The 227,055-nt window shown below is 42.4% G+C and overlaps 4 protein-coding genes across 10 annotated transcripts; 2 read left to right on the top strand and 2 right to left on the bottom strand.

Moving 5' to 3' along the window:
* Positions 1-20,154: 20,154 nt before the first annotated feature.
* CAPZA2 (capping actin protein of muscle Z-line subunit alpha 2) lies at positions 20,155-45,116 on the top strand. The gene is made up of 10 exons (XM_015853643.3): positions 20,155-20,219; positions 32,219-32,282; positions 33,834-33,885; positions 34,545-34,608; positions 35,166-35,372; positions 35,861-35,940; positions 36,881-36,959; positions 40,643-40,714; positions 43,088-43,150; positions 44,123-45,116. The coding sequence occupies exons 1-10, from the start codon at positions 20,181-20,183 to the stop codon at positions 44,261-44,263; spliced, it is 861 nt and encodes a 286-aa protein (XP_015709129.2). The 5' UTR covers positions 20,155-20,180; the 3' UTR covers positions 44,264-45,116.
* An 8,853-nt stretch (positions 45,117-53,969) lies between these two features.
* ST7 (suppression of tumorigenicity 7) lies at positions 53,970-163,686 on the top strand. Of its 5 annotated transcripts, XR_014939270.1 has the most exons (16): positions 86,777-87,144; positions 113,229-113,311; positions 118,026-118,185; positions 119,894-119,948; positions 120,245-120,360; positions 121,513-121,588; positions 123,546-123,700; positions 126,938-127,035; positions 137,254-137,368; positions 144,539-144,611; positions 145,506-145,642; positions 146,203-146,305; positions 154,503-154,653; positions 158,872-158,964; positions 160,584-160,723; positions 163,367-163,686. XR_014939270.1 is itself a non-coding variant. In XM_015853627.3 (15 exons), the coding sequence occupies exons 2-15, from the start codon at positions 113,234-113,236 to the stop codon at positions 163,460-163,462; spliced, it is 1,509 nt and encodes a 502-aa protein (XP_015709113.1). In that variant the 5' UTR covers positions 53,970-54,183; positions 113,229-113,233; the 3' UTR covers positions 163,463-163,686. The 5 variants fall into 5 exon arrangements, 3 of the variants coding, with proteins under 3 accessions (XP_015709113.1, XP_015709083.1, XP_015709094.1); XM_015853627.3 differs by lacking the exons at positions 86,777-87,144; positions 145,506-145,642 and adding an exon at positions 53,970-54,183; XM_015853597.3 differs by lacking the exon at positions 145,506-145,642.
* Positions 163,687-164,309: 623 nt separating this feature from the next.
* Positions 164,310-177,829, bottom strand: WNT2 (Wnt family member 2). Of its 2 annotated transcripts, XM_015853576.3 has the most exons (5): positions 177,294-177,829; positions 176,333-176,556; positions 175,429-175,706; positions 172,485-172,749; positions 164,310-166,123 (listed from the first exon to the last, which is right to left on the bottom strand). In XM_015853576.3, exons 1-5 carry the CDS (start codon positions 177,746-177,748, stop codon positions 165,894-165,896), a joined length of 1,452 nt encoding a protein of 483 aa, XP_015709062.2. In that variant the 5' UTR covers positions 177,749-177,829; the 3' UTR covers positions 164,310-165,893. The 2 variants fall into 2 exon arrangements, with proteins under 2 accessions (XP_015709062.2, XP_085384794.1); XM_085528668.1 differs by lacking the exon at positions 172,485-172,749.
* Positions 177,830-180,407: 2,578 nt separating this feature from the next.
* On the bottom strand, positions 180,408-213,303 carry ASZ1 (ankyrin repeat, SAM and basic leucine zipper domain containing 1). 2 transcript variants are annotated; one of them, XM_015853560.3, is made up of 13 exons: positions 213,070-213,303; positions 211,285-211,378; positions 206,999-207,121; positions 203,972-204,083; positions 198,409-198,520; positions 198,030-198,164; positions 195,937-196,049; positions 193,319-193,394; positions 192,953-193,009; positions 188,386-188,498; positions 184,564-184,669; positions 184,021-184,134; positions 180,408-181,970 (listed from the first exon to the last, which is right to left on the bottom strand). In XM_015853560.3, the coding sequence occupies exons 1-13, from the start codon at positions 213,181-213,183 to the stop codon at positions 181,821-181,823; spliced, it is 1,419 nt and encodes a 472-aa protein (XP_015709046.2). In that variant the 5' UTR covers positions 213,184-213,303; the 3' UTR covers positions 180,408-181,820. The 2 variants fall into 2 exon arrangements, with proteins under 2 accessions (XP_015709046.2, XP_015709035.2); XM_015853549.3 differs by having other exon boundaries at positions 211,285-211,381; positions 213,070-213,279.
* Between the last annotated feature and the right edge of the window lie 13,752 nt (positions 213,304-227,055).

Below are 227,055 nucleotides of genomic sequence, written 5' to 3'. Positions count from 1 at the left end.
ACAGAAAGTACGCTGTTGATTTCACACAACATGCATTTCTAAGTCAACAGTTTTAAACAATTCCCTATATTAAAGGGGGCTTTTAATTCATCTGACTGTATTAAAAGTTTCTTAAAAAAATAGTACACTGTATAACTGGGTTGTTAAGGTTTTGCGTATTACTCACTCTTTATATCTAGTGTTAAATTCAGTCATGAAGAGCAGACTTCAATGCTTTTTGTAAATAGATGAAAAGAAAAGGTACATTACAATCTTTGTTACGGAAGCAGGATGGGCGAGCAATGGTAGAGTGGCATGCAAATAGTCATAAGCCTTGAAATTAACCTCTCCCTTCAAAAATGCCATCTCTGGCATTAAGCTATAACATTATATCTCAGGAAGAGATAGAAGCTGATAAATGAAATACAAATCCTAATGAGTTTTTTACTCATTAAACTGAACATCTCTTCCTAAGACATTCCAATTTCCATTACTTTAACAAATAGGTCATGAACTAAGTATTCCGAGCATTGAAGAAAGACACAGGAAATTTTCAGGTTTTGCCAGATCTGCTAATAAAAACATTTACAAGAAATCCTGATCTCATAAGCTGCAGGGAGAGCTCAGAGCAACTTGATGGATGCAGCTGACACCAGCAGGGATGTGAGCAGCATCTGGCCCAGGAGCTGTGCTGTGGGATGCTGACAGGGTGTTTGCCTTGTGAAATCCCCCTTTACCTTCTAACACTGACAGTGCAGCCACCCCTAACGAGCACACCAAAAGGCAGTTCTTCCCACTGAGGTCAAACACTGTTGCCATTCCATGACCTCCTGAGGGACAAGGTGGCACAGAGACTCTCCCAGCCCAGAGGCCATCGGGGGCAGGGCAGCAGTGAGGCTCCGACACGCAGACAAGGCCAGGCTTTTAGTTTTTCAGTTGTTAGTTTATTTGGGAGTAAGTGGAGGGTAAGAGGCACATTCTGATTTTTTTTGCCTCCTTCTGTCACTTCATCTCATCCTTCTCAGCTCTGAAGTTAACACAGGGAAGCAGGCTGGCCTCCTGTCTCAGCAGCCTCACAGGATCCAGCAAAGGAGTAGGGACATATGTAGGATTTCAAGCAAACATAGCCAGAAACTGTATGTTGGACTTGATATGATTTTGGTTATATAATCCAAGCTAGAATACCAAAGAAGGGTGATTTGCTTAATCTGGTTTTGATGTGCTTTTTCCTCTTGGTGGTAAGTGCTGTGCTACAGCCTGGTGACACCTCACAGTCATTTTGACAATATAACAGAAAAGTTTTCCTTGCTTAGGCCTCCAAGGCCCTGTGGGTCTACAAATACTATATATTAATATCTGCCAGACTTCCAATTACCAAGCACACACTGAGCTCCTCTCCAATCTAAATGACAGCTGAATATCCTCTTTTTGAATGCAAAAATTGTGGTTGCCAAAAACTTTAGGGCGCATGACCAAACATGGACACCTCAGCTGCCACAAGTCTGCGGCTCTCTGTGGCTGCTGGCGGACTTTGTGAGTTTGACAAAACTGAAAATAAACACTAAAAATACGGCTTGAAATTCAGTTAGCAGTGAGGAAAGGACTTCAGACATGGGTGCTACACTCTATCATTTGTAAGGCTCAGGAAAAAGGTAAAGGCAATTTCAGAGATGAGCTGCAGCCCGGTGAAACTCATGAGTATGCTGTGAAACTGGAGGCAAACACACATAGTGATGTGAAAACATGTACACCTGAGTCAGCAAAGGGGACACAGCAAGGAACGAGTCACAGCCAGCTCCAGTCACATGCTGGTGGGTTTCTCAAATGCACAAGCCAGCTTCAGAAGTTACAAACACTCCGTAACTTCTGCATTTTATAGAGCAATGTAATGAACCAAATAGCTCCTGTTCTGGAAACCTATCCACTGAACTCGGCCTTTTTATCAAATTGCTGGCCGTGCAGTGCACCACAGCTGCCACCTGGCCACAACAGCCTCAACAGGACCAGGAGCACTTCCCTCTAAGGTCAGCAGATCAGTAACTGTAAGAATGCTCCAGCTCTGCCTGTGTCCTCCACACACCTCTGAGGCACTGACCTGTTGTAGCTGTTGCCAGAACCTTTGAACATCAGCTCTGAGTCAGACAGGAAGAAGGTGAGGGTTTGTCAGGCCCACACAGACCCCAGTAGTTCTTAATCATGACTGTTAAACAAAAATAAACTCACCTCACTGCAAGTGTAAGCCTCAGCTGCTGAATGGAATCCAGGCAAATAAAGGGCATCTATGCCAGCGCTACTCCTGCTTCTTTCTGTGAAGATTAAGTTTACCCAAAAAATATCCTGGAAAATGAACAACGTGTCTGCAAAATACAAAATTCTAAACTGCATTTGCAAGGTATCCTGATATTAATATATAGCAGCAGGATTTTTCTAAGATCATAACAAAATTACTGAGTGAATTATTTTAAAGTATGTTTAAGTCTATGTCATAAATCTAAGAGAATTAATATCTTCAAAATAATTCTGTCAGCTTACTTGGATAAACAAAGGGAAATCCCTTCTGTTAGCTGTTCCACATGCCTTGAAATAGGTTTTGTTTCTTCTTAAAACTGAAGTGGTTTGGAAAGAGTCCAGGCAAACTCATTTGGGGTTATCTGACAGAAGCTACAGAGCTCTCTGCGGTACATGAGGAACTTCCATTCACCAGTACTGATCTACCAAGTACTTCATCTTTTTTCTTGTCTTCCGTTCTTCATAATCATAGAAACATAGAATGGCCTGGGTTAAAAAGAACCTCGATGATCACTGAGATTCAACCCCCCTGCTATGTGCAGGGTCACCAACCACCAGACCAGAGCCACATCCAGCCTGGCATTGAATGCCTGCAGGGATGGGGCATCCACAACCTCTTTGGGCAACCTGTTCAGTGCGTCACCACCCTCTGTGTGAGAAACCTCCTCCTAATATCTAACCTAAACCTCCCCTATTACAGTTTTAAACCATTCCACCTTGTCCTATGACTATCCACCCTTGTAAACAGCCATTCCCCCTCCTTCTAATATCAGAAGGCATCATGATCTAAAGGTTCTATGCACAAATATCCATCCAATATTATGGTCTGTAGACAGTCCTGAATAGCAAGACAACATCTGAATTGTGCTGATCAATACAAACAAATCCCCATGCACTCCCTTCTGAAGTTTCTGTAGTGGTTACCATCATTGCCTTAAAATTTATGTAGTCTTACATTTTAGTGCGTAAAATGTGGAATGGCGTTAGAATAGTAACTTCATTGCAGGGAAATTGGTGGGCATGGAGGTTAACAGCCCATGCTGAAAGCCACTAACAAATGTCCTTCCTTAATGTAATGCTTGTTTTACACCATATTTTTCATACCATGCTTACGCACCACTCTGCTGAGCAGATATTATAAAAGAGACTTATTCATAAAGTGCAACGTACATGAACTGTACACTAGTATCTTTCAGACAGGATTCAGACTATCATGTCCTCATTTTAAGAAAAACTAAAGTCTCTACCACCTGAATGAGAACACGGGGACTCTGTTCAACATCCATATATTCAGTTACAAACAGTAAATCAGAGACCACAGTGAGATCAGACAATTTTACTCATCTAATCAATATTCTCAATGATATTTTCTACAGAAGTTTAAGATCTCTCCTCCCCACCCCCTTGCTTAGTTTTACACTACCCCCAATAGCTGGGTCAGATTTTATGAGCGGCCTTTCTGAAAGCTGGAAGAGCCTTCTCTGGACAGAAGCCACCTGCTTGGAGCGCTCAGCTCCCTCACGATCTGAAATGCTTCCCAGTGTTTTTTACTTCCCAGATGTTTTACAAATCCCAACCATTTAAGCATTAAATGATAGACTGGTAGAGTCTCCAGGGAATTTCTATTTAGCGGCAAAGCACGGCTGAGATGTAGGCCGTGTCAGTCAGATACAGACAACACTGATGCTTTGCTTTATCTGCAGTTTGCAATGCCACTGTTATATTTTTTGTGTACATGAAAGGTATCCCAAACTTTTGATGCTTATGTTGTCGAGTGAGTTTTCTTTAAATACAAATGGAATACATAATGCATCCTCTCACAGATCAAAGCTATGCTAGAGAATATGAGCGATGTCCCTCATTCTACAGTGATTTATATTTCCAGACAAGGGGAAACTGATAAAAGGCAGCTTAAAGAGGCAAATCCATCCTACTGCTGCGATCAGCTGAGATAATGTCAGTACATTGTTCAGCGTGGAGCTATTATCCAATAACAGGCACAAAGGCAAACAACTCAAAAATCAGCCACTCTGAGAAGAACCGGTTGAGGAAATTAACACCAAAATCACCCGTGATTAAGAAACGCTGTAATACTGAGAGAATTCCCTGATAGAAACCTCATCACAAAAGCCTCCTTCTTCCCTCCCTTTTTTGATGCTCTTAGTTAAGCACTCCTTTGTTTAAACAGCTAGTGGTAATTTTCTCCTGCTCTGATAAGGCCTAATGCCAAGAAAGTTGACCAGAGAATGAGCAGAAAGGACTGATGTAGGAGATAAGAGGTTTCCTTTGTAACCATACTAGTAAGTATAACAAATAAATACTACTACCAAGTTTGGAAATGGGATTTTCCTCATCAATACATTTCAGAGCACTCCAACAGAGATGTAAAGCTGGAGGAAATGTCAGGAAGTCACTCAGCTTACCCTCCGTCATTCAGAGCAGATGGATGCACCTGAGCTGCTTTGGCAAATGTTGGTCTAGCATGTTTTCTTAAAAAATAACTGCTCAAGCTACAAGGATTTCAAGACCTCATTGTTTGTGTAGCGCTAATGTTCTCCTGGACAGCTTTTCCAGATCTCCCCCGCTGCAGCATAAGGGTTAGGGTCAGGGTGCCAGCTTCTGCTTTGCCCAAATTCTGTCTACACAGCAAACAAATAACTGTCACATCATTTGCAGAGAACTTTTAACAGAATAGATCCTGTTGTAGTCTTTTCTAAGGTAAAAGGTTTTCTCCAACTCTTACTTATATGCCGTCTTTTCTGAACAAGTTAGTTTTCTTCTCGCTGGGTCCTCCCACTTTATCCACATTTCTTAAGTGTGGTGCCAAGGATGAACTTGGTACTCCCCAAACTTCTCAGTGCCTCATAGAGCAATTAGGTCAGTAGCTCTGGTGCTCGTGGCTTAAGGAAACCACCAGTGATACAGCCCAAGTTGTCTGGAAAATCAAAGTACTACAGACCATGACTTGTTTAGAAGTTTTGTCCACACATACACGCAGATCAGAAACTATTGCAGTAGGTGTTAGCAGGGCAAATTAATCACTTCTTTGAGGATCTTTCAGGTTATACAAGTTAGGTGGGTCTGCAAGTCTCTGAGTCATCTATTTTCTCTTATTAAGCGTACATCCTACACTTATCTTGGGACAACATGCCTTCACCAACTCATCCTTTTGTGCTCACCTCAGTTGAACCATAGCAGGCAGGAAAACTGCCTCACTGTGAGGACAGCTTTCACCAAGGAGAGTGATGGCAAAGCCGAGAGCTGGGACTCAGTTGCATCCCCAGTCCATATGTGCATATGTATTCTGTTATTTCGCACTTGTTTTGTCTCCCTTTTAATTAACTTTGAATAGCTTGCATAACTCAACCAGCCAGCTGCAGAGAACCAGAGATCTCTGCTTTTTAAACAGTGCTGCAAATCGCAGAATTTCTTCAGCACTCTCTTGTGAGATGGGTCAGATGGAGCCCAGGACAAGGGTAAGGAGCACCGGAGAACCAGGAACACAAAAGAGACGCTGACTGTGCTGCGGTAGGAAGTTAGAATACTTTGAAAGATGGAATCATCAGCCTTTGGCAGGAGGTGTGCTGACATTCACTGTTTGCAAGGTTACATGGACACCATTGCCAGTCTCTTCCACAAATCAAACCTCACACAGGGGAAAACATCCAGGGGCCCCAGCGGGTGACTCTCAGACATGTGCCACTCACACTGCCAGAGACAGCACTCAGCAGGTGAGGGATGCAGAAGCAGCCCTCTCAAAATCACAGAAGTGGTTCTTTCCTCTCTAGTGCCTGCACAGTGATAAACTCATACAGCAATAAAAACTCATGCATGTGCTCACTGAACTTCAGCTCCCTCTACTGTAAGTATATCGTTCCATGCTACTGTCCCATCCCACCTCCCAAAACAGCCAGTGTTCCCAAATGCTCATTAGAAACACTGCTCTGAAGCAGCAGGGAAAAGAAATGCATCCTGCAGAACAGACAGGCAGAAAGACAGCGTGGATTTTTCTTTTCAGATCTTGCGGTTGCAGTAATTGGGTTTTCAATCTTTCTGTAAGTTGCAAATATCTGTCTCTAGTTTGTCTCAAAACGAGAATAAATTTCATGATCTTAATCTAATATTTTGCAAACTACTGTAGACTGCAGTCTATGGATGGCTCTGCTGCAGGAACTGCAGCCTCGCCTTTATTAGTCACAAGATTTATTTGTGACAGGAAATGTAATGGTGTGGACCCTAAACCCTGCTGATCGTTATCCTACTTAGAATGTTTTGTCTTCCTGAAAAGGTTAAAAATCCAACAGGGCTCAGTAGCTGATGGCCGTGCCTATCTGTACTGAGGGCTATTCTTGGTTCCAGCAGAAATTAGAGATGTTTGCAGCAGAGCTCAGTAACGCAGCGCCATTAACTGATAAGACTTGCTCAAAAGCAGGACTCAAAAGGACAGAAATTGCTGTTCGGCCCAGTCTGAATTTAATTAACAGTTTCAACCCAAAACTATGAAATGGTGAATTTTTTTTCAGAGACTGTTAAATGGTGTGGGCTTTTTGTATTAATTTGGCTTTATTTTTTTTTAATGTTAGACCAAACAAAAGTTTAATTTCAAATTAAATCATTGCTCATGGTTTTGCTTGGCATGAGATCCAATTAAATGATCAAAGTATCGCAAGTCAGCCAAGAGATGAAGGAAGATGAGGAGAGCAGAGAGGCCCTGCGACTTGCACAAGAACGGAACAGACAACCGGAGCCTCTGGTGAAATCGTAATGTAGTGGAGAGCACAGACACCAGATCAGAAAGAATCCCAGCAACTGAGGAAGTGATCAATAGCCTATCCATGAAAATGGCCCATTTATTGATTGTAAAATAAAATAAAATAAAAGGAGCAGGAAGAAGATATTAAAGTAATAGCACGGGGATTAAGATCTGAGTGCTGGGACTCTAATTTGTTTGAATGCTGAAGAACAAGTAGAAGGAAAAAGATAAAAGAGAGAACGGATGAAACTATGATCAAGACGGGTCAGCTCAGAGACAAGGAAGCATGAAGGGATGGGCTGAAAGCACTGGGAGTGGAGGCAGCACACATCTTGAAGTAAGGAATGAGAGGTGGTCAGAGCTGGCCTATACAAGGGAAAGGGACAGCACCCAGGAGCCCAACCTGGTGACCCTCACATGTGGGGCAGAAGGATTGCAGAATCCCCGGCTTCTGGCAGCATCCTGTATCCCATTGTACATAGAACCACAGAATGGCCTAGGTTGGAAAGCACCACAATGATCATCCAGTTTCAACCCCCTGCTATGTGCAGGGCTGCCAACCACCAGACCAGGCTGCCCAGAGCCACATCCAGCCTGGCCTTGAATGCCTCCAGGGATGGGGCATCCACAACCTCCTTTGGGCAACCTGTTCCAGTGCATCACCACCCTCTGTGTGAGAAACTTCCTCCTAATATCTAACCTAAACCTCCCCTGTCTCAGCCCTGGGCCCTCTACAGTTCCCAAAGGCAGACAATGTCTGAAAAGGGATAAAAAGCAGAAAGTGAGTTTGATCAATTTAATGTCAACTTTGTACCATGCCTTTGATAAGAACAGAATAGTCAAAGCAAATAATGCTGCTTTGAAATAGGAATTGACAGGCCAAAATATAGCAAGTACACAGGAAGAACTTTACCAGAATTATGCCACAACTCATTAATCTGAATCACAGTAATGATGTTGTTTTAAAGTCAGCATCACCATTTCAAAGCAGAAGGTCTTCTGGATATCCAGCAGCTCATTGTAAACCCCTTACAGCTCATCAGGATCGTCGCTTCAAAAGAAATTAAACTGTCTCCACCCAGTAACTCTGCTGGCATTTGATCTACAATTGGCTCGAAGTTAAAAATTAATTACCCTTCCAACATATTGATTACACGACTATAAACATAAAAGCAGCAGCCCAGAACAATGTACGCTGACCCTCTGTTGGAACAGCATGTTTGTTTTCAAAGGGAAGCTAATTAAGTTCCCCAGAAGAGGGAGACAGCGGTAAAACCAAAACCAACAGTGCCATCTAGTGCACAGCTGTGCTCATACACAGTACATTCATTGCAGCAATTTTGGGAGGTTCGATCAATTTTAACACGCAGCGTTCCGCTGTGTGAAGGCAGCTGGTCTGGGACTATAAGAGCTTTTTAATAGTTTTTAACACCATCCCATGTAAAATCTCGATATTTGGCTGTTTGATCTATTTGTTTTTAGTTCTCCTTGAAACTGTGGTTGAACCACTGCACTCTCCCCTGCATCTCAGGTTTTTGCAGCTGCTGAAATTCTTTCTGTCTTAGTTTGTCATATTTTGGCTCTTCAGAGAACGTTTCTCTTTTCCTGATCTGCCGATATTTATCTTCACACTGGGAGACTCGCACATTCAGGAGGACCTGTATGACTTGAATGGCAAATAACTACCAAAGAAGAGCAAATCAGGGAAATGGTTTCAAACTAAAAGAGAGGGGAGCTTGGACTGGATACAAAAAAAAGAGTTGTTTGTTTGTTTTTATTAGAAGGGTAGTGAAGCATTGGAACAGGTTGCCCAGAGACATGAGGGATGCCCCATGTTTGGAGACACTTGAGGCCAGGCTGGATGGGGCTCTGAGCACCCTGCTGGAGCTGTAGGTGTCCCTGTTCACTGCAGGGCAGTTAGAATACATGGCCTTTATGGTTCTTTCCAACTCAAGTGATTCTATGATTCTATAAATGCATTTGATCAGTGCTGTTGCTGTGAATTGACTGAAATGAAGTCCTACGTCAACAATAGCTCTCAGATTTCCAGACTGCTGGTGCTTCAAGGCAATTACACTGGAACATTTATTGTTGTCTTTAGATGGTATCTTTATAATATGATCTCAAATAGTTTGGATAAGAATCTCTGGATATCCTTCATGGCTTTTTATTACATGCATATATATGGATACCAGCAAGCAAAAATAGAAAGAAATAAGAAATGGGAGGAAGGGACGGAGGAAAGGAAGGAAAGGAAGGAAAGGAAGGAAAGGAGGGAGGGAGAGAGGGAGAGAGGGAGAGAGGGAGAGAGGGAGAGAGGGAGAGAGGGAGAGAGGGAGAGAGGGAGAGAGGGAGAGAGGGAGAGAGGGAGAGAGGGAGAGAGGGAGAGAGGGAGAGAGGGAAGGAAGGAAGGAAGGAAGGAAGGAAGGAAGGAAGGAGGGAAGGAAGGAGGGAAGGAAGGAGGGAAGGAAGGAGGGAAGGAAGGAGGGAAGGAAGGAGGGAGGGAAGGAGGGAGGGAAGGAAGGAGGGAAGGAAGGAAGGAAGGAAGGAGGGAAGGAAGGAGGGAAGGAAGGAGGGAAGGAAGGAGGGAAGGAAGGAGGGAAGGAAGGAGGGAAGGAAGGAGGGAAGGAGGGAAGGAGGGAAGGAAGGAAGGAAGGAAGGAAGGAAGGAAGGAAGGAAGGAAGGAAGGAAGGAAGGAAGGAAGGAAGGAAGGAAGGAAGGAAGGAAGGAAGGAAGGAAGGAAGGAAGGAAGGAAGGAAGGAAGGAAGGAAGGAAGGAAGGAAGGAAGGAAGGAAGGAAGGAAGGAGGGAAGGAGGGAAGGAGGGAAGGAGGGAAGGAGGGAAGGAGGGAAGGAGGGAAGGAGGGAAGGAGGGAAGGAGGGAAGGAGGGAAGGAGGGAAGGAGGGAAGGAGGGAAGGAGGGAAGGAGGGAAGGAGGGAAGGAGGGAAGGAGGGAAGGAGGGAAGGAGGGAAGGAGGGAAGGAGGGAAGGAAGGAAGGAAGGAAGGAAGGAAGGAAGGAAGGAAGGAAGGAAGGAAGGAAGGAAGGAAGGAAGGAAGGAAGGAAGGAAGGAAGGAAGGAAGGAAGGAAGGAAGGAAGGAAGGAAGGAAGGAAGGAAGGAAGGAAGGAAGGAAGGAAGGAAGGAAGGAAGGAAGGAAGGAAGGAAGGACTTTATTTTCTGTAGAGTAGCATCTGTTTAGGATCTGCTAAATACAGCCCTTGCTGGTGGATATGAATCACCTTTTATCAGATAAATTTAAGCCATTAACTCTTTTCTAACAGTGTGCCATGGGCAAAGCATGAAGGGCTCACTTGTAACTGTTCACCTCAAGCAGCTGGTTGGTGTCCAGCCCCGTGAGGAGTCCTTGCAGCAGTAGCAATTTCACAGAGCTGCTCAGATTTTGCTGTCACCCAATTTTATGCTTCATGCTTCATTTAAGACGCGCCGTCTCATTGACTGATTCAACATTTCCTATTATTAGAAACTATTCCCTTTCAGGAACAGGGAACCCTGGCTTGGCTTCCTTTACCCAAAATTCTTTAGTCTTCACAGCACACCTGGCATTGTTCTTGGCACTCAGTGCTCACTCACTGTATGTTCATTGTCAGCTCTCAGCATAGATTGTCTGATACTACAAAAGAGAGCCCCAAATAAAGGCTGTATGTCCTGCAGCAGGAAGAGACTGAGATCTCCACGCCAATTGCCTCAGTCTCCTTTCTGCCCCAAGGACTCATGTTTCACTGTGGGTTTCTGCAGCCACAGCCTGCTGTCTCTAATCTTTAATCCACATGAAACAGAGCAAGTCACGTCCCGGGTGGTGCTGTGCAAACAGATAGCTACAGCACCAAAAACAGGAGCGCATCTCTGGGATTTTGCAGTTTAGTCACGACTGAAATTCCTCTCTGTCTCCATCAGTTCCTCTCCTGACATTAGGGCAATTACTCTACCCCCACCCATTGCAATAACTTCACGATTTGTTTTGGTTTTCCTTTTGTTTTGCTTTGCTTGGCTCCCAGAACTCCCCAAACATGTTCATACATAACACAGAACCCTCTGGGGCAGCCTGAGACTTGGCTCATTTCACCCCTTCCCTTCCACCTGACACCCAGGGCAGCAGCAGCCCCATGGCAGCGACTTGCAGGGCTGGCCACAAACTGGCACTCCTCTAGCTCCTGCATTGCACGTTATAAAATCCCATCTTTGTCAAACTAAGAGGGCTGGAATAGTTTTTTGTTTGCTAATAGCCCATTTGAAAAATCCTTCTCTGGAATACAGCCCATAATCAGAGGTAAGCCGTACTGCCCAGAAATTCTAAGGGTCAATAGATCTATTATGTAAGGGCATGAGATCTATTGCCCCCCCCTCCCCCCTCATTTTCCCATTCCTTTCCTATTTCTTTTCTTCCTTTCTGGGCTGGCAAGAGCATCCCCACACACAAGGCAGGGAAGAATGGTGGCAGCAGCAAACAGGTGTGACTAGAAAAGGTTGTAACTATAACTTAAGGCCAAACTCAGAAACAAATAAGCAGTGATGAAGACTTACAAAGTGCCAGAAAGGAACAAACATAGGTTCAACCACCAAGAGCTACATGAGGTAACAGCCAAAATACAACATCCAGGACAGTGCTAGGATGCAAGAGGAAGCTGGACTCAGCTACATCAGGTCTGCAAATACACCCAACGAGGCTGAGAAACAGCTTTCCATGTCATCATGTCAGCAAGCAGTACACAATACAACTCTCCATCTGCGTCTCACCACCCCCTGCCTGTTTCCATTCCGTGCTTTTCATACGTTACCAAAGTCTCACATCCTGCCACCAACCCGTCAATGTCAAATCCTCATGAAAGCGTTTTGTCTTCTCCCATGTCACCCTTTAAATACCTACAAAGGTTCCTTTCTTCCTAAAAATTATTTTTTTATAAGAGGGCCACAAACATTTGAAGAAGAGCAGTCAGAATGGAGATCCCTTTCCCTCACGCTGGATAATGTTACCTTACAGCTCTGGATATCCCGCTTCTCTTGGTATCTCTTTGTTATCTCATCCTAGTGATCACAACAGGAATAAGAATCTTTTTTTGCCATATACTTTGATCCGATATGAGAGACTGAAAACAGTAGTTCAAAATCTTCTGCTGAGGCAGGAAGTAGCGCACTGTGTTTGCATTAACTTTCCGCAGATTGAAAAAAGCCTGGGCTTACCATCCGGAGGGAAAGTGCATGAGGCCTTCCTTCAGCCTAATGAGCTGTACCGCTCAGGGGTATCATTAGAACAGCAGCAATAGGTGTTGAAGTAGGTATAGAAATAGCAAGTATCACTCTAAAAATTGCAAACACTTCAGAAAAGACGTGTGGACTACAGGTATGTACCATTTCCAGGGTAAAAATCCATTTATTTATTTTAGTTCAGAATAGTTCATCTACATACTTCAATATTTAGTGAGATATTAGATACTACCAATGGTTCTAATATTTCCTATTGCTGTAAGGGAACCGTTATGTCAGTGCCTGAACTAGTGATTGAGCACCTGGTGAAGAAGGTGCCTGGCCCAAGGAGGACAGGTGCAAGCAATTCATCTGTGCTTCACACCTGAATTGGAGGGTCCACTCCACTCCTCCCTGGGCCTATTTAAGGGCCAGCCTCCAAAAAGAAGGTTGTTATCTGGATGAAGGCCATGCTGTGATGAGTGGTCTGTAGCCAGAGGTCCCTCTCACTGGTTGGGTGAGTTAACATTTCTTCTGTGTGATTATTGATATTCCTAATGATGCTTTACCTGGTATCACAAAGACTTTATCAGAAACTACTTTACTGCTTCCAAGAACCACCAATTGCTATTAAGTTCACGTAAAATGTGTGTTAAGGAGCCAGAAAGAGGTGATGTTTTTTTCAGAGTTAACATGTTTTACTCCTGTATGTATATCTTGAGCAGGAAGAAATGAAAACAGCATCATCCGACCTTTAATCTTTTTTTGTGTTACTTTTGTTCTGAGTTACCGTTCTTGACCAAAAGATTATTTCCTGGGGTCACTACAATGAGATGTGTTTTCTTTCATGTTGTATTAAGCTCCCACCAGTTGGCTTTCTTACATGTTAAGATACAGGAAGAATGTGGCTTACATTTCCCATATCCCAACTTACTGCAACTAAAAAGCCATCATTTTTCTGTTTCTTTATGCACGCACAATTGTAGCCTCCTTCCTTGATTTCTGATGATCCAGTCTTAGACAAGCTGGCCTATGGCTATCATCAGTTTCAGAATTCAAGTGGGTGAAATTCCTCCTCTCTTACAGTCATGTAGAGACCTCACAGTTTCTATAAAACTGAGAACAATGTAATCACAGAATGACCTGGGTTGGAAGGGACCTCAAGGATCATGAAGCTCCAACCCCCCTGCCTGGCAGGGCCACCAAACCTCCGTGTTTACTAAATCAGGTTGCCCAAGGCCCCATCCAACCTGGCCTTGAACACCTCCAAGGATGGGGCATCCACAACATCCCTGGGCAGCCTGTTCCAGGACCTCACCACTCTCCTAGTAAAGAACTTCCCCCTAGTTATAGTCATACCTTGGAGCACTCTGAGTAAAGGACAGTGGAAAAATGACATCCTCAGCATTGCTTTTACATATGAGGCATCACTGTATCATCTACTAAGAGCTGACATGTCCCAAGAAAACAGCTCTTGTGCTATAAGGACAAAAGTAAGTTCTGCTGTATGGAGTTTACATGCCTGTCACAGGTAACTTATATCACTCAGTCTTCTATGAAACAGTGCAGAGAAAAAAATATTTTAATAGGTGTGTGAGACTTTATCAATACACAACATGGTTAATGCTTTTAAGGAATCTTTCTTTTTTAATTGACTGGGGCATCCTGTGAAGAGTTGCTTATGTTCAAAGAGTGGTTTTTACTGTAATGGTATCAGAGAGCAAACCGTTTTAGTGCTAGCACGTCTCATTTTTTAACACTTATTTTGGTATCAAGCTCTTCCAATAATGTATTTTTCACTAGATGACACAAGATGAAATATTAAGGCCCCATACTGTTAAGAAGCTAGAAATAGCATTGTGTTTGAGCTACACAGGCACAGAAAATCTCAACCATCATATCTGCTTGTATGGTTTATCTTAACTGATTTTTATCATCAGAAATTCATTTCTATAGAGAGGAAAATAAAAGGAATTTGGGCTCCTCCAGTGAATCTCAACCTCATTATACAAACCAGCACACTTACCATTTCCTGTTGAGAAAAGAATTGCTAAACAATGTCCCATAATAAACAGATCCATTCAGAATACTACACTTTCTTTTTTCAGAAGTGAATAACTAAACTATAAACAGGAACCAGCCTCAGTGAGAGGGAAGGAAAGGAATTTGTGTTGTTTCTCATGGAGCCCTTCAAATCCTGTTGGCTGCTCTACTCCTGGTGCTCAGCAGTGCTCCAGCTCCTTTGTTTTCCTCAGTTTTATTTGCTTTCTCTTAGCACCACTGCTGCTTTCTCCTGGACCTTCCCTTTCTTCCCAACCTATGTGGGCATAAAGACAAACAAATGCTGTACACCAAAGAGAAGTTAGACTGATTAATGTTTGAGAACTCTCAGAGATGTTTTCATGCATGCAGTTAAAGGCCCTGTTCAACTATTATCAAATGTAGAAACCTCATGCTTTGATTCTCTCACCTCACGTTCCCAACCTCTTCTTGCTTTGCCAATCCTAACCCTGCTCTACCTTTGTAGGCTTCCAATAAAACATTCCTGATGCTCAAGCAAGAGTTATTCTACAGAGAGAACAAAAACTGTTACAAAATCCTTCATTGATAAACATAGGATTTACCTCCTTGAGCATGAGTTCCCCAAGGAGCATAGAATAATGGTGAATTAACTGCCATCTTTTCTCCTTTTAATTAGCCCTGTAACTTCAGCCCTCTATTTTGCTTTTCCCTCAGTCCATGCCCCTGTTCCTCAGTCCATCACCCTCTTGCCCCCCTGATCTTTTAACGCTGAAAGGGGATTCATCTCTCATAACATAGCCCCCCTATTTAGACATCTGGATCTGAACTCTGCACCTTGTTAGAACCAACAATCTTATCCCAAAGCAGGCATCTTAACTGGGTCAAAAGTATCTCACCCCTGGCAATGCTTATATCTCCCTGTTGATGTAATGGGAGCTCAGGGTCAACAGCTCAAGACTCAGATGTTTACAACTGAAGCACTGAAAAAACTCCCCAAAATAATCTCATTTTAACTGTTCTGATATTCATGGGCCTTCTATTTGACCCTGATCTCTAATCTGTTAATGCCCATTTCAACTTCAGTAACTGCCCTGGTGTTGTTAACAGCCAGATCCCCTCCCACTCAAGTTTGCTGTGCTTTCAGCTCTCTTTTCTTTGGCTCTCTCGTGGAGCTACTTGAGTTTCCTTCCATCAGTTGCCAAGCAGGAGAATGAATAAAATGGTTAATGGAATCATGCATTGCAACATCGTGGGGGGTTGCTGCAGGATCTTCCTTCCTACCTTCTTCTGCAGCACAGGCCATAGACTTAATTCCTTGCTGAACTGTAGAATTTTTCTTCTAGAAAAGCATCAAATACTTGCTCTACGTTTGCAAGCCCCAGTGCTGCTTTGGCTAAATTGCCCCAATAGTCAGCTACTCTGGCAAGTAAAATCTATGTTTCTTTGTAGTTGAAAGCATCCTGTTTCAACATCTGGTCATGTCACACTCTACTGTATTAAAACACCCTATTAGCAACTTTCCAATCACATAAAATTTATAAACATTTTAGCTTTCTGTTGATAAACTAACCAGATTTAATTGCTCTCATTTTCCAGTCCCTGATTATTCTTTTTATTACCCTTTTCCAGTTTATCAATGTTCTTGACACCCTTCAGCTGTATGTGTAACTGTATGTAGCTAATTATGTCTCTTTGAACAACAGCATGCTAACGTACATACATGTTAATATCGTTCTTTCCAAAGTTCTGTCAAAGCACAAGGCTATAATGTAATTTACTGGACAATCAGTAGCACAGACTAATGTTTAAATTAGAAACTTTTCTACACACACTGAAAAATAAATGCTAGAAAAAAGAGATTCCCAATAGTCTGGCAATTTTTCCTGCAAACTTTGATGCTGTAATTTTAACCCTTAGCATTGACCGACAATCTGTCAATACTGACAATTCATCTAACACCACTAACAGTAAGAATATTTTTAGAACACCATTTTACTTCACCATAGTGAAACAAGCCATAATCAAATTATTAAAGAATTCTGTAATAAAAGATGTTCATAAGCAGCCAATCACCTTCCTTACTCACCAGTGCTCCGTTTCAGAAGGAAATCATGATTTTGTCATCAGAGAATTCTGGGTGAGGTGCTTTTGCAAATCTGACAACTTTATCAAACAACACGTTCAAGAAGTCAAAGGGTGGGTGAAGAAAAAGGTGGGCAAGTAGACAAGATTATAAAAGCTAATACTGTGGCCTTTAAGTGGTTCACATACTAAAATAGCAAAGATAACAAACGTGTTGGGAGAAGCGTACTGACACCTACACGGTGAGTGAAGATTACATGCTTCAGATTCAACAAAACATCCAATTTTTAGCACCTCTGAAAATCAACACAGTCTGGATTATGTAAGCATTACTTCTTCTAAATTGTAGCTCAGAGCTGCTTAGGTATTTTATTGAGCAGCTTTTCATCCTTATCATCTTGTTGCCTCCACCTCTTCGCAGTTGCTGCTGCCATTACAGCCCACTGAACCTCCCTTCAAAGACCTGCAATTTCCTATCTCTGCTGAAGCAGGAGTAGCAGTCAAGACAAAGCTGTATTACCTTCCTTTGGTAAGCTGCTTCTTGGATGCTCAACGCTTGCTCTTTTTCACCCTGCATTTGTGCATTCCTATCTCTGAATATAAACTCTGTGTCACAAATAATTCCACTCTGAATGAGTATACCCCCTTCAGGCTGCCCCTCCGCTGCCATCTTGTTGCAGGGCATCAAAATTTAACAGAATATTGGTGGGAAGTTTCAACCTCTAATGCCACATCTCCACCTCTGGTTGTGGGCCAGACTCATGAAAATAGGATACATTACTTTCAGAGAAGCCTTCATAATTCCTAAAACATAGATACTTGTCTATGAAATAAGAAAGGCAAACCTAGGACTGTGAATTTGAATTACATAAGGCAAGATATATAGCTGACTATTCCTGGAGGGGGTGGGATGGAAAAAGAAGCTGAGAAAGCTCCCAAGAATAGAAGCAGAGTAGGAAGCCACAGAGCAAGCCTGGATCGGATCTGAATGCAACGGTAAAATCAGCCCCCAAAACAGCAAAAAAATGTCTACTCTAAATATCAAGCCTGTCATCCAGACAATTGTGACATGCACAGTCATAAACATAAAATACAATGCAAAATTTCAATAAATATTATAGTTGTGAAAAGTAATGCTGCAACAATCTTATAAACGTCACTGAAAAAGCCTCAATATCCTCAGACTTCCACAGATGGTGAAGGGCTACTGAGCCATTCTCTTGAATACCTATTGCAACCTAAAAGATTGTGTTAGCCAAGGAAGGAGCTCAGTCTAAAGTTTGCACTAGAGCTAGACTGCATTATAGCTTTCTTCCCTACATGGCTTTAAGCATTTAATGTAAGGATTTAGCATTCAACTCTTCTCAAATAAACCTATTTGCTTTAACTGTTAAGATTCTGTAAGGTAAAAAGAGAGAAATGGGAGGTTTGCAAAGACCAAATACTGCTCAGAGTCAATACCGAAATAAATGACAAAAGCAGAACAGCAATGTACTTGATTAGTAGCTCTACGGTGTCTGATAAAATTAAATAGACTCAATGGCTGCTTTTCTATTTTATTTTAAATTGCCCTTCTCTCCTTGCATCAGTAAACCACACACTGCTCATCAGACAGACCAGGCGGCCCGGAGTGAGCTGCAATGTGGGATTAGAAATTCACTTAAACTTGGGTTGGCTTGTTAGCAATTGGATGTTTCACTTTACTGCATGTAACTGCAGTGCAAATTAACCTTTGATCGATGTGTAGAGACAGTGGCACATAAAAAAGCTATGTAGATGAACTTCATGGCATAATAAGAGCTACCGGTTGGAAACTGAATTTGTTCAAATTAAAACAGCAAGTGAGGAAATATAACTTCAGATAAGATGCAGATAAATTCCAAACTAACTCAGGCATCACTGCTTTATACTGCAGTCACCCCCCGAGGAGATATTTTCTAAGTCACTTCTTAATCTTGGCATCCTTAAGCTTCCCATCCTGCAGTTCGCTCTGCATCTTCAGGAATATTTTTAGTTCTCCTTCCTTTAAACTCCCCATGAAGTATCCATATTCTTCCTGAAAAGACACAAAACCACTTCAAAACATTGAGTCATAAGGCAAGAGCAGCACTTATTTCCACATTATCCTGATTATTCACTTCCCATTAAGTCCTAAGGTCACAGTAAAGCACCTGCCAGTGTAATGCACAGAAGGTTCCCACTAATATCTGTGATGACTCAACAGTCCTCCCCTGAATCATTCCCCTCACCATGGTAAAATTCTGCAAATGTTAAGAAAAAAAAAAACCTTGCTTAAACACAGTAAAACCAGCAGCTAGATATCACATCTTAGGAGAAAATCAGCCATGTTTATATGCCCAGACCTACCTCCTTGAGTGATCCTCTTTTTACATTTAAGTAAAGCCATTTGCTTGGCAATACCCCAGTAGGTGGCAAATCCTAAGGCTTGTTGGAAATCAACACAAACTTCCCCAGCTGGTTTATTTTAAGACTCTTGGATAGAAATTATCAATTCCTGTTGCATGAAACTGAATGCTACGCAATGCATTCCATGCTACAGACCATTAACTGCAGTTGTTGACTCCAAATAACAAGTATGAGATGCTCCCAAACCAAACTATGTCAGGACATACCTTTCTCGTTCTACGCTTCACTGCTTTGCCTCTAGCAAGGACCTCATCACATTCAAGGTTTGTTTGTTGTTTATTTTGTTCCCAACAGGAACAAAACTACCTTTGTCCAGCATGGCTACAGATATTTAAAACGTCTCTTCAGCTTTTCTGAATCAGACAAGTTGCCCAAATTGTACATTCATTGACTTTTTAATTTTCATCCTTTGTTTCTGTATCGATTTTCAGGGCATTGTAATTTTCCAGTGCTCGCTTGACCTGCAAAAACTACTTGTACAATATTGCTTTCTTTTATTTAAATACAACAGTCCCTCTAGGGCATCTAGAATGCTACAGGTACTGGGAATATTTTGTTGTGCTGCATGTGACAGTATTAAGCAATTTTATATGGCTGCTGTTGCGACAGAGACGGATGAGCCTCAAAGCGTACCAAGATCTTTTGCTAGAAGGTGACTATATCATACCACTAATTATGATCTACTAAGATCTATCTTGATGCGTGTGAAGCTCCAAATTGTCATTTTGTTTCCTAGTGTTAATCCAACTGAAAGATGTACCCAATAAAATAACGTGATGTGTGGATTCACTTAAGGATTGTCATGTTTTATTATGCAGAATGAGGATTTCCGTGTTATTTCAGCTGCACGTGCTATTGTACCACCGAGGAAATTGGCACCCCTAATAATGAGATGGTGCTTAGTCGTTTTATTCAGCCTTTACCACAGCATTTCACACAACCCAAGCAGCAGAACTTGGTTTCCCTAATGCATCATTTCCCATTTTTCCTCTGGTTTTCACCAAGTTAGAGGAAGGATATCTCACAAACATCATCTGACTCCTCTCAGCCTTCGGTTTCGTTTTTCACCACAGCATTTCAGCTCCCACCTCTGAGCTCGGAGCTCAGCCAGCCCCGCCATGAGGGGACCTGAACAGCGTCCCACAGGAGGTGAGGAGCACTCCCAGCCAGCTCCAGTTCTCCCACCACCCCCTGGTCTCCCGGTCTTTGCCATAAGCAGGCACTGAACTCCACATCCTCACAACCCACACCAGCTCCCCCACCTCCGCCCTATCCCCGCCCGCTCCGTGTGGTACACGCACACACCGCCCACCCGTCCCTCAGCCGGTGCCCGCCCCCGCATGGCGCATGCGCAGACGCGGCTCAGCCTTGGGGCGGGGGTGCCCTTCCTGCACGCGAGGGCGGAGCTGCGGGGCGCCGGACGGCAAGATGGCGGACCTGGAGGAGCAGCTCTCGGATGAGGAGAAGGTAGGGGCGGGCGGGGTGGGGATGCTGCTCCCGGCCGCCGAACCCCCCCCTTCCCCGGTTCTCTGAGTCGGCGGGTCGCGGCACCGTCGCCGTTTGGGGCCGCCCCTGCGGCTCGGCCTGTCAGTCGGGGGCCGGAGGAGGGTCCGCGGGCGGGCAGGGGGCAGGGCCGGCCCGGGGCAGCTCCCGCCGCTCCTTGTAGGGCCGGGATCCTGTGTCCGCTGGAGGCGGCGGCGGCCGGGGAGAGAAAAGGCTCCTCCGGCTCTTCCTCCATCTCCGCTTCCCCTTTCACGGGCCTCCTGCTCTCCCCAGGGATGGGGCCGTGCCTCGGCCTGGCCCCCGAGCCGGCGTGCCCTAGAGGAGGAAGGGTGTGGGGTGAGGAAGGCTTTTTCGTTTCCTGTTAGCAGCAGCGGGGGAAGGCTGAGCTCAGGGATCAGACCCCAGGGTCTGTGTGCGTGATCGCTGCTTGTGGCCCTGGGAACTCATCCGGCTTCAAGCAGGTTTTCACAAGGCATCTCTCAAGAAGCAGCGTGTGTTACAGTGCCTCCGTTAGCAGCACTCCCTGCCTTCTCCTCGGACCCAGCTCCATGGTAGCTGCCTGCCCAGAGCTGGGGTGTGGTTTTCCGTGTGCTCGGCTCATGTCTTCACATAGAGCAGTTTCATGCATTTCTGTACTAAAAAACAAAGCAGGTTGTTGTGGCAGCGGAAGCTTTGGGATGGTTTAAATGTTGGTGACATCTGAAAAATAAATGCTCCAAACTTCTCTGAAGTTAGAAGAAGGATGTCCAGAGTGTCTTAGGTGGTGGTTACAATGAGGTCGATTCTCTGTACCTTTCAAGATTGACATGGCTGTGTTTCAGAGCTGGAGAGGCGCTGGTGGGCTAAGATGTGGATCTCTAATTTCTGTTCCTAGCCACAGGTTTTGAGACTGGTCCTCTATCTGGTTCACATTCACGTGTGTTAGATGTGGCAGTCTGTGATTGTATTCATTCTAGAACATACAAGTAGCTTTAATCCACTGTGCCCTTGACAGAGTATATGCCTGGACATGCTGAGTCTGCAAGTGAAGATCCCAGGGCTGGAGGATGGCTCAGGTTCACAGGCCCAAGCAGGGAACCCACATCCAGGCTGATTCTGAATATCCCAAAGGAGGAGCAGCCTGTGCCAGCGCTCAGCCACCCACAGAGCTCAGAAATGCTTCATTCCTCGTGCCAGACAGAACTTCCTGTTTCAGTTTGTTCTTATTGCCTCTTGTCCTGTCAAATAACGTAAGATACAGTGACACTTTCTTCTTAGCTCTCTATGGGCTGAGAAGCACTGTCTGTACTCAAGTGACTGATGAAGTTAAGTTCTGAACTTCCTTTTGTCCATTAATTACAGTATTTCTTTTTGTCTCCAAATGGGTGCAGACTTTCTGGAGGCTTCTTCTGCCTTCGTATAATTGAATAAAGTCAGCATTTTTCCATTGCAGATTAAATTGATTCCTCTGCCCATGTCTGTCCTCTATAACGTTGATCATTCTACACGATTGAAGTTTTCCAAGCCTGGCTGTGTGTTTATTGGCAATAAAACAGAGATGAATAATGCTGCAGGCTCACGGATAGGCAAATAAGTGACCGTGCTGATCCTGTGATACCTCCAGGTTTTTATTTGTCACAGAAGAGGCATGTAGGTTAGTTTTCATGATTCTGAACCGCTTTGAAGGTTTGTCAGTGTTAGTATATGTATATATATATACATATATATATATATATATAATGCTTCTCTGTGTAACTTTCTCCTGTTATACGAAACAAATGGCATCAAAGACTGACATAAACAATGTTAATACTATAGTAGATTTGGATGGAGATGTAGCTATAGTGAGGGATTAAGTGATAACACAGGTTATGAATTGCACTTGGTTTGTGGCTACCTCTGTGTGTGGGCAGGAACTGTAAGTGCAGCAAGGGCAGTAAAAAGTGCTTAGTTCAGGTAAGGGAGCTCTAAAACCAAGGAAGGAGAAGAGCAACTGCAAGGAAACATCCTTTTAATGTGCAGGATGGTGTATCATAGGATTGTTTGAGTTGGAAAGGACCTTTAAAGGCCATCTAGTCCAACTCTCCTGCAGTGAACAGGGACATACAGCTGGATCAGGTTGCTCAGAGCCCCGTCCAGCCTGGCCTTGAGTGTCTCCAGAGACAGCACCTACCTCCTCTCTGGGCAGCCTGTTGCGGTCCCTCACCACTCTCATTATAAAAAAACTGTTCTTATATCTAGTCCAAATCTCATATTTTTTAAGCTTGAAACCACTTCCTGTTGTTTTGTCACAGCAGACCCTGCTAAAGAGTCTGTCCCTTTCTTTCTTATAGTCCCTTTTCAGACACTGACAGGCCATTCTCAGGTCTCCCCAGAGCCTTCTCTTCTCCAGGCTGAACTGCCCCAGCTCTCTCAGCCTGTTGTCAAAGGGGAGCTGCTCCATCCCATGGGTCACCAGGGACTGCCCGGTACTACAGACAGCTTCTTTGAGATACAGTGGGTTTGTGGTGTTCTGTAGGTCACTGAAAATGAGGAACATCTCAGTTAGGTGGAAAAAAGAAAATATTATGCTTATGTTTCAGTCTGTAAATCAAAATGAGATGTGAGAGGTAGAAATATTGGAATACAGAACTTTTAAGGGAGGAAGTAATGGAAAAACATCACTTTCCTTCACTTCGGAGGTAATTTATCCTCTGAATAAGTCTTGAATACAAAAGCTATTTCTTTATCCAAGATATTTGTAGTAGATTTTATGCTTAATAACCACTTTTTAGCAGTGTAGTTGTGTTTCAGTTCCTGTACGAATCGTTCTACCTGTGGCCATGAAAAACTGATAAGCAAATATAAAAATGTTTTGGTTTTTTCTATGAGCTTATTAGCGTGCATATAAGAATTGCACTTTATTTACATGAATATAAGCAGTGATCAACGGAAGGTATTGTCTTCATTGCAGATGTATTTGTTAATGTAAATACTTGTTAATAAAAAGCAGCACACACAAAGTAGGGCTGCAACTGTTTGAATCCTAGGGATGTTTATAAATACCTGAGGTGTGGGAGCCATAGTGGTGAGTCTGGCCTCTTTTCAGTAGTGCATGGGGACAGGACTAGGGGTAATGGGATGAAAGTACAGCACAGGAAGTTCTGCACGAATGTGCGCAAGAACTTCTTTACGGTGAGGGTGACGGAGCACTGGAACAGGCTGCCCAGGGAGGTGGTGGAGTCTCCTTCTCTGGAGATATTCAAGACCCGCCTGGACACCTACCTGTGTGACGTGGTGTAGGGAGCCTGCTTTGGCAGGGGGGTTGGACTCGATGATCTCTAGAGGTCCCTTCCAACCCCTACAATTCTGTGATTCTGTGATGTTCTGTAGTCGGTGCCTTTTGCTGACTCACCATGATGTGTTTGCTGTAGGTTTTTTTTTGTCCTTTTTCCTTTTGCAATGTAAACCCTTCTCACTACAAAGCACAGGAGTTAAATAGCCGTGGAGGCAGGCTGAGGAAACAGAGATGTCTTTAGTGAAGAAAGAGGAGAGTATTGATAGGAAGTTAAAGAATGTCAACGTGGTTTTTTTAGTGCAAAAGCAGCTCACTTTCCTTACAGTGCTGAGCATAAAAGTCCATGTATTGTCAAAGGTATCAGAAAGGAACCCCGCCTCTTTCAGTAAGGTTATGCCTCAGTGCACTCCTACTTGTTCAGGGAGGCGTATTGAGTAAGGTGGAGTTGAGCAGTTGGCCAACTGGCTGGAGGGATAACAAGACTTCTGATGAGGAAATAGTCCCATCTGTGAAAGTGAACTTGCTTTGCTACCACATAGTCCCTGGTGCATTAGGTAACTTGACAGCTTATTGAACTAGGTGTGAACAGCTAGAAAGCTACTGAATATGGCAGCAAAACTCCGCAGTGGAATTTAGAGTGGTTAAGGAAAACTCTTTTCTTTAATAAATGCTTAGAAATGAAAAGTTTAAGCCAGTAAAATGCATTGTCTCGTGTCAAGGCTTTGTATCACAGTATCACACACAGTATCACAGTCTCGTGCGGCTTGGAAGGGACCTTAGAGATCATCGAGTCCAACCTCCGGGATTCATGCCTCCTGTGTAGCAGAGCAGCATGTATGTTGGCAGCAGAGCTCCCTGTGCAGGAGGAAACCCACCCACGAGCTTAGAAGCATCAGTAGGGCTTTTTGTACTGATAGTTATTCTTTTAAAAGTAATTAAATGTCGATGTTTAGTAAGTCAGTTTGTGCTCTTAATCATTTGTTTTGGAAGGGTCTGAAACCTTAACTTCTGGAATTGCCCCAAATGAGACTTGGAGACTATAGGAAATGAGGGTCAGAACATTTTGGAGTAGAAGTAAGATTTTAATAGTCAGTTGTGAATATAATTGCGCAATAATCCATAACTGAAGGTGATGCTGATGAAGGTATTCTAACTTTTTTCCTTTCTGGTTCATGCAATATATGCTTTGTAGTATGTTTAAAGATGTAGCCTTGCTAACCTTGTTTTGCAGGGGAACCTTGTGAGCCTTCCCTCCCATTCTTGAAGTTCTGAATGGAGCTGGGAATGCTGTAGCATGTTCCTGTGGCTGATTGAAAATCCTTTAATAATTAAATGTGAAAAACACTCAAACAGTGAGTGAATTAGTCTGCGTGTTTAAGTTATCACATTATGGAAACAGTCCCAGTGTCAAAGTTGATATTTTTCCATGAGTGAAACGGAACAGACGTTTTGCAGAGGGAGCTGCAGTCAAAGCTGTAATCATTTTATCTTAGGAAAATGTTGAAAAAATGATCATATACTATATATATAACTGCAAATAATCACAGAATTGTAGGGGTTGGAAGGGACCTCTAGAGATCATCGAGCCCAACCCCCCTGCCAAAGCAGGCTCCCTACACCATGTCACACAGGTAGGCGTCCAGGCGGGTCTTGAATATCTCCAGAGAAGGAGACTCCACCACCTCACTGGGCAGCCTGTTCCAGTGCTCCGTCACCCTCACTGTAAAGAAGTTCTTGTGCACATTCATGCGGAACTTCCTATGCTGAAAGCATAACTTGATTTATTTGTGGAGTGGTTCAAGCTGGAAGAAGCTTCTGGAGGTATCCCAAATGCTGCATCGGCCAAGCAGGCCAGCTCAGATCAGGTTGCTCAGGAACTTGCCCTTTGAGTTTTGGGTATCCCCGAGGATGGAGGCTGCACGGGTAACCTATTGCAGTGTCTGACAGCATTCACACTCATAATCTGTTCACTGACAGTTTCTCATGTGGCACCTTGTCTGATCCTTCTTGTTTAATTTCACTGTGTGTCTCCATAAAGAGATACAATGCAAAGCAAGTTAAAAAATATCATTTGAGACTTGAAGATGCATACGAATTAAATCTGTTATTCTAAATCTGAGTGGTTTCTAAAACTGCAGTTCATATTTCCCTTTGTTATGAACAGATGAGGAGACTGGATGCTTACCGTGCGTTCTGGCCGTACCATGCAGTGTGTACGTATAAGCAGGGCCACCTCCGCACCATCAGAAGCCTGGCTCCTTCTGCCTTTGTACTCGCACAGCTCTTGTGGAAGCCTGCTGCCCAGGGAACCTCACCAGTTACATTTATAAGGTTAAAATAACCCAAAAATAGAGAGAAGTAGTAGAACAGATTACTGGCTAACCTAGCAGTACATGAAATGGGAGAGAACAAGCTATGATATGGCAGATAAAGCTTTCTGTTACTTAGCAGCGGTCATCAGCCTACAGTTTTGCTGTGAAATACCATCTATGTTTGATTTCATTTCGGCAAATCAAAGAGGAATAGGATAAAAATTCTAACCACAGTATATGGCAAATCATTGTATTTTTCTCAGATAGAACTGTATAAAACTGAGTTTTATTTTCTGAAAATGAGGTTTTAAAAAGTTGGAAAAGTTTAAGCAGAAATGAAAGCAGATTTTTCAGTGCATAGAATTGCAGTTTCTATTTCTGAGTAACCAGCTTCCAAAATGCGAGGCCCTTCAGGTACTTCCTTCTTAATTTGACCACGTGTTAAAACTTCATAACTGTAAGGTAAATTTGAGAGACAATTTAAAGGCACTGGAGTGGCAGGGGTGGGTTTGGGTATGGGTGAGGTGGTAGCTCAGTCTGGGAGAAGGTGTTTCTCACAGAGCAAGCTCTGATCTTGCTTCTTTTTATGCTCCCCCCACCGTTGGCCTGGCAGAACGGTGTGGTTCTGCTTTGGGAAAGTGGCACTACCAAGTCTTGTGTGTGTGTTTGGTTAGTCATGCTGTGTGCTTTTAACTTCTCAAACTAAAGTTAAGAACGTTGCTTTACAATAAGTATAAGATTTCACAGCCTTGTCAGTTCTCCAGGAATGACTCTTGCAAGGAAATGGTGAGATTTGTATGGATCCGTGCCTTGGCCTGGCCCCCAATGTCTGCATGAATGTGCGCAAGAACTTCTTTATGGTGAGGGTGACAGAGCACTGGAACAGGCTGCCCAGGGAGGTGGTGGAGTCTCCTTCTCTGCAGATATTGAAGACCCAACTGGACGCCTACCTGTGTGACGTGGAGTAGGGAACCTGCTTTGGCAGGGGGGTTGGACTCGATGATCTCTAGAGGTCCCTTCCAGCCCCTACAATTCTGTGATTCTGTGATCAAATAGATATCAAAAAAGCATCAGACAAATACCTTGCTGCTTGCCTTCTAGTGCTTGTTGTATGAGAGGCAGCTATAAATCTACATCAGACCCCTTATCAAATCACAGGGGGGTTATACTAGCTCCTAGCTGGCTGCCCAACGTGCTATTTTATTTGCTGGATTGGTTAAACATATTCAGGTTTAACCCTATATTGTAGTATTCAGTACCAAAGAATAAGTTTTCATGATGTTCTGAAGCTTGCTGGGTGCTTTAGAATACCAGTACAGTTTCCTGAGAGCAGGACTAGATGCATCTTCATTGGACACACCTCTGTTTTTCTTTGCTTTTGTGCTCAGAAGTTATTTAAGAAGCTGTTGGAAGCCCCATATGTGAATAAAAAGCTGAATTTTGTGTAAATCCTGAACTTGGAATGTTCTTAATTTTTTCAGCTGTTTTGATACTTTTCCAGTTGCTCATATGGATGAGCTTCCATGCACATACCTGGAAAAGGGACTGCAATAAAGATAAATCAGAGTAAAAACACCATAGGAATAATCTGTACTACAAATGTGGGACATGTGGTGCCATCAGTAGTTCTGGAATCCCCTTTGTATGTGTGTGGTTTTCCTAGCCCATTTCATAGAGTCATAGAATCACCAAGGTTGGAAAAGACCTAAAAGATCATCCAGTCCAACCGTTCACCTATTACCAATAGCTCCCACTAAACCACGTCCCTCAACACAACATCCAGTTCCTTGAACACCCCCATGGTCGGTGACTCCACCACGTCCCTGGGCAGTGCATTCCAGTGCCTGACCACCCTTTCTGAGAAGTAATACTTCCTAATATCCAGCCTGAATCTCCCATTTGTTTTCTAGCTCACTACTGACAAGACACTGGCTGTCAGAGAAATACAGATGTGGGCAAAAACTGATCTATTCAACTCACTGTAGTTTAATTAGCAGTACTTTCTCCTGTTGCATCAACTGATGGCAATAGCTGAAGTTTCAGACTGACGTTGGTGGTTTAAGGTTTGCAAACAAAACATGTTTTGCTAAGTTCAGTACTGTTCTAATGTTTCTGAATTAGAATATGGAAAGTACATGACAGTACAGGGTGAAAACAATCAACACATTTCAAGGTGGTTGTTTTTTGTGAAAATAAATGTCATCATCTGAGTCAGTACTTCAGATAGAAAGAATATAGGTAGAAAACATCATATTATCTCATTTTGACCAAGATTCACTTTTTTTTGCTGCTGTTAAGAGCTGGTAGTGTTACATGCTATGAAATACTTGTGTATTTGTTGTTAAAAATTCCTTTTTTAGGTGAAGACGTTTATTCCGATCCAATACGATATGGTGTTATCATCCTCAGGGGCTGACTGAGGTTGTCACAAGCATCTGTTCCCTACTCTTCATAGTTCCAGTGTACAGAATTTCTAACTTGCTAAATGGATTGAAGAAAATATTTGTTCTACAGATTTAATGCAGCTTCAGGCATCAATATGAAGGAAACGTCTGTTCATTTAAAGCCGTGGACATGGAATGTGCCCCTCCTTTCCTGTGCCACAGAACCACATTTTTGCAGTGTTCTTCCTCAGCTCTCCCAGAAGCAGAAATGAACTGAATGCCATAGTGCAGTTTTTCAGTTGAGGCTGGTAGCAAAGTGATTGCAGACTTCATTTTCATACTCATCCCCTCCTTGCAAAGGCTGCCGTTGCTCCATGTTGGCATGAGATGCTGCATGTGTCAGAACGCATCTTTGCTATTTGGAATCCTACCCATGGGCGTGAATGTGTTTTCTTGAGATGCTGAGGAGGTGCTTTGCTGCTACTTGGGGTAATCCCTTTCTCACCCGTGTTTTCAGAGCTTGTCTGGCCCTTTGAAGGCTTATTCACCTCACCAAGCTGCTGGCAGCAAGAAGCAACAATTCTCTGACATTCTTACAGTGAAGGAATTGATTGCTCTGTTCTTGTCACCTCCTACAGCCATGTTTTGCCGCATCAGTTTGCTTCTCTAAACGCATACATAAGTAGACAAGCCCTGCTGATACAAAGAATTTGTAGATGGGGTTTGTGGGGCACTTAGGTGAGAGGAGATGGAGGTTATTTCTTTTGGTGGCAGCAGCACAGCTGATCAGTTTATGCCATTTGCAAAACACCCCCAGGACATTTTTATTTTAATAGATGGATCCTAATAGCTATTGGAACATTCTGAGGAGCATCCAACCCAGCCATTAAATTAACTGAAGCTTGTGAGCACCAAGTATGTACCTGTCTAAAGGAAGCCAGTTGCTTTCTGTTGTTGTTTTAAGCATTGAATGATTCACAAGCTCAGGACTCTTTCGATGTTTGCAATAGTGACAGCTCATCAGCCATTGTATCTTGTAAGTGATTTCTCTGGTAGCTGATGGACCTTTGGGCTGTGTTTCATGGCATGCTACACGAGTCAGTGCAAAGTTGTCATGGCTCTGTAGGGTGGAATTTGGATGATGGTGGTTTTCTCCTCCCACCCTCTGCTATTTTTTTAATTTAAGATTTTAGTTTAAATGGGTTTTTAATATGTACCTCACTGTGTCGTTTTTATTGCTCTAGAGTAGTAAACTTTAACCTGTCATGAATGCAGAGGAAGGGCGGGTCTCCCTGCTGCAATGAATCTGCAGCTGACTTGCAATAGGTGATGCACAGGAAAGAGTAATGGCACAGCATGTGGTTTCACAGCATATTGCTCTTCTTCCTTTGTGTTGTGGCTGTTCATTGAAGGAGCTGTGGGGCTGCCTGACAAGTACAGCTGTAGTTCAGATAAGTTAAAGGGGAAAAGATAAAGGAGGGGGGAAGCTAACTAAAGTTGTAATGCCTTTCTGCTTGTCAGGTGTACCCTGGCTGATGACTGGCAATGAGCATATGACACTATAGGGCTGCATGGTGAGAGCCCTGCATGTCTGAGTGTGTTCATGGCCATATATAGGCACATGCAGCACGGAAGGTTGGGCTTTTTCAACCAATGTCAGCTTCCGATTTGCCAGAAACAGGAAGGGTGCTCTGGGGGCATTTCAAGTCACTGTGTGTGACTTTAAAATAAACCCAACTTCATAGTGGCTCTGTGTGGAAAAGGTGGACAAGAGGGATTTGTTTGTGTACCTGAGTCATGGTGTGCCCTGGGAGACATTGCACTGGAAACTAAGGCAAAAGGATGAAAGCAAAACACTGTTCAGTAAATGGCTGCTTTGTCCTTGTGTAATCTGAACAAACTGCAGATACTGACAGACCTGAATCTAGGTGCTTGTTTATGTAACAATTGCTTTAATCCCTAACAGGACAAAGTGTGGCCCGATAGCCGTGCTTGTTGCATACAACAAAGCTATCTTTCCTCCTTCATTTGTCTCCTCAATCCGAATTTTTACATTAGCTGCAATCATTTTCTATGTACAAATCAACCAGCTGGGCAGTGTTAGGTTTCACTTACACCAAGAGATATTCAGTCTTGCTGACTCTTACCTACTGATCACAGACTGCATTTCAGTCTGCACCACTAACTCTGATCTATATGTGGAAATCAGCATCTGCAGCGTTATAACTCCTAGGGTGGTACCTGAGCCAGTGGCTTCTTGTTGCCAAAAGGGGGAGATGTTCAGTTCGGCGAGGCACATGGGAGCACTTTCACTTCTCCTTTAATGTTCAGTCAGGCTTCAGAGCGCTGAGTGTGCCTTGAGAGCGTGTCTTTTGGGAAGAACTCTCTGACAATAAAGAATCCCTAAGAGATCTTCAGCTCTTGTGTGTTAGATAAGAATACTGGATAAGTATTGGTAATAAGTTAATTTGGTTTGACTACTAAGAGGAGGGGTGGATTGGCTGTCAGTAGGGCTCCATCCATGTAGGTATGTTGACAAAATACAGAGAGCTGACTGACAGACAGCAGGTTTCTGGCTTCTGCAACCATGAGCGTACCTTACACTTTTTGATCTGCGCGTTTGTGATTATTTGTGCTTTAGAAAGTGGTATCTGTGATGAATTGCTGCACTGAAGAGAGTCATACCGTGTAATTTCATTGGGTAGTAACTCAATGTTCATTGAAAGCAATATCTTGCTTAGTCTGGCCTGAGGAAATGTGTTACTATTGATTTCTTCTGGATGGATATTATTCATACTACAGCAGATCTGACATGAAGAAGAAAAAGTTTGTGCTAGTAGAAGGGGGAAAAAAAGGCAAATCAATGTAAAATTACCAGAACAGCTGAAAACAAGGTATTACCCCCTGCTCCTGCAGAGGGGTGGAGCGTGCCTTCACCTGGGAGAAGTACCCAGTCCACTAACTGGGGTAAATGAGATTAAATTCCTTTGTGTCAGAAAAGGTAGTTGAGTTTATCTGCGCAAGTGCTTTATTAAGCTGCCTTTAAAGAAGGCATTCCCACCTACATGCTATGTCTCTTTCGATGAGAGAGTAAGCCCTATGGCATTTATCTCAGTATAATGCAAAATGTGTGTTTACTTGCAAAGAGGGGTTCTGATGTCTGCATTTCAAGCAGCAGATAAAGGCTGTCAGCAATCCAAAACACAGCATTCAGTTCAGAAAGCTGAGACCTGGCAGCCTTTTCATTTCCCCGAGCAGCTCTGACTTGCAGTGGGCAGGAGCCGCTTGGGCAAGTCATTTGGGGTCTGCTTGAGATTGAACTCCACTGATGAGGCAGCAGCCAAGTGCTTTCTCAGGGCACTGAGAGCTTGAACTGCCTCTCCTGGAGGTGACTGGAACCTGGCTGAGCACTGGCTTTATTATCAACCTGGGCAATAGTAGATACTTACAGGTTGATTCCGGAACTCATGCAGGCTCAGTTACCCCTTCAGTTTCATATACCCATAAATGTCTAAATGTGAAGTGTTTTGTGGTTGTTGAGGTCTTTGTCAGTTAAGTACATACTTCACAGAGTTCTTCATTTCAAACAGACCAAACAGTGCAGAAACTGCATCTCCTAGATCTTTAGCCCTCAGAACCATAACTGAAGGTGTTAGAAATGGGAAATATGGTCTCTACATCTCTAGATTTGAATAGCAATATCATGGCAAGGATGAAAGACAGCCTTGAATGTCTCTTCAACTTAGGGAAGTGTGTTGTTTTGTTTGTTTGTTTTTGTTTCTTACTGACTTCTCTTTCTTTCTGGTTCTAACATTTGTAACCATCTCTGTCCTGTTGAGATGGAACTTCATTTTCTGTGTTTCTGGAAAAGAGCAGTCCAGTGTGAATGAACCAGTGACACAGGAATTGTGCATTTTCATGTCTGGGCATTGAAGTTATTCAGCTTTTCATGATTGATGTGAACAGAAATAATTACAACTTTATAAAAGCATGTAATTTTTTGTCTTTTAGGTGCGTATAGCAGCAAAATTCATAATTCATGCTCCTCCTGGGGAATTCAATGAAGTTTTCAATGGTAAGTGCCTTTCTGCTTCATGTTTTCACTTAAGGCATCTGTACGCAAAAGCATATTCCTCATTACTCTGCTGAATTTCACGTAGCATAGTTGTATAAAGGAGCTCACTTGCTGTAAGAGCTTTACAATCCTGGTTTATATCATAACATATAAGCTCTGCAGTCATAAAGCAGCTTGGAGTTTAATTGCAGTAGTGAGAAAGTCCCACTTCTCTTTGTGATGTGAGAATGAACATCCTTTCTGTTTCTGTTCAGCTGTGGTTTAACAGTTGTGTTCATTTACAAGGCACACACTCCTGCTTCAGCATTTTACGATTATATTTTTCAACAGAATCAAACTAACTCAAAATGGCCCTTTGAATATCAATTGAATAGTTAACCTTGAGTATACAAAAGGATGCTGCTTAAAGTGTAGAAGGAGTATTAATACTCTGCAAACATTTTTAACCCTGAAATTATGACATCCTGCATTTTACTGGTATGTAGGTAAGCTGTAATGAAACTTGAAATTAGTTTCCCTGTGTTATTAATTCCTAAACTTTATCTAAGATGTTATTTTTCTTTAAAACTTGTTGCATTTGTTCTGTGCCAATGCGTATGGGCATATGCAAAGTGTAAGAAGGCATACATTGATAGCCTAGTATGGTACAATAGCTCAGATGCTATTTAGGTAAGGACGTAAGGTGAGTACACTGAACTTCTAACAAATGGCAGGGGCTTAGATTTGTTGAGGAATGTAATGAGAGGAGGTATTTTGTTCTTCAATTAAACTATGAGTAGGTAATTAATACCTAAACTTAGTTTATAGTGTACTTGTGAAATGAACTGCTGGTGAGCAGCTTGTCAGCCCAGATCTCTGAAAGCAAATACAATTTATGCTAAAACTGCTGTAAAGCCAGTTCATAGTTACAGCTCCCGACACAGTAATGCAGCTGCGTGTTTGATGATGACACATAATAACATCATAAATGTCCATCCAAAGACTGGAGTGTTAGACTGCTAAGTATCAAAAGCATTTACATGCAATTCAGACTTCCTCCTTGAAGAGGGGGGAGGGAGAAAAGGGAGGGAGAGATCATTAAACCTGAAATCTCCTAGTTTATTATTATTATTATTTTTAATATAGAGAAATGCTTTAGATATTATGGGATGATATATTAGTGTTGTAGAGTTAAAATAACCACTACCATCAATACTGTGCAAGAGTTTTTTGTAGTTTATCCCTTAGAAGTGAACTTATTTGGATTGTATGCTGTTTACCTCTCCAAAAACTAGTTCAAGAAATTCCTCTAGCTGTCACAAAGCCTACAGGGTATGGATTGTATCTTCTTATCAGATTGTATTGGAAGGAATCCCGTTTCTGTAGTGCTTTTCTCATTTAGTTCAGTCGAAATTAGAAAATATGAAGCAAGGGGTTTTCCTGCTTAGTTACTTATATGGTATGGGATGGTTTGGGTTTTAATTGTTTTGGGTAATTTGTTGCCATTTGTTACGTGACTGGAACAAATCTTTGAATTAAATATACTTCTGTGTTATAAACATCTTCTTTCAGATGTTCGGTTGCTGCTTAATAATGACAATCTTCTCAGGGAAGGAGCAGCCCAGTAAGTACCAGCTGCCATGTACTGAATTGCATAAGAGTCAGTTCAGTAAGGCTTCCCTTAGCAATAAGTGATTTAAAAAGATGCTTTTGCACATAAAACCCTGTTATGAGTGTTGTGCATCTTTGATTAAGATACAATATTTTGTATCCTGATGAGTTAGAGTAGCTGCTTTTGAAAGGGGTGACCTGGATTTTGGAATTTGTCTCCACTTTTCTTCATTTGTTTCTCTGTTTATTGGTCGATGTTGTAGACACTAGACCTGCAGAAGTAGGAAAGACCCTATTTTTATATGAAAACATTATGTCTAAAGTATTACATGCCAGATTTAATTTCCGCTGCCAGAATAGAGACGTTTAATTGAATAGGAAGGAACTCAGTGGAATTTACATTTTCTGTTCTTTCACTTTCTGTGGGATACTGTAAAGCTGAAGTGTCTGTCTATATGAGGTTACTTTTGAATGTGAATCATTGTGTAACGATTGGAATAGCAATATCAGTGCCAAGTGAATCAAGGTGAGCCCATATTTTAGGGCCTGCTAAATGAGGCAGTAATACAATTCTTTTATCTAGATGATTAGCTATTGTTTAAGTCTATTATATCTACTAAGGAAAAAAGCTCATGTCTGATGCAGGTTTTTGGTATTTTTTTCCTCTTGTAGTGCATTTGCACAGTACAACTTGGACCAGTTTACTCCAGTAAAAATTGACGGTTATGACGAACAGGTATGAATACAATGACATTCCTTACATTTTTAAAGATGTTCTGGTACTGGAATATACCTTGGAAAGCAAAGGAAAAGAAATGCATCTTCTCTACTAAAATATAGTATGTATATACTATATGTATATAGTATAATATATATGTGTTATGGCCCACCAATGGTACCAGTTTAGCAAGTTAGTCTTTTAGAGCATCTATAGAGCTTGCAATTTCATTCTGTGCTATTGTCCTGCATTCAGTTAGGCCTAATTTGGAGCTGTGGGAACTGTTTACCTGTAGTACTTGAAGCCATTATAGATAATAGAGAAGAACTTCTAATTGAGTTTTTTGTGTTAGTAAGAGGGTAGTAATGTGGATTTTGATTCTGTGTCAGTGCTTCCTGTTAGCCAGTAACATATATTAACTCCCTTAATATACACAAATATTTTGTTTCAAATGTGACTCTGAGGAATCTTCAGTTAAGTGTGCACTGTAATGTACAATTCTACAATTTGATGTGATATATATATTTTTTTTCTTATTTAATCCTGGTGCAATTAACTAAAATTTGCTAACACAGGTTTTGATAACAGAACATGGTGATTTGGGAAATGGGAAGTTTTTGGATCCCAAGAACAAGATTTCTTTTAAATTTGATCACTTGAGAAAGGAGGCTACTGATCCGAGGCCCCACGAAGTTGAAAATGCCATAGAATCCTGGAGACATTCAGTTGAAACAGCAATGAAGGCATATGTGAAAGAACACTACCCAAACGGTGTATGCACAGTAAGTCCTAAACTATCTGACCACTGCGTGGCATAGAATTAAATTAACAATTCAAAATACTGCTCTCATTAGTGCAGCCATCCTTTATTCTATGAAAAGTGCGAGGAGAAAGAGAAGAGCAATACCAGTGGCACTGCCAAATGTATTACAGATGGCCCTGAAGACTAGGTTTTCCACCATGACAGTATGTACCATGACATACTTCCATGACAGTATGTATGCTTGAAGTTTCTAGTTGAAAAAGCAAAAACAGCAGCAAAAGCCTTTGCAGTATATACAGCTTAAAATACTTGACGTCTAGATTTTTCTAATCTTACTTCTTTTTAATATATAATCATGTTTAATGTACTGAATGTTATATAAGAATCATACTGATTGTAAAATAGAATTTTGCAGTTAATTGGAATGTATTCTAGGACTGGATAGCGCTAGGCAGTTCGAACAGCACAGCTGAAATGTTAACTCTGCTTTTTTCATTTCTAACTAAGGTGTATGGTAAAACAATTGATGGACAGCAAACCATTATTGCATGCATAGAGAGCCATCAGTTCCAAGCAAAAAACTTTTGGTAAGTTTTTGTATGGATACAAATGCAGTGAAATACAGTGTATTGAACAACTGCGCTATTGGCATTACACTGATTATTCTAAGGTCAGAGAAGTGCGTGGATACCATTTGTGGTTCCCCACCAAGCTTTTCTATCTGTACTATAGAAATCATTGAGTGCTCTGGAATCTACACGTAGCTGTAGTAGAATTGGATCTCAGAGTATTGAAACTTTTCTTTAAGTGCAGACAAAACAGGAATCAAGATGTGGCCACAGTACCATCCTGACACAGCTCTAATGTACCAACCTTCTAACCCACTGACCTACTAGCTGAAGTGAAAATGCCTAATTTATAGGGAAGAAATCAGGTGAAACTACAGTCTCCCCATACTGCTATTCAGATGTTTGAAACTCATTTAAGCAATTAGGCGAGATTATTGAGTTGGTTTCTACTGGATGGAAACAAGATGCCCTGGAACAGAAATTGTAGAAGAGCTAAAAGATCTAGTTAAGAGTTTCAGCACTAGCAGACAGTCTTGCTACTTTAAGGTTCCTTCCCTTCAACATTTTGGTAGCCTTCTGTGAAGTGTGGATTTGGCTGAGTTAGCAAATTTTCCAAGTCCTGGAAAGGGAAAAAAAATGGTTATATATGTCTAGTAATAAAGAAGGAAAGAACACTAAAGCCTTTAGATATTTTCAGAAGCTAAGTCCTGTTGTTAAAAGCTCCTTACTAATGAATGTCCTTGGTCTTCTTCCAAATCCTGGGATAAGTATTCCAGGAAACTGTTCTCCTCATGACTGGTTATGGGCTGAATATTTATGATTTGAAAGATATTGTGCATGTGTAGTTCTACTGGGTATTTTGTTCTTTTCTTTTGACTGACAGTCATATATTTTGTTGGGCTTTTTTCCCCTTAACTAATGAGGTGAAATGTTGGTTTTCAATTTTTATTTTTGAAAGGAATGGCCGTTGGAGGTCGGAATGGAAGTTTACAATCTCCCCTTCGACCACTCAGGTGGCTGGCATCTTGAAAATTCAGGTATGCTTATCCTAACTGTGTCCTGATGAATGAAGTACCCAGTTATAAGGAGAGACTTAGGCCAATGTTTTAAATATTTTAAGAGAACTGGGGAGCCCAGGAAGCCAAAGAGAGAGAACAATTTAGTTACGTATTGGCCGCTTAACTGCATATTTGCGTGATCGTTGCAAAGTAACGTAATGATTCTGAGGGCTTCAGAAGACGTGCTTGTCTTTAATGGGTATATACCTGTTTCAGTTTTGTGGTTATTTCCTGTACAGTGAGCCAGTAGAAACTTGAATCCCACATTACACAGAGAAGCTTTGTGAAGGGCAGCCCCTTTCTGAAGGAGGGAATTTTTTCTTCAAAAGTGCTGGTAGCTTTTTTGTTTCATGTTGCCCACCTTGTTGTTTAGAAAGATAGGAGCCTTTGGTGTAAGTCATTCTATTATCTGAAATTTTTGAATTTACATCTCCCTCATTAAGAATTTTCCCTTTCTGTTGGCTGTAAGGCATTCAGAAATATGTTCTTCAAGCAGGAATGCAGAATTCCTGAAGCAAGAGCAAGTCTGACTGTCATGCGGTAGGCAGGAGAACTTGGCTTTCTGGATTGGTTCCCTGGAATGTGTACACATATTTTGCAGGAGGTTATTAAAACAGTTCTGGGATCAGGGACTAGAATCTTACTGCAGCCTGCCTTTCAGTGTAGGAGGGCTTTTTGGCTTGCTTGTGTTTTTTTGGTTTTTTTTGTGGGTTTTTTTTTTTCTGCCATATTTTTCTTCTACAAGACGTAAGCCAAGTTCTCTCTTCCTGCTCTTTATGCACCCTCAGTAAATTTTGCGCTGACCTTACTGCTCAGTGACTTGATTTCAGAAGGAAGATGGATCAAAATATTCATAGTGTGAGACTTACTGTGTGCTTCTGGATTGTGGTGGCTGTTCATATCTACCCAAGCAGGGGCCTGAATCTGATTTCCCGCTTAGGGTCAACTTCTCTAACAGCTAGAATGATATTCAAAGCGTGGACAGCTGTTACTATGTTGTTACATCAAGATGGTCATAGTAAGTGCCCTAAGTAACATAAAGACCTGTTAAGACTTTGAATCATAGAATGACCTGGGCTGATAAGGACCACAATGATCATTTAGTTTCAACCCCCCTGCTATGTGCAGGGTCATCAACCAGCAGACCAGGCTGCCCAGAGCCACATCCAGCCTGGCCTTGAATGCCTCCAGGGATGGGGCATCCACAACCTCCTTGGGCAACTTGTTCCAGTGTGTCACCACCCTCTGTATGGAACAGCTTCCTCCTAATATCTAACCTAAACCTCTCCAGTCTCAGTTGGAAGAATATAAATAAAACTTTGGAAGAATCCAAATAAACTGTCACTTAAATCCAGCTTGCAACAAAACACGCATTTTGTCCTCAGTATTTGCTTCTGGTTAAATGTCTAGGAGATTTTCCACAACTAGCAGGCGTTTACCTCATTCTGGGAAATCTGTGAGCAAACAGCTGTGTGATGCTTAGCTGCCTACTGGATTAAATGACAACAGAAAGTAGCCCGAATAGGGAATTGAGTTAAATGTGCATCTCAATCTCATTTTGTTCTCTGTGACTACCTTGCATAATTAATTGGGACGTTATTTCTGTTCATTAAGGTGTATGTTTTGGGAAACAAAAGTTTGAGCTTTTTGCTTGCTTAGGACTTTCCTTTTTCACTGGGGAATGCTGAATTCTGTTTCAAAGCTTTTGAAATTTAGTATACTTTCTGCAATGTATACCTTGTACCTTGAGTGCTTTAGTTTATTTTAAGGAGTGAAACAAACTTCTGGATTATAAACTTACTGTGACCTTGGTCAATTGGGAAACTTTTATGACAACAATACTGCCATTGCCTTGGTTCTGATAAGATCTTTTCTAAGTACCTTGGGGGAAATTCCAGTACCACCTGTGTTCTGGTGTCTTATTTACTGTTAAGGTCACATATACAATCTCTTCCTTTTTTTCCTGTTCTATTAATAAACTCTAATATAGGGGAATCTTAACTGCCTTAGCCTCTTTCAGTTTCCATTTCAATTACACAAGGTGAATGCAGTGCAACAGCAGTCTTTACTAAAACTTAAGTCCCTTTGGTGCTTGACGTACTCCAGCTGTGCATGGAATACAGTTGATAGGTGTGTTGGTTACTGATTTTATCTGTTAGACAATCTGTTATTCTCATCCCTCCTTAGTTAACCTTTCCAAGAGGTTTGTTCATAACCATCATCCTTCTTGTAGTCTTCTGAGCCCAGATGTAGCATCTAGAAGAATGTCAGCAGCGAGGTATAGTACAGAACAGTTACTTCTGATATTTCATTTGACGTAAGAAATCTCAGGATTAGATTTGATTCTTCATCCCTGTTAAATTTTTAGGCCTTTATGTTTGCTAAGAATGTAACTTGGTTAAGCAGATATTTGTGCTGATGTTGACTTTAGAGCACGGGGATGATTTGAGCCCTTTCCAATGAGTCGTGACGGAGAAGGCCAGATTATACCTCATGGGGTTCTCTTGTTTCATTGCAAGGCCTTGTAGTTTTGCACTGAGTAAGCGCTTCTCACCTCCAAGGAACTGGATTGAAAAAGGCTGATAGAAGTTTCAGCCTGTGATGTTTAATTTGAAAATAAGCTGATCTTATACTTATGATATCTTTTGTTGGAAAATAAGTATTTGCCAGTAAGCAAGTATATAGTATAGCTGTCTTGCTGTGTCATGTTCACTCTTTGCATAAATGTGAGGGCCTCTTGCATGTCATGATCATAATGTATTTGAAATCATACTATTGTGCATTAATCACCAAATACAAACGTTATCTTGCTTAGTAGGGTGAGGCATCAATGCTTGTATTTCTCATAACATCAGTTAGTTACAATGATTGTGTTGACTTGATCAAAATTATAGAAGTATCTTTAAAGATACCTGTTTAAATGTCGGAGTTACTTAACCCTTTTGTATCAGTTACTGTGAATGATTACATGTAATTTCATATATGCTTCTGATTTTTTAAGTTCTCTAATAGTTGAATTAAAACCTGAATGTTTTCAGATCTTTCTCTCCTTCTCAACTGAATTTAGAAGAAGTAAAGTTAGCTTGAGTAGAGTTTTACCACTTACCTCCCCTTGTAGGATATGCAAGGAAGCTGTTTGTAGATTTAACATTTCAAATGTAAATAGATTTCGTTCTGCCTTACTACCTGATCTTGTCAGACTTTGTACTGAAGAGCTCCTTTGTCTACATGTGTACCTGGTTTTGTTTTGAGTTGTACCTAACAGGGAAATATCAAAAACAGGCAGGTGAAGAAAGGGAAGCCTAATGTTGTGTGATTCCTTGCACATGGTTTGAGCAAAGCTGGAAAGAAAGGAACTTCACTGTATCCTGAAGCCTCACCGCAGCTGTTCTCGTGTTAAATATATCTTTACTACTTGAATAATTGTTAGTAAATTTATCACATAAGTAGCAAGTCTTCTGCTACTTGTTGTTAATCAAAACCTAAACTTCTTTGCATGAAATAGCACTTGAGGCAGATCAACACCAAAATATTTTAAGAGTAGCATAGTAGCTTCTTCGCTGTTGCCTTTCCGAAAGTATTTAATTTCTACAACAGTTTGATTTTCCTGTATGATGAAAATCGTGTAACATTTAATGAGTTTTTTGTCTAATTTTTTGTAGGTTCACTATTATGAAGATGGTAATGTTCAGCTTGTGAGCCATAAAGACATACAGGATTCTCTAACGGTGTCTGTAAGTGAACTTGAGAGACCTTTGTGTGTACGCTGACGTGACTTTGATTTAAAAAGAGAAGCTAGCTTGAAAAAGAGCTTAGAAATGTGAGGGCTAGTTTTCATTCCTGTGTGAATGAGAATGAATATTCTAATCTATGTATATTTTGTACATAATATTTTCTACTTTTACATTATAACTACATTTAATAATTTTAAATTACTACAATTACATGTAGTTAATGTTTAATCAAACCATTTTTAAATTAACTTGTGCTTTGCTTGCATGTGGCTTATATAAGCTACATTCACTTTGTAGTTTTAATCAGCTTGCTGTCTCCTCTTTCTACACCTGTGCTGTATTTAAATTTCAGTATGCAGAGTGTTTAATAGATTTAATTTTTGAGTTATAATAATCCACTTTATTAGAGCAGCTTCTAGGAGATCACCTGTAGTACTGCTTTGTTCATGGCAAGGTAAATGTATGCTAAGAACTAGGAAGGAAACACTGCCAGTTGAGAAGCAGTAGTGAGAACTTTTCCTTCATTTCCTCTCTGTAACTGGTGCTTTTAGCATCATGGGCTTCCATACAAAAAGCCTTTTCAGGGATGCTTCAGCTTGAGAAGTATTAACACTTCCAAAGTTTAGAGTTTCCTTTCCAAATGGATACTTATAACAATGAGGAGCACAGGGTTGGAATAAAAATTGTTTGGAAATAGTAATGGATTATTGCAAAATGAACTGCTCCTTTTGAAGTTATAATCTTGCTTACTGGAGGTGCTATTTTTAGGCAGTATGATTTCCTCCTGGGGTGTTCATGGAAAAGTTTAAACCAGGGAAGTTAAACAGGTAAAGGGAGTATTTAAACGTCAACATGAGAAATATTTTAAAGATAATGACTAGTAGTGACCCGGTGGGTCTAAAAGCTTAGTTCATCAGTAGAGAACATTGTTCATTAATATAAAGCAAGGCTTGTTGGCTTTTCAGATGCAATAGCAGCATAGAGAATGGCAAACTGTGGTGCCAAGAGATAACACTTCTGGATCTGCATATATAAAATTACTTTTGACCCCCTAAGCAAAGGGATCTGTTTAGTCTTCCATTCAACTAAAGGATGTTTCAGGAGGAACTGTCTGGAAAGAGGTCTCGCTTCAATAGCTTTTGCTTCTCTTTCTATTGGAAGTAACTTAATCCTGTTCGGCAATTTAGCAAAGTGGCAGAAGACCAATGAGTAGAAAAACATCTTTTACATAACCTTCCTGCCTTCTAATAGAACAAAAGCGAGTGTGCTGCTGGTTACTGATTTTTAGCCATGGCTAAAGCCTTCGTAGAGGGTAGAGGCTCTTATCTCACACAGGCAGAATGGTAGAATAAAAGGAGCCCTAATGACTTCTTTTTTTGTTGTTTGGCAAAGAAGCAATTTTGTACCAGCAAAGGGCACAAGTGAAATAAAGAACTGAAAAGTTGTCTTGTTGTTGGAACTATGAATAATTGTAGTGGGGGCTACTTTTTTCCCCTAATTTTCTTCAGGCCCTTTGAAATCATTTGTCTCAGTTCGCTGAAAAGTCAGAGCCCTTTCATTCTGTAGTCCTCTTCTGCTTGCTCTCTGATACCTTCATCTCTTTCTTCTACCTTCAGGGGCACTTTCACAGCTGTTCAATGTAGTTTCTCTGAAGCTTTGAAGCCATTGTAGTTGAGCTTGCCATAGCTTTCCTCCAGTCCTGCAGTTCAGCCTTGATCTTCCATTAGCAGTTCTGCTGCCAGTGGCAATTAAGCTCAAAAAACTAACCCTCTGTAGGCACAATGGATCACATGGGACAAAAGCATGTCTACCTTTTCAACCACTGCTGCAGACTCCCCTCAGGAATGTCTCCAGGATCCAAGTTGAGGTTTCTAAATTCGTGAGCACTGCCTTCCTTCCTGACACCTCTTTCAAGCACTTCAGCTAATTTGCCTTCAGCTTGAATGACGAGTTGTTGTTGTGTATTTTTGTTTAGCTGATGTTCTTGAAGTTGTACTGGAGGTGAAATGGGACAGTGCTAAAACAAGCAAAGTATAGTTGTAATGTTCTAATTTTTTAACATCATTTCCTACCACAATTAAATCTAGCTTGACACATGTAAATAAACCAGTACTGCTGTGGACATAGTTCATTTGTTTCCTCATAGTTTTAGTTTGTGCTCTGAACTCACACGACTAATTAAGGGGTAACAAGAAAGAATGTGGCGTATGCCTATTGGATGAGTGTTGCGTTGAGTGTTAGTCACTAAATGGTCACCTGTTCTCATGGAGTTTCCTGCACATCTCTCGTGATTAGTGGCATAAACAAAATGTAAGTATTCTTCACAGAGCCGTGCAGTACGTCCAGCCTGACTCAAACGCTCTCTTTGTCTAGAATGAAGCCCAGACGGCGAAGGAATTTATAAAAATTGTGGAGGCTGCAGAAAACGAGTATCAGGTAGGTTGGGTAAAAACACCATACCCATAATCACAGAATCCCAGAGTCATAGGGGTTGGAAGGGACCTCCAGAGACCATCAAGTCCAACTCCTCTGCCAAAGCAGCTTCCCTACACCATAAATCAAACATTATCTTATATGTAACCAGAGTTACTAGTTTGTAATTAGCAAGCTCAATACTAAGATAATGTCACTTCAAACAAATACAAACAGATTGCATGCTGCCATTAAACATACCTTCCCTTTCCAAACCTTTTGGTGATTGCACTCACCAACGTATAAGTCATTTTTTGAGAGCAGAAGATGAATCTCTGAGGTCCCCTAGTGTGTTTAAATATCAGCAGTTCTGATCCCTTTTGTCCCACGTGCATTTCTGAAGTGGAATTTTTGTACAGATTTTGTTTGGAGGCGGCTCTTTTACACAGCTCCACTAAATACAGCTGTAAGCATTATGCATTTGAGTTAGTCATTTTGAAGTTAGAAGTACAGCTGTTCTAGATGCCCTTTGTAGAATTGGTTTCACGTTCATTTATGACTTTAACATAAGGTACGTTTCAGACACCTTGTTCTGTCAGTTTGGAAAAATATACTCATTAGTCAAATTGTACTAAGTATCATTTGCATTATATTTAAATCATGCTTTGTTGTCTACTGACTCAGCCATTCCCCAGTAATAACATGGGGAAACTTTGGTGTGTGGAGTTGATGATATATGAGCTGACTCTGATCAGCATTTCATTCGTGTTCCTGAATAACTGCACTGAGGTTTGCTGAATCACCTGGCCTAGAACCAGGGTTATTGCATCTGTTGAACTATCTTCACATAGTCTCAATCTAGACCTAACATCTTCATGAAATATTTTAATTTGTTAAGTCTCTTTGTGAAGCCACAGATTATTCAGTCATTTAGCTTTTGATGTAGCATCTTTGTTCTGTTTTTCATGCATCTTTGTATGACTTTGTGTTTAACAGACTGCAATCAGTGAGAATTACCAGACTATGTCGGACACTACGTTCAAGGCCTTACGTCGACAGCTGCCAGTTACCCGCACCAAGATTGACTGGAACAAGATTCTTAGCTATAAGATTGGAAAAGAGATGCAGAATGCTTAAAATGAACGTTGCATGACTGGATCATTTTAGTGTCCTTGTATAAAAATTAAGAAAAATAATACACAAGGTATTTGGAACTGTCAAATCACCCAGTCAGCATGGGCTTTTGCCATTGAAAATCACTGTAAGTAGTTTGGTTAGAGCACAAAGCTTAGCTAATTGATCTTTTTTTTCCCCCCTTTTCTTTCTCTTCCAAGGGTTGCAACTTCAGTATAGCTGAGTATTTTCCTTTAAAGTTTCTGTTATACCTTTATTTTTTTATAATGAAGAAACCATGCCTTTCATTTCCGATTGCAAGTTAAGAACAGTTTGAACTTATTTTTGCATATGAGAACCCTTTCTCTTGCTTTCATGTGAAATGGGCAACTTCCAAAAAGTGCTGGATTCCTTGTGGAGATCGCTGGTGTGCATTTCTAGGTCAAGGTCAACGTGGAGTTAGCAATAGGTGCTGTTGTTGAAATCATCTACCCTTGCACTGTATGTCATCTTGGGGAAAGCATTTGCTATCTTGTTTAAACCTTTGAGATTACTTATTTAGCATTAACAACACTTTTTTTTTTTTTTTTTTTTAAGGAAAGGCCGAGGTCTAATGCTGTTTTAAGGTTTTGGAATTAAATAAAAGTACTTATTTCAGAAATCCACTTAATGCTTTGTTCCTGACAGTTACTTAAATGAGCTTAAATTCCACCTGCCCTCAAGTTTTTATCATAAAGCCACAAGTGTATTATAACAAGGCATATTGTAATATATATACGATCCTGTACTCATTACCATGTCTGTCTTTTTTTTTTTTTCCCTTGGGTTGAAATGTACTAAAATTCAATGTGACATTAAAATGCAAATTTTCTATTTATTTGAGTATCAAATTGCTTTCTGACGTAGCCTATTTTTGGTATTTATTTTTAGAGCGTTGCTTAAAACAGCCACAAACTTGTGGCCTGTTGGCTATTTCCAGCGTGTTTGGAGATTTATTGTAGTGTTGTCACCATACATGGTTTCCACCCACATTTACGAAGCATCTGCCTATGGGACTCTTCTTGAAATGTTTATCTTATAGCTTCATGTGGAAGAAACTGCAAGACAAAAAATAACACCAATTGTTTTTTTTTATCTGGAGAATACTTTCCCCATCTGATAGATCTGATGTTGAAAATGAATTTTAAAAGAAAAGGCAAAATTTGCTACAAATGATGTATTTCACTTCTGTGAATACATGGATATCATTATGAATTGGATGGCAGCGTGTTCCAAAAGATGCTGATTCCACATTCATGATGGAAAAACAGGCAGCTTCTTTTTTCTAGAAGTCAGTTATTTATCCAGGCTCCAGAAAGTGAAGCTTACACAAAGGTTATATTTTTGTTTACAGCTTGGTCCTGTTAATTACCTTAAACCGTTAAGTTACAGGTTTGCAAGAGAGAGGATCTAATCTTGTGCTGAGCATAAAGATGTACACAAAAGGTAGGTTACTATTTGGATTGGAATAGCAATGCCCCTGTATGCTGGTTGTCAGTGTTTGTTTTAAAAGGGTACAAAGCTGACTGAAGTTGTTGAAATTGCTGCTACTTTACAGTACTAAACTGCCTAGTAGAAGAATGAGGTTTGTTCTACAACAGCTTTCCTGAAGAATTACCCTCTTAATTGTCTTTATAGATCATCTCTTGAACCATCTTGTTCTTATTTAAAAGAAAGCTCATGAAAGCTGTACATGAGCTGATGGCACATCCAAAGTCACACTCCAGTCAGTCTGCCAATCTTCCTTAAGATCTAAATGCAAGCCTTGCTATGGCATTCTCTTCTACATACCCAAGAAGAATAAAAGGCTTAAAATACTTAAGAAGAATAAAATGGACAGTTAGGAAAACTGTTCATGGGCAGCAATGATGCAGGTAACTATTCTAGCTGTTAGAATGTTATGTGTGACCAGAATCAGTGCAGGCTGCAAGTCAGAATGCTATTTTTCTTAACTGAAATAAAAGGCTAATTTTAAATCTATTCCTAATAAAGAGGTATTTTATTGTGATGTGCTCCATGGTTTTGCTTTCCTCTCTGTTCATTCAATTCCACGATAGTCTCAGTTCCTGTCTTCAGAAAGTAGCATCCCTGTAAGATGCTCAATTCTAGCACGGATTTGGTAGAATAAATTTGTATTACTTGTACTTTGTTCCTTGATATGTTTAGTCTGAGACAGTTCTATGCCTTGGGCATCAAATCCATAAACCTACAGCGTCAGTAAAGCAATTTAGAAGTAAAACAAACACTCTGTTACTTTTTCTGGGCAGTACATTGTGTCATATATTGGAGTAATGATTCCCCAGAGGAAGCTGACAGGAGCTGATGAGTTGAGGTGGGTGGCACGTTGTGAGCTCTTTGTTTCAGTAGTTTTGGATATCAGTTGTGTTTTCATTGCTTTTCTAACTTATAGAGCTCTATGATTTAACAGAACAACTTATTGGTGGGATTTAAGATCTTTTGTGCAGGGAAAGCACCTTCTGAGAACTTATGCTGTGGCGGTTGTGACAGTGTGAACTAATACTTGTTTATATTCTATTTTTAATATAAAGACAAGCTTTGTATTGTGCAGTGTTGGTGTACAAGATATTACAACTTGTAATATGGACTTGTAGAAGGATCTGTTCTTGAAACATATTATACCTTACACATCTCAGTGCCTCCTTCCACTGAGGATTTTAACTTGTATGCAAGTAAATAATTGCTCCTGAACACATGAAACAGAAGTTGCGCTTCTGCTTTCAAATTCTCCTGAGCAACCCTTTTTTTATATGTCTGTTCTCACACTACAGGTAGTAGAAGGTGACTTTATCATTGCTGTCATTTTAGTTACATCATTTCTGTTTCTTGTGTTCTGCACACTTGAGTTCAATTCCTTTTGGAGAAATCTGCACTGGAAGTTCTGCTCTGGCTTTGCACCAAACTAATCAAAATCTGCTCTCTTTTAGTTTGAAGCCATTTCCTGTTGTGTCACAGCAGACCCTGCAAAAGAATCTGTCCCCTTCCTTCTTGCAGCGCCCCTTTAGATACAAGAAGGCACTCTCATGTCACCTTGCAGCCTTCTCTTCTCTAGGCTGAACAGCCCCACCTCTCTCAGCCCATCCTTGGAGAGCTGTTCCATCCCTTGGATTATTTTTATGGCCTTCCTCTGGATGCATTCCATCAGATCCACATCTCTCCTGTTCTGAGGACTCTGCATCTGGACACAGTACTCCAGGTGAGGCCTCACCAGTGCAGAGTAGAGGGGCAGGATCAGTCAGCAGGATCGCTGACATTCTGAGGTACCACACTGTAGGATGTCTCAGTCTAAGAACTGAGCATCTGCTGCAGAGCTTGTATCTGGACATGAGGTTTCCAGTGATGTTGATAGGAATGTTCAAAACCTTGCCGTGCTACTGAGGTACCAGCAAGGGCTCCAGCTGTGCCTGTTCCCAGGTAAGGCACTACATACAGTGATAATACAAGGTGTGTCACTGTGATCATAGGTATAAAGCTGTGATCAACTGTGGTTTTTCCAAGTTTCCCCTTCAGCATGGAGAAAAGGAGTCTGACACTGCAGCTCTGAGGAGCGTGAGCTGTTCTTCCTCTTTCAGTCTATCTTAATCCACACAAATATCTCTGTGAATCTTCTGTACCCACCATCTGAATGTTGACCCAGCACTTGTTTCTCCCATCTTTCTTACAACTTGCATTTATAACTTCCATGTCATTTGGAGAGTGAGGAAGGAGGTCAGCTAATTTCAAAATCAATCAGTATTCCAAAGACAAACAGACTTTTAAATACGCTTCCAGCTTTGCTGTGCCACTTCAAGTCCATGTCTGCACAAGCAGCTGGAGTAGAAATCTGAGCCATTCACAGTTTTAAGCGAAGTACCAGGAAGAAAAGTCAGCTTTCCTCTTTCCTTCTAAATGGCGCTGCGTTGTTAAACCAGTTTTCAGATGAGGTGAGATCAATGAAGTTGGCAGGTCTCTCATTTTGTTGTGGAAACATGAACATGAGAAAGCAGAACCGCAGTTGGCCAAAAAGCGGCTGTGGCGAAGGAGTCCAAAGGTCACAGACTTGATTGGAAGAGCTCTGAACAACAGCGTTAACAACCTTGAAATCTCTGAATGAAAAGGAGAAGTTTATCTTGGTTTTCATTCCACAGTGTGGCAGCATCAGCTGCACCTTGACTGCACTTAGTAGAGAGGTCTGTCAGCTCTGAAAGGAATAACTGATGGTAAAATCTAACGTTCCCCTCTAAGTTCCTGTAGGAACTTATTAACAATAATATTATTAGGGTAGGTGTTAGCAAAATTACATCTTCCTTGCTAATATGTACTAAAGCAGACTGTTCATCCAGCAGTACCTTGCATGTAAGCGCTGATGTCAGCTGAAGGGGTGAAATAAACCACCCTTTCTTCTGTCAGATACATATTAATGCATTTGAAGAGTGTTTCCAGACTGTGCAGCCTTTAGGCTAAGGATTAATACCAGCAATTCTAGTTGCAACGTGAAATTCAACACTCCTTGTCATTTCTCTACACCTTGCCCTTTGGTTTCTATTTGGACTGAGATGGGACATCTGATACAGACCTTCCCCTGTGTCTCCACAGCCTGCAGGGAGAGGTTCTTGTCAGCAGTGCCATAGGGGGGCTGTGAGTAAGCGATATAAGCAGGCCAAGTAGGAAGTAGGGTTCTGTCAGACAAGGGAAAAAAAGCACTTTGGTACTCACTGTTGCAAAGGCTTAGCAAGATTCAGCTCAGGAGCCAAATCTGTCTGTGACAGAGCGAAATTCAGTGTGCCATGTGAATGCAGCCTGTTCTGGTAACAGAGGATGTGCTGTTTGCTGTATCTGAACCTGCCTGCAGTCTGTTCCTGTTCCCTGTAGCAGCAGTAGTTATCTGCTCATGGCCCAGCACTGGGACTTCTCCATTTCCTTCGCCTAGATTTCTGGAAATGAGTAAAATATAAATGTCAGCGAGTTCTTGCCCCTCACTGCAAGACATTGAAGTCCTAGCGTGTGTTCAGAGAAGGGCAACGAAGCTGTGAGGGGTCTGGAGCACAGGCCTTGTGAGGAGTGTCTGAGGGAGCTGGGGTTATTTAAGTCTGGAGGAGTTTCAGGGGAGACCATATTGCTCTCTATAACTACCTGAAGGGAGGTTGTGGTAAGGTGGAAATTGATCTCTTCTGTGTAAACAGCAATAGGACTGGAAAGAATGGCCTTAAGTTGCAGATGTAAGGAAAAACTTTTAGAGAAAAAGAGTGATCAGTGATGTAATGGGCTGCCCAGGGGTGTGGTGGAGTCACTGTCCCTGGAGGTATTCAAGGAACATTTAGATGCTGTGCTGAGGAACGTGGTTTAGTGGGAAATATTGGTGATGGGTGGATGGTTGGACTGGATGACCCTGGAGGTCTTTCCAACCTTGGTGATCCTGTGATTCTTTATCCTCTTTTTACTGTGTCTTCATGCCTATGGGCAACCCATGTCCAGGATGAGGACCTATGAGATATGGTTTAGTGGCTGGTGGTAGCAATGGTAACGGGAGGATGGTTGGACCAGATGATCTTGTAGGTCCTTTCCAACCTTGTGATTCTATGATTTAAACAGATCTTTGGGAATCTGGGACCCATCTACATCTCACTCAGCTACCTCTGCTTTATGAACTGATAAAACAGGTCTAACCTTCACACTGATTGGAAAATCATAAGTATTATTTAAAATGTTTTTGGTCTGGCACACAAATGAGTACTTTTGCTTCCTAATAATGGTGGCATACTTTGAAATATGGCCATCTTCTTTTCAGCTGAAGTGTACTTTCATAGCAGCATCATATCTCACCTATAAGGTGCAGAGCAAAAGCTTCAGGCCAGGCACTCTGCACAGGAGCCTGTACTTTAGGCGTCTCTTTGTTTTAATGAAAATACATTAAGTTGTTAATTAAGCATGACTCTTCATTTTAACCTGCCTTATCATATGTTCAGGTCTGTGACAGAGAACTGTATGCTTTAAGCTGAAAACAGACTTTTCTATGTCTGGAAGCTGTTTTATTCCAAGTTCTGGATGCCTGAGAAGTGCTGGCTGTGCTGTGCCATCACTCCCTCCCATTGGCATGCCATACACAAGTATTGCAGATTTCGGTTTAGACTGCCATCTCCAGTTCATCCCGGATATTGTTTAATTAGTGTTTGGGTATGTTTGCATATCCAGTGTATGTGAGTGGATTAAATCTGCATATACACGTTTGTAGGTATGTGTAGGTATCCATGGGCATATATCTGGTTGCTTACCATGTACCAAGATGAAATGGCACCAGGCAGGGAGTTGCACGGAGGGTGCTGCTGCCGGTGGGGCTGGATGAATGTGAGTGCCTGGGCTGGGACTGGGTTGCCATCGCTTCCCAGTGCTCACAGGTGCCTGAAACCAATGCAGGGACTGCTTGTGCCCTATCTGAGCATCCTCAGAGAATGCTCCTGGACACCCCGGGCTATGAAGGCAGGGAAGGGCCTAGAGGGCAAGATAAGGGCCTAGAAGGCAAGATGTGTGATGCAGAGTGAGGCCCCTGTGTGTGCTCAGCACAGAGCAGAGGAGCTGATGGAGGCCTGATGGTGGCTGCAGCTCCTCAGAGGGAGCGTAGGGCAGCGCTGAGCTCTGCTCTGTGTAACAGCGACAGGTAGGTGGGACTTTAAAACTACCTGTTTGTTGTGTGCAGGTGGCAACTATTATTTCTTACCTGGCAGGACCTACATTCAAAAATAAACTTTATTCTTGAAAAACAACCAAAAGGAAGCATTCAGTGCCTCACAACTGGTAACTGTCAGTGCCTCCACTTCCTGATTCAGTTTAGCAAAGTCATCAGCAGCTGCCTGAGAAGCCGAGCAGGCTGACACTTAGGCAGCAATTGGAGGCAGGGGCTGGAGTGCCTGAGGAGCTGTGAGGGAGCACTGGAATGAGGAAGCTGTGTGCAGAATCACAGCAGAAAGGTAACAGATGCTTTTCTAGTGATCTGTACGCGGTGATCACTTCACTGTACGCTGTTAGGTCTTGACCTAGCAAAGGAGTGAGTGTCTGGAGCCAGATGACACAATAAAACCCTAATAAAATCTCTTTATAGTACTGAGCAGTTTGCCTTTTTGACTTGTAAAATGTGTGTTGTAAGACTTTTTATTGATACTCAGCACCCTTTGCTACCAGAATAGAAAGAGGAGAGTGAAGTGGTGTTAAAGAGAGCCTGAACTGCAAACACCTCCCGCGCGTGAGCTCCTTCAGTGGCACAACAGAAGCTCAATCCATCACACGAGAGCACACAGACGCTCACGGCTCAGGATACCCCAACCAGCAATTCCTCTTCACCACATGCAGACTTTTGTCGTTGGACACACGGATCCTCTTTCCTGATTGTTTTTAATGGGAACTGATCATAGTTCTGCACTATAGGCAATAATATTCTCAGTGCTGCAGTGTATAGACAGAAATGATACAAACGACAACTATGCTGAGTGCTTGTTGTTCTCTTTAACCTACACGTAAGAGAACATCAGGTGAATATTTTCATTTAGAAATAGCCATGCGATGGGATAATGTTGATTTTTTTTTCCAGATGTGATGCATCTAAAATATTTATATCCCTTCTAACTGGAAAAAGGAGACTGAGATGTTTCCAATGTGGTTTTCTTTGGTATATACTTTACCTAAAAAGGTCCTGTTTGTAGTTATGTTGGAAGTGCCACCTGAACATTGGAATTTACAAAGGCTTCATGATTATTAGTGGGAAAACCTGTCAGTCCCACAGCAATAGAGTCACGTAGGGACAACAGCCCCTTAATCAGAGGATCCTGAAGCTGCAAATGCTCATGGCCCAGCCACAGCCCCAACCACAGCATGGCCCATGGAGGAGCACATCTGTGTGTGGCTGCCTCCCACCAGGAGTTATATGTCTGTACAAATGCACACTGACTGTGCTGTAATGTCTTGTAGCTACTGTAAACATCCTGGAGAAGTGACCGCATTCTTTCTGTGGGGCCTTTCCAATGGCAGACTTGAAAACGTCGGGAGAGCGAGGGTATGATCTGTCTATAAACATCGATGGGGCTCCATGTCCTTTTGGTGCTGCTTACAGAAACACCGAGCTGTGCATTAAGTTGCTGGGCAGCGCTGTCCCAATGCAGGCTGCAGAAACACCAAGGGGAGAAGCTGTGACAACAAGCTGCAGTGCGGGCACTCATGTTTGTAAGTGATGTAGCATCAGAAAGTAGGTGATGGTAACCGACCTGTGCACATCTGTGCTGCCATACGTTGTTTTGTGCAGAAATGTGTCCCTGAGAGAGCCAAGGCAGAAGAAAAAGCACGTCACAAAAGAAATGTTTTACTACGTGATGCTTATGCTTCATACACGCTTTTCCTTAGTAAGACGTTAATTTCTCTCACCGTGCAGAGCCTTCCGAGTGGGGGTTTTAGGGCTCAGGACGGTGCTGAGCAATGCACGACAAACGGCCGCTGTGAGCCTGAGGGATGGGCAGAGGAACTGGGAAAAGAGCCGAACCGAACAAAGCTCCTCTGTGCTCCGGATCCCAGAAGAGCGAGCCCCGGTTCGGGCTGCGCAGTGCAAACACCGGCTAAAATCCTTGTGCAAACACACACCACCAAGAATAAAGTTGCAGCGTGCGCGGCTTTTTTCTTTTCCCCTAATCGTTCCCGCTATTAATCTTGCTCCCTCTCCCTCCCTCCCGCTCCCCCCGGAGCCTCCGGCCGTTTCGTTCCGTTTCATCATGCTGCCGGTGCCCGTTGCGGCCGCCGCGCTCCCCCCGCAGCTCAGGGGCCGGCCCGGGGCCGCCTCGCAGCACGTGGCCGAGCCGGGGCTCGCGGGGCCGCGCTCTGCCTTCCCCGCCCCCGGCCGGGACCGACCCGCGCTCCGCCGGGCGCTGCGAGCTGCTGCCGGGCTGGGGCCGCGCGGACGAGTCCATTTGAGCGGCTGGGAGCTGGGATCCGGGAGCCGGGATCCAGGGGCTGGGAGCCGAGCCCCGCGCACAGCGGCACAGGCGCGCTGCTAATCCGTGGCAGCAGCATTGAGCGCGGAGCGTGCTGTACGGTTGGGTTTTTTTTGCCTTTTTTCTTTTTTTTTTTCTTTTTTTTTTTTTTTTTTCCTTCTCCAAAACATGGCTGAAGCCGGGATGGGCTTTCTGGAGCAGCTCAAGTCGTGCATCGTCTGGTCGTGGACGTACCTGTGGACGCTGTGGTTTTTCATCATGCTCTTCCTGGTGTACATCCTGCGGGTGCCGCTGAAGATCAATGACAACCTGACCACAGGTACGGCTCCCGCCCGCCGCCAGGCGGCCCCCGCCCCGGACGCCGACCCCGCGGGGCCCCAAGCGGCCGCTCCCGACCCCGCTCCGGCGGCGACCCCCGGTACCGGCCGGGCCCGGCGGGGCCGGAGCCTCGAGGAGCCGCGGGGCTGGGCGGCGGACACGGCGCCGGCAGCCGGAGGGGAGCGGGGCTGTGCTCGGGCGGCGGGGTCCCGGCACCTCCGAAGCGGCCCGGCCGAGCTGGGCCCCGGGCGGCCGCGTCTCGCGGTAGCGGCCCTGCGGGCGGCCGCCCCTTCCCCGCCGAGTCCTGCGCCGCTGAGCCCCGGGAAAGCAGAGCGGAGCGCGGCCTCGGGGCGGGCGGGCGGCGCGGCCCTGCTTGGCCGGGGCCTGTGTGCCGCTCCGTGCCCTGCGGAATCACTGCGGGACCGGGACGTGCTGCAGCCCGAGGAGAGAGGGCGGCGAGCGCCACGAGTGCTCGGGATTCGGTTGTGGTCGTGTGCGCTCACGGGTGTGAATTAAAGCTGGGAACGGTTCGCCTCAGGCTGCGTGTGCGGGCTGCCCGCGGACAGCTGGGCATTACCGCTGGGCATCGAGACCTGCCGGACTCCCAGGCGAAGCACGCAGGTATCAGCACATTGGTGTTTTATCGCCTTGCGCTCCACAGCACGCATAGAAGTTACCTGCTGGTGCTCTACCCCGTGTCCTTAGGCAGCACGAGCTGCTCCTGCCCACGGGGAGTGCAGGTAAAGGTTAAAGATCGCCTGGTGAGCACGGGCTGCTGCCGGCTGGACTTTGCTGTTGCCTGGAGGTGGTTTCACAGCGCTCTTCCCGTGGCCCTTCTACCCCAGGAGCAGGCAGATGTTGGCCTCCAAGCACTGAGCTGTGCCTCTGCTGCTCAGCTCTCCAAGCATTGAGCTGTGCCTCTGCTGTTCAGCTGTTTGTGCCGCTCTTACTGTGGAAACGGCAAATAACAAAACTGCGGCCTTCCTCCACCATCTCATTCTTTTCCTGTACTATTGGGACTAACAGGGAATTTAAGTCTCTTGGGCAGAAATAGATGCAGCGTGTTCAGTTCAACGAGCGTAAGCCACAACAATCAGAAGCAATTTGCATGCCCTGTGTGCCTGCTCTCACCTCGTTCCAGCAGCACCTTATCTCTTATCTCTAGTGTAGTGTGAGAGCGTGTGAATAGGAGCCTGGCAGGGCAGCTCATCCCTTCTGGGAGCGTTCTTAGGAGCCGGGGGCGGGGTATGAGGGATTCGGGAGGGAAAGTGTGTGTGGAAAATTCCTGGTTTCTTTGGGGGATACAGACAGAATGGTTATTGAGGCGGGTGTGCCCGTGGGATTAGGGAATACAAAGTGGAACTGATACATTTTCCTGCTCAGTCCATGAGGTATGTAAGCATTTTTTAACAGGATCAATCCTTCCGTGTCTGACAAAAATGAGATACTGGATCGCTCTTCTGAGTTACTCAGAGCCGTAAGCGTTCAGCCCGCTGGGGAGTTATCACTGTTAGGATGGACTTTGCTCCAGCTATTATGGCTTAAGGCTGAATGCCGCTGTTGGAGTCAGCAGAAACATCATGGTGTTCACCAATCTGAGCCGGGCCCTCAGGACTTTATCTGGAAATTGTTTCTTTTTCCCAGGTTTGTTTTCATTTTCAGTTGCAAAGACTGAAGAAATTACCAGCCGGTCCCAAAGTGTGTGATGAAAGTCAGTCACGGTGGGGGAACGATAGGGCAGTATGGCCTTAATGCATTGTCTGTGCCTTAAAGCCATTTGTTTCAAGCTCAGCCCTGGCAATAAGGTGGAGTTTTTGTTGGTGGTGATGGTGTGTTTTGTTGTTGCTTGAAAGCTTTTGTGACCGAATGAAAACCCATCTGATTCATTGTGGCTTTTCTTTACCAGGGCCTGCTGGCACTGGGCTGAGGTTCCTCACAGTCTCACAGAAACTCACGCCAGCTCTGATGCCAACTGCATTTATCTCAGTAACGTGAAAATCAAAGCACTGCTAGCAAAACTTGGGGATGACGTAAAAAGCAATAAGGCAATTAACAATGGCTGGGCATTGTCCCAGGAAGATCTGAATCTGTTGGTGAATGGAGGTCAGTCAAGCAAAATGGTTTGCAGCATCACCAAGCAGCCAAGGAGAGAAACGCAGCCCTTGTTCCTTAGGTGTGGTTTGCACCTCGTAGGATCGTGCCTGCAGTTGGCTGCTGTGTTATGCAAGAGTTCCATCAAGGATAATGTTGTTTCTAAGGTTGTCTGTGTTTCATCCAGCGCTAAATTGGTCTTCAGCAAGAGCTTGTGCAATAGGCTGTGCAGCATCAGTGGTCGAAGGAAGCAGGGGAGGTTTCACCAAATAGACCCGTGGTCAATTATAGCTTTAAATTTTAATAAGATCAAGCGTGGGGCTACTTCTCTTTTGTTGCTGGGCAGATGTGCTTGCCCTGAGCACTTTGTGGCTCTGGCCAAGCTGGTAGCACAAGTTGTTATCCTCTGTGTAATTTGGCTTGCAGGCCTGGAAGTCTTTGCAGTTGTGGGCAAGTGTATTTTCAGTGCCCTCCACGGAGAGTAGATGACTGCAACGTAACCAGAGAGAAACCTCCTTGGTCATATTAAAGAAGCTTCCAATAAATCTAAATTCTTGTGTTTCAAAGGTTTTGGAATTTAATTGAAGCTCGTTGCACAAATGAAGTCATCGAGTCCTTCACAAATGGAAATGTTTGAGCTATTATAGCTGTATTATACCATATAGCAGGAAGCAATTGAGGAGACTTAACACGTGGGGTTAAAATATTAAACACAGAATAAGTAATTAAGGAAGCGGATGTTACCATCTTACTCCGAAAGAACTAAAATAAACACGATTCCTTTATATAATGAATGTGCTGTATTTTTCTTCCATGCTGGCACTCGCGCAATTTCTGAATGCCACATTAATCTGAAACAGGACACACCTCTTATAAAAATGTGCAGCCCTGCTCGTTTCTTCCTGACATAATTTGCCTTTTTGTTCATGTCCTAAGAAGGAGAGAGGCCCGAAAGCTGAAGTTTCTGACTATTACGTTTGTCCTTCTGAAGTGCAATAGGACAAATGAGCTGCACCCAGCATCTTACAGCACTCACAGGAAGGCTCCTCAGGAATTTGTAGGTTGAAGATGGAAGAGAAATTAGGAAACTGGCTTTCCTAAAAGTGTGGATAGTCTGTGGCAATGAGCCGGTGCAGCTCTGTAGATGTCTGTATGGTGATACTGAATTCGCTCAGGACATCCCGCTTAGCTGAAGCAGGGCAGCCCGGTGCTGCTGCCAGCTGAGCATCTGAAGGAGGGTCAGGAACCGGTGGTGACAGAAAGTGAAGGGTGTCATTCTGAGGTCAGAATGGACATGAGAACAGAGGAGCAGGAGCACGTCACCTCAGCTGAGAGCTGCTCCTTGTGGCAGAGTTGGCTTCTGGGGTGCACCGACGTTTTTATTTCTCCTCCTCCTCCTCCTTCTTCTTCTTCTTTTTCTTCTTAAATTCTGGTGATCCTACTGAAATAATTACGGAGGGTTTTAATTCCGTGGGTTCTGTGACCATGTGTAATAGGATTCTCTCAGAGCCCAGAGCCTGAAACGCTGTGCCCGGTGCCAGCCATCTGGAGAGGGGAAGAAAGAGGCTGGTGTGCATGGTGCTGTAACACTAGCCAGCACCAGATTACTCAGTTACAGCCAGGTTTTGTGCGTGAGTGGGCAGGAGAGCTGAGCAGACGTGTTCAAAGTGTTCCTCTGTTCTCGGTAAAATTAGGATAACACTTTCTTTTCATCCAAGAGTGTTTTCGAAGACGCAGAACTGACAGCTTTTCAGGCAGACAGGGTCTGCAGTAATTCGGTCCAGCTACAGTACATTCACTGATGTGTGCGTAACACAGGCTTAGATAAATAAAGTACTTGGACCACTGCAGTAAATCTGTCCTGCTGCACCTTCGTTTTACCCAAGCTATCCAGAATTTAACCAAGCAGGAAAGTTGTGTGTGATTCTGTACGTGGGAATATTGCAGGAGATGAATAGATGAGGTGTGAGCAGATGGAGCGCTGCTCTCGGGTTGGATGTGCTGCCTTTGGGGTGGCAGTGACTGCTGATGAAGCTCATGTAATCCTTCTGAATTCCATTCTCTAGTTGTCCTGATCTTGCAGATCTGTACTCGAGTGCTCTCCAACAAGTTATAATTGGGGTTCTGGCTGATGATGACAAGTTATATGTGTCCTGGCAGCTCAAAGGACCAGCTGCACCCTGGGGTACACCAGGCAAAGTGTGGCCACTGGGTGGTGAGGGGAGGGTTGTCCTCTCTGCTCTGTGCTGTGCGGCCTCACCTCCTGCACTGGGTGCTGTTTGGGTGCCACAATATGAGAAGGACATACAGCAAAGGCCAGGGAGTTGCAAATGGATTAAAAATGAAGGAACAACTCTCCATTTAAAAGGAGCAGGGCAGCTGAGGTTCAGGCATTGCTGCTAGTTGCTCAGCCTTTCAAAGCCAGCTCTCCTTATTAGGATGGGTTTCCTTGGGAGTGTTTACGGTGTGAGCCACAGAAAAGAATGTGGTGTTGTGACAACAGGCAACTGGGAGCTGGATTCAGATTCCACCAAAAGGAGGTGGATAAATTATTAACTCCCAGAAGGTGCAGTGCTGATTTCCTTATTTTTTAGCTATAAACTGGACTGTTGAAAGTAACATGTTAAGTCTGTGAGTGCTCCTGGCATGGCTGGCATTAATTCTATGCTTAGATTTCACAGAATAAATCATTTCAGTTACATACAGCTGCAGTTTGTTGCAGCGCTGCTCGGCCCCTTGGCCCCAAATTACTTGTATTTAATTTCGGTGTTTCTCAGAATGTAAATGAAGGCTTTTCCTAAATACTGCTCCTACTTTCCCCGCAGCCCTAATGGAATTAAAGTAAATCTTGTTTTCCTTACTGTCAGCTTCCGTCTGCAGCTGTATGGGTTGCAGCCTGATGAAGATTGGTAGCTGGTGTGTAATTGAACTCCAGAGGTTTCTTTGGTGTTACTTTTTGGTGTGTGCTTTGGGGGATGGAGAAAGAAAATGGTTGTTGGGGTATAAGCTGATATGCATATAGGCTGGTTTCCACCTATGAAAGACAAGAGGTGCTCAGTGTTGTCAGTGCCTGCTTCTGGAGCAGCAGCTGACAGGAATTAGGGGGCTGCTGTCACCTCCACACAGGCAAAATTGTGTTTGGGGGGGGGTGGTATGTCTGTGCTTTAAAATTGATTCGGAAATGTGCAGCAATCCCTGAGAAGAACTACAAAGATTCTATGAAGAACACCTCACACTGATAGAGTAAGGAAGCTCCAACAGTTCAGCTAACCACAGAGAGGCCATAAAGGCAACTTGACTGTAACTATGGAGGAGTGAGAGCCAGAGCCCAGTTAAACATCCAGCCAGCTTCCAGAGTATTCAGACGTAAAATACATATGTTATGTTTGGCCAAACTGGGGCCACAGTAATCTAAGGTCTGAAGAAGCAGCCTTGCTGTGAGACATTCTGAGTGCAGTTCAGTAACTAACAGAAATAAAGTACTGGTGTGTGGTTGATCAGAGCCTGAGCTACACTGTGGGAAGAAAATAGCAGGTACTAATATTGTCTTTAAAGCAGAAAAGGCAAAGTTACAAAACTGGGTGTCTGCAGGCTGAGTCCTGTGGTACATTGTGCTGGTGCTGCGGTGCTTCTGGGGGTGCCAGGGCTCTCGTGCCCAGCTGCTGCACCCCAGGGCCCAGTGCTGCTGGGTCAGCTGACGAGGTCGGTGTTTGAGCTGTGCCTTGTAGAACAGAAAGGGCTGTTTGTCTCGTTGGCAAGTGGTAAAGCAAATAAAGCAACTGAAGTGGCAGCGTACGTTGGGTGAACTCGCAGTTTCTTCTGGGCTCAAGTCTGCAAAAGCAAACATGGTAGTCAGGAAACGATGAAGTTGCAGTCTTTCTCAACTCGGTGCAACTGCTGTACTATTCAGCCTTTTATTACAAGGCGACTTGTTTAAGTAGGTGTTTTATATTTAACAGAGTGAGGCCCTTCTCCCAGCATCTGCGAGTATGTCAAATGCAGCTGTATTGAAGTGTACAGGAAGAACTAAGGCACGGGGAAATGAGACTTTGATCCTGCAAATCTTTAATGACATGATTTGTTCTGCGAGCACAAATCCCGAGTTGTACTGAAAAGGTCGTAATAATGTGTGTGAAGTCTTAAAGATGGGGGCTAAACAGCTTATCAGGGCACTACTAGGAGTGCTTACCAGGAGGCCTGTAGCAAAGCTGGGGGTAGAGTCCCCTTCTCCATCCAGAAACAGTCTTCCCCTTTGTTGTTTGGTGATCGCATCTAATTTAGATACTTTTACAGGAGCTACTTCCATAAGGTTTTCAGGGCATTTGTCAAAGAATTGAAGAGAAGACCCGACGTGGTCCCCTGGCAGACTGTGAGGTATTAGTGGGAGCGTTCTTCCTGTGTTAATTGTCGGGGGCCCCTTCCACCTGTTTTTAAATCAGCTCTTTGTGGCACTGGAGGCATCTATTGAAAGATTGTATTATAACCTCGAGCTTGTCCTCGTGCCTGCACAGCGTCACGTGGCCCAGTGATGCTGTGTAAATACTAATGAGTGAAAGTTGCTTTGTGAGCCGCCGGCACAGCCTAATTGGTTTTGTTATGTTCCTTAGGCCGGCACTATGGAGGGGCAGGTCAGCACCGAGAACACTGCGCTTAAGCAACATTAATACAGTTAAAGAGCAGAGTTAATGTCGTGCTTTCAGAAGGCAGGACAAACAAGTTGTTACTGTTAAGCCTGAGGAGACGATCTAAATTCAAAGTCCAAATCAAAACTCGCCAGCTGCTAAGAGAAGACAAAGATTTATTGTTGCATAGTCTAAATTGGAGATTATCACGGTGGTAAGTTCAGTGCTGAAATGATTAAGTGCACTTAAATATACCAATTAGTCGAAGGGTAAAAGCTATAGGGCAGAAATGAAATGCAGTCGTCTTAGGATTCCTCTTGAGCACAGTGTGCCAGCTGTAAGCAGGAGATTTAATTTCCAGCTCACTTTCTAGAAATAAACTTGGCTTATTAAATGTCAGGCCTGTTAGGCTGCTGTGTTAGTTCTTATGCCCAGCAGCAAGGCTCGTGGAGATCGTATTTAAAGCACAAGAAATGTTATTGTTGGTATCGGTTTATTTTGTAAGGCTGTCATTAATTTCTCAAGAAAACGTGCCTGCAACCTGAGCCTGTTGTAATTATTGGTTTTTGTGTAAATAAATGTTTTGATGGCAGCTCCTGTGTGTTTCATGCTGCAAATTGTTTACAGCATGGCTTGCTCTGGGGTGAGGTTATACGATCTATTAGCACGCTTGATCTTCCACATGAATTTTCTCCTGCTATTTTTAATTCTGAAGTACACTCGATAGCAGCACGCCTGCATGGTACATTTTGCACAAACCCCAGTGTTAGAGTTCTACACTGGTAATTTCCTCCAATTAACAAAATAAGGTTGACCCAGACCTGCTGCAGGAGCACAGCTGGTCCCAGCCCCTTGTGCAGGGGACAAGAGGACGGGGGAAGGTCCTTGAACGTGACTGTGGCAGCTCCTCAACCAGGAGCTGGTGAGCCCTGCTGGGAGACGGAACCCAACAGCAATCCCTGATGCACAGCTGCTGTTAGGAGACAGCAGGGTCTGCAGGAGAGGAGGTGGACTGGCTGTTTACACAATATGATAGTGACAGGACAAGGGGGAATGGCTGTAAATTAAGAGAGGAGAGATTTATATTAGAAAGAGATTTTTTACCCAAAGAACAGTGAGACGCTGGCACAGGCTGACCATGGGAGCTGTGGATGTCCCATCCATGAGGTTCTCAAGGCCAGGTTCTATGGGGCCCTGGGCAGCCTGAGCTGGGGGGTGGCAGCCCTGCCCATGGCAGGGAGTGGAGACTAGATGATCTTTAAAGCCTCCTCCAACCTAAACCATTCTGTGTTATGTCAGTGCTTGGCTTTATGAAGGCATCTGTGACCTGTCCAGAGTAGGCTCCTGTGTTGGGTCCCTGTGTCAGTCCATACAGCCCTTTGGGTTAGGACTGAGAAGGAGTGATACAAGTGCAGTACCTCCTTAGCAGTAGATATTGTCCTCCACATTAACTTGAATTTCCCTCTGAGAAAATTGCCAAGACTCTGCTATTTTAACCTGCTGACTTCAGCTGGTTAACAGCAGCCACTAAAGCCATTGTCACTGTGGGTCAGGGAGACCCAGCCCATGCAGAGTTACAGGACATCCCAAGGTGCCTGGATTTCAGGATTCACTTTGGGCTGGTGAGTGAGGATTTGGGCTGTGCTGCAGTGGGGGCATTCTGTCAGCCACTCCCCTGCAGCTGGGATTCTCACCTGTGGTTTCCCAGCCCAATTCCTCCACCTTCTGTGATGATGCAGGAACTGTGTTGTGTGGAAATAAAGAGCTGGAGAGGTCTCTCTGGGTCAGTGACTGCAGTCCTTAGCCACCTTTTCCCAACCTTCTCATAAACCATTGCACTGGGAGATTTTTGCACAGCTTGATTGCTCTGATGGTGGTCAGAAACCTTGTTCTAATTCCAGCCCAATATGGTCCTGACTGGTTTGCATGCAGTTGTGCTTTCTCTTTTAGCTTTAAAACCTGTGGGGCTGCTCCAAGAATTGCTCCCCAGTGTATTCACGTGGATATTTCCCTCCTACAAACTGGTCTGCTCTCGTAAAATGTCTGTATTTCCTTGTTCATGCTATTCACACCTGACCTGTTTCAGTTTTCTGTCCCTTTCATTATTGGGTAGGAAGCTTTGTACATAGTATTCCAGAGATAAGGCTCTGGTAACTGCTTTCTACATACAGCATTTCTCACCTGCCACTGGGAATACTTCGCCATGTATTAAAGTGGTTAAATTACCTTTTTGTGTCAGCATCTCCGTGGAGAGAGGTGGTAGCACTGTGGTCATGTAATTCATCTGGGTGCTCCTGTCCCTGCAGCTGGCCAGCTGCAAGCAGCAGCTCTTGTTCTGCTATTTGGACCATTGACATCGATCTGCTGTATTTCATTGCAGCTCGCGTGGCCTCTGCTTCTCCCTGTGCAGTGTTTCATTTCTCTCTGTGTTGGCATCTCATACCAGTCTTCTCCTGCACCCTTCCGGTAATGAAATTATGCCTCTGTTCCTCTTATCACAATACTTATTTTCTTGCACTTGCAGTTTACCTCCATGTAAAACAGTTTTGTTCATGTTCAAAAGTGAAGCGGGGATTCCTTTTGCAATCTGCTCACCTTACAGTCTCATTCTTGACATTGCTGGAATGATCTCGCTGGCTTGGTGGGTTTATATTGATGCATAATGCATGAGTTCAGACAGCTCTTAAGGCATAGTTCTGTCTGACTTCAGCAAATACGAATTTATTTCTGTGCTTTTTGTCCTCCCTCAAAGCAGAGGGGAAAGTTTGAGCATCCTGGGTCTGGTGGGCATTATGTACGCAGAGCTGATGTTGCTTTATTTTAAAGCATTGACTCATAGATGAGCATCTACGAGATGATAGAAATATAATGTAACTTTCCGCAGTTATTTTGAGCCAGTCCGTTGAGGTTTTGGACTCTCTGAAGCAGTCGGCAGAGCTCCTACTGCCTTGTGATGAAATGACTGTGTTGCCCCTATACAGGTTTTTGACATCACATTCTTCTAGGGGAGACTATTGAGCATGAATGACTCCCAGGCACCTCCCTGCCACATGAAATGAGCCTGTATGTATTTGCTGTTGTACTGTGGGACATCGCAGGTATCACAAAACTGAGAACTGATAGCAGCGCAGAGCAGCTGGTGTTAAATATAGATGGGTAGTGTGCACTGTGGGTTAGAAAAAGCCTGCTTGTCTAAACTCGAACCACAAAGTTTCTCTGATGCTTTTATATTTAAAGAGTTTTGATCAGTTGTCATCCCACACATCTGTCTAAACTCCGTGAGCTTTCTAACAACGTGACAAATTTATACCATATGAACCAAACCCAGTAACTGGAAAATTATTCAGCTGGAGGGTTTGGGTGACTGAAGTTCTGTTCTGCTTTCAGGCAGCTCAGGTAGACACACAGTTCCTCATTCTGCTGCAGGCAGTTATTAATTATTGAACATCTTTGTTGATTAATTACTTTTATTTAGGATTCTGATTATAGATCTGTAAATGTACATCTTTGCAAATGCTCTGTGAGTCAGGACCTGCACATGGTTGCTAAATGCATCAGCATCACTGGCTGCTTGCTGTAGCAGTAAGGGCTGAAATGCATGTTCTTCAATATCTTCATTACAAACCAGTTCTTCCCTATGTATGGTGGAGCTCCCCTTGCTGTGCCACAGAAGTGCATGAGCTGGTACACTTTTGTACTCTCACTTCATAGTGAGGCTGCTGGAAGTCAGTTTGGCAGGTTTTCCTGGTATAAATCAGATCAGCCTCCAGTCCGTTCTTGTAAATTTGCTCAGGAATCGTAGAGTATCCTGAGTTGGAAGGGACTCATAAGGATCATTGAGTCCTACTCTGAGCTCCACACAGGACCACCCAGAAATCAGACCTTATGTCTGAGCATGTTGTCCAAACACTTCTTGAACTCCATCAGCGTGGGGCTGTGACCACTGCCCTGGGCAGCCTGTTCCAGTGCCTGACCACCTGGTGCTGAAGAGCCTTTGCCTGATATTCAACCTGAAGCTTTAAATACTGACCCAGCATGGTCACTGGCAGGGCAGCTGCAACCCTCAGGGCTATTCCTGAGCTCACTCTGGAGCTATCATCTTTGCAGTTGACCTTGAGAGCTGTGGAGGAGCTTTGGTTTATCCCAAGGCGAACACTGTAAAGGACAACAAACACAGACAAAGGGAGAAACAGCCACAGAGAGAACCCACAGAGATTCCATTTAGCTCTCTTACATCCACTGTAAACTGTAGTAGTACCCTGTACCTGTTCAGCTGTACCTGAGCCCACCCCTTGGCTCATGGATAACCAAGGGCTTTGTTCTCTCCCATTCCCCCTCCCTCCTTAGATTTTAATCAGATTCTAATCATTGACTTATAAATAAGTTGGTATTAGAAGTATCTTCCCTCTTCCGTTTTATAGTGTTAGTTTATTTGGTTTGTGTATTTTAAACGAACAGTCTGGAATTACACCTCCGGGATAATGTTTTCAGAAGCACCTCTGTGGTTTCATTGCTTTAGTCAGCCACTGTTTTACTTGTGAACACTCATTGCTTTATATGTTTGGTATAATGGGCATAGCAATAAACCAGAAAGTGCTTTGGTAGCTTTAAAAAGATCATTAAGTGTCTGATATATGGTCTGATATATACACAATATTCTCCTTTATCTGTACGTTACTGTGATTTTGTCCTGTGTGTCTTACTGCTGATTTGCAGGAAGTTGTTATCAGTTTTGAGTAGAAGTTAATATTAATGAGAGACATGAAAACACCATAAAAGAATACAAAGCAGCTCAAATAAATCTGTTTTTGCTGTGTTAGGCTTCTGTGAATCCTGGTCTGTAGTTCACAGGAGGAATGTTGGCTGATTCAGTCCTTGACTTTATTCTTTATATACGTGGCCCTCTGATATGGGATTGCAACACTTCATGACAGCAGATGGAAATGATCTGAACTTTGTATTCTGCTCTTAATTCATTGTGAATGAAATAAACTGCATGTCTAATTAGAGATCATGACTGTTTGGCATGTTGTGGTTGAAGGTAAGTTTGTTTGAAAGGATTCGTTGAATTTGCTTATGAAGAGGGTAAAAATATAGTTTCAATTCAGCAGATTTTCTCATGCAGAGAACTAAGTATCTCCCACAGCACTTGTAGTTTGTCTGCTCCCATTCCCTAGTGGTTGCTGTTTAGATAGGAACAGTCAGATGAGCCTTTGTTAAAGAGAAGTGTTTGTAGGGGTTTTCTTTGTCTTTGCCACTCCCAGTCCTGTTAGCAGGGCAGCCTGCAGGGCTCAGCTGCTGTGCCAGGTGCCAGTACTGCTATAAGCAGATTTTGCATCTGATATGCAGCAGTGTGGGCAGAAGTGGAACAGTCCGTCTCCATGTTCTGCACTAGAGGGCATCCTGTTAAAGACGCAGGAGGAACCTGGTGACACGAGAGGCAGCCAGTGGCCTGTGGGAAATGTAGTCTGGAAGAGCTGAGGTCTCCTTGCATCTGACGTTTCCATCTGTTTCTATTAGCAGCCACAATACAACCTCATGCAGCAGACCTGTCAGTGGGCTGGATCCTCTCTATGCAAGCAGAGATTCTCAGAGGCCACAGTGCACCAGATTACCTGCTGAAGATGTGAAGGTAGTTGGGTGCTGACACGTGGCAGGAAGTAGGACTGTAAGGTTGTCCTACTACTGATGTAGTTGTAAGGCACATGTGATCAATCCTTGTCCTTCAGAAGCCCACCTGTGTGGTGGTCCTCTGGATTGCTTTCATAACATCAGCTGAAAGGTGAGGTTCACGAGAGCCAGGTCCTTGGCCCCTGTGGTGAACTAAGGGGACAGTGGTGGCTCACTGCTCGTCTCACTAAGATGCAGGAGAACTGTCACTGGGCAGCTCTGTAAGGACAGTTGGTAGCCGGGGATGCTCTCCCGTAGCCCACTGGAAGCACAGGCTGACTCCAGCTGACTTCTTCCAAACAACCACCCAAACTAGCTTCATTTTGTGGAGGTTCATCTTCTACCCACTTGTTATGAGGTAGATCTCATGAGTCATCTCTGAGCTATTTTTTGTTTATGTGCTTGTACAAACAGATTTAAAGGTGGTGGCTCTTATGTGTTTATTTATTCTTCCCCAAATACAGCTGACCCATTCAGGCATCTGTAAATACAGACACTGGTGCAAGACTGAAAAAATGAGCCATTTGAATCAGTATCATCTTTATACAAGAAGAATATTTAAGCTGCCAATTTTTAGCGTTTGATGTTTATGTCATGGATTTGCTAGAAAAGAATTCAGTAGCTTTCTTTTATGCTAACGTCTGCCTTACTAATAGAACGGTTTAGTACATTGCTTTGTATATACTTGCACATATATGTATTTAATGAATCAACCAAGGTCTAGCTCTGTTCATTCAGTTTTGTCTGCTTTATGTACTTGCTCTGGACTGCCTTAGATATTTTCTGTGTGCACAATAGCATCATTTGAAAATAGGAGTGTGCAGCTGTCTGCAGCTTCCCAGTTCAAGCAGATTCCTCAATATCAGGTGCCTCTGGAATACAGCACTTCTTTTTCCCTGGGGGCTGGGTGCAGGGGGTTATCTAGGGAGTTTCAACAGGGTTGAGGTTCTGATGCTGTGTGGGTTGTGTACTATGGTTGTGTACTAACCTCTGCCTGGCAACAAAGACAGCTGTGGGTGACAGAAGATGACAGATAGCATTCAAGCATGGTTTAGAATGGGTTGCAAGGTGACAGACAGATCTCTGTCTTTTAATGCTGGGTCCCACCTGCTTTGTGGCTACTGAATTGATCTGTGTGTGTGTATGGTGGTAAGTGAAGGGCTACCTCAGGTAAGGAGGCCATCAGGCATACGAGGTGGAAACAATTTCTGTGTTTTTGACTGCGAAGTGTTTCATTAGTAGTTGTTCCAGCTGTGATGTGCTTTTATTCCAGACATTCATAAATAGCACAATAGTATTTGGTCATTGTATGTCAAGGCAGCCAGCATATGTTAGATTTTAGAGACATTTCCCAAACAGAATTCATTTGAAATAAATTTGTACGGCCACCAGCAGCTCTCACTGAATGTAAAGGCTTAGGACTAAGTGCTCTGTTCTGGTGAGTTATTTCTTATAGCATCTATTTGCTTAATGTTTCAGTCTTGTCCTCTGTTGCATTTTGTAGAATCACAGAACTGCAGGGGTTGGAAGGGACTTCAAGAGGCCAAGCCTGCTGCTAAAGCAGGTATTCTATGATAGCTTGTACAGGTAGGCATCCAGACAGGAATAAAATTACATGCTAATTAGGAGGGCACTGACTGCGGAAACAGCCTTGGTGGGTGAGTCCTCAGCCCTTAACTCATCACATCTTCCCCCACTGAACAACAGCAGCAAGGCCAGAAGAATTACAGTATGTTTATAAAGTAGCCTCCTGAGGAATTACTTCTAACAGTTGAATTTGTCCAATTGAGTCTTAGCATCTGAAACTGAGACATATAAGTGAACATAAAACATTACAAAGGCTTACTGCATATTTTGCATGGACAGCTATTCTTCATATATACAGGAAAAGCCCAATAATGCTGCTGTGCCAATTCATTTCCCAAGTGTTATCCAGTATCACTTGAGTATCCAGTTCCTGTTTGCTCTCCAGCTCTTCAGTCAGCAATAACTTTCTCTCACTCTTCCTCCCCTCCGTTTGAATTGCTCCAGCTATGTCAGGGAGGCCCCTTGGAGCTGTGCAGCACATTTAAGAGCACAGGCCGTGAGCCGGCAAGGATTCAAAATCCATGTATCACTGTTTTAGAGTTTTAAAAATTATTGTAGGTTATTTTTTTTTTCAGCAGCCGGCTCAGTGGGAAGAGGCAGAACATGCAGCTTCCTTTCCATGGTGCCATGCTCTGGGAAATCCTTGAGGAGCCAGTTCAGATAATGTGAAAGGTACTGCATCTTTGCTAGCAGTTATTTTAATTTCCTCTACTCATTCTTGCAAAGGGGCTGTCTGCTCCTTTAGGAAAGGTTCTTTGATTGAAAATAGAGGCAGGAAGGATGGGGTTTAATTGTCCTGAAAATTAATTTCCCGTAATCAGATTCAGTGTGTTTGGTGTAAGGAAGGCAGAGAGATGATGCTTCAGGAGCTGGATGCAGGCACCCACTGGTTACCGAGAAGCAGTGTCTTCTCTACCACAGAATCACACAGAATCACAGAATGACCCGGGTTGGAAGGGACCTCAAGGATCATGTAGTTCCAACCCCCCTGCCTGGCAGGGCCACCAAACATACACCTTTACTAGATCAGGTTGCCCAGAGCCCCGTCCAACCTGGTCTTGAACACCTCCAAGGACGGGGCATCCACAACCTCTCTGTGCAGCCTGTTCCAGGGCCTAACCACTCTCCTAGTGAAGAACTTCCCCCTGACATCCAACCTAAATCTTCCCTCTTTCAACTTAAAACCATTTCCCCTTGTCCTGCTATTGTCAGCCCTTTAACACAGCAGAGTGCCCTTTCCCTTTGTCTTTCTCAGTGAGCTTCAGCACACCCTGCATGCTCATTTGGCTTCTAGTGCTGGTGTGTTTTTGGGGCGTGGTTTTTGTTTTTTGGAGGAGTGGTGGTGATGTGCTCTTTTTTGAGAGCAAGTCGTACCAGGCAATGTGAAATAACTCTTAATAAGCCAATCCCGTTGTTACTTTTCTGGACATTCTCACTGTGATTCCAGATGTGGCTTTTGCTTGGTTCTTGACTTCAGCATCACCTTTTAGTAGTGATTTTTGCATGTAAATTATGTACCTTGTGAAGGCCCGTTTTCTTGCACAGTTGTCAGTTTGCCCCTTATTTTGTTGAACAGCTGCTTGTTAGCCATTCCGTTCCTTTATTCTGCATACACCTGAAGCATCCCTTCTCCTTTAACCCTTACAGGATCTAAACGACACTGATACTTCAGTCTTACAGTTGTTACTGCCTCTGTAGCATCTTCAGTCACCTCTTTCAGATAGGGTGGCAGTGCTTATAAAATGCAGGCAAACTGCAGTATGTGAAAGAAATGGTATATTTCAGATTCTTGGCCATTCCTCACACTGCATTTATTTGTCTGGTTTGAGATTTCTGTTCTTTTTCCTTTGGCTCTGACTGCAGCTGGTGGCAGAGGGAGGGGTTCTGTCCATCTGGGCACAGCAGCGCTCGCATCCTTCATTCAATCAGTTGCTCTGTATGAGGAGAGGAGAAAATGTAGTCATTGTGTTTTAAATTTAGTAACTTCCATGTAATTTCGATGATTTCTAAGATCACTTTTCTGGTTATAAATAAACCATGTTATTTAAAAATATTTTTGACTAGACTGAATTATGCCCCTAAATTGGAATAGGCTGAGGCGAGCTTGGGAAAGAAATTATGGTCAAGTTTTTGCATTCTTAACCGTAAATGGAAACAGAAGGGCATTGACTGGCCAGAAGTTTTGATTTTATTGCTCTTGCAGCTAATGGAAAACATTATTTACTAAAAATGCTGTCAGATATGATTCCTTGTGCTATGGAGCTTCCTCTGAAAGTGTTGAGGTGGCAGAAGCCTAATATCTAAATGAGCTATGAGGAAGAAATTATTTCCTCAGAGGGTGGTGAGGCACAGCTGCCCAGAGAAGCTGTGGGTGCTTCATCCCTGGATGCCCTCAAGGCCAGGCTGGATGGGGCCCAGTCAGCCTGAGCTGGTGGAAAGTGTCCCTGCCTGTAGCTGGGGTGTGGAACTTGGTGATCTTTAAGGTCCACTCCATTTCATTCCATCTGGTGCTTTGTGGGCAAACCGCAAGCTGGAGAGGGCTGAAAGGTGTATGTGAATGGATGCTGCTTGTTCTCTGGTGTGAGTGAAAGGGACTCTGACTGGTGGTGGACCTGCCAGTAGCTGATGGGCATATGAGAATAACCATGTTCTGGGTTGTTTCAAGGCACTGAAAGCAAAGTTTGTGCAAAGTAATATCTTCCTGGTCTAGATTGCTATGAAAAGGCCACAGGGTTTGATGGAGTAGCATGGTGGCTAGGTGAAAAAAAAAATAAAAAGAGAAAACCAACAAACCACTGCTCCTTCAGCTGTGCTAAATCCCTTTGTGTTGTGCTTCATACTCTGGGCAGTATCTTTGCCCTTGTATAGGCTTCCTGCTTGCTCTTTGGATACATGTAGCACCCCTCTCCATGTGGTAGGTGACTCTTGTGCTTGGAAGGTGGGATTGAACCTCCTTCTGGTGTTCTGATTGTTAAACACAAGTGGCACGTTGGGCTGAAATGCTTGGAAAACTTTTCCAACAAAGCACAAAAGCTGCTGTTTTACAATGTAAGGAAACAGCAGATAATTGCAGATGTTGAAAGTTTGACACGGTGAAATCAAATATGGGAATGTTTTGCCCTTAACAAGGTCTTGACAGTGTGTTGTGGTTTCGACTGTTCAGATTGTTTGACGTAGATATGTGATTAATTTTTCCATTACTAAATTTCAAAGGCAGTATTAAAGAGCTTTTATGCAAGCCTTGCTGCTTCTTTTATGGACTTGGAAGAGTAAATGGTAAGATTTCAAATCAGTAGATGCTTTCAAAAACATCCTGCTTCTCTGCCTTACATCAGGGTGCAGGGCTCTATTTCAGGTTAACAGACTTCAGCCAGATACTTGTTTTCTGTCTGCTGTGGCTTTGTTAACAATTTTTCATCTGATCAGTGTTAACAAGAAGCAGCAACTTCAGAAATCACTGTTACTTTTTCCTCCACTTACTACCAGCAAGTGAGAAGCCCAGGAGCTCTCAGGCATGTTTGTGACCATGTGTGAAATATCCCCTTATACAGTCATTGACTCTGTTTTGGTGTATGAAGACCATTTATAGCTGTAACTTTGGCTCTGGATTGTAGCACTTATGTTCCAGCACAGATGTTATGCTTCATGGGCAGCTGGGCCAGAGGAGGCGTCCTGGTGCAGTCAGGCCAGGTCTGAACTCAAGAGCTCTTCCATACAGCCATGGCAGCTGCCTTCTGCCAGCAAGGGCCCCGGCTTTAGAAGGTTTCCTTGTGCAACTAGAATTGACCACCCCAGTGAGACAATGTGGATCTGAAATTCATGGACAGCAAGAAGAGAAAGCCTCTGGAAATGGAAATTCTGTGGGAATGGATGCTTTTTTACAGGCAAAAGTCAGAAGGGATATGGGGCTTTGGGTAAACACAGGGTGTTGAGGTGCGTTAAGGTCCATCTGGTGGAGTGTGCTGCATTCAGTTCTTTATCAGATAAGGCATTTGTGACTAGAAAGCATGTTTTGTTTCTTTAGATAGATTGTTCCTTGAAAGTATGGAAAAAGAATGTTGAATGTATTTTCTAGGAGATGTGCCTTTGGGCCTCAGTGGTCCCTGTCTGGTGCTTTGGTTTCCAGGCCACCAGACTCTGTGGAAACGTAAGGTGGGAACTTGTTCCTTACAGGGCTGTAGCACAGAACTCCCAGACCCAGGGGTATTAGAATCATGTGGGAGCAGCGTTTTGCTCTGTTGCTCACAGGCCAGCGTTCATCCCAGCTGGGCCAGGTTGCAAGGAGCATTTTCCTCTCAAAAGCCAGCACAAACAGCCTCACATTTCTGCTTAGGGAAGAACCTGCCCATTAGTGATGAAAAATAGGATTTATGAGGGAATCTAGTTGCAAAAACAACATTGCTGTTACAGTTGCTTTGCTTACTTAGCTTCCTTCAATCACTGCAGTGTAAGAGCTTTGTGAGCGAGATGGAGAGCATAGAGAGCAACATTCTGTCTTCTGAATGCAGTAGTTACTCACGCAGGGTCTGGTCTGTGGATGTATAAGACCTAAACAAGAGCATGGATGTGCATGCTTTCTGTCAGGTGCAGTATGCACACTAAGAGGAATTCTGTTCTTGCCATTCAGCAAACCACAGTGTCAGATGGGCAACAAATGCTATGGGATTAATTTTATGGCTCTCTAACATCAGATATGCTCCAATTCTGCCCACGTTGCCTTCATTAAACTGACTTTAGAAAACAGTATATTTATGACTCTCTTTAACCTTACAGCGGAGTTGAAAGAAAACACGTAAACAGGTCAGATATTTGACCACATTATGTTTTGTTTGGGTTTTTCACACTTATTTAATTCTTGTGTGATAGTTCAATTGACTGTTCTTTGTGATGTTATCCTGTAATACAGCTATTTTGTCAGTGTCCTGTGGGGCTCTCTGTGGTGTCAGTGGCTGATTTCTCTGTCTTCAACAGGTGAAAGTTCATGGCAACATGAGTGTAAGTGTGCTTTTATAGTTGGTCGTGATGGCTCAAACCTAAGATGTGTGTGATTTCTAATAAGTCCACATGGAAAGCAGAAGCGCAATTGCTATTATTTCACATACAGCCTATTTCAATTTGTTTTAGTAGAGAGAATTTAAAAGATCACGGTGGTGAACAAAGCCAAAATTATAATTCATTTGAAGGAAAGAAGATATGCAGCGATTTAATGGAAATTTATTTGCAGCAATATTTCCTACTTTTTTCTCCTGTCTGCACCCACTGAGATCCATTTAGTCAGTGCAGTATCTTATTACCTACAGGATCTCTGAGTGCATTGGAGAGATCCATCTGCTTGTACATTATGTGGCAGGAGCACTTTTGGAACAAAGTGAAGTGCAGTAAAGAGGGAAGCAAGAAATATTCTTGGCTGTGTCTGAAATTACATCCCACATTCATGGGGTAGCTACCATGGCCATGGGATTTGTAACAGTTTAATTTACAAAGCCTTAAAGTGTTGAACCTGACATTACATCTACCCTTCCTGCCACTGAAACCAGTTACCTTTATTCATCAGTGCAGTGGGGAAGAGAACAGGGAGCGAATGAGTTTGTTAGAAGTACCAGAGAGACGACATCTAACCTCACTTTCTGTGCAAGACTGAAGGGCTTTTAAGAAGTAACAGTGAGTTATGGTATAGGAGACCTGTTTTTTGTCTGAAGTGAGGAGAAAAACTTACGAGAACAGGCCAGTTGGGATCAATGAGAGTTTGTTTATGAGGAAGTCAGTCAGCCTATCTCCTGTTAAATATTAAACTTGAAGATGTAGAAAGCCAACGTGGCCAACAGAATTTCAGTGCTCAGCAGCAGACCAGCTGTGTGCCACTGAAATACGGCGTACCTTGAGACAGCTCTGCGCTTCTTTATTAGGGCTGTTGTGAAGAGTTGCTATTTACCCAAGGTTTTATTAATGTGGTTTAAATTATTGCTCAGATTTGAATCTAAGAGCTGTGGACACAAACTAATAGAACAGCTTTGGTTTCTATTCAGCTGCTGTTCTCTTCTGAATCGTGTTTCCCGTAAAGGATTTGAAATATTGTGGAAATGATAACTAAGAGCATTTGTTTTAAGATATATTATGCTGCATTCTTAGCCACTGATTTAAAAATAAATTGTCTACTGGAGAAAAAATGTTGGTCATGCTCCAGTTTCACAACGAAAGGCAGGGGTGGGGTCAGACACTGTGCTTGAGCTGAAAAGGAAAAGTGTGGAGAGATTGGCTGCAAGGCATTTCACGTAGAGCTGGGGGAGATGTCCAGCTGGCTGGGCACGGTGCGCAGAAGGGAAAGCATAAAAGTCATTCTCAGTGCTTTTGGAGGTTGGCGCAGACCAATAAATAAGCAGGGAAGGAGAGCTGATACGTGGAGGTGGTGGAACTCTGCTGTCAGATTCATTCTTTTAACTCTTTTTTTTTTTTTTTAATGTTGCTGTTTTGAGTCTAAGCTGTTTTGTGCATTGAGGCCATGGTGCAGAAAATGGAGTCAGTCTGTGGATGGAAATTTATGATTTGATATGTACCATGTCAGGTTTAACATTTCTCCATTCCTCTGTGACTGTTTTCTATACCAGTTTCCTGTGCCAGCTTTAGTATCAGGCAGTTCTAGCACTTGGACATTGTCATGGTCTCCATGGCCTCCATTGGTGATCCTCAGCCTTCATAACCTCGGTGCAGTTTGAACAAGCACAGACATACAGTCCTCTTCAGGCTCCTCAGCATTCACCTGAGTGTGAGCAGTGAAAGACTTCAGTAAGAAACAATGTAGGAATGGGTCAGTGATAATACAAGTAAGCTGCCCGGCTGCTTATCATCTCATATGAAATAGTGGTGTTTTCAGCCTCCCTGCACACCTGAACCAACAACTGAAACAGGGTAAACAAGACCCTTTCAGAGGCTGCACTGGCTGTCCTGCACGCATGCCATGATAGTGTGGTAGCCCTGGCCCTCCAGCACGGGAGACCCATCTCCAGCCCTCTGCTCGCTCTGGTCCATAGCAGATTTCAGCTGATCAGAGCAGGGGCAGAAGCTTTGATAGAAGTCTGATTGGGAGTTATCCGAGGTGAGAAAAGTGAATTGCATCCAGCTGTTCATGAGATGATCTGCCCTGCCCCAGGCCAGTGCTCAAACCAGTCAGTTCTGTTCTTCTGCCCTGCTGCCCTGTCCTGACCTACCTAGTGAAAGAGCATTGAAATCCTTGCACTCCCATTAAACATCTGCTACAACTGAAGATACTTCCAGCAGAAACATCCCCAGTAGCTGTTCTAGAGAAACACTGACTAGAAGCCTACCGAGGGATATTTATTAGAATTAGCCTTATAAAGCTGTCGTAGCGTAATTTATGTTTTCCTCTTTGTGTCGGCTACAGCTCTTCTGCTGTAATGAGAAAGCTCAGAGTGCTCCCCCACCACAAGGAAAGCAGAATGGCTGTGAAATCCTGTCCTGCTCGGGATGTGAAGAAAGATAGCCTTAAGAATGTGCAAGAAGAAAAATAAATGACCATTTAAGAATTTTTTGGCCACATGTATCCATGAGGCTCAGGCACAGGGCATGGTGCTGGTAGAAGGAAGGGCTGATGGACGCAGGAAGGCCAGACAGGCCCTGTGCTGCTGTGGTGCTGTGGCTGTACATCCCATGCCAGCAGCGTGGGCTCCTTGATGTCTCTTATGAAGCAGCAGGTGAGAGACCATTCGTGCCTGAGTGCTCAGATGAGGCTTCTCCCCCGAGCCTGATCTGCTTTCTGGCCTTGTTCAGCTTTCCTTTGAGTTTATAGGTAAGGTAAGGCTTGGTTGTTTGATCATCGGCCTTTTGAAGTTTATTAAAATCCGGGCTTTTGGGCTCCGGTTCTCACTTGAATTCACACTGCTGTGCTTGGCTATGCGGTCAATATGTACAAAGTCTCCCATGCAGGATAGCAGCCAGCAGAGCATTGTTCTTCATTGCTTTAGCTGCTTCTTGGAACTTGCTTATTGAGGTTGAATGTTTTTTCTTATGTCTGCTAGAATCCCAAGACATTACAATGCAATATTGTTGCTGGCACAGAACAATGAATGTGATCCTTACTGTGGGAAAAATCCCTCCGAAAGCCACACTGGTTTAGAGGAGGTTCATTGTTGGTGCTGCCTTTGGTGCTGCTCACATGGTGCTGCTGCACAGATGTGCCACCTCACTCCCAGTTCTGCTTTCTACCATTTTATTCTGTAAGCCTTCTCCCACTTCCTTGCATTCTTCTGTTCTCTAGAACACACTGCAGCCTGTCCTAGAACCATGACCTGCTTTGATCACAGCTCTCTGGCTTTCCAGCACAGCTTGCTCCTCACAGTGCAACTCCACATTACAGTTTCAGAAGGATTTTAGATCAAACTGCTGTACTTATCAGTGTATTCCTGTGGCAGCCAAAGCCCTGGCTTACCTCTGCGGTAACCCTGGTCTGTCGTGTCTCCATCACTGCCCCCAGCAGTCCAGTAGTATTTGTGGATGGTCCTTCACCATTTACTAGGATGGGCTCTGTGTTGTCCTGCTGCAACCACACTAGAAAGCCTCTTATGCAGTGCTTTCACAAGACTTGTCAGGCGTGTCTTTTGTTGTCCTTTGAATGATGGTAAGTGGGGTTTTGAGGGGAAAGAAGCGCACAGATGTTGTTGTTGGTGGGGGTGGTTTTGTTTGTTTGATGTTTTTAGCTCCATCCAAGCAAAGTCAGATAATTTTTAATTTTTATTCTTTAAAGGGTGAGAAGCAGCTAACGGGGTGGGTTTGGCTGGATGTGGCAACCCATAGGGGACAGCCAGTTCCCCTTGCCAGTGGAATTTGGGATGTGCTGTTGGATTCAGACAAGGACAGGGGAGCAGGATTGTGTCTGTGCTAGAAAATGAGGCTGACTGAGTGCTGGAGTGACTGCAGGCTCTGGGGCAGGTGGGCTTTGAGGGGTGCAAGGACACTCGTGGTGTGAGTGATCTTGGGGTTAGGGTGAGTGGTAGAGCTTGATCAAGGCCCTCTGGACTTTGAGTGCATGTCCTCCATTCTTTGAATTATCACTGTCTCCTTCCCTTGGTCTGAGCAAATGTGTCTGGACTAGAAATCAGGGAGGAATAAGAGCATGAGGAGGAAGACTTCTGCAAAGCACCGCTCATGCCTGTGGAAAGGATCAGTGCTCACCATATGGGAGAGCTGACGTGTATTGCTGCAGAACTGCGCTGTTTGGCATTTGACAACCCAGCTCCTTCTGGCACGGTGTGAGGCTTTTAGATAATGCTGGGGATCTGGGGAAGCCCTTACCGGGGCTGGCAGCTGTGGGTGTAGGAGTTGGTGGGAGGCTCACAGTGCTCTGCTGGCCGCCTCTTCTGATCAGTTGTGCAGGATGTAGGAAGGGTGTGAGAGGTGTGGGATGATGGAAGCAGAAAGAGAAATGGTTTCTTTGTGAGAGTAGGAGCAATTAAGTGAGAGTTGGAAAGGGTAAAAGCCACACTAACAGCTTGAAGCCAGCAAAAGCCATTCATAAATAAAAGGGCAAAAGAGTTCGAATGAGTGAAAAGTGCATTGTGTGCTCTCCTTCTGTGATGAGAATTCAAAGACTATGCTATATCACCTTTGTGGGACCTTAGTTATCAAACAGCATCTTTAAAACTAGAGAATCTTCAGTTTCTTTTCACGCTCTTCTCAGAAATTACTTCAGCCATCTCTGAACTGAAAAATGATGTGTTATATTTCATACAAAAACTGTCTTAAAGGAATATCTTACATATGTAATCTGTTGATATCCAAGGACTGAGCTCTGACTGTTTGGAGGACATTAGAGCTGTTGGTGTGGGGCTACAGAAGTGACCAAAGGCCACATGTTTAGCTACATAGATCATGATGACATCATTTGCTGCAGTACTAGTATTCTAGCAAAAGGTCAAGATACGCCTCCTATAAAGAGGTGGTTTTGCACTGGAATAAGAGGGAACTTCTAATTACCTTTCTCTATCTGCAGAAGCTTTGGAATTGTATAAAGTTGTCTGTTATACTGGGCTTGATGATGTGGAAATGTACAGTCATGTCATCACAGCATGGATTTTTCCCTTTGCCTGCAATTGTCAGTAACTTCCGTAATATTGGATCTGTGAATCATTGCTGTTAATGCTGTGATTTCCATGTATTTTTTAAAGATGCTGAAAGAAGGAAGGTATATAGGAGTTGGGGAAGGTTTTTCACTGAGGGGGTGGGGAGGTGCTGGAACAGGTTGCCCAGAGAGGTTGTGGATGCTCCGTCCTTGGAAGAGTTCAAGGCCAGGTTGGATGGGGCCCTGGGCAGCCTGCTCTAGTACCTGATCCAGCAGCTGGCAGCCCTGCCTGCTGCAGAGGGTTGGAAATTGATGGTCCTTGAGGTCCCTTCCAACCCAAGCCATCCTATGATTCTGTGATAACTGTGCTTTCTGATGCTTCTAATTTTTTATAGTACTAAAAACTATTTATTATACTCTTAAACCTCATTCAGTCTAATCACAGGCATAATTAAGGTCTTAATTTAGGTCATTAATTGTTTTTTAAAGTCTTCACTAGATGGCTGCACCCCTGCTGCAGCTGGCAAGGGGTGGACCAGGGAACCAAGCGTGGCCATGGGTAGGTGGGTGGAATAAGGACTGACTTGTGTTTTGGCTTGAATTGGCATGGCTGTTTTGCTCTTGGCTCAACCACCCCTAGAAGGTGATTTACCACTTCATGGTGCTTTTTGCAAGAGAACTGCCCGCACTATCCATCACCTGGCCCTGCAGGTTTTTGTTTGATTAGTTTTTCCTTTGTGTTTACTGCTGGCTGTATGAACTAGTGAATCACTTTGTTTGAAGTATACAATAATAAGGAAAAACAAGAATGATTAAAAAGGCACGTTTCAAAGAAAATAGATGTTTTAACTCTAGCTTGTTAACCAGGAAATTGCCCTTCAGAAAGCTCCTGCCCTGAAGACATCTCCTGGCTCTGTAACTTACATTGCATGTAAATCAACACTGCGGCTGAGCTGAGCTCTTACTGTGGCTCTTGCAAGTAAAATGTTCCAGTTCCCTTTTGGCTTCCACAGTGAGTGTGCAGCACATGTCTGTCTGGAGCAGCCTGACGTGCGTCAGCGTGGGCAGTTATCAGAGCACACAGAGGGCACATTTCAACAAGTGGTGCTATGCAGCTCTCTTATTATTTTTTTCCATCTTCTGTGTTATTTTAAAGAAAAGCAAAGTTGCCGACATTTCTTTAAGGAGCTATTATCTAATGAACTGCATTCAAATTGAAGTTAATTCAAGCTGGTAAATGACAGTGGAAGTTGGTGAAGGGTTCGTTTGCCGATGAAATACAAATTCACAGATGCATTCCTTTCATTTGCAGCGGTAATGCAGGGCAGAACTTGAACAAAGTGGACTATTTTTCATAGAAAATATTCTGCAAAAATAATTGCTCTGGCAAGAAGCACTTATTGTATACAATGAAAGCAATGTTCCAGAAGAGCCTCAACTCCCTCTGCACTGACATGCAAAAGGTATTTGGAATAAGGGGCATGTTGAGCACGTAATTAAGACATAGTTGGTCTTTCCACTGGGGTCTTTTCTCTGGGACTGGCAGCGCGTGCCAGAGGAAGCTGTATGCTCATAACTGGACATTGGATCATATATCCTTATTAAAGCACTCAGACATTCGCTTTTCCCTGCCTATAATGTGTTGAGAAAGTTAGTCTTTTGTTTCAATCAAGCAGGTAGTGAGCAACAAGAAAAGTGATAAAGCCTTTGTTCACTGGAACAGGCTGCCCAGGGAGGTGGTGGAGTCTCCTTCTCTGGAGATATTCAAGACCCGCCTGGATGCCTACCTGTGTGAAATGGTGTAGGGAGCCTGCTTTGGTAGGGGGGTTGGACTCGATGATCTCTATAGAGGTCCCTTCCAACCCCTACAATTCTGTGATTCTGTAAGTCTGTTTTTACTGGTTTATAAACAGACATGAGAGCAGGAAGGAGGCCATACTGGACCTCATTCATCCAACATGCAATATCTCCAGTGATGTTTGCTGCGAGCTGAAGTAAGGTACAGTAGTCCACGTAAATTATTTAAAAATACATTTTCTTCCAGTCCTCCTGAGGGTTTTCAGAAGTGATGTGTGCAGGATGTATTTCTCATCCTGTGTCTCTTAAATGTAAGAGCAGGGAACACGCAGGCCCTGCCCTGCAGGTGCCTTGTTGGGCCCTGTGGGGTGGCTGTGATGGCGGCAGCCAACCAACCTCATCCCTCAGTGCTGGGATGTATCCTTCCTTCTGCTTAGGGATTTGTTTTGGCCGACAACCGGAGTGTGTTCCGCTGAGGATAAGTGGTGTCAAATGCTACTTGCCTATAGTGTAAACAGGGCCAGAGGCCGAAGTGGGTAAATAATACTGACTGACAGCACACAGTGCTAAGAAGAGCCAGCAGTGATCTGAAGACTGATGTTATATGGAGAATCAAGGAGGCGATGTACTCACCCTACAGCTGGCAGAGGGGATGTGCCGTATGCGCATGCTCTGCTACTGAAGCAGTTCTGTCTGGTTTGACAACTGATTAGGTAGGCTGAGTAAATAAATCCAGTATGTGAAAAGGGCTACAAAGCCTTCAGCTTGAAAGGAATGTGTCTCTGTGCTTTAACTTGGGAGAAGGAGGAATGTCTGATTGAGAGGGAGAGTTCTCTTCAGAGAAGTGCCTGTTGCTGATTTTATCTTCACTGTGTATCTGCAAAGGCTGTGCTCAGCATGGACTTCCTGCTTCAGCTGATAAAGCTGATAAACTCTCCTTGCCACCTAGTGCTGGACACAGGCCCTTGAATCTTTCATGATGCTGAAGCCAGAGAATATACTTGGCACAGTGCTTCCAAGTATCAAGATACTGTTAAATCAATGGTGTTGTGGATATTTATGTGGCTGTACACAGCAAAAGGTGACTGTCTCAGCTAAATACCTGCTCTTTGGGTGACTTGGCCGTGAAGGCTGGGGCCTGGTTTGAGGAACCTTGCACCAACAGCAAAGGGCACACACACTGTGTCCATGTGAATCTTAATTCCTTTGGAAAGCTGTGCTCAATAGCTCAGACACTTTCTTGTACTGTCTTGTGGGTATTCCCTTGTAAACTTAGAAGTCCTTCTTAATTTCTCCTGTACGTGCAATGAAATCATTGCTATTTGTCAAGTCAAATCTAACATTCTTCCCATGTTTATTCAGACTGAGAATTAATTTAAATCTAATCTTCCTCTCTCAGCAACCAAACTTAGTCCTAGCTGTGAAGTTTTGGCATTAGATCAGTCACCATTATTAATATGGATCATAATGCTGTGTTGGCAGTGTTTACTACTGCTCTAAACCTTCTCTCTGTTTCACTATTTTTGCATACAAATTGGATATTTTTGTGTTTTCTTTTTCTGGGGCACACATGTTCTCACTGATACCAGTTTGCATGTGATTTATTATGAACAGGCCTTAATCCTAATCTCCCGTCCCTCAGAGCTGCATTAAAAATGTCAGTTTGTTTATAATCTATTTTTAATTTGTTATCCACCTCTTCTCACTCGTACATTTGAAGCTTTTGAATGTACATATGTGCAGACCTTTGGAATAGATCTGTGTAAGTGACCTTAATTTTAGGATGAAAAAACAAAAAAAACCCCACAAAATATTCCAGGCATTTCCCTCAGTGTAGAAAATACACACTCTTCATCTTCTAATACTTTACTACTTTAAAAATGCATATAAATAGCTGTTTAATGAAATGTGTTTGATTTAACCACGGCGCTCGCTGGTTTCTTCCTTTGCTTTCAAGCTCTCCTGGCTTATAACAAAAGGTGGTGTGTTCTGCTGGTACATTTTTCAGATACAGCCGTGGTCCTGTTTCACCACACAGTTGAATGTGTTTGGGACAAAACCGGCTCTCAGAATTTAATGAAGTCATGATCAGTTGAGGCCGGGGACTTGTTCTGATTGGAAAACTAATGCATTTAATTTAGATTTAAAATGTTGTTTGCACACAGTGAGCAGGTAGTCCCACTGTGTTGGTAACTGTCTACCTGTTTTTGGGTATTGTTCTGTGTTTAAAACAAAGCTGACTAAACTGCAGACAAAACCAACAGAACTGAAATAAAACAGAGGTGAGTCATCATCCTGATCTTCTGACAGTACTGTACAGAAGATGAGATGTATTCTGCCATGGCTGTAGAAAATGGCAGACTGAATCTGTATCATTTGTTGTTGGGATGGGAATACAATACCTTTCTGCACTCTTGTTCTCTGTCAGTGGACTCCAGCTATTCAAGTATAGTCCAAGGGCTATTGGAGGAAGACTAGATTTTATTGCCTAGGATCTCAAAGCTCTGTCACCTGTAGAAGACCGGGGCCGAAGATCTGAGATTTCCTTAAGATAATGATGCTAATAAGGAGCAACCACTGAGCCATGTGAGGAGAGGAAGATACCTGCCTGGCACCCACAGCTTCAGCCTTACCCTTAGCATTAAGTGCCTGCACTGGGCTAATCCTTTCTTTTTGTTCTTTGTCATACTCAGTATTCTTTACATACAGCTCTCTGCGTGCAGTACACTGCCATTTCTTACATGCCAGAGCTTTGTGTCCATTAAGAGCGTTCCAGAAGAGCATCCTGGGGGATGCAGAGCTCAGGGAGCTCTCTGCTGTTTGCTGAGCTCTTCCCATAAGAGAACAGATTGCAATAATCATGTACAGAGCAGTGCTGAAGCTATTTTATAGAATTAAAGTTGAAAGATACTGCAGTGATGTAACAGTGCTCTATTACGGCTTGTTGTATCTCTCTGTTGGACTTTCTATCTCAGATTATGGCCAACACAGACATAAAAACATTTGTGGTGGGAAGATGAAATACATATTCTTCACTTCTTCTTGTCATTGGTGTGTGTCTATGTGCATGCACCAAAAACTCAGCGATTGAGGCAACTGTTGGCTAGAATTGCTGCAGGACAAGAGTTATGTGAAACAGAGTTGCATAAACATGATATGAACTGTACAGAAATATCTGAAAAATTGATGCCAGAGCAAAAAATAAGAAGAATGTTCCCGTCGTCAGGAAGCTGTTCTGGTCTAAATTCTGCTTCGTATGTTAATCAGTTTAGAGACCTTGGCATTTCTTTCTCTGCCAGCTCACTCCTTCCTTTCTGTGCCAGTGAAATAAGGGAACTTTAAGTTGCAGAGAGGGAATGGCTCAGATATCCAGGGATATTTTCCACCGTGCTGCTGGCCCAGTTTCTGGGCGGTCTGGTTCCTGGTGTGGCCCTTCCTCTTGGGAACTGGGCACCTCCGCTGCCAGTTGCTGGCCTGGGCACTGGGCAAGTTTCTCTGTTTCCAAAAATGATGAATATCAGATGTTTCTTTGCAGTGAAATTGTACCAGTAATGAAGATCCTCCCCTGTATACTCATGAATTATTCACCAGAAATGTTTACTGAAGGTAATTATGTGCCAAAAGAGTTGAGCAAAATAAGACCATCAGCGGCGGCCCTGTGGGCACCAGGCTGAGGGCAGGAGGTGCTCCAGCAGCTCCATGCAGCCCAGGACAGGCCCATGGAGGAGCAGGCTGTCCCCTGGGTGGTGTAGCAGTGCACGTGCCCTGAAGGAGGTATGGCTGCTGCAGGTGGGGGGACCTGTGTGGAGCAGCACCTGCAGGGTGAGCTTCATGGTATGGAGCTGCATTGGAGCAGTCCTGGGGCCTGTAGGAAGGCCGTGCTGGATCAGCTGAGGAAGGACAGAAATGGGCAAAAAAGAAGTGCTGTGGACTGACTGTAGCCTGCTCCAAGGGAGGTGGCAGAAAGGATGGATGGGAGAAGGTGTTTTTAGTTTGGTGTTAGTACTGACTGCTCTGGTATGTTACCAGTGGGCAATAAATCACGTTTATCTCCGCATGCTGAGTCTGTTTTGCCTGTGATGGTTATTGGTGAGTGATTTCCCCGTCCCGATCTCAACCTACGAGGTTTTTTTTCATTGTACTTTCTCCCTCTGTCCATTTAAGAAGGCAAAGTGAGAGCAGCGTGGTAGAGCTGAGCTGCTGGTGTGAAGTCGCTACAGTTGGTGTCACACAGATCAGTAATTGCTGTCAGCTGCTGCTGGAGGCGACAAAACATGTAGAAGCTGGAGGTCTTCAGAGCAGAGCTGATGGGTAGCCTGCCTCCAATTTAGGAGAGAGATGACTTTGGTAGAGGCAATATAATTCCGGTAGTTGCTGGATGGGTACAGATTAAACATGCAGTCACTCATGGATTTCCTAAAGCACGTCAGTTGCCTTAAATTTTGTAACATCCTTAATGTTTAATTTTTCGTCTTCTTTATCTATTGGAGGTGTGCTAGTGGCTGAGGAGCACATCCCTTCCTCTGGAAAATATGAATGTACAGCAGAGAACGTTGAATACCATATATATTTGCTGCTTTAAATATAGCTGTCTTGTGGAGAAATGTATGGAAGTTATATTGTAAACGAATCTAATGCTTGAACAATGTCTTGTGCACGTTGTGAGAAGATCATAACAATGATAATTCTTGCACGTTTCCTTTGACATTCTCTGTACGCTAGTTTACATCATCTGAACAGCTGTGTAGGATAGATAGACTTTCTCATAGGAAGAGATGAAATCTGTTAACCCTTCTTTGCAGAATAAACGAAGAGCAAAACTCGGGATAGGAAACAGAAATACTAAATTCTACTAGTCAGTTTATCTAACTGTATGGCTGTGGTCATATAAAGCAGGTGGTTGTAAAATTAAACCTGTTTCTTAAGTGATTTTGGTAGAGTTGATAAAGAATTTTAGTGAAGGTCTGTCAAGCGTTGCTTCCTCCGCAGTGTAAAGCACTGACCTGGCAAAAGTAATGCTAGTGAACAGGAGTATGATGACAATCTTACCAGGGTGTAGTTGTGGTGGTTTGGGCCTTTCAGCCACGTATGCAGTGAGAACCTGGCAGTGGGCCTGGCTCCCTGACACCTGCATGGATGTCACTGGCCGGCCCTTAGGTTTTGCACCTTCTTTGGAAACAAGGCTTTGAGAAGGTCAGATTTGCTCATCAGAGCTAAAATTATCCTTAAGCTATTGCACATTAACACTAGGGGTTTTGTTCCAGGGTTTGGTGTTTAAAGACACTGGGAGCCTTAGGCATGGCACATAATAGACATGTTGGCTTTGTGAGCTTGCCTCGGTGACTTGAAAGCTGAGCCAGAAAGCTTTTGCTTCCTCCACACACCACAGCTTTTTGTGAAGCTGTTGCAGTTAAAGGAGGTGTTACTGGCCCTAAGTGGACAAAATAACTGCTTCAGTTATGGGAATAGCCAAACTGTGGTCCTGTGCCACCAATAGCTTTGCAAGCAGGAATTATTTGGACATGCCTTAATGGTGCTGAGCACCCACACCATGACTGGAAATGTTAATTGTGATTCAGCGACCAGGTCATTTCTTCAGGTGCCAGGTCATTACTTCAGGTGTTTAAGAACAGACTGAAGACATCTGGTTAGTCATTGCCTAAGGGTTGATATGAGTCACCGTGCTCAGGTGTCCATCTGTCAGTGGGGAGATGAAAGGTTGCCCATTGCACAGCATGTTGTGAGATGTCTCACCCCAGAGTATGGCCTCTCCTATCCCTCCGTTCCAGTTAAATGCTTCCAGAAGCCTGGAAGGACTGAGTGTTCTTGGGGTGTGTGCTGCACACATAGAGGCTGTTTGAGGAGCATTCTGTGCCAGCAGAGAAGACCATGAGAAGAGCTCAAAGTGCCTTGCATTTTGCCCTCAACCCTTTATACAAATACAGCAAGGAGATGGGGCTTGGCAGTTTTTTCTCCTCCTTCCTTGCTCTGCTCAGGGCCCAGGGCTGTAGGGAGGAGCACACTGCCATTGCTGGGCATGCACTGCCCTTCCCTGAGAGCAGAGATGCCAGTGGGCTCCTGTGGTTCTGACCTGTGCATTGTTTTCCAGTGGGCTCTTAGGGCAGCAGTGTCTGCCGATGGCTGGGGAGCACTGCTCCCCAGTGCTGGGTGCACTAAGATGCTCTGATGGAAGGTGCCTCCAGCGTTGGCTGTTACCCATTTTCCCTCCCTGCTTACCACAGTGACATGGTGCACTCTGCAAACAGCACAAAAGCCCCTGGCAAACAGAGCAGTGGGAGCATTTGGTAATGGGTAAACTGCAAAAGATCAGAAATAGCCTTTCTTTAAGTGCTTTGCTTAATGGACTTGCATCTATTTCCTTTCTTCTTGGCCACTGGCAGTGCTTTTCTGTCTTTGCCATGGCTGTAGTTGCATGTATTTGCTCAGTGAGACTCATTAAAAACTCCTCATTGTGCCCCCTCTGGACTGTTGTGCTGAAAGATGACCCCCGATATCTGCAAGCTTCTGCACATGGGCTCACTGCTCTGCTGTTCCTGCCAGTGCAAGGCATGGAGATGCCTTTTGTCTGCAGTGGGACTGGAAGGAGTCAGTGGAAACCTTTGTTTCTACAGTTTAACATTTTGAAATTAATGAATATCAGAAAAAATATATTCAATATGCAAAAAAATACACCAAAAAAAAAAATGCACTTGCGGAGGCTAAGAAACACCAGATCTGGAAGGATTAAAGGAATAAAGGAAAGAAGTAAAATAGTCCTTTGGTTGCTAGGATGCTTTTTATCACTGATAGCAGTGCGATTTGGGGTTTGTTCTTCTTTAAATGTGTAATTTATTCACTCTGGTTAGAGCACTGCTACACTGTGTTGTGACAATGGGTTTAAGTAAATGAGATAGTTGGTTACTGCCACGTGAAGGGGATGTCTGAAGTGCAGACTGGCTCGGGGTTTGCATTTTTCTTCGAGGGAAAGATAATGAAGAGCATTAGCAATGGAAATTTGTGATTATTGTATATTGGAAATGCCACAAATGACATTTACTTGGACATTTGTGCCTGGAATTTATTCTGCATGATGTGTTTGCAAAGAAGCACTTTGCGTCTCGTGCAGCTGAGCAGAAGAGTGTGAATTCATGGCAGATATTTCAGACAGCATTAAAGGCGCAGGTCGGGGGGTTTATCGTCGGGGAAGGAGATAGACGTCTGCTGCTTTGTCTTTTGCATTTGGTGACAAAGGAATCCCCATCTGAATTGCTGCGCTCCATCCGAGCCCCCTCCGAGCCTCTGGTTAGCAGCAGTCAGTCTTTGCAGTGTCCTGACGTCATCCAGTGTATGCATGAGCTATGCTATTGTCTTACCCAGAGCAGGGCTGGGGATTGCAGTATCTGGTGTCCGCTACCTATCTCTGCCCGCCGCTCTCGCGGGAGCGACGCCGGCCTTCCCTTATCTCTTGGATTTAACACAGAGGCTCCTGCCTTTGGCTGCCCGAAGAAGGACCTTCGCTCTGGGGGCACGTAGAGCTGTCTGCAGCGTGGAGCAGAGGAGGAGAGAGGAGAGGAGGGTCGGGCAGCTTGGATAGCTCGGACTGCATTGTCTGCCTTCATGACCCCCGCTGTGTAGCGGTCTCATCCCTGCTCTCATATACTCCCTCTTGTCTTCCATTCTTTCTTCTCTCCTTTTTAAAATAGCAGCATCTGGGGCCAGCCATGTTTGGCACCGAATCCTCATGTAAGTAAATGCATCCTGCTTGCATCCTCTTTCTGTTTGAACAGGGCCGGCGGTATTGTTTGCTGTGCACCGCGGTGCCAGCCTGCTTACAAAGGGTCGGGGGATGCAGGAGGGCGGCATCCCCTCCATGCGGCCACATCCTGGCTGCGGGCTGCCAAAGCACCGAGGGGAAAAGGCAGCATCCTTCAATGTGCTAATTGATAAGCTCGTCCTAATTGATAAGCTTGTCTAATGGTCCTTGGTTGCGAGCACTCTGGTGGATGCAGTGCACGGATGGTACATTGAGGGGCTGAGATTGCGGCAGCGTGAGATGGGCTGGAGATGGGGAGGGATGGCTTCATCTGACAGAGAAGATGGTCTCGTTGGCTTTGGTTCTGTTTCTGGGAGCAGAGAGCCTGTCTTGGGATCCTTCCTGTGTCTGAAGAATCCAGAATTTAAATCAGTTGAGTGGAATGCTAAATGCTAGAAGTGGTTCTAAATGTCGGAATGGGTGAAAGATCCAAAAGAACGGCATCGGTTATATGTTGTTGTGTTGATTTTTTCCTGATCTCTGTGCTGGAAAATCATACTTGAGCCTGCCATTAACAGCAACACAGACACATGCCTTGGAAAACAAGGAGCGCTTCTTCCATGGGAGCAGCAATCAGCTCCCTGCAGACCTGGCCATGGATGCAGCCCAGGGCTTGTGGCAGTGGTGCTGGCGCAGCAGTGGGGGGGACCTGTCTTATCTATGATTATCCGCAGACTGAAAAATGCGGCGCTGCACTTCATGCCCATATAACACCGTGCATTGCAAACCCGCCCGGGCACGAAGCAGAGCATCTCCCTGCAGGCGGTGGTGCTGCATCCCCACACTGTGGGGCTGGGGCTGCTCTGCAGCTCGGCTGCTGCCAGGCAGCGGTGAGAGCGTGGGGAGCCCTATGGACCCACTGCTGGTGTGAGGCCGGGCTGGGGCTGGGCAGCTGCTCCCTCTCCACACAGTGCCCGGCAATGGTTCTGCAGAATGGCAGCAAACCCTGTGCCTGGTCTGCTTGTGGATAGTTTTTCAGGCGTTGCAGTAAACATGCTTGAAGCTCCTGGTCGATGGAGCACGAGCAGAAATGCCCACTGCTGTGGCTGTGCCTGTTGATGTTGTGGCCGTATTGATACAATGCAGCCTGTGTGTATGGGGGGGGTGTGCCTGTGCATGCTGCGTGTGACTGTGTGGGGAGGTACAGTCAGTCCTGCACTTGCCCTCCTGCAGGCAGCGCATGCTGCAAACTTGGGAAGTCAGGAGTGCTGGGTGTTCATCTCCGTGCTGCTCTCTTGTTTTACGACGTGCACCATGAAATGGCCTGCCTGGCACATCTGGATGCAGCCACCAACGTGCTGACTGCTTGTTTCCATGGCTCCCGCGTACATACATTTAGGGGATGGGAGCTTGTAGAGCCACTGTCAGTAACATGAACACTACAAATGTCAAATACTCTTTAGTGCTGCTTTTGCTTTTTCCTTCTGACAGCACGAGAAGGGCGGTCGGAGATAACGCGAGGGCAGTGCGGAAGCACAGCGGTGCTTATCGCTGCCTGGGTGCTGGGAAAGACAAACATGGGGCACGGTGGAGTGGCGGGGAGCTGGGACGCGCTGTGTTAGCAGATGCCAGCCCTGCAGCACTGCGAGCTGGGAAAGGGCAACGCAGAGCTGTCTGCAGGGAGCTGGGCTGCAGCACAGCAGCTCCCGTGCGGCCATGCTCTGTGCTTTCCATCAGTCACGTGCCCTCTTTGTCATCCCCATGGGGAACACGTGTGCTGGAGATCGTTCATCCTTAGTGCTTTTGTCCTGACCCCTTCCACACAGCACAGTGTCGGCTGTGGGAGGCTGGGGCGATGTGGCTTAGCTGGAGTTCTTGTGTGATGTAAAGGTGTGGGGCAGGCTGTGGTTCAGAGCTCATAGGGCTTACAAAGAGGGAGGCTGGAAATGGGCGACTGAAGGCTGGAGTGGACATACTGGAAAGCAGCCTTGGAATGGCCACTGAGATGAGGAAGGGACTTGGAGCATCTCCAGTGATGAAGCAAAGTGTACGGAGTCAGACTCTTGTCAGTGATGCCCGGTGCCAGGGCAGGAGGCACAGCCTGGGCCTTCCCTCTGAACACCTGGAGGAATCACTTTGGTGCTGTGCTGCGGGTGGTGGAGCACTGGCACAGCTTGCCCAGAGGCTGCACAGCCTCCTTGGAGATGTTTAAAGCCTCCTGGTCATGGTTCTGGGCAACCTGCTCTGGGTGTCCCTGCTTGAGCGGGGGTTGGGCTGCAGGGCCCTATCAACCTCAGCCATTCTGTGTGGAAAGGGATGCCCTGCCCAATTATACTCCTGTCTGCTCTGTCCTTCAATGTTATTGTTCGTGGGCTATTTTTATTTCATTTTTTTTTCCAAACTCCCAGCCAGAATGCATTAAATGGAAAAGGTTGCACCAAGATAATTGATTTTATAGCATCGGGAGAGTCTTGTAAAACTACGTAAGAGCAGCAGTTAGCAATGAAATGAGAAACCGTAGCGCTGGATATGAAGAGCAATTTCTTCTACCTTAAAAGAGGCAATCTGTGAAGTGAATGCCCAGGTACTAGAACTGAAGTTTTCACTTCATTAGTTGAGTAGGGAGCCTGGGCCCCAGCTCCAAAGCTGTACAGTACTGGTCTCCCATCAGTCAGGGCTGTCGGGGCATTGCAGAATCAGGTCAAAGAGACTGGCTTAGCTACAGAAGCTTCAAATGCCAGAGTAAACCTGGATTATGGAGGGGATTGAGATTGTAGGAGTTGTAATAAACTTGGCAAATTCAACAGTGAGACTTCAAGATATTTGGAGGGAAAAGCAGTCTCCCCTTCTTTCTGCTTCACGAGGGATTTTAGATACTTACTGAGCTGTCACTATTTTCTTCAAAGGCTTTTTAAAAAATCATAACCTTGAGATAAGAGAAGGTCTGTAGCTTGTGTAAACTCCATTGCTGTGTTACTTCATTAGCTGCCCAAGGTGCTGTCTGCAAGCACTTGGCTGTGTGTGTGCTCAGGAGGGCTGGAAGCTCAATTCAGCTTTCTCCTCCAGCAGTGCCAGTGCCAGTGAGAATTCGCTGCTTGAGCTGTTTGCAAACATGCAGCTGTTGGAGAAGTTTAACTGTGTGTTACCCAATAAGAGTGCTGGGATGAATGGAGACAACTTGCAGGCTGGATTTGACACACTCATTTGACAGTGTGAGACCTCCTGGTTCTTGTAGCCCTCAGTCACCTTTTGTGTCTCATCAGTTTGGAGGTCGCAAATATCTGATGGAAGGTTCTGAGTGTGATTCTTATCAGTGCTGCAGCTGTGTCCATAGGTGAGTTTCTAGAACTGGGAGGAGATCTGAAAGTGCAGGCAGTGAATGGGGTACCATCTTTCTTCCTCCCATATTGTCTCGTTACATTTGATCCTTGCCATAGCTAAAATCCTAAACTGTGGTCAGCAGAGAGGCCCATGATTGGTTAAAATTGATAAGAATTATTTTAGATTAAATATGGAAATGATAGAATAATTTGTGTTGAAGGGACCAGTACCTCCTTCAGACCTGGACTGATCTCCAGGTTACATCCATCTCAATGGATGTATTATATGGATGTTATACCATCTCGGTCCATCCACATATTTGCAAAATGATGGGAGATTAAAATGAGCTTCAGCTTTGACCAGTTTGATTTACAGAACCAGAAACAAGGATCAATCTTTAAGCCCAAGGACAGCTGAAAGGCTATTAGAGTCCCGTTGGGCCACATGACCCAGATAGGAAGTTCAGTACATGCAGTGGGGACTGCAGCGAGCCAGACTAGAAGCACTGGAGTTCCGTGTGATTCTGGGGGTAACCAGCGTCAGTGCCCCACTAAAAACTTATTTGCAGAACAGTCTAAGCCTTTGGTTTCCATCTGAGCTAGAATCGCCTGCTGATCACTGAAGCACCAGGGAAGGTCTATAAAGAGCTGTGAAGAGTACTGTAAATTTGGGGTGATGGAGTATTCCAAGTTGCAGGATTGACAGATATCTTTCCTGCTTGTTAAAACACTGCTGAAACACCAATATTTAGACCCTTTCATATTAAGGTCGCTACCTATAACAAGGTCTGCAGGAGGTTTAGAAATGACTTTTTGTTCAATATCATATAGGATAGGACACTGAGCCTCTGTAATAGGGAATAAAGATGTAAAACTACAGAGAAAAACATCCAGAATCCAGTGTAGCTCAGTGGAAAATGGACTGGCTGTGTTATGTTTGGCCAATGAGAAGCCCATGCTAAGAGACCAAATTATGATGCTCAGAAACCAGGATTCTGTGTGGACCCACATTCTGCCTAGGCCAAGAAATATGCCACTGTTTGCAGCATCATATGGAAAGTGTTTTAGGAGTTCCTAAGGCTGTTTGTGGGTTTCATTTTGAATTGGGATCTTGAGGTAATTCGAGTGTTCCAAACAGCAAGTGGAAATCAGCAGGGAAATTCTTGTGAGACTCTAAGGCAGTGATGCAAAGTTAAGGTCTGTTGTGTGTGAGAAGTGTGTAGTTACAGTGGGGACTTTCCACATTTGTATAGGCCTTAAAATAGCTTTTCTAAAGGATCAACTGGGCAGGGAGGGATGAGAGAGTGATGTGAATGAGCTCTGAAAGAATGCAATCTGTACTCGGAAGGTCTGTAGCCTAAGATGCTCTGGGAGGTTTTGAAGATGTCAGCATAAAGATGGTCCATCTCCTTTTGCCTCTCATCTTTTACATGCTACTCATTAGCCCAGTGATTTTGCTTCTGCAGTGAGAATGTGATTTCATGTCTGTCATCACACCAGCAAATGCTGGTTTCCATGTTGCTGCTAGGACCAGTGTCTGTGAGTGTACCTATCCTGCAGAACTCGTCTGCCTGTGGAAGTACCCAGCTTGTGGTGCAGCAAGGAGTTTTAAGAGGTTGCATTCTTGATGTTGATGAGTTGTACTTACGAAAGTGCAGCAAAAGGAGAATGTACTCACTCGCAGCCTTTGAAGTTCCTGGATGATGGTAGTAGAAAAAGGAGATGGTGTAGTTTTTGCTGTGTTCTTCAGGGGATCGTATTGTGAGGTGGCAACTGGGGAGTGATTATGACACATACACAGCAGTTCTGTGGAGCGCAGAAAATGGCAGCTGACTCCACCTGTAAGATCACTGCTGCAGGATCAGCAGACAGCAGCATCCCAAGCAGAACCTGAAGTGCATAAATCACACTGGCTGTCCAATACTCAGTCGCTGTGATTCTGAGAAAGCTTAGCACAAGGAAAATACCGCTGGTCACAAATGAAGAAACAAGTAAGTGTGATTATGAGTAATGCTGAAACATGCTATAAAGGTGTATTTATCATTTACAGGAGCTGAATGTGGAAGCTGTTATCCTCACTAGCCATTTCTCCTGGCAGCTGCCTTCATGGCAGGCTTTAGCCAGGCATCCTGGGCTGTCTCAGTGGTAGCAAGAAATGAAACCAAACTGTTCATCTAAAATGGCCTAGAGATTTCATAGGCAGTAGGTGGAGGGGAAGGTCTGTGAGAGGGTTAACTAAGCTGGGGGAAGTGCTCCTGCAGCTCAGCAGCATGTATCAGCCTGGTTATTCTCTGCTTGCGTGGTCCACAGTGATAACTGCAGATAAGCTGTTATTATAATGTACAGAGCGTGATAATCAGTCTGCCTCTGCAGATGGATGGAAAAAAGCTCCAAGTGGTGGAAATAAGCAGCCAGATAAAAAAGCAGCAAGATCGGAGCTGCAGAGCTCTCATTCTGGAGTGGAAGTTCCCCCAGGAAACCTCCCATGCATTGAGAGGCTTCATGCATTCGGATTATATGAGGGAAATAGGGGAATATAGTGTCCTTTTTAACAGAGCAGAAATGTACTTTCTGTGACCGTAAAACTGGGAACATATTCCTGACTTAGTAGTGAGTTCATTCGGAGGCTTCAGGCCTGGGAGTGCTGGTGGACAGAAGGTAGGCCGTGAGCCAGCAGTGTGCCCTTGTACTGAGGTGCATTGAAAAAGAGCATGGCGAGCAGGTTAAGGGAGGTGATCCTTCCCATCTAATACGCTGTGTTGAGGCCACATCTGGAGTGCTCCTTCCAGTTCTGGGCTCAACTACTGGAGAGAATCCAGCAGAGGACGACAAAGATGATGAGGGGCCTGGAGAGCCTCCCTTGTGAGGAAAGACTGAGAGACCTGGCACTGTCCAGCTTAGAGAAGACTGAGGGGAACTCATACATATCTGAAGGGCAGGACTCAAGTGGATTGGGTCAGGTTCTTTTTGGTGATGCGTAGTGACAGCACAAGGGGCAACAGGTGCAAACTGGAACGCAGGAGTTCTGTCAGGGGTACAGTAGCTGCAATGATCAGGAGATTTAATTACCTGCCCAGGAGTTATCTCAGTAGCTATACATATTTATATTGTACCTAAGTATTTATGCATATTACTATGCTAGGATATACCTGCATGCCACAGAAGGTGTTCTTGCTGTGGGCATTGTGAGTCACAGCCTGCACTGACCCGTTCTGATGTGAACAGACATCAGGTTGGTTGTTCTGGAGCGTTGCATGTATGCCAATAACTTACAGTCTCTTTAGTTCCTGGCTGCATTTCAGTGATAAATGAAGCTGTAGATTCAAAATCAGTGCCCTGTGCTGCAGGAGATTTGAGCTACGTGTCTGGCGTTTCGCTGTGCTTTGTCTTGTTTGTCTGTCTCTAGCAATGTTCAGTTGATTCTTCCATAAAATAAAGTGCATATAAATAGTCACACAGAGCTATGCAAAAGGACAAGAGGAAAAGGCACATATTGGGGCTTGCCATCCTTAATAGTATTCCCTTAAACATCCACACTTCCCTGGGGGTACAGAGCGATGTGTGTCTGTAATCCAGGCTGTCAGTGCAGTCGCTGTCCCTGCACAGCGAGGTACTGCTTGTAGCAGCTCATGTTTGCAGTAAATGCACATTCTCAATTATTTCTGAAAAACATTATTTCAGAAATGTGCATTTTCAGCTATTCTCCTTCTGTTCACTGATTATACTAGAAAGAAAGATGTGGCTGTGTCATAGAATGACCTGAGTTGAAAGGGACCTTAAAGATTACCCAGCCCCAACCCAGTGCCATGGGCAGGGCTGCCGCCCCCCAGCTCAGGCTGCCCAGGGCTCCATCCAACCTGGCCTTGAGTGCCTTCGGGAATGGGGCACCCCAGCTTCCATGGGCAGCTGTGCCAGTGCCTCACCGCCCTCTGAGTAAAGATTTCCCCCCTAACATCTAATCTAAATCTCCTCTTTCTTAATTTAAAACCACTCCCTCTTGTCCCATCATTATCTGCCCATACCTCAAGGTATGGCTTTAAGCTTCCTTTTCCTTTATAAAGTTGCTTCTTCCAGGGACTCATACCTGAGCCCAAGGGAACTGAACTTATATCTGATTGCTCCTCTTTAATTGATTTCACGTCAATGATTTCAGGAGTCTTTCATCCAAAACAATGCCAACAACAGCAGTTGGCATATCGTAGGAGTCACTGCAGCCAAGTCTCAGCATTGTCCATTTGCAGCTGTTCCCCTTCTCTTTGGGAGCACCATGTCAATATGGTATCGAGCAGTGAAAGACTTACCCAAATAGATGTCAAAACCTTTTACTGGGGGCTCTTAAGAGCTGAGACTGATGGATGAGATCAGCTTTTTCTGTGAGTACTCTTCTCCGAGATCACCCAACCATCCACCTACCACCACTATAACTCCACTAACCATGTCCCCCAGTACAGCACCTACACATTTCTTGCACACCTCCAGGGATGGCAACTCAACCACCTCCCTGGGCAGCCCATCTCAGGCTTCTTAACATGCATGAGAATGAACTTTTATAAGGGGTTTGAAGTTCACATCTGCCAAAGTGGAACTGCAGTTTCCAAACATAACAAATGAATAACTTTGTTTGTGGAAGGTCTTGGAATTCTCCAGTTATGTGCTGGGTTTTTTTTTTATATGTAAGTTTATAAATGGTCAGGGGTATCATCCAAGTGGAGACCGGTGATGAGTGGTGCTTCTCAAGGGAGAACCTTATAGCAGCCTTCTAGTACCTGAAAGGGGCTGACAGGAAAGCTGGAGAGGGACTTGTAAGGGCAGGTAGCGACAGGATAAGGGGAAATGGTTTTAAACTGAAGAGGACAGATTTAAACTAGATATTAGAACAAAATTATTTACTGTGAGGGTGGTGAGATGCTGGAACACAACCAGAGAGGTTGTGGTTGCCCCCTGGAAGCATTCAAGGCCAGGCTGGATGGAGCTTTGAGCAACCTGATCTAGTGGGAGGTATCGCTGCTTCTAGCAGGGGAGTTGGAACTAGACAGTCTTAAAGGTCCCTTCCAAACCAAATCACTCTGTGATTCTATGATATCAAGAGAAGCAGTGGGAGAGACAGAAATGAGCAGGTTTGATAGTGGAGTCCTGCCTGCTTGCTTGAAATTGCAATCAAGACATTGGTATCCTTTTACTCTAATATCCAGAAGAGAAGATGATTGTAGATTTGCTGTAGTACACGTTGTTATCCTGCTGTGGGAACAGGAGTTAATCATGTCCATGAAGCCAGTGCTCCTGCTCCTGCTTGAGCTGGGAAAATCAGGCGGTGTCTGTTGAACTGGGGAGGAGAAGCAGCGATCCCAAAGGCCATCCAGTGTGCAGGGGGTTGTCACAAATCTTATTTATTTCCAGAGCTTTTCAGAGCCTGCAGTGTAGGCAGGCTTCTTTCTCCTTCCCTCACTTGCTGATGGCTGCTTTTGTTGTTTTCTCTAGGTCTGTCAATCCTGACTGTGCTCTATTTTACTGAGAGCACCAATTAGAAAGCCGAGCATTTGCTCTTCCTCCCAGATGGCTCCCTCTGCGATACCGGGAGCAATCTGTGCTGTAACAAAATGGGCACAAGCCCAATCTGTAATCTTGTGCACAGATCAGTGCAGCCTGCCATTTTAAAATGAACTGATAGTGGGGTGGGAGCAAACCGTGTAGTTAGTGGGAAGGAGCTGAACTGGGATAGAGTAGCAATAGGAGAAAGGAGAAACTGCCTGGTGCTGCTTTGCATTAGCCTGGCTTGCTCCTAATCCTTATAGCCATCCAGCATTGATGCTAGCAGTAAAACAATACCAGTCCCTGTGTGCTGCTGTGTTATTTTCAGCTCCTGTCAATACGAGGCATTTCTATTTAATTTGCATCCTTTTTCCCCCTCCTCTTTCTCTAATGAACAAGTGAGTACAGCAAATGCATTTATGTACTTCTCAGCAATGCCTCCCCTCTAGCTGCGTGTACCCTTAAGATTGCTTTCAATTCATTGCTCACTATAGATCTGTCAGCATCTTGTAGTAAGAGAAAATAGCTGAATGTCTCTGCTTTTTGATTCCATGTCCTGCAGTTTCCAGCTGCTTCATGGACATTTTGGTTCAGAACTCAGATTTCTGAGTGTAAACCTATAGTCGAAGATCATCAAGTCCAACCGCAGCCTAACCATAGTACCTTAACTCTAACAACCCTCTGCTAAATCGCATCCCTGAGCACCACATCCAAATGGATCTTAAACACATCCAGGGATGGCAATTCAAGCACCTCCCTTTGCCTGCTTAGCTGCTGGAAGCTCAGTGTCCTTTCTGCTACAGCCCATACAGTATGCCAGATAAGGTTGCCTGAGCATAAAAAGATACACTGATTTAATTCAGTAAATCTGCAAGGCCGTATTTCAGTCTCTGGTAGACAGACCGGGTTTGGAGAGCTCGGTCTGCTATGGAGAGGTCTTTGGCATGAAGAAGAATAGGCAGCTAGGAGTTCTGCCTTTATCCTCAGTTTACAGGTCAGTACTGAGTGTTTTGGAAGCGGACAGAAATCAGTTCTGAAACAAAAAGATGTTTTAAAATAGAATCCCTAAAAAGGTAAGAGATCAGTCAGCTGCTAAAAGAAGCCAGCTCTGCTGGAGGAGGGAGGCAGACAGACAGACAGAAAATGGCTGTTGTTATCTATGACATGGCCTTCAGCTATTTGGCCTGGAGTAGCCTCTCATATTTTTATCTCAAACCTGTTGGTTTTTAAATTGCTGCTGCTAGTGCGCTGCTTTCTGCTCACAGGACTTGATGTTCTTTGAGTGGACAGGTAGGTGGACATCTCTAACAGGTAAGGAGCAGTTTCACCCACGTTTCACCCAAATTTATCTCTGCACAAAGCAGCGTTTCTTCCAATTCCTGTCACTGATTACATCTTTGAACAAGCTGCAGGGACTGCTTGGCAGCAAACGCCTGTTGGAGCTCCAGCAGCTCCTGCACTCCAGGGCAGAGCAGCACAGGCTTGAAGCAATTACAGAAATTTATGTTGTAGTCACTTATATCCCCACTTTTCTACTCTCTCTCTCTGAGTTTGTGGCTGTTGCTGAGTAGAAGAATGAGAGCTTGTGTATGCTTGTGTGATTACAAAGGTAAACCTTGCATTTTGTGTTACATCCTCCCCCAAACACACAGAGCAATTCAGTGAGGAGGTCAGGTGTTGGGTGAAATGTAGTGAAAAGAGTGAGGAAATAAAAACAGTGGCTTCAAATGCATTGATTTCCTGACTAAGGTACTGTATTCTGATTCCTAACGAAATTTAGCACTGTGCACTTTTCATTGTTGAATTCTACTCTGATTATTAGTATCGTTTCAGATGGAAGGCAAATGGTGTTTCTGTCATTAATTAAGTTACAGTAAAGCAGTGAATTGCAGAAATAATGAGTTTTAACATGGCTGATGGATTTAGATCAGTCAGCCATTATCAGCAATTCTTTCTCACTCCTTTTATTTCTCCGTATTTCATCTGGGCACTCAAGTAAAGTGAAACCAGTCAAAGCTGAGGTACTGTCTGTGCATTTAGAGTACAGATTTTTGTCACACCTTAAGTTTTATTGTGTTGTCAGTAGGCAGAATCCTGCGAACCATCAGCGTCAGAGGGATGAACTGTGGAAAATGGCCTTTCCTCTGAAATAAATAGCTTGCTTTCTGAAAAGTCACTGCTGAGATAACAAACATCTATCAAAGCATTCAGATAATAAGGCATCTCTTATAGACTGTGAGTGCTGAGATTGACTGTCAGGATGCATCCTTATCACAGGGGTCTGTCTGTGGCCCAGACTGGAGTCAATTTAACCCTGCTCAACCTGTGGGACTTCAGTCTTGCTGCACTGTTGTCCTCCAGCAGCAGCATTGGGATGGGGACACAACTATCTGAAGTCTCCTAACCAGATCTTTCATTATGTTTGAGCACTGTGCTCACAAGGGATATGATTTAACTGGGAAGTATTGGTAATGGTTGGACTGGACGATCTTCTAGGTCTTTTCCAACCTTGATAATTCTGTGATTCTGTGAAGATGGTTCTTGTGGGTGAGAGTCTTTAGAATCTGCTTGTATTCAGAAGAAATAAATATTAGATTTTTTGTCTTCTTTTGTGATTTAAGATGGGCTCCCCAGTGAAGACGCTGTATATATTTAACTGCACTACTAAGCCATTTCTGTTGAGAGGCTTAGGTGGCTGAAAAATGCAAGGCATGAAGGGGACATTTGAGGCTCAGGACAGTTGCCTAAATGAGGTTTCTTGGGTTGATAGCACTAATACTCTGGGTGTATTCTGTCTGTGTTTCAGAGACACATCTCAGACAGCTTTGGATGCATGTGCTTAGGCAGCTGATGAGATCCTAAAGAAACTGAGTCGCATAAAGTACTGTGGGTTTCTCAGATTCCTGAGTAACTGTGGGGGCTTTGCTTGCTTTTTAGTTTAGTCGTGTTCTTATTTTTGCTTTTGTTTTGAAGGGTAGAGAGTAGAAGTCAAAGTGATAATGATAAACTTGGGCTCTGGCAAGGCGCCCGCGTCAACTGTTGCAGTCATTAACCCTGGCTGCTTAATGGCTCAGGCACAGGGAGGAACATGCTGTACTTGAATTATCTGGCTCCCTCCGTTTGCCATTTACAAGCAGGGACAGACAGAAGACAAACATTTCTTCCCCTAAATATGGGACTTGTTATAGTTTAGTTGCTTGGCAGTCAACTTGACTGTAAATTAAGCAGACTATTAAGCAATGCTACTGGTTTCCTTCCTTCTATGGCTTTGTGGGATATTCTGTGATCTTTGTACCGTTACAGCGTTTGCCCCCATCTATTTAACTGCAGCAGGAGGTAGGCATTGCTGTCACATGGCTTCTGTGGAAAGAAAGTCACTGTGTTTTTAGGTGCTCCTCCTGCAGGCTTTTTCTTTCCATATGACACTGCTTTTGTATCCCTGCCACTTCAGTTTCTCCTTTTAAGCTCATTGGCAACATCTGTTGCTGCTTTCTATAATTCATGCTGGTGGAAGGGGAATGACAGCAACTGCCTGTGCTTTCCACATAGGTATTCAGAGTCATTTATTTATATACTGGCACATCTACATTCCTTCATTATACATTTACCCCGGTTCAAAACAAATTATTCTCTCTCAGCCCTATCTGGACTGAAGCATAACTTCACCTCCTCCTCAGTATAGGAAAATAAGACCAGCTCCTGTCAGGAAAAACATAAGTTTCCATATCAGGTTGTGTTCCTATGGCTTTGTGGTGATAAAAGTAGTGTCAGCAACATGGAAAGCACTGACAGTTCCCTGGAAAATATCTGTATGTGTTAGATCTCGAGTAGACACTTGTATTCCTGCAATCAAAACAACAGTGTTAATTATTAATAAATGCTAATAGACTGCTGCTAAAAAGTGTTCTGAATAATGCTGATAAAATATATGTACAAGATTCCAGATGCTGAGCATGGCTTACCTCAGGGCCATAGGAAGAAAGGGCTTTTGAAGATCTGGGTTTATGTCTGTAGAAATTACTTGTAATCCTGGTATGCTTTGTTTTGATGTGCCCTTTTCTTGCCGTCCAATTTAGTAACAGATTCATGATAAAGTCACTAACTGCAGTAAGAAATAGGAATCTCATGGGAAAAAAAGCAAACTCTGTGTAAGATAAAAAATGACAGTCTCATTTGTTGGAAACTTACGGTGCGTCCTTGTTTATTTGACATTTAGAGATAAGACCTTTTGTTTTAGTATTATTCCTTTTACATCACGTCATTTGACTTTCCCAGCCAATGAGCACCAAAGTGTAATTACAGTAACCACAGGAGCTGCTAAATGAAAGAGCATTCAAATACGGGAATTAGTAGAGCTGTGGTTACCTAATGACTGCAGTGCATTTTGTAAATGTGACATGCAAATTTGAATGGGGCAACACCTGGAATCTTTTCCTAGCAGTGGAGAAGAAGCCCAGGTCACCATTCTTAGGTTGGCAGTCCCCATGGTGGTGAGGAAGGGTTGGGTGCAAATGGAAGGCTGAATGGTAGTGAAGGAATAGATCTGGGCAGAGTTCTGAAGAGTGTGGCACCTTTCGGCTATGAATTAAGGAGACGTAGAATCTCAGAAAGGCTTATAATGGTGTGTTCATTAAAGACCATCCAGTTTCAAGCCCGTGCCATGGGCAGGGCTGCCACCCACCGGCTCAGGTTGGCCATGGCCCCATCCAACCTGACCTTGAGTACCTCCATGAATGGGGTGTCCACAGCTTCTCTGGGCAGCTGTGCCAGTGCCTCACTGCCCCCTGAATAAAGGATTTCTCTCTAACATCTCATCTAAATCTCCACTCTTTTAACTTAAAAGCATTCCCACTTGTCCTGTCACCATCTGCCCATGTAAAAACTTGGTCTCCCTCCCATTTGTTTGCCCTCTTGAAGTACTGGAAGAGCCTTCTCTTCTCCAGGCTGAAGAAGTACAGCTCCCTCAGCCTTTCTTCATAGGAGAGGTGCTCCCACCCCAGTCATCTTTGTGGCCCTCCTCTGGACACCTCTGGTGAAACAAGCTGTAACATAGACATTAATCAACTCTATGGAATACAAAATCCATGTAATTCACAGACAGATGTCATGTATTGCATACATTAAATTTACATGCAAAATTAATGTCATTTCTTCCTGCTTCAATATGTTTGCTCTTTATTACTAGAAACAGATTTACTGTCAGAAAAAGTTAAAGAGGGAAAATATATGCGTGCTCACTGTCTACACATATAAAATGCACAGAGGGAGCTCCACATTAAACAGAATTATAGATGCCACGTTTCAAAAGAAACCTGACTCTAATGAAATCTGTCAGACGCCGATTGTAGAAAGATGCTTTGATTCCTTTAAAATGATAGATCATAATTTTTTCCAGAGGGGAAAGCATATACGGAACACAAGCTTTAATTATGCCTACGAAGACTGAAAGTTTGTGTCATTTCAAGTAAGAATGGAGGTGACGTTTCATCTGAGTTCTTTTAAGATTTGGATGCAGGCCTCATTAGGTTGAGCTGATGCTTACGGCATTCTGCAAACAACAGCATACATATGTCCAAAAAGCTGAAGATAGAAATTTAATGTAAAGCTTGAAGGACAAAATGAGTGAGCGGGGCTTATGTCACTTAATAAATGGAGCTTAGGATTTTGTAGGAAGGACATGCCTATGTTGTGCAGTGGGGAGAACTTCAAGTGAGCTTCTTCAGTAACACCAAAGCAGCGTTCTTCTTCAGCACTGTGTTCAAGCTGATCAGTCTTTCAAGTTGTTTAATAGGGTTTTAGCGCTGCTGCAGATGGAGATGAGTATCTTCAAGAACCTCAAGGATTTCTTGAAACTCTACAGAGGATTCCCTCAGGGTGCTCTGTACCACCCTTCGTTGTGTGGCTGAGGTGTTTCCTGCATCTTCTGTAGTAGGGTTTTGTTTGGACAGTACTCTGGTGCTGTGCCCAGTGTGGTTTGAGGGTCGCGGCACCACAAGCCACCACCACAAGGCAGGGTGCCTCACGCTGTACTGATTGCTGGATTTGGGGTGAGTCAGCCCTGGCTAATGGCTCTTGTCTGAGTGGACTGCTTAGTCCTTCCCTAGGCTGGGCAGATAGCACTGCCATAGCCCCCAGCATTGCAAAAACTGATTATGGATTTCATTCTTGTGATTGAGCTGTTGCAGTGAAATGATTTCCTCTTCTTGAACAAGATTATTTTCCTTCAAGGTTAGAGGAATTATTTAATTTGTCCCTTAAATAAAATAAGCCATGATATTCCTTGCTCATGTTCCTTTCTGCGTCCAATCTGTCTGCTCATCAGCTGCTTTCTTGCAATGTGTTTCCCAACTTTTCAGCTGAACTGTGGGGAAATCTGTTCTTAGGAAAAGCTTTCAAAAGGATTTACTAAGAAAAATAAACTGTTCGATGTCAGCGGGGACTCTGACTGGAGATTTGCCCACTGGCATTAGAACGCGTTTGGCCCATCACTGTTCACTGTGCGACCCAGCTGCATAAGGATAAGGCAGCAGCTCAGCAGGGCCTGCTGTCATTGCTTGTTCATGTTTCTGTGCTGCCTGTTTACCTGTAGCTTTGCCTCAGCAATGCTCATCCAGATCAGTTTTCTCGGGGTTATTCACCTGTGTTTCCAAACTCGTCGCTATGTGGAAGCCATCTGCTGTGTGCTCATTCCGTGGCATTTCTGATGTGTGCCCACATGTTGGTGTTCTCTCACAGCACTGAAGGCAGCGGGACGGGCAGACTGTGCTGAGAGGGCATTGTATTTCTAGACAGTGTCCTGCTGCCTATTGACAGTATTAAACTAACTTGGGGAAACCGATAATGTTAAATTAACTTGGGAAAACTATACTAAAAAGAAAGCAACAGCTGATGTATTCATGCAGAGATCAACAAATCTTTCCCCACTGCATATCAACAAAATACATTTTTAATACAGCTGTAAAACGTAGCATCTCTTGTTGCCATCTCAGGCTTTCCGACCTATTGGCGTCTCCCACCCTTGGCTTCCACTGCCAGTGCTACCTCAGTACAGTACCTCAGTAAATGGCTTTGCTGAGCAGTGTTCCTCTCGACTCCCGTAGCAGTTTCCTTCAGGCAGCAGTGTCTTAATGTGCTCAGGTGGTTTTCCCTGCCTTCCTGGGCTGATGACATTTCTTGTTTTCAAAGTGTCGACTAGGATCTTTCTGCTCAGTGGTAACTTCAGCATTTAGTACGATATCAATTGCATAACATGAAGAATGAGCTCTTCAAGGACCCATTCCTTGAGAATGTGGCTGGAACTTAAGGTGAACTATTTTCCCTTTCAAAAAGTAATAAAGAAAATAGATGGTAACCGTATATGGGGAGATCCAAACCCAACATAATAGGTTATATGTAGCATTCACTTTCTCTGCTCGAGGGAGTTTTTAAGGCTGCAAAGCTATGTTAGTTTTTTCTTTTAATGACTTCTTTGTGGTTTACTTCATCTTCCATCCCCTATATATAATGCTAGCTGGCAAGTCTGCCTCATTGACCTCCGTAGTGCTGACTACCGTGCTGTGCTGAGACAGGGCGGACCAAGATTAGCTCTGCTGGAAAGCACTAAATGAAATACCTTTCTTTGAATGTAATCATCTGTTTTCTGTAATGCCTTCTTGGTTTGGAGAAGGTCTGAGCCATTCACTTTACCAGTGTTTTAGGAAGCTACTCCCTGGAAACAACAGGGAGTGCAAAGGTAGAACTGCTGGCCAGCCACGCTGCAGGAGTGTTCTACCTTCAGCTCAGCATTTAAACAGAGACGCAGTCTGCTAAGTGCAAAGAGGAATATTTCTTCTTGCTTCATCTGCTTTCTGCATCATGGCATCTACTGTTACCTGCAGTTTGATGTGGCATGACATGCCAAATATTTCCGTAGAGTTGTTTACTCCAATATGTGAGGATGCACTCTTCACCTCCTTGATATCTGCTGGGGAACTCAGAGAGGCGAACACATATTTGTCTTCACAGGTTGCAGGCTGTAGCTAAATGTGGGAGCTTCAGACACCGCTGAATGTTTCACACAGGCTTTGGATTTGCTATTTAGAGCCACTGCAGCATCTGACTGGGACAACTTATAGAAAGCTCCATGCTGGTTTTATTTCTTGTGCAAAATCTCATTTACCAGATACACCTTGTTGAGCTAATTCTGTCTCCACACCAACATAACAGGAGATGAAACTGGAGGAAGAAGCTGTGAGTGCCCTGGAGTGCTGGGATTGGTGTGCTCATGGAGTGGTTCTGAGCAGCTGGACTTCTGATGCATGCCCAGTGCCTGCAGGGGTTCTTGAGCGGCCCTGGCTCCTGCTGTGTCCCCTCTGTGTGTGGGAAGATGCCCACCTCTGAGCAGGTCTCATGCTTTTAATGAGAAGAAAGGAAAATAAGGCACTATTGTATAGAATGCAATTTGACAGCTATTTTTAGCCAAGTCATCCGCAGCTCCTTTCTGGAATTAAAACCATCAGATATTCAGTAAGAAAAACTGTGGGTGTATTGAGCTGCCTTTACTCCTGGGATTTCATCAAAGGCTGAATCAAGTCACATCTTTTATTGTCCATGCTAATGACATAGTCCTAGCACTATTTTATTTATCTCTCAGAAAATGAAGCAAGCTTTAAAACCAAGGCCAAAGCAGTTCTGACTGGTGTCCCAGACCTCTGGAGGAAGCGGCATTTGAGAAAGACCCTCTGTCTGCAGGGATCTCCTGGCCGCCAGCTGATAACGTTTTAAAGGTCTGACTTAGCACCCTGCCTCCCTGCAGCCCATATGAGCCCTCACCATCCATTTCCTGTGGTTTTGGTAGGAAGTTGTTTCTCTGGAGCTCGTTCTGTCGAAAATCTTTATTCCCCAGCATTCACCACCAAAGTTGGTGTCCGCATCAGTTGGGACCTGAATGAAGATTTCAGTTTTATCTACAGAGTTTCCATAGAGCCTTTTACATTTTAATAAGTCTTGAGTGTCCCAAGAGACTGCTCGACAATGGAAACCATACTGTACTTGTCAGACTTGGTGCTGTGCTTTTTATGAAGATCCCCCAAAGTGAGGCAAAGAGCTCCAAACTGTCTTCTTAACTTGTCTTGTCTTCCATTTGGAACGAGTATTGTGTGAGTCACTCAGCTTGAAGTGCTGTGAAAGGGAACATTGATTATTAGATACATAAGGGTAATGAATCACGCTTGCTAGAAAATTCATTTTTCCCTTCTTTTTGTGCTGCTTTACCCCTACCATCAATTACTGGAAACAAATCCCTGCTGCATGTGGAAATTTAAAATAGGTAGGTTAGAGACAAATGGCGTGAACACCCCATTGATTTTGTAAGTAGGGAGCAAAGATGAGTTTTCAATGACAAGATAATGATCATCACTGTTGCAAATCTCTGGGGGATTTTCATGAGGTTGCTGCCTCTAATTACAAACCAGTTTTCCAGTTACCTCTGTTCCATGGAGCACCTTGCCACTTCTTGTATGCAAAGGGATCGGCATCTTAGACTCTTAAAATAGACGTGCTATATACGGAAGCTGCCAAGGTTAGGATAGAAATGTCAGGAACAGAACATTTCTCCAGAATTTAAACCAAACAACCAACAACAAAACGTGTCTGAAAGATGGTCACGGCTTCAGTCAAGATGCACATTTCAGCCATGCTTTCTGATTGTTTTTTTCCTTTCTGAGACAATGTTTTAATAAGCAGAAGATGATGATCATCATCTTTGTGCGCATATGAATGCAACACACAGGTCAGGGTGGAAGATGTGCACTGCCCTATCTGTAGGGTTAGCGCTCATATAAAATCTTGCCTGGCACAAAAGGAGGCTGCAGGGCAGCACAGGGTGTTCTGTACATGTGCCTCTCCTTCTTTTAGCATGGGAACACCTACTTGTAGAGTCCCTGGCTAATAGGAAGCCAGGGGTTATTTTGGCTTGTGCGGCCAGTAGCTGGTTGTGAAAACTCTTGGCGTGACTGGTCTCTCTGGATTAGATGAGCCTTTGTTATCTACAGCATTTGAATTAATCACTGTGGCAAACCTTTAGTTAAGGGTGTTCTTAGGCAGCTAATGAACCACAAGCGAAGAGCCAATGCAGCTGGTTCTTCTCTGGGCTGCTATGAGAGAGGAAAAAACTTAGGCTGTGAGAGAACTGTGCTAATCCATTAATTGTCTCAAATGACTCCAGTTAATGAGGTTTAGTAATTGGCTTTTGTTTTAATACAGCTTTGAAAGGCTAAAGCACAGAGATCTGTGTAATGCCTCAGAACAAGGGGCAGTTGAGGTTAACAGGTAGTTCTGACTTCACGAACGAAAACTTGATACAACCATATCAGTTCTGTTATACCGGTGGTAGTTGGTATCTAGAGAAGTTTTCAAGTGCAGCGTGAATTAGTTGGAATACTTTGTGGTTGGGGTGGAGCGCCACAAGCTGCCCATGGAGGTGTGCAGTGCCTGCAAAGACACCGCGTAGCATCGCGTAGTGAAGGAAATACCCCGTCACAAATCTGAGCGCGTGCTTCCACACACCGTACATCACTTACACAGCAATTAGGGCCAGCACTTTTATGCTTCTTGCAATATTAAAATCTGCAGGTGAGACATTGGCAGCGTTTCAGATCAGCTGACAAGCAAACTAATTTTAGAAGAATTAAGGTTGAAAATGTTGCAAGAGAATTTTGTTAAGAACCCAGGAACTGTTACATGTACACACCTCTGAAAATCCAGATATTGGTACTTTCACACAGTATATCGTTCTTCATCCTTCGTGTCTTACTCTTAATTGGCCCAGTTCTCCCCTCCCATTCTTGCATTATTAGTAGCAGGATCCCGCTTTTAGCAGCAGGGCACAGTGCTGGCCATAAAGAAATGCACGGCACAGTTTAATCCCTGGCAGATGAGGGCTGCAAGGTCCCAGGAAATGTTTTCTCCCTCCTTTTTCTTTTATCTAAATGTAAATGCTGGAGTCTATTGGCAGTGGCAGTTTTGTTTTTTCTTTTAAACAGAGTTTTTTGCTGCCAATAATTAGCAAATCTGGGTATTCAGTCCCTGTGCTCTACAATTAACAGGAGCTGTGTAATTACCTCATGTCACCACGGCATTGTGAATGCAGGAGGAAATGTCCCCCATCCTTTGGCAGGGAAGGCAAATGTAGCAGCTACTTTGCATGATAGTGGCTGCTTCTGTGGAGGAAAGTTGATCTTTTTTTCTCCCTACTTTATTCTTCACAAAGGTAGGAAGGTCGTGGTCTTACACAAATGGAATAGCAAAATACTGTGATAGAGTCTGCCTATCCTATGTTGGTTTTAGTATTTAAATTCATAGCAGAGAGTGGTTGTTTGGGGGTTGGTATATTGGGTCCTGTATCTGTGCATAGCGTGGGGTTTCCCACTGCACGGTAGCTATTATTAGCAGCTGCTGAAGCACTGCTGCACCCTGCTGCACTGATGTGCTGTGTTCTTTGGGCTCTGGCTGCTCATCACCTCCATGGGAGTAGGAAATTGTGGGAAGATCCATGAATGGTGACAGCAAGCTTGTGACAAGGCTCCGGGTGCATTTAATAGTGTGGACTAACTTGTTGACAGTACTGCTGCTCAAAATGACCACAGCTGTTAGCGCTGACAGCGTTGTTTCCCTCCAATGAAAGATACCTCTGATCACAAACCATCTTTGCTAAAGCAGAAATAGCTTTTCCTTACACTCGTGTTCCATCTGTAATTTCTCACGTGCATTTTTTGCTTCTGCTGTTCTTGTCTCTTCTATCCTTCCTACATGCTACTCAGAGTCCACTCGTTATCTGAAGCAATAGGTACCGTTTGGCACAGCACCATTGATTCTCACCTGGGCTGTGATCCAGCATTCCCAGAGCAGTAGATCACTGGCCATGAGATGAGGCTCCAGATGTCTGAATGTAACTCCTGTTCAGCCTCATGCCTTTAGGACAAGCGGAGGTGGTTGAACAAAGTGAGTGGGTATCTGGACTTCCTCGTGCACAGCACAGAGGCACGGGCTGTTCCTGCCTGGAATGGTCATGTGTCTATTGCCGAGTCAGAAGTTGTCAGGTTCTGAAAACAGACTGACAGAAAAAGCCTTAGAGAAGGAAGTTGCAGAGAATTTATGACTGCTCAAGTAAAACTGGTGCTCAGCCCACCAGATTCTTCAACTTTTCAATGTTCACTTTCTTCAGAAAGGAGTGCAAAAAACCCACACCCTTGGTAGTTTCCCAGGGAAAACCCAAGTCAATGGTAAAGGTTTTGTTTTTCTTGTCTGTGGTTTTGGGATTGGGGTTGTTTTTGTAGTGTTGTTCCTAAGGCAGTATCCCATGCTAACATTAAATCTGATGTGGTCTGTAGCTGTGTTGAGCTGGAGGCCATCACAGTATGGAATGCATAACTCAGTGTGACCTTAGCGTGGTTTCCCATATCGCTGAAATTCTTCTGAGATACAAACTTGAGCCTTCAAAAAGGTTATGTATGAATAGTTCAATTAGAGTCAAGAGCATGCAGTGTTTTGTTTCACACACATGTTTCCTGCTCAGAGAGGGGGATTTTTATACATGCATTAAAATAAGTTTATTGAACTTGATGTCACCGTCTTTACTAACACTTGAGTAGAGCAGCTCTGCTGTGACAGCTCTGGACTGGAGACTCCATTAATCCACATGGGACCACTGTGAATGGCAGCTGGAAGAGATGGCTGTGGATCTTCTTAGCTTGTCATCCTTCTGCAGGGCTGGGCTCCTGGCATTAGGAATTCTCATGGTTTTGCACACTAAGCAAATTCTGTGGAGGGTGGAGGCAATGAAATTTCTTAGTGACATGGATATTGTAGCCATGGTGATGTAAGGACCAGCAGTGCACAAGAAAGGCTCTGTGACTGTGAGCATCATGCTCATAAATGCTGCTGCTGTCCAGAGAAACCATGTCTCACCAGAGAGCATGGAGATACCGGCACAAAAAGAGCTGTGATTTCATGCAGATTTCAATACTTTTAGATCCTTTTCCTGCTTGATCTTGAATTCTGAGTCTACGGTGCGTCTTATTTCTTCTAAGTTCTTGGTGTCTGTTCAGCCCTTTTAGAAGATAACATTCCATCTAGGGGATGATTTTTCCTCTTAGAAGTGCAGTAAATGGTGCAGTCCTTTCTTTGCTTTGGCTGCTTGTGTGTATGATTCGTTGTAACACTGCTATTCATTCTTTATTAGCACCCTTCACAGTGCTCCCACCCCGAAAGCTCTTTTAATGTAAAGAACTGACAGAGTATCATGATGATAATTCAGCTGGTTTAAACCCAGTATTTCTCTCCTGCAGTGGTTCCTCCGGTGCTTGAAATCTGAAATCCCCAAGTCCTTGCAGAACTTTGCAAAGCAGTGTAGTGCCTCATCACCTTGTATATTTTACATCATTTGAGGATTTTGTTGCTTGAAACATACCTGGATCTTCCTTTCTTATTTATCCCCGTGTTCAGCAAAGATCACGAGGATAGGCAATGAATGAACAACAAATAGAACAGGAATGAGATGGCATCAGTTTTAAGAACATTTCAGTCTCCTCTTTTATCAGCCTCAACAGCTTGAGTGCTTTATTAGCCTGCCTGCCAGGAATTGAATCGGGTCTAAATTCATCTGTGTGAGCGTGCACCGCTAACGATGACATAATAATCCTTCCCTAGACGTTATACAGTAGGATGGAACGATCTGTCAGTGTCATGCAGGCAACGCTGGAAATGTAAACAGTGCCTTATTCTGAATGAGTCAAGCATGATTAAAATGAAAGCAATAAAGAGACGGGAAGAAAGGCAGGGGGCTTATTTTAGGGCCAGGAGCCTCTCATGAGCAGACACGTTTGGTTTGTTTAGACAGCGTTCATAGGTCGTGCTGGTTTTCTTTACAGAAACACAGGCTCTACTGTATTCCATCAACTCCTCTACCACGCCTAAAATAAATCATTCATCATCCAAAGCCCATGGAAATAATTGGGATTTAACCATAGTTTCAAATGAGTTGGCAGTGAAGGCACATCAGGCATTTGTTAAATACAGGCAAGTTTTTTTTTCTAGATATCAATTTTAAAATGCCTTTTAAAGTGGCGACCAAGTTGGAGATGAGAGTTCATAATCCAAGCTGAATAAATGTGCCATCTTCCCTTTGTGGTCACAAATAATCGGGCACAGGCTGGTGTGTTACGAATCCCAAAGGAAAGACAGGTAGATGCAGACGTTTGGCATTATCTGATGGTATCTTTAGTTTACAGCAACACACTGAAGGAAGTCTGGGTCCAGCGTAGGAGCAGGGAGGGATGTAGAAATTAGGTCACTAACGTAGATAGGGATTTCTTCAGTGTCAGAATAGTGTATATGAAAAAATACTCTTTTTTTAAAATAAATATAAATAAAGATGCACACAAGATAACCTTAAAAGTGAATTGATTTTTACTTTGGTGATTAACATTACAGTAACTAGAACTGAAATGATGACTGGATTCTCATTGACTTCAGCATAGAAAAAGCCTGACCACAAATCCTCCAGTGCTTAGTTTTTCTGTTTTGGAAATGTGTTTCATATTAGAAAGTGTTTGCTTTGGTTAATAATATTTACAGAGATGGAGGAACGAGGAAGGTGGTTAATAATTGGCAGAAGTTGATAGCTTCCGTAATGGAACTGAATATTCCTTTATTAATCAGTGGGAAGAAGAATAGTAAAAGAATTAGAGATACAGGGAAGATAGGAAGCTCTCGTAATTGTATGTAACTTGTAGCAAATAACAGAGCTGGTCTGCTGAGCAGGCACTGTGCTCTGTGCGTTCTGAGAGCATCCAGTTTGCACCTGCTCTCCGTGCCAGCTCCCAGCATTAAGCTCTAAAAGGGAGCAACTGCAGCAGCGTGAATGGACGCCCAGTGCAGTACAGTGAGCAAAGTAAAGCAGCAGTACTTGTGCAAGCAAAAGATAAATAAAATCCCATCTCCATTCAGATCTGCTTGTTCATCTATAAATCAGTATAAATTGCTTGCAGCAGATGTGGTGACAGACAAAAGCTAACGGCAGTCTACTCACTTTGCTGTACTGATGAGCAGCTTGGAGTTCAATTTGTGGGGAAGGCTTTTCCAAATGTGGATGCATTTCCCAAAGTGATGTTTACTGATGGCAGTTGGTAATGACAACTAAGTATGTTGGCACTGCTTAGTGAAATAGTCAATAGAAACTTAAAGCAAATATCCTACATCCATATTCAGTGCTACCCTTGTGGAATCTTCTATAATGTAACAGGCTTAGGTGGATTCACAGCTTTGGTAAATGTTTTAGGTTTTTGTATTGAATGTACTTGGAAATCAGATTTCTTCCAGGATTTTGTTTCCGGTGTAATTGGAAAAAGCCAGAATTCCATGTGCCTGTGGCATAGGAACACAAGTGAAAGCTCATCTGTAAGGACTCCTGCTGCTCAGCTCTCTGCCTTACTGCAGGCACTGCAGGGTATGTGCAGCCGTGCTCCTCACAGGGCACTGTCTCCTGGGGATACCCTGACTTAAGCAGAGGAAGCAGTTTCCTGGCGGTCTGAAATATCCCCAGGGACTCTGTTTGAATGTGTCTCTGCTTTACATTTGCATTCCGGAATGAGGAATGTTTCTTCTAAAGGACTCGTGGGTCATTTGTAGAAGCTGAAGCTATTTTGGTGTTTCTCTTCCTCTTTCTTTATGGATGCTGGGACTGGGATAAGCAGGGACTGTTATTTCAAAGTCAATCTGGATTAGACCTTAAAAAAAAACTCTGCTAATTTGCAGAGTTTCCATTGCTTTTAGTGATGCATTTCTATTTTTCTGTTTTATTGGTCATGTATGTTTGATGATTTGTATCACGCTGTTGCTGTCTTCTCTTCATTTCTTGGCTCCGTATACATTAATTTCAGCAAGTGTCATTTCTGAAGGGAACAGAATGAGCTGGGGGCCTCCCACCTACGTACCCAACTCTGTCATCGTCGTTTTAAATGCCTGTTCAGTCATCTGCTCCAGGCCTTTACATTTACCTGCTTATTGTTGTTTGTTCTCTCATCAGTCTCAGATGCAGATTGCAAGGGTATTTTGCCTGCACACACATGCATATGTGTACAAATACATATATATGAACGTACACATATGAATATATGAGAAGTACTTCAGGACTGGTTAGGAGTAAGACTAAGTGAGGTTTTTCACAGATGATGCTCTAACCTTCTATGTAGTTTAATGGACAACACTTCGACTCATAGAAGATGGAAGCGATGAAGTGATGCGTAGTTGAAAGGTTTCTTAATACATCTGGGATTTAGCAAAAGAACTCTAATGCTCTCTAGCAGCTTCTGTAAGAGTATCCTAAAACTAATCAAAGATGATGTTATTCTCCTAAACCCATGGGGATTTTCCACAACACTACCTGATGATTCTCCTGGCAGCTTCCAAAATGACTAAAAAGGTGTTTCAGTTTCCAGAAACTCATACAAATGGATTTGTTATTCCTTGCAGCTCACTGGGCTTTGCTCCTGCCCTGGATTTCAGATAATCTGTATAGTTATCCTGGGTTGGTTGGTTGGTTGCTTTGTTGGTTGGTTTTGGTTTAGTTTTGGTGCTGATGCTGCTGTTGTTTTTCATAATTGGATCAGAAGATCTGTTAGGTCTTTTCTTAACCTGTTCTATGCATTTATTCACTATTACCATACTATCTGAGTGGTTCACAAAGATTAATACAGAGGCATGAGTTAGGAAAACACTGTTATCTCCTATTTTATAGGCAAGATATTGAAAGCAAATGGAGGCAATGAAAAGTAAGAAGTGTTAAAAAGAATCTGTCCTGGTGGTTTCACCAGGATCATGCAGGGCACTGAAACAAGGTTGAACGCAGCGCATTGACACCAACCCTGGCATGGATCTCTTCCATGTATTGTGGGGAATCCTGCAGCCAATGGCAGCGGAATTCTGACTGCGATGGCAAAGACCCATCTGTGTGTGCAGCACCGCCTTCTGATTGACTTTGCTATGAAAACAAAACCCAGCACGGGGCGTTATAATGTTCAACTTCACCATGTCGGGCAGATGAAACGGGATGTGCTTTAAACCCTTTTGTCAGAAGTAAACTCGTCACTTACTCGAAGTGGAGAATAGCTGGGAGGAGGAGGGGACACAAAAGGAGAGCACGTCCTGCTCTTGTTGTACTCATGGTTTCCTCTCTTTTTCTTTTTCAGTGAGTATGTTTTTGAACACGTTAACCCCCAAGTTCTACGTCGCCCTGACAGGCACCTCCTCATTAATCTCGGGACTTATTTTGGTAAGTACTGCATACATTGATACTACTTAATCAATTCATTTTATCCAGAATGGAATTTTAGACTGTGTGGGTGTCATTCTTTTTATTATTATTATTATTATTATTATTATTATTATTATTATTATGCTCTGGATTTTGCTCAATATTTTCACAGAAACAAAGGGAGGTTAAGAATAATCTTAACAATCCCTAAGGTGTACTTAGGGTACGGTGCTTATATTGGGCCTTGATACTGAGTGCTGCCTTTTAACTGACAGAAGCGAGTGTCATCTTTGCTTTATTTTACTTTGCTCAGTCAACCTTAGGTCCTGTTACTAAACCCAAATGTAGCTGTAGGCCTTCCCTCCCCGTACCAAGCTAGGCTCTTAATTGTAAGACTAGAAGGCCAGTTGTAGGTGTTTAGTTACCATGGTGGTAAATGGAAAAAGAGACACATCACCAGGGGCTGGTTAACATCACTGTATATCTGCTGACCTCAAAGGAATTCTCACTTACTTCCACATCACTTATTGTAGATGTAGGCTGAGAAATGCCATGCTTGACTCCTAAATGCCAGTGAGACTCTTCACTTAGATGATTTCAGGTATAAAGCATAAGGTGTACTGCTGCTCTGCTTTGCTCTGGGGCTTATTTGTAGCAGAAGGCAATTACTTAATGTTTGTACCTTGGGCACTCATCATGATTGTATGGATTGAGCCCCAGAGCACAGGACAGAGCTCTGGAGACATCAGTTCTTTCAGAATATGAACACAGGCTCAGGAGCCAGACCTGTAAGACTTGGATTCTGTTCAGTGCAATTCACTTACTCAGATGCACAGCAAGAGGATACAGAATGTAAAATTCAGTAACCTTGGTAGTCTTACCCGGAATGAAGAAGGATTCAAAAGGCCAGGTCCCACCAACAACACACAGAGGAATGAGGGAATACATGGCTTCCTCAGGCACAATTCTGTACTTATTGTTGGATAGTGAAGACAGCTGGAGGAGTCAGCAAGAAAAAAAGAGTCTCTGTCTAAGGAGATAAACAGGAGCAAAGCCCCTAAAGAGTGATTAAATTCTTTGTAACTAAATTCCCTGCATATATAGCATGATTACAGGTGTAGTTACACTTTGTACTGTAGTCATGAAGGCAACCAGTGAAGAATGAGCTCAGTAAGAGACTTGTGAGCAAGAAATTTCTAAGTGCAGTACTTCGATGGAAAGTACAAGAAGCAGGTAGGATGTAGTGATGATATGATGAAGGGGGAAAAGGGCATCTGTAGAAGCCTTCCAAGAAGAGATGAAACTGAGTGAACCTTAGCTAGAAAAATTCAGTAAGTGGTACATTGCTGGGGTATCTGTCAGACTAGACATTCTATTATTCCTTGGAATTTTCCACCATATGGTCTGGCTGATTGCTTTCCATTATTGGTTGGCTGCAATTCCTAATCAGAAGGAGAAATCACAGCTCTGCAGGTTATGAAATGATGGAAAATTCCATCATTTCAGAAGTGTGGTAACTGATGGGAAAGTGAATGCTTTTCCTATTCCATGTTTGGATCATGAAACAATGACTCTACAGAGTTCAGATTGGGGAATTGCATGCTACGTGACTCCTTTGCAAAACACTCCTGTCTTCTTTTGTCTCTTACTTTGTTTTCATTCTTTAGGTGAAAATCTGGCCTAACTGTAGCCAAAATGACATGATGCAAGAATTTCAGACCTCTTGTCTTTTCTGAATAGCACAGAACAACATGGAAGTATTTTCTAATTCAACTATCTTCCTTAATAATGACTTCAGAGCATATAGCTTAAAATGAACAACTTAGCATATATTTAATTCATCCCTGCACTGTTTTAGATGTTAAAAATAGAAATCAAATGAAGTCCCAGGCTGCAGTTAAAACACTGTATTAGCAACTTGATTCCACCACAGTTACTTTCAATTTAGAAAAAACACGGTTCTGACTCACAGAATACAACATAGCTGTATTAGCCCCGGTGTCTTAAGAAAGGCTGAAGTTTGCCACAGTTGGGTAATGTGGAACATAACTGATGTCCAGCAAGCTGGATGCTGCAAGCTGGAGCTGTGTATCTGCGTGCCACTGAGGTTTCCCAAGAAGGCTGCATGTGTAACGTGTTAGCACCAGAGTGAAAGCTGTGTAGCAAAATAGTGGTGGCACTTGCATGGCAAACTGATAGTTCTAACAAATCACAGGCAGCAATGAACCTCATTCTTGAACGTCCACCAAGAATGTTTTGTTTTCCTTCTTCAGGGATAAATAACAACTGTTTCCTGCTACACAATGAGAAACATTCTGCAATAAACTAAGCAAATACCAGGGAGATAAGAATTGGCAGGGCAGTCAACATGGAGGTAGAGCATGAGTGCTGAGGCTATACTAGCTAATATTGAGCAGCCCAAGTGGAGGCACAGTCTGTGTGAGTCTCTATCTCAATGGTGCTAGTAGAAGATGCCACAAAGAGGACCTAAATAATACATAAAGAACCTGTCATTTTTATTTTCTTTTAGATGTTAAACATTCTTCTGCTTGTTTCATTACCTTTGTATAGCCTGCTGCAGAGGGGCAGAGAGGTGACTGAGTTCTGGGTGTTCCCACCAATTCCTGGAAGTCTGACAGTTGTACAAGGACAATCTTCAGCAGTTGAAAACTGGCACATGGTAGTTGTTCTACATTTCTGCCTTGCTCAGTGGATGTGACAGATCAAGGAGGGCAAACTCGTCCATAGGAGAGAGTTCCTAAGAAACCTGAAGTGTTTGCCAGGTAGCAGATAAGACAGGAAGTCTGTAGGAGGGCAGCCTATACCTAGGTCTACAGACAAGTTAAATGCGGCCTACCCAGTGCTGAGAGAAATATTACACATAGGCCATCTATTTCCAGAGGGAGGTAAAATATAAGTAAATAGGTATTTTGAATAAGCTGGTTGTTAGCAATGTATGTATTTACTCCTTGATTTACTGAGTCCCAGAACCAGCAGCAGAGGCTAAGAAGATGCTCAGCTGATGAATTTCATCCAGAAGGAATGGGGCTGCATTGCCTTCAAAACTGTCCTTGAGGACACAGAGGGCATGGTCAGAGGCAAACTTTCTCTTAGAATCAGGCTGGGTAGGACTGTAGGATCTGTGTGTGTCAACTGGCCATTCCTAGCAGCTAAATAAACAGATTTTAAATAAACAGCCAAGGGGCCTTTCTTTGTTTAAGAGCATTGTATAGTCACATCCATATGGATGAACACTCCTGCCTCCCAAAACAGGGATCTTTTCTGTACTGTCTACTGCAAACAGCCCCTGGGCTGTGACATCCCTAAAACATGCCCAGTCATTGTCTGAGAGAGTTGGCACAGGCTGGGCAGTGTGCTAAAAAGCAGGATGACTGAGTCAGTCAAGCATGTGCTGCTCTCCCGTCTTATCTGAGAGGTTTAACCATTGAATCTTCTGCTATCATTATCCTGTTCCTCGAGGGAGTAAGCCTCAGTTAGATCCATTAGACTGGTTGTTACCGCCCCTCAGATTACAAGGGTATTCCAGCCCTTACTCCTCAGAGACCTAGATGCCTAAGTTGAAGTCTGAATGTGAGCTCTGAGATGTAGAAGTTGCCTGCAAGGACATTTCCTGCTGTTTTGGTTGAAGATTCAGTACATGCACTGGGTGAGGACTATAGAGAGTATCTGCTGTGTAAGAGTGGACTCCTGTCTTGGATATGATAAACAGGAAAGCATAATTCATATCACTGATAGGCATCACTATTTAGTCCAGTGAGAACAGCGATCAAAACCATCCCTTGTGAATTGATGCATTTCTGGTGGAGTATCTGGACTGAAAAATGAGGCAGGAAGATCAGATAAGCCAAGTGATGCAGAATATGTTTGTTGCTACATAGAGAGATAAAGCAATCTGGGATTGCCTGCATGTGCAAACAGAGATGTGAAGGAGAATGTTTCTGTCATAGCACAGGGGAAAAGAAGTGCTTGCATAGAGAAATGAAGGCAAAAAAAAGGGGAAGTCTATAATAAGTATCTGAAATGCATTAAGAAGACTTATGAGTGATTAGTCAATTCTTATTATTAAAATATCTCTCTTAACTATCAGCTGTTTTTTCATAGCCATGCACTTCGAGAACTCATTACAGGTTTCCGTGATGTTACATTAGGTACGATCTTTACCTGAATAAACTCTAGATTTGGATTTCTAAACACACAAACTGGAAATGTTCAGAACAGGGCTTTATCTTGGCCTCTGTGAAGGCTTCAGAGACCCCTTGAAAGTCCATATTTGACCCTGTTCTGATTTGAAAGTATACGTATGTATATGAGAGAAACATATCACGGCATCACAGGAGAGTTGGGGTTGAAAGGGACATAAAAGTCATCTAATCCCAAGCCCCTGCCATGAGCAGGGGCACCTTTCACCACCAGTACCCTTCTCTAAATGGGGTCACTTTGCTTTCAGAGGCAGTGCAGTAACAGTTTTTCTCCCCAGTTTCCTCTCTGATCCAGATCTCTTTCCATGGATAATGAATCCCTGTAGCTAGCTATTATTACACCAGATGATCTCTAAACAAATTACTCCGCTCAAAGACTTGTGATGATGATTTATGGCTCCTTTTCAGAAGGACCCGCCACCCGGAGCAGGGCCGGGCTGTGGTAAGGCGGGTCGGGCTGTGCCGTTGCTGAGGGGCGGCGCTGACCTGCGCTGTGTGTGTGTGTGTTTCAGATCTTCGAGTGGTGGTATTTCCGCAAGTACGGCACGTCGTTCATCGAGCAGGTCTCGGTGAGTCACTTGCGCCCTCTGCTGGGCGGGGTGGACAACAGCGCGCCCAGCGCGGCCAACGCCGCCAACGGGGAGGCGGACTCCAGCCGACAGAGCGTGTCAGGTGAGAGCTTTGAACTCACATGTTAAATAAAGTAAGAGGCATCAAAACCCCCTTGCACTCCGCTGGGTATTTCCACTTAGGGAACCCTCCGTATAGCGCTGCAAAGTCAGCTGCTGTCTGTCATGCCCATCTGAGGAGAGGCCGCAAATAGCAGCACTGCGTGGTGCAGGATATTAGATTTGGGTGAACTGGCAGGAAGCACAGGACGGCTTGGAAACACCTGTGTGTGCTCATCAGTGCCTTCAGTCACACTTCAGCAGCTCTGAAATAACTCAGGGCATTTTAAAGCCGAAGGTGCAGCATTTCGGCTCATGAGGCTCAGCCGAGCATCTCCACTTTGTGCTATGAAGGAGCAGGGGGGATGGCTCTGCCTTCACACAGTGCTTCAGGTTCCTCAAACAGCTGAGAACAGTTGTACTAAAACCGCAGTACCAGCAGATACCAAGACAACAACAGCAGAGCGTACATCATGCCTAACTAGGCAGACAGGTGCCAAACCCAGGGCAGAAGGTGATAATATACCTTCTGAGCTTCCTCTTCTTGTTCCTCAGCTCCCCCTGCCACAGTGCTGAACTTCTGTGCTCCATTAGAGTCCTGTTGCCCCAGTCTGAATAAGCTGAGAGAAAAAGATGATCAAATAGCTGTTGCCAAATACTGTTCGTTGCAGAGAAAGCCAAGCCTTTGAACTGTAGCTCTGGTCCTGAGGAGGTTGATATTAATTTAATATTTACTGTGTGTTGAAAGTTGTATTATGAAAAGCTGTCAGACTGAAGCTTGTCAAACAGCCGTACCCTCTGGCTGCACAACTGAACATCTGAATTCTGACTGGGTGCTTCTGCTGAGTAAACCAATGGAGCTTTCCAACACTGGTTACCGTGGAGTGGTTGGCTGAAAGGCACAGACACATAATCAATGCCTTTATTCTTCCCAGACAAATTCCCTTCCCCATATCAGTGCTTGGTGCACGTTATGCAGTGCAGGGACCAAGCTGAAGTCCTGCCACCTGTGCTGCTTGACTACTATTTGTGTAGCAGCCAGGGCTTTTATATTATTGCAAACCATTTCTGTAGAATGCTTTCTCTCCTTCGCACTCGAGCCTCATTCTCAGAAATGCCAGGACCATGAAAACAGGGGAAGGCCAAACCTTTGCCATGGACTTTTCTCTGCCAATCAACTTTAGACTACTTTGTCAAGTGTGGGGCGCTTATAATTTAAGTAAGGTTAGCAGATGTTGCCATGGATAAGCTAAGGAAGGATTAAAATTGGCAGCTGTGGCTGAGGTTTTCAGTGATTTACAGTATCAAGTAGGCAGTGATGTTCTTCTGTACGAATAACGAGTCCATGGGGATGGAGTTAATTGCTGTTTTTCAGTGCAGTAACCCAGTGTGAGCCCTTTTCAGATCTGCCTTATGGTAAATGTGAGTCCTGGCACTAATCGGTGTTGTTTTCACCTGGCATTTGGTGCTTTGTCGGATGTTATTTGTCTGGAATGGTATCATTTATTGATACCAACTTACAATGAAATTATTATTTTAAAAGAAAAGAGTGATCAGGTTGCCTGCATCTCTCATACTCTTTATTTTTTCCATTTGTACCTATAGAAAATAAAATGGGATTGTTAAGGCTCATTAGAAGGTAACCAGTGTTTCTGATGAACCTCAAGTTTTAATTTGGGAGAGATAACGTTGTGTGTTTCTGTTTATCACAGAATGCAAAGTCTGGCGAAATCCTTTAAATCTCTTCAGAGGAGCTGAATATAATCGGTAAGTGCTCTGATGTTACAGGTACAGTACTGGGCTAAGGACCTTAATTGTACATTTCCATTTGTCTAACTCAACAGTGGAAAAACTGTTGTGGATACCAATATACCCACCATCCTCACTAGTTCATGTCCAACTGCTGTAGCTCCATCACAGAACACTGAAATGCAGCGTATGAGTTAGGAGTTTGGCTGCTTGGCAGGTCATGCCTGTCTAACAGCTAGGATCCTTCTTTCCTTTGTGTTTTGCTGAATGTGACTTCATTAACCAAAATGTCTCTTTGTTGGCATACCCTGCAGGTATACATGGGTAACAGGAAGAGAACCTTTGACTTACTACGATATGAATCTTTCAGCACAGGACCATCAGACATTCTTTACGTGTGACACGGATCATTTACGGCCCGCTGACGCTAGTAAGAGACTTTGGGAACAACCATTTTTACCAGTAGGTTAATGATTACGCTGAACTGCTGCAAGAAAAATACAATCAGACATCAGTTCTCTCTGGCAGGTTGCGGAAGACAAAGGTTTGGTCATGCCTGGAAAGTTGTTGCAGTACTATTACTAAAATCCTGGATTTGTACAAGGCTTTATGTAGATATAAGCTTTCAAATTTGTGTCACTGTTGTGTTGTTTCTTTCTGGAGTTGTTCAAGGTACCACTTACAAGTGTAAATAAGGATTTATATTTTCCTCCCATTTCTTGCAACAGTTCCAAATAGATATTGTTTAATTTTCCTCCAGTTGTACTGTAGTAAGCTAAATTACATTATCCAGGCCACATTTAGTCTACACTGACAGAGCAGAGCTTATGTAAAACCTGAGACCTGTCCTTTATTCCCTGCTGTAGTTAGAAGCTCTGTAAAAAAAGAAAAAGAGAGAACACATTTAGAACCTAATTTCATATAAGCAGCTTTAGTTGTATTAAGCCTTTATTGTGAAATCCACATGCTTACTTCAGTTCAGCTTCAAATGTACAACAATTATTTTGATAATCAGAATTTGCATCTGAAGAGACGAATCTTCTTTGTCTCTTAGGATGGAAGAAATACTGACAGTTGGGCAGTGTGTTCTGTGGGCATAATTGCAAAGGAGAGCATACTGTGCATTTTTGACACAGAGGAAACACGAATCCTATATTTTCTGAATACCATGGGCTAATTATGAGGTCATCTTAATTAGCCTGGATGTGGTCTCCATTTAACATACTCCTAAAGCAACTGCACATTAAGGAGCTGGAATAGGAACCCCAACTATCCTCGTATTCTTCTGTACCCCATGGAATCCACCTCCCCAAGATGAAAAAGCTGCTTACCCACTCTGCGTGTAACAGCACAGATGGCACAATCTCTCAGTCAGATTTTCCCATGGAAAACAGGTGAATTAAATGAAAGAATAAGGCTGAGCATTTGGTTGTATGTCTTTTGACTGATTGCTGAGGTCCTTGAAATATTACCGAGTGAGTCAGGCTGAAAACAGTAAATTTTGTTGTTAAAATGCAATAGATTTTTCATGTTAATGCTGTAATGACTGATATGCCCCTTTTCTGCTTGGTTTATTGAATAGTAATGCAAAAAGCCTGGAGAGAGAGAAACCCCCAAGCCCGAATTTCTGCGGCACATGAAGCTTTGGAATTGAATGAGTGAGTGACAACAACATTAACATTTATTTTCTGTCATTTAAAAATCCATTTGATGATAGCTTAGGGCAGGGGTTTTACTACAGTAATTTTAACCGTGATTACTGGCCTGCCACAGGAAGTCCAGCAGTGGGAGGAAAAAAAGCACAGCTGTAAGTGGTGGTATGTGGTACTAGCCACCCAGAAGATCCTTAGGGCACTGATGACAATAGGGTGTTTTCACATTGATGTCAGCAGGCTTTGGATCAGGCCCTGTGTTAGCACAGAAAAGTGTTAATTATGTCGCCTCCTGGTGAGTCTATGATATGTTTATTTATGGGATGGAGACAAGAGAGTTCCCTCTTGGATTTCTCGGTTGTCCTGAACAGAAGCAAGAGAGAAGGGACTCGTAAACACTTCCTGAAACATTCATTTGATAGTGTGAGGGAAAATGATGTAATATTTTGGGACTTTTGTTTTTCCAGTCTGTTATTTATTTTCCCAATGAGAAATGTAGCATTCTGAGATCCCGCAGTAAACTCAGTACTGTGAGGCTTTGCTGGCATGGCATACTATACAAATGTTGCCAAAGCACATAAAATTGAGAGACTCCCTTAGGTTGCTGTCAGAGATTGCTGCATTCTAGAATTGCATAAACTGATGCCTTACAGATTGTCCTTCACTGGTTTCATTAGAAGGAAAAAAAATAAGTGTACTGGGCCACAGTTTAACTGAGAGAGCATATAGCTTAAAAGGCTTTAGCAAGCAGTGAGCTATACACCTATTCTGTTCTATTCATGTATGGAGCCTTACTTTCACCCAGACTTGTTTTCACCACTTCTTCAATAGATGACTCTGTGAAACACAAGCAGCCTGATTCCATTTCTGTAAAAGCAAGAATCTCATCATAATTTTCTGTTTGTATCAGGAATAAATCGACATCCTGCCTAACTTCAACTTAAAATCGTGTCTGTCAAATCCAAAGTAGTTACCGAGGCTCCTTGTATAGCAATGAGGGAAGCCTCTAAACTCAGCATATCGTCATGTTTTTAGAGATTTAAACAGGTGAAATGAATGGCTTTGTGAAGATGCTCCTGAAAGTAGTAGGAACACAGTTAAAGAGTTCTGCATTAGCTGGTTGAAAGCTGAGTGAAGTGATTCTCCCCTACATTTCACCTTCTAAATTCCTAAAGCCAATTTCCCAGTTATTATTTTATGATGGAGGATCTCCACAATTACATTTATGATCTGATATTTGCAAGTGCTGTGGATTCATGGGACAGCACTAAGCCAATGTGGCCAAGAGAGCAAGTGATACTCTGGGCTGTATTAAAAAGAGTATGGCCAGCAGGTTGAGGGAGATAATTCTCCTTGTGTACTCTGTCTGGCTGAGGCCTCATCTCAAGTACTATGGTAGAACCAGTGGCATCAGGCACAAATTGTACCACAGGAAGTTCCATCTGGACACAAGGAAAAACTTTTACTGCAAAAGTGACAGAGCACTGGCACAGGCTGCCCAGAGAGGTTGTGGAGTCTCCTTGTTTAGAGATACTCAAAACCCACCTGGATGCTTTCTGTGCAAACTACTGCAGGAGACCTGCTTTAGTGGGGGGATTGGACTGGATGATCTCCAGAGATCCATTCTTTTCATATCATTGCAGTAATGTAAACGTTTTATGTTAAAACAGTTCATTAAATCAGTCTTGATCTCCAATGAGTTGTAGTCCATACTGCTTAGTGAAACAGTGCTTTTCTTCCTGGGACATACTTCAGTCGGTGTACTAGGGCGGCTGCATGATACAGTATCAACACATGAAAATCATAATCTGCTTGCCCCAGTATTTACAAAGGGTCACCAGAAAGATATATCACTAAAATTCCTTTGCTTCCATATTCAGTATGTGCTTGACTGTCTGCATGTCTTTGTACAGTTTTTACTTCATGCAACTTCCTCATGGTTCTTCTTCTGACATGCCTGCAGATGTGCTACTGCCTATATTCTTTTGGCTGAAGAGGAGGCGACAACTATTGTGGAAGCAGAAAAGCTATTCAAGCAAGCTCTGAAGGCTGGAGAGGGCTGTTACAGGCGTAGTCAGCAACTGCAGCATCATGGTGCACAGTATGAAGCCCAACACAGTAAGTTTCTTTGGAAGAAATAGCTGGTGGTGGTACCTTCCCTTTTTTACCTCTCAGAACTATGTACTTGGGATTTCATGTTGGCTGCAATATGGCCCTAGAGCCGTATTTTTTTTCATTATCTTTGCCTGATTCTGTTACTGAGTTGGCAATAGTCAGAATACAGATACATCTTTTCTGTCATGGCAGAAAATAAAACCATTTATTTAACAGAAAAAGGGATGCTGCAGAGCCAAAAGAGATTTGATATTCACAAAATTCTGGAGACTATCTTAGGAAGTTGAACTAAAATGCCATTAGCCATTTTGAAAACATACACTCATGTGAAAAGACAGTAAAGGACAGCAGAAACAGGAGTGAGCTGGTGCTTTGCCAGCTTTTTTCATCAGGAGCAATGATAAATAAGTACACCATGCTGTTGTGTGAAAGTTAATGAGATCCGTTCGCCAGCGTGACATTTGAAAAGTTAGGTGCATACATTAAGAAAGGTCATGGAAATATTAACAGCTGGAATAATGCAGTGCTGTAATTGTTGCTGGAGGTTTTTTGCTCTTTTTAAAACATTTTTAATGTGGAGATTTAGCTGCTGTAATGATATATGCTGGATGTTTCTTAATTCTAAATAAATTCATAAGGTTACGCTGCCGGTAAGAACAGAAAGATAAATAAAGCAAACTGATATTGGTTAGTTCTAGGCTACACATAATACAGTGACTACCTCAGGCAGAAATAATAGCAATGAATTACGTAAGTACAAGCACTGACATATTTTGGGCATCCGTAACTTTCTCAAGACTAGAATTCACAGCCTCTGGCTGTGTCACTTAATTCAAAGATTGCAGATAAAAATTGTACAAAGTGAAATTGTCTGTCATCTCTGGTTTCAAAAGTGCACACAAGTCTATACCTGAAAGCCTGAGGTTTTATACATCTTGGAGGTGATATTTTAAACATTTGTTGGATATAAAATGATATTTAAGATGATACATTTATGGTGATTTTCTTATTTTTGGAGAAAAACAAATGGAGAACAACTGAGCCCTTGCAGCAGTTTTCAGGTTCTAGCAGGTTTGTGGCTGTCCACAAAACCTTCATTTGTGCACTCGGTCCATTCTAAGCACAGAAAAATGACAGTAACTCTGTGAAAAACACGCAATAAGATGGTCACAGTTCTCATGCTGGTGAGCAAGATGTCCAAGATATCTTAAATTCATGCAGGCAAATTTAAGTGTGGTGTCTAATTGACTTAGGCTTGTTAGGAAGTATTTATCACTGCTGTCATTATCAAATTTGACACCCTGAACCTTCAGATTTACAGCAGAGTAAGCAATCGGCTGAGTCTCATAAGTATGCTGCCATAGAGTAAGAGGGGATGAAGAGTGATTGCCAGCTCTGACCATTTCTTGGCTAGATTGTCCCACAATCTGCCTTCCTCTGCTAATTTCAGCGTGCTCCCTCAGGAGATAGAGAAACTCCAGCTGCAGAATGTGCCTTACACACAAGGGCTTCAAGTAGGATTCTTTGGATTATATGCTGGGTTTGCATGGTTTAGAAGGCGAAGAGCTCAGGTTTCTTTAAAGAAGGACCATGGACACACATCTGTAAGGATACTGCAGTTCCTCTCCCTCTTTTGCAGCTACTCTTCGGTTCTGAAGTGTCTGTTCCATTTCTAGTCCTTTGCATTGAAGTTGGGATGAAAAGTGGCCACTTCATCTTTAAGGAGGGAAGATGCATATAACAACAATATAATGTTCAGTTTTTCTGTGTTAATGTGTTCTATCATTCATACAGTTTTTCATGCTATACCATGAATTTTAAGAGTGTACAATGACTTTGGGTAGCCAGTTCAATCTCTTTCAAAAGGTGCTAATTACAGAAGGTGAAGGCAATCTTCTGTTTAAGGTTGCCTGTACTAGTCACCCTAAATAATTAGTCACCTCAGAAAATATTGGCCTGAAAGGTTGTCTTGATTTCATCATAAATAAATGCCTTTTGACCTTTCCTTTTTCTGAGATGTCTGGAAAGGAGCTTGGCCTGAAATTTATACCTCTTAGTTGCACTATATGAACATGTTGAAACAGATGTAACTAATAAATTGTTTATTAAATATAGAAGAAACAATTCGGAGATAAGAAATTACATAATATAAAATACAGCTAATGAAATTCCTTCCCTCCCTTATTTTTCTTCTGAAGTCAGACCTTTCAGCCTGCTGTTGGATCTGTCTGAAAATCGTAATCACAGCTTTAAAACAGTTTGTAGGTACTTGGAATGTTTTCAGCACACATCTTGTTCTTATTATGGAAGGCTTGAATATGTTAGGAACAGAGAAGTCTTTACAGACTGCATACGTGAAGATAATTTGTAGCAAGTGTCTTATATTTTCTCGATATGGTAATTTTATAGATGATTGCCTGTCCACACATTTCCTGTTGGTCCAGAAGTATGTTAAAAGTTCACGTTGGGATTATGGAGAGAGAATGAGAAACCAAGGATCAATGAAAGAGTAAGGGTAATTCAAGAGACTAATTACTGCAGCTGTTTAGTTTCTGTCTTGGTCGAGGCACCTTCCAGCACATAGGATTGTTGTGTCTGAAAGGTGCAAAGCTGCCATCCATAGCTGTGAGGAATTCGAAATGGTAGCAGGGTAACAAGTAAAGGCTCAGCAGGAGGGAGGTTCAGGGTGTCTTTAAAACCAACAAGTAAGAAAACTGATAGAACAAAGCTGAGGAATTAGTTTACTGAATCTCCTATTAACACATGTGCATCTTAACTTATAAAAACATAAGACAAGACATACATGAATTTTCATGGATGCTGTTGTCTAAACTTAATATGTGAACTGGTAAGTAATTAGATGCTGTTTGTATAACTGCAGATTATTATGTCAGTGTTAACTTCATAGGAGTTCCCCTGACTGATTACTTGATGGTCTGTGTCCTACAGAGCTCTCCATACCTTCAGATCTCCTTATATGTCACAGGTGTAAGGCCGTCATATGGGTCCTTTGTACCACTGTATATCCAGAGTAATTCCTCTGGTTTTAGAGATGTTATATCATGTCTAAGTCAGCTGAATATATTAAGGTTTTATTGGAATTATTGTGAAAGCATTGATGTTAGTGAATAACAAAAATTATATAGAAAATTTTCCTACTGGAGTATTAAAGTATTAAACCTTTTTAAAAGGGGTGGTTTTTTTTAATCTTAATTGTGTTTCTTTTTCTTTTTTGTGCAGGAAGGGACACTAATGTGTTAGTTTATATTAAGAGAAGGCTGGCAATGTGTGCAAGAAAGCTGGGACGGACCAGAGAAGCAGTGAAAATGATGAGAGATGTGAGTCGGTATTTTATTTGCATTTGATACATATGTAATAAATGGTAGCACAGAAATGGTGTGCATTAGTTACAAATTAGTATCTGCTCTTGAATCATGCAGTAGTACTGACAATCATTTTGTATGTGTAATGTGCATAAAGACTAAGTTAACACATCCTTTCTGAGGTTGCAAAAGGAACACTAAAAAATCACCAAATACCAGATGGATGGCTGTATTTCCCATCCTGGTATGTCTGCATTAGAGTGCTGCCTTTAATTATTCAGTCTTAAAGTTGCATAGCTTCTTTTTCACACACATAGTGAATGCAACTGACCTAATAACTAGATCTTAAATATTCTGTTTACAAAGCTGCATTTTGGCTCTTTGCCATCTTTGAGACACTGCTCAGAACTGAGGACAACGTTATTTATTCATGCAGAACTTATTACTGAGATGTCAAAAGAAAGTTGTTAATCTGTAGTGAACTAATTTCCCTCTGAGGATGACTTTATTCAGAATTTGTAGGCTACAAATTTGAAACATCAAACAGTAGCAAGCAGGAGTGTGGCAGTAAGTGCAGCAATCCCCATTAAGTACTGTCTAAGTTTCAAGTGCATAAAAGACTCAGCTTTAAAGATAGCTGTGCACACCTGGCATTTCTTTGATTGAGATCTCCTGCATGGAGGTAAGTAACACAATAGTTTGAGGTAGTCATTTGCCTCACCCAAGGTAGCAAGTCTGTGACTTGGTGATGTTTTTGAACACAATGAACAAGAGTTCATCGTGGTGCTAGTCCTCATCCTAAATAATCTACCAAATGACAAGTGGGGAGCAGTTTTATTTCCTGTCTCCGGTTGAGGTTTTTCAGGCATACAGCTCTCACTTCTCAGAATCACTAGGCTGCCAGATAGAGGTGTTGAAAAAGAACTTGTCAAAACCCAGCCATTGTACAGCTGTGAGTGTGAGAAAGAGGAACAAGGAGGAAAAGACCTGTTTTTGGAGCCTTGTAGTCAGCAAAGTCAGCTGGGAGAAAATGTTTTCAGTCCAACCAGCTCCACTGATTATTTATCAATTTCATTACACAGGCTCACCGGGACTAACACTGAAATGCTGGTGGAACACTGATATTCTGAGCTCTGGCACTAATATACAAGAAAGGCAGAATTTTGAATTTCACGTTCAAATGTCTCACATCGTAATTATGGCAACTTCTGGAGCTTAGTGTGGGCTGCTGAATGTGTCTTATGATTTGTAGATAGGGCTGTGTTGAACAGATCTTCCATGAACCTTTCCTCAGTTGATGTCAATGCGTATGGTTAACAGTGCATCCAGAGCAGGGTCTAGGGACTCAGGTGACCCAAACCAGCCCTACGTTTCTTATGCAGAGTGGGACCCTGAACATTTTGCTTATACTGAATGTGCTATTCTGTCACTAGAGAGAAAACAGCGTGCTTTTGAAGTTCAGTATGATGTGGCTTTTGACAGATGACAGTGACAGGGAGACACAAAGTCATTTTGTTAGATGTTTGAAGGACCGAAGACACTTTGCCCTGTAGGAGCATCATGCTGAAACACAAGGGCCGGATGCAGGACAACAGAGGTAGAAAGACAGAGTTTCACATTTCTAGAGCTTTAACACAGATGAGTGTGTTCTGTATTTTTCCACATACAGACACTTAGCCAAATCTTCTGAACTGAATTTAGATGCCTCCAGAGCTCTTTGTTGTGAGTGAACAGAGCTGAGAATTAGCAGGTCCCTAGATGAAGTATAAAACCAGCAGTACCTCTAGTTCACAACTCCAGCACATTAAGAGCAAGAGTAGCATCAAGGCAGCTTTGCAGATGCTTTTTTTAGACTGATGCGGAGTTATTTATTTCTGATGAATGCACACCACTATTTATTCACGCATGACATAAATAATGTATTTATGAAGAAGTTTGAACATGAATGTGTCATTGATGGTTTCTGTGTGATGGATGAGGGAGGAGATGAATTTATTCACTCTCAGAAGAACATGAAGAATATGTTGGCTGGGGACTGCTGAGTCTAGCATCATGGAACGGAGGGTGGAGGCCTTGTTTGTGTTTGAAAGATTGAAAACAGATTTCTCAAGGCATGGAACATGATGGAAATGAAGTGTTAAGAGGTTCATGACACCATCTGGGAAATATGATTGGGATGTAGTGAGTCTTTACCACTTTGGAAAACTAAAATATTTGAGAGCGTTTAATTCATGGCAAATACAAGGCCATCTTGAGGACATTACTGATGGGCTGCACTGTCGATTTTATGTAAGAAAAGAGAGATTCTTCTTAAAACACCTTAGTAGAATGAAAATGAGTTGCTGGTGACTTTAATAAGATTTTGGATAATTGGTTTTATTACACTGTTGATAGGAAAATAGGATTTAGTACTTCATTGAGGACATTTGAATTATTTCTTTTATTGTTGAAATCAAGTAGGAATTAGTTTGAAATCTGTCACTTCTGTGACTGATATTGAGATCGCATCATTTTGTTGACTTTGCTGCTCTGATTTCATTCCCTTAGTTCAGTGGAATTAATCAGAATGACTAACCTGTTATTTTCATGGAAACTTGTCATTTAAGTACGTCTAGGTGTTGGTTTTGCTTATTTTTCTGATGATAACTATTTACTATGTTTCACTATAGAAACCAGCAGCTGTCACTATTTGTATATATTGAGTTAACTTGTGATCTCATTTTGATTAGCGTGTTGCTGGAATAGCTCCAGCCTAGTCACCAGAGTTGTTCCAGTTTTATTCCTCTTTATATAGAGCATGATATGGTTTGTGAGGGAACCAGCTCTCTTTTACCATCCCAGAGGAAAAAATCTTCAGTGCTGGTTGTTTTATTTGTTAGGCTGATTCTGTTAGGAGGATTTAAACCAGCGTGTTCCAAACGATGCTAGAAAACTTGGTGTGTGCAGAGGAGAAAGGCTGTAGTGGTGACAGTGAGAAATGTTCAGTATTCCTAATCTTTACTCGGGGATGTTATTGAAAGACAAGCAACTAGGTGCTGAGGAGCAAGGGTGGCTTTTTGCTGTCTGTCTGCTGACTCCCTCACCTTTACAGGAGAAGAACTGGGTGTACTTTTTATGTTTTTCATTGATTAGAAGCCAAGATGTGTGGAGGCTGTGTGGAAAGGCTGTTATTGGGCAGTGACTGGAGCAGTAGTTTTCTGTGCTATTGAATTTCCCTTGTCTGAGACACTGAATATCCAGGTGTAAGTGCACGGTGCAAGAAATTGAATTCTCAGATTAATTCTAGCTCCTTAGGATTGTTCTGGAGAAGGTTTGGGCTGTGGAACAAGCTTTCAATGGGAGGTGATGTGTATTTACAAAGAGGAGGGAGGCAGGAAGAAGGCGTGATATGGATGGAGAGAGCGGGTCTCAATCATTTTCTCTTGTAGAGAGATGAAACCAACCTGCTCTCCTCCAGATGTTTTTATCTCCTACACTGTGGCCCTGCAATTCCCTGGAAGCTGCTTCGTAGTCTTATCAGGTATATGTTTCCAAGCAGTTGTGGAGCTGCTGCTTGCCACATGCTTTGCAGCTTTGTTTAGCAACAGATGGCATTTAGGAAGAGAAGACACTCTCCAGGTCTTCCCTCAGCAGTGGAGGTTAGAAAACAAAACGCTCTTTAAGGGTCAGAAATGTTCATTTTATTTTATTTCTGGCATCAGTTGTGTCTGCTGAGAAATTACTCTTTAGTTCATTTTAAAAGGCGCAGAATTCTGCTTGCTCTGAGAATCTTGATAGAGATACTTCAATAGGGTATGTTTGTGCATTAGTCTCAGTAACCAACTGCAATGTGTAAAACACATATTCTGTGTCACAAAGAATCACAGAATCACAGAATGACCCGGGTTGGAAGGGACCTCAAGGATCATGTAGTTCCAACCCCCCTGCCTGGCAGGGCCACCAAACATACACCTTTACTAGATCAGGTTGCCCAGGGCCCCGTCCAACCTGGTCTTGAACACCTCCAAGGACGGGGCATCCAAAACCTCCCTGGGCAGCCGGTTCCAGGGCCTAACCACTCTCCTAGTGAAGAACTTCCCCTGACATCCAACCTAAATCTTCCCTCTTTTAACTTAAAACCATTTCCCCGTGTCCTGCTATTGTCAGCCCTTTCAAAGAGTTGACTCCCCTCCTGGGAGTAAGTTCCCTTCAGGGATTGAAAGGCTGCAATGAGGTCACCCCGCAACCTTCTCTTCTCTAGGCTGAAAGAACAGCAAGGAACTATCAGTGCCAATGCAGCTTGCACTGTTAGAGAGCTGAGTGCTTATCAGTGTGCTGCATGGTAACATCTTTAAACACTTGTGTGGCCCTGAACTTTTCAGGTGTTTTAAAAAGTAGTGTCACATGGAGACATCAAAAGGGTACTCAACCATACTAAGTCAGTTCTGATGATACGGGTAGGTTGGGCTTTTATCTTTTTATGACCAGCAATGTTAGTGGTTTTTGCTGGTGTGCCAGTTCTGTAAATCTAGCGTGCTTCCCTGGCAGCCACTTGTATTCAACTTTGAGTGCTCTTTTCTATTCAGTATTCTGTATTTCTGTGTGTATTGCTGACTGCTCTCAGGCAAGGGGAGCACACAACCAGAACAGTGTTCTGCACCTTGTATTGTCAAGCTGCGTGAAAGAAAAGAATTCTGACTGCTAATAAAGATGTTATGATCCCTAGCAACTTAACAGTGCAACTCCTGCAGCTGCTTGCATCCTTGCCTACTGTCTGTCTCTCCCAAATTCTTCTGTGCTCTAGGCAAGGATTAGTGAGTCAGTCTTTGGCATGTGTTACACAGGTCAGCCAAAGCACGCTTCTTTGCCTTGAGTGCAGTGCTAACTTTATTAAAATCTGTAGCATTTATTCAAAATGCCATTTATTAAAACAGAAAGCAAAAGTTCTTCTGAGTTAAAGAGACTGAGAGCACCTCTTACATTTTAGATAAGCACTACACCTGTGAAGCTTGACACTTGCCAGTCTCCGCTACAGAAAAGTACCTTCAGTTAGTTCTTGTTCATACACAGAAATATTGCAGTAACAGTAGAATATCCTTCATTCAAATGGACCATCAAGTGAAACAGAGATGCCTGTGATTGCCCTAATGGTGTTTATCCATTCATTTTACCCGCATGTGAGTCAGACCCCTCCCTTTCTGTCACGGCAGTGATCCTGTGCAAAACCACAGACCTAGAAATTTGGTGACTATCACTTGAACCTGATAGTAATGTTTTTCATATAAACTATGTTTCACATTGTTATGTCTGGGTGACTCCAATAAGAGATTGCCTTTTTAGCGTGTATCAAAAATATGCATTTTTCTAGCAGAACATTTGAGCTTTCTCACAATATTTGTCCGGTACACAGGTGCTACAGCCCTGTGGGAGAGGGCTCCTATGTACAGGGTTTCCAATACTGTGGTCCTGTTAAGACAAAATGTAGTGTCAGAACATAGTCACATAGTCTTTTAGGGACTCTGGTAATTTGGACTTCTTTTTGTCAATCCTTCTGCTTTGCTTCTTGTCCAAGGGCTTTGTATGTCCTTTAATTATGTCCATCCATCTCTGTAGAATCTCCTAGCCCATTTTTGAGCTACTAGATCATCTCCTTCTTTTAATTTCATTTCAAAGTCTACCTCTAAAATTATGAACATTTCTGCAAAGTACTCAAGGATGATGTCAATGAAGTGAAGAGAGCTAAGAGTAATGACTTTATCTTCATGCTTTATGAAGTCGCTGGTGTTTGACATAACAAGAATTATTAGTTTCTCATACTACTTTTATGTGATGCGACTTTTTAGTAGTAAATGTCCATCTGGAGCAACTTGTGCTCTTCTGGTTTTATGCCACATCTGCCTTTAATCTTCCCTTTATTCCTGGAATGTGCATTTTTACAACATAGTTCAAGTAAAAGCATTTTCATAATTATATTCCTTAAAATGCTGAAGTCTTACTCTGAAGTCTTTAATCCTCCATTTAAGAGAGAACATACAGGCTGCGTGTTCTAGCACATTTCCTTAGAGTTGACGTACTGGGTAAGATATTTCTCTCTTTAATGTCTAATCCTACTTCGAACAAAAGACAAATTATCCAGAAATACTTTAGAACACTAGAGCGGATTTTGCATTTGCCAAATTAGAAGTTGAGGATCAGCTAAATTTTATAACTATCCTATCCCAAAGTGAATGTAAACTGGAGCTTTTCTGCATGCTGACCTTTGCTGATATTTCTTCTCTCCTTGCCAGGTGAGCTGGCCAGGGTTTTTTGATCTCCACTCTCAGACTTGGCAAATAAGCTCTACTAAGTTTGGTTAGTTGTCAGATAGCTTCAGTATTGGAACTGAACAACAACACTCTTTACCAGATCATTTTTAGCTTGATTTTCTAAGAGAATAAAGTTTATATGATGAAATCTCAACAATCCATAGGATCAGCAGTCCATAGGATCAAAGGAACGTTTGATCCATTATTCAGACTCAATGAAATTTGTGCACGGAATCTTAAAGATAATACATTTCTGCAGCTTTTATGGGAAAAGTAGCTGAATAAAGATCATGATGGTCATCTGACCAGAGAAAGCCTTAAATGTAATTCTTTTCTATTACACATCACTGAGTCCATTTGGCGTGACATGTTTCAAACGCCTCAAGCTTAGGGCAAGCTTCAGACAGAGTTTAAAACATTAGAACATTGGTTCTAAAATACTTGTGTTTGTGAATGTCTGAACATCAGCATCAATGAATGGTTGTGTGCACTGCCCTTAAAGTATGTGGCCATCTGTACAGTCGCAATGCAAATAGAGAATAAATGTGTCAGCAGCAGGTTATGTATAAGATCGTTCATTTATCCACCTCTGTATTCTCTCGGGTCCCATGGCCTACTCTGTAGGCATAAACTATAACTTAAAGCTGTTTCCTACACAAATAATGTGTCATCGCTAATTGATACATGAGGTTAATGTCATCACAGGGAAAAAAAAAACAAAACGGGCATAGCAGTTACAGCTACATTCCTTTAAAATGTTTTAAAAATTATATCTAAATGTGAAGATGCTGATGATGGAAATTTTCTCAGGGAAGGGAGTCCTCTTCATTAAAGTCTTCTTTGGGAGATATAACTTGTTCCTCATCCACTAAATCAGATTGGGATTTCCTTGTGTCATAAAGCATTTTTTGTCATCATCACTCCTTCATATCCATCACAAAATCACCGAACCTACACCCTGCAATAAGGTTTGGGGTGAGTCTAGAAATACAGCCCTCCTGGGACTTGTGATAAGATCTCCAATTGCGTCAGACTTATTTCCAGAATTTTTTCTGCAAACTTATACACCCAAAATGTTATTTATCTAAAAAATAATAAATAATAATAAATGATCTGCAAAAGCTACCATTTCTATGTATTTGCACAATAGCTACTTAATCTTTCAAATAAGTGTTTCACGTTCTACTCATGTATTTATTTCCCCCCAGATTCACAGAGCAATTAGAACAGAATGTGGGTTAATGCACTAAGAGAAAACATTTTGACCAATGCAAGTTCCAGATAAAATCCTTATGAGCATATATGTAGTATGATATTTGATATCTGTTTAATCATCCTATAATTTAAGGATTCATGGCTATGCTGTGTTAGTTTTCAGATGGTATGAAAACAGGCTTAGCTCAGAGGAGTACAGCTCTCTCATACTGGCCAAGAGTCCAACTAACTCAAGTGTTAGAATGACATCTCCAGTCTTAAACAGTGTCCAGTGGCTTTGGTGAGAAATCTTGAGCGCTGAAGTTGGTGACTGTCTCTTGAGATCGTAAGGTGTGGAGAAAAGTGACAGTAGAGCCTTTATCTTGTATTTTGAGTATAGTGGTTGCCACCAAAATGACAGCATCTGTCTGCTGCAGCAAGGATAGTAAGAATTAAAACTGATAAGCTGAACAGTTCCACCAGTGTTTGTAACACCATGGAAGATACATCTGTGTGTTCAAAGGGAGGTGTGTGCCTCAAACTGGAGCCCAAAGAAAAGCCCAGTGCTGTGAGGGTTTCTGGAGCAGGAGGGCTCCTTCCTCATCTCATGCTCACAGATGGTGTGCCTGTCTTTAATTCTAGATGTGGAACATGGGCCAGCCCTGCTCCCCATCTGTGAAGGAGGAGCGGGGAGCCGGCCCACAGTCAGCTTTCCATTGCTCCTCAGTGTGACGCAGTATTTGGCCCGCCCTCAGTGTCCAGCAGGAGATGTTGTAACCTCTGTGGCTTTTTATTTTTAACTTCCCCAGTGTTTCCTCTCACCGTGAGACCTAAAACATGACCTGTCACAATGTGTTTCCGTCTAATTGGCTTTACTTTCTGGAAAGCTTCTCAAAATCTTTACCATGACTGAAAATTATTTGCAGTAAAAGCAATAGACTGAAACAATGAGCTCACCCTCTACTTTTTTTATATATATATTTTTTTTCATAGCAGTTGTGTTGTCATTTGTGCACAGTCAACTTCAGTGCAGTTGAGTGGCTGTTTAGAGTTTTAATTCTGTAGCTTGTGTTTTAACTGAGTTCATTTTGACTCAGACTTCTTAACACTCGACCCTTCCCAGCTGAAACCCCTGTTAACACGTGTAAATTCAGAGGCCTTCAAGTCCAAGCGGTGACCTTTAGTCCGCTCCTGTCTTAGGCGAGGTTTATCACTCTGACAGAACCTAAGTAGGAAAAAAATCAGTGAGTGATGTCAGTGAGAAGCAAAGAGAACCAGAGTAGGATCTTTTGCTGGCCACAGTACATCTGTAACAAGCTGCAGCTCTTCCCTTTTCTTCGCTGATGGAGGGAAGGTTGTTCTGCCAGCCATTATTCATTCCCAGTGAGCAGGGATAATCTTTCTTAATCCCTTGGAGGGGCTTGTTTGCAACATGTTCATTCTGTACTTTAAATCACTTTTTACATAGGACCAGATTCTGTCATGCTTTTTCCTGCCAAGTAGTAGCTTCGACTGCTAAATATGCAATAGCGAGTATGGACAAGAATGAAAAGAGATAGGACATATATATGTAACTATATATATAACTGTAGAATCCAGCTATGTGAATTTTCACCTGCAGTTATTTTTCTTCATGAGCAAGGATGTAAACTTTTTTTATGGCCAGAATTCTTCATATAGACAAGCGAGCAATAAGTCCATTTCTTGGAAAACTGGAGCAGGAGGAAAGCCTGCAAACTGTGCAGTGCAGTTGTGTTCTTCTTCACAAGTTCATCTCCAGCCATTAGGACTAAAAGCATTATGTCCATTCATATTGTGCATCACATAGACAGTGCTAATAGAACAACCATAAAGAGGATGTGAGGAAGCAAGGTTCTTGTGACATTTCCATTCTTTGGAGATCCACTCTGATAATAAATATATTTAATCATTTAAGCAATAAAAGTGATACTCCTAATAAGTGTGGCTTCAGAAAGGAGATGTGGTAGAAAATGACCTTCAGTCACTTGAAGCTATGCAGGCTTTGAAACTGAAGTTGTCTAAGAACAAATTCTTGATATTCCTCAGACAGTTCACAGAGTTAAAGTCACTCTTATGGAAGAGGATTACATTATTTTAACTACTTTCTTCATTCAGCTTATCATGCAAGACAGATTCTTTAGTCACGGTGCTAGATTTGTATAATCTGTGCCTTTTGTATTATTGTTTTTTTTATTGTATTTTTACTACCAATATTGGCCATTATTTTAGTTGTTTTTTTAAAGTATCCATGATTACAAATCATAATGGCACTTAAATATAGCTGCATATATGTCAGCTTCTGTCATTCGATTTTGTTCTGATTTTCTGCAGTATAATTTCTATTTTTGCTACTGGTATGCCAGAAAAGTACGGGATTGCTTTCTACTGATATACCAGAGTTACTCTGGTGAAGATTCTTATCCAGTACAATAACAAAACCCATTTTCTTTTTGAAGAACAACACCTGTTAGTTGTATGAGAGTTGTACGTTCAGACAGCAGTGTTCTTGGGTTTGACTAATTGCATGTTGTGCAGAGCATGTCTTGTCAAGAAACCTGATCCAGCGTCCATTTAGTGCTCAAAAATTTCTGAGATAATAGTGAACTCAGGGAAGGAGACAAGAATGCAGGGAGCAGAGGGGTTTTAAATTGATGTTAGTTATTTCAGTGCATTTTAAGCAAGAAATCATTTTCCATGTTAATAATCTAACCCTTTCATGTGTTACTGATTTTAGTTGATGAAGGAATTTCCTCTTCTCAGCATGTTCAATATCCATGAAAACCTGCTAGAAGCTTTGTTAGAACTGCAAGCATATGCGGATGTCCAGGCAGTCTTAGCGAAGTATGATGGTAAGTCCATATATATATATATATATTCATTTTTCCTTCGTAGTACACATAAAAGCATTATTCATTAGTCAAGCTTTTAAAATTTAGTAAATACCATAACTGAGGTGATTCACACAGGCTTCATAGATCCCCTTACACAGCCATTATTCCAAAGTTTATGTATTAATTATTTTTCCTGCCAATCCTGCTTTATTCATTTTACAAAGTAGTGGAATTCACTTACTAGAAGCTCTACAGTGATGTTTAGAGAATGACTATCAAGGTTCTGCAGACTCTTCATTGCATGCTGTTCAAACATTGTCTGAAGACAGGATTATCTGTTCCCTTGTGGACTTCTCGTGAATGTTGACTAAGTTGCACACAGGTACTTTACCAACGTTAATTGATTTCACTTCACAGCAGCCTAGTGAATAGCAAACTTCATATCTTACAGGAAAAAGCTGGAAAGTTCAGAGGTCCTGGTGAACTTTTCACTCTCATTTTCAGTATTTTCTGTAAGCATTGGCCTAATGCAGTATGTATCACTTTTTTTGTTTAAGTCTCACCTCTTCTTATAGATGTTTGAACTTAAAGTTCAGACACCACAGTCTCAAACAAAGAATGGACAGTGTAAGAATCACCAAATGGCATACTTAAGTTAAATGAGTTTTCCTTGTATTGTGTAGAAACTTTGGGACAAAAGCAGAAATAGAATCCAGTTCTCTTGAGCAGCGTTCATCATCCTTAGCAATGTCACCCTTATTTTCCCCAGCTAACTCATGGTCTACTTGGTAAGTTCTGCAAAAATTAAGTCAAGAATGCTGCAGCCATCAATCTCCTGTTTTGTTACTACACAATCCTCAAAAAAGTGTCATTCTATGTACTGGAGTATGGCAAGGAAGATTAAGAAATATTATCCAGTTACACAACTAAAAATTAGATGATAGTATGCATGAACAAATTGAAGTAAGTGAAACAGCAGAAAGTTTCTTATTAACTCATTTTCACAACTGTTAGCAACTGTTGCTACTACCGGTCCAGCATGGAATGTTTTCAATTCTTTCTGGAGTTGAACCATTCTAAGCAAAGATCAATGTGTTACTCAGGCCTTTGAGTACTGCCATCCAGTAGCAGTAGCAGCTCTACTAGAGATCTTGGTTACACTTAGTTTGGTTGAAAAAAAATCTTCAGTTGAAGTGGTAACATGAAATGTGATACATATGTAGTTCCCACAGACTTTGTTTTGGCACATTAGGAACAAACTAAATAGAAATGCCCACTTTTCTGCCCCAGGCTTCATGGGACTTCAACACCTCTTAGTATTTAATGTAGTTCTCTAATAATAGCTCTGGGAGATAGCAGACCTATGGCAGAACAGGGAATTAAATCAGCCTTCCCAAATCTCAGATTAAACTCCTGTGCTAGGAGCTTTTGCATACTGAAGCTGATCTCCAGCTTCAAACAATATTGTGGTAGCACTTTGTGTAATGGAAGATGATAAAACTCAAAGGTGAATTTTATTCTCTCAGAAGCATCTGATGTAGTCAAAACTGAGCTTATAAATGAATCAGATGTGTGGGTTTTTTTCCCCCAAATAAAACTCCTTTTACTTTATCTGTTTGCATTTTCATCTCATTCTTTGCCTTATATAAGCAGAAGTATTTGTATATGCCGTGTATACACAAAGACTCCACAAGCACAGGCTAACCAGCATGACTCTTACAGCTCGTGAGTCTCAGAAGGCTCATCTCACGGAGTCTCAGCTCATTTTAGAACTCATCAGCTTCATGTGTTGTAAGATTTATTGGATTATAAAACAATGAACTCATTTATGCTTTCCCATCTACAGTTTCTGTTGGTCCCACTCCACTGTCTTTTTTTTTTTTCACTGGGACCAAACCTGATTTATTGTATTTTGATAACATGTGAACAAATTATTTCCTTGAGTGGCCTGCCCCCACCCTGGGTTAAAACGTTAGAACACACTGTGCAAAACCTCAGCCTCTGCAAGCAGACACGCTGCTTTACCAAAAGCTGTGTGTTAAATAGTGTTTATATTATGCACCTGGCAACAGAGCTGATGTCTATACTCATTATTCATGGAAAAAGGGCCTCATTAGTGGGAAGTCATGCACTGTTGCAGAGCTACATCATTATAGTTTCAGAGTTCAGTGCCTGTCAATAGAGTGCAGATGACCTAAATACCATTGAATTCTAAAAGAAGTTTTGGCTCTGTTTTGACACACATCCGTGTTATTTACAGCAGAAATAGTTATGGATGCTGAAGAGACTGATGCTGATGGAATAAGCTTCTGGTATTCACAGTAGATAATGTTTAGCTGCTCTTCCCTTGCTTTTAGAACTGACTGTTTTCTAGTGGAGTAGATCTCCTTGTTGTGATACTTAGAACAAATGGTTTATTAACTTCCATGGGCAGCCAGATTGATTGTTATTCTCTGGTTACCTGAGCGTTGTGTGAAAACTCAGACCTTTCTGGTAATTGAAAGTAAAATTTAAAAAGGATAGAGGCCTGTTTTTATGTAGTTGTAGTGATGCAGTGGCTGCTCCCTAAAGCACTCCTTGTTTTCTTATTTCTTTAAAGTCAGTGTTTATCAAAGAGAATATAAACCTTCTGTCAGGAGGATCACCTTGTCATCATCCTCCTTTCACTTAAACACTTGCAAAGGAGAAGGATCACATCACCATATAGACAGTTCTGAATTCAGAGTTCGTTAGAAAAGAGAATTTAGAATTTAATATGTACAAAAATCAAGTGTGAGGGTTTTGATTTGTTTGTTTCTGTCTTTTGTTGTGTGTGTGTTTTTATTTAAGAAGGTCTCATTCTGCTCCACGCTATTACACTTGTATTTGGTAACTGCTTACTTCAGACAGTCCTGCTCTAAGTTAGTGTCAATAGTACGAGTTAGTATTCTTATTTGGTCCTGGAGCACAGATTGCAGAGTTACTCTGTTTGACTAATTTTCCTGTGAAAGTCAAACATAAAAGGAATTTGGACCTTGAAATCCAAATAATTAATGTAGAGAAATTAGTTTTCTTAAAGGCAGCGCATTCAGAGTTCTGCTTCTTACAGTCTCCCCCCCCCCGTCCTTTTTTGTGTCCTTACAATTTATGAAATATGTAAATTTTAATTACATCAAACTTCACTGCATTTCTTTGGTAAATAGTTGCAGATCGATCAGCTAATCAGATGGAGTCTTCATTTATATCAGCTATGGTCTCCAGAGCTTTTGTGTATATTTTCATATTTGATAGCTGCAGGTCATCGGTTTCATTACCGTGATAATGTCTGATACTACTGAGGAGATTTTTACCTGGTGTAGCTAATGTGATATTTCCTCTCCATTCTAGTGCAGAAAGTTTTTCTCTGAGTTAAAGATAATAGCAAGTGGCAATATGGCAGCAACTACAAAATTCATGGTATTTTGTAGTAGTTCAGTTTATTTGGAAGAGAGGCCTTAAGTTCCTCGTAGTTAAGGTCAACCCAAGCCTTCTTACCATCTCAAATGCCAACAGGTAATGCCTCCAGTTTGGTTAACAGCACTGCCAGGAGAATGGTTTGTCCTTTTTCCCATTAAATTTTCTCCTTCAGTTTCTGGATCTGAAAACTGGTTTCTTTATCTCAAAATCACTTGTTACCTGTTACTTGGTCTTTCCATCAGTTCTCTGTCCTTACCAACTGATTGGCTTTTTAGCTGTATGATTGTGTTTGGGTTTTTTTGGTGGATTGGCTGTTTCTCCAGTTTTTACAACACCACAGAAAGTCTAAACTAACTGCACCAGTCTTGATCTTTTAAGTCTTCTATGGGAGAAATGTTTCCTTCCCCTCTAGATGCATGTATGACTGAGCACAGTAAAGTCAAGGGAATTGACACCTGCCTGGCCACCAAGATGTTTATCTCAGCTATGATATATTTACAACCAGCAGTGAGCTTCAAGATACGTCCTTATCTGAACAGTTCAAGTGCTAGCTGTGCTCATGGCAGAACAGAACACTTCTTATTTGTTTTGCTCCCTCCAGCATCTATTCTAACCTTTTTTGGGGGGAGAGAGAGCTCAGGAAATGACAGTTCTTGTGGGAGATGACACCACAAGACAGTAGATCTGTCTGACAAAGTGTTTTTCCCCTGATGTTCAGTTCATATTTGCCATTATTGAATTCCATCCCATTACTATTGTTTTAACCATTTTTATCTGCTTAATCCACATTCTTCCATAAAACTTGTATCTTTCTAGATGACTGCACCTCTCTTTTGTCATCACTCATCCAGCTGACACATATTTATGTATTAGACCACTTTCAGTCTTTCCCACAAGGAATTCCTTCTGCCACCTGTGCAAGAGCTGACAGTATAGTCTGCAGGTGCAGAACTGGGGGAGTTCTGTGCTGACAAGGCAAGTGTTGGCCTATCACTTCAACACCAGAATCTGCAGATACTGAGGGAGAGAAAATCAGCACTGGAGATCAGCACCAAGCCAGAGCACAATGTGTCCTATATTCCATCTTATTTTTTTTGTTTTGTTTTATGTCTTTGCAAAACTTTTTCCAGTTTATTAATGTAATTAACAGTTGTGTTTTTAGAAATGTATGAATGAGTCTGGCAGCTTAAATGTAGTTTTCAGTACTGTACAAGGGAGGACTCTCTGTCTGCAAAGAACTGTGCAAAATATGGTCAAGATTTGCAGCTTATTTCAGTAAATATTTAAGTCCTCTTAACACTGATAAGACTACTCACCTATCTGAAGTTAAGCCCATAGGAATCTTCACTGCTGACTTGGGAATAACATATCCATTAGGGTAAAAAAAAGGGGGGGGCGTGGGGGGGAGGGAGGTTGGAATAATTACTTATTAATGACTTAGATTTTTGATTATTAATGAGTAAAGCAATTGCAACATGCTCATCTTTTCCTACTTAGGGCTTTCTGGTGATTTGGGTAAGGAATGCTGCACTAGTCTGTATTCAGATTCATCATTTCTAGCTTTAGTTGCTGTTTTATGAGAGTCATAAACCCCAAGACCTATTTAGATGATGTATGGCATATTCTGGATATCATGAGTCAGGGAAATAGTGGTGTTATGGTTGCAGGTCTCTATCCATAGTATTTTTCCATTAGTTCACTCTCAAAAACAGCCATTTATGAAGCAAACAGCTAGGAAGAATTCACTTTTCCAGCCCTTCCATTAGCTGACTGAGGCTAATCCAAAGAAATTGGTTTTTAATTAAGTCTATTTTGTATTCAGTTTGAAGGCAAAAACAATAAAGAAGGAAAGTCTTTTTTTTTTTTTAGAGTCATGTCAGTTCTTACTAAGCACAAATGTCTTGATGGTTTCGACAACAGAATCACAGTCACATATTTCAGCACATTGTGGGAGCTCCACATGTAATAATAGAAGGGTGGAAAATAGTATATGTGACGATATTTTCCCAGATGGCTCTAAGAGCTGGACACACTCATTTATGAATACCTTCACTTTCGTTCCTGACAGGGGACTTATCTCCTAGGGCTAATTTAGATTTGATTCCTTTGATAAGTTCAAGTTGTAACCAGGCATAGCTGCTTTATGCTCTTTTCTAAAATATGAGAGTGCAATTTAGGAAATGAGACCTAAATTATATGAGGATTTTAAAGTATGTTAGCACTCAGGCCAAGATATAGAAGAACTAAATATGTGTAGTCCAGTATGGAGCAAGCAAAAAGCAAAATGCAGGAGGGAAGCAAGCATGGGCCTAGCGAGGGTGATCACTATCTCCACAGCAACATAAACATGAACATTTGTGTGTATGTATTCTGTTACCAAGGGACTGTAGGTATTATCCTCAAATAACTGCTGCTCGCTTATTAGGAGCACAGGTCTGGAAGAGCCCTCCTGGGTAAGTCAGGTTGCCTGCTGTTGTATTCACTACATGGTATTACACTTTCTGTGAGCTGTGAAAGCTCCATCCTAAAATTCGGTGTTTTGTTTGCCCCCTTATTCTACCTGCAGATCTGCCTATAAACTTCACTTCTTAGAAACTTCCTTTTAATCCCCAGTTTAAACTTAATGTTAAGTAAATTAAGTAAACTTAACTGTTTATCCTTGTGCCAATATTACCTTTCGCCATTGCCCCCAACAACTTTTGTACGTCTCGCCTTTATGGACAAACTGAGGGATAGGTACTTCTTATAACAATAGTTTGCTTCCACTCTTACAGTTGGCCTAGTCCAGTACCTTGTGTGCTCAGTATTTACTGTACAAAGCTGTAGTATTATTTCTAAGGATGATGCTTTTGATAACGTAGTAGGTTTTACTGAAGTAGGCTTTGTGCTGTGTACAGAATCCAGCTCTGAGTGTTGGGTTTGTTTGTTTGTTTGTTTTGTTTCCTTTAAGTGTAATCTTTAACATTTTTATACTGGAATATGTTGATCATTATATAGTGTGTCTGCTAGGTAGATCACTAGTGTGGAAATCAGTTGTTCTCTACACCAGTAAGAAAAAACCTATGGCTAAAGTTTATTATGCAGTATTGATTACAATCCTTTGGATGCTTTGTGCCAATCTGCTGGTGGAGAACAAATACATAAAGTTGTACTAATGGGTTTTGTCAGGGTTACAGCTGCTTTTCATATCTGAGACAATATAAAATGGCCAGAGACTGCCTGATGAGTATTTTTGTTCAAAATTTCCTTAAGAGGCAAAGCACCTTATTTTCTTGTTGATCTTTAACTAAGTTTTTTACTTGTTGTAAAATCCACTTAGATATCTGTCTTAACTTGTATAGTTGCCACGTATGCAGATTAAACAAGTGCTTCTTGGTGAAAACAGAAGGATGGAACAAGATAGCCCTCATCTATTTCTTGGATATTTCACATTTTCCAGCTTACCTTTATGTTTATGAAACAAATTATGAATTCTTTCACTATATCTTTGTCATGCCACACTTTGAATTAGTTCTCCATGACCTCTTTTGCTACTCAAGTAGCAATTCACTATTATAAGTCTTAAAGTGTATATATTTAACTTGAGTGGAGGTTTAAAATCAACGTAACGTGGTAGTACGAGTCCCAAGGACAGAACGTACTCTGAATTCACTTAATTTTGTACATCCTGTGCATACTTTGAAGTATCAAACACTTTTGTCTTTCTTCAGACTTTTAAGGGTTCTGATATTTACTTTTTTCTTTCTTTTCCAGATATAAGCTTACCAAAATCAGCAACAATATGTTACACAGCTGCGTTGCTCAAAGCCAGAGCTGTCTCTGACAAGTAAGTGCGTAAGAACCACTCTCCAGCAAAATTCCTGATTTAACTGAAGATTTTTCTTAGCTGAGCCCACACCCTGACAATCTGTTGAGCAAGCAGGATAGTTCAGTCCTGCAGAAATTCACAAAATCGATTTATATCTAAAAAAAAATTGCAGTGAGTAAACATTGCACTTCAAATATTAGAGAAGAAGAAGAGAAATAGCCTAAATTCACTTCATGTTTTACTTCTGTATATACTATCTAGGTGAGCTTTGGCTTCCTAGGTAGTATAATGAATATACGACTAAAAGATGCTGTGGTGGGTGTGCCTTGGCTTTCTAGTCAATACGGTGAAAATTCAACTGAAAGGTGCTGTGTGGCTGAACATCTTCAACTTTCTGTAAACCTGATCCCAAAAAGGTAATAAATAAATGTGGATACACTGATAACAATGTCACTTTACAAAAGCTGTCAAAAGACTGCTTAGGTAGTGGCAGGTGCATTTAGCATTACCATGTCAGGGGTTCTGAGAGGTAGGCGTTGTTCATATTTTTAGACACACAAATATCTGCTCATTCCTGTTATGGTTATCTCTTGGATCTCAACCTTCCAAGGCGCTGAGCACAAATACTTTTTGCCTGTAGACTTGAGAGTACCGGCCCATTCCAAAAGCGCGCTCAGCTCTTTGTGAGATGGAACTCAAAGATCCCAATTCAATTCTGCTTTCAGATGCCTTCACACAAATCCCAGGCAGGAGTTGTGTCTGTGCACCTGAGGGTCGAATGCCTCCCTAAAGTTGGAAAGCAAGTAGAGTGGAAAGCCATTTTCTTGAGTGACATCCTGACAGTTTTTGCTTTTAAAGTGTATGTACACATCAAGATCTAAGTAATTTTCTTTCATTCTTTTTATCCTGTAGATCGCCAGTACCTACTGCAACATCTTTCCTCCCTACACAGCGACTCCAGCTTGGGAGGGCAGGGCTAAGGTTGTCACAGCTTTCCCTGTGGTGTCTGCCTGCCAAGTACAGCTCTGGAGTTAGCCGTGGGGTGTGAGGTGAGAAAGAGATTGCATGGTCTGGTTTTTCATTCACTGGGGCAGATGATTCGCCCACAGTTTGGGCATGCTACCTTCAATGGTGCTGCGGCCAGTAGACCACCTGCTACTGCTGCTGCATCGTGCTTCCATCCCAACCTGACCCAGGGGCATTGGGTTGGGACCTCCCTCAAACCCCCCAAAACCTGTTTTTAATAGAAACCCTCCAACAATTATTTGGCATTGGGTTTTTTCACTTTTATTTTTTTCTGCAACCTTAGCCTTCAATACGCCCCTTAGAAAAGGTACCTAGAGCAAATTTAGATTAGTGACAGAGAAAGAGCTGACTATTTCAACTGATTTCCTGCCATGATTGGCTACAAACATGCTTTCCACTTCTGCTAAGATATTCATTGTCCTTGACATAATAATTTGTTCAGTTTCCACTTACTTTGGAAATTTGGAGAACCCAGGAAATTGATTCAGTTTGCTTATATGGGCCCATGGTCTAATTAATTACTTTTCTGTCCTTTTCCTACCAGCATTTCTGACCCAGTGTGTTTTTTTCTTTGCTTTTCTAGATTTTCTCCAGAGGCTGCCTCAAGGCGAGGGCTGAGTACTGCAGAGATGAATGCAGTAGAAGCTATTCACAGAGCAGTAGAATTTAATCCACATGTGCCAAAAGTGAGTATGGTGAAAGTACTGCTGTAGCTTTAAAACTGCCGAGATTCTATCATCTGTTTTATTGTGTTAGATTATCAAGTGATGTAGTGGAAAGGGGAGCAAACACTGGGAGGCCAAATAAGATGATAGCATGTTTTTTCCTTCTGGTATTCAACCTGAAGTATCTTCTAATGTGGGCCTCTTGAAATTTTAGCTGAAGTGAGTCTTTGTGACCAAGAGTTATATATTGAATTGTAGTAGTAGATACCACCAAGTGCTGTGCAGCAGAACAGAACACATAGGGACAGATTATTCCTTACATAAAAGCCATGAAAGATCTTCTAGTTTAAAATAGCGTCATTTTTTGTTTTGATAACTACATAAAAGAATATATTTTTATATGCTACACAAATAGCTTATGTTTAGAGTTCATAGTATGCTTCAAATAAGTTGCATTAGTAATTCCTTATGTAGCACCTGTCACTAAGCTCTGAGAACACATAGATCTGAGATGAAAAATCACTCAGAACTCCAGAGTTCATTAAGAAGAAGGATTTATGTTGTAATGTCCTAATTCTCTCCCTGGATATGTTTCTCAGCAGTAAGAATCTTGCCTGTGGCTACTAAAAGCTAAAATATTTTATTTTTCACCTGATACTCAAATGGTAGTCTGTGAGTTCATTGTAAAGGCAAAATAGCAGCAGACGTTTTTTGGCCCTTGGATCATTGAACCTCACCTTGCAAAGCTCGTTTGAACCTGTATTGCCCAGTGAAAGCGAGCAGCCTTTGCTGGAGAGCAGAAGACTGGATTATCCTAATATAGGGAACCTCTTCATTAGCTGGTGTTGAACACCAGGTCTGCTCAAGCTGAACTCTGACTTTCTCCCTCATGTACACATGTACTGGAGAAAGTTTTTTTTCTCATGCATTTCAGGAATTATTTTTTCTGTAACATATATCTGTTATGCCACCCACTAAATAGCATAGTTTAGCTATCGGAAAGTTAGGCTGCTTAATAAAGTCCCCTAGACATTCTCTGCAGACAGTGGCAAGAGGGAGCTGTGTTAGACATCTCTAGAGAGACTTTCCCTTCAATGTGCCTGTTTCTGCACTGACTATGAAAGAAGCAGCTATTTTCCAGGGATGTTTGGTCCCAAGATTATTTCTCCAGTGGAGCTGTTCACCTTCTTCCATCCCAATGGTTCTTGTACCAGCACAGTCATTAACTTTCTCTTGTTCATCTCTTTACCTCTCTATTCTAATCTTGTTCTGGACAAAGCTTTTAAAGTGCTTTCCTGAAGACTAGTTAGTTTCATCCTTGTTTAAAATGGCGAGATAGCAGTTTTGCTTGTCATGAGCTCTCTTTATGAGCCCGTTCTGTTTTCTTACCTCCTTGCTTTTGATTATTTTTTTTCACTTCAAAGTCTATTTTATTGCATACACATTGTTTCTCTCCGTTGAATAAGCAGTACTCCATTTATAATTCTCATTACTGGATCGCCTGATTCTGAATGAGGATCTTTGTTTTAAGTTTGTAATGCAAATCTGGCAGTTTCCAGTGCCAGTTCTTTCACTGTTCAGGAATGGAGATTAATGGCTGCAGTGGTTTCCACTTCTGTACATGCTCTTAATATCCATCCTGCTGTTGTTCCCATGCTCAACATTACTGTGAAGCTGAGTCTATGTATGTCTTCACTTACTCCTTTTTTGCTTGTTCTTTTTCTGTTTATACTTGTGCATTCTTTTCTTTGGCTTGATTTCCATTGCAAAATCTAATTTATTGTAAGTTGTGGCAGCTACTCCTTTATCTCTGCACTTCCACCCCTCTGACATGCTGCTGTGCTTGTGCAGATCAGTGCTTTACTCATTGCTTGTGACTTGGTCTCACCTACACACTCCTGGCTAGGTGGCTTCAATAAAGGACTGAAACTCCCTTTCTGACAAGTATCCCCACACACGAAGTACAAACTGCTATCCTCTGTATTTCTAATGTAATGAAATTCTGGTCCTAATTTGTGAGTCTAGTTCACTTTGTTAATTGATTCCTTCGCTTTGAATTTCAAAGTCAGTTACTTGGAAATTAAAAGGCTTTGTGAAAAGTATAAATTATCAGGATAATGAGGTAGAAATGACAGCAGAGTTTGGGTTTTCTGAATTCATACCTTGACATTAAAACAGCGTAGCCCATTACAGACTAATATGCAGCACTGCTGATTTCACACTCATATTCTGTTTGCTTTGGTAACTCATATTAACACTCACATTCTCTTTGCTTATAGCTAAAGGCTATTAAGGTGTCAATAACATATGTATGTGTCAGTAGCATATACGTGATTATAATTTTGTGCCGAGTATGGATATTACACCTCAGTTTCCACTCAGTTATGGTTGAAGTCAAATCCATTTTGTTCTAAATGAAATGGAGATAAGTTATAGAGAGCACCATCACAGAAAATCTAGCAATGCTACAAAACTAACATGTCCTCAAAAGCTTCCTTAGAGTTTAAACACTAATGAGTCTTTTGTTCAGGGTGAGAAATAGAGAAGTCATAAAACTGACATACTATTGAAAGCATTTGCTGAAGTCTCAGCAGAATCTTCAAAAGAGGCTACACTATTAGATAGAAATAAAAAGTAAATGTTTCGGTATATTTATGGTCTCAAAAGAAAATTTTACCATTTTCTGTGCAAATCGTTAAAATTTAGAATTACCACATAGAAAAAGATTGTTATTGGATATGCATTTAGCTGGAAATTGCAGACTAATACTGATGAGATGATGACACAGGGAGAGAGCAGGGAACACATCCTGAATGTACTGAGAGATGTTGCTGTACTCAGCAACAAAGGGAGACCAGGTCTTCCACTGGCCTGATACAGGTTTGTGTCAAACCACCATTGGTCTCTAACAGTGCAGCTGATTTTCCATAGGAGATGCGTGTCCAGACTCCAATCCATTGTTCCATAACAATACTGCAGAGGTCAGATTTAGTTTTTACACTTTAATTCAAGTGTTCTTTGAAGATATAGGAACTCTTTGAGAAGAAAGAGTTTGAAAGTCACAGATTCTTATCTTTACACAAAGAAACCTTGCAAATACACCTATCTTCTGTGCAGGGACCAGTGTATGCACAAGTCTTCCTTTAGCCTTCCTTCCAGCAATTAACATTCTTCTGGCTCAGGGCTCTTCCTTTTTTCTTTTTAAGTATGTTTTGATGACAGTTTGATTCCCAGAGATCAGTCCATTAAGCCTCAGCTACAGCTAATACGTTGCCATTGTTTTTGAATTAGGTTGGAGTCAAGATATGCCACATGGAGGCATTAGGTTTTTTAGTGAATCAAGGCAATACAGGGCTCAGTGCAATTTGCTACCTGTATCCAGGAAGCTGGGCAGCCAACCTGGCTGAACTGATGAAAGGTACTGCCTCTGTCTGTGGAGGTTGTCTTGTTAATGTTGCTGAAACAACTCAGCTATTGCAAAATGCAGTTTTATACCCTGGCAGATGTTAACTTTGTGAAAAATAAGCAGTTAACCAAGAAGAATATTTTCAGGATTCTTTTTAGTAGGAGAAAAGCATATCAATAGTCAGTATAAGTCAGAAGTTTAGCAGGAAAAATAAAGCAGAGAGCTTTGATTTCCACTAAGAGAAGAATCATATCAAATTGGATTGCTTGCTTGTTATCACTTGTCTGATATCCATCCATCCATCTCTGTCTTAAGAGAGATTCTGTAGTCTGGAATACCTTTGCTTTAATACAGCATCACATGCAGCAGTGTTGGCCCCAGGGAAATGTGCTGACTGTGTCTGACAGAACGCTGCTCAAAAAATCAAGAGTGAAACAAATGGTTTTAGTGCCACAGTTGGGGTATGATTGTAATTCCAGAGGATTTCATACAGAAACAAGAGGGTAGTACACCTTAGGTCGTGGCAGTCCATAGTCTGTGGGGTGTATGGAAAAGTATGTATGTATGCACAGAAGACTTCATTAGCATTATTTATATGTTGTTTTTGGATCTTCCCCACTTATTTGTAATGCAGCAGTCCAAGTTAATGCTGATAAAATACAACAGCTGTTTATGAGATGTTTCTCAATTGTGGAACACCCTTTCTGAATTGATTTGCGTGGCTCCCTTCTCTCAAGCTCATCTTGATAAACTCCCCTCACATCCCCCAACCAAAAATCATCCTTTGTGTCATTGGTAAGAACTTTGAATCTAGTGAAGTCAAAGGGAGAGAAAACAAGTGTTGGTCCACATATATGATTGTTAAAATTGAGACAAAACTGTGCCCTGCACGCAGCTGTGTGGGGTGGCCATGTAAGCCAGGGCCTGAATTTGAACATTCAGACTAAATGTTACTATTAGTTAAAGAAATGCCAGTTTTGTGTATAAACTGTTTTGTGAAAGAACATAACCATTCTAAAGATTGACCTGTTTTCACTTTCATTCTTTATTATTTCTTACCTTTTTTATTTTATTTTCAATGAGGACTGTGTGTCTTTGAATGCTCTGTGGTTTCTAGTAAGTTGTAGTTGCTAATAGAAACAAATAATGAAAACAAATTCATTTAGCAGATGGGAAAGGAATCCACTCTACACACCCCATGATATTACAGAGAAACTATTCCAGATATGTTTAAAGAGGGGTTTTAACTGTTCAGTGAGACAGTGATTTGTTGTTATATCCCCAGTAAAAAGGCCAGCCTTGTTAATTACCATCAATCCAATGCAAACTTGTTGTATGACCTGCAGTTGGCTTCTCTGGGCATGTAGAATCCAGTATTTCTGAGCTGCATGAAGCTTGTGCTGTTCATCCCACGGGGAGGAAGAGAGTTCCTGTTCAAGCAATGTTAAATTCTCATGTTCTGGCCTGGAGGGATGCTGTCACAGGTGCAGCAGTGACTATTGCCTATTCACAGCCTGAGCTGTAATTTCAGAGGCAAGATGCAGGACTGAGGAAAAATCTTCCTGAGATGGATTGATTTATTTTATACAGATTTATTTTATGAAGGGGCACTGAAGTAGCTTATTAATTTGGAATGTTAAAAGCAGTCCCAGCAGAGAAGTAGTGAGAGTGTGGTCAATATTATGAAACAAATAATGTGTATTCAGTCAATTCAAGTGAGAAAATATGGACTCGACCTTATTACCCTTCACATACACAAGGAAGTGCTAGCACGGTGCTAGCACAATGTTTGCACCTATAGGCATTATAACAATGAAATTAGTTTTCATTGGCATCTTCCAAATGCTCATTAAGGGTATATTTCCACTTGCATGGAAGGTCATGGTTGTATTCACAAGCCAGTATATCATCAGGTACAGCTCTGGGGAATCTATTCAGAGTGTTGGTTGTTTCCTTGTAAAGCCCAGAGGAGTTCACACTGCTATGGCATTTACCTGTATGCCAGGTTCCTATACCTGTCTTAGCCTTACTTAGCATGTCTGTATTCTGGACACAGCCTTCAGAAATGCGCTGTAAAATGACACTTTACTGCTGAAAGGGCTCTCAATGCCCTGAAATTCTCCTTGGAAATAGAGCAACACAGAAATTGATGCATATTCTAGAATACAAAATTAATGCATTTTCATGGACAGTCATATATCTCCTTCTTAATGATCAAGCTCAATCTTCAGCTAGGTACCATTTTGTACTGCTGTTTAGGTAGGTTAAACAAATGAAGGCTTCCAAGAGTCCTCTCATAAAGTAGGCTAGCCGTGTCTTTGCTTTACTGGATTCCATACTTGCAGAAGTTGACCTTTATGGTTCTGAATGTGCCTGATAAGGACTGTGCAGTGTTCTAGATGAGGTCTCTCTGGGTCTGTGCACAATTAGCATTCTTGCTGGCAATATTTCCAGAGTAAATTAGTTGATAGCTTATATGCCCAGAAGGTGAGTCTGACCTTTGTGCATAGAACAAAAGCTGTTACAAGGTCTGAATGAGACCTGAGCCATCCATCAGTTTTGTGTGAGCCTTCGTGAATAATACCGGACCAGATGATATTCTTGTTTGGGAAAGTAGCTGCAGTAGAGTAATGAGGGAGGAATTTTTCTGCTCAACAGGCAGGACATGGGATTTTAATAGGGTGGCAAAGTCATGTAGGCAGCCAATAAGAACATCTTTTGTGTATCTGTAAGCTTGGCAGCTCCCTTCCTCACGTCAGATCATTATTCAATTCTTTCTGCCATTGTTAATCCCTTCCCATACTGCCCTGTCTACTGAATTGCAGCTTCTTGCCCTAATCTACCTAAAATACCTAATCTACACACTATTTTTTTCTGAAAGGCTTTATAGAAAGTCCAGCTATTACACACGTTACTCCCACTGCTAATTTAGTTTGTCCTCCTTTAATAATGACCTGAATCAGAAATGTGTGATTTTTCTTTCCTCTTTGAATCACTTACCTGGTTCCTGGTGTTGTCATTTAGTTCTCTGCTTCAGTCTTGTTCCCTTCAGATCCTTTACCTGCTTTTCCATCTCCTTCCTGGCTTCTGGCAAGGAGGTGTCTGGTTTTAGGATGCCCTCCGTCACATCATGCCCACTTGATTCTCGGCCCCTTCTGGCCTTTCCTCTTCCTTTCTTCAAGGATGGTTTTGAATTCTCATTTGTTCCCTTTCTCCTTTTCTCCTCTTTCACACATCACAGAGCCAGTGTGCAAGGCTGCCCTGGAGTCTCCCATTCACAAATGCCACTATCTGATAGGAGCTGTGTAAAGGTTACCATCACCTGTGTGCCAAGTTGCTTTCCAGCCCACACTCAGTTCTCAGCAGTCCTTAGATACTGCAGCCCTCATTCTTCCCATCCAAGGCGGAGACCAGTGTGTAGACACAAAGACCTCTCTAAAGTCGAGGGGCTGCGTGCTTATTCTTCCTTTGCTGGTGATCGTCCATACCTTATTTTTCAGACTTACTTTAATTTTGCCATTCTGTGTCTAAAATCTGCAGCCTTTTTCATATCTTTAACTTCATTTTCCTACTCCAAAACAGCCAGCCTGTCAGTAAATATTGTAGATTTTTGTTATTCCCAGGAGTGCTGCAGCCTTATACCTTTATCCTAGGGGCTGAAGGAGAAATCTCATCTCCCTCCTTTCTCTGTAATCCTCCTTTCTGTCACTGTCAGCCTCTTATAATTCATCCAACTCCATGTCAGGGTCTGTCCATGTGGTGCATGACCCACCTGCTACTTGTTGCCTCTTGTATTGGGCAGAACGTTTGCTTTAGGGAGTTCTGGAAGAGGACAGCAGTTGGTCTCCTGTGATACTGGAGAAAAATTACTGCGAAGGTGGTAAATATTCTCCTTTATAGAGGAGACAGCGATTGATTCAGCAGCCTCTGATTCCTGTCTGTCATCCTTTCCCCTTTGAAGCATGCCAAAGCAAGATGTGTCCATTCCCCTCTGTTCTATCTTCCCCTCTGCTAGCAGGAAGGAAGGAACACCAGCAGTGAGGTGACTTCTGTCCTGGAGGAAAGTCACCTGCTCAAAGAACATTCAGGAGCTCTGTCTTCTTCTGTGCCATGAATCCTGCTTGTACTTTGTTCACCTGCTGCTATAGGGGATCTCATAATGGGGAGAACTGTTTGTGGGTTTGGTCACTGGTGCGTTTCATTTTCACATGTTCAATATTTTGGTTAGCAAACTTAAACATCAAGGCCTGTTGCATTTTTTTCTCCTAGAAATCTGACATTTGTTACATTATGTAAATGATGTTACTTTATAAATGGCTGGTAGCCCTGCTGGCCGCTCACCTTGTGCACTTGCGGGCCTGGTAACCTGTTGATGGCAATGCAATAAAGCAGCCTGTGTGCAAAGTACCGCCTGTTTCCTTACAGAAGGGTGAGGTGCATCGAGCTGCTTAATGTCTTCATTTTATTATAAATGCTTCTAATTTAAAAAGCTCTTGTAATTAGAGTCTCTTTTCTGCCTTGAGCCTACTTTTTTTTTCTGCCGCTTTGATAAGAGAGACATTTCATGTTGGAATTCTCCACAGTCCTCCTCCTCCAGCTGAAGAGCACAACATGAACCATCTGTCAGCATATCGTAGTCTTTGGCAATAACTCAGTAATTATCTTCTAGTGCAGTTGGTGATGTTCCGCATCTGATGAAACGCTTATGAATTGAAGTACTTCAGGGAAATAGACCTTTCAGTGCGCGCTGTAGGATTGCAGGCAGCTTTTTTATTACTTCTGAAATAATTGTACTCTGCTTTTTTATTGCAGTACCTCCTAGAAATGAAAAGCTTAATTCTGCCCCCTGAACATATTCTGAAGAGAGGGGACAGTGAAGCAATAGCATATGCTTTCTTTCATCTTCAACACTGGAAAAGGGTAGAGGGAGCATTGAATCTCTTACACTGTACATGGGAAGGCAGTAAGTAATTCTTTTTCTTACAAAGAAGATCATAAATTATTTTGATTGAATGTTGTGAGAAAATGAAAGCATTTTGTAAAGCATAGAATGGGGGAGTTTTGGAGGTCAGTTGCGTTTCACTAACACTGAAATATTTCAAATTCAATCAGAAAATGTACGCCTCATTTAATGGGAAAAAAAATCTCTGAAGTCTTGGATTCTGTTTTCTGTGTAACACCACACAAAATTTCCCATCTTCTTTGCAACATATTTTTTACTCATGAATAAGGGTTTAATAACTTTTCTCATTCTGGAGTTACAGAAATTTGTTTGTCATTAATTGAAGGCTTTGATTTTGGGAAATCATGGACGTGCCTTACGAGGAAATAAAACTAATGTATAGTATAAAGCAAGATGATATTTTCTGATGTCCTTTTTCATTAAATAGAGTGAGTCCAGTGGAGGACTACTAGAATGCCTGAGAAGCTGATATAAGAAAGACACAATGGGAGCTGTTTTTAGCCAGCTTAGAAGAGACTTCCAGTAGTTGAAGGGGGGTCTTGCTGCTGTCTTTAACCACCTAATAGGGATAGCATGGAAGGCAGAGTCAAAGTGTTCCCAGAAGGGCACAAAGGAAAGAGGTGGTAGACATGAGTTTCAGCACAAGAAATTCCATCTGGATGTGAGAAAAATATTTTTAGAATGAAAGTGGTGATGGATTGGAACAGGTGGGTAGGTGGTGGGATGTCCATCCCTGGAGACACTCAGAGCTCAGCTGGACATCGCCCTGAGCAGCCAGATCAGAGTTAGTGAGAAGATCACCCTGCTTTGAGAAGGAGGTTGGAGTATGATCTTTAGTCAGATCTAATATGGTCTTTTAGACATGTTCATTTCAGGTTCCAGGGAAATAAAAGCTACTATTTAGAATCAGCCTTTTTTAATGCTGATTGTCCGTTCCCTAATCCAATCCATTTATTTCTGCTACACTTTCTGCTGCCTTCTTTCAGCCTTTTCATACATTATTACACAACTGTCTTTTCCTTCCTCCATTTGCTGTTCTCATTTAAGTTTCTTAGAAAACATACAGTCTGTCACCATGATAATTTCCACTGAAAGGAAGTTACCGCTTGAAACGCAACTTAAAAGTTGTCACACCTCCTTCCCAGTGCTTTTTTCTCACTAGCTGCCCTTCTGTAGTATTTCTTCTTTTTAAGATGCTTACAGAAATCCTTTAGCCCAAGACCTTCTTATGCCATCACTCTAGAGCAGTATTTTAGATGGAATACCGTATAGAGTCATAGAATCGTGGAATTGCTCAGGTTGGAAAAGACCTTAAAGATCATTGAGTCCAACCACAACCTAACCATACTACCCTAACTCTAATAATCCTCCACTAAATCATGTTCCTGAGCACCACGTCCAAATGGCTTTTAAACACTTCCAGGGATGGTGACTCAACCACCTCCCTGGGGAGCCTATTCCAGTGCTTAACAACCCTTTCTGTAAAGAACTTTTTCCTGATACCCAACCTAAACTTACCCTGGTTCAACTTGAGGCCATTTCCCCTTGTCCTGTCACCTGTCACCATTGAGAAGAGACCAGCCCTGCTCTCACTGTGAGCACATTTCAGATATTGCAAGAGAACAGTAAGGTCTCCCCTCAGCCTTCTTTTCCCCAGACTAAACAGCCCCAGTTCCTTCAGTCTCTCCTCATAGAGCATATTCTCCAAGTCCTTCACAAGCCTCATTGCCCTTCTTTGGACCTGCTCCAACACCTTAATGCCCCTTCTGTACTGAGGTGCCCAAAACTGAACACAGTACTTGAGGTGAGGCCTCAACAGTGCATGAGTACAGGGGCAGGATGACTTCCCTAGTCCTGCTCACCACACCATTCCTGATAGAAGCCAGGACGCCATTGGCTTTCTTGGCCACCTGGTCACACAGCTTCCCAGTACAGGTGGGAACAGACCTTTGTTAAACTGAGGAGTACCTAAGGGGTAGCTTACAGGAGCAGCTTTTGGCACTGTAGGCTACTTACACTGTGGTCATCCTGCCACATATGAGCTCTCACCATCTATGCCTGAAGGCCTTCCATCTAACTACTCAAACTGATTCCTCTCTTCATTGCCTCCACAGCAATTTGAATATGTAATTCATTATGAAATATTGGTCTGTTAATTAGCCTGCAAGATGTAAATTACTGTTCTTGCATAACCTGTAAAGAAGAATCCGTAATTCCTTTTGCATAGTGATTTCAGTGAGAGAAGTCCTCTAGGTTGTTTTTCATATTTTCCTCATGCATGAGGATGGGCATGGATTTAAAGTTTTCACTCAGATTTAGTCAAATAATTACAACTTTTGGTTCATATCTTACTATGCGTAATATTCTGCAAGGATGTACTAAGCTATTTATGTCACTCTTACATCCTTCCCTTGACAAAGATTTCCTTATCATCTCTGTCAAATTTTAAGCTAAATCCAGTGGAAACGTGACAGAGGAGATGAGTTTAATTAAGCGCATGTTTGTACCAACAGTCTCCATGTATGGTCAGTTGCCATCACATTCTTTCCAGGTGTTTGTGTGCTTGTGGTGTCTTTATATTGAGCTGTTCCAGCAGTACCCACCAGTCTCACTTCAGCAGCTTGTATGTAGGAAGTTAATGCCCATATGTATGTGCTCTTCAGTTCTAACCTTGTAGAAATCAGGTAGAACTAAATGCTGTCTTTGAGCCAATCATCAGTCACTTAGGGGTACATTACGAGCACTGCTAAGGTGACCCCTTATGGGAGGTCATTCCTAATTAAGGCAGACTCTAGCAAGGTCATGTAAGGAAAATCACGCTGGCTACATAGCTTGGAGAGCTTGTAGGGCCTTTCAAAGTGAGTCGCATAATTCATCAGTATTTTGCACTTCCTCACGTTAAAAAAACAACATTATTGGGTAGGTAATTTTATTTCACACAAGCAATTAGAAACGCAAGTCTTTCACTGACAGAGAGCAAAGGAACAGCAGATCTTTTATTTTCTATCTCGGTTTAAGAAGTTTCTGACAACAGGGAAAAATCTATTAAGATCTGTCTCAATAGTCTCCCACAGAGCAGTGACCAATGGTGAGTCATACACCTGCAGCATAGATTGGCTCCAATCCATGTACTGAAATTGGAAGCATAACACTTTGATTTCTAAACAATATTCAGTTGTACTGAAACACAAGAATACCACGCGCCAGCTGGAGCTGCGCTGGCACATTGTAATTCTGCTCTGAGGATTTCTGCCTTCTTTTCCCCTGCTTTAAACACAGTGACCAAAAATAAACATGGGTGTAATTGCACAAAAGTTACGGCTAGTGTTATTTCAGACGCCACATGCACAACTGAAAACATTGGCATCTTACATATCTTAAGCCAATTCTTCTGTTATCTTATGAGCAAGAGGTAATGAAATATTACCATGTTGGGGTTGCTGTGCCTAATATCTAAGGTATACAGTGAGTGCTTCTAGGATGTTTGCTGAGGAAAATACTGCTGCGGTGACCGATATTCATAGGAATAGTGAGAAAAACACATCGATGACATTTTAAGAGTAAGAATTATATATCGGATAATGGAAAGGGATGCACTGATTGCAGAGCTGTAATTCAGTCAAGTGTATGAATGTTTCCATAAACTACACGAGCAGCGCTCAGATGGGCCATGACATCATCGCAGGCCAGACTGAGTAATCCCTTTCCCTCCCTCTCTGTTATTATTTTCAATTTTAAAAGTTTATAAGATTAAGTATTATTTTGTCCATGACCTGCAGATTTATATCAGAAACCTGACTTTATTTGGGGAGCCTGGTTTTAATAATTGAGTATTAATCTTTGATTGCCAAGTTATTAATCTTTGATTGCCAAATACAAGATGGGAACGTGGCTGTGTTGGAAAGCTGTTTCTCTGGGCTTGTCTGATTGATATTACTTGAAAGTCTAAGATGAAGTCTGTACATTTCCTTATAGGATTTTAAGTGTATTGGGCTATGATCTTGCAAACATGTATTTACGCACCTGTAACACTGTACACTGCTAAGAGTAAAAGAAGACGTGTCTTCAGGATTAAAAGCTGAATGTGGATTTCTGTTCTGACACGTAGTTAAGCAATATATACACTGGTTGCGACCAATATAATTTTGTTTGTTTACAATTAAATGTCTCTGGTGGTACCACACTTACAGTCATTCATGCACGGTGTTTTCTTTCCAGCTTTCAGAATGATCCCCTACCCACTGGAAAAAGGACATCTTTTCTACCCTTACCCTATTTGTACAGAAACTGCAGATAGAGAACTACTACCGTGTACGTTCAACTTCGCTTATCATTGACACCAAGGAAATGTTCACCTGAATCTTGTGCTACTGATGGGTGTTTTTCAGATGGGGTGTACTGGAGTAGAGCACTCAGGTGATAGCAAACCTCTGGAGCTCACGCAGTTCAAAAGGCAGTTTCAGGCCATCGTTCATAACGATCATCTATCTTTATTGTTGTCAGCAGCGTGGAGATAGGGAGTGAGATTACGGAGGAGCTATAAATCTGTTAGATCTTGCTACTTGTCTCTTGCCAAGACGGTAGAAAATATGTCTGATCATTTACCTAGGAAACAACACACCAAGAGCGCGGCTGCACAGCGGTGTTAGTCTTGTGCAGGCATATTAGCTACTCACGTTCCAAGGCAAGATCAAACCTGCCTGAGGACAGCTGGATCATTAGCACAGCTGTTACTCTGACAAGTTATTGTGACATCTTCTGAAAAGCAACACGAAATAATAAGAAAGGATTCTCTACGTGTAATGATGTGTGTGCCATCCTAAAGAGATTGAAATTACCTCAGTCATTTATCATACACATTAATGGTATGTATTGGCAAGGTTTTAGAGCTAATAAAGGCTATAAAGGCGGGCCCAGCCCTCGGCAAGTGTTTCAGAGCAAGCTAATGGGACTGTTTGCAGCACATGCAGGGAAGCACAGGAATGCAGAGGAAGAGCCCAAGCAGTCACTCTTGCAAGCAGTTACACTTCATTCCCACATGTTTTCTCACTGAAGTCAGCGGGACTTTGTGTGAGCACACATGGGACACGCACAAGGGCAGAGGGGATAAATACGAGTCGATCCAAGGAAGGAGATCCCTCACTCGCATCCTCTATTGGGATGAATCAATCCAGAGAAAGCTGCTTCTAACAAAAAGTAAAAGCCCGCTTCTGCCATGAGCACTGATTTGAGGGCATTTGCACTCTTTGTAGTGTCTCGGTCATAACCTCCCTGCTTTGGGCTAAAGAATGTGTTGCCACTTTTAATGAGCCTATCTGAGTAAAGGCAAGGTGAGAGGAGCAGAGCTGAAATCCGCCCATTCCGAGGCTCTCCTTTCCAGTTCATTCTCACTGATACTACACAGAAACGCTTGGCAACCGACAGTGTCTCCCCACCCCATTATAATCACCCTAATTATAACAACACCTCTTAGAGTGTTTTGCTTGCTTTACTCAGAGGGATACTGAGCAGGGGAGGGTGGAGCGTCAGGAGATTTAGGAATGACAAAGTCATGCAGAATAAATAGCTCAGCACTCTCATTTTTCTTCTCAAATTCTAGAAGCAAGGGTCTCTTTCAGCAGCGTACACAAAGCATCATGTTTTGCTCTTGCAGTACAGGAAATGCATGTCAATGTAGAATGGTTGGGTTTGAGCAGGGAAGGGTTTAACATACAGCGGCAGACACAGACCTGTTAAAGAGGTTCCATATACCTGACCACAGCCTTTAATTGCGTGTAATTAAAAGGACAGTGAGGAACTGAGATCTGATAGGCCATCCTAATTAAAACATCAGTCACATAACGTTAGCCATGACTGTGGTGGTTTAAACCAGGTAAGAGTGTTGTTTGGTTTTCTTACATACAATGCATTCTTCCTTCTTTTTCCCGCAGCATTTCATGAAGTTTCAGTTTACCCCAAGAAAGAGCTTCCCTTCTTCATCCTCTTCACTGCTGGCCTATGTTCTTTCACAGCCATGCTGGCTCTCCTGACACATCAATTCCCAGAGCTTATGGGGGTCTTCGCAAAAGCGGTGAGTATTCTCTGCTGCTCCTCTCTTCTGGTAAATAAAGGCACAGATACAGGACAAGCTGCAGTCAATATTGCTGAGTATTAAACGGCTTTGTGTTCAGCAGTATAAATAAACATTGTGAGTGTCTGAGCAGGGGGGACACAGAGCAGCTGCTCAGGGGATTGACCAGTAAAGCACACTGCTGTCTTTCTTCTTTAGTTTACCTGGTTCTTGGGTTAGGTTAGAAATCAGGTGGTTCTGCCAAAAAGGTCTTGGTTGGAGAAAGGAATATCTATCTGTTGTTTCTTATATAATCCAGTAAAAACAACGCCATGGTTTGCAGAGCTCCTCTTTTGTGTGGAGGTGCCATGCTTGCCGGTGCTATAGAAACTCTTCATGTAAGCAGAAACACAGCGTGTTGTTAACGAGGGGAAATTTGCATTCTTTCCCCAAACTGCCATGAAAAAAGCAATCTCAGTATTTCCTTCATAACTTTTCTTAACTACTTCCAAGGAACTGCGTGCTAATTCTGCTTTTGTAATCCACCAAGGATTAATAAGAGCTGGAGAATGAGGGGGAAAGGCCATGCACAGTGCTAAAACATGCTTTTCTCATTGCAAAGCCAAGGACATCATTGCCCCGGTAGGATATTCTACCTAGGATATGAAAAAACATCAATTTCTTGATGCTGTATGATCAAGATACAGTCTCCTCCTCCAACAAACAGCGATTATCCTCTGTAGTAATATATTTTCTCAAACATTTTTGTACCTGATGCAGGTCTCATGTCTCTGGTGCTTTTGATTTTGTGGGCTTAGGGGATAAAACATGATTAACGTTCTTCTGTTTCTTAAGTGTGTATGTATGCATTTGGTGGACAGCACGTATGTAAATTCAGGCATATGTTCTTGAACTTTGTTAAGCTTTTTTTTCCCCCTTGAGTCTTTGCAATGTGTGACCCGTTTAAGGGCTCTTTCCATGTTATCTTCAGTTTTCTGAGACTGGCAGTTAATGGCCTGTTGCAGTTGTCGCTGTACTTTTCACCCCTGTGTCCTGAACCAAGTGGTGTCTGTCAAGGTGGCAGCGTGATGAGGTTTTGTACTTCACGTGCCTACAGCAGGCAGTGGGCTACTGGAACTGACAGAACTTGGCAGCGTGTTTGTGTGAGCTTAACTTACCTGGCTGTGGTTGCTGAGTGCAACCAGACAGAGGTATGAGAATCACAGAATCACAGAATCGTAGGGGTTGGAAGGGACCTCTAGAGATCATAGAGTCCCTGCCAAAGCAGGTTCCCTACACCACATTGCACAGGTAGGTGTCCAGGTTGGTCAAGAGAAGGAGACTCCACAAGCCCCCTGGGCAGCCTGTTCCAGTGCTCCGTCACCCTCACTGTAAAGAAGTTCTTGCGCACATTTGTGCAGAACTTCCTGTGTTCCAGTTTCTGGCCATTTCCCCTTGTCCTGTCTCCACACACTGCTGAAAAGACTCTGGCCTCGCCACTTTGCCCCTACACCTCAGGTACATGAGATTGCAGAAAGTCATGGCAGGTATCTCTTTGAAATGCAGCTGTATCAGAACAGAGTAGCAGGGGTTTGCCAGCTGTAGCTCTTCCCTTTCAGGTTTAGGGAAGGTAGTTCAATAAGTAACTGGCCTTCTAACTAACTAAAAGATGGGCGTGTTGGCTATTGCTGTGGTTATGAGCACTGAGGTACCCATTCATTATGCTTGGTACTCATTGCTATGTGGTTTATTACAAACAGCACTAAACAGTGTTTTAGTAGGTCGAAATCATTCTTTCTCTTATGCTGGCCAATCCCCAAAGCATTTCACAGAAATAATATCACCACACTCCAGGCTTATTCTACTGCAAACTGGTATTTACTGTATTTCACAGTCACTCTGTGCTGCGAGCTGGCATTGGCCTGTGCTCAGTCACAAGGGGGTCAATGGTGCATATTACTTTATGCTCTCACGCACACATAGAGCCCCAGAATAGCTGTATGTAATGTGTGCAGTTGAATTAGAGTTCATGTAAGGCACAGTCATTATGTATTGCCAGGAATTTGGGAAGCACTTTGACTACTTCAGTTCTCAGGTGCAGTTTGCAGTATTTTTTTTCCTGTGCTAAAGTGGTTCTCATTCACTTGATTTTGTCATGTCTGTCGTGATGTTCACGCATTGAAACTTCTTCTGATGTTACTGACTCTGTATCACAGTAGGAGGAGGACATGGAGATAAATTCCAGTTAATGGTGCCTCACAGAACCATTTCAAACCTGCAGACAGGCATTTTGTCTCTGTCAGGTCATGACAAATTCTGCAGTGATGGGGGAGCCTTTCTCTTGTGCTTCAGTAGGTTGGATTTTCCGTGGCTTCAGGCCTCAGCGTGACCCTGGGATGTGAGATGTGGGGGGACTTTTGGAGTTCACCGCTTTGAGCTTTGTGGAAATGGGCATCTCTTGCCTGGCTGCAAAACCCAGAGATCTGTAGATGCGCAAGGCTCAGAATTGGGCAGAAGGGCTTTGTGCTTCAGTTATGGAATGTTGGTCATGCTTAGAGGGCTTTACAGAAGCAAACGGCAAGAGCTTGTCGTGTTGGAGAGCTTTGTATTGAGGGGCATTGTCTCCAGGCCTGTGATCTGAATGTGTGTCTGCTTTCTTTGCAGTTTCTCAGCACCCTCTTCGCCCCTTTAAATTTTGTGATGGAGAAAGTGGAAAGCATCCTGCCCTCCAGCCTGTGGCACCAGCTGACGAGGATCTGAGGGAGCGCCCGGCCGACTGACTGCCACATCTGCTGTGCCAACTTCAGGTTGACCGCAAGGAAGCATGATAAAAAAGGGAAGCAGTTCTAAGACTGAAAAACTCTTCATGGATTGTCTGTTCTCATATAAAAACTGTTTCGTTGTACAAAATCCATTGATGTTAGGTTCTATTATATTTTGCCTTCAGAAAAGACAAACTTAAAAATAAACTTTTGTGTATTGCAGCATCGCTGTCTTTTGGCTGCTTCTTCAAAGCTCACGTTGTGCTTTGTGTGCTTAAACGTGTGCTTCAGAACTTAAACCTCTCCTTCTGAACAACTCAGTTATTGAGAAAGCACTCAGAACTCACAGTTTAAAGCACTGAGATAGGTTTGTTTGTCTGTAAGAACACAGGTGAACAAAGATGAAGCCTGGCCTTGAACGCCTGCAGGGATGGGGCATCCACAACCTCCTTGGGCAACCTGTTCCAGTGTGTCACCCATCCTCTGGGTGAGAAACTTCCTCCTAATCTCTGTTGCTGGAGGAAGAGGCAATGTGAACAATTATCTGTGTATGGATCATTATCTGTAACAGACTGAGAGAAGAGAATGCTTAACTCCCTGGAATGAACAATCAGAGTCTCCCCTTACACTAAGGGAACTTAAAAATATCATATATGATTATTTCTGCTATTTGTAGTATCCACCTCCCTTAGCAGGAAGGAGCGATGGATTTTATCTGGCACATATCTTTCGAGCTGTAATGGTAATGCTGGGCAGCTGGGACCAGGCGGTCAGACTGGGGGATCTTAGGGGTCCTTTCCAACCTTACCGACCCTGTGAACCAAAGGGTGAAGTTAAGAAGCAGATGAGGCTGATTTAATCCTCTTTTATTGGACTTTTGTCCCAGGACAAGTTCCCTCGCAGAACTGAGGCTCCCTTTTTCCAGAATACCAAAATACTTTCAGCATTATTACCTGCTGAATTCTTACATCGCTCACAAGGTCCCTGAATCTTTCCAAACACCCGGTACACACACAGATAACGTTGTACTGCTTTTAGGTTCTTTAAGTGTAAGGCTATGAACTCCATGCAGATTCAATTTCGTGGTGAAATTTGAACAGAAGTTCTCCATAGAGCTGACCTCTAAATAAAATCAGGTGTGAAATTTTGCTTGTCCAACCTAGAGCCAGAGTTTTCAGTAATGAGACTGATATTGTAACCGCTGACCTTAGAGTGTACATTGGGGTACATATATCCCATTGCACACGTGTATGTGTGTAACACTCGCATTGTGGATGACACGCAGGCAGGGCTGTTCTCAGCAGCACTCGGTTTGTATCCAGAGTCACAATCTCCATCCACAACAGCTCCCAGCAGCTCTCCAGCGAGGCCACAGCCCCAAGGCCCTGTCACTTGTAGCCACTGCTGCGCTTAGCTTCGTGTGCTGAGCCAGGCAGGACACGGGTTTGGACAGTCTGCCACTGCCACCATCAAGAGCCAACGTGTTCCTCCTCATCCGCTACAGGTCTGTGCAGTGTGGATTTGGAGCAGGCCTCTCCAGGAAGTCTGCACCTGAACTGTAAGTATCACTTGGAGCACACTGAATAGGTTTATTACATTTAAAACAACGTGAGAGCTGATAGACTCCATAGAACAAAACCCAATTATTAAGATAAGGCATTGCCTTCTCCACTGGCTTTCTGCATGTTTTCCTGTTTATTATGTAAATGACAAATGGGAAACCCTATCCCTATGTTGCTGAGCATCCTGTTTCCAGACATCATTGGGCCCAGAAACAAATCTCTTTTCTTTGATCAGCAGTTAATATTGATGACCTTCAACAAGCTCTCAAGGCAAACTGTGACAATTGTACACCTAAGGCATTTGCTTTCACTCTTTAATAGCAGATGAGACTGTTGCAGTTGAATGCATTTCCTGTTCTCTCCTTATTGCTATGGGCCAGTCCCTGCCCAGCACAGCTCATGCCCCAGAGGGCCCCACAGTGCACACAGCTCCGTGTTGGGTAGATGGACAAAATCAGCTCCAGCAGAGCCGTGGAATCATCCTGGCTTCAGAGCTTTCCATGGAGGGGTCCCTGACCAGTGACCAGCAGCCCCACAGGTCCAGGGCACCATGTCCTCTGGAGGAAGCCGCAGCTATGGCAGCAGGAGGCCTGGTGGGACAGGCCTCATCCTGGAGCCCCACCATGGTTGTAGTGGCTCACAGTGAGTAGAGGGAGGCATGTTGGATGAGAGGCCCAGTGGTGGCAGCTCCTTCCAGCACAGCGTTGGTCCACATAAATTGTGCAACAGCACAGTCCTGAGGAAACGTGTAGCGAATGCTGCAAATTCTGCATGATTATTGGGCAGCTTCCGTGTAATGAACGACAAAAGTGGCATAAATATAGCAAAGGCCTCAGAAGCATTCCCTGTGCAGAGCAGCACCACGTGTCATGTCCGGGAGGCCCAGCCCGCAGCCTTGGGCGCCTTGCACGTGTGGATGTCCACCTCCTCCAGGCAGTCCTGGCAGCGCACTGCACAGCACCAGTGGAATTTGCACTCGCATTTGGTCATCCTGCTGACACGCAACGTGTCGTAGCCGCGGCCGCAGCACATCACCTCACAGCTGTCCATGCCGCGGGACGTCTGGTTGCACACCCGGCCGGCCGTCCCTGGAGAGCCTGCAGGGGAGAGCCAGGGGTCAGTGAAAAGGCAGGGTGGGCTCCAGGAAGGACAGACAGCACGAAAATACAAAGATGTGCAATGCATTTGGTCCTCCAACATAACATCACATCACTCCGGATTATTTGTCAAATGAGAAATGCTTGTATCAGGGCAAAACCGGCCTCACATTCTGGGCAACCTGATTTCTGGAAATGAGCCTCAGAAAGGAGAAGCACAAGTGACCAAATATTGCAGGGCTCTGCCTGACTCCAGGAATGTCACAGCCACATGGCACAAAATGGCTGCACTCACCTCAAGGCATTCCCGCCTGGAGGCTGCTGTGCCACACAGGAGTTGGTGCTCAGCTGATGGGAACTTATCTCAGAGAACCCTGCTTGATCTACGCCACAGCTCTTGGCAGACCATTTTCCATCTGAAAACCTCTTTGTCTAACCTAATTTCTTAGGTATTAATATTACCAATGAATTTCTGATGCTGCTGTAAGATGAGCATTGCTCTGGCACTGTCTTTAGACCAGATAATAGCTATTTTTGTCTGTTCTTGGCCAAAATGGAGCCCCCTACTCAGTGACCATGATCACTAAATTAACTGGGTACATTCTACAAAGCATATCTGCTCAGTTTTGTTACTACTATGTTATTTCACAGGTGTACATGAAAATTCTGCCTTCCTAAGGAATAAAACGCATGCAGGCAGTAATTCAAATCTGTGGAAGCAGGAGCTGCTGCTGCTGCTGCTTCTTGGCATAGAACATGCCTGGTCAGGCGAGGACTGATAGTACCTTGTTTTCCCTTAAGTTCCCCACCTGCAAATCCCAACCCTTGCTTTCCCAGGTCCTGCTTTCAGGTATTGCTCTGCACATAGAGGCCCTGACACCACTGAATTGGACATGGCCAAGGACCTGCAAGGACACAGAGCTGTGTGACCTGCTTGTAGTCACACAACAAGCTGGTGGCAGAAACCAACCAACCCTACTTTCAGACAACCAACTTGATCCACAAAGCAATGCAAACAGTTGGAACATCTGTGCCCAAACCAGCCCAAGGGATCATCTATCATATCCCAGACTGAGCAGAACGCCTTTAATTGAATATGTGTTTGCAGGGCCTTGTCCTGCATTCGCCATTCAGATAAAATAAAGTCATAAAGGCCAAGTGTGATTGATGTTTGCATTAGGAATTTGATTTGAATTCTCCCATGCTCCTGCCACCCAGCCATCCCCACATGTGGGCGTACTACATTGATGGGGCCCAGTAACAAAGTCCTGGAGTGCCCAGGCCGTGTGATGCAGCGCATAGAGGACAACAATCCATAATAACCACGATTTGGATTAGTTTCAAACTGCCTGGTGTTCTGCGATGGGAAGAAGGCCTGACATCAACCTCTGCATAAGGTCAGGTGATGCAATATGAACGGCTGTGATGAGGTGCGGGAGCCTTCCCGGGAAGGTGAGCAGCATTCCTCTGCCAAGACACAGGTTATTTCCCAGCCCAGAAGTTCTGGTTTCCAGATGTCTGGGGAAACTGCACAGCAGCCACAGAGAACCTGAATGGGAAACTCCCACTGATTTCAGTGGGAGTTTTGTACTGACTTCAACAAGAAAATGATTTCATTCCCTAACAGATAGTCAAATGTCTGTATCATCTGATGTCACCCACAGTTTAAAACAAACATCTACTGTGCTACTAGGGGAGGAGACCAGATTGTCCACAGAATGTGGCAGAAGACAAAACAGTGCACATAGAAGCTTAGCTCCTGAGAAAAACTAACATTTCTGAGTTCAGAGAGTCTCTTCAGTATTCCTGTGGCTCTGCCCGCCAACCGCACTGGGGGAACCAGGGCACACACATCCCACGTAGGGCTCCCCCTCTGGGAACCAAAAGACATCTCAGCCCTCTGACAATATCCAGCACTCAAATTTAATTTGCCCTGCCCTCGCCAAGCTCAGTTCACCTACAACATAATCACACATAAGAGACACTCCCTTCATGAGGCAGAAAATGAGCAATAGCTGACAGCAGTCACGCACATCACTGCATCCTTGGTGGTGCTCAGGCACTCAGGTGAAGAGGACAACAGAGGAAACTAAACAAAAGAAGGTGGAATTTTCAGGTCTCACCCTGCTACTTACTGCTCACCTCTGAACCGCGTGAGAGGCAGGAAGCTGTTCTAACTTGCAGGAAGTTTTAATGTAACCTCTTTGTTTTTAGTTTGAGTTCAGAATTGCCATGCCAACGCACAGCCTCATACATGCCAACATACCCACGGCCCTGAGCACTGCCAGCTCTATGGCCTGCACATCAAACCCTTCCTTTCTTCGTGCTGTGCACAGTCATTGTCATGAGCAGGCGTGGAAAGCTGAGAACTATCTTTTCCTCATTCCTAAAGAACTACAGTAACGTTATTTCTCTACAATGTGAGATTCAGGTGGACCCTACACACCTGGCAAGGATGAGAGGGCCTGGGGGGGTGGGCAGAAAACAGCCATCTCTGTGAGAGCTGGGATGGAGCACAGCAGCAATGGAGAGACAGAAATGTGCTGACATAAATCAGCTCATTCAGAGCAAGCTGACAGTGAGCACATGTCTGACTTCTCTTTCTACAGCTATTGCCCGCTGTCCTGGGCCTATGGGCCCAGGAGGATCCCAAGTTTGCTGGCATCTCCTCAGTCTCTCATGAGGATCCCAAGTTTTCTGGCATCTCCCCAGCCCTCAGGGCTGGCCCTTGCTCTGACTGAAGTCATTGCGAGCTCAGCATCAACCCCATGGGCTGGGACTTTGCCTCATATGTTCTCAGTGCGTAAATTGGGAGATGCAGGCCAAGTAGTCACACAGGGACTGACTGCATAGGGCTAACCTTAGTGAAAAGTGTCTAACATAGATCAGCATTGGTTTCCCTCCATGGGTTACATACTTGAAGTGCTAACACATCTTGCCCAGTGCCAATACTTTCCAGGCCACAATTTAATTTCATCTTTCTCTTTCACTTCAAACTTGGCCTTCCTCATTCCTCTCAGAAATACAGCAAATGGCTCATGTGGAGCAATAAGGGGAAAAAATGACAGGAAAGTCACCCTGTGAAGGAGTCCTCAGACACAGCTGTTTGCTGGAGACACACAACATTGCCACCAGCCTTCCAGCCCACCTCCACCCCATGTGCAAGCAGAGGCAGCAGTGCTGGCTTTGATAGCACCAGAATGTGACCAAATGAGTGTCAGGAGAAACCTGCTGGCAGCCCAGAGCAGCCTGAGGGATCTCACACAGGTTTTCAGCAGGTCCTGAGGAGCTGCCTGAGACCACCTGCACATGAACACGACCTGTCCCTTCGCCCCACCGCCACCTCCACATGGCCGATGCCTTAGAGCTACCCAAACATATGCAAAAAGTCAAGCCAGACAAAGAAGGCTTTAGAGCACTTCTGAGGTGAAGCTACGCATTAGAGGAAAGCCAGTACACACTGCACCCAGACTGCCATCGGCCTAACCCTCCCTCTATTTCCTTTTACAGCATTATCCTCCCTGACAAGCCTCACCCTGTACAGTCCTGGGGATGCTTTTATTGAGTTTGGCAGCTGGCAGTTTATGTTAATATAAAGGAAGCCCATGCTAAGTGTGTCAAAATATGAAAGTTCAACATAAGGTCTTCAAAAGCCCTCTGGGATGTCCAACCTGTGCTTCTAGTGGATTATGATTAAAAAATATATAGACGGGCAAAAATTGTTTTGGCTTCCACACAACCAGAATCAAGTGGATTCTGAACAATTCTGCCAATCTTCCTTCGGTCCTTTTCTAAAAGCCTTGAAATCTTAATGCTAGATAGAGGTGGTTGGCTTATTATGTTCTCCTGCTATGAAGTGAGCTGCTATTAGTGGTTTCCACAAATTATCTCCCTCCTGAAAGCAATGACTCCTCTTCTCCTTCTAGGAAAGAAATAATAACTCAACATTTTTCCCTTTGTAGGGGTGAATCATGTATATATGTTCCAGTGCCTCCCCCAGACAGACTGCGGGGTGTATGCAGTGACAGCACCCTCAATGGCTGCCTGCCACCAGCAAACAGCCAAAGCTGCAAGCTCCAACAGGAGGAGGTGAGACATGGGGATTTTTGGATGGATCACTGATGATACAACTCTGGAGCACCTTTCATTTACTGGGGTTTGTGTGTTAACACACCCAAGCCACAGAGAATACTGGCTCTGTCATTTCACAGTGTGTGAAGCTGTTGAGTTGTGATGCTTCACGAAACGTGCTCTGGGAATCCTTCCCTCAGCCCCGGTTCTAATCAATCTCCAGGTACACAGCTTTTCTGAAGCATTACACTGCCGGAATTCCCCAGAGGCAGAGCTATATTCAAGGGCACAATGAGTACCACGGTATCATACTTAGCTGACGCTGAGGTGCTGTCCGCATATTTCCAAACTCAGACTTCCATAATCTCATTTCATTTCACCTCCAATCATCTAGCAGGGCTAATGCTCTGGAGTGCTCAGCAGGGCAAAATAAAACTAATCAAGAAAAAATGCTGCTCAGCTGCTGATGTTATCACTGCTGAACTCGGATCAGCTTGTATTTATCTTTCCTTGCTCCATGAGAGTAGCAGGCAATCCCACAGCACTGTTCCTGTTCCCTCTGAAGGCTTAATGCAGCTTTCCAAAACCGTACTCTTCCCAACAGCCATATCTTCAGGCTTCTGCACGGCACAGAAACAGCCCAACAGGAGTGTTATCTGAGGAGGGGCGGGAGCGTATGCCAGGCTCCGGGTGGGGAGCAGGGAGCAGTGCTGCAGCACACGCCCAGCATCCTCGACCAGCAGCTGACTGCACTGGATTAGGCTCACTGCAAAGGCTGTTACATGGCTTCCTGATATAAAAGTGGGCTGTGTACTGGCTCTCCATCTAGAGGGAAAGAAATCACAGACTTTACAATGAAACAAGCAGATTTAAGCAGTGAGTATCAAATACAACCTGGTCTGCAAAGAAATAAAGTTCTGGATAAATCCTAACCTCTGCACAACGCCACAACGTGTCCATTCGTTCACTTGAACGATTAGACCTTGTGATGCTGGTCACTACCCAAGGAACAACATGCTCTTGTGCAGGTAATGAGCACCATCCGCAAAAACCATAAATAACTTTTAAAGATACATTGACTACTTAACTAATCAGGATCAGTGCACAATATAAGCGCACTGGATGCAATTCCGGGTTTGCTGAAGTCAATAGTACATGAGCAGGATTTCACATATTGTTCTTATTTAAGTACAGTTGTTTTGCAATGCTTATTCCAAGTAAACTTGGATTGTAAATACACAGCGATGCCAAAAAGACCTAAGCTGCATTGCTATCCAGATACTCCTATGGATGTGTCATAGCGGGTGCTCTCTGGTACGTTATACAACATATTAATCAGTTCCACAGCATCGTTCATACGTTACTCAGTCTGGCTTTCTTCTCCACATTTCTGTTTTTTAGTTGCTTGTTGTTAATTGCCACATCAGGAAACACTGTGCAGTGGTCAGGAGCTGATGGCACGATTAGCACCGCTCAGCAGTGCCTCAAACCCTGTAACATTGCTGAGTGTCCACGGAAACCTCTGAAAGCAGAACACTGCAGCGCTAACAGCAGCCCTGCAACTCCACCTCTTCCCACCGGGGCTGATATGACTCTACAGAAAATGTGATAGCTGCTACAGACCGAGCCAACGCCGACTCATAGAAAGAAATAACCACAGCGAGACCCAGTGCAGCGTGTTGTGCCCCACCAAATTGCACCCCTTCAGCCACCTGCACGACCTCAGCAACCTGCACTGCAACAGAGGCTGGTGCGAGCAGTGCACAGAGCCGCTGGCCTCCTGCCTGCGGGAGAGGTGTGTCTGCAGCAAGGAGCCGTGGGGAAGGAGCAAGTGAAGGCCACCCAACTCTTGGGAGTGTACAGCAGCGGTATAACAACATGGAAAAGAAGCGGTGTAAACTGGAGGAGGCACCATGGGGACACCACGGGACTTGACTCTGCTGCAGAGACACGGGGTGGCTCTGGAGGCTGTATGGTCTGGGTCAGCCTCCAGAGCACAGCTCCAACTTGTCCTAATGACAACCTTTGCTCTGCAGAGTCTCGAGGACTTCTCAGCACCTGGAGGAAACTGCTGAATTACACCAGAACAACTGGCTATCGCACATCCAGAGACATTGAGGAGCTATGGATCTTGTACAGAGCCGTTCTTCCAGAACATCTTCCTTCCTGTTTCCTGCCGGTTGTACGCATGGATTTATATATATACACACTCAATAATAATGATATTTTTTGACCTGCAAAGTACAAAGGTCTGTAACAAAACCATTCATGTGTAATGATAGAGGCTTACCTACATCCCTGTCCCTGATACAGTAGTCTGGAGAGCTTTCAAAGTATACCAGGTCATTCTTAGTTGGCTTCTTAAATCTCTTATTAGCCACAGTGAAACCCGTGCCATCTTGATTCATGACCACCTGAATCGCTCCATTGTATTTCTTCCACAGATAATCTCCTGTTTTCCTAAAGTCTGCCATGGCCAGCCAACAGGTCCTTAGAGTGCATGATCCACTCACACCGTGACATTTGCACTCCTGTTTCAAAAACCGCTTCACGGCCTGTTTAGAAACGCAGCAAAATATACACAGGTAAAACAAACTGTAATAGAAGCTTCTCAATCCCTTTCCATTGATCCTGTCATGCCAGGCTTGCCATGGGCCTTGAAACCACGGTCTGTAGTGACACCCACTGGTAGCACCAAGTCATCCGACAGGGCTGGGCTGCTCTGCTTGCTTGTTTCAACCACACCATCTTCCCCCTCCTGTCAGTCATCCCAAAGATCTGGAGCGCACAATAGTGCCAGATACGGCTCCAGCAATGGGAAATCGCTGAGTAAGGGACACAACTGCTCAGCCCCAATAGGTGCGGGTGCTCCATGTCACCATCGCTCAAGCTGAAACACTGTCACACTGCATGTCCCTGCCTGGGCTTCACTGAGATGCTCTTGGATGTGAATATTTTTTTGTATATAGATAAAAGAACTGAGAATACTGTGACATCTTTATGCTTTGTTGTTAATGATCATTTTAATGCAATCGGGTTCAAATTTACTGTGAAAAATCTAACAGAACTGTCTAACTCCCTCCAAGAGCTCTCAGGAACAAGGTCTGGATCCCTACACAGAAGTAGGTCGTGTTTTAAATGCTGCCTGGGAATTCATAAGCATTTCATATTGAGTGATTTTGCAGAGACTCTGAGGCATCACACCTGGGCAGTGGCTTTAACACAGTTTAGAAATGGTGTTTCTAAAATGCCTACAAACCTTTGCGCAAACATTACAGAGTGAGGTCTTAATTAGTTTGCACTGGAGAGATCACCATCGTTAATTAAATGTCTGGGCAGCACTGATGTCTTTTCAGCTTCATCTCAGACCTAGAAGCTTTCTGCATGACGTTAGGGAACATCAGATGGGTTCATATACAATACATAAATTAATTCTGAAGATAAAGGTATTTGATCTGTGTTATGCCTTAAGGGTCCGTATTTCATGAACACATTAGAGGAACGGCGTCATGGGAGGAAGACAGCAGATGGAACAAGCACAAGATCAAAGGTGAGACTGAGGTGCAGCAGGGCAGCACTTTCCATTCAGGTGCCCGGTAATAAAGTGAGGATGTGTCACACAGGCGAAGTAGGCTTAACTTTCTTTCTAATCTGTGTGGCTGCTTCAAAGAACAAGTAGGGCTGGGATTCTGCTCAGACAGGGATCTAAGTGTGTGCTTGGTTTTAATCATCTGAGGAACTACTGTTGTTCTTTAAGGAACCTGGTGGACTGAGGCCGCCAACACCTAAAGAAGCACATCAGGATTCAACGTTACTTTGTTGGTGGTGTCCCTGTACTGATACAATGCAAAGCAATATGCGTGATTCCTACAAGATTACCGTGAATACTTTTCAGAGTATTTCTGAATTAGTAAGATCCAGGCAGTCTCCTTTTCTCCCTATGAAGTGTTTCCTTGTGTTGTAGATGGCAGCCTGTTTTGGACAGTGCCATACACAGAGCCATATTAGCTTTCTTTGTTCCCCACTAGGCATACCATAACTGTGCCTATCAAGCTGGTGGTGTTACACATTAGTTATACCTGCTGCTAGAAAACAGATGAAATAGAGATGTTGCAGGAGAAAAATCTATTAGGAAAACCATCTGCTTCCAGTACAATTAATTAATGAACACTTGATCTTTTCTTTCTAGTAAGAGCTAGTTAATATGAAACAATTTCACAGTATATGAAGGGAACTTTTTAATACAAAAAAAAGGTGAGGATGTGAGCAATTTACTTCCAGCTGAATATGAATCATAGAATCATAGAATTACCCAGGTTGGAAAAGACCTTGAAGATCATCAAGTCCAACTACAGCCTAACAAGAACCCTAACTCTAAAAACCCTACACTAAATCATATCCCTGAGTAAATGTGCTAAAGAATATATGTGCTAAGGAAATCAGAAGACAAGAAGCAAGGAGTCTCTTCATGCCAGAAGTGGTTGGTGTAGCGCTATGAAATATCTTTCTGTGTTATTCCAGATGTTAAGGGTGTAGTGAATTTTGAGCACATTCTGAGCAATGAAAAAGTACGCTCCAATGACATGCTCTACTCTCACAACTTATTGCCTCTACCCCAGGTACCAGAGCATACATTCCGCAGCCCTTGCACCAGCAGTAGCCATCGTGCCTGCAACCACTCCTGCCACCTGCAACAGCCAGCTGAAAACTTCCTCTGTTGAGAGCAGTCAAGGCCAGCGTCTTTTGGAATTAAATGTAGTATGACTCCTGTGTTCTAAAAAGTGAAGTGGTTGCATTTTCTCTCTGCTTATTCTGTTTCAGTTTACTAAACACACAGAGGAACGGTTGACGCTGGTTTTCCTCCAAGACAGTTTTGAATTTGCTCCCTAATAGCCCAGCCTGATCTTCAGCCTCCTGTAGGCACTTCTATTTTTCATTAACCAAAAGGAGTAGAACTTCTCCATACATGAGGATGAAACTCAAAACAAAACCTCCATCCACCTGACTCTGCAAGGGCCGCACCTGCACTCAGCTCCTACACAAGGGATTGCTGGATGGACTCGGAGGGGCACTGAGGAGCAGTAGCATGTGGTGCACTGGGAACCCCACCACCCTCAGACCTCAGGGCAGATAAAATGGCACCTTACCTCCCATTCCCCCCATGCTTTCCCTGATTTGAAGCTGCTGTGAGAGCCAGCCCCTCCCCACCTCGCGAGCACGGCCATGACACCCACCTTCCTTCCTGCTCGGTTGTTGTGGAGGTTCATCAGCGCCCTGGCGTCCTTCCCTTTCCTCTCCTTGGCATCCACGAAGGCCCTGGCAAACTTAACGCCATAGTCGATGTTGTCGCTGCAGCCGCCCCAGTCGAAGCGGCCCTTGCTGTCCTTGGCAGAGCCCTTCTTCTCAGGGTCACAGGAGCAGGACTTCAGCTCTCCCTGGCTGCACGCCCTGGTGATAGCGAACACAACGCCAGCAGAGGAGATGGCGTGGACGAACGCGGACTCCCGGCTGCCTGCAATAAGAAGCAGGCCTTATATATGGTTGCGGCACTTGGTGTGAGCAGCTGGCCTAGTTCATGGCCTGACTGTGTGCTGAGCTACAGGTTAAACTGGGCTGGAACTACACAGAGGCGCTTCCTCAGAGTCAGAACTTGGTTACACCAAGGACCAGCTGTTTTTCTAGACTATTCCTGCTCCTCAGTGCCCATTCCAAGGCAATAATTGCTCGAGTTTGTTTAACGATGTAGTAATTTACAGCACGGAGTTGGGTTGTGTTGATACAACCCTATGGTAAGCGGCTGTTTTCAGACCTACTTACACAAGGTCTGAGTTTCACACGAAAGGAGTGAGCAGAACCTTTTCCCGTGGTGGCTGGGTCTGGTATCAATGAGCCGCACCTGCCCCGCAGGTAGCGTTATCACAGTGCGAACCCAAAGAGTCCGCGGTGTTATCTACACTTCCACACTGTGGGCAGATGGGCACTTTCATCCTTAGAACAGACAGAATAACGACGGAATTAACGCCTAGTATTTATGCCCCGGCAGCACTTGGATGCTTCACCTGTGCCACCCTCCCGTGCCCCCTCCCATCACGGCCCCCATCCCCGCAGCGATGTGTACCCGCCCCGTCCCGCACTCACTGCGCTGCAGGACGCGGCCGAGGAGGCGCTGCCCCCGCTCCAGGGCGCTGCAATCCCAGCGGTGCCTCCGGAACTGGTGCTGGCATTCGGCCGTCCAGGCGGCCACTCCGCGCCCGATGGACATCATGGCCTCGGGATGCCGCCGGCACAGCTGCCGCTGCCGGCTCACCAGCCCCGGCACGTTGTCGCACATCACCCGCGACGAGCCCACGGCCCCCATGTACCTGCGGGTGGCAACGGGAGGGGCAGCGACGGGAGCACCCGGCCGGAGCCCCGCGTGTATGGGGACATCGGGAGGGATGGGGAAGGGGTGGGGAAGGGACCGCGGGGCACAGCGCCGGGGAGGGGCCGCATTTGGGAAGGGCCGCTCCGCTCCGCTCCCCCCGGCTCCGACCTCGGCTCCGCACCCAGTTTTTGGGGAGAAAATCTTTGAAAAGCTCTCGGGCTGCGTTTGTCGAATAACTTCAGGAGGTCAGACTTAAAGAACAGCCCGGACAGAAATTAAATGACATCATCTGCACCCAGATGTTCCCGATTAAGTCCTGCAATGCTCCGAAAGCGCCTTTTATCAAACCCAACCCGCGATAGGTGTCTTCTGAAGGGACCAAACGCAGGAAAACGGCCTTTCCGCGGATTTTCATTATGTCGCACTATCGCTAAATCCATAAGCCGCGACTTCCAACAGTGACGTTTAGCGGCACCACTAAACGCAGCCGGCCACCCCGGCGGCAGCGCCGTGCGGACACGGAGCGGACACGGGCGGTTCCAGAGGCGGGGACGCGCTCGGTGCCGGGTCCCGGGTCGGGATCCGCCGCTCGGGGCTCGCCCAGCGCTGCCCGTCCCGTCCCGTCCCGTCCCGTCCCGCCCGGGTCCCCGCGGAGGCTCCACGCGTGGGGCATTGCCCGGTGCGCTGAGCCCGACCGCTCCATCCCCGCAAGCACGCGGGGCCGCCCGCACTTACCACCACGATGAAGCGACCGGCGGGGTCGCCCAGAGCAGCACGAGGGGAAGAGCCCAGCAGCAGATCCCGAGGAGCGAGGCCATGGCGGGGGCGCGGCGCTCCGCATCGGGGCACTCTGGTGGGGCAGCGGACATCCCATGGGACGGCGCCGTCCGGTCCTTCGCTCCGCGGGGCTCTACCGCCGCCCCCCCGCAACGGGGGCGCTCCGGGCCCCGCTTCGCGCCCCTCCGGCTGCGCCCCGCGCCGCCCCGCGCCCCTCCCGCATCCCTGCCCCGCTCCGGCCCTTCCCCGCGGCCGCAGCAGCGCTGAGGGGCGGCGTGGGCTGCGCGCTGACTGGGTGGGTTCTGCTTTTCGCTTTTTTTTCCTTTTTTTTTTTTTTTTTTTCTTCTCTGAAACTCTGATGGATGAAATGATGTCAAGAGACGCTGGGGAGAGGAGGAGGTAACACCTCTCATTAGGATGCGGTTCCGAGGGACGGCTGCTTCCCAATGACCCCGCGCACCATCGCCGGGCCGACCCCGACCTCCTGCAGGCGGCAGCGGGCACCCGGCACGGGGCGCTCCCCGGCGCTCCCATATGGCAGCGATCAGCCGCTCCCGCCCCGCTCAGCTGCGGCCCCGCCGGGCCCGGCCGCCGCCCGCGGGCAGGGACGGAGCCTGAGCCCTCACACAGCGCCTGACAGATCTGCGTGTCTGCGTCCATCTGTGGCAGCCCCGCGCACTGCTGGCACAGTCAGCCACAAAGATCGGTCCAGATAACAACGTGACAATCAGCAACAGGAGAGCGGACAGAACAAACGAAAACCAGCACTGACGAACATCATTAAAAGGGAAATGCCCCGGTTTGGGTTCAGCCCGCGGGGTCTGGGATGGCTGCACTCAGAGCATCGCTCTCCTTTGGGCTGTCAGACCCAAGGGGAAATCCTGTAAGAGAAAACCCAGGAGCAATGTTGGACTCTACTCCTAGAGTCATAGATTCATAAAGGCTGGAAAAGGCCACTAAGGTCATCCAGTCCATCCATCGGCCCATCTCCACCGTGCCCAATAAACTATAAACTACACCCATCTGTGCCACAGATGCATGTTTCTTGAGCACCATCGGGGCAGTGCCTCCACCTTGGACAGCCCAGTCCAATACCTCACCACTCCTTCAGAGACTTTCCTTAATATCCACCCTGAATCTCCCCTGATGCACCTTAAGGCCTCTTGTCCTGTCCCTGTTACCTGGAGAAGAGACCGACCCCTCTCACTGCAACCTCCTTTCAGACAGTGATGAGGTCTCCCCTGAGCCTCCTCCAGCCATAACAACCCTGGTTCCCTCATCTGCTTCCCGTAAGACCCTTCACAGTTTTGTTGCCCTTCTCTGGGCACACTCCATGGCCTCATCAAGCTTCTTATTGTGAATGGTCCCAAACCGAACTCCCCAGGCACAGAGGGCACAGCTGCAGTCCATGCCCTCAGGCCTCATGAGACCACAGCCAGAAATAAGCCCTGGGTGCTGCAGCAGGAAAATGCTCAAGCAATGGCTGTAGAGGTGTGAGGATGTCCACCTGCTTCTCTTAACCAACCAACCCCAAGTAAAACCAGCAACAACCCAACCACCCAACCCCACGGAAGGACTTTGGGCCACAGCAGTGGGACAGGGGATGGTCCAGCCCCACAGCATAACAGCTGCATGGGAACTGTGTCAGACAAGAGATGATGCCATGCACTATGCAAGTGGCAACACCAAAATCCCACTTTCATCAGCGCATACCTTATGGGGCTGAAGTTTTTCAGCCGAACAGTGAAAATAATGTAGTTAAACCTGTACTGCTGCATTGACAGCAACTGTTCACAGTCTGGAAGGCCTCAGAGGCCCATCTGGGCTCGGAAGGCCCATCTGGGAGGAATACTTACAATCAACCCCCAGATCCTTCAGTGCAGGTATCTTCCACACAGATCACAGTGAGGGACACATCTCAAAGTCCCTCAGAGGGAGCTCCCAAACATCACTTTAAGGACCTGGGCTCCATGTCACATGAACTGCCCTGTCTGTGTCAGGGTAAGACATGAAAATAATCTAGCAGTTGTTAGAGCTGTTAAGGACAAACACCCTGCAGATGCAGAAAGGCCATTGCACTGACATCCATCGGCATTCCGAGCAGTTAGGAATCCAACACATGGCACGGCCAAGTAGGAACCTGGCTGCCTCTTTAAGTAACTCTGTATGACAGGGTTTGGCCCTTGCTCCAACCGGCTCAATAATCCTGCTTCCCCATTTGCACTACTGTAAAAGGAAAATAACCCTTCCCAGGGCTGGGAGGCTTACCTGCCTAATGTATGCAAAGCTCTTTAGCATTTTCCTCCCATCCCCTCATAGATGTGCAAATCACTGCGCTATTCCTATTCCGGGATAATGACTTTAATGTGATGACTTAAAGAAGAAGGCCTCTCAGCAGGGTTATTCTCATCTAAAGGCTCCCTCACCAGGTGCTGGCTGGGGGATTCAATTTGGACAGCGTGGTTTAAGGGCCAGATTTTGCAGTAATCTCTTTGGTTCCTGCCCTATCGCAACCATATTGTGATACCCTCTCAAACAAGGAATTTGAAAAAGGCACTGGAACAACATGAAAGTGAAGAAAGGACTTTGAAATTCATTGTTTAAGCCTGAGTCTGGAATCTGGAGAAAATAACACTTTGGGTTTTTTTCTCCTTAATATGTTGGGTTAAAATAAACCTTATTTACATGGCTTTTAACATATCCTACTCGCCTCACACAATTCATGTCTGACCAATGAGATGAGACACAGATCGAAGTGGTCGGTCCAAGAGCTTCACTTCTCATGTGTGATTTATGCTGCTCTGAATGATGCTCTCAAACACTACAACACACCGAAGATGCTGATGACACAAAGCCTGCATTTATCCTGGAAGCTGTCTATATGCAAGTGTCACAATTTGATGATTAACACGTGAAATAAGCAACATATGGGACATCTTAACAGGAGCTGCTCCTCTCAAATGCATCTTGGAGGCCAGCTGAGATTACTGCAGAAACGCACAACCCACTTCATCAATGAAGCAGTCAATTCAAATAACTCCAAAGCAGATCAGAAATCATTTAAAAGAGAAATACATTTTGGGTTGGTTTTTTAATACAACCTAATAGGAACATAAGAAAGCTGCCCTCTCTGTATTCCGGTTTCTCTTTTTAGATCCATGAGGTGATCTGACAGAAACATACAATGAATTGGCACACACAAAAGCATGGCAGTAAAATGATGATATCTGGAATTTAAGCTGTCATCTGCTGACTTCATGTATTCAGGAGCTCAGCGCAACATTCAGACCCGTGGCTCATTCCTGCACAGAGTAGTTTATTGTAACTCTCAAACTAGAAAACATTTATGAGTACTATGCATTATTCCCTCCCTCCCTTGCTCCTGCATAGGTAAATTTACACTGATGACATCATTCACATTATAATAATTCAGTTAAATGCTCAAAGATCTATTTTTTGGAGCAGCTTTCCTATTCAGCTGCACCACCTGCAAGGTCAGCTTCAAAGGTCCGCAAACAAGTGGATAATTTTTTTCAGATTTGTGGGAAAAAGAATTCATTTTTGTTACATTCTCCAAAGGCGACATGTAGCAGAGGTAGGAAATGCAGCTCTGGAGTGGCAGCTACTTGCAAATCTTCACTGAAGTGGAGAAGTGAGGAACACCAAAGCTAAGGATCAGAATCCTCTCTGAAGGCTGCATCACACACACCAGCGAGTGGCTGAAACAATTCCACCTGCATAAACTACTGGTTGCAAAGACAATGTGAACGAGCTTGTGAGACGTAACACAGCTACAATAGCAAGGAAATGCTCTAACACCCAAGGTAGCTCTCACACAATCCTTTTAGTGATAAAACTGCTGATACAATCACACCTGAGGAAATGCATCTCAGCCATAATGTGGACAGCACAGTTCATGAGAAGTGACTTTTAGACAAGATATCTGCAGTCCGGTGGCTGTGACAAATGCACCTCCCCAAGAAGTTTTTCCATAAGAATCTATACCTGGGAAAAGAACTTCATCAACATAAAAACAACACGATGCTTAATGTTTAAAAAAGAAAGAAATAAAGCAGAACACACCCGCATTGCCATTTTAAACACAAGCATCCAAGATAAACAACAGTACTGCTTGCTTACATGTACCTATGTGAACAACAGCTGAACAGGTAACAGTTCAACAACAGTTAAACCAAAAACTAGTGATTATTATGTAATAATTATAACTTCAGGGCAAAAAAAACCAACCCAGCAGCTTTGATAAGATTTTGTATCTATAGTCTATACCAGAAATAACTTTGAATCTAAAACATTAAGATACATTAAACAGATTCTGTGTTTAATCATTTTACATCTAGATCAAAACAGATCTGTCACATTTACCTTCAGTATATGATGAAACTACCCAGATTTTCACACAAATTCAGCTCTGCTACACACGCTGAGAAGTATAACATAACTAAGTTACTCATGGCACTGAAAGACTCAGCTTTTCTTTACTGCTAACTTAGTTATAAAGAAGAAAAAGCCAAACCCAAGCAATGTTATAGCTCCCATTTTTACTAGTCTTTTTTCCAAGGTGAGTGTTTTTGCTGGGAACACCACTAGGCTGGCGTCGCTCTTCCGCTCTTCGTCCTGAGGCAGATGTTGAGTTCATGAAGAAAACATAACAGAAAAGGTCAGCGTGAAGGTTTCTGAAGTATGTGATAAAATAATTGATATGTGATAAAGTACCACCCTGGATTCATAGGACTGAAATGTCCCTTTCTAACTGCGGGACTGGGCCTTAACACCACTTTCAAAAATTGCATGTCATGCACTCAGCACGTACTGCAAAGAATTACTGTTATGACTAAGCTTAGCAAGTGCATGTAGATTATTTTAATAAGTAATGCCTCCTATTTATTTCCACAGAAACTATCAAAGCAACACAGAGCACAATAACCACATTCGATAGAGCAAATTCCCAGCTACAAAATACTATTTTTTAACACCATCACTGCCAGCATCTGTGCATTTTCACTAGCAATGAACAAAAGCCTGTATGCTGCACTCATAACAGCCTGCACCAGTGGAGGAGGCCCACTGCCACAGTCACCACTGCTGAAATGCACTGCCTTGCTGTGCCGACATCCACTGCTTGGTCTCCATAAACACTCAACAGGCAGCAATGAATGTCAGTGGGTTCCATGTTTCCCCACATGGAGGAATTCAATGACACAGCTTTGCTTCATACGCCCTTCCATGTCAGATGCCATTCTGTCAGACCGCCCCGCTGCTGCCATCTGTCACACAGCAACAACGTGTAACGGGATATTGGCAGGAAGGTTCAACCTCTACTGCCACACCACCACCATCTGCCTCTGCCATCACAGGCTGATACAGCAAATAATTACTAACAGAGCAGCCCTGTTACAACTGAAGATTTAGATAAAGGGAATTAGCACGTTACTATATAAGAGGTTTCACTGTTTCATTTAAATTCACACTTTTCCTAATAAATGTTTTAGAACTCTACAGTGATTCAAAAGTGGTCCACCATAAATTAAGAAATACTAAAATGTTTTGTATTGAAGTCTTCATCGGTGAAATAAATAACATTACGGTATTTTAATAGAACAGGAATTAGATTTTTGAGATAACTGGAAGGCTAATGTTTACTGTCTGTTTAGCAGTGGGTACAGAGCTGCCATGCTACATCTTGGCAGCTACAAAATCTCAAGTATATATGAGAGTAAGTGCAAGTAGCGCCTAAACTTAGGCCCACTCCACTGCCTTACTACTGGCCTGCACCCAGAGGCAGATATATACATGCAGTTGACTTCTGCATATGCAAACTAAGGAACACAAACAGCCAGAAATTCTCCATTGCAACCTCTTAAATATATTTGGTGTTAAGTGATTTATTAGGAGAAGGCTGTTATACTACGTTAAGATTTACTTAAACTACAGGAAATTGCATTAGAGCATTATACTCAAAGCTCGAGTTCCACATGGCTTCATTTAGTAACAGATTCCTTTCTGACACTGATGCTCCATTTACTCTATCCCAGCAGCCATTCGTTTTACTGGCCTATTACTTAAAATGACCCCACCTGACAAGAGCGTATCACTGTGTTGGGCTGAGAATGACTGATGCGGTGCTAACATCTCGCCTTGACCTCTCCTGCCCTCTTCTTTTGTCACTCTGTGAAGTTATCTGGGATGCCTCTGATTCAATCCATAAAACTGCACTATCTTCCTTGAGAGTCAATAATTCCAAACAAAAGATTCCTTAATTAAGAAGCATTCTGAGTGGCATTTATGCCACAGTGGCTGTCCAAGTGCACAGGGATATTTCCCACTCAATTATTTCCTGTTTTATAAAGAAAAAGATGGACTACACCTTCCTTTGGAGACTCGCCACACAGTCTTGGAACATTTTAGGTTAATTCACTTTGTTATGTAAAGGTGGAAATGCAGACTGGGAGTGGGAACTGCAATGTTCAGATTACAGCTGGCAGAACAAGGCATCAAACACATTCAATGATGAACGTCACTTTCAAGTCACTTTTTAGGGTACTGGTTAGGCTGCAGTTGGACTTGATGATCTTCAAGGTCTTTTCCAACCTGGGTAATTCTATGATTCAGTACTACACATTGAAACTTATATAGAATAAATAACAGCCTCGCTCCTCACACCCACCTTTGCCACGAGTTCATTCAGTCTTTTCACTTCTTCTCTCAGCTTTTCAACATTGCAAATCAAGTCTTTGCAAACTTCAATATATCTTTCCGTTGGTGCCCACTGCAGTACCATCTGTTAGGAGGCAGAGTTATTGGCCACAATTATTGTACGTCGTAACTTAATACTCATAAGTCGATGCAGCATAAAGGACAGGGTCAGAAAAAGTTTATAACTTCATTTCTGTCAGGTTTCCATCGTATGATTTATCCATGACATTGATCTACTATTCTTTTCAAGCCCTTGTGGAAACTTGTCACTTGAATCACTTGTACCAACAGCAGAAGCACCACAAAGCAGATTTATCTTCTTTAATTGGGTGATTCAACTTTTTGAAACAAATGTTTCCCAAAAGCCCCTTACATTAGAGACAGAACATCGGACAGTTCTGCTAAAGTAGAAGTAAGCAAGACAGTTGGTTAGCACGCACGTTAGTCATTTTACAAAGGCAGAACACCACCATTCCCCCAAACTCTAAACCACTTTTCCCCTTTTGTTGAATACCTTGTGAGAATTTTCGAGGAAATATTTGTTTATGGTCTGCACGGGAACAATCAGGTTACTACACTCCTTATTTAACTTCTGGAGAAACTTGAGGCATTCATCTCCACTACCAAAATAAAACCATATGCCATTATTTGTAAAATGTTACGTCTTCCTGCAAGCTAAATATCATCTATGCATTTTCAACACTGGCTACTGAGCAAATCAGACACACAATTTCATTACAGTAAGTCCAGTCTGTTTAACACAGGGTAGTTAAACACTAACATATAACATCTTAGCAAGCCGCACACCTTGATTGACCATACCAATACTCCTTGCAATCTCCTCCATCTCCTCCCTCCCATTTCGGTAGGGCAACAAATCATTATGACCTGGAATATTTAGCTACACACAAAACTGGAGAACTATCAACCCAAAGCATTTGAGAAACATTCTGTTAACCTCAACTTCTATTTCTCACTTTCAATCCTGTTTATACCAATGAAAACATTTCATTACCTGCTACAAATGGTGTTTTGTATGACATAATGCATTATAACCATTATTCCTGTGCACGTGAGCACAGAGATCACAGTCATGAAATACCAGGAACAGACATCTGAGTCAATTTTATACAGACATAGCAGTATTTATGACTGAGTATTTATATTTTTGAGAAGATGGGGGGGGAAATAAGAGTATCCTGGTCTGTAGTTTGGAGTTGGAACAGGCTACCCTACAGGGATTGTTCAGAGTTGGACATGAAGAAATGGAAATGAGAAAGCCTATTATTTTTATAAATTAAATTACTACTTAACTCTGAACAATATAACAACAATTATTTTAAAGTAAACACTAAGCAAACTAATCACATCTGGAGGTAAGAAAAGTTTCTTCAACTGAGACACTCAGAAAACTTTCTTCTGCTTAGAAAGATAATTTATTACCAAGCTAGAATCAGTTATGGCACCTTTCTTATCACAAAAGGAATTATTTTTGTTGAGAATAGCTCTAGAATTCCTACGGTAAAGCACCGTAAATATTTTTCCACCATCGTGTCACATATTTCTTTATTATAAAAATAGAAATTCCATAAAAAATATTTTTAAGAAGTACCCTCTGCAGTGACGTTATTTCCATTTGGAAGTATTTGGAACCCAAAATAACATTAAAAAAAAATCACTTTTTGAAAGAATTAATGGCTGTCAAAATATCAGCAGCAAAACACTGCGAGGCAGACTGCGAGTTTATCATCAATCAGTTCAACATTTTCTACTATGTTAGTTTTTTTATGACTTAATGACTGATCTTCCTTCTCACAGAACGACTTTGAACAAATGGCAAGTAAAATCTTTATATAAGAGCAGGTAAACAGAGTATGATTTTCGTCTCAAGGTCAGATTCCTGAAATACATGTCAAGCCATTTTTTAGAAAGCTGTGCAATACCCGCCTGAACTGAAGCGCTGTCATATTTTTTGTACTTAAGTCTTCAATCAATTATTTTCTTGTTTAGAGATCTATATAGGTTTCAAAACCATGTGGTACTAAGAATTCCATACAATGACCATGTTACTGCTGTGTAAGACTGCACCTGACATTATGTGTTTGCTTCCATCCCATACACACACTGAATAGTAACTTTTTCTATTATTCCACTTATTTCCCATTTAATCTTTCGTAGCTGTCCTGCTTGAATGTGTGAACTGAATACCACTTGCTATTGCCCAATCTAAAAAAGCACACATTTCTAACAAAAAACAACGTGTGAAGCTATAACTGCTCTTCTTAAACTGAAACTAATGATTCCTTGATGAAGAATTAAAATAATTTTCCATTTAATTGAACTTGGACACAGGCACCCAGATGACCAGTCTGCTTCCTCAACAGCAAAGCCTCTATTTTAACAAGAAAAGCTCACGTGCTGCCAGAAAACATGGATATTATGATGCTCTGTACCTTCCTGCGTGCCAGACTTCAGCTCTCCAGTCTTGCAGCACACATACTAGTTTGCACCTTAATTTTCTTTTGGAAGAAAATAAATACTTGCTTTGACAGAGAAATCTCAGAGACAAGAAGGCAGTACCATTAGGACACAGACACCTGGATCTCACAGCTCACCTCAATCTTTCAAGAGCTTCCCATTTCAAGAGCCTTGCATGTCCTCTCATCCCACAGTTCAAACTTGGTATCATTGCACAAAAATCTAACTCAAAAAGGCTGCAGACTTCTGCATGAACACAGTAATGGTTACAGAAACAGGCAAGCTGCCAGCATCAGAAGCAATCAGAATATTTAAGAGTGATTAAACAGGAGTGGAGAATATGGTAGACAGAATCATGACACGAGGGCTAAAGCACGGTGTCATTGTGATTCAGCTGCCTCCAGAGGATGGATGGCGACATATACAGAATGCATTTGAACCCTAACACATTCTTCAGTCCAACTTACAACACAATGTCAAGTTTAGCCTTATAGCCCCCATGCAAGGCAGACAGGTCTGTCAAGCCTTTTGGAGAAGGAAGAAATAGCTCAGAGAGCTGTCAAGCCACTACTTGAGAGACAAGATGTGGGCTGCAAGCACTTTCCTATACATACACTGTAAAGAGGAACTACACTCAATTATCTAGACTGAAGAAAATTGTGTAATGAATAGACTGGATGCAAAGAGGAGTCACAAGTCCTACGCAAAGAAGGTGACAATGCTAAGCAAGTGGTGATGGGTCTAGGAAGAGAAAAAACAAGTGCAGATAACCTAACTCATGATGCAGCTACAGCATGGGGATGGTATCACATCTCTGAAACAAAGCAGTCTTCTCCAAGCTAATCAAAGATAGTACAGCTAATTCAGGCTTCTGAAAGACAAACCACAGTTCTGTGCTGAGGTCCGTTTTTAAAGTATCCAGGTGGCCTTACTCTTCAGAAACAATTCTATAGCTCTGGGAGGTAATGTGGAAGAAGATAGGAACACAGAATCTAAATCCAAGTCCACGGCTCCCTTCTGGATAAAACAATCACACAACAAAACAGAAGAATAAACGGTTTAAGAAATCTTAAGACACCTCTACCCTTACTACAGCCTTCGTTTTTCTTCATGTGGTACATATGGGAACTGTTCTACGAGCGTTTAGGAGACAGATACAATTTATTAATGCTGTTTCTAGAAAAACAAGGAAAATATCCAGAAATCTACATGATTTAAATGGACACAGAAAAGTAATTTAATTAATCAGTTGAAAATTAAACCCATATGCAGAAATAACATACATCTCTGCTTCCCACACTTTTTTAGTACATTTTACTCTCATATTTGATAGCAGTATTAACAGTCTGTCCTATGTACAGTCACAATGGAGAATTATGCAGGCCATATTGTTTAGAGTTTGAAAGGGTCAATAATGCTCTTGAAGGATGGGTAAGCAAAGAGAGCAAGATCTCAGTTCCACAAAGAAATAAAAAAGCTGCTCACTGAAGCTTATCAGGATAGTTAAAGAACGACTGGAGCCAGAGAAGTCATCTGATATTAACACACCTACTGGAACTTGTGCACAGCAGTGCAGGCCTGAGGTACAGATAAAGAATTCATCACTCAGAGATGACCAAAATAATGACATAAGATGGCAAGGTAACCAATAAAAAGATTCCTACAGCAGGAAGCTGCTTCGAACTTCCTTTGCACAAAAGGCACCTACTATCATTCGTGATGCCCGAACTGGCATCCCACAAATGTTTATGCATAGGATGAGATGCCAGAGAATCTAAGCTTCGCGCCATAGAAAATACTGCAGTCACCTTAAATAGTTTGCACTGCAGTTTACTTTCCTTAGAAACACAGTTATTACCTGATTTCCAGATTTGCTAATTCAGGAAGGTCTTTAAATCTTGTTTCTTCCACTTGCAGCTCTTTAATGGCATCCAGGAGCTTCTCTTGATCTATGGGATTTGTAATACCTATCTAAATTGAAAAAGTAATTTCAGATACATGATTCAGTTTGAAACAGGTCAGTACTGTTCATTTTATGAGTTTATAATTATTAAGAGTCAAAAGAAGTTCCTTTTTAAGCAATCAGCTACGTTCGTTATTTCCAAAGGAAATTAAAATAAAATAATAAAAAATAAAACAACCCACAACAACATAATAGAAAATAAGACAAGAACCAAGTAAGAGCCAAACTAATCTTGCACAGGATACTGAAAAATCTGGGTATTAAAAAACATTAGCAGCAGTTGGTGCAAGTACCCTTACACTGTTTGGATCTTACACTTCACAGAATCATCTACACCATCTTACAGTGAAGAACAATCATCATGACAGTAATATAGTGTTAATAGTTCTCATTACGTTTTTCTGAGCTAAGTGTGCATCAAATGATGACTTAAAAAGAAATGGACCAGATTACAAGAAAGGCTTTTATGTGACTTTGGACATGTATTTTATTTTTCCCTGTTTACGGAAACCTGTCTTGCAAGGTATCACATCTCTTTCAAAAACCTTATTTTTTCAAGAGTTTTGTGGTACACTATCTAGTATGAACTAATGTTCTCTTAACGTTTACAAAACAAGGTGACATCTAACAGCAGTCATCTCATGACATGGTAGTAAGTTCATTTTAAGAGCAGCAAAGTTAATTACAATTAGAAAACTCAAATGAACTCTTCTAAGGACGGAGTGGTAGTTACTCCTGAATATTAAAACTACTTGACCTAAAGTAGGAACTGTATGATTGGAATTGATTTTGATTCATTTTCTCGTTTCTTGAACAAGCAAATCAGGATACAGCTTTCTGATCAGTGTAGCAGACACATGCTCTAATTTGGGTTCCTGTAAATAAAAGATAACTACACATTCTGTGAACAGATCTGTTGACCGAGCACTCACACAACACCTTGAAGATATGCCTTACGAAGAAAGAACTGTCAAATAATTTGTCACAGTCTACCATCAGTACAGGACTTATTGAATCGAGAACTACCAGGTGCAGAACTTGAGAAGGACCAGCCCAAACTCCTTTCCAAAGCAGACAATCTTCCTTTCCAGACCACTTATGCTGAACAGGAAGGTTTACCCATATTCTGACCATTCATGCGATGACATGCATGGAACAAGAACAGAGTATGAAGCCCTTCTTCCTCCTTATGGAAGAGGAATCTTTTAAGCTGGTGACAGTTCAGTTATACTCTGCAGCCTATATAGTACAAATACTATTTTTAAATGGCCGCATGTCTAAGAACAGGGAAGTGCTGCATATGGATTTACTTGTATCTGTAAAACAGACAACACATAGTCCAGACTTTTATTTTAGGTACATAGACTAACTTTGTTTTTACTTAAGAGTAAAATAAAATGGAAAAAAATCCTTGAAAACTCATGTACCAGCATTAACATGATTTCTCTGTCATCGTTTGGACAGAAATAATAGAAGAAGGTGAGTAACAAATTGCCTGAAGTGAAAGATGGCGTGTTTCTCAGATAACATACCAGTGAGGTTATACGTGAACTCTTACATCTTTGTCATGTTGCCCAAATGGTCACTATTTTTTATTCATTTCATTTTCTGCCAAATATAAAATGGTTTTTTTGTGTGTGGGAAGGTGGTCAGAGGAAGGAGAGTCTTGGCACTATGATACAGAAGTATGCAGACCAGATAACTCTCTAACGATGAAGTTAAACGCCTGGTTTATATTTTGATGTGTCAAATTTTTACTATGCTTTCTCAAATCCAGAAGAGGATGCCAATTTCTCTTCTAATACGCTCAGTGCAGCGTATTAGATGTGAATAGATTAGATACGCGAAACAGGAATTTTCTCAGTTCAAAACGTATCCAGTATTCATGCCACTGGATTATGAGACAAATACTCAAAAAAACATGCCTCTTCTCCAGTAAAACAAAAATAAAAATCCAAGTGTCACAAGAAGAATGAGCAGACAAAAACCTCCAAACGTTGTATAGACTTGTCCCAGTATACTGAACAGACATGTCTCACTATGGAACAGTTTATAACTTGAAGGAATGCAAGGATTTCAGCTTGAAAGAGTCATTGTTTAGGCTCTGTTGTAGCATACAGATAAAGATATTTACAGAGAAAATATCTTCCCGATATAGTTTGATGGAGGGAAGTGTCTCGTGTTAGTGACAGGATTTTTTCTCCTGTTCCTTGGATAAAAAGCAGCATGGTTCAGAGGCATCCATCAGAAGTCATCATTAATCTCTGCAGTAATAATATCCAGGCTATTTAAAAGAGCTGGCTGTTAGTAGAAGATCTTCCAACTTTCTAATCTGTTTCCTCGTTTCAAAGTTGATACTTTTCTACCAGCAGGAAGGGGAGAAACTGTTAGCAGAGCTCTAAAACTATAATCAAGAATTGACGATAACTTATGAGTGGTAATAAGCCAGCTGTGCAATGTTATTTTTTTAAATTCTGGGTTGAAGATTAATTCATTTACATCCACGGACAAAATATGACTCATTTTCCAGGTACTGTTTTCTGCTGTTGCCAAGACAAGACAAAAAAGAATCCTGCTCCTAGAGAAGCTGTCTTCCTGTGCAAGAACAGCCAGTCCAGGCATTATTCACAATGCAATTCCTGTAAAGGGGGGCTTTAAGGAATCAAATAAAGCCCACACTGGGATGCTGCAATCCACACAGATGCTGATACGTCTTGTAATATTTATGTCTAAATCAACTCTTAAAAAAAATCTTGATTGACAGAACTCCCCCTACATCTCATCCTCCGAGAATACAGGTATTTCTGAGCTCTGTCAAAACACTGAAAATGCTAACTCTGCTCAGTTACAAGACAAATCTCCATGCAGGACAGCTTCATGACATCAGCTCTGAAGGGACACTACTATCGGTGGTCACATTTTGATTGCTGCTGCTAGAATACATGCCTCCTCGGTACCATGAATGCTTTGACACTGTTCCAGGGTAAAACAACTGGTTATCCAAATGAGAATAGAGGGGGGAAAAAGCTGAGACATGGATAACATGAGTAGCTGGGAGCAGGCCTAAAGGGCCTTACTGAACAAGGCCTCTCTGGTAACCTGGGCCAGGTACAGACTGCTCAGAAAAATCCTGCAGCCTGAAGTACTTATACTATTCCAAAGAGTCTGCTATGGTAAAATTTCATTATGGCATCCTCCTTCAAGTGGACAAAATCTTTCATTTCCCAGAGCAGTAATTTTAGTGAGGAGTCTGAGGCAAAAACAACCACCTGATATTTCTACTACAAACTGAAACATTATGAAAATGTATCAATTGCTGCTGGACAACAGTGACATATTGAGCTTCCCAAATGCAGTAAGCTGTAAGAAATTTTCTTTTTCCTTTTAAAAAGAAAAAAAAAGAAAAAGAAAAAAAAAAAAGGAAAAAAAGAAAAAATAAAAGAAGAAAAGGAAAAAAGAAAGGAAAAAAGAAAGGAAAAAAGAAAGGAAAAAAGAAAGGAAAAAAGAAAGGAAAAAAGAAAGGAAAAAAGAAAGGAAAAAAGAAAGGAAAAAAGAAAGGAAAAAAGAAAGGAAAAAAGAAAGGAAAAAAGAAAGGAAAAAAGAAAGGAAAAAAGAAAGGAAAAAAGAAAGGAAAAAAGAAAGGAAAAAAGAAAGGAAAAAAGAAAGGAAAAAAGAAAGGAAAAAAGAAAGGAAAAAAGAAAGGAAAAAAGAAAGGAAAAAAGAAAGGAAAAAAGAAAGGAAAAAAGAAAGGAAAAAAGAAAGGAAAAAAGAAAGGAAAAAAGAAAGGAAAAAAGAAAGGAAAAAAGAAAGGAAAAAAGAAAGGAAAAAAGAAAGGAAAAAAGAAAGGAAAAAAGAAAGGAAAAAAGAAAGGAAAAAAGAAAGGAAAAAAGAAAGGAAAAAAGAAAGGAAAAAAGAAAGGAAAAAAGAAAGGAAAAAAGAAAGGAAAAAAGAAAGGAAAAAAGAAAGGAAAAAAGAAAGGAAAAAAGAAAGGAAAAAAGAAAGGAAAAAAGAAAGGAAAAAAGAAAGGAAAAAAGAAAGGAAAAAAGAAGAAAAAAAAAAAAGAAGTGGATATACAGGATTATTTGCTGCTGATCCTAGCACTGATCTCCATGCAGAGAAAGCACACATCATAACAATGCTAACAACTAAAACTCAAAACTGAACTGTTTCCTGCTCACTTCAGCTCCCACTCCATTACAGCAAAGAAATAGAGGAAACCTCCACTCCACAGTCAGATCTAGACAAAGACGACCCAAGAATTCACCTCACAGAATTTAAGGCTGGTCTGTCAGATAACACAAAAAAGTCTGTCTACTTTTATACAAAAATTCAAGAATTTGTTAAAGATTTTGAAAACAGCTCTCTGAAGATGAATTTTTATTTAGGTTACATATTAATAAAGGGAAGATATTAAAACCATTTACAAAAAAGAAGAAAACGATTTTTGAAGTCAAAAACTAACCTGTATCATCTCTTCTTTTTGCATGGTCAGAAGCTGCCATAAGTACACATCTCTGTCCTACATAAATCAAACAGTTTTCTGTCATCAGAAATAGTTTCAAAAATAAACAGTGTTTTCACTTAATTTTTTCCCCCCACTTCAGCTTTACTTCAGTTTTCACACACTAAAACGACACCATCCATTTATCAAAGGAAAACGAGTGCCCTCACATCATGACTAATGCACAAAATCTATATTAAGCAGTTCAGTCCACTAGACCTTCACACTTCAAAGGTGAAATCGTTTACTTAAATTAACATAGAATTTATTTTGACATTTAGGGCATATTTGCTTTCAGGAAATCATAGCAGATGCATCGTATCTTACCTTCAATAATCCTATTATGTGTTCTAGACCAATGCCATGTAAAAAGACTTCAATGGCATCAAAAGTTGAACAGGAACTGTAAATACATTCAACAAAAGTTCAAGATTAAAACAGTGGAAATTAAAAAAAAAATAATAAAAAAAAAATACTGAAACAAAATGCTACAGGAGAAATCCCAGACTGACCATAAGTATCATGGAGTACAGAGTAACTTATGTTTTTAATCGCATTTTTGGTCTAATGAGTAGAAGTGATTATAAAGATAATAAAAATCTTTTAAAACAGTTCTGAATGCATAAGAGAACATGTCAGGTTTGCACACTGAGTATCTTGAAAATTCCACGAATTTCTGCTATTTCATTACATTTAACCCTTCACAAGCTATAGGCATTCTAAATTAGCTAAGGAGGAGTTTATACAGCTTCCACTTCATAGCAAGTCAATAAATCTTTGAGCATAAGGTATGTTTCAGCAGACAAACATGAGAGTTTAAAGCTACTGTCTCTACCATGAAGTTGTGTAGAATCATGTTATCCTCTTCCCCTCAACACACAAACATCAACAGCCAACCTCTGAACTAAGCAATTCATAGACATGTTCACACAAGGCACAACTGATGCCCTCAAACTGGGGAGAGGGACAGTATGTGTGAATATAAAAAGCCTACAGCAATCAAATCTTTTTATTTAAGCATTCAAAACATATACTTTACAAAGCCCTTGGGAGTCTTTTGGTAACTCAAGATCTCTGGTGCAAGGAAAGGACATTTTTCTTTTTGAGAATTGAAGAGAGAGCTATTTAGCATCTACATGTTGACTTGAAAGCCTCTGAACAAGAGGACTAGCCTAGGGGTTGAAGAAGCAAATTTCTGATGGATTTATTTTCCTCCTTTTACAGTCCACACATCTGGAGCCAGGACAATTGTTTCACTAGGACAGCAGAAGTCAGTGAGTGAAGCCACCCTCACTACCTAATGTCTACAGAAAGCTGATACAAACATCTAGGACAGTTTATACTCATTTATCATTCATGATGGGGCACCATGCTGACATCTGGTACACAACAATGCATTAGGTAGGAGCAGATGAGAGAGGAAATGGAAGCTGAGAAGACAACTGGCAATGCTTGTGATGAAAACTACAAGGGCCAATGGCAGGAAGGAGGCATCCAACTCAAGGAGCTATGCTGTGGGAAGGTCTCATCACAGCCTACAGCTCCCTCACAGGGGGGAGTGGAGGAGCAGGTGCTGGTCTCTTTCTGCTGAGGGTGACAGGGCCTGAGGGAACAGCATGATGCTGTGACAGAAGAGTTTAAGGCTGGATATCAGGAAAAGGTTCTTCACTAAGAAGGTGGTCAGGCACTGGAACAGGGTCCCCAGAGAAGTGGTCATGGCACAGAGCTGCCACAGCTCAAGAAGCATCTGCACAATGTTCTCAGACAGTTGATCTGATTTTTGTATGGTCCTATGTGGAACCTGGAGTTGGACTCAATGACCCTTATGGGTCCCTTCCAACTTGAGGATATTGTACCTCTTGACTACCGTTAAACAAAAAGAACAAACGTGCACGTGTGTGTGTTTTCAAAGCTCATCAAGATGACAAAGACACTGATAGAATACCCTCTAGCCAGCATCATGTTTCAACAGGACAAAATTCATATGAATAACTGCTTATTTCCTTATTTCACTAGTAATACACACAACAGAGAACAACACACAACAATTCATTTCACCATGCAAAGTCTTCAACCCTTCGCTTTAGGAAGTTCCCCTAAGATGATTGTGGTTGAAGCCTCAGAGGACAAAAATCTAACTAACATAAACATTCTTCTATCAACATAAACTGATGAGGCTCTGTCTGAAACAAGATAACTCTGTCTGAGACTACCTGAAGTCTGAAGTTAATGAACTACCATCAGCCTAATGATACATAATTGTGGTATTTCAAATTTTGCATGACCTGTCTGAGCAGAGACAATATTAATCTGACCAACCAGAACGCACTGCACAGAGACTATGGGCACTGGAGATTGTCTTCTCAAGGCTATGCAGCTCAAAGAAGAAAATGGATGATTTGCTGAGGACTTCTTAGCTGTATGTTCCATGACAAAACAGTACCAGACATCTTCAAAGCAGGTAATGAGTTCAGCCAAAGGACATTTTCATGCTTCAGAGTTAGAGGCATGCTTATAAAAGAAGTTCTGGAGCTTAAATGCTGTTTACACTTTACTTGGGCTTTCTCAGATGTATGGCTGAAGATGAGAACAGGTATTCAGTAAAAGTATCTGAAATTTAATATCAAATGAAGATAAGCACACAACGAGGATTATCCAACAGAGGAGCATACAAATTTAACAGCACCGAAACACATGTAAGTTCCATTGGACCCTGCCTATGCTGTACTTTATGCCAAGTGAGAGGAAAGGAAGATCTAGAGCATGCTCACAATTTACAATGCAAAGGAACTATACAGTCTTGAAAAATGAATATTAATATACTTACTGAGGGTTCTTGGTAGTGCTTCAAGTGATACACAATGCATTTTAGTGAAACTTACTATGAACAAATACAATCTCTCACAACTGTTTATAAACCAAAATTACACTATGAATTTATTTACCTACTGCTGTGGTCAGAGGCAGCTGCCAGAAATTTGTACACAGTCTCTTGCTTTGTTGTCCCACAGTATTTCCCTTGCGAGTGATTTACAGTCAGAGAGAGTAAACTATAAATCTGAAAGAGCCAAAATGAGTTAGTTAACGTGCATACAGAAATATGCAGAAGTCAGACTACAAAGAGTTCTATAATGAACTACTACACTGAGGGAACATCAAACATCTGCTATTTCTTTTCTAATTCAACTATAGTAAGGAGTTAAGACTAAGCTCTAAGAGTTTATCATCAGGAACATTTCTGAATTAAATTAATTCAAGCACAGAAATTCATGTGACTAGCCAGCTGTCTATACACATACAGTGTGGATTGACTCTGGATAACACATAAGTCCCCACTTAGTTGCTCTTCCTTTCCCTAAAATGGGATGTATTTTTATATGTACACACACATACATACACGCAAACTCACACACACACAAACACTCCTAACAAAAACGTGATTCAAAGGCAAACATACCATCTCCTAGTTGTAAACTGATGCCCAGCCACTCTCCAAGAAACAGCTACTTAAAAAAATCCCTCTACTCCTCCCATGTTTTCACTGCTGAGCACGCTGCTATATAACAACATGGAATAACACTTTGGTCACTTCAGCTCAGCTGTCTCAGCCATGTCCCCTCTCAGACCCCCACCTATCCTAGCCTGCTTGCTAGCAGGGGAAGAATGACAAACGCAGCAAAGGCCTCAATGCTGCATAAACACTCAGCAATAGCTAGAACACTGTTATGTTATCAACACTGGTTTGGTCACAAATCCAAACCAGCACCATATGACCTGCTAGGAAGGTAACTTCCACCCCAGCCAAACTCAGTACAATATGCAAGGAAATAAACATTCCCTTCATATAGTTTCTGTTGCCAGACCCTATGACAACCCAGAGGGGCTGTCAACAGGCTGAAGAGCAGACTTCTAAACTGGAAGAAGCTCACAACCATTAAATATCACAGTAACATCTGCAGGACTTTGCAGTAACTGTGTGAAAGCTAACACTTCACAGGTCAAGAAGCAAGACCCATCTCTCAAGTGCGAGAAGCCTGTATTCCCTCTATGTCAGACAGTCATGCTGTAAGACTGTGGCCACAGCCTGCTGAACAAGTCATTTATCACAGACAAAAAGCATTTGCAGCCCCTTTCAATAAGTGGAGCTGACAGACTGCTGAGTCTCAGACACTGATTTTGCTGGCCTACACTGACAACTCTGTGCATAGTTACCATTTTTGTTCCTGCCTAGCCCTGTAGTACGACAGGAGGAGGAAAAAAAAAGGAGGAAGAAGTAGAAAAATCATTCAAGTGAATTACATATTTTTAATGGGACACTGTAAAAAAAAAACACTAAGAAGTTATTGGTAATGGCAACTCAAAGCAAAACACACAGATCTGATTTGACTGATCCAGCAGGTACCACCTAGTAACAGCAATAAAACGATTTATTTTAGGAGCATACACAGCGTCTTCAGCAGCTTTCTTCAAACTGGTACTTAGTGACTGTGTTTCCAATGATCTGATGACCAATTCACATTGTTTTAGACTCTCTTCCTCCCAAAGATCTGAGAAGAGATTTGGAAGGTGGCCAGTACATACCACTGGATCCCTCTCCCCCCTTTAGCTTTGGCCTTTTCACTTGCAGCTTATCCACTGCCAATCAGTTCAATATCTGCTTTCTCTCTCACACAATTGGGTAGCCAGGAAAAAAAAGGAACACAGGACTTTACTACTTCTCATGTCACCATTACTGACATTACTATTCCCTTGCTCTGTATTTCAAAACTGAACTCAAAGATGCTAAAAAGGAATAAGCCGAACAAATGACAGCAATGTGCAAAAAAACACACATTTAAAAGCACTTAAAGCTGTGAAAAGCTGACAAGAGTTCAACTTCCTCCTGTACTGCAGTTATTAAAGTAAAACTCCTGCAGAAAACAACATAATTAACACAACAGATTCTCCAAGCAATCTCAAAAAACAAAGCAAACAACCCAAAGCAAATAGAGAAATAGCCCCAAACACCCCAAAGCAACAAAGAAACAGAATTAAGTACCTCTGAATGTTCATTGAGTTTTGCTACCTCTGCTGCTGTTTTCTTGTTCTTAGACTGTAGATTTTTGTCAGCTCCAAGTTCAAGCAACACTAAAACTACATTTTTATGTCCATGGTGCGCTGCCCATATTAATGCCTGCATGAAAAGCAACTTCATTTTATTAAGCCTGCATACAGAGCCATGAATGAATGAATAAATAATAAAAATAGAGGTTCAATGCATAACAAAATTTATAACTTCTTACATGGCAGAATCTAAAGACAAACACACGATGTGCAAAGCAATCTCAAGGTAGACTACAACAAATAAGCTTTTTTTTTATTAATTACTATTATTTTAAAAGAATTAATTGAAGCACATACAGAAGTAGATCACTTACTGAATATCCAGTTTCATCTTGAGCGTTTACGTGTGATCCATGAGCAACAAGAAGACTAACAACATGAGAATAGCCTTTTTTAGCTGCATACATCAGTGGAGTCATTTGCTTCCTGGAAGGAACAGTGACAAGCACGTCGAGTTAAAATCCATCTGTATGATCAGACAGGGTACCTCAATTCAGTTAATACTCACTTCTGTAGAACCAATTTAGCAGAGAATGAAAGCCCATGGCGCAGTGTTTATGCTTCACCACAAGGTTCAGCTTATCAGAACATGAGATTTAGTCACTCATTTATATCTGTTTGCATTTTTTATACTGACAAAAACATTACCAGCAAAAGAATCACAGGGCACACAACCATGGTTAGTGTGCAGAGGTACAGTGTAAAACCACAGCGTGCAAAACAACCAACATTCTGAGCCCTCCTGAGCATACCTGAAAGAAGTCATCAAGAAATTACATAGAAATGCCATACTAAAAATGTTTACAAATACTAAAAGTAAATGCACATCGAAATACTTATGTCCTTGACCTTTCTCTAATTTTCTGTTCCCACAGGTATGTTGACATTTGCTCTTTTATATATGCAAAACTATTACTTGTTATTGCTGAAGCAATACTTGCAGACACCACCTTTCCCATCATTCTATTTATTTTCTGTTCACATCCCCATACTGTGATGACAACAGTCTATTATGCTTCCTCTTAGATGCTTGGAAGATGAAGCTATAGTGCACTGATCTGATGTTTGTCAGAAATATATAGATATATCTATATATCTACTTATATACATATTGCTCGAAAGAGTCTGTTTAGAAAATATCTTTTGAGCAGCCTGATTCTTCCTCTTTGGTGCAGTAAGACTGGAAAATTGGCAAGTATGTGGTATTGTAGGAGAAAGCTGTTAAGTTTCTGGGTGCTATGAAGTAAACAATTATTAGCTAAAATATTTTACTAACAATACTCAACTCAAAAAGTACTGTATCCTAAAATGCCATGTTTTTCTTTTTCCTAAAAAAGAGTTACGCATTTGTAATTTATAGCTGATATATATATGTGTATATATATATATATATGTATATATATTTTGCTACATATATATATATAGCAAAAATCTGATGTAAAAGTTTATTCTACAACAAAGCAATTCAAGATAAGAAACATTCTCTGAAACAGCTTCTTACCAGTAATTTCAGTGCCGACCACTAGAGGGACCCCGAAATACATACGCATACCAAGTAGGTTTCTTAAATCGCTGCCTTTCTGCTTCCTTTCAGACCACTGCTACAGCCATGGCTTTGCTCATCCTTGTCCATTGTTTCTCACTCGCTAAATCTGTTATTATCTGTCAGTTTAACACTTGGTACGATACAACTGTAGTCAGGAAAAATGCACAGAGAAAGTTTTGTGATAACTACCCACAGGAAAAGATTTGAAGAATCCTTCCCTCATTTTTAGGAGCCCTGCAGACACTGCAGCTTCAGTAACTTGTGTTGAAGCCTTTGCTGAAGTCTAGGCAGACTATGTCAACAGCCTTTCCCTGATCCACCACGTGGATTACTCAACCACAGAAGGAGGTCAGGTTGGTCAAGCAGGACTTGTCTTTCATGAACCCATGCTTGCTGGATCCGATCCCCCGGTCATCCTGTATATGTCATGAGATGTCTCTTAAGATAATCTGTTCCATAACCTTCCCTGGTACCAAGGTCAGACTGACAGGTAGAGAACCACAAGGATAATTGGTCTGACTTTTAAAGACAGATGCAAAGGCGGCACTGAGAACATCAGTGGTCACATTCCCCACTTCATCCAGTAAGGACAGAGGTCCTCTTTAGCCTTCCTCTTAATTTGCAAAAAAACATTTTGTTCTCTTTCACTACAGTAATCAGGCTGAGCTGAAGCTTTACTTTTATCTTTCTAATTTTCTCCCTTTAAATCCTAACAACTCCTTGGTACTCTCCCAAGTTGTCTGTCATTTCTTTCACAGGAGGTAGACTCTCTCTTTTCTCCTGGAGCCTCACACAAAGTTTCCTGTTCATCCACACTCATCACCATTCTCACCAGCTCATCTCACAGAACAGAGAGACAGCCTGCTCCTGTGCCCCTGAGAACTTCTTGAAGAGCCTTCCTAGACTCTCTTACCCTTCAGGACTGACTTCCAAGGGACCCTCCTTTCCAGTGTCCTTGCCACTTCAAAATCTGCCCTCTGGAAGTCCAAGGCTGCCTTTTTGCTGATACCCCTCATGACTTCACCAAGAATAGAGAATTCTTAACATTTTGTGGTCACTCTGCCCAGGACAGCTCCCAGCTTCCACACCTCCCACCAGTCCTTCTCTGTTAACAGCAGGTGTGATGATGAATCTCCCTGGTAGGCTCACTCACCAGCTGCAACAATGGAAATAACCCATATGAACAAAGTTCTCTGCTAAATGTAATTCAGTATTTGATTATTTTTTTATATATTAAATTCCCCTGTACTGATATTTGACCAACATACAACGCCTTCCTGAGTTTATGGTGCTAGAATAAGACTTTCAAAGTAATGAGGTATAACATCATCACAAGGTAACTGTGATCATAGATATTTAGATCATAGTAGATCAAAGATATTTACTCAATTGGTATTTAATGCCCTGATTTTCTTGCCTCTGGCCATAAAACATACCTTAATGCATTAACTTTTTCCTGAGCTATTTTCCTTTATTAAAATGTACTATTAGTCATTTGGTGTAGTTAGTTATCACACCATGATAACTTCAAGGTCTTTGAAACTGTTATGTGGCAGTACAGACTATCTTATAAGTAGCAATAAATATCTTGCTAAAATTGAGGCATTACACAATTGCTTTATTCTGACTGTGCAACCTGGAGAACCACCTTGTGAACTCAGCACACACATTCACCACCATCTTGCCAAGAGAGCAAAGCACACAAAACCTTGTGTTTAAGAGCCGTTTGGATGTGGTACTCAGGGATATGATCTAGTGTAGGGTTTTTAGAGTTATGGTTCTGGTTAGGCTGCGGTTGGACTTGATGATCTTCAAGGTCTTTTCCAGCCTGGGTAATTCTATGATTCTATGATTCCATTGTAAAACTTCCATTCTGTTTTTTGATAATCTTCAAAACTACTCAGTGTAAACAGAAGTGAATATATGTAGGTAACTTAACAACAGACTTTAACATATTATATTTTAATGCTTATTCACTCCTGCACATAACAGTATGCTTCAGTCTCAATCCAGAAGAGAAGTTTAGTTTTGGAACAACCATAGTTTTTTCCACTTCTCCCTGCCACCCTGAAATAGTAAGGACAGCCTTAGTCACTGACCAGACACACACACCCCATACTCTTCTTAACTGTAAAGCCATTAGGTTTCTTTTACTGCACCTCACATAAGTAAGGACTTGTAAGATGCCATCATTAAGAGCCAAGGTTTACAAAATAACCTGTGAAATACAACCTCATCAGCAGTCCTGTTAGTTTAGTTGTCAGTTCATCACACATTTTCCTTCTGTCTAAAACAGAGTCACAGATTAATATTAATAAAATCAGTGTCCCTTTAAGAAAGCACTGCATTTTAAAAGAAAATTTAAAAACAAGCAAACAAAGCCAAATAACAAAAAGTCTGCTTAAATATTTCCAGGATTTACAAAAAGCTGAAGTACATAATTTACATTCTGAAGTAAGAGGGAGGTAAATTTCACAAGATGAGCAGAATAAATTTTTCAAGCTAGCATTCATTTAAGTGAAGCACTGAATGCAGTAACTCTACAAAGACCACACAGAACAGGTCTTAAAATACCTCCCCATCTCACCTACCCATTACCTTGCTTCTTGTCTAGCAAAATTCATCAGTTTGCACTTACACTTTTTTTTACCTTACCTTCTCTACAAAACTTCCTTATTCCTCATTTTTGATTCAGCAAATATGTTACTCTACTCAATACATTCTCCTCAATACTCTACTGCAAATAAACCATCCACCTACAGACTCCTACACCCATATTCTTTCTTAGATGACATTTCAAGTACCAGTTTATTTTTCACTACCCACCTCCCCCACCCCCACACATTCTATGAATTAGACCAAAAAACGAAACAACAAAAAAACCCCATAATACAACCCTGTAAGTTTCCATTTATCAACTTCAGATGATGTGAAGCCAAAAGGCTTCCCATACCAGCCCTACTCACAGATCAACAGAGAAAGGAACAGGGAAAGTAAAAGTATACTAAACTCTACCTTCCAGTAAAGTTAAAGTCAGCTGTGTCTTCACAAACATTTCACTTGCCGGTGGATTTAAGAGGAGATTCCTAAAATCACACTGTTTTTTAAAGATCAAAACAAGAACTAAAGTTCATGTGTTTAGTTACTGTGGTAAACTGATCACACAGAGAAGATTCCCACAATAATCTCAACTCATGGACACTTTGGAAGTGTTCCCATTTAGGGAACATTTTGCTTTTTCTAATGGAATAGGTGAAGTGGGACTCAATATAAAAAATGATCTGTTTTGACTCCTGATCTTCAGAGAACCAAGTTTGGTAGGTTTCACCCCATCCTTTCATTATACATTGAAAGAAGCCCACACAAAGCAGCAGCAGTTGTCCAAGCAATTTTAACAATGGTGTAATATACACAGAGATCAAATATTAGAAAGAGGAAAAAGGCAGCCTGAAGATCTTTGAAAAATCCAGACCTTGTCATTTAACTTCCACTTTTGTTCGATTCAAATGCTATGTCTTGGATTGTCATTTATCTTTTCATTTGAGATAGACTACCACTGCAATAAATACAACTGGACACAGTATCTGGTACATGCAACTATAACTCGTGTTAGTACAAGGTCTCAGAGAACAAAGAGTGATAGTAAATAAATAAGACCAAGTATGCATAACACATTCAGTTTATAAATCAAATCTTGCCCCTAAAATTCCCATCTCTTGTGTCAGAAGCCAATCTTTTTTCCTTAGAGTTTAGCTGAAGGCCTTTTTAAGTATAAACTTCCAGCTTTACACTGGCTTATGTTTTCAAACACCCAGGGTCAAGTTTTGCAGTGCAAAGACTTCAGTTCTTTCAAGCAGGACATTTATACTGACATACAGCCAGCTGAGAGCATCAAGATACAGTTATTTCAGAGTTTATAACTTTCAGTTCTTTCATAAAGAGTTCTTAGCCTACAAGGGATCAATGGGGCATTTATTTTGTTACCCGGGAAGGGCAGAGGACATTTCTTGTAATTACACTGTGGTCAAACAAAAGATTAAGATTAGTTATTATCTTAAGGAAGAAAAAAAACAACCCCCCACCCCCCAAAAAAAAAACCAACAAAAAACCACAAATTAAGTTGGATAGAATTGATCACACACATACTTACTCTGATAAACTACTGTACTAGGAGAAAAAACACCTGCACAGTTATCTTCCTGTATACATACAGTAGAAGGTAATACAAAGTTAATGAAGTAGACTTAAGGTTAAGTCATAACAAGTATGTCTCAAAATCTTTCTACAATAACATTAGATTTTACACTATATTCACGGAGATTTTTTTGTACCTGCAAGCGAGGTTAGGGTCAACATTCCTTGACAGAAGTAGTTCTACCGTCCTCAAGATCTTTTTCTCCGAAGCATGAGCAGCACATGCTGCCATCAGCACCGTGTACTTATCTGTTTTGAAACTTACAGTTATAAAATGACGTACATAAATTTAAATACCATACAAATCCAAAAGTTCCTTTAAAAGCCTTAACATTTGGTAGAGCTGTTAATCAGGTCCTGATAAACAAAGATATTTAGAAAAAGATAAGAAACTTGTTTTTCTCCCAGCAAACGTCACTAGAATTATCATGTTAGATAAAGACATCTAGAAAGAGAAGATACTCAGACTAGAGTGAATGAATGTAGCAGAGCTTCCATTCCTACTGGCAGTGAGGATACTGCTTAGCTCCCCCTTAAAAAAGCCTGCAGGAGGTCAACTTCAGGTTCTTGCTTCTCACATCTTGGCCTACACTGGTAGCTTAACTACTCCCTGTTTGTCCCCACCTCTTCTCAAAATACAGTCATGAGAAGAAACAACTTACAGAAAATTATTATTATTATTTTAATTATTAATTAATTTTTTAAAAAGCACAAAATATTTTTCCCATATAGCAACAAAAATTTTAGGGAGTACAGAAGCCCATAGAAAAGGGCATTTGAAGGAATAAGGGCTTTATTAAACGGCTTAAGGAAATCAGTTTAAGAACCTAGACTACCATTAAGCAGTAGTGGCAGGAGGAAGATGGCAAAAGGAGGAGTGTTTCCTTCGATGTTCTCTAAATTCAGATCTATATAATCCATAAGATTGAACAGGAGGGACCAGCGCATTTAATCCAGCTCTGAAGCCAATAGGGTGCCACAGGGTCACTCTGCTCATGAATGAGAACTGCCATTTGTCCAGAGGACAGAGATAATCTTTCCTATGGTCTTTCTGCAGACACGCAGTAAATATTGTACCCCAAGGACCTTAGTGAGCTCTTTGGCCCTAGAATCAGTCAGGAGACCATTGTTTGAACAACTGCTCATTTTGCTTACCACACAAACCTGCATACAAGTTCAAGCATGCCTTTAACAATTTAACCAGTATAATGTTAACTGCACATAGTTCTGATCAGACCGTGAAGCATTCCAACCTATTTTCTCTTTCCTGAAAATCTTAAGATGAAATCAGATTTCATTTGAGAAGTTGCTTATGCACTTCACCCCAATCTGCTCTACATCTCAGCGTTTCTTGTCCCCCGCTCCTCCAACCTAAGACCACGTGTTCAAATTCACCTGGATTTTTATACACCATCTTGTAACTTTCAACTATGTCATGCAGAAATCGTACCACATTATAAGCAAAAACTTCAACATATTACACACAAAAAAATAAATATCAAGATTCATGGAGTCAAGCTTCTGAACAAGTAATTAACATATCAGTAAATTATACGACACACTGACAGATTCTTAGTCAAAATGTTTAACACTTTATCAATAATAACATGAACTGAAACTGGCAGGTTTTGAGCAAAAGACAGCAACAAACATGATTAATCTGGGAATTATATGTAAGAAGAAACTGTAGTTGTATTCATATTCAGTAGTTCAGACAGCAAGGAGAGGGAACTTGATTCCTGAGAGCCCAACTACAGCTCATGCATGAGCAAGAAAAGACGAAACACTCTAGAACACACAGGTTTCTTTTTTGTGCAAAAAAATTGGTAAGAGACTGCAAAAATATCCATCTGTGTGATCAGCTGAAAAGACACAGTGAATTTACACCTCAAAGACACCACATTCTGATCTCACCACACCCTGAATATTACATCCAGTTCCTTGTTCTTCATGACTACCGATTCATTCTACTACCAGCTTACAAAGAATAACTGTAATGTGGCAAGAGTTAATTAACTGTATAGCTACCACTAAGGTTACAAGGTTATAGGGCTATTAGTATAGAATCACTGCTGATACAGAACAACCAGAACTGATGACAATTTGTGCCACATCAGGATGGTAAAGCTTTATGAAACATATTTGGCCTGATATGAATCAATGACAGGCAAGACTGCTCATGGCTGGACAGCATTGCACATATGCTCTAGTTACTGTTGCCCCGCACAGACTAGCTGGGAATCCAGTTAAGAAACCTGATTCCAGCAAGGTGCCACTTAGGGCAGATGCAGCTGGTCACACACTGAAAAAATGCCACATATGTTGGCTAACTTGTTGGCCGAAACTCCTGCCCATAGCAGTTTCTGCCCATAGCAGTTTCTGCCCCATGTTTAGCTTTCTACAGCCATAAACACTGAACAGGTATGAGTTGCAGGCAGCCACATGGAAGTCCTCTACTGTTGGTTACGAGAACATTTAGAAGCAAAACTGCTTTGTGTGCAAGCGATCTGAGTTCATACACAGATCAGCTCCTAAGTACAGTGCAATCATAGGGACAAGTCACCTGGTATATTTAGAAGGCCAATGTTGAGAGGCTGGAGAGAATAAACTGGTACAACTGAGGTGAGAAGAAAAGCACATGTGGCCCTAAAGATGAATCCATAGCACATACCCAGTTGGAAAGCTGAACAGAAAAATCATTATATTTTGAGTAAAGGAGTACTTCTGTTAGGTTTAGGGGGGATGAGACTCTAGCATCATCATGATATATTCAAATGCAATGGTTACCAATCAAGATTTGGGATTGTAGCTGTTTTCTACAGGTACATACTATAAAATAGGATCAAACAAAGGACATTTTAACTGTAAAACTTCACAGGAGAATTCTTGAACAAGTATTTCCAAGCTCCATTTTTAAAGAAGCACTTGGGGATTGGGAGTTAGAAGGGAGACAGAGAAAGAAGGAACAAAAATACGCCATTAACTGATACCAGATGAGATCCAACAACACATTTTTTAATTTAAAACTATTACTTTTAGTTCAAAATTAGAAAATCTTGACTGCAAACCTGAATTTTTTTCCTGTGTATACACAAAAGAGAATAAGGGTAAGACAGTGTCTGATACTGAGAGGTACTGGATGTTATGTTTCATTTACATCTTACCTATTTCAAAACATGCATTAGCACCTCTGTCCAGGAGAAGACGTACTACTGCATAATCAGCCACACTGGCAGCATGCATCAGGGGAGTCCACCCAAACCGAATGCTGTCTTCTATGTTCATACCTGCCAAAATTAAGATATTAAAATTTTAAAACTACACCAATACAAAGATGCATTTTGTCATTCTCATTCAAATACGTGTTGTCACAAAGGTTACGCTCCTTTTGCACACAGACCCAGTAAGAGGAATTGCACGGTATATTTTCATTTGATATGTACAACTTTATCTGGAATATCAAAAAACAACTTTTAGAACAGACCTCAAGGAAGCCTTGCTCTCAATGCATGCGGTTAAGCACAATAGGAAAGCTACACTGAACAAACATGTAAACGATAAATATAGATGCAAAAACAATTTCAGATTAGTGTACAGCCTACTCTTATCCCCACTTAGGTACTTTACCTCAATCAACCCTTTCCCCCCCATATTTTCATTCTTATCAGGCCATGGTAGAACCAACTTGCTTGTCATACCATTAGGACCACACCAACTCAGGTTTTCCTACTTCATAGCTCCTTTAACCCTCTGCTATCCAATGTAGCTAAGCAGTAAATACCAGTTTTGCATTCCGTACTAACAAAATATGAGCTTACGAGAAGGAAACAGAGGATAATGCAAGATTCAGTCAAAATCACAAGTTCTGCCTGTTAATCTGTATAGTGGCCACAACTTCCCTGTGGGTAAAACAGCCTGACAGACTGCCCTCCCAAATTCACCAACAACTAAGTGCCAGACCCAGCAACTTATCTAACAACTTGCAAAGAAAAACCTCTGTGGATTTTCACTGTAAGATGAATCACTCCTTCAATAATTCCTCAAGTATTATTTCCTCTGTAGCACTTAGTTTCCATCTGCTGATTCCACGTTAGACAAACATGATTATGAACAATTAAAACTACCTTTTTTTACAGTAGACAACTGTGGGGGGAAAAAGTCCCATCCTAAAAAATTTCTGGTTGTTGAGCTACGTGTGTATTTCTTCATGAAGGATGTATATTTGCTTTCCCTGCCTTGGTAGTTTGTCAAAGATGTGATCAGTGTAAGCAACATGAAGCCATTAAAGCTGAGGGAATAAAAAGTCATTGCTCTGGGATTGATTTTTTAACTGTTCAAGATAAGGAGTGGTGTAAGGAATCAATAAGGAGGAAACATTCAATGAATGCCAGATATTGAACCATTCTTACTCCTGTTAGCCACATAGCCTATGACCAGATATACATACATACAAGCTACAACCTTTATTGCCACAGCGTGACGGTTTGTGTGCAGTATACAAAACATTGCATTGTCCACAGCCACATTCTAGAGGGAGAGCCAGTAAGTCATATCTGAACTTCCTTTTAGACAAATCACTTCAAAAGTTTAGAAAGTTTGGCATCCAACAGCATCAGGAGTAGGAAAGGACAACTGGAAAGCTGGCACCCTCAGCATAAAGAAACCACTTTCCCTCTTTTGAGGATAAGTAGACCAAGCAACTCAACTCCCATCTAGAGTTTTTTATTCTAATGTGAATTTAAATAGCAGTGACAAAATATCTACTCAGCAGCCATGTAGAGACTTGCTAGAACACCTGAGATACTGTTTTCCTCATTGCTTTCTTTACCTGTATAGCAGACAGTATTTGTTTTAAAAAAAAAAGGGAAAAAGACCAGCAAGATTGCTGCAGCACCACATTTCCATCCAATGAGTACCAAGGCATCACTGTAGTATCTACAACTGCTGGCACCTGGGTCCAATGACCCATGGCTGCAGGCCTGCTACTCTTTAGATCCTCACTCATTCCTACAGCAGCAGGGATACATGGGCTATTCTAGTCTAAGGGTCACATTCCAGTTGCCATCACTAACCACACTATCTCCAGTTGATGATACCAATGACACATGGACACTCCAGTCCAACGGCTTTAGTTTATTTGAAGGACAAATTATAAAACCTGCCCAACCCTGACCATTGCAGGGGGTTTTGAACTTTTAATCTTGGAGAACCTAAGGCATTCCACAATGTTTTGAAAACAAATGGTACAGCAAAATTTCTCTTCTATTAGAAATACTCATTTCTTTGAAGTCTGTCAACACCTAGCACTGTGGCTTCACAACACTTTAAAGCTTAGCGAGTTAAACAAAGCTGCTGATGGCTCCCACTGCTGGGAGAGCTATGGTTCTCATCTGACCTGGGATTTGAGTCCCAAACTGGCTGGAAAACTGTTCATTTTTCTCCCTGTACACAGTTTACTATTGCTTATTGTCTGAACATCCTTCCATATGAACAGATGAGCTCCAAGACACACGCAAAGACAGGACTGGAAAAGACTTCTGAAAATTTAGGAGTGACTGTAGTTTCAGCTTTGATCATCTGACCCGTCAGATGGGGGTCCCCCTAACTTTCAGTTCCATTAAGAATAGAACAACAAATGTATGGATTATACAATATTAACTATTTTACTCCCAGAGCAGACTACAAGGCTAGAGTCATCTTTGCACCTTCTACTTGTTTGCATTAATTTTTAATGACATACACTTCAGAAAACTGTTCTCAGTATGTTACCATTTCATAGGAGGGATAAGAGAAGACGTGGCACTTGTCCATCTCCTAAAGGAGCTCTATGAAACTCCCTCAGCACTACTGATTCTTCAAGCTGTCATTATGCAAGGCCAAAAACAACATGTTCTTGTTCTGCCTGAAAGAACGTCCATAACTGTTGCTAGGAAATCCCCTTCCAACACAAACCTGGAGTCAGAGCATGGATTGCAAGACTCCTACAAGCTTTACTGAACATAAACTAAAGGCAACTTTAGAGGCAAAGATTTCATCTGACTAAGCACCGATCCACTAAAGGACTACATTACCTTTCTTTAGAAACACCTCCCTGTAAGAAAGGCATTACATTGTACAGCTCAGAAGAGACTGTACTGGATGTGTCAAATTACTGTTAATCATCATAGAAAATGCATAGTTTCCCTTGTAACACTCCTTTGTGTGTTTTAGGGATAGGATACCAGACTATAGGAATCTCTGTCTTGACCTCTTGTTCCTATCATCACCTTCCAAACAGACAGCTCACTACACAGCAGGCATCAACACAAAGGTTTGATCTGAGCTACTATTATTTCTCTGAAGTACAAGCAGTTAAAAATGGCCAAATATAACAAAACAGTAATTCAATCTAATGCATAGGTACCACTAAAAATTCTAAATAAGAACAGTTTTTTCCAGTGTAGGACAGAAGGTGTATTTCACTCATTACTATTAGCTTTGACTTAATACTGATCTGAATGAAAATTATTCCAAACTGTGATAGAAACAGTCTTCCAAAAAGGCAAGTAACATCACTGTTTTAAAACTCAGAAAAACGACAGTGCTAACTAAAAACCTACTTTCTTCCAAGCATAAGACATTTTCTAAGAGAACAAACTCTAGGCTGCTATATTCTGCTTGCTTGCTGAAGCAGAACTTCCTGATAATTATCACTAGGCAGGGCAGCTCAGCTACACAGCTTCTGATTGCCGTGGATGCTTCAATTAGTGATCCAATTCTCTTAACATTAAACAGCAGAAACACTACAGGGAAACACCGAGTAACAGAAAAGAGAACGAAAGGTCTTAGTTTTCAAACAAACAACCTTTCAGAAACAAATGTCACACAAATGCTATCAGACCCTCAGGAATCACAAAAACTTTGTCCAGCTAATGTTGCCAAGGCAGCAGTATTACCCGTGGCACATACCAGAAACGTAACAACACTGTGAGTAATAAAAAAGCATGGAATTCACAAATGGAAAGAGTATTTTCTTAATTTTATTTTTTTAAGTTTCCAACATCCCCTTTGCAACACTTAAAGTAAGTAAGAACAGACACTGAATTCTCACTATCAATTTAAAATACCTCAATTTTGGTATTCAATTACCAATTTAAATATCAATTGGGTATTTTCAGTTAAAGGTATGCTTGAAAACAAAGAAACACCTTATTTCATTGTTCATGCACCATAGCTTTCTAAGCTTTCAGGAATTCTGATTAACCAAATAAATATAAATTAGAAGGAACTTCCTATAATATATCACACCGAGACACTGAAAAAAGTGATTTCAGTCCACAATCTATATTGAAAACACTCACATATTTCTACATTAATCCCAGATATTACTTTGAAGCAATAAACGTCAAAGCTTTAGAATTCTTTCCAAGTTCAATTAAATATATTCAGATTCCTATTTGACTGTCATCACCTGAGTTTAAGAGTTCTTCAATAAGCGACACATCACCACTTGTCAGAGCTTTCTGAAACACATCTTTCTTGTCTGCTGGCGACACCTGATCCAGCTGCTAGACAGACAAAGAAAAATACAGTCAAAATATGGTAACTGTTTCAAGGTAAAATTAACAGCTTGATTTCAGTGTAAAAACACTGATGATTTCTGTGAGACAGTGCACAGGAGCGGGGGTTGAGAAGCAGAAGGAAAAAAGCACAGTAAGACTCTCCTCCTTCCACTTCTGTAGACCTGCTCGACTTTATTAAAAAGTTTTAGGATTATGTTCTTTCAGAAAGGTTCCAATCTCTGAAAACGTAACTGAATCCCTTCTCGATGGATGTGGCATCCTCCTACAGCACGCTAGGTTCTTCTTAAAGATATGTCATCTTCATTAGGGCTCCTGTCATAGAATCATAGATCCTTAGAGTCGGAAGGGACCTCTGAAGGCCATCCAGTCCAACACTCCTGCAATGAACAGGGTCACCACAGCTAGATCAGGCTGCTCAGAGCCCTATCCAGCCTCACCTTGAATGTCTCCAAAACAACACTGCAACGTGTTTCTTTGCTTTTGTTTTTGCACATTTCACATGCTGCAAAGAGTGGCATTACAGAAAACAAATCCTCTACAGTCAGACATAGAATTTGAGGCAGTATAGCACAATGGTTACGCACTGGCTTAACCCAGCACTGAATCTGCTGCTGGAAAAGGGGCGATGTTCCTCCTCCCTCTCACTGCTGAGGTGGCTGAGGAATTTGTGTTGCTGTGTCATAAATGACTCGTCTGAAAAAGGATTTGACCAAAGATCCAGTTTATGAATCAGACTGTAGGCCGATTCACATCCCTTTCACTTACATATTACATTGCTTGTTCGAGATTAAAGCTGCGGATGCAGATTGCTGCGAGCATCACTCAGAGTATCCACAATTAATAGAGCAATAAATGAAAGATAACCTGGTAGTTTCTTTGCAAACAGAAGACATATTTCATAGATAACTGAAGTTGTATTGTGACAACTCAGAATTACACAGCATAGTGTAATCTACCTCTCTATCTCTTCTGTGAAGTGATAACTAAGTAATTAAAGTCTATCAAACTGATGACAAGAACCAGGCAATAAAATAATTCAGACCAATTTCCGACCCACTTAGCCAACAACTTCCATCTCCCACATATTTTCAGACTGGAACCTTGCAATAAGATCAAGGCCCAAGACCTGAGGTCAGCCTATTGTAAGGACTGCTCACTTCCAGCACACAGCCAGTTCCAGCCACGAGAAAAAGCCACGCAGGTTTCCCTTTATTTAACACTACCACCAAGCACCCCAAACTTATAGAATCATAGAATTACCCAGGTTGGAAAAGATCTTGAAGATCATCAAGTCCAACCACAGCCTAACCATAGTACCCAAACTCTAACAACCCTCTGCTAAATCATATCCCTGAGCACCACATCCAAACGGCTCTTAAGCACATCCAGGGATGGCGATTCCACCACCTCCCTGGGGAGCCTATTCTAGATGCAACAATCCTTTATGCCTCCATATTAGCAAGAAACGCATTCAGAGACTTAAAGGTGAGTTCCCAGACCACAAGTCCCTCACAACTCTGTTCTCACGCTGAAAGAATGGCTGGGGCCTGTTACTAACAAGCAGAAAAAGCACTGTATGTAAGAAGACACTCCCAGGCCACGCCGTGTTCACCCCCGTAGTTGGCCCTCGCCGAGGCCGCCCTCGCTCCCTCCCGCCCCCTCAGCTGAGGGACCTTCGTCTCCCGGCTGGCCGCCGCCGCGCCGATATCCCAGCAGTCCTCGTCGTCGCTGTCGTAGTCCTCGTCCCCCCCCGCCGTCACACGGGATCCCCAGGCAGCGGCCCGCATGGCGAAGCCCCGGCCCGGCACGAGCTCCACGGAGGCGCCGAAGCGTCAATTGGCCGCAGCGCCTTCACACGAGCCGAGGGCCGTGAGCTCCGGGCGCCTGCGCTGCTGCGCCGTGCGGGCAGGGCCCGGGGCGGAGGGTTGAGAGGTGGGAACCTCCCACCGCACCTCACAACAGCGGCCTCTAGAAACAACGGAGGATGCCTTTGTACTGTTAATCTGATCTCCAAATATCAGTATGCTTTTACTTGTTCGGTGAGAGCGGTTCCCAGCGTCTATTCCTCATTGCTGTGCTGTACTCATTTGACATGCAAGAGGCAATTATAAAATGGTTCAAGCTGGGAAAACATCTCAGAATAATTTCCTGTATCACGCAGGGCATCAGAACAAGCACAAAAAGCCAACTCTTACAAAGCAAAACCACCTAATCTACATGCAGCCGAGCTCCATGTACTTGTATGTCAGACTATATTGCGTGTGCCTGTTAAAATTATGGTGGGTAGTAAGAATTGCAACCACTGGATGCAGTAAATAGCAGTATTCTTGTAAGAATACATTTTTACTCTAAATAAAGAACTTCAATGTACTGTCAGCCTTCAGCCTCCCTTTTTGCTAGCCATACTTAAGCTTGTTGTCATTTATCAGCTGAATTCATATTCCATGACCTGCTGTTGAATAGATTTCATTCATTGATTAAATTTCTTCTGTATTTTTACCTGCACCTCGTGTTTCACATCAGACTGATGTATGTATAGATATTTATTCTAGCATGGTTGCTGGAGCATTTTAAATGGTTAAATTCCCTCTGTTTCAGACCAAAAGCTCTGAAATGAGTAAATGTTTAAAGGCTTTGATGTTGGGAAAGTAGTGTTCTTGGGAGGAGAATCAGAATTGGTAAATGTTTAAAGAGAATGAATCTATGAACCTTAACTGCCGCAATAATGCTCCACTAACAATGCAGCAGCTAATAATTTAGAGATAAAACAGCAGTTGCATTTTAGTGGCATTCTATATAATATTCTCAATATTCACATTCATCAAACATGCAAAACAAAGCACTTCATAGTAGTTCAGGTTTTCTGTGTCCTTTTCAGTAGACTTGTATGTACCTGTAGCATCTTTTCTTCTTAAGGTATGTTAGCAGGTGTAAAGGAAGGCTAATGTGACAAACATTCTCTTTCACCTCAGACTGGAAGCCATTTATTCTGTAAAAAAACCCACTCACCTGTCATTTCTTTGATCTGTGAAGTCACCCTTTGCATTAAACAAGTTTGAGTTTCGCTTTCCTGAAATTTTGTTACGAGCTGCTGCACTGTGGCAAATTGAATTATTCATAGTTAAGTCATTGCTGTAATAGATTTACAATAGATGGAAAGCATCTTATTGTGGCTATTTTGCTACTGATTACTGATTTTTTTATACCTGTGTTCATCCTGTACACTACATAAACCAGTAAGTGATGGGGAATTTGTAGGTATAGGGTAAACAGGAGTATTTTCAGGGCCACCTGGGTGCCAGTGTCATGAAATGCCTCTTTTTTTCCATAGTAATGCCTAAAAAAGCTAGAACAGGAATTAGGATGTTGAATATATATGTATAAAGTCAAATATAAAAAGTCAGACAGGTTTTAGTTTCTTTCTGTATAACAGAGAAGCTTTGGTCTGTATAGCAATTCTGTCAGAGTGGTTGCTGCTACAGCTGGGTGCAACCTCTGAATCAAACATTCCTAGTTCCTCCACTATCTCTACTACTTTCCACACTATTTCTTCCCCTTAATCTTAACTGCCTGTCCTCCTGCCTCGTTATCATGTTGTGGAAGGTAACTTCACTGTTTAAGCCTATTCACTTCACTTTCTGCTGACCCTTGGGCAGCAATTTGTATTATATAATCTCTTAGATGTTTACACATACTAATAGCTGCTTAATGATGAAGAAAGTGGTGCTATGAACTTTCTACCTCGCTTTATCTTCTTACTTTTTATCAGGACTGAAGGTTATTCAGATATTTCAGTGTTCTCATAAATGTAACATTTTTGTTAGTTGCTACAAACTTGTTTTGTTCTTAATTACTTAATTCCCACACAAATGTCCACTAGACAGTGACAATATGAATGTATCACAGTCTAGAGTAGAATAGGAAATGAGATTGTCACATCAGGCAGTATTTCTGTATTTTATATACTCGTAGTGCTGTCAATATTTGCAGAAAGCCAGTTGCATTGTGGATAAACATAATGAAATATGATATATCTGTCATTCCACAATAGATTTTACTAGAACATCTGTTCACAGGTCACTCCCAAAGTAGGTTGATGGTCACAAAAATATTAGTATTATTCAAGATAACTTGTGGGTATATTGTAACTTCATTGAATATTTATTTAATATTTCATGAGGTGCTATCAGCTTCTTGATACTGATGTCTATAAACCTGTTAACTGGGTTTTATTCCTCTAACACATAGCCTGTTTGGGCAGGAGGGATAGGGCTGAAGGTGTTGAAGTTAAAATGGAAGTACTTGCTCTGAAGAGGATAATTGGAACATTTCAGTGTTGTTTGTAGTTACTTTTTTTTTCCTTCTTAATTTGTTATGCTAAAAAAAGTTAATATGTGTATACAAGGAGTAATAGCTTTGGGAAATGTTGCCTTTTGGTTGGACTTTCAAGATTGTCTAGGCTGATAGGGCAACAGAAGAGAATTGCTTGGGTTGACAATAACAGAAAGCATTTAGGCACAAAAATCAACCTTCATGCTAAAATCTGAACAGTTTGTGCTTTAGAAACTGAGCTGTGATGGTTCAGAACTGAAGTATGAATGCAAATGGTTTGAGATCTGCTTTTACTATGACACTTAGAAACACTAGATATTAACTACTCAGGGCTTCAGGGTTTTCTTTCATTTTATTTTTTGTATTACTTATTTGGAGTTAATATCTTTTATTTGAAACCACTGAGAAGACCTTGATGTGCTCACTGTCAACTTCTTGTTTAAAGAAAGCAGACTTTTCTATAGAGGCATGCAGATGGTGATATGCCTGTGTTCATGTTTCTTGTGAAGCTTCCTTCTTGTCTTTGTAACAAAGCTGTGTATGCTATAGGATTTTGCAGGGTCAAGGCAGTACCTTCTGTAGCAAGCAAGGCAGAGTACTTTGCTGCCACTTGGTTTTATTGTAGATCAACGAAGGTCAGGAAGAATCATTATAGTCTAATGAATGCAGGTATAATTAATTTATACTTGGGTATAGGAAACACAGAGAAATCACTGGATTTTCAGAACTTTGGGGCAATATATTTCTTTTTCTTCCCAAGTTCAGAAGTTCAAAAAGGCAATCATTTTGCTCTCATCCAACTCTCTAGGCATATACTTTAGCTTTGCTGTATACCACATATGACAACTGTCTTGTCAGGACCGAGTAGTTCAGTGACTGTTTGATTGTTAAATCCAGATAAGTATTCAGATGAAGCCATCTTCATGCTCCCTTCTCAGGAGCTCAGCCCAGTAGCTCTACTCTAAGATGCTTTTTCTTTCCAAACCAGAGAAAAAGATAACTTGCCACCTTTTCGTACAATTAGCTGTCCAGGGGTCCTAAGAACAATTTGGTATGATGGGAGTAGATGTAGTTTGCTCCATAAGTAATGCTTCTTATTTATTTATATGGGTACTACAACAGATAGAAAGAACACAATAACACCATTTGAAAAAGCAAATTCCCAGCTACAAAACACTTTTTCTGCATAGTAACCATTACTAGCTATCCATTTTCTCTATCAAGAAGTAAGAGCCCACATCATGCTCATAAATATCTTTGCCAGCATGGGTGGCCCACTGTCTATGTTGCCACTGCTGAAGCGCACCACCTTTGTATATCAGACTGCCGTGTATCGGATTCATTACGTACTGGTTTTTGTGCTATGATCAAACAACCTGAACATCTGATTGTTCTGTTGAATTGTTAATCCAGTCATTTTCTGATCCTGTATTAAAACAGCAACTATCTTCAAATGCTCTTAGGGATTTTCAACAGGTGATGGCATAAAAAAGCTATTTTCTTTTTCTCCAGAACACCCGAGGAATAGGGAGGAATATCATACTAAGGCTTCTAGAAGCAATGACTAATTATTAAACCACTTCAAGTGATACAGTTAATGATCAAAATGGCAATGAGAAAGTACAATGAGAACAGCGGATTAAGTATAAAAAAGAGGCTGTGTTTTCCATTTGGTGATGTAGCGTGCAGTTAATTGTGTTGAAACTGCTTTCTGTAAATAAATGTAGTTAAAGTCACAGTGTATGGGTGTGGTAGGTGTAATCCAGACTTCACTAAAGGTTAAGAAAGATTTTCTATCGATTAGGCCGAGTTTTGCATCATGACCTCAACTGTTACTGAGTTTCATGGGAAACTTAAGAAATAACTTCTTTGTTTTGGTTACCTGGGCTGCTGTTTACCCTTCTCTGCCTTCATTCTTTCTGTACTAAATAAATAAATAAATATTTTGCAGGAATAGATAAATTATATCTGAAGACTTCAGAGTTTTGCAAGCCTTTGAAGGGTGTGGATCCTGGCTCCAGTTAGACTGAATGATTCAGGAAAAAATGTCAGTCTCCTAGAAGAATAACAGAAGGTATTTTTAAAGGGAAACTCTATGCCTGAAAGTCATGGATCAGACAGAGAAATCTCACCTAGTTGCTCCTGTGTTAGGGCAGCACTAAGCTGTACCTGTTAGGTATTTGAATTTCTCATGTTATTTATTCCTAGGGAACATGCCAAGTAGAAATTGGTAGATCTGTATGCTTTTATAACTGATATTCCTTCTAAGAAAATTTCAACATTTCCTTCTCATGAGCTTTGTTATACGGAGGATATTCTTTCTTCAGTGTTTTTTAGATCAGCTTTTTTTGGTAGAGTTAGTAAGGCCCGTTCTGAGGGCTGGCTATGTCTGGAGAGTGATAAGTTACACTTTCTGTGTTTGCTTTCAAAAGCCAGCCTCCTTTTTGCAATGGAATCTGTTTGCTGTTCCTGTCTGCTGAAGCAGGATATTTATGACAGACTATCATCTCAGGTTCATTTGGTATAGAGAACATGTTATACTGAGTTTAGACACTTGATGTTCTAGCCTTTGTTTTAGGAGTGAGTTTTTCCCCAGGCATTTGTGTTTAGAATACAGACATTTGTAGTTAAACAAGAGGGTGCTTGAATGGCAAGGAGATGTCTCACATCTTAAGAAAGCCTCCTCCTCATACTTTCAGTATTCAGAATTCCTATGATGTTTTTCAAGAAAGATGTATTGGTTTCAGGTTTGTAGTTGGTATTTTTTTCCTTTCCTTTTTTTTTTTTAATATGGTGCTTTTCCCCTTGATACAGACATGAAGTCAGGTGTCATAGCCACACTAGTAGAGTTTTAGCTGTATCTTTCAACACGGCATCTATTTAAAAATTCTCTTTTCACTGCCTTTCCTGGCTTAGTCTTTGAACAATAATACATGAAGTTAACTATTTCTGTTACTTCCTTTCTTCTTGCCTTCAGTGTTTCTGCTCTCCCCCCAGCATTTATATATATTTCAGGGAAGACAGTCTTCAACAATTTTTTTCTAACTGTGGTATTTTTACTGATTTTTCTCAAATATCTCTTTTTTTAATGTCTCTCCTGATAAGAAGTCACGCTTTGGTTTAAGCTCTTGCTAAAAATTGCAAATGTCTACTTCTCTTTCTGACTTCTCTCTTCTTATGCATCCCAGGTATTATTCACCTAACCTCCCTAACTGTGTGGACCTGCTCTGTCAAAAGTGTGTTTGGCCTGCTTTACTCAGAGGAGCAGAATACCTTGGCTGACTGAAACTGGGGAAATGATGAGCTGAAAGAGCTTAATGCTGCTTTCTTCTGTTACAGGTTTTCTAATGATCTGAAAGCTTATCTAACCTATTTTATTCTACCTTGTCTTCAAACTGGAAGTACTATTAGGAATGAGAATGTAATTTTCTGCATTTCTGTTTACTTCAGTATATCTATTCTTCATTTTCCTTTCTTTCTGGTACTCAGATGCTACTTTTTATTTTTCAGCTTTAGGGGAGTCTGAAGTGGTACCTTATTTCTATCAGAATAAGATTGTCTTAACTGTGTTAATGCAAACTACTTTAGTTTCATGCAGCCTGGTGCATGTGTCAGACCAGTCTACTGTGGTGGCTAACCCTGGCCAGGATCCTGTGCAGGATAATATGTAGTAAAAGGTACTAGTACAGTAATGGATTGGTTCTTTGATTGATTTCATATCCAATGTTGTCTCCTAAATCCATATAAACAGAGATTTTCTTAAGACAGAGGGATTTCAGATTTTGCTGAATAGCTGCTGTAAATGTATTAAATATTTCACTTTCCGTGTGAATATCTGTTCATGTTCTGAGTCTTCAAGACCTCAACAGAGTCATAGGTCACAGACTTTCTCTGTTCATTTGAGTAATGAAAGAAGTTCCTCTTACTTAAATGTTATGCAAAAGTGTAAACATAAGTGCAAAAATAAGTGCTTGATATTCTTTGTATTTCCCATATAGTATTTCAAATACATAACTTTTGAAATTGTTCTCTAACTTCTATCTTTTTATGGATCCTGTGACAAGATGGCTGAGATTGAAACAAGTATTTGGTGAGATTTTTTTTTTTAATTTATTTTTATTTTTTTACATTTCTCTATATAATTAAATACTTCAGTTACTTGTTTCTATCTCATAAAGCAGCCTTGCACCTTGTATGTTATCCGCTCCGTTTTCATTTGCTCTCTGTAATTAAACCCACAGCTGGTTGTTTCCCTCAATGGTTTTAGTAATTTATAACCCATTACAGTGAATTAATAGATCATACTGTTCCTTTCATACTGGTTTAGGGAAGTGTAAATTAAGTTTTTGTATGCCAGCAAGGAAAAGCTTCTATAAAAGGGTAGAGTAATAAATGACTATTTTTAATCTCTACAACAAATATGTTTAGAGATAAAACTGTTGTATCTGCAAATATTTTCGTTTTCTTAAATCATAAATCAAATGTGTCAGTTGCAGTTATTTTTCATGCATACCTGCCTTTTCCAAACTCTAAAAAGCAGAGCAAGTATTGTCTTTTTTTAAACCATTAGCATATTTAAGTAGCATTTAAACCAATATTTAGGAATATAATCATTCTTATTGTGGCTAACTAAATATAGAAACCCTTGGGAAGGAAAATAAAAATGACTTCTAAGAAGTCTTTGTAGATTTTAAGTCTAGGGTGAAAACACTTTCTCCCATAAACTGTTTATAGCTACTTGAATCTGTTGTTTCAGTGTTTAGGGCTGTTAAGTTTATCTTTTTGTCCTGCATCCTATCAAAAGTCACTCTCACCAGCTCTCCTCAGTCTTATATCAAAGAACACAATGAGATCATGCAATCACCCTTTCTACTGTGGGAAGAAATGGAGACATCCAACAGGATTATTCCTTTTCTTTCATCAAAGAACACCTTTCCTTTCAGAAACAAAACAAAACACCAATCCTGATTTGGGTTCCAGTAAGCAGTTGATAATTGTGAGTGCTCAGTTGCCTTGTACTGAGTGAAACAACTTCAACTTCACAACTCTGGAGTTCATGGTCAGAAGTTAATAGAGACAAATTTCACCATTAGTTTTTTTGAATTTTTTGCAAACCTCCTCAATCTGTGGTTGAATAGCTTTTTATTCCTTTGCATATCACTACCTAAAGTTGATTAACAATAATAAGTGAAAAGCTGGGGTCTGAGTTGCTTTCTATGATGTCCCTTATTTTTTGCAGTGTGGTTGTGGTAGCCAGTAAGCCTTAATTTTCTCAGGACACAAGGCCTGCAGCATCTGGAGGTGGGCAGTACTGAATTGCTCTGTGCTTTACTTGCAGCAGCAGGAGTCTGGGCTTAGTGATCAAGTCTCCAGTACCAGTAGCTTAGGAATTTGTATTAAAAAAGCATCACAGGGATTCTCAAATCTCTGGTTGCTTCATAAGTGCAGGTATAATCCAATGAGATCAGTGGACAACTTCTTGAAGTCTGAAACTAATTCGCTATTGTTATCACTGTTTAATATGATTCTTACCTTTCTGTAATGTAAACTTGTGGTAAATTCACAAACTGTTTTGCAATGAAAATAAAACAGCTGCTATTTTCCAGAACTAATGGTGGGTTTCTCTTACTCTCATTTTATTTCTAGAAAAATCCCAGATGTAAAAAATTTTACACAAGTTCAAGGTCTTGCTTTTAGCCCTCAAATATCTTAACTGTCTATTTAAAATATGGCTGTGCCAGTTTGGCTTAGCACAAGTGGCTCTAAGAACCCATTATGAGAAGTAGTTTTCACCTCAAATAAATTTTCCATTGTGTCCAATGTGAAAGGTTTTTAATTAAACTCAGTGGTTCACAATATTTTGCTGTCAGCTGCCATGTTTGGGAACAACAACAACAAAAAAGCCATTACTTTTCATATTGGCTGGATGAAAACCTTCATGAAAATGCCAGTCAGCAAGTCCACAGCAAGTCCAGTCCTTGTTCCGTTGTACTTGAAAACATCAGGTTTCTGAAGCCTGGCTAAATAAGGGGTTTTAAGGCAATAACTTGAATGTCAGCATTTCCTCTAGAGGGAGGATCATAGAACTATAGAATACACTGAGTTGGGAGGGACCCACAATGACACTCAGAAATCAAATCCTGTGTCTGAGAACAGTGTCCAAATGCTCTGAACTCTGGCAGGCCTGGTACCATGACCACTGCCCTGAGGAGCCAGTGCCTGACTGCCCTGAACCAGGAGTGAGAACACTATGAGAAGAGCATGAAAAAAGGGGAATTAAATGTCAGCTCCTTTATTTTCATGTCAAACATCTTCTGCATCCTTATTTCCCACAAAACACTTTTAGAAAGCAGTGGTTTAAGAACTCATTGCAGCATTTGGATTCACACGGCAGGATTTATACTGTGTTATTTTTTACCATAAGATTTCAGTATTGAAGATGCAAATTTCAGAGCCCTGTCAAGAACTCAAACTCTCACTCTTTTAATCAGTTGTAAGTAATTAGAAGCTTTTTCCTGTGTGCTAACTTCAATAATCTTTGTTGTTTGGCTGCTTAAGACAGCAGACATGCCTTTTATTGAATTGTAGTAAGGTATCAGTCTTGGACTTCTGCCCTTCTAACCTCAATAATATCATTGTTCTAGGATTATTACATGACAGTATGAAGAGGAAGAAGTTAAAACTATCTATGGAAACAAAAACCTTGCAAACTTGTCAGGCTTGGCTTCTCAGGCTCTTAATTCCTTTCACATTTATTCTAGACTGAAAGCAAACAAGCCCTGAAGTCTTTAGAAAACTTTCTCCAGTTTATTTTCTACTACAGCTTCAAAAGAAGTAAATATGTTTTATAAAGTGCAAAAGTGTGTCCCCAAAATCTGGTAGATGTTCTTTTATATTGTTGAATCAGCTTAATTCAAGGCTATCTCTTGTTTATTAGCTTCTTTATGTGTGTGTGTGTGTGTGTGAACAATTGTTGCTTTTTTCTTTTCATTTAAATGCAGATGCCCTGTCTGCCAGGACATTTCTCATTTCTGATTAACTGTCTTAACTGACAAAACCTTTCATGGAACTTAGTATTACTCAGGGTTACTGCTAGTAGAATGGTCATCATTAGAACAATTCTTTTAGCACTTATGCTTGAAAATCTGTAGCGTGACTTTGTTGCATAATCGAGCCCACAGTCTAAACTTCCTCTTCTCAAATTCTAGTTCCTTCAGGACTGTATTCAGCGTGAGTTTAGTCAGCAAAACCTCAGTGAGAACGTTGGGACACCATGTAGCAAGGCAGATCAAGATTACTTTACAACAAATCCGAAAGTTTTTACTGGTTTTGATGCATTGGACTTTGACAGTACAAACAGAAATGTGTTGTCTTAAAATTGTGTGCTGGTGGATGAAATAATTTCTATTTCCCTTACTCTTCATCAGAATAACTCCCAGTTTAAAAAAGATATTGCAGTTGTTGGTAACTTCATAGACCGAAAGGCAACATGTCTGACTTTCGTCTCTTGATTCTTTCCAGTGTGATGTTAAAAATTTTCATTGAAAACTACATGTAATTTCAAATCTTCTGAATAATCTAGAATGGTTTATGTCAGAAGGGACCTTAGAGATCATCTAATTCCAACCTCTCTGCTGTGGGCAGGTTGCCACCCGCTAGATCACCTTGCCCAGGGCACCCTCCAACCTGGCCTTCAGTGTCCCCAGAAATGGGGCATCCACAGCAGCCTGTGCCAGTGCCAGGAGTTTATCTGGGTTGTCGAGTCAGCCTCGGCAAATTCAGCATCAGCTGAACTGAAAGTGCATGCACTGCCCTAGAAATGTTAATTTGTATTTTTTTCTCAAAAGTTGTGGAGAGATATTGTATTTATCATAGAATCATAGAATCACAAGGTTGGAAAGGACCTACAAGATCATCTGGTCCAACCGTCCTCCCATTATCATTTCTACTACAAACAACTAAACCATATATTATAGCTCCGCATCCAGACAACTCTTGAACACTGCCAGGGACAGCAGCTCCACCGCCTCCCTGCGCAGCCATTCCAGTGCCTGACCACTCTCTGAAAGAAAAAGTTTTTCCTTATGTCTAATCTAAACTTCCTCTTGTACTTATTCCCATAGTGTTATCATTCCCTCAAGAACTTACTCAGTTGCTGTTATCAGTAACTTCACACCCTCCTATAAAAGCTTTGCTGCTTCAGATACCTTGGAGGTGGACAATTACTGGTTGATTTTCTTTTTCCATCCAGATGCAGTTATTTTTGGTATTTAGAGAACATGGGTGTTTTCTGTGTGCAAACTTCTCTAATACAGCTGAAAATACACTGTCCTAACAGACCTGAAAAAAAACTAGAGGAACACCATCATTCTTCTGTTCTTATGAACAGTGGTGTATCATCAGTGTTTTTCCTTTCATAAGTTCCTTGTAAGTTTATAAAAAATATGGTCCCCTGCCCATTTTGCCTCTGCAGGACAAGATATATCATAATTTCACAGTACTTTACCTCCCAGCTCTGTACCCTTTATCAGAGAAATATATGCATGGTAGGAGGTATAGTTACAGGTTTTCTAAATATTAATATTAAGCTGTGTTCAAGACATACAGAAACAATGTATTGAGTTGATTCAGACAGATGTTGATGATGTAATGTGGGAAAGTATACATGACTCAGTTTGCCAGGAGTATCCTCTGCACTTGGGTTAAGAATATTGATACCCAAGTGTGGAAAGCATTAGTTGTAGCACTAAGACAATGAATTGGGATGCAAATTTTGCTGGTGTGAACAGACTCAGCAACTATCAGTCTTATGGGTATTCATCTAAGAAGATTTGAGCTGAGGCTTCCAACCATTATTGTTGTTGAATGGAATGAGGAAGTGAACTCAGGTGTGTTGAGTCCAGCTGGGCACAGGAAGGCCTGAGGGAAAGACCATTGTCAGGTTTGTGGATCAAGCCCTATGCTTTAATTAAAACAAATTTGACAAATAGACGTGGCTTCTTTGAGTTGAATGAATTACTGCAACCAGAACAGTTCCCAGCTAATTAAAAGATTATGAAAAAATTGGGGGTTGAGTTAGCATGAAATCAATTTATAGATCTGATTGCTTCAACTGCTGAGCAAAGAAAATAAGCATTACTTTGATATCTGATTTATTTCTCCCTGTCTGTGCAGCATAGGGCCAGGACTAGGTTTGTTTATTTGTTTGTTTGTTTTGTCAAGGATGTTTTAGTTTTCAGAATAAGCTTTCAGTTGCCATGGATGTGAAGGTGCCGACCAGCCAGTCTGCTCCCTAGTGTGTGACTTCAGGCTGGTCACTGCACACTGGGTGAGGTAGCCCTCCCAGTCTCTACAGTGGTGGCATGTCAAGCAAGGCTGTACTTGTTTGCTCCTTCACATGCCAGCTCACTCACTAACTCAGGCTCACTACGTTTTGTCTGAAAGTCAGAGTATAGTCAGATAGATGGTGGATGTGGATGCAAGTAAGAGATAAAGTAGATGTTGTCACACCAGGCTGCATTTCTGTAGAAGTAAAAGATGGTCATATTAATGAAATTCATAGATACTACTAAATTTGGAGGTATTTCAGTCACCAGAGAGAACAGAAAGGATACAGTTTATTCCTACTCATGCTGGTGCCAATGACAAGTTTCACATTCAGCTGGAGAATGCCCAAGATTACGAATAATTGTTGTTCTAAAAGACGAAGAGCGTGCCTCAGAGTGGTGGTATGTTGCTTGGACTGGTTTCCAGCTTGTCTTTAAATTAAAGCTTTTACGCTTTCTAACAAAGTGAAAGAATTTCAGACACTGAGTTGGTCTGTGTGTTAGGGCCCAGTCGATAAAGGTGACAGGAAATGTAGGCTCACAGAGTTCAGAGAAGAGCAGTGAAGCTGGTGAGGGGAATGGAGCACAAGTCTTATGAGCAGTGGCTGAGGCAGCTGGGGTTGTTTAGTCTGGAGAAGAGAAGCCTCAGGGGACACCTCATTGCACTGTACAGCTGCCTGAAGGGAGCTTGTGGTGAGGTGGGTGTCAACCTCTTCTCCTAGGTAACAGCGATAGGATGAGAGGTAATGGCCTCAAGCTGCACCAGGGGAGGTTCAGGCTGGATATTAGGAAATATTTCTTCTCCATAGGAATAGTGAGGTATTGGAACAGAGAGGTGGAGTCATGATCTCTGAATGTGTTCAAGAAACATGGAGATATGTTTTAATGGGCATGATGATGTTGGGCTCATTGTTGGACCAGATGATTTTAGTGTTCTTTTCCAACCTTAACAATGTTGTGATTCTATGATACTCTGCCACCTACATCCTAACCTTATTTCCTAGCAGATTGTCCTTGTCACTGAGTGCGGAGGAGTAGGGAGACCGACCTGCTGAGGTGTCCGAGGGTGGGGAGAAGGTGCCCACCTGCAGCCCAGAACCAACCTCGGGTGGGCCGGCAGGTCTGTGGCCGAGGAGCGGCTGCCGAGCGGTGCGGTGCGGACTGGTGGCCCGGGCCCGGCTCCACTAGGTGGCAGGATGCCGAAGGGCTCCGCTCCACTGTCCCCAAGCCCGCCTAGACTTAGTCCTGCCTCTCCGCATTGTCTGAAGACATGATAAAGTGTAGACGGTTTCCTGGAGCCCTGCCTGCTCTGTGCTTCTTACTGGTTTTGTCATTAATAAAGCAGAGTCGGGAAGAATCCATGGGAGCTCCGAGGCACAAAGGAGCCCGGTGCGATGGCAGGGAAAGGGGCACCTCTCCGCTGTCTGCAATGTGTGAGAGGTGCTGAAGCAGAGCGATTCCTTATGAAATCACGGTGGGGTGTAGAAAGAAGTGGTGAAATAATAATAAAAAAACGCCTGCTAAGTTTACAAAGAGAAACAGCAGCTTTAATTGGAGTGCAGTTTATAAGAGCACAGAGTAGCGTGTTTGCCTGTTATAGATTTAGCTCGATGGGGAACAGCTGCATGCTTAAGGAAGGATACCCTTATTCCATCTATATTTTTTCAAGTTATAGAAGTGAAAGGAAAACTGAGTTTGTAAATATGACACGAAAGCATTAAATAAAATTATCTGGTGTGCAGCATTAAAGCCGAAGTTGTTGTTCCTGCCTCTGGCTGTCGTTGTCTTCTTCTAAGCATGCTTTAAACTGCGCTGTCCTTGGCAGCAGGGATCCTGTTTGTACAGCACGCATCCAGAACTATGAAAACAGCCTTACTGTTAAACCTGGCTCTGCAGACTGAGCTCTGTAAGGATGTGCTCCAGCCCCCATTCCTTCGGAGCTGTGGCTGCACGAAATTTGAAAGCCTGGAGCACGCGTGTGTGTATTTTACAGCGGGTCCG

Source organism: Coturnix japonica, chromosome 1, assembly GCF_054131305.1.
Source record: "Coturnix japonica strain WE chromosome 1, WE-NBRP24, whole genome shotgun sequence".
Classification (NCBI taxonomy): domain Eukaryota; kingdom Metazoa; phylum Chordata; class Aves; order Galliformes; family Phasianidae; genus Coturnix; species Coturnix japonica.
This window is presented reverse-complemented; position numbering and strand designations above follow the sequence as displayed.

Coding starts and splice junctions, on each gene's coding strand:
- ST7 (XM_015853597.3), top strand. CDS start 87,123: ATGTTTGGCACCGAATCCTCAT. Junction 121,589..123,545: donor GAAGCTTTGGAATTGAATGA/GTGAGTGACAAC, acceptor ACATGCCTGCAG/ATGTGCTACTGCCTATATTC. Junction 123,701..126,937: donor ACAGTATGAAGCCCAACACA/GTAAGTTTCTTT, acceptor TTTTTTGTGCAG/GAAGGGACACTAATGTGTTA.
- ASZ1 (XM_015853549.3), bottom strand. CDS start 213,183: ATGCGGGCCGCTGCCTGGGGATCCCGTGTGACGGCGGGGGGGGACGAG. Junction 188,499..192,952: donor AAAAAGAAGAGATGATACAG/GTTAGTTTTTGA, acceptor TTTTCAATTTAG/ATAGGTATTACAAATCCCAT. Junction 184,670..188,385: donor TTAGCAAATCTGGAAATCAG/GTAATAACTGTG, acceptor TTATTTTGGTAG/TGGAGATGAATGCCTCAAGT.
- WNT2 (XM_015853576.3), bottom strand. CDS start 177,748: ATGAGAGGTGTTACCTCCTCCTCTCCCCAGCGTCTCTTGACATCATTT. Junction 176,557..177,293: donor CCGGTCGCTTCATCGTGGTG/GTAAGTGCGGGC, acceptor TGCCACCCGCAG/GTACATGGGGGCCGTGGGCT. Junction 175,707..176,332: donor CGGCCGCGTCCTGCAGCGCA/GTGAGTGCGGGA, acceptor TTCTTATTGCAG/GCAGCCGGGAGTCCGCGTTC.
- CAPZA2 (XM_015853643.3), top strand. CDS start 20,181: ATGGCGGACCTGGAGGAGCAGCTCTCGGATGAGGAGAAG. Junction 33,886..34,544: donor CTCAGGGAAGGAGCAGCCCA/GTAAGTACCAGC, acceptor TTCCTCTTGTAG/TGCATTTGCACAGTACAACT. Junction 34,609..35,165: donor TTGACGGTTATGACGAACAG/GTATGAATACAA, acceptor TTGCTAACACAG/GTTTTGATAACAGAACATGG.